We start from the raw sequence: 282,476 nt of genomic DNA on the forward strand, positions 1-282,476 counted from the left end.
AGCTTAAGGAACCACTGAAAACTAAAGTTATAGAAGTAAAAACGTTTCTATGGTCAGTTCAATTAAATACCTTATTATTCACATAGGGAAATTAAATGTAACTCATTTATGCAGGTTTCTTCAAAGATGCATGTTTAGTGAACTAATGCCAAGTTTAGCCAAGTCAAAAAAGTTAAAGGTTCACTGTTAAATCTTAAACAGATGGAGTAAAATAATGACAGACTGTTTCTATAATAATTGCTCTCTCTAAATTACCCTTAGGTGTGAATTGGTGTGTGCATGGTTGTTTGTCCTGCACATTGCCCTGCGATGGACTGGTGATTTGTCCTGTGTGTACCTCGCCTCTAATCTGTAGACTGCTGGAGATGGGCACCAGCTCCCCCGTGACCCAGAATGGAAGAAGCAGGTATAGAAAATAGAGGGGTGGATTGATGTTTCTATAATGTGACATTATCAGAGATATATTCATTTTCCTTACCTGGGCATAAAGTATATATTCTGTAAAGTACAATTCTTGCTTCAACTTTGCCTCGCTAACCTTCCTTTGGCAGTTCCTGCAACTTTTTTATTGATATGGTAATCCACATACCAACTTTAATAGTGATCTATAAATAAAAAGCTATTGTTACTATTGCATGCTCAAGAAATACATTGTAATGACATGACAAATGATGAATTCATCCTTTAATGTCTGTGTTGATGTTTCATTGCACAACAAAAATGTGCATCCTCATGGGTGAATGACTACAGCTTGTACGGCAAGCCTAAGTCTGTGAACTGTAATGAATGCTTGCTGGTTTTACTACTTTGCCAGTCATCTTCAACAGAAATGTTTTCAATAGTCATCAGTTTGAACTATTAAGGTAAATGTTGCCAACAAGTAATTAACGCGAAAGCCTAGAGCATAAAATTTGCCAATACAACATGAAATTTCGTGCTTTACAAAATCAAATAAGTTTATTTAGTACAGTGGCCTGTCCAACTAGAGATACAGTATGTTAAATACCACCTGCAAGTACAGACACATGATAAAAATAAGTACATTTCCATCAACATTACTAGTCGGGATCAAATCAGAGTCAATGGAAAAACCAGTGGAGGGCTAAAAATACTTACATTAGCAGTCAAAGAACCAAGAACAGTCATCAGATGACTTCACCAAGAACATACATTCATCTTTAGAATGTGGGAATATAATCAAAGTACCTCGATAACCAAATGTTAACAGTGCATACCACATAATCATAAAATCCTATTAGGATTCCTCCAATATAAAAAGAAAATAAGTCTCTATGATGACTGTAAAAGCAGGATCTTACATGATCTTAGTATACAGTTTTGATGTATAGATAACAGCATTAAAGGCAAATTGGAAACATCTTTCAATTCAGTGATTCTGCTTAACTGGATGTTTATTACATTAAAACTTACATTGTTAGGAAGAAATGGCAAAATAAACCTTAGTGTGCCCAATATGACATGCATTTAATCTTTAAACCTGTTTTTTTTTTCTTTTACATCTTTCTTTCTTTATATATATATATATATATATATATATATATATATATATATAATTAACTTATATATATCACAGCCTTAATGTTAAATTTAATCACAAGTTAAATTTGATTTGTAAAGTGTGAAAAACTCTTTTCCTGACTAAGGAATAGATTATGCTGAGTTGAGGAAAAAAACAATATGCTGCAATCATCGCCATTGCTTGGTTTCCAAGAAATATGCAGTTTTGTTTGTATGTGCCAAAAGACTTTAAAAATACACATTGGAAAGCCTGTACCTTCTGCTTTACTCTGAATCAAGGGTTAATTCGTCATGTTACAAGCTTGATAAGCTAATACAGTTTGCAAGTAAACCATTTTAAAGGAAAAACATTTAGAGGTTATGCAGTACCACTGAGTTCCTTTCATACCACTTTTGATTCAACATTCTTGCAGTTGTTGGGAGAATACAAGGTCCTTGTACAAGTTTAAAAATGATTAGATAGTACCTTTCATGTTTACATTCCTTATTAAATTATTAATTGCTATCTTTTAAAAAAAGTTTTTTTAAATGCTTAGCAGGTTAATAACAGATTACATAATATTTTAGGTGATCTCAGGACATGACGGCCAACAAACTACATGGGAGGGAGGATTTGCTTAATGTTAGTATGAACACATCTTTATTATATAAAGATTAGCGGTTGTATTGAGTTTGTCATGGAAATCTATTTCATTTACCATGCCTGATAAAAAAAAGCAAGAGACATGATGCTCACTTGTTAGTTGTAAAATTTCAACATGAAAAATCATACCTTTTAATTCTGAATCTTCCTTATGATATTAAGAAGCAAAAATAATAGTAAATACTCAGTTTTTTAGCTGTCCACAATGTTTCATCCAAATCTAGTTTTTGATGTGTCACTTGTGTTAGATGTGTAACCTTTGTGTTGCAGAATTAACAGGTTTGTGTGCATATTTGTATTATTTGGACGGTGAACAAAGAAGCTGAAAAATGCCTGCAAATATGCTGCTAATGGAGGATAGTCTTGGAAATGATTCTATAAAATCTGGTACAGAAAGGTCTTGTTTGATCAGAGTCCTTTGTAATAGACTAACTTTTGAACACAATAAAAAGATTCCAAAATCAGTTGTTGTACTTCCAAGGTTTGTACTGACATGTCAAATAAAAAGGTTGACAAGATATTCAGAGCAAAACATTTGTTATTTCTAAAAACTGCGACATAACAGCAGAAAGATGTAATTTTTTAGAAACACACAGACTATTTTTTCATACATATTAGGAGGTGTTATCTGTTCACATTTTACGGGATGAAACATAAATGCATCACTAATAAAGTGATGCTAACGTGCCTTTTGATATAATGTTTGCCTTCAGCTTCCAGCTCTAAAATAGATGAGATCTCTACCACAGGATCACATACAGAACGCATCCATTTCTAACTCTGTGGAGCATGGCGGATTCTAGAAAAGCTTCTTCCCAAACATGTCTTGTCCATTGACACTCTTATTTGAAGACCTCTGAATTTATTAAATGTGGCAGAGCACATGCAGCCTTGATGAGGGTAAAGTGAGGCAAATCAGTCCCAACAAAGGCAGGAAGAGAAACCAGATAAGTATGATGGCATGGAACTAATCTGAGGTGACCTCTGCCACAGCTGGCTAGATGATGATACACAATCCTGAACATTTAACATCTTTCTAGACTAGTAGTGCCTGTCACAAACAACAAGTCGTCCTTTATCCTCAGGCTAAAATGATATAACACCAAGCTATGTAACAGTGGCAGAGTTTTCTCATACATTCAAATCTGCTGTATTTGTGAAGCATGTGATTCAAGGCAAAGTTGAGTAGATTTCGATAAATACATATCTCGTATTTTTTACATATCACACTGTCAGTGGGAGCTGCCATACCATAAGAATATTTTCTAAACAGTCTCCACTTGTCCTGGAACCTGCTGCAGCTCCTTCCTTCAGTCTACGAAAACCTTTTCCTCCTGATATGACTGCAGCAGAGATCACCCTGTCTCTACGCACCGCGTCCCTCTCACAGGGACGTCCCCGAACCCACATCTCTGGGTCATCGCTGAGTTCGTAGATAGATCCGTCCTCCACGCTGTGCTCCAGAGACTCCAGGGAGGAGTCGGACGCCTCGTCGCCCTGTGCTGTCAGCGGCCGTCCCGGCAGTCCTGACGTAGAGCGCAGCCTGTATTGCAGCAGAACGCCCCGTCCTTTGCCTTTCTCTTCTGCTTTGTAGCAACCGGAAGGTTGCAAGGATTCCAGAGACGAGGTGTCGCTTCGGTCCTCACCTCCGCAGGCAGAGTCTGGTCCATCTCCAACAGAATCCCTCTTGAGCAGATCAGGAGACAGAGTGCTGATGGTTGCCACGAGAAAGTCCACTGGTCCACAGTGAGCATTTAGGGAGATCATTCCCTTTCCTGCAAAAATCATAAATGCATCAGGTGCCTTTCAAAGGAAAAATGCTGGGACAAGGTGGATGTCAATCACATGCTCAATTATTAAATTCTTCGAGCTGAATAATGTAGACTAAAAAAAATTACTTAAACAATGCTTTCCATCATGTCATTAAGTTTACTGAAATTATTTTCCATAATTTTGTGACTGTTGAAGCAATAACTCTACCCATTGCTTGTGGGGGATTTACATATTATTCAATAAACTCACTTGCAAAAAAGTGGCTAGAAGTCGCCTTATTTACTTGTGTGACAAACTAAACAGTGCCAGGCAGTTTTAAAATGTGCTGCAAGCATAAATATTCAGAATGATTTGTGGGTTAGCTGATAATATTTGCACTGATTCCCACAGACACGTGAAAAATGTGAAGTACTACCTCAATAATGGGCAGTGCAGAGTAATTTTCCATCAAAAACAGTCTCTTCCAGTTTCTTTTGGCCTCACAAGATGATGTTCAGCCATACCTGTTATTTTGGGGATGCCCTCCAGTTTTGGAACCGGAAGAGTGATGATTAAGCCTTGGGCTGTGCCCACCCATAACAACCCTTGGCAAATTAGAAGACTTGTCACCCGCATGTTCTTTTGACCTGTAATATAGAAAACATGAAAAATTTATTTTTCCTTGTAATCTATTGTAAGAGAATAACAAACCTGAAATTACAGTATTTAACTCCCTGTTAACTGTGACGAAAAAAGTAAAAATACTTATTCTTGGCCAGTGATGTGTTAGCTTTAAGTGTTATGCATGGTTATAAAAAACTTGGAACTGTTTTCTTGCTGCCAATCCACATTAAAGAGGTCTTTTGTAGAGGACCACACAGCAAACCAGACTCTGTTGCAGACTTTTGTTGTGTTTGAGATCTAGGCACTTTTGAATGGAAAGCTTTGTAGTTGCACTTGCTGCTCTACAGATACTTGTCTCTGGGAACATGTGTCAAACACAACATGACATAACTGACGGTGTTGCTCACAGGGAACCAACTTGCCCTTTTGTTGTTTTTACTCTTCATGCACCAGTGATGATATCACGGTCTGCTGACAATAAAGACATATCATTTTCTTAAAGGATATGAGGACATGAAAGGATTTTAAATTGGCTAGAAACAATCACAGAGAAAGTGGTAAGATATGTTTAAAGTCTACAGTTTACTTTAGATTTCAGTCAAAAGTCTTTTATATAGGCTTTTATGTGGTGATTGTATTGTGCTTTTTATGTAGATCTTACTGTGATTTTCCTGTACAGTGTTTTGGGACTTTGTGTCTGCTCTTTATAAATAAACTTGACTGACTGACTGACTTACTTAATTACTTACAGTGGCCCATAAAGTATGCACTGCCCTTTTATAAGGGCCAAGTTTTTTAGATTTAAAAAGTGAATCCATGACAGAGGTGGGCAATCCAGGTCCAGAAAGAAAAAGCCTGTACAGAGATTAGTTCCAACGGTTTACATTTCCATCTCCACAACATAGATAGGAACTATCTAGAAAACTAGACAAGGTTTTTACTTTCTGGACCTGGATTCTCCACCCCTGCTCCATGATATATCCTTTTCCATCTTTAACGTGAAATGTCATGTCCACTTTAACAAAAAACAAATAAATTTGTTACAATAAATGTAGGACATAAAAATATTTTCCTGACATTGGCTCGTTTGCATCCTTGGAGTTTGGAGAGAGGTTACAAAGGATTCAAAGGATATCACTGTTTCATTTTATTTTTGTCAGAAGAAGGGTACAAAAAAATTAAAAGCATTACAAATATCATGCCACAGTTGCCATGATAAAAGGTTGAGAAAATATGGAACAGAGACATTGCAGACCATGGATATTGCTCCAAAAAGGATGAAGCGGTAAGACAGGAACTGGTTATGGAACAAGCAGCAGATATTTCTGCCAAGTAATGATTGTATTCTATGATCTTATGTTTTCTCCAAATGTTTTTTTTTTTTCAAACAAAAACTGCTATTTTAACTGAGGTTTGTACAAGGGCTGTACAATATCAGAAAATCATGCAATGATGATATCACTGATAAATACTGTGATGATATCACTTGAGATAATCCACATTTTGCTCATATGTCTTATTTGGGTTTGCAGGATATTTAGTGCCTTGTTAACTATTATTTGTTCCATGGGAGCATCTAATTTAGAAAGACTCTATCCAGCAGAGTAAATATCATCTTGGCATGTAAAGTGTGAATTTATGAGATTTGGAATATATTAGCCAACCATTATTGCATTTCAGTCTACTGCATTAATACTGAACACATTGTAGTACAATATATTTATTATATAATATGCAGCCCTGGCATTCTTTGTTTTAAACAAAATTTCAAAATGCAAAAAGAAAATATATTCAAGCATTTAATTTAGGTTTATGATGCTTGTCTGCCAACACAAATGATGTGGAGCAAGGACTGCTCTCAAACTCTGCTGACTTCCTGTATTATTTTAGAATTGGTGATAATGATTCATATTTCTAAATTAAGAAGCTTACGGCATCTTTGAAAGCTCTTTAAATCACAAATTGTCCTCTTCAGGTTGGAGGGGAGTTCCTGCCTCAAGTGGAGGAGTTTAAGTATCTCGGGGTCTTGTTCACGAGTGAGGGAAGAATGGAGCGGGAGATCGACAGACGGATCGGTGCGGCTGCCACAGTAATGGGGGCGCTGTGCCGGTCCGTTGTGGTGAAGAGAGAGCTGAGCTGAAAAGCAAAGCTCTCGATTTACTGGTCTGTCTACGTTCCTACCCTCACCTATGGCCATGAACTTTGGGTCATGACCGAAAGAACGAGATCACGGATACAAGCGGCTGAAATGAGCTTCCTCCGTAGGGTGGCCGGGCACTCCCTTAGAGATAGGGTGAGGAGCTCGGCCATCCAGGAGGGGCTCGGAGTAGAGCCGCTGCTCCTCCACATCGAGAGGAGCCAGTTGAGGTGGCTCGGGCATCTATACCGGATGCCTCCTGGACGCCTTCCTCGGGAGGTGTTCCAGGCACGTCCCACGTCCCAGGAGGCCCAGGGGACGGCCCAGGACACGCTGGAGGGACTATGTCTCTCGGCTGGCCTGGGAACGCCTTGGGCTCCCCCTGGTGGAGCTGGAGGAGGTGTCTGGAGAGAGGGACGTCTGGGCGTCTCTGCTGAGTCTGCTGCTCCCGCGACCCGGTCCCGGATAAGCGGAAGACGACGAGTACGAGTACATTAGAACGCTCTCACACAGATCTCTTTCAGGCTATCCTAAACCTGCCACTATGAACACTAGAAATACAGAAATGATGCAATTTTTTGTAAGAGATAACGTTTAAATTTCTTTTGACAATAGCAATTTGTTGTAGCTGAATCCAGTTCAATTTCTAAACTGGTTTATCATTTACTATGATAGGCCTTTGTTCTGCATGAGTTTGAATAGAAGGTGCTTAAAACAACTAATATGCTCATACAAAATACAAAATTGAAGCAAAAACATAAAAAGAAATAAACAGATTTTCTAAACCACCCAGAATAAAAAATTATCCCATGCTCTGTTCATATGTGAAGAAATGTGTTAACTAAAACTAATAGTTGGGGTTGTTCCTCATTAGAAAGTTATTTTATGTGGCTAAAAAAACAAAAGCTTTAAAATGTGACTTTTTTTTAAATATAACTGGAGCAGTTGTTTGCTGTGTTTTATGAAATTAATAAATCTTATATGGTCTAAAATTTAATCCTATCTTTGGTTGGTTTTAAAAGCTAATACTGATATCTGTTAACATGACAAATGTAACAGAGATATGTTCAGAGTTAACTTTCTAGATTTTGTTAGAGTATGAAAAAAGGAGCAGGTTATATCTTTGGCTGCATTCGTTTTCGCAGCTCTGCAGTAATGACAGCAGAAGATAATTGTGCTCTTTTTATACAAGCACGTTCTTTGCGTCCAGTTAACACAGGTTAAAACAGCATTGTTTGCTGTGGATTTATTTTTGCATTCCTTCTTTGGTTCCTAATGTTTCATCTTCCACTGTGGCCTAGTTATCATAAGGCCACTTACCATAACATCCATGGCAATCTTAATTGAATTACACCAACACTTATTTTGAACACAGCCAAGAGAGTGTTCATTTGCATGTGTAGCTGTACTTACACGCTTGTTCTGTGCCATGCTTTGATTTTGATGCTTTGTACAAAAGGCTCAGTGGTTTCATTAATTTATTTATTTATTAGAATGTGCAGAGATGAATCATCCAAAGCAGAACACAGATGCTGTGTATGCAAGAAAAAGCTGAGCCAGGGCATAGAAATATTTATAAGTATTTAAGTTGAGGCTTTTGGAAGGTGTAAGTATCTGGCAAAAAAAAAAAAAGTTCTTTATTTTAATGTCTCTGCCAAATGATTGTATTGCTTTAGAGTCTATTGGTACTTTGGTTAGGGAGCTTAAGTGAGCGAGTGATCCTCATGAACACCTCCTCTAAAGGTTACCATGAAATCTGAAGTTAAGTCGTAGGATGCGGGGACCCTGCTTTGTCTTTGCAAGAGTGATAAATAGGGATAATGTAAAAGGCACTTGAGATTAAACTGCTACAGCAACCCCTCCAGCAATCTCAAGTCTCCTGTGTTTGCAGCAATGTACACACACTGCAGTGTGTTACGAGGGAGTTGGTATTTTTCTTAAAAATAGTGATGTCTACAAAGATAAATGCCTTCCAATATGTCACTCAGGATATTTTGGCATATTATTTTTCCACCTTAAGGACTGAACTATTAAAAGCAAAAGAGATCAGCAGTTTCTTTAGCCTTTGAAAGTTCCCTCTTGTTTACTGCAGCTGGAATTCCCTGTTGAGTAGAAATCACATTAGAGTAGAGGATTAGGGGGTATATCGTTACAGCACGTCCTAGCATAAGTCAAGGAGAAACCTAGGGGAGCAGAGACCAAGTGATGAGGGAAAACTATCAAAAATTTATGTTCCGTTTCTGTGGTTGTTGGGTGTCGGGGGAGCTTCTTTTCTCCTGTGAGCCCAACAAATCACAACTTAAGTCAAAGATGCCCCTCTCTTCGTGGACCCTGTAGACATGAGCCAAGCAACACTTTTTTTTTAATACCCTGCAACTTTCCCCAGGGCCAAGCCTTAAGGCAGCCACCTTTCCTTACACACACACTGCATATTTCAAGGGAAAGGAGTGGAAAATGACCTTTGGGCCACTTGTTTTTTTCCAGATACCATCATCGTGGAAGTCTGTTCTCCTATAAATCTCTGTTCCACCACTAAAAAGGAAAAAAGACTTTTATCTAAACACAGAGATGTGTTGCTTTGTGCTTTTTCTTTTTTTTAAGAAAATCCTCAGTGTGTTGGATTATTGGTTAAAATTCAATATAAAAAGACAAAATGTTGTGATATCATAATATAAATAGTTTTCTCATGTTAGGTATAGTTTTATAAATGAGCAAAAGAACCCCCGTCCTTAAGGGATTGTACCAAAACATCTGAACTTTCTTGCTTTTCTTTGTATGCTCATGCGTTGATGTTTATCATAGTGCTTTCTTTAAAAAGGCAATAAAATAGACAGTCACAGTTGCTGATGGATATATTTAATCCATCAAGAAGAAATGAACATCAGAATTGATGTGCTCTGTGAGGAATTCTAAATGGACTGCAGTGAGATATAAAAGTGGGTGAGAGGATTTTAAAGCAGATCGGATGAAGAAACTGGGACAGAAAGGAAAGCAAAAAATACTGGGGAATTTCTGGTACATACAAAAAAGAACTTACCTGAAGAAAAATGTATTTTCACAGTAATGCAATGTGTGAAAAAAACAGAGGTACAAATGTAAACTTTAACCTAAAACAACTGCTTTTCTCCAGGTCTCTCCAAATTATATTTGTGTAACCATAGGTCTAGCCAAAAAAAATAATTAATCCCAAAGGTGGCAGCTTAGGATCGCCAGAGTATGCGAAGCATATGTTTGCAAAGTTGTTTTGCTCAAACAACATATTGTCTAAATACCTGACAATACATATCAGTTATTTGTCAAAGGATCTCATTTTGCTACTTTGAAATACTGAAGTAATACATAATTCTTTCAGCATTGATGATGGCGAAAACCTTGAATCTGAACTTGTCTTTTTTTAAATGAAATATTACATATATTTGTTTAAAAGTAAGCAGCTAGAAAACAGCTTCATTTATGAGAGAGTTATACCTAAAGTTAAAGCTTGTCGATATTTTCGGAGCTGTAAGAAGTCCCTTTATCATCTAACAATAAGTGTTATATAAAAATATAAGAATCGTTTTTTTTGGTTTTTTTTTATTGACTATATTGTGACATATTGCCCAAATTAGCTCAGATCCGCATCTGATTGGCTGATCAGTAGAAGATTTATACATTTTGGAATCCATCAAGGTTTTGTTTAGCCTGATCGGAGAGAACTAAAAAAGCTTTTGAGAACAGTTCAACAAATATCTTTGCCTTTGCATTTCTGATTGGATTGTATAATGTGCTACCCTTGTCTATTTGTATGTAAAGTTCTTACAAGACTTTGTTCATTGTTTTCCTCCATATATATTGTCTTTGCTTAGCATCACTTAGAAATTCTCCTGGTGCAACTCTCTTAGCATATAACACCATCGTGTCAGTAATCCAAACTATGAAACCTCCAGACATCTGAAAGGCTGGCCCCAAAGAGACCATTACCACATGCTAATCTCAGAGTGACCTTTGGCAGACAGAACTGTTGTTGTCTACAATACCCAGCCATCTCTCCAGAGAACATGGGGTGGGGAACCACCTGAGAAGAAAAGCAAGCTGGTTGTTTGAAAGTTACATAGTTTACATCTGACCAAATGAGGCACTTTGTCTTCTTGTGTTTTGGTTTTTCTGATACTGGGAGCTGATGGATCAAGGCTGGTTCTGACTCGTTGTTTCACCTTCATTTGTACATTTCTCTCTTAAATTAAAGTAGGTATAGAGCTAAGAACGTAGTGGAGCCTCTTTCTATCTGGATGACAGATTAACTCTTGATAAATTTTAAGGTTTAATTTAGATTATTTTGAACATGTGAAACAATAAAATTTTCTTAGTTTGTAGATTGAAATTAGCATTGTTCATCTTTATTGGGTCAGTCAATAAATATAAGTTTGATTCTTGACTACTGATTAGCTTTTACTGACCATTCATATAATGTTTAATTGAAGTGTTGATTAATCTTTGGGTTAATTCAGAAATCCTCATGTGTCTTTTTTTATATAAAATATATTACACAATGGAAAGTTAGTTATGCGATTGACTGTTTAAGGAACATTAATATGAGGACTTTATGCTCCTGCTCATTATCTTTGCTTATCTTTCACCTTTCACCGTTCTTATTTTAATTATTTTTGGTCTTTGACTTATTTCTTTCACCATGGCTTCGCAAAGGCTTCAAATTAAGAATTTAGACTAATCATTGTCACCAAAGCATAACCTAATAAGCAATTATTAACTCAACAATATGAAAACTTATTAAAAAACAATAACCTCTTTGTTCTGCTGATATATTTTTGCATCCATATACAAACAAAAACAACAAAACAACCCAAGAAAAACTACTATTACTAGAAGTAAGTAGATTGTTTGTTAAAGCATCACACATCTGTGAGGAAATTGTTCAAAAAGAAAAACTATGTGTAAGATATTATGCAACAATAAGTTACATTTGTTCCAGACCTGAGGTAAAACCATGGCTGCATGCATAAAGGGTGGTGATGTGTGGTGTCTGTATACCAGTGCTTTGCAGCATTGAGCGTGTTGAAATGTTGATTTCCTGCAGAAGCTCCAGTGTTTCCGTATGAAAGAGACGGATGGAAGAGCCCTCTGAAAAGGCCATCCACACTCCTCCACCTGCACAGGCCACATGTGTAACGCTGACCATCGGGTCTGGATGGACTTCAAATTTCTGCAAGAAAAAGAGAAATCCAGTTATAAAATACATCTACCCTCATCACTGACAGATGATGATTTTAATAAGAAAGATGCTTAAGCTGAAAGGTTAGATCTCTTGTTAATGCTATCCTAGGATTTTATGCAAAACACATTCTTTACCATTGAAAATACTGGATTTTTACTATTTTAGTGTTTGTGAAAGTAAGGAGTAAGAAGTATGTCAACATCAATGTGTACCCTATGCACATAAAATATGAATAAAACGCCTTGCAAAAGTATCCATACCCTTTAAACTTTTTCATATTTTGTCATGTTATATTCATAAAGTTCAGCTTATTTATGAGGGAACAACACAAATAAATGCCTACCTGTGAAGTGGAAGCAAAATAATACATAGTTTCCAAAATGCTTTTTTAGAAATAAAAAGTGTTATGTATGTGTGTTATGTATTTAGGCCCCTGCCTTTTGTATTGTTCATCTTTGCACATCTGCAAAAGAGCGATTTTTCCCATTCTTTACAGAATAGCTCAGTCAGATTGGATGGCAACAGTATGTGAACCACATTTTTCAATTCTTGCCACACATTTAATTGTATTCATTTGGATTTAGGTTTAAACTTTGGGCCAGTCCAATACAAAAATATGCTTTGATCTGAACCCATTAGTGACATTGTCCTGCTAATAGGTTTTCTTTGAGGATTGCACTGTATTTAGCTTAAAATGATCTTCCCATCAATTTTGACAAGCTTCACTGTCCCTACAAAACAAAAGCAGTTCGCTGCATGATACTACCACTACCAAATGTCATTTTTGGAATGCTGCACATAGCATTTTGCGTGTAAATAAAAAAGAAAATCTATTTGGTCTCATTTGACCAGCACAATTTCAGTTTTTGTATGATGGACTGAACAGTGCTCTTGAGTGAGATGGTCAAAGCTTGGGATATTGCTTTATAACTTAACTTTGCTTCTTCTCCACAACTTTATATAGATTCAAATCAGATATTTCAGATAAAAAAAAAAAGGAAAACAATTTGAAAACCGCTTACAATTGTCCTGCTATTTGTTGTTGGTTAGGACATAAAATGCTATTAATATACACTGAAGCGTGATGCTGTAACGTAACAAAATGAAAAATGGAAGTTCAAGGATGATGAACACTTTTGTAACATACACTTTATATTCACACAAGAAAGATCCTTAATTACTGCAGACCTAGCAAGAGAGCTTTTGATATTTCAACCTTTATTGTAAGTAAGTAAACTCTACATACTTTTAAAGCATTATTTGTTTACCGGTTGTTGATGCTGACTAATGAGGTCAGCAGAGACCACCAAATGACATCAATTTGTTGCTGTAAACTTGCTTTTGCAAATTAGATATAAATGTCCCTTCTAATTTTGTAATTTACAGAGCCCCAGATGCACAGAGAATGTTTGTTTTTTTTCTTTGCATAATTCTACCGGCGTCTATCTTTTAAAGAGCACAATGTAGCGAGAGTTTCAGGCAGAGTCTTAATGAGTTGTTTGAAATAAATGCAATGAGCCTTATCGTGGCAACACATGCATCCCCTGCGGTCCTTGGCGTGACAAGGGGTGGTTTGGGCATAATCTTGGAACCCATATCACCATCAATACACAAGTTGCATAAAACTGGGCAATTACTCAGTTTTTTAGGGGGGGGCTGAGTGAAAATGAGAATGTACCACCCACCCCAACCCAAGTGCACTGGCAGACAGGGATTACCACCTGTTTGTGCGCCCTTGCCAGTAGGCCCTCCTTTGTTTGAAATTAGGGAAAAGAAGCCTTTGATGTTTTTTCTCTTTTAATTGATGCCCCAGCAGTGGGTGCCTTCTATAGCTGGCAGACTAACACATAATGTATCTCTGTGCTTTTGCAGTAATCAAAAAGTTAAATATTTATAATTAGAAGGCACATTTTACCCTCAGTAACCCACTTTAAATCAAACAGGCCAAGCTTGCACAAAAACACAATGTTCATAGTCTCATCTTTCTATATGTTGCACAACATAATTATCACATTAACCGTTAGCAAGCATGGTGGAGCTAACAGGCGCTTTCAGCTCGTCAATCGCTGACATACTGTGGTTGCAGATTGCCATCTTGCCAACCATATGTCTGAAACCACCTGGAGGGTATTCTGGTAAGCTAACAACAATATATCACAGGAGACTAAAAGAGTACAGAAAAGAAAATCGCATAAGAGTTTATTTAAAAGCATGTCTTTAATATTTCTAGTAAAGTAATATATTCATTTAATATGACTTTACACTGCATAGCTGAATTCCCTAAATATTTCATGATATATAGACACTGTGGACCAAATGCGCTGAATGCCCACTGAGCTGTGTCATATACAGGGATAAGTACAAGTCACAATGTTGCCCCCAACCAACAATCTGGTATTAGTCTACTGAATCTGGCAAGATGAGGTAGTCAGTGAAGCTTGACAGTAGTAATGTGCCCTTTTCCACTCAGCTTGGCAATGTCACACTAACGGCAACATCCCTCCTATAGTCCACTTCCAGTGGTGGAAAATAACAGCAGAGCCAGAGTTGCAAACATTACAGCTGGTCTAAACAGCTCATTAGTCCTTCATTACACCAGGCGACAACGTGTCTTTGTCCTTTGCCATGAGTAGAGTCCACAACTCCACTGTGAGGATGAGGGAGTGGACAGGACAGCTGAGTGATAGATGAAACCAAGAGGAGCAGAAAATAATAAGGTGGACAGAAAAGACCGATTTCTTCCAGTAAGTACTGAACCTGGAAGCATTATGCATGTCCTTTTACATTAAGGAATGGTAGAATCTGAGTGAGAGAGACCTCTTTTGTTAGCAGAGCCATTTAACACATAGACTGAGCTATAAAAAGTGAAAGTGTCTGTGCTGTCAGCAGATTCAATCAACCCCTACTGTTTGACTAAATTATGGATAAAAATGTACTTGATTGGTTAAGATTTCCTTAGTTTTCTCCCTAATTAACCTGTTTCAAATTCAGATTTTCATTCTAAATTCCTGCTGATATTTAGCCCTTTTATATGCTCTGATTCAAAGATAAATTGGGTTTATAGTAAATGTTTTGCTATTTCACCCACACTTTGAGGCTTCTGTGAAACTCTTAAAAACCTATTCAAAAGTGGCACAGTTTGCTTAAATGTGGTCCTTGGTGGAGAGAGTGGTTCAGAGCATGGCTGTAATAAGATTTGCAAAAAGAAACAAAAATAATGAGCTGGTGCAACAAAATGGCCCACTGAGACATTTTTTTTTTCTTTGCCACTTTGCTTTCAGTCCTCACCTCTATTCTTTAAGAAATATGCAGAAGGGAATCAATCCAATCAATTGTTAAAAAAAAGATAAACACAAATTCAGTTTTTTCCTTGTAGTTGCCAATAAAAATACTGGCCCTCAATAGAATAGACAGAGATTTTTTTGAAAGAAATTTAAAAATATTGAAAATGTCCTTAGAGACAAATACAACTATCCTAGAGATGCACTAATCTGATCGGTTTTGTAAATTATTTTCAGTCTGTTTTTGGTATAGCTTTAACTATAACAGAAGAACATACAGAAACAACAGTTAAACTGTTTTTCGCCTTACTGCTGTAAAAATATACGGTGGCGCAGTTGGTAGCACTGTTGCCTTGCAGCAAGAAGGTCCTTGGTTCGATTCCCGACCGGGGCTCTTTCTGCATGGAGTGTGCATGTTCTCCCCGTGCATGTGTGGGTTCTCACCAGGTACTCCGGCTTCCTCCCACAGTCCAAAGACATGCCTAATTGGTCATTCTAAATTGCCCTTAGGTGTATGAATGAGTGTGTGCATGGTTGTTTGTGTGTTGCCCTGCAATGGACTGGCAACCTGTCCAGGATGTACCCTGCCTCTCGCCCATAGACTGCTGGAGATAGGCACCAGCTCCCCCGCGACCCACTATGGAATAAGCGGTAGAAAATGACTGACTGCTGTAAAAAGTTATAATTTTTTTCATATTTAGAGTAGAGGTGAAGTCTGACACAGGAGCTGCTGTACATTTTTCTTTATTTTTAAGGAACTTACTAATACTAAAAATACCTTTGGGTCCTCTTCCTGCAATGACAACTTCCACAAAGAAGAGTGTAGTATATATTTCTCATTACATCTCTTCTACCGAGACAAAGAGGAGGGTACTCTTTGCAAAATCTCCCTTACAAAATGTGGCAGCATTAATCAGATCAGACACATTTTAGGTGATAAAATATATATTCACAATATATAGGGGAACGGTGCATCAGTCAGTCAATAGGAGGTTCTAGACTAAATTGAAATGATCTATATTTGAACATAACCAAAAGCTAATGAATGCAATGGTAGATGTTTTGTGCTTCTCTGACCTATCTTAAAGACAAGTATTCAAAAGGCAAATTCTATCCAAGGAGAAACATTTTATGTTGGTTAAATTACCTGGAAGCTTTACATTTTTAGGGTGACAAGATGAATGGCCAAGGCTACTTGATGGCTCTGTTGTAGCCATTAACGTGTTGGCTTTTTCTCAGTGAAAATAAAGATTGTTTCACAGATTTGGTCCATAAGGATGAACTGGGAACCAATGGATTTCGTATCTTCTTTTTGCAGATGACGTGGTCCTGCTGGCCCCCTCTAGCCAAGACCTACAGCATGCACTGGGGCGGTTCGCAGCCGAGTGTGAAGCGGCTGGGAGACCATGGTTCTCGACCGGAAAAGGCGGAAAAGGGAAAAGGGTGGCTTGTCCTGTTCATGTTGGAGGGGCGTTCCTGCCTCAAGTGGAGGAGTTTAAGTATCTTGTTCATGAGTGAGGGAAGAATGGAGCGGGAGATCAACAGAGGGATCGGTGCGGCTGCCACAGAAATGGGGGCACTGTGGCGGTTCGTTGCGGTGAAGAGAGAACTGAGCCAAAAAGCGAAGCTCTCGATTTACCGGTCGGTCTACGTTCCTACCCTCACCTATGGCTATGAACTTTGGGTCATGACCGAAAGAACAAAATCCTGGATACAAGCGGCTGAAATGAGCTTCCTCCGTAGGGTGGCCAGGCACTCCCTTAGAGATAGGGTGAGGAGCTCAGCCATCCAGGAGGGGCTCGGAGTAGAGCCGCTGCTCCTCCACATCGAGAGGAGCCAGTTGAGGTGGCACGGGCATCTATACTGGTTGCCTCCTGGACGCCTTCCTCGGGAGGTGTTCCAGGCACGTCCCACCGGGAGGAGGCCCAGGGGACGGCCCGGGACGCTGGAGGGACTATGTCTCTCGGCTGGCCTGGGAACGCCTTGGTCCCGGATAAAGCGGAAGACGAAGAGTACGAGAACGAGGATGAACTGGTTAATGAACCTGTTGTTTTAGCACCAGGGACTTAATTTACTAAAACATTTCTTGATAGCTGAAGATGTCATAATCACCTTGTTACAAACAAAAATTATATTGGTGGGAGAACCTAAATATGCACCACAGAGGTATAGTTGTTGAAAAAAGATTTCTGTATAGAAGACGTGACAGCTCAAAATCAATTCCTACAGCAAACATTTTTTTTCCTCTTCCTTCAGAAATTTGGTAATATTGAGGTTATCTGTGCATAATTTTCATTTACCCATGTAGTTGAGAGACAATGTAATAAAATAATACAAACAACTTCGTTAGTGCTGTGATGATCCTTTGGTGTTCTGCTGGTGCCAATTTAGACACCACAGAAACAGTCCTGTTTTTCCAGAAACATTAAAGGTTATTTTTAAATAAGGTTGTGCCGCTAAGGGACTGACTATGAAGATTTAGGATTCCTGACTCATAACAAGCTGCTTGACTGCATAAAATGGAAAAGGGCATGGTGTCCAGTAAAGTCCTGAAAAAACAATTTAAAAGTACAGCACATTTTACAAAACAATTACCGTCCATGTGGGAAAACAACATAACCAAGAAAAGTGACTGTGTGCTAACGATCCTTTAGATATACACCAAATGCTGTCTCTTCCTGGAGGTGCAAAATAATGCTTAAGATTCTTTACACGGACAGCGGCTCCTGTGCAACTCGCACCCTTGGGTCCACATTAGTGAGTAAGACAAGGTTAGCAAAGAGGTAACCAGATCTAACCTGCAAGGCTCTCTGGGAGATACCCTGAACCAGAACTGTGCCTTCATTGCATGGCCATTCAGCTGCTTAAGCATTTGTCTCTGGAGGACAGGGGAAGGGAAGAAGAGGTGATGAACAAACTGAGACATTCCAAGCTCAGCTCTTTCCTGATAATGTGGATCCTGAAGCAAGCTTGGTGAACAGCTGTCCTTTTAGGGAAAGTCCAGATTTTTCAACTTCAACTTCTCCTCATTTGTTGCAGCTTATAGCCATGGTAATGAGTAATTACACCATGTTGGAATTTGAAGGGTTTCAAAATCAGGACGTATTATAAAGTCATGGCTATTACCGAGTCCTAAAATTAGGAAAATGCAACCTCAGATAAGCAAACAACACATGGTGTATTACACTGTCATTAATTATTTAACGAAAACTGCTGTGAGAAAAAAACAATTATGCACTACATGCACTAATGTATTGGAGTGCAACATTTTACAAGCAATAATCTTTACTAACTGTGTTCTGTAACCCTGTATTTGTCTCTATCACCAATGTGTGAGCACTCTGTATAATACACTCCAATACCAGACCTTGATTCATTTATTTGCATAGGCCAATAACTTTGATGTTTCGCAAATCTTATGTTACCCGATTTCCCTTTTAAGCTTCTGGTTTTTGACAAACCATCAGGCAATCTGTAAGATGGCGGAGTTCACGTGATTTAATGACTGCAAGGACTCTGGTTGCACAGAAAGCCCCAAAACAATTTTTAAGGTAGGTTTATTTTTAAATGCCAATCACAGTGCTATGAATTACTATTTTACAAACTTTTTGCAAGCCATGAGGGTTTCATGTGGAAACAAATCTGCAGATCTATTCAACGTCGTTGTATTTAAAACACAGAAGGCTTTCAATTGTCTACCTATGCAAACATTCATGCCTATTCAGTCTGTCTGAAATTATTTTTACAATTTTACATGCTATCTAAAGCCTAAAGTAAGGAAAGTCACTTTTATTGTGTGACCTTGCATAGCAAAGTGGGGCTTCAGACTTTGGGAAAACTCGTCTTGAATAACCTTGTATTGTTTTGAACATTTTCCACATTTCTAAAAAAATGTTCTCAGGATGGAAGAATGGACAGTTGATTGCTGGGAAACAGCCTTGTAAACATTGTTGGTTGATAGGCAGTAAGAATTACTTCTCTGATTCTTGCTGATGCCTTACCTACATAGCATTTCGTTAGCATAAACCTAAGTACTCCAAACCAATAACCTGACTAAACTGTGGTTTGATCAAGCTGCTCATATATGTTGATGCATTGTTTTTTTTTTTTTGTGTTTGTTTGTTTGAGGATGTTTTATTTAACTGATCTAGTTATGAATACAGGATTTTTATGCTCAAACCCTATAAACTTCTTGCAAAATCAAAGACAGATAAGAATGCATCAACTCAATAGGAGGGTCCAAGGGGATCCAGAACCACATCTAAATCACCGCGTTTAGGGGCTGTTTTCATGATTTAGCAATAAGAAAGATCCTGGGAAAAAATCCATTGCTGAGCAAATGTGACAGGAATAAAACAATTCTGCAAAGAAGAGAGAGCCACAACTCCTCTACAGCAACATACATGACTTATTGCTAGTTGTTCAAATCTGTGATGGCGGTCAATGCCACAAGGGGTGGCACAGACAGGTATTTGGTAAAATTCCCTTTTTTGGCTTTTTTTTAAAAAACATCAGACTTGGTTGGTTTGATAACTTTCCATTATTAAATGAAATCCTTTGAAAACTAGAGGTTTTATTTACTCAGGTTATCTTCAATTTAACATTTCTTTGATGATTTGAAATATTTAGGTGAAACAATAAAGCAAAAGCAGAAGAAATCTAAAAGCGAGCAAATAGGTTTTCACTGCACTGTATGAGGGTCGATACTGATTACATTTAATTTCCCATTGTGCATTGCTTTATATTTGCACAGAGACACAGGGTCAGATATAACCAGACAGACATTTGTTTAGTGGTTGAGTGAAGTTCTGCGAAATAATCTCTACAAGCTTGCCGCACACCGTTTAAGATGAGTTTGAGATTTACTGTTTTGTTTATATTCTGAAAGATCTGAGAAAGTAGCTTTAGTACAAGCCAACTGAATAAATCATCACATCTGGCCGTATGTAGTTATAGAAAAACAACTGGTAATGCAGGGGGAGGTTTGGAGGCTGAGGGAGAGACCCAGATGAAACAGCAACGCAGTGAGCTAAAGGAAGCCTGGATATATGAATTCATTTGTGCATAAGAAGTGTGTTAATTGTGTAGGGTAAACTGAGATCTAGCGCAGCAGGCCAATTCCTGGCTGAAATAACTCGAGGCTCTAATAAACTAGACATAGACTCAGCATAAAACTTAAGAAACAAATGAGTAGTAATTATCTAGTTGACTTGTAATAATGTGGTCTGCTTGTTTGATAAATTTTGATATTAATAAAACCTAAAACTTCAACTTTTCCAGAGATTATAAATTTAATGCATATTCTTTTTTTTTCCCCATGTAAACCTCAACCTACTGATGAAACTATGTGCAATCACACCTGGGAGCTATAATTAAATGGTAACGGCTTTCGGTTTGGTATCTGAGTACCATATTTACCTTGCCCAGAAGAATTTTGTTTTATGTCATTCATTATTGTGTACCACAGCGAGAAAACTCACCCTGCTCTTCACCTTTAATGACATATCAAAAAGAGAGAACACCTCGGAGGATAACTGCACGAAAATGGAAAAAATGACAGACACAACCGCCAGTTTGACTTTTAGAAAATAATAGTGCACAGTACTGTATCATCACTCACAGCTCTTGAAGTATAGCTTATTTGTGTATGAGAGCTTCGACACATTTTTATGAATCTACAAGAGGGCCTGCTTCGTTGTCCATGTAGTGGCTCCAGTGGTAGTAAATCTTGATGACATATCAGATTAGATTGTTGGCTCTCAAAGGTTGTTTTCATAAATCTTCCTTGAAATTAAAGGAGAAAATTCCCTCAAATGCTGCACAAAGATAACATAAATAATATGTAAAGAGAACACAATGTCTTACAGGTTCTCAAAAGCCATAGCAATATTTTAGTAAGAAAATGACAGAATTCTGTTGACAAAATAATATAAGGATTGATAGAAAAACCAATTCCTTTACATACTTTCCAAGTAGTGTTTCTGAATTGCTTCCAGTATACAGCATGTTTTTACAGTTTGGCAATAAAATGTAATACAAAATGAGTAGTGTATGTTGTTGAGAAGTCAATTCAAATCTACATTTCTGGCAATTTCCTAGCATTAAAAGCTTATGCAACATTATATAGTATGCTGCAGCTAAAATGCCTGCCCTGTTGATTCATATATGAATCTCTGCTTGCTCTTTTATCTTCGTATCTGTATGTTTGTAAGATCTTTGTTCACTAAATGTTTACAAATGTCTGTTTCCAGAGTCCTGATTAGGAACAAAAGCTATTTGAAAGATCCATAGCGTTTTCCTGGACTAATGCACAATCAGATCAGATCCGGTTACACAGGGACAATCTATAGTGCTATGAAAAAGTATTTTTTTGCTTTTTCATGGAGCAAATAACAGTATCAGACAAAGATGAGCTGGGTAAATACAAAATGTAGTTTTCAAATGATGATTTCGATTATTACAAGAAATAAAGTGAAAAAAACAACATGGTCCTAGGTAAAAAAAACAACAAAAAAACCAATTGTCCCCTAAATCTAACAACAGGTTGGGCTACCCTGGGCAGCAATAACAGCCAAGCTTTTGCAATTACTGGCAAAACATTTTAGCTAACTTGTTTTTGCAGAATTGCTTTAATATAGCTATATTGAAGGATTTCCAACCATGAATATCCTTTTTAAGGCCTTACTACAGTATCTCAATTGGAATTTAAGTGTGGACTTTGACTAGACCGCTCCAAAACTCAAATATATTAGCCATTTAGAGGTGTACTTGCTGATCTGACTTGATGGTCAAATCCTTGAGTTCAAGGTCACAAAGTGATGGCCAGACATTCTTGTTCAGGAGAGCAGAATTGATGGTTCCATCAATTATGTTGGGATAAATAGCGAGATTTAACAAAACAAACTTTCTCAAAATGCTATTTTTGTCTCATCGGTTCATATAATATTCAGTGAAAAGCCTAAGGAATCATTTACATCGTTTTGGAAAAATATGAAAGGAGCCTTTGTGGTTTCACCTTGGAACTAGCCTATGGATGCCATCTTTGCCAAATTTAAGTGGAGGCAGGTGAGCACTGCAGGGCTTCAGATATTGTTCGATATTCTGTAGTGACCTAAGTGAGTCATTTATGTTTTATCGGGGTAATTTTGGTATGTCGGCTACTCCTATGAGGTTCACCACTGTTCCATGTTTTTCCATATGTCAGCAATGACTCACCATGGCTTGTTGTAGTTCCAAAGCATTAGAAATGGCTTTATAAACCTTTCCAGACAGATGTCATTGACTTTGTTTGGTACTGGCTTGAGTTGTTGCTTTTTTCGAGATCTTATAGTCTACTTCTTGTGGTCAAACAGGTTCTATTTTATTGTTCTACAGCTACAGTGGTAATGTGTGATATTGAACTTTTTATTGTTTTCTAAAACAATTGTAAATAAACCTCTTTTCATGATAGATTTAATAAGGGTGGGGGTGGACAACACTAAGTCCTTTGCAAAGTAGGAAAGTTCTTAAGATATTGTAATTTATTTGTGAGTGATTTGTTGCTTTTGTGATCAGGTCTCTATTGAAGAAAGGATGTAATCTCAAACAATCCTTTACCCGCATACTGAATTATACAATAATGTAGGGGTTTACCTGAGTTGTAAGGGTAGACATTTTCATGACTGTGACAGAGTTCCCACAGCTTGCCCACACAGATTCATCCAGCACCAGCAAAGTACAAACCGGCTCCACTCCCAGGCTTACACATCTTGAAGACTCGGGGTCCCAAAGATCATCTGGAATAACAAATAACCAATTTTAGGTCAAAGATGAAGACAAAAGTTATAAAAAAAATCACGTTTCCTTTTTACAAAGCTAGCTTTTAGACTATAAAAACATGCAATTTACAGTAACAGTGTCATTTGGATTGAGATAATTGTATCTAACTACTAGTACCAATGAGCAAACTTGTTAATGAAACATTTAGCTATTTAAATTTGTTTAGGTAAAGCATCGGTGAAGAGGGTGCAGTGGAGCTTTTTTTTTCTATTCCTTTTCAACAAAGAGTGATGTGGTTGAATATTAGCTACTGGTTGAATAAAACTGTGGTCTTCTATTTGAATAAAAAAGCGACACTGTAAATCATCACACACTGTGCAGAACAACATTTGCTTTCTCACCACCCACATACTAAAAAGTCTCAAGTACACTTTAATGCACTCTCTGACTGTGATATCGCCAGCTCCTGTCCCTGTTTAAAAGAAACCTCAATTCTCAATGTCTCATCAGATCCTTTTGCCTTATTGGTGTGAAAATGAAGCAGACTTTTTTCTTGGAGTCCTAATCACAAGGGCAGACCTTGCAGGTAACACAAAAGGCCATTTTAAAGTGAATTACGCAAGCCTTTCCGTTTGCTGTACGTTAATGAAGAAAAATTAAAGAAGGGGGTGCATTCAACCATTTAATTAACATTTTCAGTTGTTTATTTCTGCCTTTCATAGAAGAATAGCTTCACAATACCTTCTGACGTCCACAGGTTAATTGTTTGGCATGTTCTAAAGGTCATTTTCTCACCTTTTCAAAATTCACACTTTCAAATGTCTCTGTGATCCAGTGTTAACTAAGGAGTTGACAGCATTTCTCCATCTTTGAGACAGGGCCCGGGCTTGTCAGACAGAACTACATTTCTCACCTCATTTTGAATATAGTTATGTTCTTACAGAAAGCTGGCATGATGCTTCGTGAATATGTCTTAGTAAAAAAAAAATATTTTAATAAACCTAGAACTATGCAGCAATGTGGTGCATGTCTAGAACTCTTTTTGGTACGAGTCTCAGGTAATGCCATCATATTTCTTGGCTGCTGCAGACGGTATCACGCTCGACAAGGGTATGAATCTTTAACAGATGTGCCATATCCACAAACATTCTTCAACACCCTCGGGAGATCCTGTCCTGTCCTTTTTTTGTAATATATATCTATAAAGCATGAATGGTAATATTTAATCAGCATGCAGCAGCTTGGTGTAATTAATCATTCTCTCTGCTTGGGAGGAGAGGGGAACACAGTAGGCAGACAGGCACGCTGACATACTTTGGCCAGGTAAAAGGAACCCACTGATAGAGCTATTGTGATCCTGCTGGCTCTGAAGACTGCAAACTTCTGCTGAGATGGTGTTAAGTCTCATTGGCCTTGTGCAACGCCTGACTAAACATGGCATCCCATCTACCACATGGTGAAGTGTTACGTTCATATTTCCAGCGAGTGTGAAAAATCACTCTGAAGGAAAGGAAAAACCACAATGACCAATGTAATTTAAAGGCAACTGTTTTGGCAGTTCAAAAACAATGCCTAAATTCTGGGAATTTATTTCCAAAAACAGCGTGACACATGAAATTAATAGGATAAATAAATTGAAAGTTTATCTCAGGTGTTTTGGTAATAATTTGAAGAAAACTATTATAACAATTATTTTAAAGTTCCAAAAAGATAGCTAATGAAAGGTCCTGTTATTTATCCGTCATCAAAACATATAGGTAAACATACGAAGAAATCACAAAAGGCATCTAATGATAACATAACATAAATAAACCATGATAAGTACCAGAAGAATACATTTACTTTAAAAACAGCTCTTTTTTTCTGTGTTCATCTTATTTTGGGTTTTTCAGGGTTGGTACAGATTTTCTATTTCAAAATTCCATACTTTCCCAGAATCAAATTTATTGGCTATTTGAAAGAAAAAAACTGTTTTAAACCTTTTTCTTTGCGTTTGAGCCACCCGAGAACATGCTCACCTAAAATGTCAAATTCAACACCCCGTCTTAACTAGAACCACTAAGACGTTCTCTGTAATTTTCTTACGTTAGGCCCCATGTATTACATACTTCATGACCTCTCCTGGCTCTTTTTAAAGTCTCTATAGGATATGTGTGCGATAACATATTGCAGGTAGTATCGTTTATACTTAGAACTGTTGAGGGTGTCATTTTTTTCCCTATAGATCTTACTGGTTTTATGGGATCACTTATAATTGCTTACAGAAAAACTTTCTGAAAGAGAAACACAATAGGTGTATGACCTACACATATTGCAGTAGGCTGTAAACTGTAGACTGTAGTTTGACATGATTGTGAAGGATTTAGATGTGGGGGAATTAGGCTGCTAAGAAGATGTTCTCCAAAGATAAAGAGGTCAATGACTAATATTAGAAATATAAAAACAAACTAAGATAACCTTCAAATTATGATGCGCATTTTTCTACCTTGTTTGTGATCATTTTCTTGAATGAGGTACAATGCTGGTTAGTACTTCTGCATATAGCTAGAAAATGAAAAGAATTGAGCCTGATGTAGCTAATTTTGAAGTGAAAATAATTCTTCTCCTGGCCAACTCTTTTTCTACTAAGAATTTATAAGACTATTATAAATTCTCCATAAGACAGACTCTATAAGGCAGAAGCAAAACTTTAATTAAAGAATACATTGTTACAGTACATTGTTCTTAATGTTCAACAGACATGGCATTAAAATGACTTCCTTTCGCGGTTCTAGGGTGTAGTGGATCTTGTCGGTTCTAGATTTAAAGTGGTCAAGAGGAACAAACAACAATGAAATTGCTAAATTTTTGATTGTTAAATTAGTGTGCATCTATCTTTGCGTTGTTAGCCAAAAACCCAACAGCCATTGATGGTTAAAAGGCTGAACTCAAATTGCAATGTGACATATCAGGGATAAAGATTTTTACTTAAATATAAATAAAATAACTATTTTCAGATATTCAAATTTGTATCTGTATCCTGACAGAATAAGTAATACTGTCTGCAAAATCTGGCATTTTCCATGCTGACTATTCTTTTTTTTATCCTTATGAAAGACCTGGAAAACAATAAAAGTAAATTTCATACCTTTATTGACTCTACAGGAATTCAGGTTTTTAGATGTGCAAGGTAAATAATCATTCTAAGATGATTTTTTTTCTTTTAATACTGTCTTCCTGTAAATTGTTTTGTGATTTTTCTTAACATTACTAAAATAACGATTAGATATACAACCACCTTATTTTAGGTGTGTATATATATATATATATATATTTTTTTCCTTTCATAGGGACCACACCAAGGAGGATATATATGCCCACATAATACCAAAGCCATTAGTCCAGCAAGAGAGCAACTTAAGGAGAACCTCACCATTGCTATTTCTTCCATAAACCATCACTGTCCCATTCTGCAACCCTGCAAATAGGAAGCGCGAGGAGTGCTTCAGGCACAGTACAGGGCACCCCTCTGGGTTGTGGAGGGTCAGGAGGCATTGTGCTGCAGTGTCCACGCTCCCATAGACCAGAATGCTGAAAGAACCACAGCAGCAAACGAAAACATGATAAATGAGTGTCATTTGAAATGACATAGTGGCTCGTTTTTTATACAGTTTGATTTAACAGTGCATAAAGCATTGCACACGTGGAGCCGCTCTGTCTTTTGCTTGCTTAAAATGCTACCTGAACTTTGCTGCATCTTATTCTCTTTTTCACGATGACAAATGAATATCGCTGTTTATCCCCAAAAAAACAAAACTGCAGCATTGGAGCTGACAGTCTTACAGGACTTAAAATTATGTTTTTCAGTTTCATGTTTAGTTACATGTGTTCTTTTTCCCTACATAGACATGTTAACTGGAAGAAAAGGAGTCAGCATAAGTACTTTGTTTACATCTGTTAATCTTTCTTAGTCACATCTGTCCTCAGTGAGGAGATCAAAAGCTTTATTGGATTTAAAGATGAAACTGATCTTTGCACAAGTGGCAGTATTGATGCTTTGCAGGAATATCAACTCTGACTTCTTGTTCTGATTAAATATTGACAAGCAAATCTTTACAGCTGAAAAATCTCATATGAGCTTGACAAAGGAGAGTATCTGGTAATATTTTATAACAAAAGATAAAGAGTACACTGAAAGGCATTTTTTTCAAAATTTTAAGGGGACAGTGCTCACCGGCCATCATCTAATCCAACACAGATGCTGGTACCAGTCCCTGTGGCAGCCTTATGAACTCCCGTGTCATCCTCCTCTGCTGATGAAGGCGTCAGCACATACTCCAAGCATCTAATAGCAGAACTTATCTGTAGGCTCTTCACAGCCCTTGGTGTAGGCCTGTTGAGGGAAAAAATCTCTATGTGGCCTTGAAAACCTTCACCTGAACCAGCCACCTGTAGGGAACAAAAAAGCTCTTTGAAAAGGGACAAAGACTTAATATAGCATGAACCATCATTTTCAATTTTAACCTTTCACCTTTGTAATCTCCTAAAAAACCTTCGCTGGCCAGCTGGAGTTTATGAATTACAGAATAATAATTCTGTAATTCTTAGTTTAGCTGAAAGAGGGACCCTCTCAAATGAATAAGCAGTTTTATCAAAATAATTGTTTTTCTGACCTTCCAAACCGATGTTTTACCATTTTGGTTATCGGAAAAAACACCATTATTGTTTTGATACTCTGGTAATTTAATATTTCCTGCCTTGCAACCTATTGTCATAGTTAGGCTAAAATAAATGTTTATATCAGTTTGTACTGTTCCTAACACAGTTTTTTGTTTTCATGTCTTAGACATGTGTTTAAGGCTTCTGTGACTTTTTGAGTGCGTGATCTTTGCAATAACTGAGCAGTTTCTACATAATACAAAGTGAGGAAAACATTCCAAAATCCGGTGGAGAGAAAAGAGAGGTGAAAAGCAGCACAGCTTAGACCAAAAGTAAGAGATTTTTAACGATGGCAGTCCGATACTGAAAGATGATGGATTATTCTGGTGGATTTAGAAATTAGTATCCCCTTGTTTCATTTTCTTTCCCATTTCTAACCTCACCTCTTAGTTTAAAATAGATCTTAAAAATCAGATTTACAATGATTATAATAACCTTCCTTTTGACAAATCTACGACTCAAACAGATTCTTGAAAACATTTATGTATATCGGCTTTAACTGTCATAGAAAAACAGCATTAATCTTTTGATTTAGTCTTGCTCATAAAATTGTGTGTAGCTAAAATATAGTTAGGTTTTTCCTTTAAATTAGCAATATATTTCCATTTTGTATCAGAGGTGAATTTCTTTCCTCTATAAACTTTAATAAAGTGTTTTCCTTCTCTTCATAGAGTTCTTCACTCAGTGGAAAGGTGTTATCAATGATTCAGTTAAAATTTACTGATTAGCCATAAGACAGATTTGAATCACCAATGGTTGGTCTATAGACATTCATGTAGTTTAAAGTGGCCAATTTCGGCCATATAAATGGTATGACATAATGACTTAGGTTATTCTGCTAAAACTGAAAAAGTTCAGAGGGCAGTTTTCCTCAGATCATTGTTCAACTGTGTTTTACATACAGTATCTCCATTACATTGTGAAGGTCAGAGGAGAACTTGTCTTCTGTTGAATGTTTCTAAGATGTCAGAAGTATAGGTTTAAAAAAATTGCTTGGATCATTGATCCTTTCAGATCTTGTCATTTATCCCCACGCTCTTTTTCGTAGCACTTTAAAAACACATTATGTAATGTGATCCTAAGAAGATCAAACAATTGTCTAAACGTCTGCAATCTTTTCATCACTAAAGAACAGAGAGGGTCTCATACGTTTCTGAAGGGCTTTGAGTTGCCTGACAATGAGTTTTTTTGCTCTCTAGATCAAGTCTAAGATATATTGCCGCAGTCAGGCCAAGATAAAATAAAAATAAAATCATTTTCAATTAATTCAACAGACTTCTTATAAAAAATACTACAAGGTCACTCCATACACTTCCAGATTCCTCTCTCAGGACCAATGAAGACAGATATAAACAGAGAGCAGCTAACAGTCCATGGTGTTTAGTCACAGTTTAGAAAATGAGTCTCCCAATCAGTGCCTAAAGATGTCTTTGCCTCTTTCAAGACAGAACACGCAGTAAAAAAGGTGAGAACTTTCAAATTAAAGCAAGCCAATTATAAGAATTTGAGTTAGTGGAAGTTAAAGAAGCTGAGCTTTAATGAATACTTGATTTCCTATGCACCACTGTTACATTGGTCTTTACATAACGCCAGTGCTGAGATAAAATAGGAAAACAGAAGCTATCTAACCTCTCTCAGATGAAATTTCAGTAAAGGGTGACATTGTTGTCACTGCCAAACAATTCATGTGTCGTGGTGAGTATTTTATGTGATTTTAATTATGTTTGTGGGAGGTCAGAAAAATGTTTTTCAAAAGAAAAGCATCCCATCTACTTGCTGTAAAGACAGCAAGGATTTATTTCCTCTGTATAAATCATACTGTGTGAGTGGGGCATGGGCTAAATATAGTCTTTAGCTTTTCTCCGTAACACTCATCCTTATTTGCATGCAATCATTTGTTTGATTTGTATCAGCACACAAAATCTGGACAGGAGCAATCCTTTGGGCTCTTGAAAATGAGCCAGAGCAAATAATGGTCTGTTGCACCGGGTGAAAAGAAGATTGGGAGCACTTATCTTGCAGCAAAGACTCACCCCCCTCCAAAAACGGCACAGTTTCAAGTCACTGAAGAACAACACCCAGAAGCAGTCATCACTCAGTCAGGCACTTCCACTATTTTTACCATTCTTTTCTCATATTGTTCTAATTTAACTTTCAAATAGCTGTTGAAAAGATGTTCTAGTGACATCATTGCATTTTATATGAAATAAACAACTGGAGTTGTTTCCTGAGCATTATTTGAATTTAAACACAAACCTAAATAAGTAAATGCTCTGCAGGTATTGACTAGATTGTTGGTATGAAAGCAGTGAAATGTGAATTAAAGTTGCTGTGTGTGTTCAATACATATAAAGTTTAAAAACAGCAGGCCAATAGTTCATTTCTTAACCCTGACATGGATACATATACACTTGCCCATCTGTACCCCTTGCAGCAAATGTGTATTCACTATACACAACAGGTAAATAAGAAGCAGAAAGGCAGCATCTGAGAATTTCTTTTCCAAAAATTAGAAATGCAAGGCTAGGAAAAGTGGGACAGTGAAGGTGGAGGCATTCAGGCAAATACTGCAGTATCAGGCTGATTAGACACAATGTCATTACTCTGATCAAAGCGTGCAGAAATCCCCATACCCCATCTCACTTTAACATGATTAGTGTCATCCCCTATTTGACAACGCTGCCAGGGAGGTAGAACCAAGTGGGGGCGTGAATACTCAGCCACTAATTATTCATACTGGAACCGCAGGCCTTCACTATTATTATGATTATAATTATCCTAATTATTGCTATTAATACTTTATTTTTCAGGAAAGTGCTCTGTTTATGTTTGGTGACTTATTGTTTTGTACAGCTTGCCATAACAGCATTGTAAAAAGGTAACGTTTAGTAGTCAAAGAGCCGACTGAATCGTTTGCATGATTTCTTCCCGAGTTTCAGACTGATCAAAAATATACTGCGAAGAATATTCAATCTCAAGTTTTCCAAAAAAGGCCTCCTGCGTAAAAAAACTTTTAAAACTTTCCTATAAAAACTTTATCATAAAGACGCTAAACACCTTAGATCAACACAGAGATTTTCAGATTTCAATAAAGCAAAACATTATACAAGTTATTTAAAAAAGAAAAAAACAGATCCAACTGATTTCAAATGCAGTTATAATTGAAAGAAGATAAATAGTTGCATAATTTATTAAACAATGTTTAATTTCAGTGAATCTGACATTTTGTTGAATAACAATTTTAAGGCAAATCAACTTTTCTACCATCAAGAGCCAGAAATATGACTTGAAGTTTTATGAAATCCAAACATCTCAAAATATTTCACTCTAAAATGTAAAGCTATCAACATTTATTAAGCTAAAACTTTTTTTTTATTATTATGTGTGAGCTACTGCATGTGGAAAACAAAAGGTTCACTGTTTTTATAGAATCAAAATTAGGTTACACTCAGGTCTAGAAAACTGCTCTGACATGGTGCAGCACTCAATACTAGTTCAAATAAACTAATTCCTTTTCTTAGCTGCTTTCCCACAAGCCTTAAAAACAGCAATTATTAAACCACTGTTGGAAAAAAGGTTACCTGGACAAGTTGCTAATGCAAAATTACAGGCCCACCTGAAATCTCCCATTCATCAGTAAATATATTTAACAAGCTGTGTTTCAGCAGGTAAATACCTTCCTAACAATGACCAGCGGCTTTGACGTCTTCCAGTCAGGTTTCCTTGCTCACCACAGTACTGAGACTGTCCTTGTCAAAGTGTTCAGTGTCATCCACATAAATGCAGACTGTGGAAGAACCACAGTGTTTGTATAATTAGACCTCAGCGCAGCTTTCTACACTGTTGACCACGGTACATTGCTGGAGTGACTGGAGAACTGGGTCAGTCTTTCTAGGCCAGCACTCGACTGGTTTGAGTCTTACTTGAAGGACAGGGACTTTTTTGTGTCAATAGGAAACTTTACAACAGAGTTGACAAAATCCATCTTGGGGCATCTCCAATGCAATATCTACATGCTCTGGCTCAGATTATAACGAGATGACACACAGCTCTACATTACAATGTGACCAAGTGACTATGAATCCATTCAAGTGTTGATTAGATGCATAGAACAAATCAAGGCATTCATGTGCCATAATTTTCTGGAGTTAAAAAACAAATATGAAGTATTTAGTTTTTGACCAAAGGATGAGTGATCAAGAGTCAGCACACAGCTTCAGTTACTACAGCAAAAAACAACTAATCAGGCCCAAAATCTGGGTGTAGTGATGGACTCAGAACTGAACCTTCAGAGTCAAATAAATACAATCACTAAGTCAACATACTATTACCTGAAGAATATTTTTAGTATTAAAGGACTAACGTCCCAGCAGGAGCTTGAGAAACTCATGCATGCGTTTATCTTTAGTAGAATTGATTACTGCAACAGTGTCTTCACAGGCCTGCCTACAGAGTCGGTCAGGGGCAGCTGATCCAGAACGCTGCTGCCCACGTCCTCACTAAAACGTAGGGTGTATTCACACCTGCCACTTTTGGTCCACTTTAAAGAGACCAGAGTTAGTTTCCACCGTTGTTCCGGACCTTTTGTGCAGATGTGAATACACTCAAGTGAACCCAAACGGACTATGGTGCGGTTCGCTTATAGTATGAACACGAACCAGCTCCGATCTGAACCAACTACAGAAAACATAGGTCTCTTTGGACTTAACAAGCAAATATGTACGTTGTACTGAAATCATACCTGATAAGAAAACTGCAAAAATGCTGAAACCCTGAGTTTCTTTAAATCAAGGTCTCTATTTAAACTATTGACTGAAACTCATTAATTTCAGCGTGTTGTCCAAGTTTTCTTTTACTTTCCATTATAATGCAACTGCAGTATACTTTTTTTTTATTTGTCTTGTGTTTTCAATATGCAAAGCATTTTGAATGTTCTTGTTGCTGAACAAAGTTGCCTTGCCTTTGATTGAACCAATGGCACACATTGTTTGATAAAATGTCTATCTGTGACTATGTGCCATTTGTGTTTAGAAAAATAAACACATTGTTTTTTGCATATAGTGCTAAGAGCAGGTAGCACAACAACAATTAGCAAATCCCACTAAACAGAAAATCGAACAGAGAAAAACAAAACAAAAAACTCTTTGAGATTTAGGGCATATAGTTCTAGTAATGAAAACAAAAAAGACACAATTTTTATGGCTATTTTTGGCATGGGCACCAAAATAAAATTAGATGAGCACAAAAAATGTAAATGTAGTCAAACCTGGACTGGATTTTACTGATTACAGACTTAAAGCTGATTAAAACTCAGCTTATGATTTAAGAAACAGTTACCCCGATGATGTAAATGAAAAAGAGTCTTTTAAGCTTCATGTATTGTGTCTTCCCCAACTGTTACTTTGCATAAAATCTAAGAATATCATGAGAATACAAACTGCCAAAGTGAGCACTACTAAAGGAAAATCAGCTTTTAAATGTGTGCTTTAGTGTAACCTTGCTGATTTATAATCTGATGTAACTTAATTGTGTAGGGCGGTGGCACCCAAAGTTGGGGAAGGACCGCATATGTGGTCATGAATCAACAAGTGTGGGATGGTGAGATCGCCTTCAGAAAATAAAGTTAGTAACAAAAATGATTCATTAAAATAAAAGAAGCACATATACTAAAAAAGGCTGAGACAAAAACACTACTTAGAAATAAACCAAAGGATTATATTGGTTGTTGATGCTGTTTACGCTGTCATTGTACCACTGTTCAGTTGACTTAGTAGAAATGCTTGAATGCTAAAGAAACTGATAGTCACATGTTTTATTTGTTGTTATTTGTGGGTTGGAAGCTAAAATGTTTAGAACCCCTAAAGCAGCGAACAAAACCTCATACTCTTAAATCAGCTGTTATTGTTTGTGTTTTTTGAATGTGGCTCTTTTTACAAGACAAAATGCAGGTCAAATTGCATTGAAGTAGACAGAAATTACCATGATTAAATAAAAGGATGAAAACAAACCTTTGTATTAGGGCTGCACTGACTCCTCACATAACCTGAATGCTTCAATTAAACAAAAACCCCTTAAGACAAAATCTCTTGCCCTGATTTTTGATTTATTTAATTCATATTAATACGGTTCAACTGCCTATTTTTTCCACACGCAGTTGTGTGTTTCATAGAAGAATCTTAGTGTGACTGCACAACATGCTTCTGTTTACACTGTGATTGAGAGAGAAGGGAGATGATAAACGGAAAACCTGTGGAAACCTGAGGAAAAAGACCCAGAAAAAAAGGAAAACAAATGTCTTGTACAGTAAACCAAGTTAGCCTAGCATTACAGAAGGACGTCAATAACAACTTTGGAGACGTATTTCTGAGTAATGTAAGAGCTTTACCTCCAGACATAGTCAGTTATTAGAGCCACACGCAGGTGGATCATTCCGGATAATCATAAAAAACCTGAGTCCAGATGTAAGTAAGAAAAGATAAAAAATAATGAGCTTTAACAATACACTCAAAGTCTAATTTTCAAGAGTGACTTGTTTAAACTGTCCTGCAATGTAAAATAGAATTTGTTACAAGCTATGTCATCCAATATTATTAAAGCAAGAGAAAGTTTTATCATGAACCATAAGTAATATAATATAATTAAAATATGAAACTGTTCCTAAAAGAGCATTGTACAGTGCTAAAAAGGTGCATATCAATAAAGATTTTTCAAGTCTACTGAATTGACTGTAAATGGCAGGCTGGGATGTGCATGCGCAGGTGAGCTGGCACAGTTCTGATGAAGCAAAGGTGGTGGTGGTGGGCATATCTGTTGAAAAGAGCACGCGTTCATCTCATTTCTTGATTATTTGATAATTACTCGATTACCAAAATGTTAAATAGCTGCAGACGCACTTTTACAAAAATAAAAAAAATGATACAAAGTTAAAAAGCAAGGAGCAGCACAGTAAAAAGGGAAATACAGGTTTTGGAATAATTTGTGTGGAGCTAAAAACCAGAGAACTAAAATGTTGAAAATAAAACAATTTCAGACAGCAATCAGGACCCGGGCCAAGAACGCTAATAATGTCATTTCCTCATCGGAGTGAATGTCGAATCTCCTTTAGAATGGCACCTCAAATGCAATTAAGTCTGAGATGCAGGGCCTCACTCTCAGTCTTGGAGGGCCAACACTTGATTGAACCACCTTTTAGGTCAAAAGAGGTGTACCTGATAAATTAACCAGCCTTTTCAAGGAGGCCAGGGACATGAATGGAAACATTTGAAGCAAAAGAATATTTTCTCCAATGTGTTCACTCTGAATTTCTTCCTCATCCTAGATGGTGTTGTATTCCCACAAGTGCAGGAGTACTGAAGTGGTAGTATGGCAGAATGAACATTTAAATAGTAATCCTACTAAATGGTATGTGCAAGTGTGTCTGCATGTCAGCATGTGTCACTGCAATAACTTACCCAGAGGTAGCCTTGAGGTAAAGAGGTACTTGCCGCAGAGAAGCCCAACAATGCACAGTTAACAGGGTTGTGAAGGGCAGTTTCAAGCTAACAGAATGAGGAAAATAAGACATATTTAGTGTGTTTCATCACACTGTCATTGCATTTTCTTTTTATTATAAAACTGCAATTGTAATTAAAATGACCAAACCCTTCTTCCACAACATTACACAAACAACAAATGTTTAAATATGTTTGTTTGAGGAATTCTGTGACAAAATCTTGTATGGAAATCACTAAAGTCCAAAGCAAGTTTTAAATGTAAATTCGATATTTTTTTTAATTTACAGAGCAGCCTATTGAATGAAAGATGGACTTATGAAACTTTGCACTCTATTCTATATGAGTGATTGTATAATAAAGGGATTTGCAATTTTTGTCATCTTTTGAAAAAGAAGTGAACATTTTTAGCCTGGAGTGTTGAAAAACCATTTATTCTGTAAAAATGATGATAGGCTTGATTTATACTTTGAAATCAGAATTTCAGAAATTAAAATAAAAAAATAAATGCAGACACCTGCCATAGAAGGATTCAAAGTTTAGATGCTCCTTGAATCAACCCTTATTTCAGTATCCAGTATGGCTGCCATGCTAATGAAACATTGTCAGAGTTGCAGGAATCAACAGTTTATTTGCACTTCGGATTATATTAAATCAGTGGCACACATACAGGTCCTTCTCAAAATATTAGCATATTGTGATAAAGTTCATTATTTTCCATAATGTAATGATGAAAATTTAACATTCATATATTTTAGATTCATTGCACACTAACTGAAATATTTCAGGTATTTTATTGTGTTAATACGGATGATTTTGGCATACAGCTCATGAAAACCCAAAATTCCTATCTCACAAAATTAGCATATCATTAAAAGGGTCTCTAAACGAGCTATGAACCTAATCATCTGAATCAACGAGTTAACTCTAAACACCTGCAAAAGATTCATGAGGCCTTTAAAACTCCCAGCCTGGTTCATCACTCAAAACCCCAATCATGGGTAAGACTGCCGACCTGACTGCTGTCCAGAAGGCCACTATTGACACCCTCAAGCAAGAGGGTAAGACACAGACAGAAATTTCAGAACAAATAGGCTGTTCCCAGAGTGCTGTATCAAGGCACCTCAGTGGGAAGTCTGTGGGAAGGAAAAAGTGTGGCAGAAAACGCTGCACAACGAGAAGAGGTGATCGGACCCTGAGGAAGATTGTGGAGAAGGGCCGATTCCAGACCTTGGGGGACCTGCGGAAGCAGTGGACTGAGTCTGGAGTAGAAACATCCAGAGCCACCGTGCACAGGCGTGTGCAGGAAATGGGCTACAGGTGCCGCATTCCCCAGGTCAAGCCACTTTTGAACCAGAAACAGCGGCAGAAGCGCCTGACCTGGGCTACAGAGAAGCAGCACTGGACTGTTGCTCAGTGGTCCAAAGTACTTTTTTCGGATGAAAGCAAATTCTGCATGTCATTCGGAAATCAAGGTGCCAGAGTCTGGAGGAAGACTAGGGAGAAGGAAATGCCAAAATGCCAGAAGTCCAGTGTCAAGTATCCACAGTCAGTGATGGTCTGGGGTGCCGTGTCAGCTGCTGGTGTTGGTCCACTGTGTTTTATCAAGGGCAGGGTCAATGCAGCTAGCTATCAGGAGATTTTGGAGCACTTCATGCTTCCATTTGATGAAAAGCTTTATGGAGATGAAGATTTCATTTTTCAGCACGACCTGGCACCTGCTCACAGTGCCAAAACCACTGGTAAATGGTTTACTGACCATGGTATCACTGTGCTCAATTGTCCTGCCAACTCTCCTGACCTGAACCCCATAGAGAATCTGTGGGATATTGTGAAGAGAACGTTGAGAGACTCAAGACCCAACACTCTGGATGAGCTAAAGGCCGCTATCGAAGCATCCTGGGCCTCCATAAGACCTCAGCAGTGCCACAGGCTGATTGCCTCCATGCCACGCCGCATTGAAGCAGTCATTTCTGCCAAAGGATTCCCGACCAAGTATTGAGTGCATAACTGTACATGATTATTTGAAGGTTGACGTTTTTTGTATTAAAAACACTTTTCTTTTATTGGTCGGATGAAATATGCTAATTTTGTGAGATAGGAATTTTGGGTTTTCATGAGCTGTATGCCACAATCATCCGTATTAAGACAATAAAAGACCTGAAATATTTCAGTTAGTGTGCAATGAATCTAAAATATATGAATGTTAAATTTTCATCATTACATTATGGAAAATAATGAACTTTATCACAATATGCTAATATTTTGAGAAGGACCTGTATTAGTCTACAAGCTCTATGTCTGAATACATTTCTATAGTGCTTGAGAGCAAAAATGTAGAGAAATGCATTGCTATTAGTTTGTAATGCAAACAGCATTAAGCCTGGTCACCAACCACAACAATTAGGAAATCATGCTATGTATTTCAGCTTGGAATTGGAATGTACTTATTCTGGATTGGGTATCATTCCCATATCTGATTTCTGACTTCCAGGACAAAATGAAAGCAGCATAAGCTAAGAGAAAAAGAGCCAAGACCAAACTAATGAATTTAACTCAAGTTAGTGACTTTTGAAATCTGAAGCAACTTTGTATTTCAGAAAAAAACTGATACTTTTTAAATGTGAGTTAATAAAAAGACAAATTGTTTTAGAAGCATCTGAGTGTAGCATGTTTATTAATGGGTTCACTTTTCAGAAGGTATGCAAATTATGGTGTAATAATTTCTCTAATATCAAGAAGACAAGAAAAAAAAGTCTATATATTTTTAACTAGATGAGGATGGATTATTAAATAATTGAAAATGCAAAGGGACAAGTCTATCTTTTGGAACTAAAGCACCTGTTTGCACATTGCCAATATTAATAAGCTAACATATGCCAAATTGGTAAAATAAACATACATACCTTATTCATATTGCACAAGTGTTTGCCTGAAATGGAGTGACTGAGGTTGACATTTACAATATGAAGTTCACATGTGATAGTACACCAGCAACCTCTAACCAGGAGCTTTTTATTTGGGAACAATGACAACTTTGCAATACGACCGGGAAAGGTAGGCCATGTAGCAGACAGAACAAATAACTGTGTGTTGTTGGGATAATGGAGGCCAAAAGTGGGCGAGTGACTGGGTTCGTGAAGAGAAAGAGTGAGTGAGAGTGTGGAGAGCGTCAGCAATGAGAGCTCCATGTCTTTAACTGTCGTTCTCTATGGCAGAATGCATCAATCATAGGTAATTTATAGCTACCCGTGGCAGAGATCCTCCCTCTTTTCTCTCGATTTGGGGTTGTTTGTAAACACTAAACAAAAAAGGACACTGGCCAAATCACTGCTCTCCTCGCATGCTCTTTAAAGCATTGCTCCTCTCATTCTGTCTGTCCCCATCTATTCAAATTCAATCCACAGATGCTCAGTTCATCCTCTCTATCAATCTCTCAGTCCCATGTTCCCAATTCTCTTTCCCATCATTCACTTTTTTATGCTTGGCCTCATTCTTTTATCTTTGTCTTTTGTCTCCTGCCACCTCTTTTCCTCTTCAAAAATTGAAAATGTTTTTTGATAGGTAATTAAGCATTAGCCATAAATGGGGTACATATGGAATAGCCCTGTGGTTAACAGAAAGAGAGCTGTGTGATGGACCAGAGGGACTGAAACTCTATAATTTGTGCTGGCAGTTCACTGTTAGATGGATTTTATCAACCACCTGAGAGTGGAGAGCATTGTAGGCCAATCTTAACAGACCTTGATAGCATTGTATCTGAGGGCATTGCAGCATTCATGGTAAATCTGCTCTCCACTGCTTTGTATGGTATCCAAAAGAAGCAATGTGGGATTTCGAGTCAAAAGCAGCAGTCTGAGTTTATTCATATTAGAATAGAATTTAGCCACTTGCCAATAAAAAAAGAGAATAAACTATGTCATGACACCAATGCAGCAACTGCTTCTGATCCCATTAAAACATAAGCAATGACTAGGATCAATACAGTAAACAACTGGTCCACTTACTGGACTTCTTTAAGCAGTCAGCAGAAAGAGCAGGGTAAGGATAACAACAAAGCCTGTAAAATTGTTTCCCCCTGTGAAAGTGCTAATTATATCGACAGGCACACAGCAAATGTGACCCTAAAGCAATGTCCATATAACAGGCACTCTCAAAGCTAATATGGTATCAGTGAGGCCCATTTAAAAATCAATGACATCTGAGCTTCCTCAAAGTCTTTGGTGGGTCTTGTTTTTACAATAGCCTGTGTGTCTGTCTTGAGGGCAGTAGGTGTGAAGCAAAGAGAGTAAAGATATCCTCTTGTGTAGGGGCATAATGAGAAAGAAAGGTGAGCTTATAAGCCAGCTGAGAAGGTTTGATGGAGGACTTCAGTGAACATGAGGAAGGGAAGGGGGGCAGGTGAGCCAATTAAAGCATGATTTGTTTACATGATGGGAGGGCAAACCTCCAGTGGCTGGTCACCAATGACCCCAATTGTCGTAAGAGCATTACCCCCACCTATCATCTCAAGAGGTTGTATTTTAAATGCTGGTTTGTGGAAATTAGTGCACAAAAGGTCTACTGTTCATTTAAAAAATAAATTTATACCATAAAATAAAATCTCATTCCTCTAGGATGGGATCATTTACTGTCAACATATATATATTTTGAAGACTTGTTGCCAAGAAATACGCTGGTACACCTCTTGGCACAGTATGTAAGCAGCAGCAAGTAGCAATAGTTATTGGTTGTAGTCTAATATGACAGGAAAGCGTTTTAATGATTCATGCTTTTGGCTGTCAGACTGTCAGAGCAGTGTTCCCTTGGTAAATATGGTTTCTCCAAATCCAATTAAGGTTGTTTCAATTCCCAAGGCTACTAAGTTGCACTGTTTTTCCTTAAGCAATTTCCCTCTGTAAGCACTGTGAAATCTTTTTCTTTTCAATATGCGGAAGACCTACCACATAAGAGATTTGTGCCAATTGCTTTCCAAAGAGCATCAATGCATCATATTAACTGGAGACTTTTAATGTTATTAATGACAAGATGTACTATAACAACAATTGCATTGTCGGCCTCTACAGTTCCTATGTAATATATGTACTTTATTGGAAATAGTGCTGTACAGTCACTTTGTGAAATATTGCAGTATGTGAAAGTCCTGACCAAACATTTCTGGGCGATTGGGAAAAAATTTGTATGAGCAAATCCTTTTTAATGTACATTACAGCCCGATGAAAATCTAATAAAAAAATAATATCTCAATAAACAGTCAGTGAACTGAGTGCTGTATACAGAACCCAGGGAAAGAAATTATGCCTGTACTTTTTTTCTAATTCCAAAGTCATAGTACCTTTGCCCAATTCCACATACCAACAATCTTTTACACGCACTAACAAGCACTAATAGAAAACTTCCACTGTTTATTAACTGGTAATTGACTAGTGCAGGAGCTCCCTCTTGACTGCAACCCCACTGCCTAGGGCTAGAGGCAGGACAGCCACAAAGTGAAACACCAGTCAACCTGAAACTATTTGTATCCAGAACATTGCAGTAAGTAATGAAAACTGAAGAAGCTTCAAACATATGATATTTTGGAAAGTTGGTCTTCAGGTAATCAAGATTAAAAACTGATGGAAAGTGATGTGTGTTCATTGCTAAAATTAAAAGGGTGGTTTTAAAGCTCCAACAGTAAAAGGATAAGGACAATGGTGTCCCAGATTCAGATAATCACAATGGAAAACTATGCTGGAGAGTGATGTCTTAATTAACAAAAGTAAAACAGCATAGCCCTAACAGTTATAGAAGCACAAATCACAAAAATACTTCAAGAGGTTTACAACAACCTTTTTCTAAAATATTTGTTGAATTCAGTTTCTTAGCAATGGAGAGTGGTGTCCACCATTGACCTGAAATCTCACATCAGTCATCTGATGATGTAATGAGAGAAAAACGTATTTACTATGATTAATATTGTTTGCTGTGCTGGACAAAGTTTTCTGTGGCTTCATATGCTTTAGGGATGGGACAGAGACAACATGAAAATGTCCATTCCCATCAGACCAGTACGGTCTCATCATAGGATAATCCCTCAGAACAACTTCATAACAATTTGCAGATCCTTCACTCAAAAGGGTCCTGACTGGTATTTTCTGAATACTGTGCTACATTAAAATACTACTCACAACTGTAAAGGAAAATCTGCTGGGGTCAAGCTTTCAGGCTTTTCTTTAGTTTGTCACTTGCCTGTGTTTTTTTCCCCACAAGCAGATGGCTTTTTTAAAAAGTGAACCATCTGGGAAGCCTTTGTTAAAAATCGTTTGGAAAGGGGCACACACTTTCAAACACTTTTGGCAGGTGAGTGGATGAGCCATCTGTCTGTCACCATATATTCCTATCTAGTTCCAACCAGTCAGATCTACAGAATGGAGCCTGTTGGTACAATCAAACTCCCGCTGAAGTCAGTTGGGTAACAAAAGTCAAAACATATGTTATGTGGAGAAAAGCCATCAATGTAGTTCTCTGCCAGTTTTCTTTGAAGAAAAAGTGTTGCCTCTGAGATAGCTGACACTATAAGCATGTAAGTGAGGCTGTTTGTTGACTGTATACACACCCGAAAGACATCAGCAGCTTCCATGATAGCAGCTTCCATAATACATGGATAGGACTAACATACGTGAACTAAGCAACCTGGTAAAACAGCATGATATTTTAAATCTCCTTTATGATCAGCAAGGAAAAAATATCAAGAAATATCTGTTGGTGTATTCATTTTGTTTCATTTTATTATATTGTCACAGCACAGCTTGTCACCCTCTGCTTGAAATAACAATTTTCTCCTTAAGTTTTCCCTCTCCCTGACCTTTTCTGGTCTGACTGATCGAGTGATTTGTCAGAAGTGGCAGAGTTCCAGACAGCTGTTCTTTCTATTTTTGGGGTGCACCAATCTTTGCTCTAGGCAGCTGATATGCAAAAGTATTTCATCTTGATGTCTTTGGCCTAACCAAGAAAAAATGTCCATATACATACATATATACACTGGAATTTGTAATGGATCCGTGGACAACATGGAATAGAAACAAACATACCTCATGTTGTAAGTTTTTTATATATTTGTTACTTTTATTTTATCATAGTTAACAATTGCTAGTGCCAGATAGCGTGTGGGTCCTGTGGATGTGGAAACTTTCCTGACCAACCTGAAATTTTACCAAATAGAGGAATGTTAGAGCTGCTTAGTTTGGAAAGTTACCACAAATAGGACTTTTAGAGTTTGTTAGTTGATAGGTAAGAAGCGGACTGCCAATGAATGGAGCCAACAATAAGGAAACAAATGCACCTTTGAAGATTGTGTTGCTTATGGAATGACCTTCTCAAGGTTTACCAGTTCATCCTCAACAGGAACTAGCTCTAAATGTACTCCAGCCTGGTTAAAAAGAATAAATACATGCTCATAGGACACCATCTAAACAGTTTAAGATAAGTTAATAGCTCCAACATCAACTAGCTCTCACCCATTTATCATATTTCGTCTAAAGATAAAAAAATATAAATATATGTCATGCTGTCATTCACAAATTAGCATAGCAATTATGCCTGTCTACTATCAGTTTTATTCTCTTCTGTTGTGTTTGGCAAAAAACTGTATATTATATTGGCTGAATTTCAAAAGCAGCTCATCTCATTTACAAATTTTAATGCTGTCACTGTCAGAAAACAAAACAAGTCTGAAAACTTTGCTGAAAAGCAGTCCAAATTACATTTGCCTTTGTGGTCACTTTCCACCTTCTTATTACCACCCTCTTATAACTGCAGATGGGTTGTTTTGTTTTGTTCTTTAAGGTGCTACTGCAGTCAAAAACACAGTAATACTGAATAACTGCCAGCTAACGACTGCACGTAATCACTGCGGATCTTTCAATAGACTGTCCATCCAAATAAATTTTTCCCACTCTAATATTTCATACAACTGACTTATGCTTTGATTATGGCACTCACTCAATGTGGTATATTTTTAATAACTTCTGCAATGTCACAATATTTAATTTTCACCAAGATCTAGAAGAGATGATGGGGGAGTTGGGCCGTTGCCTCTCCAGCACACCACAAAGATTCCAAATCAGGCAGCTATTCTAGGATTGCAACGCATGGTCATCTAGAAATATGCCCATGCCATCAGGTAAGAAGTTCTGTGGTGTATGCTTTAGGCTGCATAGTGGTGCAGTTGATAGCACTGTTACTTTGCAACAAGAATTTCCTAGGTTCAAATCCCGACATAGGGTCTTTCTTCATAGTTTCCATGTCCCCATTGCATGTGTGGGTTTTCTCCGGGTATTATAGTTTCCTCCCAATCTCTCTCAGTTGCACTTAGGTATGAGTGCTTTGTTGGCTGTTTTTACTGGTTTGCCCTGTGATGGACAGGGGAGACCTATTTAAAGTGTACCCCACCTCTCGTCCAATGATTGGAGATAAGCACCAACACCTATCCTCTTAAATGTTTTCTTTGTTTGATGCCTACCAAAACCCCAATGATGTACAGCATGCACTGGGGCGGTTCGCTGACAAGTGTGAAGCAGCTGGGATGAGGATCAGCTCCTCCAAGTCCGAGGCCATGTATCGCAATTCTTATTTTGAACCTATAAACAATTAGGTTTGAACCCATGTGCATAACCATATACTTTGATGACATATTATTTCCTGAAAGTGTTATAATAGAGGTTGCCCTGCGATGGACTGGCGACCTGTCCAGGGTGTACCCCGCCTCTCGCCCATAGACTGCTGGAGATAGGCACCAGCTCCCCCGCGACCCACTATGGAATAAGCGGTAGAAAATGACTGACTGACTGTTATAATAGATCCTAAGAGATTACATTTCTGATCAAATCCAAATAACTCTGGGCAGCTGGGCCCAGATCAGAATCAGAATCAGAATCAGCTTTTTGCCAAGTTTGTGCATACAAACAAGGAATTTGACTCCGGTACACTTTGCTCTTTTGTTCTGTTTTTGCATTACAGAATATACAAATTTACAATTTACAATGTACAATATACACATATCTAATAGAAAAGGTGCATTTGCAACATCTGTATGCTGTTGTTCTGTACTCTATTGAATGTTCATCAGAGAAACAGCCTGGGGGAAGAAACTGTCTTTGTGGCGGCTGGTTTTAGTAAACAGTGCTCTGTAGCGGCGGCCTGAAGGTAAAAGTCTAAACAGTTTATGTGCAGGTTGTGTGGGGTCTGCAGAGATTTTGGCAGCTCTTTTCTTGACCTTAGACCTGTATAAGTCCTGGATGGAGGGAAGGTCAGCTCTGATTATTCTCTCTGCAGTCCTGATTATTCGTTGCAGTCTGGACCTGTCCTGTTTTGTGGATGAGCCAAACCACACTGAGATGGATGAAGACAGGACAGACTGAATGATGGCAGTGTAGAAGATGACCAACAGCTCCTGTGGAAGGTTGAACTTCTTAAGTTGCCTCAGGAAGTACAGTCTCTGCTGGGCCTTCTTTCGAACAGTGTCTATGTGCGAAGACCATCTCAGGCCCTCAGAGATGGTGGTTCCCAAGAACCTGAAGTGGTCCATGGCCGATACAGTGTTGTTGAGGATGGTGAGGGGGGTGTATGGGGATGGTGTTCTCCGAAAGTCCACCACCATTTCCACAGTCTTGAGTGGGTTCAGTTCAAGGTAGTTCTGACCGCACCAGTGTACCAGTCGAACCACCTGCTGTCTGTATGCAGACTCATCACCGTCCTGGACCAGTCCAATGACAGTGGTGTCGTCTGCAAACTTAAGGAGTTTCACGGACGAGTCCGATGAGGTGCAGTCATTTGTGTACAGAGAGAAGAGGAGAGGGGATAGAACACACCCCTGGGGGGCACCAGTACTTATTGATCTGGTTTGGGAGAAGATGCTCCCCAGTCTCACCTGCTGCTGTCGGTCTGTCAGGAAGCTGTTGATCCACTGACAGGTGGAGGCTGGGACGTTGAGCTGTGTGAGCTTCTGGTGGAGGATGTCTGGTATGATAGTGTTGAAGGCCGAGCTGAAGTCTACAAACAGGATCCTGGCGTACGTCGCTGGGTGGTCGAGGTGTTGCAGGATGAAGTGTAGACCTAAGTTAACAGCATCATCTGCCGACCTGTTTGCTCGGTAAGCAAACTTCAGGGGGTCCATCAGGGGGTCTGTGATGTCTTTCAGGTGCTTCAGCACCAGCCGCTCAAAGGATTTCATGATCACAGATGTCAGGGCTACAGGCCTGTAGTCATTTAATCCTAGGATGGTGGGTTTCTTGGGAACCGGGATGATGGTGGATCGTTTGAGGCAGGAGGGGACCTCACATTTCTCCAGTGACTTGTAGAAGATCCTTGTGAAGATCGGAGCAAGTTGATGTGCGCAGGCTTTCAGACATGATGGGGAGACGTTATCTGGTCCTCCAGCTTTCTTTGTTTTCATGCGCTGAAAGAGCCTATTTACATCTTCCTCGGAGATCTTTAGTGCAGGCAGAGGATCTGATGGTGGGGGGTTGGTTGCTTTATGGGAGGAATTTGTTCCTGAATGGGATGTAGAGGGGATGATTTGAGGTGTGAATGGCTTCTTGTCATGTCTGCAGTAGAAGCCATTCAGACGGTTGGCCAGGAGACGACTTTGTTCAGGATGGGTGGAGGGGCTCTTGTAGGCAGTCGGGTTTCTCAGACCGGTCCATACAGCTGAAGTGTCACCAGTAGAAAGGCTGTTCTTAAGCTTCTCACTATAGCTTCTCTTAGCTGCTTTGATCTCTTTTGTTAGTTTGTTCCTGGCCTGCCTGTACCGCGCCCAATCTCCACTGCTGTGAGCTTCTTCCTTTTCCCAGCGCAGATTCCTGAGGTGTGGAGTAAGCCATGGCTTGTTGTTCCCAAATGTGCAGAAGGTTTTAGTCTGCACACACATGTCCTCACAGAAACTGATGTATGATGTCACCACATCAGTTAGTTGGTTTAAGTCAGTGGCTGAGGTTTCAAAAACAGTCCAGTCTGTGCATTCAAAGCAGGCCTGTAGCATCTGCTTTGATTCCTCAGTCCACTTCTTAACAGTGTGAACCGTGGGTTTGGAAGCTCTTAGTCTCTGTCTGTAGGTTGGGATGAGGTGGATTAGATAATGATCCGAAAAACCCAGAGCAGCCCTGGTAACAGCATAATATGAGTCCTTTAACGCTTTGTAACAATGGTCCAGTGTGTTTTTGTCTCTGGTGGGACACTTAATATGCTGTCTGTATTTGGGGAGTTCATTTGAGAGGTTTGCTCTGTTAAAATCTCCCAGTATTATGATGAAAGAGTCAGTGTATTTTTTCTCCAGGTCTGTAATCAGCTCAACAAGATGTTTTTCCGCGCCAGAAGTGCAGCCATGCGGTGGAAAATATGAGCCGATTATTATAAACGAGGAAAACTCTCTCGGTGAATAAAACGGTTTACAGATTATGGAAAATGACTCCAGATCCAGGCTACATGTTTTTCCCAGCCCTTTTACGTCTCTGCACCAACTTTCATTTATATAAAAGCAAATTCCGCCTCCTCGCTTCTTCCCCGATAACTCCGCGCTGCGATCCGCTCTGAGCAGCTGGAAGTCCGGCAACAGCAGTGTGCGGTCCGGGATGTTTTCACTCAGCCATGTCTCAGTGAAGCAGAGAACCGCTGATCCGCGGAAGTCCGTGTTTTTACCGGTGAGAAGAAGCAGCTCGTCCATCTTGTTGTTGAGAGAGCGGACATTTGCCAGGTGGATTGAAGGCAGTGGTGCGCAAAGTCCTCTATATGGGATTCTGCGCCGTTTTCGGCGCAGAATCCCATATAGAGCCGCAGCTCCGCTTGCCAGGAGCTCAGTGAACCTCGGATCAATGAAAGATGGTGAAAAAAAACCAAGAGAGGACTCTCTGATGTTGAGAAGTTCCTCTCTACTGAATGAGACCACAGAACTGTGGCTCGAAAAACATAAAAACACACAAAATACAAAAACAAAGAGAGAGTGAAGCTCCGAGGCTGCCGTCGTCGGCGTTATTAACTGAGCACATGATCACATTTAATTCCAGAGTACATGTAGATTATGGCTTATTGTTTTAATCAACAGTTGTCGAAATGAATACAGACTGCAACGAATAATCAGGACTGCAGAGAGAATAATCAGAGATGACCTTCCCTCCATCCAGGACTTATACAGGTCTAGGGTCAAGAAAAGAACTGCCAAAATCTCTGCCGACCCCACACACCCTGCACATAAACTGTTTAGAGTTTTACCTTCAGGCCGCCGCTACAGAGCAGTGTTCACTAAAACCAGCCGCCACAGAGACAGTTTCTTCCCCAAGGCTGTTTCTCTGATGAACATTCAATAGAGTACAGAACAACAGCATACAGATGTTGCAAATGCACCTTTTGTATTAGATATGTGTATATTGTACATTGTAAATTTGTATATTCTGTAATGCAAAAACAGAACAAAAGAGCAAAGTGTACCGGAGGCAAATTCCTTGTTTGTATGTACGAACTTGGCAATAAAGCTGATTCTGATTCTGATTCTGAAAGGTCCCAACGATGGGTATGAATTGTTGCACTACTGATGAAAAACTTCCCTATAAAAGTAACAAAAAAGACCATATTGCAAAAGTGTCGAATGGTGAAGGAGCAAACTGACTGTTATCCTTTCATGACAGTTATAATAAATAAATAAAAATAAAATAAATTAACTATGTCAAAATAATATAATTATTTTTCTGATTTTTGTCTGAAGTTACCATGTAAATAGGTAGGACAGCATGGTTTAAATGTGTTTTATTTTAAGTACACATTCTGTGTATTACTGTTAAAAGTAATTAAGCATCTCCTGTGCAGGAATGTTAAAATATCATTTCAAATAATAATTAATTGATCATTTCATTTCAATTTGAGGATTTTACTCAGTCATTTAAATATGCAGAGGAAGATCCAAAGAATAAAAGGTAAGTCATTTTTTTTGGTTCTTACTGTCATTTAACTTTCACTCTAAATGGGTAAAAAGAGGTATTTTAAGTATTTAATTTCTTGTGAGCTCAGATGCACTATTAAGGTCATTAATAGCTGGTACAAAGTTGACTCACCCACCCCTATTTGTCCAGAGAAGACAGATTCAAGAGACAAGGGAGCCAGCTGGTTAAACTGAAGATACCATCACTAAACAGAGGCAATAGTCTCTGGTATTAGCTGTCAGCAAAATATAATGCAGTGTTGACTTCCCTATTTGTGTGGTTTAACAATTTGCTCTTAGATTCTTGGGTTTTCCGTGTCTTGAAAAATGGCTATGGTTGTTAATTCACCCAATTTACTGTTTAACCAACCCAAAGTTAAGGAAATTGATAAAATATGAAATAGCAATCATAGGTCTGTACGGTGGTGGAGTTGGTAGCACTGTTTCCTTGCAGCAAGAAGGTCCTGGGTTCGACCCCCGGTTGGGGGTCTTTCTGCTGGAGTTTGCATGTTCTCCCCGTGCATGCGTGGGTTCTCTCGAGTACTCCGGCTTTCTCCCACAGTCCAAAAACATGACTGTTAGGTCAATTGATCTCTCTAAATTGCCCTTAAGTGTGAATGAGTGTGAGCATGGTTGTTTCTCCTGTATGCCTCTGTGTTTCCCTGCAATGGCTTGGCGACCTATCCAGGGTGTACCCCGCCTCCCGCACATACATTGCTGGAGATAGGCACCAACTCGCCCACTATGGAAGAAGCGGTAGAAAACTGACTGACTGAAACTGCAATCAGCTTTTAAATGATTAATTACCAGGATATTTAATCCCTTAAAGTATCCACACCAGCAAAAAATCTTAAAAAATAACTACGGATAACTGCATCTGGAGGTCAAGATGTTTAGATGTGTTCCAAATATATGTCTGTGAAGGAAAAGTGTTGCCTCTGAGATAGTTGACCATATAAGCACATAGGTGAAGCTGTTTGTTGACTGTATACACACCCAAAAGACATCAGCACCTTCCATGATAATACCTGGATAGGACTAAGACACGTAAACTAATATGTCATAATATTGTATAACAATCAATTGACCAGTTTATAGTTTTAAGGTAAAGCATTTTCTTATGCAATAATGCAAAAGAAAAAAGAAAACTTCTGTTCATATTCAAACGCAACATCACTGAGAAAAAGAGCAACAAGGCACATTCAAAGTATTCTAATTTTCAAATTAGTAAACTGAGCAAGATTTTACATTTCACACACAAAACACACTTGCCCACTAACATTATGCACAGAGGTACACAATCTTGACACAGCCATATGGTGACACCAAAACATTGTTTGCTCATTATCTATTTTCCAATAAATCAGACTCTCCAATTAACCTAATTTAAAAAGACAACAGGATCAAAGCTAAAACTTGCAGTTCATGTTATAATTCCATGTGCTAGATGATACCCGTTGATTTAAATTCCCCCAGCATCCACAGGCCGAGATCAAAGGGCCAACCACCTGCTGCGCTTGCAGGCCTTTATTATACACACAGTATTCAAAGTCATTTGAAGACAATAAGATTAAACTATCTGCATTGGGAAGTAGAATAGATGTGTTGATTTTTAACTTTTCACAGCTTTGGCTAAGGTCCTTTAGAGGTGGTGAGGACCCCAAGCAAAACCATATGACTATCAGCTTATTACTGAAACTCACTCAAGACATCTCCTACAATTTAATAGGCACCGTCTGTACAGTAACGATTCTCTGTCTCCCCTAGCTATGCCACAGATTAAATCAGCAATAAGTGGAATGATGTTGGAGAGAGGTTTTGCATATCACTGCTCAAAGCCACAGCCTGACATTGGTAGGACATGATAAACTCATATTTATGACTCGACTGAGATTCTTCCAAATGTCCTTCCAGGCTCCAAGACCGCCAACAAATGTGATGCAAATTTACTCTGTTGCTATGCCCCATCTTCACACACCCACATCCTTACACACACATGAAACCCCCACTGACTCCTGTGACCGTGGCAGTTTGGATGAAAGAAGTGTCCTACCCCTGCATTAATGGGGTAGGACACATGGCTACAGGCCATACCTTCTCAGTGTATTCTATCATTTCCAACATCTTCACTTCTATTTTCCCAGAGGCATCTGCATCAAGCAATGACAAGCAGTGGACCAGAGATTTTCATCATCCTCAAAGATAGAAACTGACACAATGGTTTGTCAACATGCCCCCATACAATAAAACCCTAGGCATAAGATTGGGCACCCAATTGTCTGTAATCCCTAATAACAGGGCTCTGGTGCTAGCTCTGTCCTAACCATGTGGTGCTGCACCTGCTTTTGCCAAAGAAGCTGTGCAGATCAAGGATCACTTCGTGAATTTGACTCTGTCTCTCCTTGAAAACTAATTGTATGGCTTTTAATTTGGCAACAGATTAGATGTCCCAAACCACAAATGTTTCGAAAATGCTACTACACTTGTTCACATCACAGGATGCTTGAACAAATGCCAGATTCTATATTTGGATATGACTAGTTTGTTTTGCCACAGATTAAGACAAACATTAAATAAAACAAAAATAAATAAAGAGCTATACTACATCCAAAACATTAGGAAGTAAGTTTCTTTTCCCAATGCATTGCTAAAAAAACAGTATGAGTTCTGTGGATTTTTAGATCTACTCCCTAGATGATCAGACTTTGCTGTGACTGTTATGCTTAATTTCCATATGAACAAAATACATTAATGGCTCAGTTTTAGGGTTGAAAAGATTTGCAAGAGTCACCATGTCAGTGCAAAAGTAAAAAACAAATCATATTCTGCTGTGCTGTCATTGAAGCCAGAGGGGGTGGAGGGGGATCTATAAAAAATAAAGAAATTACATTTGTGCAAAAAAATTCCAAAATACAAGTAAAACTGTATTCTGATGAGAAGCTCCTTATATAACAATTAAAGTATAGCGTCTTTTGGAGACCAAACTTTTTGTTGCCATTTCCAGCATGTCTCAAGGGACGATGCAACGGAGGCGCATATCTGGAGCAACATAAACTCGCAGGCGAGTTTAACTTTTCCTCCACACGGCCATTCCTGGAAGAGCTTGAAAGCTGGAATTCTGTCTGATACAAGAAGGTCAGAAGATTCTTAACACTCCGGTGCAGGTGAAAAACCCACAGAGGTGTTTCCAAGGAGACGCGTTTTCCTCCTTGTGTTGTTCAGTCGACTACAACGGTTTCTCATTTTTTCCATATTCTGGACGGAGGAGAATCTGACCGTTTTGAGTGATCACGGATGCGTGACGCTCCAGTCCCCACTTGTTTTTTCTTCAGACCTACGACCCATCCTCAAACCGATGAAGAGAAGAAGTCAACGTCAAAGTAATTTAGTTCTTTTTGTATTAAATCGGATAAATGTATTTAGAGGTCTGGGCATTGTGAGGCATAGTTAAGTTGATTTATAATCACCCGTAGTTATTTCAAGGTATTAACTTGTTGCATGCAATACTGATTGAAGTGTTTTATGCTGAGCTGTTTTGATTTGCTATGTTGCTGAATCGCGGAGTGCGGATGCAATCAGCAAGGTGCATGCTCATGTTTTTATCCAGCTGATCCCAAATCAGCCAGGAGTTAGAAGTTGGACTTTTAAAAGATTTTCATTCAAAGCAGCTGCGGTCTGGGCCTCATGGCCTGACCACTCCTTTATCCCAGTTTTATTACTGGAGTTTTTCCACTGAGTTCCCGCCTCAGAGTTTTATGACCCTTTGTCCGAGATTTGAGGCAATCAGTTGTTAGTGGCTAAGGACACAGCTCACCGTTCTACCAGCTGATAGCCGCCATCGGGACGCATCAGCGCACCAAGAAGGCTTCCCTGTACAGTGGTTGTGCTCCACTTTCCAAGTTAACACAAACTGCACATTTTGTCCATAAAACTCCTAGTTTGATCCTCATAGACACTCAATGCGCATATATTTTCTTTAATTTTAATTATTAGATTTAGATTTTTGGACCAGAATAGTAATTGTATTGCTATATGGTTTCAATAAATATTCACGTATATAAAGAGAAGCATTTGTGCTTATTTTGTGCAAGAGTGATTTATCTGTCAAAATAAGGTCAAAGTTCCCCAACCGATCGGTGAAGCAGCTGATTAAACAGTGATATTTAGCGTGGTTTTGGTTAATAATTATCAATTACTAAAACTATTTGTAATTAGTAAGAGCTTTGAGCCCATAATCACAACACCAAAGGATATCTCTGATTTCTATTTGTAAGTAATGATTTTTGGTTAAGGCATTTTTTTTTCTGAATTATGCTTTTTAATTATAATTTTTGAGAAATATTCATATATCAATAATCATAATACTTACAGAGTCATTATGTTTGATTGAGCACCCACTCTGAATAACATAAAAATACAATGCCAAACAAAAAAATTCACCAGCTTTTTAATAGATTCCACAAGCCATCAACACAACGTTCAAAAAAGAGGAAATAATATCAGATTAATACAGTTTTGTTGTTATATTAGCTTTTCACTGGCTTTCATGTCCTTGGAACACTGGCATCATATTAGTTATTTACATCTTAAAACATATAAGTTGTAAACATATCATGGGTGCTATGCATTGCCAGTACTAAAGCAATGCCCTGCAACATTAGTGAAGAAAACTATGCACCACACTCACTCTAATAATCATTTGCATATATAGCTGCCAAAAGGCCAAGAGTAACAAATGAACTATTAGCAAATGCCATTAGGCTTTGTAGCTATGGCATGTGCCCTGCTTTGGAAGCAATGGTAATGGGAGTTGTCAATGCCTCCTTTTCTAACTTTCTGTCATGCTACCTGTGATGCTATACTAACACTAACTTCTACATGATCTGAATCATTGGCTCTGGCCTACTGTATAATAATGACACTGCTAAAGCTTTTAGCGCCCAAGCAAATAATAAAAAAAACACTTTTTTTTTGGGCTATTTTTAATTGACTGCAGCTGCAGCCATTACACCCCCACTTGCACCAGTAACAAGGTTTTTGTCTATTTATTATATATATATATATATATATATATATATAAGATATAATAAACCAAAATTATAGCCCTAATGGACCTTTCCAATGTCAAGATTCAAACAAATATTCATCAAGACAGACATTTGATCTGCAGTAAAATATACACCAATTTTCAAGGTCAAAGTCAGGTTATCGAACCAATCCATCTTTATCTCTACTCATCTCTTATCTTTGATGTGTGGAGGTGCTTCCGCATTTTTTGTTCCAATCATTGTGAAGGAATTATAACTTAAGCTTTGCAAAGAAAAGCTTTGTTATTGGCTGCACTGATTTTGCATTCAACCCAATATTGACTTATAGACAATATTAGAACTCAGTGGTTTGACTTTTTATTTCAGACTTATTTTAAAAGACAAATACAAATAAAATGATGTGGTGTAAAAAAAAAAAAAAAAGTTTTCCAATTTGGCCTATTAAAGAAAAAGTGACAACTAAAAGGTGGAATCAATTTCAACTTACCACAGATGAACTACAACAGAGATAATGCATGAGTTTATAGGTTATTTGGGCTATTCTATTGTTCTTTTTCTTGCTGTCTTCTTAGCATGATTCAGTAATAGAAACAACTGGTGTGGCACTGATGTGTACAAATTTCTAAGAAAGTGTTCTTGTTACTTTGTAAAAGATTACCATTACAAAAACACCTTTAACTTAAATTATCCTTACACTATAATTTGTTCTGCACTATATGAAAGTCTTTTGGTGAAGCACTTAAAAATGGAAAACAATTTACTGTCACTGCAATCCCCATAATTGTACAGTGCAACATGATTGGGCGTTGTTTCAACAACACTGCACAATCTCTCACATTTTATTATTGTTTTTTTTCAATTAAACATCATAAAATGCACTTTAGAGGGTTTTCACACCTGAAGAATTTAAAACAAACTTTGTGCAGTTCATTGTGTAGATGTGAACATAGCAATCACACTAGGGTGCGGACCAAAACAAACATATTGAGACCGTTTGGAGGTGGTGGTGTAAGTACGGTTCCAAACAAACTCGAGGTTGGTTCATTTGTGGTGTGAATGTGATCCTACCTTGATCCGACACAGCTACAAGGTTCACGCTGCAAGCTAGAGCTTAACACCTTCCAGTAGCCAGGTATGGATTGCATTGTGGGTTGCTGTAGAGTAAACAAACTAATCCAAAAGTCGACACATCTTTTCATAAAGCTTTATGCAACTTTCAATACATCTTTTCAAAATCCATTCGGTATACCTTCTGAGATAATTTTACCAGAAATAGTACTCAGAAACACAACGACATAAACAAATTCTACATGTTTTCGACCAGCTCATAACACAGCAACTGATTCCTGTATTTCTATTTAATTCTCCCGCCCCACACACATCCGACCAATAAACCGGAGTGTTCTAACGTGATTTGTAGTAACAGATTTAATTTGCTTGAAGTTGTCTTCAAGCAAACTAAAACCTCTTACTAGTACATGTGAAATGAAACCAACCACCAAAAAAAGTTGCAAGTTAACAAACTCATCAAGTTTGTATGTAAGGCACATTTTGCACTGCTACTAAGGTATGCTATATACTTTTCCCAGAACAGATGAGGTGACAGAACTAATGTTTGTATTGCAGAATGTATGCTCAAAAACATAATACTCAATTTGCAGAAGTCAAGGAAATGACATTGTTCATTCTAAGACTCTTGTGTCTAAGACAGCTGTCTTCGTTTTGGCAAAACTTCTTTCTCCCATGCTTCATCCTAGTAAGTCAAGGATGTGTTTGTGTCTTAAAAAAGACAGATTTATTCTTTAAACCCTCTGACTTTGACCTACAACAAAGAAAGTAAGCACCATCTATGTTTGTGGTTGCACGATGCTTAAGCAGATTTGAAAGGGAAAGCCAATTACCAAAGCAAAGACTAAAGAGAGATAATGGCAACACACTCTCCGATGTGGCACAATTAGAAATCAAAAAGATTACGGGGGTTTCTTCCCATTTTTTCTGAACTTAAGTAGTTTTTGCCTATCTTCTCCACATGGATGCATAATCACAGAGAAAGAATGTGACCAAATTAGCACATTTAGCAGATCTGCTGCATTTCCCTTTTGGGTAGTTAATTTGTTCCTGCATGCTATCTTGACAAGTACAGAACGAACAGAAACCCTTGGCAAGAGATACAGAACTCCACTCTGAGGCATGGTTTCAGTGTCTATGATTCCTCATAATTAGTATGTTAACTGTCACAGCAACAGACTGGGGCCTTTGCAAATGACCTTACTGTTAGGCAGTGGGTGTGGCTATCATTTTGAAATAAAAATAAGGAAATAGACTGCCCTCTATTGGCAAGGACAGAAAAAAAAAACACATTATCAAAGCAAGGACATGCACTTTCGACCTACAGAAGTAACAAAACAAAGGCTATGACCAACACATATTTACTGTGTAAATTATGACAGTGAAACTGGACAACCAATTAAGACATTTGTTCTATATTCCCAACAGTACCCACAACAGAAACTAAAAACAAAATATTTGTCTTTCATTAAGTTCTTTAAAGTATTATATAAATAGCTTGTTTGCTTGATGTAATAATGAAATTGTATATTATATGTACATTTGTGCTATAGCATCATTTTAGGCATTTGCACTACTTATTTCTGCACCCTTAGTTTTTTTAATTATGCCAATATATGCAAGTTTGGGGGAGAGGTGGGCATTAACTTATGATGCTTCTATGTCATGATGTTGGCTGAATGTACACTTAAAAAAAGAGAAAGAATATAAATATAAATGACAATTTTTGTTCTGCATAGTTCTATTCTTCTTTTTTTCAAAGAAGCAATCAAAGCAATCAAACTTAAAATGCTTCCATGGCAACCCTCTGTTAGAAACTTTGCACATGTCACTACATGTAGCAGTGTTCATTCAAATTTCCTTTGTTCTTCTGTTTTTTGCACCTTTTTTGTTGCTGACATAAGACTTTACTTCTTCACAATGGGAGGTGCACAGCCAGCAGTGTGCTGCTTCATTCATCAATGTACCCACTGAATATCATTTGAGTTCAATTAAACGTGGCCACAAATTCCGCTTAGCACTGGCAAAGCACAAAACAAAAGTATTGAGCTCTGTACACTCCTAGCACATTAGCAGAGATTTTTGAAACTGTCACAACTGCCTCAGTTTTTCTTGTCAAATAACAAAGTTTGACTTGTACCCTAACCTCAGCAAAAGGTCCTCTTTGATTGGGAATCTTAAGCAGTTGAAGGTTGTGTGCCGTCACCGGCCCCTGTAACTCTGACAGTGACAAGTTTGGTGTGCCAGGAGTTAGGTTTTGCTGAGCAGAGTCACCATGACCAAAAGAGCCCAGTCAGACCAGCCACAAAGACAGGTCCGCTCTGATCCAGCTTCACATGGAAAAATATGACTGACACTTCCTTCTACTTTTCTTATATTCTGCATGCCAAGAGCTCATCTGCCTCCTTTGAACTCTTTTGTGGATGAGCAGCAGTGCTATGTTATTGTGGAGGGAGAATAGTGATACTTATGTTTCAATAGTTCAAGAGCCTCCATAAAAATTTTGAAAAAATATAGGGGTTAACTGTTTTTCTTTAGTCAGATATAAACAAGATGTTACAGCGAGATCCATGGTAAATATGTATCGGCAAATGAAGACCTGGAAAAACTGCAGTAGATTGACAGAACGTTAGATTTCGTGTATTTGCATTCAAATCGCACAGTTGATTCTTCAGTTGACAATAGATCAGCTGTACATATTTTGTGTAAAAAAAAAAAAAGTATCCTTGCACCTAAGGTGTACTTGGCATCTAATGCAAACCTTTAAATCAGAAATGTGTATCTACATCACAACAATAATTAATGTTCCCACAAAATAAAAGGTCATGTAGTAAACTAACTTTATTAAGTGTCCCATTATCAAGATATAATTCAGAATCTTTGACATGAGATTCTGTTACAAGGTTATAAGTAATTTATATTTTATATCTACATAAATATTGCCCTCATTTATACTGCTATCAAACCTATTTATTTCCCTTGCATTTCAATAGTTTAGGAAGATGTGCGAATTTAAATAAATAAAACTTTAGCATCATCTTCGTATGCACTTGACTTAATTGAATTCAGTTTAATTTATAGTGTGGATACTAGTATATTGTGGCTTTGCAAAAAATGTTGGGTCAAGCCGCTTTACAAAACAAACAGATCCAACTGATATAGAAAGATATATGGTCAATTTAATCCAGTCATTCACACAGAATCAAAGTCAATTACTTTTCTTCCGATTTTATCCTAGTTATAAAACAATGCACTCAACTATCGTTTATGAAGCCAACTGGTAAAAAAAATAAGGAAACCCAGGTGATTGGATCCACACAACGACTTTGCAGCAATTCCTCCTTCAGAACGAGCATGTGGCTGGAGTGGATAACTGCTTGCATTAAGTCATTAACTTTGCAGTGATCCCTCAAAAAAACTGTTTCAGTGTGAAAGGCCGCCTGTTGCCACCTTGAGATACATAAAAAACCCACACACTGGTCCAAGACTACTTTCTAAAGAAAAGGTAAAGAGTTAATGGTAAAGGTAGCTAGCTCAGTGGCTTCATCTAGAAAAGAAACACAGCTAAACAAATAATCTCCAAGTCAGTAGTAAAATGCATAGGAAAAAAATAAATCACAATTTCAAAACTCAATATCAAAAATGTTACAGTGCTTCATGTAAATGCTTTTTTGTGAGTCTTTAAATTGTCATTATGTTTGCACAGGATGGCAGAATCAGGTGTACATTAAGACAGGAAATTCAGCTAAGAGGTGGTGTGGCACCACTAATCTTTCTGAAAGAACATGTCCCGTTCTAAACATGCATTCCACACATTAAAGTCTTTTGTGATGGAATGACCTCGATTTTCTGTGTTAAAAAACATAAAAAGTCAGTGGCTACAAATGATCACTCAATGCAAACATGACGATGGTCTGAATGTAATAATATGGCTTTTACATAAACCGTTTTGTTTTGCAGATTTGAGTTGTTTCAGAAGCCTGATTTTGAGCTCTCTCTCGGACTAGCCCTAGCTTCAGTTTTGGGGTCCAACTATTCTATATTTATACAAAATGAGACCAAGAGAGTTATCTACTGCAGGTAAGTTCTTAACTGCCTCTGAACCTAAACAATGCAATTGAGGAACCAACATGTCCACACCAGTGGTATATGGCACAAAATAAATTAAAAAAGCTGAACAGAGCAAAATGGAGCCAATATTACTGACCAGCAGTGCTACGTAAATATCCTAAATTCCACTATTTTACAGAACACAGGATATTACTGTGGAGAGAGACAGAGGACTGCTATGCCTGGGTGGATGTGTGGAATGAATGAGCTTTTAGTCCATGCTGTGGCATCTATTCTGAACAAATGCACAAAGTGGTTGATATCTGCTGCTCTGAAAGGTAGCAAACAACCTTCAGGAAGAAAAAAGCAAGCAACATTGCATAAGGTATCAACCTGATGCCTGTGGCTTAAATAATTAGAATAAAAAAACAGTCTTGGGGAAGAGGAAATAAATCTTCAGAAAGATGTTGCCTTAGGCAAAGGCCACCTTTTCACATTGCCCGTTTCCTTTTTAATCCATATTTTATGACACCGTCTCATCTGTGATACGATTCACATAGCCTTCACACATAGCACTTTCATTCATTTTGGCTGTAAGAGCTCTGAGACATTATGTGCGTAAATTAGTAATTCCCTAGACAATGCTATAAATGTAGGCATGAGAACAAAATGTGTTTCCTAGTGGAAAAAGATGCCACTCAACAAGCTCATTTTGTGTGAATGCAGCCACTTTTATGTGGTAGCCGAGTGCTCAGTGCCTCTCGCTTATCACTCTATCAACGGGGAAGATGGATGACAGCGTGTAAGAGGAGCATAGCCAACATTCTCCTAAAGTACCAGCTAGACAAGTAAACAAGTGCAGACCCCAGTGACCTCGCAGAAAGCAATTCCAAAAGATACCGAGGAAACTTACAACCTGTAACAGGATTAATGGATTTCCACGTTTAATTGCACATTTTTGTTTTAAGGAAGAACAAGAGGTCAGCATTAATTAAGAATCACAATAATCTGTGCAATCTATCTAGACTAGTGAAGTGCATCAGAGTTAGGAGTATGGAGTGTGATACTCAAGACACAGACGCGATCCTTTCAGAAAAAAACAAAAAAACGAAATAAAATGGATGCAGCACATAATCCCTCAGAGTCTCAATCTGTATTTTAAAGTGAAGAAATTCTCCAAGTTATGCATGCACTCTGGCCTATCAGCCACCCCCAACTCCATCCTCACCTAATACCTTATAAACAAACAAGAAACATGCATCCGGTCCTGAAGTCTTTCTTTTGGATATATTATAACGTTTTTTAAGGCTGCAAAAAGGCTTTACTGTCTGTTGGGAATCATGTGGCCAAGAGATTCCCATCCCCTTGACATAAAATACTGTAAATATAAAGGGTGCATGTTACTCTACGAGCATGCTTGAAACAGGACAGTAAAAAGGCACTGATCTTTTTCAGAGCTTTGCTAAATAAGCTGTTTAACAGGCATACTGCGCACAAGAAAATTTGTGTGTCCTAGATAAAAACAGGTATGTAATTTAAGCCCCTTAGTTCCCAACATACTTTGTGATGCCAGTTGGTAAACAGCTTGCTGTGCTGTCAGATTACTGGCTTTCATAAATACCCCCTTTATTGGTGTGTAGACTTCGAACTAAAAAATAACTTCACTTTTGTTAAAGTATTTTAGCATCTCAAGCAAACCAGAGCAAAACTGATGACGCTCTTGTAGAATATTTTGGTGAAAAGTGTCATCTGATTCTTCATCGATATTTGCTCTGTTTATATCAACCTTAAGTGTCAGTCTTGGTAGAATGATCTGCTGCAGAATCTGGCATTAATTGTTCCATTTAACATTCGTTTCTACTGTGTAAAAATCTGTTGCCTTTTTGGCTTAAGTATTTCATTTTAATCCCTTAACAAAACCACCTCACAGCTCCCGATGGGCAAACTGCCAAACCTGCTGTTTCATCTTTCAAAATGGCAGAAAGGCCACTGAAACAGAGCGTGCCACGACTCCTTAAACATCATAATGTGGTTTGTCTATTAACTAAGACATAGTTTGATTTTCTGCATGCTTTTGTGTGTGTGTGTGTGTGTTGTGGGCAAGAGAAAAGGGGACGAGAGGAAGAGAATGAAAGTGATAAATTGAGAGGAGTCAGTCCTCCCCCGCTGTTCTCACTTCGCAGACTTGTGATAAGGTTTATCTCCGGAGCCTAACGAGTTCGCCCTGTAGCCCTCTCAAGCTCCCACCGTGCGGACCTCGATGTACAGAACTGCATGGAGCTGGCCGTGGACTGAGCTCCCTTAGGTGACCTGTGTGTGTTGTTCATACTTAGCTGTTTCAGAACAAAATTTTTGCAGGAAATGGCATTGGCCCCTTCAGCCACATCTCTTTTAATCTGGGATTTCTTTTCTTCATTCTTTCTTCTAACTGTAATTCAGACTGCCAAGAGAAGCTGCAAGAGCTGGAGAAAGAGCTTTGGCACAGAGAGGCATGTGTGTGTCTCAGAGGCAATGGCTAAGGCAAAGATGGAGACACAGAGAGGGAGAGGGGGACTGCTGCTGAGTTAAGCCCCTAATCACACTCTGCTCTGCATGAAGGACTTAAAGTCACTCCATCTAATTCTACCTTCTCTTTAGTCAGAAAAGGGGAAAGAAAAAGTGCCTACCTCTTCAGCTTTCTGATACCTAGACTTTATTCCTTCTACATATCCATTCTGTTTATATATGAAATAGCAAAGTTGCAGAAAGTACTCATTTAAATATGGCCAAATGTTTGTATTGCACACCATAGAAGAAAGAAATGAGCAACATAAAAGTACCAAAATGCGTTAAAATATTTATACTTTTTTAATCTTAGAAAAATATACAAGAAAAACAGACATATGATGAATCACATTTGCTGAGCTCTCGAGTAGTATGTTCAGGTGTTTAAATTATTTATGCGTGAAGTGGGGAATTTGAGAATATCCTCAGAGACTGCAGGGTCCCTCTGACTCGAAAGATATTAATTGATTTGGCTCAGCATCCAGTCACATGTAACAGCCTTTTGGCAGAACCTTTCTGGATGCCATCAACATCTTTAGGGAAAAACCCTCTCTACCATGTCAAAACTTGACTTTTGGGCTTCCAGCTGTTGTTTCACCTGACTTTCCCAGTCCTCCATATGGCTAGCAGAGTACAGGTTAATGCATCGGTCTTAATCACGAGCTGGAACATAGATTAACACATGGGGGTTCAGCTGCCATTAAGATAATTGCATTATCACTTTGTAACATCCTCCCCAGTAGACATGCTAAATGTGACTTCCCCTTCACGACCCAACATGTTCAGGTCCATAACCACAAAAGATGTTTCAAAACCTTCACTTTTAGCTTTAAAAACATGTTTAAAACCAGTTCTACTTAGTCCCAAAACCCTTTAACTATATATACCTTTCTTGCTCTGACCATTTAATTCATCCAAAGCTTTTAGGTCTTAAAAGCTCGCATTGATCGAAATTCTTCACGTAGCAACTTGAAGAAATGTTTTTGTGTCACCTTGTAATTCCAATAGTCTATGCATTTTTGAGTGAGATCATCAGTGAGATGGCGCATTTTTACTGGGCTTTGATTGCATTCAATAGGAAGTGAGTGTGTAAAATAGCACTCTATAATCTCTTTTGATGCAATCTTTCACTATAAGAAAAAAATCTGTCATAACTGTGGACTAATGGCTTGCTCAGAGGAGGAGTTCATGTCAGTGAAAGTCAAATTGCATTGACAGATTTATCACTGTAATCCAATTTGAAGTTCTTTGCCTCATAAACACTGTCAGTTTAGAAACTGTCGGGAATCAAAATATGCATGGCTAAAACACATTTAGATTGCTTAGATACAAGTGGCGATTTTAAATTATTATTTTACTTCATAAAACCAACAAAATAATCCAGGTTAGAACATAATTTGGTTTATCATTTGTTACAGTATTACTATCACTGCTGCTCTTCCAGTTAGATAATTAAGTAGGAGTCTACTTATCTCTTACTCATCCAGAATATAGAAAGTGGTTTTACTTCATAAATACATCATACATTAGTTAGGGTAATATAAATATGTTGCCTGTGTGTGTATGCTGACAGCATTCATTCATCTTCTATAGCGCTTTTTCCATAGTGGGTCACGGGGGAGCTGGTGCCCATCTCCGAGAGGCAGGGTACACCCTGGACAGGTCGCCAATCCATTGCAGGGCAACACAGAGACATACAGGACAACCGACCATGCACACACTCATTCACACCTAAGGGCTATGTAGAGAGTCCAATTAACCTAACGGTCATGTTTTTTTGCACTGTGGGAGGAAGCCGGAGTACCCGGTGAGAACCTACGCATGCAAAGGGAGAACATGCAAACTCCATGCAGAAAGACCCCTCCTTCTTGCTGCAAGGCAATAGTGCTACCAACTGTGCCACCGTGAGCCCCCTGAACGCTAATGGGATTATTATGAAAATAATAACACAAACACAATAACAATATGTGTTAACAAAAAAAAAATACACTCACAAGCGACTTTATAAGATACACTCGTAAAATTCCTTGCTAACACAAACAATGAATCAGACAATCGCAGGAATTAAAAAGAGCATTCAAACATGGAAGAACATTGACTTTTAACTTGGCATGGTTGTTGGCATTGGACAGCCAGGTTTAAGTAGTTCAGAAACTGTTGATTTATGGGACTTTTCACACACATCCAACTCTCATTGTTTCCAGAGAATGGTTCAAAAAAGAAAAAAAGCTCTAGAAAATAACACATGTGTGGAAAAATACATGGTCAATGTCATAGGTCAAAAGAGAATGAGCAGACTGGTTCAAGATAATTAAAAGGCAACGGCAGCTCAAATTAGACTTGTTTTAACCAAGGTATGCAAAATACAACCTCTAAACATGCTATGCATCAAACCTTGAAGTAGATGGGCTACACAGCAAAATACCACCTGAGCAGTCACGCCTGTTATGAGACAACATGAAACAGAGACTACAATTCACACATGCCCACCAAAGTTTGGACAGTAATAGATTGGAAAACATTGACTGGTCTTATGATTCTTGATTTAAGTTGCAACCTTTGAATAGTAGGATCTAATTAGCAGGAAAAATACAAATAAACATGTATCCTTTCTGCCTCGTCAGTGTTTACACTAATGGATGCTTCCTGCTTCCTTGCATGTATTCAAATAGCCTCAACAGTTACCACATCTCAGCCATTAGAGCTTTTGGGTGTGGTGGAATGAAAAAATGTCGTAACGGGTGTGCAGTTGACAAATCTGCAGCAAATGTGATAATTGATTAATTTATTGAAGTATTTTTGAACTAAATTGAAATGTATGCTGCTTCCATTAAAATATTAACTGAAATATCTTAGGAATTTGTAAGACACCTTGTTGAATCTATGCCATAAAGAATTAAGGCAGTTCTGAACTGAACCCACAAGTAGCAAGTTGCAGAATTAAAATAAAAAGTCCTCAAACTAAATTTACCAAAACAAATAACACTCAACATGTCTTAATTTTAGGCGTTGACCTGAACCTAATTAAATCTAAATTTGCATTCTCACAATTACAAGATTCCTGTTAGCAGGCTCTCAGCATGTGATGATTTAAGAAACTTGGCTTAAATCTACAGAGCCTGGAGTGAAGTAAAAAAAAAACACCACCAGAGATCTAAAGAACTTCAGTCTTCCAGTGGGTGGTGGTTTCTTTCTGTACCTTACAATGATCAGCAAGCTCAGCATGGCTACACGGACAAAAGCCAAGAAAATACAAAAAAACATTATAAGAAAGCCACAAAAAAAAAGGAAAATCAGGTTTTTGCAAAGCCGGTAAAAGGTGAACGTAAAATATTCTTGGCAAATATTTCATGAATGTACCAAAATTGACTTTTGTGGGTGTTGTGTGTCATTTTACTTGCTATACAGCTGCTCTGTTGAACATGGTAATAGAAGACTGAAATATTTTAAAAGTAATAATTAAGACAAAAAATTGCCTTTGTCTTGATTAAAGAAATGGTGCAAACATGCATCATTTCAAAATCTGGGCATTCCATTAGGCACATTGTAAAAATGTGGTCACATTTTTAAAAAAGCTCACGGTACAATAGTGGTAAAATAGTGAGCATAGCTGCCTTTCAAGCAGTTGATCTGCATTTGATTCCTGGCTATCACAGTTCCATTGCATATAGAAATATGCAGAAAATGGTACATTTCTGTTATCATCTGAGTGAGTGAGTGAATCTAGCAGTGAGTGAGTGAAAGCAGATTTACCTTTCTCTCTGCTGACTTTGTAGCAAAAACAGGCATGTGACAGGCAAGCAGTGGACATGAAAATGGTACTATTGTCTTCCCCTCATCTTCTCCGTATAACCAGCCTTGTGAATTCTCCTCTCCTGAAACAAACAAATAAATATAGTTCAGTTTCTTCCACTCATCAAACTGACTAGGCGTTTGACCTAATTGTATTGCCTATTGTTAGCATGGATCACATCCTAATAAGTTGTAAACGTTTGTTATCTATGTGAAATCCAAATCAATAGCCAAACGTTCTAAGATACATGACATTTATGTTGTTAGTATATAAAAATGATCACATAACAGCATACTCCTTGTTGTAGGATTTCTAAACCTGCACATTATCAGAACTAAAAGCCTTTGTTTGGTAGATTTGAGTTATAAGACTAAAACAATTTTGAACTTGTAGCTCTAAGCTTTACAAGAGGTGCAGCAGCGACAAGTTAATACGCTGGAAAACCTTTCAGTGATATTGGCAAATGGCGCTGTGCCGGTCCGTTGTGGTGAAGAGAGAGCTGAGCCGAAAAGCAAAGCTCTCAATTTACCGGTCGGTCTACGTTCCTACCCTCACCTATGGCCATGAACTTTGGGTCATGACCGAAAGAACGAGATCCCGGATACAAGCGGCTGAAATGAGTTTCCTCCGTAGGGTGGCCGGGGACTCCCTTAGAGATAGGGTGAGGAGTTCGGCCATCCGGGAGGGGCTCGGAGTAGATTCACTGCTCCTCCACATTGAGAGGAGCCAGTTGAGGTGGCTCGGGCATCTATACCGGATGCCTCCTGGACGCCTTCCTCGGGAAGTATTCCAGGCACGTCCCACCAGGAGGAGGCCCAGGGGACGGCCCAGGACACGCTGGAGGGACTATGTCTCTCGGCTGGCCTGGGAACGCCTTGGGCTCCCCCTGGAGGAACTGGAGGAGGTGTCTGGAGAGAGGGACGTCTGGGCGTCTCTGCTGAGTCTGCTGCCCCCGCGACCCGGTCCCGGATAAGCGGAAGACGACGAGTACGAGTACGATATTGGCAAACCATTTTCTAAATCCACATTTAAACCTTTGTTCACTTTAAATAAAGATGTTCAAATGTAAGGTCTAAATTACAACATAATGAACGAGTGAAAGTAAAGTAATTTATTGAAAGAATGTTTAACTTCTGAATGAACAAAACCGGAAGGGCTTTTAATCTGATATTCACAACCAGAAAAATCCTTGTTATGACACAATTAGCTTAGCAGAAAGAGAATTTCGGAGCTAAGTTAAGTTTATTTTGTTCTGAAGTCATCCAAAGTCATTTAATACAGCGGTTATTGGAGATAGATTCTTGTGGTCATTATTGTGAAGCTACAGCTAACATGAAGAGATTGTAATGAGTCATTAGCAACCCATCATTCACCAACGTCACCGGGTAATTATCAAGCGCTTCCTTTCAAACATGTGCAGCAGCGCATCACCTATCAGAGCTGCAGTCTGTAGTTCACATACCAGCTTCTTTTTACTCTTCATTACATGAAATAAAAACTGTTCATAAGACCTATGTCTAAGACCAGGGCCCGTATTCACAAAGTATTCTTACACTAAAAGTAGTTCCTAGTGATGTCACTCTGAGAATAACCATAGAATTTCTTGAATTCTAAGATTTATTCTTAGAATTTTCTCTCGGTAAGATAAAAGTTATTCGCAAAGCATTGTAGGCCTTAAGAGAGCTCCTAACGTGAGGAAATGTTAAGACTAGTGAGGAGGACTTTTAGTGAGCCAAAGAGTGTCTTAAGCAGAGAAGATGGCGGAGAGAAAGGAGGGATATTCTCCGAACAATTTTCGTTGTCCGTTGAGCTAACCCCTCCCTCCTACTTCCCTATTTCTAAGGGGATTGCTCAATCCAGCCCTCCATCCAACGGGTCCGGACTTCCCTAAACCTGGAAGGTCTTACTAAGCAGGTTTACTGGAAAATCTGTTTAAGCTGGTGTTGGGAAATGACACACCTAATCTCTAACAGCCTGCATCCAAAAGTCTTGCCCTTCTTCAACTGGTGGTCTGGACGACCGAGTAGCCCACAGCAGTCATCCACTCCTCGACAGTCACTTCTGTTAACGGCTGCTCATTTCCTATTTTACAACTTCCATTTGGTACAGGTCCTTCTCAAAATATTAGCATATTGTGATAAAGTTCATTATTTTCCATAATGTCATGATGAAAATTTAACATTCATATATTTTAGATTCATTGCACACTAACTGAAATATTTCAGGTCTTTTATTGTCTTAATACGGATGATTGTGGCATACAGCTCATGAAAACCCAAAATTCCTATCTCACAAAATTAGCATATTTCATACGACCAATAAAAGAAAACGTCAACCTTCAAATAATCATGTACAGTTATGCACTCAATACTTGGTCGGGAATCCTTTTGCAGAAATGACTGCTTCAATGGAGGCAATCAGCCTGTGGCACTGCTGAGGTCTTATGGAGGCCCAGGATGCTACGATAGCGGCCTTTAGCTCATCCAGAGTGTTGGGTCTTGAGTCTCTCAACGTTCTCTTCACAATATCCCACAGGTTCTCTATGGGGTTCAGGTCAGGAGAGTTGGCAGGCCAATTGAGCACAGTGATACCATGGTCAGTAAACCATTTACCAGTGGTTTTGGCACTGTGAGCAGGTGCCAGGTTGTGCTGAAAAATGAAATCTTCATCTCCATAAAGATTTTCACCAGATGGAAGCATGAAGTGCTCCAAAATCTCCTGATAGCTAGCTGCATTGACCCTGCCCTTGATAAAACATAGTGGACCAACACCAGCAGCTGACACGGCACCCCAGACCATCACTGACTGTGGGTACTTGACACTGGACTTCTGGCATTTTGGCATTTCTTTCTCCCCAGTCTTCCTCCAGACTCTGGCACCTTGATTTCCGAATGACATGCAGAATTTGCTTTCATCCGAAAAAAGTACTTTGGACCACTGAGCAACAGTCCAGTGCTGCTTCTCTGTAGCCCAGGTCAGGCGCTTCTGCCGCTGTTTCTGGTTCAAAAGTGGCTTGACCTGGGGAATGCGGCACCTGTAGCCCATTTCCTGCACACGCCTGTGCACGGTGGCTCTGGATGTTTCTACTCCAGACTCAGTCCACTGCTTCCGCAGGTCACCCAAGGTCTGGAATCGGCCCTTCTCCACAATCTTCCTCAGGGTCCGGTCACCTCTTCTCGTTGTGCAGCGTTTTCTGCCACACTTTTTCCTTCCCACAGACTTCCCACTGAGGTGCCTTGATACAGCACTCTGGGAACAGCCTATTTGTTCAGAAATGTCTTTCTGTGTCTTACCCTCTTGCTTGAGGGTGTCAATAGTGGCCTTCTGGACAGCAGTCAGGTTGGCAGTCTTACCCATGATTGGGATTTTGAGTGATGAACCAGGCTGGGAGTTTTAAAGGCCTCAGGAATCTTTTGCAGGTGTTTAGAGTTAACTCGTTGATTCAGATGATTAGGTTCATAGCTCGTTTAGAGACCCTTTTAACGATATGCTAATTTTGTGAGATAGGAATTTTGGATTTTCATGAGCTGTATGCCAAAATCATCCGTATTAAGACAATAAAAGACCTGAAATATTTCAGTTAGTGTGCAATAAATCTAAAATATATGAATGTTGAATTTTTATCATGACATTATGGAAAATAATGAACTTTATAACAATATGCTAATACTTTGAGAAGGACCTGTATATGGGTTAGGTTGATTTTAGTGGCTCGGCACGAGCCCCAAATGCATTGTTTTAACAAGTTTGGCTTAAGGCAACCTATAAAAACCTCCTAAAATCATTTGGAACCAGGCAACAAGACTTTTTACCACCAACGAAAAACCCAAAAATAAGGTGACTCAAATAATTGACTGTCCACAATAAATCTAGAATTTTATATGCTTTCTTTAATTAGTAATGCTTTTGCAGGGGTCAGTAACAGCTTAAACAACTTAATAATTTGAATAATAGAAATAAATCAATCAACTTAACCTATATTTCCCTAATGCTGAAACTGGTAAGGCTGAAGAGGCTTTGGAGACGGAGGCTCACCATGGATCTGAATGGAATGATTTCTTTAGTAGGCAACTAGTGATTTTCTACTTGGCTGAAAGGCCAATCTTCAGTTTTCTTCCTCTAAGTGAACAGGCGCTGATGCTCAAGGTTTTGATGGTCAAGTCGGAAAAAATTATATATTTTTTGTTTATTAAAAAAACAAAAAAAAAACAGAAACTTTGTTGGCATATGTTTCAAAAGTCGGGAGCTTCCAGAGGCTGAATAGTTGAAGGAAAACGTTGAGGTGTAATTGAGGTTGGTTCAGGACTTCCAGTAGCTTGAAACTTAGAACAATCAGTTGTTGACTGACCAAGTTCACTTCAGTTGTCTTGGTAAAAATGCAACAGATTCTCAATTTTGAGTTGCAGCTCTTCTCAGGGCACACAGGTTTATCCTCTTTATAATGCAGAATTTGTCAGCGGGGCTGCGTCTCCGGTCTTCTGATTCATCTGTAGCTTCTTTCTCCGTCCAATCTAGTTCACTGGTCTTCTGCGAGGAAACAACCCTGTTTCTTTCTTTGGCACAGATTTTATATTGCAGATAGCCTCACTGCTCATCCCGTTGCCGGGCAAGCTTTCCCATCATTGAGTTACGTGGTCACCGTGACTTTTCGGTGCTGTCTCCCAGTCTCCGTAGACAGAGTCGTAAACAGCCCACAGCTGGATCCCTGTGTTATGACTTTTGCCTGTTTTTCGACCTTCACGACTCCCGCTCCCATCATGGTGCCATGAGTTTTGCCTGTTTTTCGAACTTCAGACTGACAAAAAACAGTGTGCACCTGACTTCTTGTTTCTCGCTCCCATCCTTGTTATGACTTGAGCTTGCTCGTTGACCTTCCATCCATGCCCTGTTCCCATGAAGCTGGCTCTCCTCTGCTGTATATATCATTGATGTAATTATGAGGGTTTAATTAATTTCTGCATGGATACATGGAAAGATCTCACTTCATTTTGACTCAATGAACAACAGTGAGTTAATAAAACACTACTGGCTCGATCACACAGGGATCCACCACCTTAATAGTCAAGTAAATGAGCACATAAACTTCTATAACAATCATGCAATTATTAATATAGAAATAAGATTAACCTTATAATCCACTTAGAGGAAATGAAATAGTTTCAGTGGCAGGACAGATTAAAAGTTCACATCTAGTAAGGTAATATTAGGGGCGAGAAAGAAATTATAGAAACAATAATAAATAATTATGAATAGAAAGTGAAGAAAATTACACACAACATTCATTCATTCATTCATTTATCTTGTATACCACTTAATCCATAGTGGGTCACGGGGGGGCTGATGCCCATCTCCAGCAGTCTAGGGGGCGAGAAGCAGGGTACACCCCGGACAGGTCGCCAATCCATCGCAGGGTCACAGAGACATACAGGACAAACAACCATGCACACACTAACGGCAATTTAGAGAGACCAATTAACCTAACAGTCACGTTTTTGTGGACGTCCTGGGAGGAAGCCGAAGTGTGCGGTGAAAACCCACGCATGCACGAAGAGAACATGCAAACTCCATGCAGACAGACCCCTAGCCGGGAGTTAAACCCGGAACCTTCTCGCTGCAAGGCAACAGTGCTACCAACTGCCCCCTGACCGCATTTGGACATAAAATCACAACACAAACACAAAAACAATATGTGTTACCAAGATAAATACAGTGCTACCAACAGTGCCACCGTGCAGCCCACAATATAGTACAGAATTATTTAATCTTGTCTAGATTCATTTTATCGTGTTTACAGACTGTAAAATACATAAAAAAAATATAAAATCTTAACAAGATACAGTACAATAAACAAGATACAGTACAATAATCTAAGCACTATATACATAGATGAAAGATGTAAATGGGGTGAGTAAGTATTTGCTATACATCATTGTATAGCTGACATCATTGTACATGATGTCAGCCGCCTAAAACTAAATAGTCATCTACAACACTCCCCTGTCTGTAGAATTCTATGTTTTTGCTTATTTATATTTACTGAAAAAAATTATGTTAATAGAATGTAACCCTTACAACACAGGGATTGCATTTTATTCCTGCATTTGTATATCCTGCTTCCTGAATATATCTTGACATTTAAGGATATAATAATGTATTGGATTATTTTCTTACTGTTTCTGTAACTCAAGTTATTTGCACAAACTTAGCTCATTTAAATAAGGTATTTTTATGATGTAGTGATATGTTCACTTCTACATTAACAATGCGGTTTGACTAGGCTCTTCTGATGATACGTTTGACAATGATCCGCAAAAGCATTTAATGTCCTTTTGCGAAATACAAATAAGATGGTCATGCAGGGACCAGATTTTAAATTATTTTACGCTTAGCAACCCCCATTTTAAAAATGGGGGTTGCTAAGCGTAAAATAATTTAGTTCTTTTGATTTACAGCTATCCTCAGTGGTGCAGTCTATGTTAAGTAAATTACTTTAAAGAACAAGTGAGATGTTCTAACAGTCTCCCAAAAACCATCCACCAATATACAGAGAGGTTTGAGGTCACATATCTAAAAGAGTAGTGCATTAAGACCTGGAACATTCTCTAACCATGTGGGCGGTCATAATCATATACCACACAAGGTTTATATGGGTTAATTGAGGGCAGACTGCAGCAGAAGTGACGCCAAGGCCAGTGGGCTCTTTTACCGCAGAGTAATTATCAACTTTCTTCATTAGCTTAAATAAAATGTATGTTCAGATATACTGACTGTGTAGAATCTGTTAAAATGAACATGGAGCACACAAAGGGAAAGGAGCTTTGAAATAAACTCTACATAAACTTAAATCAAGATAATTAAGATTAATGTTTACTGTATTGCAGGGAGCAGAGTAAAAATGAAATAAATGAGAAACACACACTTTAACTGCTAGAAAATAACAGAAAATATGGACACACCACCCAGTCTCTTGCAAGTATATGCAGGAAATAAAACATTAATTTGCAAATTTATTTTCATTAGTTAGATTTATAAATATAAGAAATCAATCAAAAACTGCTGCTTGATTGCTTTCTCTTAGGATAAATATTTTTCAATAGACACATTTGTTTTTTTATTCAAAACTAACTTAAAACAACTCGTAACCTTAAAACTTTGCAAGTTTTGAGGTTAATATCTTCTTTAGGGTAATTTTCACAGTCAACTGCACTGATATTTTATTTACTTATGAATTTTTTGTAATAACAATAATATAGTCACTTCTGTTTACTGTTGGATTAATTACCAATACAATTAGTGTGTGTGTGTGGGGTGGGGGGGGGGGGGGGGGGGGGGGGGTATGTCTGCACGCGCAGAGGGAGAATGCAGACATCATACAGCAGCACACTGTCTACGGAAGTAATAATGGATTTCTGCATCTGTGTTATTCCTAAGTTGTTGAGCAAGGGGAGCCAACAATATTATCACCACATTATAACAAGATGAAGAAAGGTATGAAGAAAGAGAGTACAACTAATTACAATGGCCTTTTATGGAGCGGTGACTTCTACTTCTGTAGAGAAGTACATAGTCAGAGCCAGGACAATGACATTAAAAGTTGGATGAAATGTTACATGACCGGTCAGGCTGTGGACGCTTCGAAAACATTCGGATACATATCTGATTTAGTGCTACGTATTAAAATGACACAATTCAGATTTTTTTGGAGGTGAAAAATTCGGAATTGGGTTATTCTTGGACCAAGGAAATGTTTGATATGGGTCAGATATGGGCAAAAAAGTCGGATTTGGGCCACATTTCCCTGCAGTGTGAATGTAGCCTAACTTTTGCCAGAAAGAGCAAAAAAAAAGTCCAGAAAAGCAGAACAATTCTGGAGTGTGCATTTTAAGGATCTAAGATAAGATATATTCTTATAAAAATTACAGTAAAAACCATTTCACTGCAAATTCAGATGTTCCTATTTTAGAAAATGGAGAATCAACCCAGTTAAAGAATATAACCATTCATAAAACAGGGTTAAGGAAGACAGTTGTCACAATCTAAACTTAATAAACTTAGTAATCATATCATCACTGAAAAGAGTTTTGAATGTTTCCATGGTTTTGGTATTGGTTCGTTTTTTGATTCGTATGGATCTGAAGCTAATAATTTTAATTTAAAAATTGTACAAACTGAAACTTTGGGCCTAATGAATCGCCACATGTCTTGTAAAGGTCCTGGGATTGAACACTTAGAGAGAGGGAAGACTCAGTCTCTAAGTTTTGTTATTCCAATCATTCCTCTGTTTCAAGTCTTTTGCTGATTAATTTGATTAATTTGCAGAGCATGGTGCTATATCAGCCCTGGTGACACAAAGGGCAAAGATATAGCCTAATTAAATACAGCAGCGTAATTGATATTTCCCATGGATTAATGCAAGTGTGGGATCTGTTAATTAAATCCGTGATAATGTTTACTCATCATAAACATTTCCCATGTTTGAGCATAGCAAGATACGGAGATAATCTTTGCAGTCTGACAGATTAATTTCAGAGCAAACAGAACATGCTTTCAGTGGACTTTAAAGCTCACTTTCTTTAATGTTTATTTTAAAGGTGTTCAAAAGAGCATATTCCATATTCCTTATGAAGTGGACAATATTAAAAGATAAGATTAACACATTAGGTATGGGCTCATTTTCTTTAAAAGACAGCATGTGAATCTGTGTGCTGTTAAGAATTAAATCTTCTGGTGCAGCAGGTTAGATTTTGTATCCCTTTCCCTGTCTGCTGTGCAGTAAACATTGGCAAAGCATAGGCTTTCACACAGTAGAATCAGAAAGTGTGTTAAAATGTGTGTCAGTTCCTCTAAATCACACTCCACTCATACTGATACACATATAAGGAAAGAAAAAAACTGTTCGGCAAACTTAGCAGTGTATCCGCAGGCAACGGCCTCCTGCTTGCTCTTTCTACCCTACAGCGGGACTGAGGGACTGATTGCTTGTCTCAATCATCCTTTTAGTCCCACTCCCCCGTCACTAACCACCCCTTCCTCCTCTCCACATGTTCACTGAGACACACAAAACACACAATCATGCACGCTTTAAACATCCCCCTCTCTTTGCCCTCTTTCATTCTTCTCATTCTGCATCCTGCGCCTCAGCAACAATCTCTCATGATTTTACGGGCTTTTCTACTTGTGTGAGCCATCAAAGTCTGACACCTTAACCCTTTCTGAAAGAGCTGAGGCTGAATGGTAGAAAACAATTAATTCTGCACTGAGGAAGCCCATTAATTAGGCAATTCTTCTGGCCATTTCATGAAAACCCCTCAGAAACAGCAGGGCTCCAAATAGACTTAAAAAATGCAGCAGCACACAAGGTTTCTAATAGGCCCAGCGGGTCCTGGCGAAGAAGCACTATGGGGTAGTTCTCATTTTCTTTTTCAAGGCCTTATAACTACTGTGCATGCCTTCATAAAGTGACAAATGCTGTTTATGGGAGAGCATCATATTAGGCTTGGTTTCTATATCATATTGCCTAAAGCTACCATCCACTAACAAGGTCTTTTACAGGCCTAACTAATAATAAAGGATGGATAAATGCCATTAAAAGCTCCTGATATGCACAGATGTGGCAAAGAGAACTCTTCAAAATCTAGAAGAGCAATGTAGGCTATGTTCCCGCTAATTAGGGGTAACAAGATAAACACTAGTGTGGAGATGGGTCGGGGGAAAATGAGCTTTGCGATATTTAATTCACTCACTAAATCATGCATGATAACATTTGCCGCTTGTGTTGTCCAACATTCAGGGACATTCCAGAGCAAGACAGCCATTCCAGACTAAACAGCATCATGGTTCGGTGAATTTAAAACGCTGATTCAATTGTAGGTCTCCCTCTAAACAGAGGACAGACCAGCCTACAACTGCAACAACAAGGGAGCCACGGTGACGCTACACCATCCGTGAAATTAAATCAACAACTCCTTCATAGTAATTACCTTTGGTGGATTGGGAAGGCAAAGTATTGTTGTAAAACAATTAACATGTAATTGTCATCCTGACCAGGTTGGTGGTGATATCGATTCCCAAGAGAGTGAATGAAAACCATCTTGCCACCTGCTTTTATTAGATTTGTTTTTATTTAAGTGATGGGTAAAGCAGTAGATTTTCACAGGGCCAAAAAGGATGTTATTCATAAACAAATGTGTGATTAAGATCTACTCATCCTACATTTTCTACTATAAGATTAACAAGAATAATGTAATTAATTTTTATCTATAATGCATAAAAAAATATTATAACATAACATTGATTATTTGACTTTGCAAGACATAAACATATTACATTTCAAATTAAGGTAATTAAAAGCTGTGCATTAATTGTTCACAACTGTGGTGACAACAAGATACTTTAATTTATATTAATGTTCTTGATTTATATATATTAATGGATTTTCTGACCTTTTTAAAATAATCAGAAGATTTTCATGTATTTCTCAGGATTAGAATATATGTAGAATCAATGTAAAGATTAACACTTCAACGGAAGAGTAAATGAATTAAAGATTATTCGCTAACGGTTCAGGCGTGGTAACGGTTCCGAATGCAGGAGTTGTTGTCGTAGATCTAAAGTTGACTCTTCAGCCTTGAGAAAAATTGTGTGGTTAACAAGGCGCTTCCTCAGATTGGAAGTATTCCAGCCGCTGGCACTTCGCTTCACAAATATTGCAGTGAGCGTAATCTGCGACGCATTTTGAAAAGTGGAGCCATACTTTCTATCAGCCATGCTTTGTTGAGGTACCGAAACATGCTACTGTTTGATTTTACGTGAATAGGTACTCGGTAGTACCGACAGAATTCGGTCGGTACAAATAAAAGGACCGATTCGGTACCCATCCCTAAATGACATTATGGTTTTACATATAAACAATATTTACAGTTGGGACAAAACTATTTTAAAGCTTTCTGGATAACTAAATCAAACAAAATAAGATTTGTAATGGTAAAGACATTTTTAAGAATGGACTTTGTACAAATAGGTTATTTAATTTAAAATGTTTGAAGCATTTCTTGACTTAAATCCAGAAAGAATGAACAGTGTTTTATGCTGCTTTATTTTGCTAGGAGATTTAGGTTGCCTTTGTGTTTTACATAATACACTGTGTAAGCATAATGGTAACTTTTAACTCTGAGTTAAAAATATAATGTTTCACAAAAAAAACTCATTTTTCCAGAGTTTCTCTTCTGTTCTGTTCTGTTTCTGTTCTCTTAAATCCAGCTATATAAGATACAGTATAACTTAGCACTGGAAAGTTTTTATTTTCAGAAACATGGCTGCATATCAATGATATGCAAGTAACTTCTACTGTTTGAAAAAAAGAGGGAGATGAGGGAGTTTGCAAAAATATACCCAGCATCTGAGAAATAGAACAACCAACTCTCATGAGTCATGCAAAACACATTACAAATTCAGTCTTTGTAAATAAATAATGGTATTCTGACATGGAAACATGAATTTAGCTAAACTCTCAGACATAAATAGAACATTATTAAAGAAATTGACACAAATTTAGAGACATGCTGTCAATCACTGAGAGTAGAGATGGGTTAATGAAGTTGGGAAACTGTATGTTTTCTGTCTGCAGTTCCACTGTTCAAATGTGTGTCCTGTCAATGGTATTACAAAATCCTCTAATTGCTTGATGTCTTAGCTGCAGGAAGCTTGTAGATCGTGCTCCAGACTGATTTCTTTGCTCTCACTCTACTATGTTGAAGTTCTGTAAAGCATTTAAACGCAAGAGCAATCAAATCTTATTTTTCTTGTTGTTTTAGTGGTGGACAGGGTTAATTTGCTCTGGATAAATGTGTCAACCTAATATGTGTCAATAAAAAAATTAAATAAGATTAAAAAAAACATTATAAAACATACAAATGTATCGTCTAAAACAAGAACTAGAAGCACAGAGGTAATAGGATTGCATGACAAATGCAGACACCTGCTTAAAGCGAATTGAATAAATATAATAGAAAGAAGCAGCATTTACATTTTATTGGTATTTTATCCAACGTGTTGACTGCCAGTGTGTTTTCCACAACCATAAAATGCAATAAACAGAGAAAATTCAATACATGTTTATTTGCTATCTTCTCTCGAAGTGAACACCAAATAAATTTTGCTTACTGAATTAATTCAGACTCACTTAGTAAGAAGGTAAACATTCCAACCCAGTTTCCTTGCTTTACTTTTTATCCTTGCTATTTTTTATTATCTATGGTGTACACAAATAAATTATTGTTACAACACGTGTTTCTTGTTAGTGAGACAGAAATAGATCATTTGCTTTATCTGGTTTTGAATATCACCGATGTCCACACGGCTGCCAAAAAGGAGGGGAGTTGCATGCAATAACTAAGCAGCTTTCCTCATCACTACGCCTGCTGCATTGCTGATAAAGGTGTGAGCAACAAGGAAAGGCTGGCGATGCTGCGCTTCACTGCAGCTCCAGCTTCCTCTGCTCCTCGACTGACGTCTTTGATGTCACACTGTCAAGTGGAATAGGAGGGTCTACAGATATGTTACAAGACACATACACCTCCACACCCCAAATTCTTTACTCAGAGGTGGCTAGAGTAGCCAAAACCTAGACTCAAATAAGAGTAGCATTACTTTAGTGTATTTTGCTCAAGTAGAAATAAAAATCAGTCATCCAAAAAAAATGACTCAAGTAAGAATAAAAAGTATTTTGTAAAACGATTACTCAATTACTGAGTAACTATTCGATCATAACATCTGATTTATTTTGAAAAACACAATTTAATCAGACAGAAAAAAATACAAAGTTGTGTGTAAATTCTGGTATTTTAGAGAAATAAATAAAAAAAACTAGAAAACTCATAATTACAAAATTACAAATTTAGGCAGAAGATACATTTCCAAATCTAATTTTGTTCACAACGTAAAGCTTTTAACAAAAAAATAAACCAACATCTGCAGTAGGTAATGTGGTCAATGTTGGAAGGGTGCAGAGTATTTCCACTGACAATATCTGCTGTTTACTGTAACTTTATTTGACTTCCAAATGGCTCAGCAGGCTCAACCGATAAAAAATAACATTAGAACAATCAAGCTTGGGTAGAAACAAGAACTCTTTATTTAGCATTGATTTTAAGTGTGTCTTTTTCTGATGCATCTTAGGATGCATCTTCACTGAATGTTTGTTCTTCTTTCAGTGAAGGTGGGTAAAGTAGCCAGAAATTATAGTCAAGTAAGACTAGCGTTACTTCAAAATAACACTACTCAACTAGAAGTAATATGGTGCAGTAAAACTACTTCTAGAAGCAGATTCTTTTTGTGAATGCAACCAACTACAAACAAAAAAGAGTGAAACTAAATGCAAAAAATATTTTAGTGAGTAAAAAAAAAGGAAAATCAAGAATAGATACAGGCATCTTTCAAAGACTTATGTACAAATTGTTTTAACTTTTGTTTTTAATATGCAAATCTACACCCATTTTCAACATATAGTCTAACAACCAAACATCAGATAATCTAAGAAACCTTTGTTATTAAATCATAAATATATACATTTATGAATTTGTCTAGTAGGATGTTTGATAAGCTGTTCTTTTGTCAAGCCACCTTCAAAGCTTTCATACAGCCACTCAACAGTGCACTGTTTAAAGAAAATGCTCTTGCATCTAAAGCAGCATCAAGAAACCTATCTGCATGGTTAATTTATTTATTGCTGAACATGAGGATCAAGTGTGCAGAAAGAAGTTTGAGAAAGATAAAAAATGCATTGTAAACATATGCTAAAGAATAGTTGACAGAGGAAGGATGCAAAAAGGGGACAGAGGTGCTGGGCAGGTTAAATATGCATGTAGTTGTGGCCACAAAAAACATAAATGTAGTACTATATGTACTGTCTGTAGTATTTGTTTCTAACCCCTGGATCACAACAAACATTAATGAACCCCTGATGAAGACTCCATGGTCATACTGGTTTCAGCAGGGCAAGGGTTAGAGGACAGAGGTTAGAAAAATAAAAAATGAAACAGGTCTTCTGCTCCCTGCTGAGTCTGGTCTGGGGATTTGCTTGTTGTTATTTTGCCAGCACTGAAGGTTGACCGCTGAGAGGTCTCCATAACAAGATGTTCAGAATGGAATTTAAAAAAAGCCTCACAAAGTGAAGAAATGCAGAACTGCAAGAAGTTGGAAAAATACTACTTTTTCCATAACTTTAAATCCTTTTGTCCTTTAGTGGAATTTGCTTTCATAATGAGTGATGCAAGTTTTTATAAAACACAGATGGACGAGTGTAAGAGAACTAATTAATGACATTATATATGGTTTAGTTTCCCTCAGTATATAACCTTTTAATGACCTAGTTGGTATTTTTTTCTCTCTGATTACTTAAGCAGCAACAACAGTCGTGCACTTACTTGACAGTGTGAAGCAAACAATGATAATGTTTCTGAGCCTCGGGCGAATGCACTGTTAGTGCTTTCATTGCATTTCATCATCCAATTCAAGAAGAAATGACACAGTGATCTGCCTTGTGAGTGTGTGTGTGTGGGTCTGAATGTGTGTGTGTGAGCCTGTAAGTATGTCATGTGTGCTTACGTAGTGCAATCTTGGCCAAGTGCAGTCGGTTGACCCAGGAGATCTTACTAAGGGGGTTGGGGGTGTTGAAGACCACCATGAAACTAACTGGACGGCCAGACCTACAGGAGAACACACATGCGCAGACAAACAAAGACTCAGACTGAGATGCATGCAAACATCAATCAATATTAACCTTTAAACATATTTATTGAAAAGCAACACATGTAGAAAGATGTCCACCTGTGTTGCAACTTGATTTTGCTGTCTGCAGGAATCAGACAAATTAATAAACTGTTGCTCAGAACCAAAACTTAAGAAAATGTTTTAAAACAAACTAATCCAAAAACAAATGATAGAAATTCTTAGTTGAATATGATGAACATAATTTTTTTTTTAACAGTCATTCAACAACTAGAGATTTAAAAGCAGATGAGACATTCACTGCAATTCAAACTTGTATATTTGCTGCTAATAGGTAAGTTGTATAATAATAGATAAAGTTTTCTTTAAAAGACACCAGTGGCAGAGTGACAACTTTCAGTACCTTTGGTAATCTGTTCATAATGACTGAACTTTGTTTCACATGTCCCTTTAGAACCACAAACTCCACTGAATTTTATTGGGATTTTATGTAATAGACCAATGGAAAATATAGCACAATGGAAGTAAAAGGAAAATGAAATATGGTGAAACCATTTTTTATTTTTTTTACAAATAAAATGTTTTTAAAGTGTGGCATGCATTTGTATTTAGCGTCTTTTAATACAAATAAAATATATTTGCCTTCAGAAGTCAATTAATTATTAAATAATGTCTTTCTGTGCAAATTAATCTTTGAATAAATACAGTTTTTCGGTGAAGGACTCAGAGGTTTGTTGGAGAACATTAGTAAACAACAAGCATCATGAAGAAAAGAAACACACCAGACAGATCAGCAATAAAGTTGTGGACAAACTTAAAGCAGAGCTAGTTTATAAAACAATATTAAAGGCTTTGAATAGCTCATAAAGCACTGTTCTACCCATCATCCAAAGGTGGGAGTATGCCTCAACTGCAAACCAACCAAGAGATGGCCATCCACCTAAACTGAGAGGCCTGCCAAGGAGTTAATTAAAATAAGAATCAGCCCAACATAGAGACGACCATGGTAGCACATGAGGAGCTACAAAGATCCACAGCTCAGGTGGGAGAATGTCGACAGAACGACTACTTGCCAAGCGCTCTACACATTGGCAGAAAGCCATTCTTGAGACAAAATCACAAGAAGTCCCATTTGCTGTTTCCCAGAAGCAATGTAAGGAACATAGCAAACACAGGGAAGAAGTTGCCATGTTCAGATAAAACAAAAATTAAATCTGTTGGCTTACATTCAAAACACTGTGTGGCAGAAACACACCATATACTAACCTGAACACACCATCCCCTGGTAAAAAAATGGTATTGAGTAGCATAATGCTGTGGGGAGCCTTTTCTAAAGCAGGTCATGAAAATTGGCAAATGTTAATGGGAAGATGGACAGAACCAAAATCAGAGCAAAACTGGAAGATAACCTCTTAAAGACTGCAACAAACGTGAGACTGGAGCAGGGCTTAACCTTCCAGCAGAAGAGCAACCCTAAACATGTTGCTAGAGCTCAACCAAAAACAGTAAAGTACACAGAATTAGATGTCGATGTGTATTCGATGACAGACTAAATGCAAGAACAACATAGTCAAGAAGCCCTGACAAGAGAAGACTGTTTCATTTGATGGATATTTAAGTTTCATACAGGAGGTTCTTATGTCAGAGCAGCTTTTCGCTTGGTTGAAGAACTGCAGCAGTTCAACTCCGTGTAAAGGAGCTTTATACTTTCAGCCTCCACATAAATATTCAAAGCATGCGCTGATGATCACATAGCCTGGTCACAGTAAATCGCTTATAGGTGGGCACAAGCACTCAAAGAAGCAAAAAAGCCACTAATGTGTGGGCTTTGCTGGCACAACCAGTGGCAGGCTCTGATCCGTTACAGCCTCTTGGAGCCAAATCAAGCTTTGGCACAGTTGGAGACCAGAGCTCAGATGTGTGAAAGAAAGAACAAAAGCAGAACTAAAGAATTTCAAAATGATAGACTCCACAACTAATGAAATGAACCTCACCAAAGCACATTCACATACATTTACAATCAAATGTGATTGTTTTACCTAGAAAGTCGTTTTTCTCAAATCATTTAAATTTGGATTTTCTTCAGAAAAAGTGTACATTTAATCCTAACCAGACTTTCACCTAGACTATACAAAAACAAGAGTATGAATGCCGAAAATTTAATTGGAAGCAATCAGTTTATTTTCCTTTGATATGACGAATGGATGAATGATGAATTTACTATAAAACTATTGGAATCCATTGTAAAGCTATTGAATTAAAACCAACTGCATTTTCAAACCTTCACAGGAGGACGAAGACGCAATGAAGGAGATCGTCTTCTAATAAAAGATCCAGGGTTGACAAATGTCAACATGTCGTTGAGCATGACTGTGCTTGCTCAGATTATTAGTGCATGATCAGAAAGAAAAAACTATTTTATATTATATAGATCGCAATAATATGAAAGAGGCACAATACAATGTTTGTGGATGAAAACCAATCATATAGTGTTTCAAACATGCAACAAATAATTTAGGTAAGGTAGGTGCTATATCAGTGTGCACCATTTACAATATTTTGATTGAAGTGCCTTTAAAACTTGTAGGATGCGAGCATTTGATATCCTGAACACATAATTTAAAGGGAATGAATAGCCAATATCTTAAAAGATCTTGATCAAATTTTGTCATTGATGCTATTTAAATGAAAGTGCTTGAAGTTTTATTAAATAAGTGAAATATTTACCAAAGAGATGTCCCTTGTGTCATACATAACTGCTAATTTTCTATTTTTATTGCACACATATATAAATATAAAAAACAAATAGCTCCCTCTGTTTTACATAACTTTATTTGCTAAGGGCCTTTTAACATGTCAAAATTCTACATGAACAAATGTATTTGTATTTTGCCTTTGTCACTGTATGCTAATTTAGGTGGAATATGTAGTAAACAAATACATTTAATTCAAAAAAAGAGAGGATAACATGGGCTTTTTCTGCAGCTGCAAAACAAAAAAGATGCCATAAAGAAAAATGATCCATAGAAAAACTGTAGTTTATTTATACCTGAAGCTCAACAAGGTGCCAAACAATGACTTACAACTGTAACTACCCATCTAAAGCAGCAGAGAGCGGATGAAGGGTGGGACCTGCTGCTCCAACAGAACCACTGAAGATTAATGATATCACCACAGAGTCAAAAAAAAAAGGTCTTCAGAAGTAGGGTTGGGCATCATTTGAAACGATTCCGGCTCTGATTCCTTGTTTTGATTGCAGTTCATATCTATTCTTGATTCTGATTCTTTAGGAGGCAGGGTGAAAAAAGTTTACATGGTTTTAAATGAGATACCAAACCAGTTCTTTTTGAAAGTGATATTCTCAACTTATCCATGAATTTTAATTATATGTACTTTTTACTTTTTTATTACTTTATCATTAAATCCTCACAGGGCTATTTTCAATCTGGAATATAAATATAAAACCTATGAACTTGAATATAAATGTTTTGAATTTTTCTTTCACACGGGTACACTTTCACAAGAGAGCTTTATTTTTGAAAACCCCATTAAGCACATTTAACATATCCAGTGTCTGATGCTTGCAGGTACTTAGACATGATACTGAGCTTCCCCTGATAGGCTAACCTGGTGCAGATCAAACAAATAAAGAAGAACAGCTTGGACAACCCAGTAGTATCGTATCGTATCATATCATTGGAAAGTTAATTTATTTCTGTAAAAATCTTTGTAATACTGTACTGTTATGTTGTTGAGTATAAGGAATAACATGTGGTCAACAATGGTCCAATGGCAAAAGGAATGCCTTATGATTAATAAAAAGCGAAGCCCATTTAGGGGTTTGGGGCAGACAGAATAGTTTTTTTTTTATATTAATATATATTTTTTTATCATTCTTTTGGTGACATTCTAATTGTTTTAGATGCATTTAATGAGAGAAGTAGATGTTGAATAATACGAATTTAGCATGGGAAGAGGATGTACGAGCTAACTACTGTTATCACCTAGAACAAGACACAATACACATCATCGTTGCAGACATCCAAGACAAAGTCTCAAGTATGAAACAGAACTGCATCAGGCCAACTGTCTAAGTAAACTGACTGCTCTCCATGAACATCTAGCAGAACAAATGCACCAGTTGCTAAATGAAGGAAGCCCCATCGAGCTGTGAATCCCAGGCAAGACAGTGCTGATCATGAAGGAGCCCCCAAAAGGGAAAATGGCATCAAACTAAAGGCTAAAGATCACTTCCTTTTGTGCAAGGTAGAAACTAATGTCATACATCAAAGTAGCCAGGTTGTGTGGACACATGGCTCATTACCTGGGTGGATCCAACAACAGTACAGGCAGGAACAGCAGAGCAGTAGATAACCTACAGGACAGTCACTCAGCATTGTAAGTCTACACGTTCTACAAATACAGATGGTCACTTTGACATTTGGTTGTCTAAATCAGTCCATGCTTAGTCCTTTTCTTGTTAGCTTAAAACCCATAGTATCCTGTGTGTCCATTTTTCTTTCCCTTTCCCCCATGTCTGCGGAACTAAAGTAAGATTGTACTGTAAGTTTAAAGTGAGACTAGCATTACAAGCGCCAAATAAGACAGAATCATTGTCTAACAACGGCTTGTCTTGTCTGGGTTTTTCAAATTTTATTATAACTAGAAGTAGTCTCTCTGACCCAGGCTGGCTGTCTTTTTAAAGCATTGAGTAGCTATCAAAAGAAATAGCCTTTTTCCAGTTACCTGTGAATTCTACACCAATTCTAGTGTTATTAGAAGCAGAATAAAAGAAAAGAAGGGAGAGAGTGCGAAAAAGGTGGATGCAGGGACAGACACACATAAGTAAGCCAATTTCACACTTAAGCATTATTAGGAGGTAATTGAGTGGAGAAGTGAACGCAATCAGAAATTCTATTTCTGTCCTGTACCTGGTAATGCTTTGTGCAAACTCATTTGAAAAAAAAAAAAAAAAAAACATGTAGACATATTGAGAGAATAGGAGACATATGCAAAACAGGAACAGAGCAAGGAGATATCAAACTTCTGACATGTAGAACAAGTGGAACTTTCTCAGATAGGTGCTACTTAGCCCATTTTATGCTTATATATAGCAGACACAATGTGCCAAAGAGAGAGGGAGAGATGAGGTGTGACAAGAATAAAGCTTTTCACTTGGCTTGATTCATTAGGTAATACTTCATGCACACGCAACATCAAACATGCTAAACTGAGAGTAGTTTTCATTTCACCTCGCTGCCCAATGACTGACAGCCGCAGTGCAGGTGTGCTGCGCGGCCAGAATAGAGAACAAGATCATGCATGCTGGCAGTGGGGACACCGGGAAAACTAGGAATGTAGAAAGAGTCAAAAGGGGAGGAGGACAGAGAGAGCAGAGCAAAGTGAGGAGCAAAGGGAGGAGATGACCCAGTGAATTTAGGGGGGCAGGTCAACTGTGACAGTAATGCACAAGAACGGGACAGATGTAGATGTGAGTGCTTAATGGCATCATGTCATGCACCTGTCTGGCAGTTCACCTTCATCCTGCAGAAAGACCAACCAGTCAGAGAAAAAGTTAGCTCTGGAGTTGGTGAGAAAACTTAGAGGACACTAAATTTGTGTCTAAAGTTTGTACGAAAAAGAAAATTAAAACCAGTGCAGTCACTATTTTATTAGTCTTGATTAATTTTATGTCTGATGACCAAACTTTCTGCTTGCATCAAAAGACAAATAAATGAGAAAATAGGTTTTTCTAACAGACAAAAAACAGGCCTAAATAATTTTATTGATAAGACAAGGTTGCATCTGAATTAGTTCCAAAAGACTGCAGTTATAAACACAAAAATATTCATTCTCAAGCACAGTTACTTTGTTCTAGTATGGGGTTAATTTCCTTGGCTGGGGGTAGAATATAAACATTTGAAAGTAATTAAAATCATTTATTATGAGAACTTTGACTTATTCTAATACATATGAGAAAATGTAAGATAATTATTTGAAGATATTGTTATGCCAATTAGCATATTTTTAATCTAAAGCACATGTTTTGTACGTCAAACTGTCTGCAAAGCCATGCTTAAAAACTTTTTTTGGAAAAGGGAAAATCTATTTAAAACACCTGTTGTCACTGCCCTGTAATAAGCAAACTTTAACCAATTAGATGAATGAACAATTACAAATCAAGCTTGTTGGTTAATTGAAAACTGGCTTATAAGGACATCTATGAGCTTGGTTCATTTCAGCGGCAGTACTGGTGATGTTAAAACCTTATCTAAAGTAATAACTTTAAGAGCCAACTTTGCTGGCTCTTACACTGCCCATGCCAGTGTAGGAGGATTATTGGATGGAAGTACTCCCGGCCACAAAAGCTTACAAATCTCAAAAGCATACAGCGGTTTCATAAGGCAAAGCCCTTTTGAATAAATGTAGGTGAGAATAATATTCTTCCCATGGTGTCTACTTTTATAATAAATACAGGTTAAAATATGAAAGCAGCAACTCAGTGGGCAAATCTTTCAGGAGTAAAGAGAACAAAGACCAGGTGGTGCCACGGAGGTCAAAGGCAAGCACTTAAGATATACAGTTAAGTTAAAAATAAAAGGCATCTTCTCTCAACCTTTGGGTTTTTTATCGAATGACTTTGAGTTTATTTATTCTTAAGAATAAATGCATGTTGGACTCTTTAGTTTGTAAGTTTGCATTGCTAAAGTAAGATTTATTTATTGTTTTTTACCTTCTATGGATTATTTACACAATAAAACCCAACAATTGGGTAACAATATACAGACTTACAGCATTTTATTATTGCATTTTGATAATTTATGTAACATAAAAACTGTGGGAAAAAAAATATAAAAAATGCTTTAAAAGGAAAATGTTGAGATTTAACTGTATCTCACGATGGTGCTGTCCTGGTGTTTACAGTGCTTTATAAATAAAGTTGGAGTGGATCAGATTGAAAAGTACATCCTTTGTGTGCAAAAAAATATATATTTCAAGAATTGGTTTTGGTTACCTTGGCAGTACCACAAAAAAGTATAGACGGTGTATAACCACAGCGGAGAACCATTCTTTTTCACCTCCAGGTGTGATAGTGTCAACATGTGGGAATGTGAAAGGAAAAAAAGAAGAAAAACAAATATCAAGCTGCCCCTGGATAAAAATAGTGGTGGTGGCTGGTAGAATAACATTGTCGCTCTACAATCCCCCAAAAAAGAAAAACATACACTATAAAATCTTGTGTGAGCCATTTGCACAGCCTATCCTTGCGTTTTGTTTTTTTTTTGTTTACAGTGATTAAATGCACACGCTTTCATCACTGTGATAGACAATCACATCTACATGTTTGACTACGTGTTGTTTTTTGCTTTGATTAACCCTGATTGGTTATAAATGGGAACACCTTTGACAATTACCTTTATGCAATTATTTCCTGCTCTGTTCGTTGTAAAATGCAAGACATGCAAGATGGGATATTTTTCAAACAAATGCAGTGTAAGGTGGAAGGATTTTGGATTGGCACATCAGGTCCAGGGCTTCAACCACACCCTGGCCCAAATAGCCCTAGCTCCCACTAACCCAGTGAAAAGTGCTGTCTTTGGTTCTGAAATGTGCACTGCCTAGCAGTTAAAATTGTAGGAAGAATCTTTGTCGGCAGAAACTAATAGCCAGTTATCTATTTTTATTTACCAACTTGAACTACAAAATCAGCAACCTATAATGAAAGTCAAAGGTTTAGTATCTCTTGGTGCTTTTCACATTAATGCATTATTTAATTAAGAAAAACGTTTCTGGTTTCCAAGGGGAGAAAAATAGCAGCTCTGCTGTTACTGAGTTGTTTTTAAAACAAACAAAAAAAGAAAAACATGTTTAGAATAATTCAATGCTGTTTACCATGCTATTTTAAATCACAGTTACTAAATCAGAAGTAAAGCAATCCTTGAGACACTATCTGATCTAATCATAAAAATCATCCAGATACACACTATTCGGCAGTTATTTCACCATGCGCTCTAAACACTGGATATCCATGGAAATCTTGTTGTTTTCAGGTCAGCCAGTTATTGTCCTTCTATTGTTCAGATATATGCAATGAAAACTGGACTGTGTATAGCAAATGTTTCCTGTGCTATGTTTGTCCTGAGCAAAGACATTAAAGGTCACCTTGCTTTGCCTATTTGATGTTGTCCTAATTCTGCCCAAATAATCCTACCGACTTTTTAACTACATTTAGACATCACTGGATGTCATTATGAAGGCATCTCTTCGCCTTGCACTTTTTAATCCTACTTACACCTTGTATAGACCGAGGTAAATGTTATCTTTTCTGTGTATTTTAATTAAATTGTGGAATTATAATAAAGACAATCAAAATTAAATGTTGCCATTGTTTTTGTTTTGCCAGAGTTTTCTGAATTATCTCCACATAACTAACTTCATAGAGGTGGACAATTTAAACGGAGTCAGGATAAAACATTATAAAGAGTAAATATGATCAAAACTGAATGCAAGACATCGCCATATCTGAAAAGCGAAAATAAATGTAATGAGTCTTCTTTTAGTAGTCTGTACTGCACCAAGACAGCTCAGATGAGGTTACACGGACAGTAAGCTTCATGGTTTGAGATCAGCCTACTGTAGGAAGGAAACATTTAGACATCTAGCTAGTAATGCAATTAAATTTACCTGCTTGGATTGCTTACAATCAGAGGCAAAGGTCAGCTAAATAAATCACACAATGGACATGAAAATGGGGCACAGCCTGGTGACCTGGGAAGACTGAGTACAATTACTCATGTGTGCAACTGCACTTGATTTCATTACCATAAGTCAGGTCATAAAGCTCACTCAGATCAAGACCCTGACTCCTGAAAAACAACAACAGCCTTCATCCCCACAGTGTCCACAAAACATCTCCCATCTTAAAAAAAATCCCCCTATTTTTTGTACCACATTGCCAAATTGTGATATCTTTATACTCTGAAACTGCAGTGTAGCTATATAATGTTTCAAATTTTAATTGTTGTTTTGGATAGCCTTAGCTCACAATTTTGGAGGTTTGTCAGTGTTTGAGAGATGAGCGGGCTGGTTAAAGTGGACGTCAAAAATAAGTAGAAGGGCAGATGGGAATTGATTAATTCAAAGACTCAAATTGTAAGTTAAGATGGTAGATCCGTGATTTGTTTATTTCCCAAGTTTGCTTTTGTTTCACAAATGCAATATAAACTTATTATTGCATCTTAAAGCAATAAGCTTTCATGAGAAACAGAATAATCTTCCACCACACCCAAATACCATCAAATTGACTGTAAAGACTCGTCTATTTGGATGAGTCAGGCAGTAAGGATGAATTGGGTAAAAATCAGCCTTCTAACCGTGAATGAAAGTACCCGCCTTTGCCTTGGCAGGTCGTCTGCAAATAAAACACTGTTTTAAGGAAAAATGATGTGTCCCCTCACATACAATCTGTGCTTGGTGAGAGTGGGCAAAAAAAAAAAATTAAATCAACAAACGCTTTTGGTTAACTAGGAAATTTGAACTCTATATATGCTGGTTGCCACAGTATGGTCCCCGTTTCTGGGTCTTTGGTTGCTGCTGCATATGCACCTAAAGTGGATGTTAATGAACTGCTGTCACACGTAGGATGGTGCCTTTGAGGCAGCAGTCAGAATTCTCTCCACGTACTCATCTGTTTGCAGTGTGGAGGCTGTGATGTGCTGCCTCACTGCAGAGACTTGCTCACGGGCAGACAGGAGGGAACCAACTCAGTACAGGAGGTCCCTGCTGCGGTGCCACTCTCTCACCAGCAGAGAATAGGCTCAACACCGCATGCAAGAGTGTTGATGTATGTTTCTTAATGTGTATGTCACTATTACTGAAACATATGCTTGCTTAAGTGCATTTGCATTTGTCAGCAGGACGCATGTGTGAATATGTGTAAATTGAAAATACAGATGCTGACAGTATAGTTGCACAAAGCTGATTGTCAAATTAATAGCAAAAGAAAGCAGACAGAAAGACAAAAATATATCCTTTTGAAATTTTTGAATGTGTTGGGCCTTTTGTGTTTGTGGAAGAATCTCAGACGCTGTCTGGCCACTGCTCTTCCCTGCAATCTGCCACTAGTGCACCCTGGGTAGTGTCAAAATGATTTGAGCACCCGCTGTGCCACCTGTCACCCTGTGCCCCAAGGCTCATGCCGGTCCAACCATCCAACACTGAGGCTAAACCTCCATTAGATTGCTATCACACCACCACAATTTACCCCTTTTTCCCTACAGGATATCTAGCTCTGTTGGCCCTCCAAACCTATGTCAATTTCCTTGCATGATTGAAGCACAGGTCTTACTCTTCATTATTTAAATCTTAAATACAAATCTACAGCTGCACCTATGCAGGGGTGGAAAATCTCCTTGTCAGTACAGTTTCTAACAACATTATCACAGGAGTTCAGCAAGAAGGGTACCTCTTTAAGGGGAATTTGGGGGCTAAGTTGTAAGCATGACATCTGGCTCCACCAAACATCTGAGTAAGCAGATTGGCCCTGCAGGTCTGGTGTGACAGCCGATGAGGAAGCTGGGAGAAGTGGGAAAACTGATCTGAGCTTCTACTCTGCTCAAGCTGTCACTTTAACTTGGCTTGGCACAGTTTGATTCTCCCTGGCTCTGAAGTATTAGGCCCACTACTCTGACTGCCACTGCCCTGCCGGCACCAAGCCAAGTCTTTCATGGAGGGGGTCGCTCATCACTTTCACTCTCTTTCTTCCTGTCCTCGTTCAGCTTATTCTGTCTCTGCAGGGCTCCAGCTTCTTTATCACAATCTTTCTCTTTCTGTCCCTCCTGCTTGTTTCTTATCCTATTCCCAACAGAAGCCCCAAAATTGGATCCATTATAATCTGCCATTTTTTATTATTCCCAGCAGCTCCTGTGAAGCTACTCATATGCTCTCTTCTTGCCATCTTTGTTGTTTTCTAAGTAGGTGTTCAGTCCTTTAGTAATCATGCCACCCACATGAATACATTTTGACATTTTAAACTTCATGTATGAGTAAAGCCAATTCAAGATTCCATATGATTGTACGTGTGAAACAGACATGAACTGCAGTAACACCGCTCCTTGTCAAATTAAACTGATAACCACACCCCTTAAAAGCCAGAGAATATCTGTGGTTGAATGAGAGATCCAAGTAAAAGGAAAACAAATGCTGAGCATGTGTCAGTGTTGCTATGCCCGCACGTTTTCAATCCAGAAGGTATATCTGTTTTTACCTAATTGTCTTTTCGTTAATTATGCAGCTTTGAGACTGGGGATTGAAGCTTCGAAAACTTCATTCCATAGAGGATTTAAAATTTACATTTTCACTAAAATGCACTGACTGCAAAGAGTGACACAGGGATAGGTCAAACACTTCTCAGTATAGAACTAAATGACAGAAAACCTGTTCTGTAAAACATCACAGTAGTTAACTTTTTTCCCAAACATAGTTCCATAATTTAGGGGAGTTTAAAGTCTAACGCTGCTGGTTTACTTGCCCTTTGATATTTTGTATTTAACTGTGTCTGGATATCTATAGTTGGATGAGCCACTGCATTAGGCCACAATATTTAAGTTTACACTAAATTGAGGTAGACATTGCAGTATATAATCACAATACACATTTTACGGTCATTACATCATCGCCAAAATGTAATGGAACAAAAAAACCATCACAAGTTCGACTTAAAGCGTAAATTTAGACTGGGATATCCTGGAGCTGGGAGATCAATTACTAAACTGAATACCTGGCGCAGAGCAACATTTTCAAATTAATTTAGTATAGATATTCATCATGCTAGTACAAACTATGCAAGAATGTCAAATGTGGAAGGTAAAAGATGAAGCAGAGTAAAACCTATAAATTATCTAAATGGAACATTTCGTGAAGGCATTTTCAAAATGTATCCATGTACTAAATAAAAAACGCAAGTTAGGCAATTATCCACTCAAGGCAGAGCAAACTGTTCTCATCTTTAGTTTTGAAAAAGGGTTCCGGTTGCCCCATGATCCACAGAGATACCATATGTCAACCTAGTTTTCTATATTTTTGTGTTCCTAAATATAAGGTGAGTAGCAGTTTAATAAAGACTGTCCTTCAGTACCCTGGAAGCTAAGATGTGGTACAATCTCAGGAAAATGAAGCAGTGATTTTGTCTCTTTAATTATTAAAGATCCAATTTGAAAATGCAATGCACAGGTGCACTGTTTTTTATCTGTTTCTCTAGTCCCTTTAGTATTTTATTTAAACTTCGTGTTAAAGAAGAATTTTAGTTCCATATTCAGCAAAAAAAACAAATTATCATGTTACAACAACAAAGTTTGGTATAGATACAACTGGAATTTTATATGAAAGATTGCCACAAAAGAGTGTATACCTTTTGAAGGAAAAATATACGCTTTCAAAATTGTTTTACAAATAAAACTGAAAGGTGTGGTGTGCATTTCTATTCAGCTCCCTAGTCACTACTTTGTACAAACGATCTTTCATTGCAATTACAGCAGCAAACATTTTCAGGAAATCTAGACAATGAATGTTTTGCCCATTCTTCTTTGAAAAATATCTCCAGGTCAGTGACATGGAGAGTCTCTCTCAATTAGAATAAGGTCTGGATTTTGACTGGGCTCTTTTAACTCATTAACATGCTTTGGTCTAAACCATTATATTGTAAGTCTGGCAGTATGTTTAGGGTTGTTGTCCCGTTTGGAAATTGAACTTCCATCTCACTCTTTTGCAGCCACTAACAGGCTGGTTTTGCCCTAAAGCAATATCCATCTTCCCATTAACTTTGACCTGCTTCCCAGTCTATGCTGACAAAACAGCCACATAGTCTTGGCACCATCATATATCTGACAATGGTGATGGTGTGTTTAGGGTGTTGTGCAAGGTGTATGTAGGTCAAACAGTTCAATTCTGAACAGAATACTTTCTATCACACATTTGCTGTGACCCCTGCATGCCTTGTGGCAAACTACAAATGGGAATTCTTGTGACTTTCTTCTTGCCATTCTACCTTAATATCCAGACTTGTGGAGTGCATTAATATTAGTTGTCCTTTTGAAAGATTCTCCCACCTGAGCTGTCGATTTCTGCAGCTTCTCCAGATTTATTATAGGCCGCTTACCGGCTCTGATTATTGCTCTGCTTCTCGTTTTAGGTGAAAAACCATGTCTCGAAATGCTTACAGTAGCATCATTGTCTTTGCTTTTAGAATATGGATTGAACAATGGTCATTGAGTTGTTAAAAGCCTCACATGTTATTTTATAATTCAGTTCAATTCAATTCAGTTTATTTATATGGCGCCAATTCACAACACATGTCTTCTCAAGGCACTTCACAAAAGTCAGGTACATACATTCCAATTAATCCTAATCATTGAACAATGCAGTCAGATTCAGTTATTTATTCAAATTGGATAAAACATTTTTCTATCTAAGGAAACCCAGCAGATTGCATCCAGTCAATAACCTAACCCTACTTTAGGGAAGGCCCTGTAGTAAGTCAGTATCATTATGGATATACTATAGATTAAGTGAAAAATCTAAAAAAGTACCACTATGTATTTCCAACAAGATACTGTATCTAACTTAATAAGATCTATGTCGCATAAACTAATATGTAGCAAACATCAAAGACCTGTCTTGAAAACATACAATTTCAGCCAAAGGGTGGTAACACATTAAAAAACTATGATTCAAATCAAATGAAACCTAATTGAATTTAAGTTATATTTGTCACTTCTTTCTGAGATTGTGTTTTGAATCTGTGCTACATAAATAGACTAAACTGAATTGAAATCTTATTTTCATTATTATAATGTTTTCCTGTGTTTAATTTTGGTGTCTTTTTTAACAAAAATAAAACCAGACTCTGCTTCTGTTTGTCTGGTATGATCATCATTAAAATAATTTCTGAGATAAAATCCTTTCAGCCAGTTACCACTACTGAGGACAGCATTTTGTGTTGTTGTCTTTAATCTCATCGTCATATGTTCTTATTCCCAGGCATGCCATAAGCTATACATTTCAATTAGAGCTTTACCTTTCCATGATATTCTACTCACTTGTCTGGCCTGCCGGGCACCTGCAGGCGTAAGCGGCACTTGTTAGCACACTGGATTTGTTCTTCTTTGATGCGGATAAGTCTCTGCAGAGCCAGACACCAGTCCTGGGACACAGTGGTGTTTAGGTTCTTTAAAAGAAAAACACACAAATTTAAAACTACCTGATTCAGAACCAAGGTATCCATGGGTCATCAAGCACACAGCACAATACGTAGTGTGCATGAAGACAAAAAGTACATGCTGTGGATGCTCACAGTAATAAGGCACATTCTGTTGCAAATCCTGCAGTGCATTATTTGAACCAATATTCTTCAGATAATAAACTGTGCAATCCTGTTCATTCACTCAAATACAACTCTGAATTTATTTCAGTCCTGTCATCCATTTCATAGTAAAACCTGGACCCTCAAGTCAAATAGAATGAAATCAATTTTCTGCAGCAAATGAGCTGTGTAGAAGTATTTTGTCTATTTTATTTTTTCAACAGACAGTATTATAATTTGGTGGAAAGGAATATCAGCTATTAAGTGCTAGGCCAGCATCACTTCTCCTGAGGACATAGTGCTCATTAAGTCCAGGGAGGCAAGGGTGCAGCCATTAGCCAGTGAGACTTGGTGATTACTGGAGTATACCTCCCTGGTTGTGTTACTGTATGTAGTTCCGTAAATGAGATACCAGACGATTACTGGGAAGACCACTGGTATGTACACGACAGGAGGGTGTCGACAGTTTCATTTGTATTTTGGGAACATCTCATTCCCACTCTTGTGGCACTATTGTTCGAGAGAAAGATGGAACATTTTGTGCTTCTACAAATAAATAATTTGTAAAAGCACATACGGCAGTTTTTTGATAACACCACAAAAATCTATTTCTCAGGTGAAAAGCGCATTCCTTACTGTGCAGAATTCCTAACTCTTAGATTTTCCTTGTTAAGTGTTCAAGTATCTTTGTATCTTGAACCTTTGTTCTTCCTAAGTAATATTTTTTGAAGTTTCAAAGGCTCTGTGAGGTGAGCTTCAACTGGCACATTGTATTTCCATAATTTAAACATCTTAATTTACTATCTCTAAATAACTTGATCATAAATAATTTGTGATGCTGAAAGCACTCTTGGCAGAGGTCAAATTAATGCACCAGCCTCTCTGTGAGTGTTGTTTTCAATGACCAAAAATAGTAGTATACATATTCTGCAACAACCTAACCTGTGCAGTGATGGGATGTGATGTGTGTGAACAGAACAGTGTTTTTGGTGATCAGAATCAGAATCAGTTTTATTGGCAAGTTTGTACAGACAAACAAGGAATTTGACTCCTGTACACTTTGCTCTCAGTGAGGATTTTTTTTTTTTTTTGATATATATAATAGTGGAGTAAAGAATATCGTTTTTTAAATGTACATATATACTCAATCAGGGTAGTTTTAAGCTAAAACACAAAAACATGATGCCCAAGATGTTGACATTAGGCTTATTTCGGTCTTCAAATGTTCTGAGACTAACTCCAGAAATGTAGGTTTAGGACATACCTGGTATGTCCCCTGTAGTGTGCCCACAAGCAGAGTAACCTCTTCCACAACTGAAAGGTCATGCTGTAGTTCCTGCAGTTCGTGGTACAGCCGTGGAGGGCCCAGGAAAGCTTTACCTGCGAGATAGGCAACACGGAGTTTGGAAATCAGCAACAGATTGTATAATGCAGTACATGCTGAGAGTCGTAGCCTCGCAACACAGAGAGAGTACATCTGTTTGGCCAGTTTTATTGAACCAGTAATAGTTCCAAAGTAGTTCAACACAAACATGGAATTGCTGTTATCCTGTGGAGCGTACATTTTTATTAAGTGTGCATTTATATTACTTATTTTAGGTTTGATATCCATTGGTCTTCATTATTTGCACTAATAGTCAGTTGTCTAATTAAGTTTGAATGTTTCAGCCTTTAATAGCTTTTGTTAAATCTACATTTATTGACCAGTTGTCACCTTACTATTATTGAAAGGCACTGACACCAAAGCAGAACCAAACACAGACTGAAACAAAAAAGGCAGAATTTGATGCCCTTTTATGAGTAAAGTAACTGAATATGAAAAGTGGTCAACATTTACTTGCTTTCTACTTCGTGCTGATATGCATAACATTTGTTAGCAATTATATTAATCCCTTGAATGTTGTGATTGCAAATTAAGGCTTTGCCACTGATTAGAGAAATGGGAATTATTCAATCTATTGTGTTGGCACTCTACAAGGTAGAAAAACATGATCAGGTTCTGGCCACAGCTTAATTACATTGAACTAAGGAAAAATATAATTAAGAAGAACTTAACAAAATATATTGTTTGTATTTTAAATGGATCACTTTGGGCAAAGACATCAGTACCTTTCATTTTTAAAGATACTGCACTTGCCTGCTGGTGACCACTAAATATCTGTGTAAGTCATTACAATGGTTACAATGGTTAAAATGGCAGTAAATGAAATATAAAGTTTAAAAGCATCTGTTTTAACAGTGTCAAAATACTGACACCTAGTATGTATATATGCATAAAAATATGAATGCCCTTAAAAATAACAACATCATTATTATCATCGTGACATGTGATTGCATTTTAGCAGCAATATTAACAGTATTTGTTTTATTTATATATTTGTGTTAGGTGAAAGCCCCATAACACCTAAAACATGGATATATTGCTAAATGTTATCATCAAATATCATGTTATCTAAATGTTGTAGCAGCCCCTTTCTACAATAAATTGATATGCGAAGCACTCTATTTAATACACTACTGCTTTCCTGTCTTCTTCAACGATCATACCAACATAATTCTAAATATCCACTTCTTTCATTCCGCTAAGTCACTGACTTGTTTGATTAGAACCTAAGAGGTCATTTTGAACATTCTGTATTTAAATTATGAATAATCAGAAAAAAAAAACTTTCCTTGGATGAAAGTAAAAAGTACAATCTCAAGGTCACACCGTTCCATAAACAGGAAAAGGATGGCATTGTATGACAAAACTAATAGGGGTGCAGGAATTAAAGTTGCTTTGGCTGAAACTCTTGTGGGTACTAATAAGAGTTTCAGTGCATAAATGCATCGAACACCATTATTTGTTGAACTACAGAGAGTGAATTTATGAGTAAAGAAAAACTGTTATTTGGGGCTATGATGTCCTTTGCTGGCCAAAGAGAATGCAGGTGTCTCATTAGACGCAAAATTCAGCATCGATTTGAGGCCCACTGCCTTCAAAGTCTTTCTCTCCTAGTACCAGGAATCAATACTCGCGTCTCCTCCTGTCTGCCGTCCCCCTTCCCAGCTCCCCTGGCCCACATTTCTCCAGCAGCAAGCTCTGTGAGAGTTGTCTAATTAAATTCTGCAGGTAGATTTTGCTCCAAAACGGCCCTGCACTGTCTCCGCTGACACATAATAAAGTAGCAGGAGAGGAGAGCAGGTCGGCGAGTTTAGTGAGGCGTGCTCATCCAAGGGGACCTGCAGCTGTTTTGCTATTCGCGTGCACAAACGGAGTGAGAGCAGAACCATAGGAGAACATGGGAAGAGGGGAAAAGGGAAGAGTGGGCTGGTGTTATTCATCTAAAGAGCTCCATTGTAGCTTTGGGGGTTTAATAAGATCTTTGACACTGGCACACAGTGACATCTGTCATCTACACAAGCAAATCAATAGGTGAGACATCTGAATATAAAGGGGGAGTGTTGTGTGCTGAAAGAACAATGTCAGAGCATTGTCTTCTTCAGAGGGATTGCCTGGACCCCTGCGCAGGTTCGCCTAGCCTTCCTGGGCCTGTTACTGGCTATGGCCCAAGAGGTGAATGTGCTGAGTTGTAATCCAACATAATCCCGTTGGTGAAGCAGGATATGGTTTATACACTTAGACATGACTATCCTTGCTGGCCACAAGGCACATAATTCACTGGTGTGGAAGGCCTGAGCCCAAAGAGGTCCATCCTCACACTCATCCACTGTGCCAACGATGCTAGCTAGTGGCTTTGAAGAAAAAGCAGCTTCAATGCTCGTGTCAAAACCATTGTCTGATCCCCAGCCAAACCCTCTGCTACACCACTGATGGAAAAAAAACAGCAGTTCTGACTGTGGGTCATACGGGAAGCAGGAATGAAAGAGGATGAAAGGAGGTAAGTCAGTGTAAAAGAATAAACACCTGGCACAACTGGCTTTCAGGGAAAACACATTAACATTGTTTGGCTCTCCGTGTATTGGAAGACACAAACAAGACACCCAACAGCAAAAAAAAGGCCCAGAATGATGAAAAGGTTTGAGGGAAAAAGACAGACCTGCCTGAAGGCAAGCTTTTTTATATCAAGACAGGTGTAGGTGGCTGTGCAAGGTGGAAAATTATTTCATTTTAAGTTCTGCTAAGAGGGAGAGGCATGCCAAAGAGACTCTCTGTTGAATGACATCTGAATGGTATGTAAATAGATTGTTCTGCAAATCTGACAGAAAATGTGGCAACTGATGCAACAGGCTTTGGATAGATTCTGTGCCAAAAGGGTCAAAAAAAGAAATGCAAAAAAAAAAAAAAAAAAAAGAAGGAATCGTGCACCTCTGAGGAAACATACAGCTTTTTTTGAAACTGAGAAAGTTGCAGGAAGCATCGGGGGCTAATCCTAAATGATCCCAAAACCTTGCAGCAAAGCTGTGAGGATACGAGTATAAACTACCTGAACATAAGGAGAAAAAACTGTAATCCAGTGAGAATATAAACCAGCTCTCAAAAGAGTAGGTGCTTACTGAGCATGACACAAGGAGCACTGAAGAAGTCACCATTAATATTTAAGTCATGTAGCGACAACTTTACAAAGTGTGCTGCATTACATCCCGATAAGGCTTTGTATCTTCCTTTTCCCATGGCACATTTATCAGGGATCTCGTCAAGCTTAGTACACACCGGAGTTTTGTGAGTGGTGGTGGGAGAACTAGTGTTTCAACCACAGATTCCTATCTGCCGCTACCAGCTCTCTAATTGGTCCTAGAAAGGCAGGGAATAATCTGGGCAGATTGATGACTCCTCTCCAAACATGTTTGTGGTCTATCAGAGAGTGAAATGAGACAGTGAGGATGATACAGCTTGGGGCTCCCTACCCCAGCATCACTCTCCAAGATAAAACGCCACAGGCTGACGAGAACAAGTGACCATCATCACTATCCCCCTCACAAACACATCCTCAATCAGAGTGACAAGCAGCATGACTGGATCTCCACCTCTCCATCTCCTCTCTCCACTTCAGAACTGGAACAGATTAGCCTTGCTGACTCAGAGAAAGAGGCTGAGACTAACAGTCAGTTAAAGTGAAGAGATTAACCAGAGGGTGACACATAGGGAAATATTGTAGAGGCACAAGTTCACATATTTGTTTTTACCTGAATTGCAGGCACCACTTGCCCTCTTAGCCCCACTCTGAAGAAACAAGGTGTCTTTGTTTTGAGAGTTCTCCTGGCCAACCTCTACTACTTGCACATGCTGAATGGGGGCACTCCACTTCATGGTGTACTTGGGGCCAACAGGAACAAGGCTGCTAATATCTGGAGGTCCTCTGTAGTAAATAAATAAAAAATTATTTTAAAAAGCTAGGAAATTTTAAAAACAAAGAGAAGCAATTTGGAGAATATTGTCTACCAGGATACTCAGATAAGATCTGAAAACATAAACTAAGAGTAGAAACACATACAATAGAATAGAATGTAAAAAGAACACCATGTGTAAAGGTATTCCAAATAAACAATGATCCTAAGCATACAAAGTCAATGTTTTGGAGTGACCATTAGAAAAGTCCTGATCTCATTCCTATAGAAAAATTACAGGCAGAGCTGAAAAGATATGTGCATAAGTAAGCCTTTAGACCGGAGTCATTTTCACTTGTTCTGTTAGGAGGAAAGGGACAGGTTCTATTACTAGCTTGTGGAAGAAAACCCAAAACATTAAAGATCAGTTTCAAGTCAATTCCAACAAATACCAATAAAATGTATGTAAACATCTGAAAATGAAGAAAGTTTAATGAAATTATCATGTCATGACTCTCACATTCTTGTTATACACAGAATGTCAACACCTGGTCGTAACTGTATATTATCTCCCTTGTTCTTTAATTGTACGTTCGGTGGAATTCATTTTTATTCGTGTATTCAGCATAACAATCAGCAATGTGATCATTTTTGTCAAGTTCCTAGAGGACACACTAAGTAAGCCTCTGGATACTTATCTTGAAATGAAATGCAAAATGATAATATCCTTTGGGGAATGCACAACATGGCCTCAAGTAACATCCTTAACAGGGACTTCGCTGAAATAAAAAAAAAAAAACTTTCCCTGTTTGTACTTGGGAAAAAGAGACAGGCAGAGGGAGATACAATCAATGGTGCTGACAAGGAAGATAAATTGGAAATAAACCAAAAACGTTTTATGTCAGTAATCTGGGACTCCTCAAGCTATTGTTAGGGATTCTGCCATTTGTTTAATGCTGATAAAGCTCCTGCAACTTCAGATAGTGCTTAGAAGCCCACAGTGTTTTCTCTTTACTGTGTAGTTTGTCAAATTATCTTTACAAAACCTCAGGCATCACATAGGAGCCCTGTGCAATTAAATATATATTTGAGCAAAATGTCTCCTAGACTCAACTTTAAAAATGTACATGTAATGTTATGCTGTATCTAAACATTAGGGCTCACATTAGCTAAGTATTCCTAAGTGATTCAATTTGCTTGATAACAGGGACTTACTTGACATTTATGTTGGCACAGATGAGCAGATCATCAAAAAGGAAGACCTTTCTCTCTTTCGACTTCAGGACTTGTCCCCGCTCGCCGTACACTGTCTCAATAAGTGTCTCACAAAGGACCAGTGACCTCTGCTCCGAGTTCAGTTGCTAAAAGGGACACAGAAATCAGATCAAAGGCAGAGGAGACAGTATCACAAAGATCCAATCCTCTGAAGCACAATGACTGGAGGACAGAAAAGTCAAAAGAAATTATATCTCATCTGGGATTAGAAACACATTCATTGTGCTGAAGGTCATGGAATGTGCATGTATGTATATACACAATTACATGTCTACAGCAACGTTCACTCACTGAACTTCATTAAAAAAGATTGCACTTGCCCTTTGACAGGCTTTCCCGTTATGTATTTGGACAGTGGTTAAGAAGGTACCTAAGGGAAACATTTACTTAATTTGAGGTTCTGTATTTGTCTGAAATGCTTGTAATATTCTAAACAAAGACTTCCAAAACACCCTTTTGATCTTTTTGTTATTTTGTTTATGGAATTTTATCCACCTAAGTACAAAAAGACAAAAATGACATGACACATTTCATTCAAAGCAGTGGGACACACAATCATTTTTGCCACAATAACAGAGCACTAAATGCTGCTTTAACTTTTTTAGTTCTGGTCCTGGAAATGCTAAGTAAAAAGAACCTGGGGACTCTACATAGTTCATACAGGACAAGCAACTCTGAAATGTATTTCAATTTCAAGACTCTTGAGTGCTTTACATACTGATAAGATTTTCAATAATTTTCCACACACAGAAAAGGCAATGATTTACAGAGTGGTGGGATCATTTTCCTGGTGTTGGTCAGGACTCTGGCAGCAGCATCTGGATAAGCACTTGCCTTCCTGATTGCCTGAAGTTTTTGGTTTGTTTTTACAGACACTAGTAAAGATGCTATTGCAACATTATAACCTAAAGGAAATAAAATCATGCACTAGTTTGTATGTCCTGTTTTGACAGGAAACCATTTTTTACAGGCAATGTTTTTAAGAGATGATGATTTAGTAATAGCACGGTGGCACAGTTGGTAGCACTGTTGCCTTGCAGCAAGAAGGTCCTGGGTTCGATTCCCGACCGGGGGTCTTTCTGCATGGAGTTTGCATGTTCTCCCCGTGCATGTGTGGGTTCTCACCGGGTACTCCGGCTTCCTCCCACGGTCCAAAGACATGCCTGTTAGGTTAATTGGTAGCTCTAAATTGCCCTTAGGTGTATGAATGAGTGTGTGCGTGGTTGTTTGTGTGTTGCCCTGCGATGGACTGGCGACCTGTCCAGGGTGTACCCCGCCTCCTGCCCATAGACTGCTGGAGATAGGCACCAGCTACCCCATGACCCACTATGGAATAAGCGGTAGAAAATGACTGACTGACTGACTGACTGACTTTGGATGCTTGGTAAAAATTACGGTTTGAGTCAATGAAAACACCTAGCTTTCTTGCATGCTGAGTCAACTGAGTCTAGCCAAGTGATGATTTCTAACTGTGTTTTTTGGGGATCAAAAACAATGTGTTCTAATTTTTTGTATTAGGCTAGAGAAATGCTAACCCATTCACTGACTGGTATTATGGATAAACTTATTAAGTGACTCTAAGAGGCTAGTGACAGAGTTCTGTCATTAGTGCATCTATGGTAAGAAATTTGTAGCATATTATAGCCTGAGCTGGGGCACATACAAATTTTAAATACAAGTAGCCCAAGATCAGAGCCTTGAGGAACCCCACATTTAATAGGATCAAGAAAAGGCCACAAGATCAAGAAAAAGCCATTTTCTAGCTTTTATTTCAGCACCAAAATCAAGATATAATAAACATGATCTGGTCTTAACCAGCCATGTATATAGCCAACAAACAGATTCCACGCAGACAAAATTTATCAAACAAAGCTGAAGCTAAAATACTTGTGTAAAAGGTTAGAGTACATCATAGGTTTCATAAGCTTTAGCAGCAATACCTTACTGTAGTTTCAGATTTTGTCTGAATTTATCAGTCTTCCAAATCAGTGGGAAGGAATTTTGGCCCAGTCTTCCTTACATTATTTCAGTTCATGTAATTTATTTAACATTGGTTTCTACACAGCTCTCATGAAGTCCCACCTCAGCATTATTATCAGATTGGGGTCACTACAACACTTTGTTGGTATTTGTTGGCAATGCTAACAAGCCAATGAAACTCTTGCTTTTATAAAAGATAGTGACACTTGCTGGTGATCAGTTAAATATATAAGCAGCAAGAGGAGATTTAGACTTTTCAAACACATGTATGATGATGTGACTGCATGTGTTACTGAGTAAAAATAAAGAACATTCTTACTTAAATATTTATACTTGCTACTCTGGTGCACCAGGTACTTTAAGACAAAGGAAACATTTTTTTTTTATTGGAGGTTTACAGGGGCAACTTAGAAAAAGACTATTTCCTTATTGGAATTCTGCAGTGTCACTGCTGCAAATGGAATTTTGTGCGAGGGGATTAGATTGGGCGAATCAGCTCATCTCAGAGTCCTGAAAAGCAATGACTGATGCAGAAAAATGAAAAAGGAAGAAAGAGTGTTCAAAACAGCAAAAAAAAGAAAAAGTACAATGTAGTCACACTCGAGGAGGAGAAGAGGTGTGTATATTCTAGGTGCAGTAAACGAGTAAACAAGAGAGTGCCTGGGGGGGTTGGGGGGTAAAGCGAAAGCAGAGCAAAGAAGAATGAGACCGACGGGGTGAAAGAGATAGCCCTCTTACAGTTTCCAATTAAATGTCTCATTTACCCCCTAATTCTTCTTATTCAGAGCAGCATTTGTTCAGATTTGCAGCAGCAGGACTGTAATTTTAGTGTGTAATGGAGAAGCAATACCGCTGCATTTGCATGTGGTACTGTCTAGGGATGATAATGGGCACCATTTCTGTGAGATGATTTCTCTAAATAAAAATGCCACCAAAAATTTATGCTTTGAAAAGCGACATAAGTAATGTGCTATATATTAGTTAAATGTCCAGGTGTTTGGCTCACAGTGATAACACAGATGAGCTGCAGGGTTTAGAGGCTGCCTCACAGATGATTTGGACATTGGAGAAAATGTGTGAGTGTACAAAGTGCACGTTCAGGTGTGTAAGCAACTGCAGGTGTATCCAGTCACCTTACTGAACAGACGATCACTAACGCTGCGGGCCAGTTGTTGAGTCTCTGCAATCTGGTCAGCTACTCGCTTCTGTTCATTCAGTTTCTCAGCCAGTGTCTCCAACTCTGTCAGTGCGAGCTGCAGGGGAAGACGATCCACGTGGCCCTTTGGTGTATTCTTAAGCATGTCCTAAAAAAGTCACAGAGGACAGCAGCTGCTCAGTTTTACTATTGGTCAGACACTATTTTTTTTAGGTTTTTACTGAGCTTTGCTAGAAACACACAGTTGTAGCAACTCCAACCTAGAAAGTTCTAAGGATTTGTTCCATGGATCGTTTTATTTAAAAACACTTGCTGGGCTTTTTTCTTACAATCTGCTTTACAGTTTCAGTTCAGAAATGTTCAGGGATCCTCTACAGAGGATCCTGGGATGTAAAAAATTAACAAAAATGCATTAATTGTATTTAAAAACAACCATGTAAATGAATCAACATAACTTGTAAATGTGCCAGATTTAACCTTAGAGGCTAACATCCATCTGTAGCTCGTGGAAGGTTAGTAGTATAAAACATCAAATCACATAATTTAATTACATAATACAGAATAAAAAAGTTATACAAGAAAATACCCAAACATGGTCAATATGCAACTGTTACTACTTTACATATGCTCTCTGTTTTAGGGATTTAGAGAACTGTCTGTAAGATGTTATGTTCTTCCCTGAAAATATACACGTTTAATACACTAGTAAAAGTTCTTCATGACAACTAATTACTTGAACAATAAACAGTGTTTTCTTTGCCAGTACTCCATCTGGATCTGCACCTCTATTTAAAGACACTTAGTAAAGAGCATATATATATACAGTTCTATCAACATTGAAAAGCAAACATGGGCTCCACAACCAGTCACAGAACTTAAACTTAAAGCTGACAGTTCTGCTACAGCCTGGTCCTCATTTGTTGCAAGTAATTCGACACCATTGCAATCAGCATAGGTCTGACAGGGCGACACGAAGTGCACAAATTCAGGAATGTCATTAAAACATGCAAACTAAAAAGCAGAGGACCCAATGTATGCATTGCATTCAAGGTGGTGGTGACTGTTTTATGCATCATATCTGGTGTCATTTCCACCCTATTTCAGGTGGTTCTGCTGCAGGATTGATAAAATTAGCTACTTCTGGTATGTTAGTGGTACAGGTGTTGGACAATGAAACTGAAACACCTGGTTTTAGACCACAATAATGTATTAGTATGGTGTAGGGCCTCCTTTTGCGGCCAATACAGCGTCAGTTCGTCTAGGGAATGACATATACAAGTCCTGCACAGTGGTCAGAGGGATTTTAAGCCATTCTTCTTGCAGGATAGTGGCCGGGTCACTACGTGATACTGGTGGAGGAAAATGTTTCCTGACTCATTCCTCCAAACACCCCAAAGTGGCTCAATAATATTTAGATCTGGTGACTGTGCAGGCCATGGGAGATGTTCAACTTCACTTTCATGTTCATCAAACCAATCTTTCAGTAGTCTTGCTGTGTGTATTGGTGCATTGTCATCCTGATACACAGCACCGCCTTCAGGATACAATGTTTGAACTACTGGATGCACATGGTCCTCAAGAATGGTTCGGTAGTCCTTGGCAGTGATGCATCCATCTAGCACAAGTATTGGGCCAAGGGAATGCCATGATATGGCAGCCCAAACCATCACTGATCCACCCCCATGCTTCACTGGGCATGCAACAGCCTGGGTGGTACACTTCTTTGTGGCTTCTCCACACCGTAACTCTCCCGGATGTGGGGAAAACAGTACAGGTGGACTCATCAGAGAACAATACATGTTTCACATTGTCCACATCCCAAGATTTGCGCTCCTTGCACCATCAAAACAGACGTTTGGCATTGGCATGAGTGACCAAAGGTTTGGCTATAGCAGCCCGGCCGTGTATATTGACCCTGTGGAGCTCCCGATGGACAGTTCTAGTGGAAACAGGAGAGTTGAGGTGCACATTTAATTTTGCCGTGATTTGGGCAGCCGTGGTTTTATGTTTTTTGGATACAATCTGGGTTAGCACCCGAACATCCCTTTCAGACAGCTTCCTCTTGCGTCCACAGTTAATCCTGTTGGATGTGGTTCGTCCTTCTTGGTGGTATGCTGACATTACCCTGGATACCGTGGCTCTTGATACATCACAAAGACTTGCTCTCTTGGTCACAGATGCGGCAGCAAGACGTGCACCGACAATTTGTCCTCTTTTGAACTCTGGTATGTCACCCATAATGTTGTGTGCATTTCAATATTTTGAGCAAAACTGTGCTCTTACCCTGCTAATTGAACCTTCACATGCTGCTCTTACTGGTGCAATGTGCAATCAATGAAGACTGGCTACCAGGCTGGTCCAATTTAGCCATGAAACTTCCCACACTAAAATGAATGTTGTTTCAGTTTCACTGTCCAACCCCTGTAGCTGCAGTTCAGTTGTTTGTTTCAGTACCTAACCATATGTAGTGAGCTGTATTTATTTAAATACCCTGTTTTGCAATTTAGCCAGATTTTTTCATTTTGTTTGTTACAATAATCACACAACTACGATTCTTTTTGAAGTTCTGACATGTCCAGACATGATCACTGCAGCTACACCTTTAATCAAATGAAGCTTAACCTGTGGCTTCAGCATGTTTTAACTGGATAATTCCACTGGTCACTCCACTCAGAATTGTGGAATCAAGATTGATGTGGCTGAAGAATCAAATTTTAAATTGACCACTGAAAGCCTGCTGGTGTGCTGATTTTACTTTTTAACTAATTTACTTGAAGCCTAACTATTTACATTTTAGATTCTCACGAAAGGCATCAAAACTGTGAATGAACACACGTAATTATATAGTAAACAAAAAGTGTGAAATAACTCTAAACATGTTTATATTTTAGATTCTTCAAAAACAGTTACCCTGTGCTTTGATGACTGCTTTGCTCTCTTGGCATTCTCTCAATGAGCTTCATGAGGTGATCACCTCAAATGGTTTCCCAAAGAGTCTTCATAGAGGTTCATTAAGAGATGGCCAAAGGTTAATATTTCAGTCATCACAGCAAAGGACGGATATTTAAGGAATCTAAAATATAAAAAACATTTAAAGGTTTTTTTAATTTTTCGTTTGCTACATAATTGTACATGTGTTCATTCACACCTTTGATGCCTTCATTGAGAATCTACGTACAATGTAAATAGTCAGATAAAGAAACTATTAAACGAGAAAGTGTTTGACCGGTGGTATATATATATATATATATATATATATATATATATATATATATATATATATATATATATATATATATATAGAGTATAGTATATATAGTATAACCATTTCAGGTGACTACCTGAAACTATACTATATATAATGTATAGTTATATATAGTTATATATATAACTATACTATATATATAGTATAGTATATATAGTATAGTTATATATATACTATATATAACTATATATAACTATACTGTATATATAGTATAGTATAGTATACCCCTCCTTGAACCGCCACCTTAACGTGGTGGAGGGGTTTGAGTGCTCGAATGATCCTAGAGGCTATGTTGTCTGGGGCTTAAATGCCCCTGGTGGGGTCTCCCATGGTAAACAGGCTCTAGGTGATGGGTCAGACAGAGAGCGGTTCGAGAATCCCTCATGATGACTACAGAATCGAGGCACGTGACGTTGCCCGGTACGGTGGAGCCGGGGTCCCACCCTGGAGCCAGGCTTGGGGTCGGGACTCGTCGGAGAGCGCCTGGTGGCCAGGTTGCTCCGCGTGGGACCCGGCCGGGCCAAGCCTGAACGAGAGACGCGAGACCATCCCCCAGTGGGGCCACCACCTGCAGGGGGAACCGTGAGGGACCGCTGCAAAGAGGATTGGGCGGCGGACGGAGGTGGAGACCTCGGCGGCCCGATCCCCGCATGCTTAGGCTGGCTCTAGGGACGAGGAATGTCACCTCACTGGGGGGGAAGGAGCCTGAGCTGGTGCGGGAGGTCAAGAGATATCGACTAGAAATAGTCGGGCTTGCCTCCACGCACAGCGTGGGCTCTAGAACCCATCTCCTTGAGAGGGGCTGGACTCTCTTCTACTCTGGAGTGGCCCGCAGGGAGAGGCGGCGGGCTAGTGTGGGTTTGCTTGTTGCCCCCCAGCTCAGTCGTCTCGTGTTGGGGTTTACCCCAGTGGATGAGAGGGTCACATCTCTGCGCCTTCGGGTTGGGGAGAGGTCTCTGACTATCATTTCGGCATACGGGCCGAGTGGTAGTGCGGAGTACCCGGCCTTCTTGGCGTCCCTGTCGGGGGTACTGGATAGTGCCCCTCCTGGGGACTCCATTATTCTGCTGGGGGACTTCAACGCCCACGTGGGAAACGACAGTGACACCTGGAGAGGCGTGATTGGGAGGAATGGCCTCCCCGATCTGAATCCGAGCAGTGTTTTGTTATTGGACTTCTGTGCTAGTCACGGACTGTCCATAATGAACACCATGTTCAAACATAAGGGTGTCCATCAGTGCACTTGGCACCAGGATACCCTAGGCAGGAGGTCAATGATCGACTTTGTTGTCGTATCATCAGACCTTCGGCCGCATGTTTCGGACACTCGGGTGAAGAGAGGGGCTGAGCTGTCCACTGATCACCACCTGGTGGTGAGTTGGATCCGCTGGAGGAGGAGAAAGATGGACAGACTTGGCAGGCCCAAGCGCATAGTGAGGGTCTGCTGGGAACGTCTGGCAGAGCCCTCGGCCAGGGATGTATTCAACTCTCACCTCCGGGAGAGCTTTGACCAGATTCCGAGAGATGTTGGAGACATAGAGTCCGAATGGACCATGTTCTCTACATCTATTGTCGATGCTGCTGCCCGTAGCTGCGGCCATAAGGTCTGCGGTGCCTGTCGCGGCGGCAATCCCCGAAACTGGTGGTGGACACCGGCAGTAAGGGACGCTGTCAAGCTGAAGAAGGAGTCCTATCGGCTGTGGTTGGCTTGTGGGACTCCTGAGGCGGCTGACGGGTACCGTGGGGCCGAGCGTGCCGCGGCCCGGGCAGTGGCAGAGGCAAAAACACGGACCTCGGAGGAGTTCGGTGAGGCCATGGAGAAGGACTACCGGTTGGCCCCAAAGCAATTCTGGCAGACCGTCCGGCGCCTCAGGAGGGGAAAGCAGTGCTTCGCCAACACTGTTTACAGTGGGGGTGGGGAGCTGCTGACCTCGACAGGGGACATTATCGGCCGGTGGAAGGAGTACTTCAAGGATCTCCTCAATCCTGCCATCACGCATTCCCTGGTGGAAACAGAGGCTGGGGACTCGGGGTTGGACTCTTTCATCACCCAGGCTGAAGTCACCAAGGTGATTAAAAAGCTCCGCGATGGCAGGGCTTCAGGGGTGGATGAGATCCGCCATGAGTACCTCAAGTCTTTGGATGTTGTGGGGCTGTCATGGTTGACACGCCTCTTCAACATTGCGTGGCGGACGGGGACAGTGCCTTTGTATTGGCAGACTGGGGTGGTGGTCCCCCTTCATAAGAAGGGTGACCGGAGGGTGTGTTCCAACTACAGGTGGATCACACTCCTCAGCCTCCCTGGTAAGGCCTACGCCAGGGTATTGGAGAGGAGAGTCCGGCCGATAGTTGAACCCCGGCTTCAGGAGGAGCAGTGTGGTTTTCGTCCCGGCCGTGGGAAACTGGACCAGCTCTATACCCTCTACAGGGTACTCGAGTGTTCATGGGAGTTTGCCCAACCGGTCCACATGTGTTTTGTGGACCTGGAGAAAGGATTTGACTGTGTCCCTCGTGATGCCCTGTGTGGGGTACTCCAGGAGTATGGAATCGGTGGCTCTTTACTAGGGGCCATCCAGTCTCTGTACAAGTGGAGCAGGAGTTTGGTTCGCATTGCCGGCACTAAGTCGGACCTGTTCCCGGTACATGTTGGACTCCGGCAGGGCTGCCCTTTGGTTCATAACTTTTATGGACAGGATTTCTAGGCACAGCCAAAGGCCGGAGGGGGTCTGGTTTGGGGACCAGAGGATTTCGTCTCTTCTTTTTGCAGATGACGTGGTCCTGCTGGCCCCATCTAGCCAGCATGCATTGGGGCGGTTCGCAGCCGAGTGTGAAGCGGCTGGGATGAAGATCAGCTCCTCCAAGTCCGAGGCCATGGTTCTCGACCGGAAAAGGGTGGCTTGTCCTCTTCAGGTTGGAGGGGAGTTCCTGCCTCAAGTGGAGGAGTTTAAGTATCTCGGGGTCTTGTTCACGAGTGAGGGAAGAATGGAGTGGGAGATCGACAGACGGATCGGTGCGGCTGCCACAGTAAGGGGGGCGCTGTGCCGGTCCGTTGTGGTGAAGAGAGAGCTGAGCCGAAAAGCGAAGCTCTCGATTTATTGGTCGGTCTACGTTACTACCCTCACCTATGGCCATGAACTTTGGGTCATGACCGACAGAACGAGATCCCGGATACAAGCGGTTGAGCTTCCTCCGTAAGGTGGCCGGGCACTCCCTTAGAGATAGGGTGAGGAGCTCGGCCATCCGGGAGAGGCTCGGAGTAGAGCCGCTGCTTCTCCACATCGAGAGGAGCCAGTGAGGTGGCTTGGGCATCTACACCGGATGCCTCCTGGACGCCTTCCTCGGGAGGTGTTCCAGGCACGTCCCACCGGGAGGAGGCCCAGGGGACGGCCCAGGACACGCTGGAGGGACTATGTCTCTCGGCTGGCCTGGGAACGCCTTGGGCTCCCCCCGGAGGAGCTGGAAGAGGTGTCTGGGGAGAGGGACGTCTGGGCGTCTCTGCTGAGTGTGCTGCCCCCGCGACCCGGTCCTGGATAAAGCGGAAGACGACGAGACGAGACGAGTATATAGTATAGTACAGCAACAGGTATAGTGTATATAGTACAACCATTTCAGGTGACTACCTCTTGAAGCTCATCAACAGAATGCCAAGAGTGTGCGGAGCAGTAATCAAAGCAAAAGGTGGCTACTTTGAAGAACCTAGAATATAAGACATTTTCAGTTGTTACACACTTTTTTGTTCAGAATATAATTCCACATGTGTTAATTCATAGTTTTGATGCCTTCAGTGTGAAGCTACAATATTCATAGTCATGAAAATAAAGAAAACTATTTGAATGAGAAGGTGTGTCCAAACTTTTGGTCTGTACTGTAGATCTTGATGACTTTGGCTGTATGTTTGGGTTCGCTCAATTAGAATTTTGTAAACTGATAAAAATAAACAATCATCATTTATATTTCTGAAAGCATTCTTTGTTTACAGCATTTTTTCACAACTTTTGCACAGTACTGTATGTGTCCTGTAACCCACTGAAGAACCACCCAGTAATGTGTGGCATGACCCTCAAGCATCAAAGTTACTTGCACAACTCCTGTTTTAGAAAACAATAAAAGGAAATCCATCTTTAAGCACTCTTGCTAAAAATTTAATCTAAAAAGTTTTAACAGCTATCTTGATTTTTTTGTTCAAATCTTGTTGAAATCATCCCCAGTAAAAAAAAAATGCATTCTCACAGGTTTGAATTACTGATCAGTGATTAGTGGTTATTAAATACGTACCCTTGACACCAGGTAAATGGACTGAACTTATATAGCGCTTTTCCAGTCATACAGACCACTCAAAGCGCTTTACACTAGAGTCACATTCACCCAATTGTACTCACTAACGCTCAAACATTCATACACCGATCGGTAGGCAACTTGAGGTTAAGTGCCTTGCCGAGGGGCACATCGACATATGGCAGGAGGAAGCTGGAATCGAACCCACAACCTTCTGATTGCAAGACGACTACTGAGCCACAGTCGCCTCCCTAATCCTGGTGTTAGGGTATTTACATTCACTTTATATAAAAAGACACATTGCCTAAATTTCTCCTGGTTTAAGGTCAGTTTTACCAAAATTACCACTATTAGCAAAAAACAAAATAATGAGCGTTTTCTTTTTAAAATTATTTAACTTTTTTCAGATTAAAAAGTTTACATATATTGTTTTAGCATTTAGTAGAATTGCCTTTTGAACTCCATGACATGGGCCAAACATTTAGGCTATCTGTCCAAAAGCTTCTAGTTCGCTGGAACCTTGGTCCATTCCTCCTGACAGAACTGGTGTCAATGAATCAAGTTTGCAGGGCACCTTGTTCACACACATCCTTTCAGCTCTGCCCACAGATTTTCTGTGAGACTTAGATCAGGACTGTGATGGCCAATCCACGTCAATGATTTTGATGTCATTAAGCTACTTTGTAGCTGATATGTTGAGATGCTGTTTCAATATTTCATATTAGTAAAGTGTAATTTTCTTTCCTCATGATGCCATCTGCTTTGTGAAGTACTCCAGCCCTGCCAGCAGCATAACACCCACACAACATGATGCTGCCACCTCAGGTAGTCAGGATGGCAAAGCTTGCAAACTTTCCCCTCTCTCCCCCAAATGTAACAATGGTAATTATGGCTAAACAGGTCAGTTATATTTTCAGACCACAGAACACGTCTTTAAAAATTAGGGTTTTTGTCCCCGAGTGTATTTGGAAACTGTGACATGCTTTGCCTTTTGGGGCTGATTGTAACAGCTGTTGACGTTACTGTAAAATGACTCAAACAAGACACATATAATGTCTCTATGTGTGGGACGTCCAGGCATTCTACGCAATTCTGCAATTGCAGGTTAATAAAGGTGTGTTGAGCAGCTGTCAGTGAGATCTAAGATGTTTTTACTGCTGTGGTGTTTTAAGAGTGAGGTCTACTTTTCTTTGAAAATCATCCATGTTAACACCAGGTTTAAATGAAGCCTAAATGAAGCCCTAAGACTGGCACATCAGTCAGTTGTATGAGCAACAGATAGCTTTAAGTAGGGGAGGGAGAAAAAAAATCAATTTTTTGATACATCAAGATGCGGACATGGATGATTCTGACTCGATTAACAAACTTCAGAACTTATCTTATTGTTCATTTATGGTCTAGTTTTGATAAACGCAGCATGACACTTGGACACTCAATGAATACGATCATAACATGCAAAGAGAAATTTAATTGGACAAAATCCATGTCATATGCAGGATGTGTGAGAAAGAAAGGCAATCAAATACAAGGCAATCTATTACATGTTCCTACCAGGAGATGGAAAGAAAATAACCTGAAGCTCCTCAAGCCTGAAGATCCTTCCTTTCTCAGAAAAGGTGACGCTAATTACAAATTTCATTCCAACTATTACGCAAAGGATCTGCAACCATTGACAGTCATTAAAAATCAGCGATTTGAGCTATGGACTGATCTTTGGATGTAACATCCCACCATCTCCAATCCACATGCACTATACTGAGACAAAAACAAAGTGATAGGATCCCCAACAGGTAAAATAACTCTAATATGTGATGCATGGAAAGCCATTCACATGGAATCTCATGTCTGAGTAACTTCTAATGTGCACCAGGTAGCATATTGTGAGCTCCAAACAAAAGTAGCAACGGAGGATCATACATGTCTACAGGGGAAATGTCAAATCACTAAAAAGGATTTAGTTCTACTTACAGATGAAGCAACAGATCTATCTGTATGGGAGGGGAATGAATGTAACATTAACAACCAACTTATAACTGCATCTTAGCGTGAGGATTCCCAACCCTATTTTATGAAGATAAGCTAGACATTTGCACAAAACCAATTTCTTTTCGGCTTTTTCATTGCGTACAAATTTTGCAATAAGTAACAGTAAAATAGATTAACATAAAATATGAAATCAAACTCTCGAACTGAAAACGAATATACAAAACTAATTCGAGCAATGGGAAAAACTGTATATAGACATGTTTTCAAGGTTAAAACCTGATATTAGTTCAATGTATGAAAAGACAGTTACTTAAACAAAATCATCTTTGTTCACGGTTTCTTATTTTCATCTGTATTCTACTGTATACTTTGTTCTGGTAATATAAAATATTCTGGCTGGTAGTGTTTTCTTCAAAATGAAATTTCAAAATTCAGGTCAAATACACACTCCAAGTTTCTGACTATGGGTGTCAAACTTTCCAAAGGACTTTCTTAACTAATTCAACATTACTCTCAATATCAGAAGATTTGGGTATTGTGTAAAGTTTTAAAGAGATCGAGGCAAAAGAAGAAAAAAGACTGTCTTATGTCTTTCCTATCTGTATTTGTCCTGCAACTATGACCCCATGAAAGGCTTGTTCTTGTCTTGATAAGCAGCTCAGATGTACCTTGTTGCCTTAAGATTTACTTTCCTGTAATGTATGATTAAATAGATACACTTCATCTTTGAAGTATTGAGTTTCAGCTGGAAGAAAACGCCTGATTCGTATTCATAACTTATCTTAAGTATTCATAGATAATCAATGCCTACTGAGGGATGAAATGAGCTGCTGCAGATACAGCAAGTTGAGCTCAAATCCAAATCTTTTCTCAAAATAGAAAAAGAGAAGCCAGCATATAAATCCACAACAGGAAGGATAGTTATCGCCTGCTCCCTTTAAAGCTCCACCTCTGTAAAAGCTGTATATAAGGAATTGATGTACAAAGATTTGTCTGCTTAAGGAAAATACTATGGTCAATTCTCTGCCCTTTTTTACCATAGGTAAAAAAGTCCCATCATCCACCAAAATAATGCAACTTCTAAGGAATTGATCATCACAAATATAAACACAAATATAAGCCAAAACTTGTGCTACCTGCAGGAGCAAAATAAACTGGGGGAATCGCTGAATGGGCTTCACCATCAGTCCATACAGAGTTATCCGGTCAACACTGGAGGCCTGTTTCCTCTGAAACAAAAAGAACAGAAAAAAAAACTCAGTAAGTAGTTAGAAACAAAATCAGTTACAGGAAGGCAACAAATTTTAATAAGCAGGTTGTCTTATTTCTCCATAGACCCCCTGTAAGTGTGTGAGTAGGTGAAACAGGTATAAAAATCAGGGCTTGCGTGTCATGTAGGAATACAGAAGATGATTTTTGCTTTCATTTAATTATACCTAATGGATTAAAATAAGAACAGGTGAGGAAGAGATAACATTTTCTGGTCAGGGTTAAGGATGTGCAGTGAACGCAGCACAATGGCTCCAGTATATAACAAGCATTATAGAAGAAGCTGAGTATAAACAAATGTTAAAAAACAAGTAATACAAATGTTAATTAACATCTCTTGTTTGTTCAAAAAAGTATAGTGCCTTATTATTACAGTTGTAAATAGGTATCGTTTTAAATATGTAAATTATCCGAAAAACAAAAACATTTGGTTTTATTCATGGACCCATTACTGGTATCACAGTATACCAAGGTTTTAAAAAAAGTATGGTTTCAAAACTGATTTAAGGGTCTGGAGTGAGGCCAGACAAGATGCAGTGAAGGTTTTCTCTTAGTGCTTGGATTATAGAAAACAGTTGCTCTGACCCTCCCCGCACCTATTGCTGTGCACTGCCAGTCAGCTGGCTGTAAGAAGGTTTGTCAGGGCAACGGAAGAACCCAGAATACAAGAGTAGCAGGCAGTATGATGGTAAGAGATAAAGATTTAATGACTAAAAAACAAAAACTCACTCTCAGAAGAGGCAGGAACAAAACAATAAATGGGCTGGCAAGACAGACATGGCATGACCCGAAAAATAAGACATGAGCAAGATCTGAAAATGTTTCCGCAAGGAATAAACAGAACAGGTGTGTATATATGGAGTGTGAACCAGGAGGAGCAAGGAGACAGATTAGCTTGGAGCCGGTGAACCGAATAAAGATAATTAACAGACAGAACACAACATGACAGGGACAAAACAGAACTTCAAGGATACAAACAAATACAAATCTAACTAGAAAAACATGAAACCAAAGCATAACCATAAGCCCAATCCAAGAACACAACTTAGCAAAACATGAATACAAAAACTAAAGCATGACCAGAAAAACAAACAGAAACATGATTCAAAAACTGTGAGAGGCATATATGAAAATAACAGAAACCAAACAACCCCAAATCATAACAAGGTTGATATGATTTTCCCTTGCTTACGAGAAAGTTGAAAATATTTCCCGTTGAAGAAATACAGATATTCATGGTGTAGAAGCCAGTCACCTGGAGGTTCACTACCCCAGAAGATAGCTTGACTAATTACCTTGCTTTTACATCCTCCATCAGGATGTCTTAGTGTGAAGTGACATGTGCTGTGCTGTACTTTTAGGTTGCACTCTTCCTCTTTCATAACCGATCGATGCTTCCAAGGAGTCAAGTCAATCTGCGGCGATCTATAGGAGGACTGTAAAGAAACACTTCTGGACCTTTTAGCTATTTAACTACCATTTGCTATTTGCTGTAAAGGCATAAATGCCTACTGTGGAGTTTTTGTAACTTTAGCCTCTGGGCAGACAGGCTTTGTAAGGAAGCTCTGGCATTTTGTTTGATTCCAGTTTTCACCTGTTCATGAGTTTGTTAGGTTGATTATGTCTAGGTCAGGTCAGTGTTTTTTTGTTTGTTTGCTATGATGTTCTGGGCCCTCCCTGAAGTTAACTGCCAACCTGTTTTAATGAAAGGATTTTTAAAAATGGCAGGAAATATAAAATTTAAACACCTTGTTTTTCCATTCACCAAGTAGAATTATGTTAGTCAATGTTTTACCGTAGTCCAGCTAAGAGATGTAACTCTAGCTATAATCAGCTTGTTAAACTGTTAAGAGGCAAAAAAGGGAAGCATTTCATATTCTGCACAATAAGAACTTAGAAACTACAACATTTAGCAGGCCTTTCCGTTCTGTATATTTGCTTTAGTCTATGTTTAATCCATCCATCCATCCTCTTCCACTATCTGAGATCGGGTCGCAGAGGGAACAGGTCAAGGTCATTCCTCCAGCTCATTCTGGGAATCCCAAGGCAGTCTGAGGCCAGACAGGATATACAATCCCTCCAGTGAATTATGGGTCTTCCCTGGGCTCTTTTACCAGTGGGACGTGCCCAGAAAACCTCCGAAGGGAGGCGCCCCGGGGGCATGGTAAATGAAAGCAGTAAACGCATCGTGTACACTTAAGTATTTTCAAACTGAGACATACTCTTGTCTGTGTAATCAGTAAGAGCAAAATGGCCAGAGTAATCAGGTTTTGTAAGACTTGAGGGTTAAAAGAATGTTTTCTAAAATAATGACAAAATAGTCAAAGTGCTGATTAAAAGTTTGATAACCCATGGACAAACTTTTCTTTTTAAAATATGGTTGCTGAGTGAAGGAACTGGAAAAAGGGCATTAAGTTAACAATGAAACTTTCTTTTCAGTGTCTGAAACACATTTACTGTATTATGTCTGTTTCCCATAGTTGTAAAGTGAAGAAAGCAGATCAAGGAACAAAACATGTCCCTCACGGCTTTATATTTTAACTAGCTCAGCATGGTTTTACAATAGGTAGCACACAATAGTCCCACAAAGAGGGTCAGTTACAGTAGAATACAATTATCCTTTATTGTCCCGCAGTGGTAAAATTAAAGTGTATCATCTGAAAGGCAAATGCAATGATGCAAATATCTTTTACCTTTACAAAGGTAAAAAGTATATGTAAAAGAAATATATATATATATATATATATATATATATATATATATATATATATATATATAAACAATGAAACTGAAACACCTGTCACTTTAGTGTGGGAAATTTCATGGCTAAATTGGACCGGCCTGGTAGCCAGTCTTCATTGATTGCACATTGCACCAGTAAGAGCAGAGTGTGAAGGTTCAATTAGCAGGGTAAGAGCACAGTTTTGCTCAAAATATTGAAATGCACACAACATTATGGGTGACATACCAGAGTTCAAAAGAGGACAAATTGTTGGTGTACGTCTTGCTGGCGCATCTGTGACCAAGACAGCAAGTCTTTGTTATGTATCAAGAGCCACGGTATCCAGGGTAATGTCAGCATACCACCAAGAAGGACGAACCACATCCAACAGGATTAACTGTGGACGCAAGAGGAAGCTGTCTGAAAGGGATGTTCGGGTGCTAACCCGGATTGTATCCAAAAAACATAAAACCACGGCTGCCCAAATCACGGCAGAATTAAATGTGCACCTCAACTCTCCTGTTTCCACCAGAACTGTCCGTCGGGAGCTCCACAGGGTCAATATACACGGCCGGGCTGATATAGCCAAACCTTTGGTCACTCATGCCAATGCCAAACGTCAGTTTCAATGGTGCAAGGAGCGCATATCTTGGGCTGTGGACAATGTGAAACATGTATTGTTCTCTGATGAGTCCACCTTTACTCTTTGCCCCACATCCGGGAGAGTTACGGTGTGGAGAAGCCCCAAAGAAGCGTGCCCAGAGTGAAGCATGGGGGTGGATCAGTGATGGTTTGGGCTGCCATATCATGGCATTCCCTTGGCCCAATACTTGTGCTAGATGGGCGCGTCACTGCCAAGGACTACCGAACCATTCTTGAGGAACATGTGCATCCAATGGTTCAAACATTGTATCCTGAAGGCGGTCCCGTGTATCAGGATGACAATGCACCAATACACACAGCAAGACTGGTGATAGATTGGATTGATGAACATGAAAGTGAAGTTGAACATCGCCCATGGCCTGCACAGTCACCAGATCTAAATATTATTGAGCCACTTTGGGGTGTTTTGGAGAAGCGAGTCAGGAAACGTTTTTCTCCACCAGTATCACGTAGTAACCTGGCCACTATCCTGCAAGAAGAATGGCTTAAAATCCCTCTGACCACTGTGCAGGACTTGTATGTCATTCCCAAGACGAATTGACGCTGTATTGGCCGCAAAAGGAGGCCCTACACCATACTAATAAATTATTATATATATATATATACATACATACATACATATATACATATATATATATATAGATATAGATATACATACATACATACATACACATATATATATATAGATATATATATATTATATATCTATATATATATATATACATACATACATACATATATACACACATATATATATATATATATATATATATATATATATATTATATATATTTATGTGACAGTGCATAAAAAGTGCATAAAACAGCCAACTGTTATGGCCCTTAAATTACTCTAAACTAAACATAAATGAAAATCTCTTCATGGCTCTAGAGAGTTGTGCATGCAAGACTAACTTTGAAATGTCAAGTAATTAAAACATTTACAAACTATAAAGAAGACAAAAAGATTAGGTTAAGTACTGACTGGTAATAAACAAGGAATATTCAAACAAGTTTTGTACCAAGTCCTCAAAAATCTAAATTGCTGCATTCTTAAAAATCTAGAAAACGGCAGTTGGGAATCCCTTTTATATACAGATTTTGACAAGTAGTATATGTGAAATTTGCATGGCCCAGTGTTTCTCCATGAAATAAACTATCATAGATTATAGATGTAACTAGGCAAGACAGCATTGGTGGATCCCAGGAAAGGCTCTTGAGTCAGTGCTGAGGAAACTCTGAGAAAGTTAAAAGTAGAGGTCTTCAGGGGAATGGAGCATAAAGTGGAGAGATTACACTGAATATGATTATAACCCCAGTCAAAGTGGGTCATAATCATATTCACTATGGCTGGATCACAGAGCCCTTCTGTAATTCAACAAATCTTGAGCTTGCATGTCGGTATGTTTGATACCAGTGCTGACGCAAATCATTTCCAACCTCTACAGTGGGCCATGAAGAAAACAATTGTTGTATCTACAAAAAGCAGGAAGAGATCTAAAAAAGTAAAATTGTTTTCTAAACAAACAGCAACAGCAAAGGAGTAGCTCAGTGCCCTTGCTTTGTCTTGAGGGTTTTGGACCATATATTATTTTTTATGTCGTTTGGACAGCATAGCAATATATCAATTTAGATATTTCATCATTTGGCCCTGTAGTAAGGATGGCTTTTATGTAAGGATGAAAAAGCTGGCAGTAGAGGTATAGAGAGAATAAATGCATTTATAACCCTATTCACCTTCCTTTAAGATGTTAGCAACCTGTTTGAGGGAACAATGAAGAGCAGGAGGTTTTAATTGAACAAGAACATTTAATTCTTCTTAAATTCCTAGATAAAACAGATGAAACTTAATTAGCTGAGTAATTATACCAACATACAGCATATTTGTCAAAAACAAGGTTGGTCTAAACTTTTTTTCAATAAAAGGAAATGTATGTGTTGTGAAGGTAGTTGCATTTTTCCATATGATGGATGGCAGATTTAGTTAACATTTATAAAAAAAACAAAAAACATTTTACTACCCACAAAGCAAAATGCCACAGTCAGCCATGATATATTCTATAAATCTAAAGTACTTATAAAATACATTTCTGATCAAGTCAGTGACATTATAGAATACATTTGCATTTATTACCAGGCAACCTGATAGAACTGCAAGAAGCAATGGCATTTACTAGCTAAATATTCAACTGATAGCATGTCCCTTTTTCTAATTTGAGGTTAAATAAGATAGCACTCATACTACCAGTTGTCTTTGTGCTCCTAAACCCACTGAACCCAGTGAATTTAAAATAGGCAGAAAGATGTTGTTTTACTTTATTCCTTGGCGCAGTTGGTAGCACTGTTGCCTTGAAGCAAGAAGGTCCTAGGTTCGACTCCCAGCAGGGGTGTCTTTCTGCATGGAGTTTGCATGTTCTCCCCGTGTATGCGTGGGTTCTCACTCACTCCGGCTTCCTCCCACAGTCCAAAGACATGCCTGTTAGGTTAACTTGTCTCTCTAAATTGCCCTTAGGTGTGTTAATGAGTGTGTGCATGGTTGTACGTGTTGCCCTGCGATGGAGTGCTGACCTGTCCAGGGTTTACCCTGCCTCCCGCCCATAGACTGCTGGAGATAGGCACCAGCTTCCCCTTGACCAATTATGGAAGAAGCGGTATAGAAATTGACTGACTGACTGACTAGGCTGAATGTCTAAATAAAAATAATGTAATAAAAAAATCATCACTTTTCACTAATGATGAAAACCTTGACTTTGATGCAAAACCACTAAAGGTGAAAGATTTTGACATTATGTCTTTAAACCAAGGTGCTCTGTGTAACTTTGGGCCTATTTAAAATATTTTGAGATCATCCACTTTTTCCCCAAAGTCCATTTTTAATGTCCAAAACAATTTGCAAACTGTATACAATAACCTGACTGTCTGCACAGAAAGCAGCTCAAACTCAAAAGGTGAACAGTATTCCTTTTACTGCTTCAGGTCAGCTAGTGGTTTGACATTACATGCATTGACAATCCTCTTCAAAGATTTTACTGGAGTTTACTTTAATTTTGGAGCTTGAATTTTTTTTTTTTCAGCAATTTTCTTCCACTGCCATATCGGTGATACAGGTCACTGTTCTACTCAAACACTTGTATTTCAAAACAGAGTATTTTTAGTTTTTTTTCCCCACCGCATAACACATTTTGGCACTCTTCTGATTTCATCAGTTCTTTGATACAGTGCTTTCTTCGCAACCAGAGGCAGCGAAGCACCTCCATGTCATGAGAAGCTATCCATGCTTTACTGATGTTAAGATTATCTTTTGCTTTGGAAATTTTCTGACGTTTGAAGGTTTATGCCCTGCATTCACACAGAGTACTGCTTGGCTTCCCTCTGTTAATGTTGCATTATTTAAAAAAGACTGTGGCTCAACAATAAACAGCAGTAAAAGTATCCTGCCCTTCTGTGACTTTCTTAAGGTTGTCCTCTTCATTTAAAGCTTTATTATCAGCCCCACATCCTAAAAGCAAATTTGAAGCAGAGAGACTAAAAACACAATAGCCTTATTGAAAAAATTCACCTATAGAATAATCAAATGCATGTCAACACAAATAATAAAGTCTTTAAAAAGCCTTCTCAAACTAAAGCACACTATTTCTTATTATTAGTCCTTACTGCAGATTATCCAACTGATAAATTGTCATCTGAGCCCACAAGGACTTTCTGATTTTTCAAACTCTTTCTGAATATTTACAGTAATAGTGTTTTATACATAATTAAGGATATTTGAAAACCTTGAAAGTCTGTAATATTTAACATATTTGACATAAAAGTATATAGGTATTTGTTGGCTCTTTAGAACTAACTTTATTTACAATTCTTATAGCTCTTATTTGAAAGAGAGAATCAGTGTTGGTTTATTAACTGTTTCCCAACACTTCCACACACTACGTTATATAAGGAGCTATAAAATCTCTATAGAATGTTTAATAAATCCCAAGTTAACGTGACATTTTAGATTTTATAAAATATATGTGTGACTTCAAACATAATTTATTGTGTACAATTACTCCCAAAATGTTGACATCATTTATCAAAAGTTTGGTTGTTTAGTTAATTAAAAAAATACAAAAGGTAACATATTTAGCTTGCTTCAATTTAAAGTTTATTAATGTAAAACCAACTCTTTACTTGTTTAGCTCAATCTCCCTTTGTTTCCAAAAGTTAATTTAGGTTCTTTCCAAGACAAAATATAATTGTGTCATCTGCAAACAGCAGTAAGAAACTAAAAATAATAAATAAAAAAAGAAAGAAAAAAACATTCAGTCCCAGCACTAAACCTTGAGGAACCCCACATAAAACCCCAGCCACTGTGATTTGATAGAGTTTAGTTTTTGTATGGCTCAAGCTAAATCCTAACAATATTAACACTAAAAAATATTTGAACATTACCAAACGTTTCAGTACTTTTAAGGTCATTATTATTTTTCATTTAAGATGCTGAAGTTACAAATTACTTAACACTAAGTCAGTTATTAATAAAGACAGTAAATAAAAATAGTAGAGACATACTATCTATCTAGTACTGCCACTTTTGAAAGCTAGTTTGTCGCAAGTCACTAATCGAAGCCATGCCACAGCTCCTATGGCTAAACTCATTTTAAAGCTGCATATTCTGGCATCTGGATAATTGTAGCGCATCATCAACTTATGACACAACAGCATTGTCTGGATTGTACTGGAGGACCGCTTCTATATAGCCCAAAAAAGATTATATCTGTCTGCTGCATGTTCCACAACATTTTCACGATGCCATGAATGTGAATGTGGGTTAAAAAAAACATATGCGTGGGGCAGATTAATGCAAACTGCAGACATAGCCAATCTGATTCAAAGCCATTTCTCATGAGCCATTTGAGGTATGCATTTTTTTTATTTCTTTATGCAATTAAACCAAAATTAAAAACACTATGACTAAACTTAAATACTGTGGCATGTTTTGAAACAAATAAAACTGAATATTAACAGACACCAGAGAACTTTAAACCATCACAGAGCTTAAACTGCCTCGTTTGCACCTGAAAAAATCTGGTGCACACCTGAAACTTTATTTATATTTTTATTTCCTTCAGTGTCCCTTCCAGTGTCCATCTGTGATTCCAGAAACGCTGACCTGTCTGCCTGTCTGTCTCATGCAGTTCAGAGGATAAGTGTGGGGGGCAGGCAGGGGCATGTGTGCTGTATGGGCTGGTGCACTCAAAGAAATGCCCATCAAATACCAAAACACTTTTGGTGTATATTGACTGCAGAGAGGGTAATTCTTATTTTTAAATATTGATGAATGAAGAACAACACTTGACTTGGGCAAAAGGGGCACTCTTTTCATCCAGGGCAAAAGGTCAGGTGCTTGAACACCACTAGTGGTCAATCTGTGCACCTGCCTGAATGTGTCGAAACTCTCCATGTGACAGCCAGTAGCACCACTTTTGCATCTGTTACCTTTTGCACAACTATACTTGGTAGATCACCCAAGACTAGCCCACTAATAGCATGTGCAATTTATTTGTTTGCACAAGCAGTTCAGCGCTTGTTATTTGGGATCTTAGTAGATCAGGCCCATAGTAGGTTGAATATTCATTATTGTCATCAGATTTCAACCAACCTCTGAATCTGTATTTTCAAGGGAAGCCTGGTTAAATATAGACATTTTCATGAAAAAGCAGCTATAGACGAGTGTTCTGATTTTAATTTACAAAACAAACTACAATAAGACAATTTTGAAAAGAGAATACATTCAGCGATTTTGGATGAAAGCTCCGTGCCAGATTTTAAATTCCTTACAACAGAGCCGTTTGCTGCCCCGCATCATCAGTGTTGTTATTTTCTCACAATGCAACCTAAGTCCTAGGGTTGCATGGAAGATCAAATGAATGAACAAATGTGCATCTCCAAGATTGTTCTAATGGTAATTTAAGACAAAGTATGATAAAACGTGCATATTTAAGATTTTTTAAGGCATAAAATGGAGAGGATTTAGGTAACACCTTTCTTTACTACAACAGTGATAATGCCAGACATTTGAAATACAATAGACCAACAGGGAGGATTCTTAAAAATAACAGTAATTTGTTGACAAATAGATATTTTTGGGTTAGGGTTAGAAGAAACCTTTTCACAAATCAATTTAATTCTTGTGTCTATAAACTCAAATGCAGTGTCTTGCAAAAGTATTAACCCCCTTGGCTCTTTACCCATTTTGTTACTTTCCAACCTGTAATTTAAGCGTATTTTAATCTTATTTTATGTGATGGATCTGCACAAAACAGTCTGTTGGTGAAGTGAAATGAGAAAAATATATAAAAAAAGAATTAAAGAAAGAATAAAAAAATGAAAATTGCAGGTGCATATACAGGGGTTGAACAATGAAACTGAAACACCTGGTTTTAGACCACAATAATTTATTATTATGGTGTAGGGCCTCCTTTTGCGGCCAATACAGCATCAATTCGTCTTGGGAATGACATATACAAGTCCTGCACAGTGGTCAGAGGATTTTAAGCCATTCTTCTTGCAGGATAGTGGCCAGGTCACTACATGATACTGGTGGAGGAAAACGTTTCCTGACTCGCTCCTCCAAAACACCCCAAAGTGGCTCAATAATATTTAGATCTGGTAACTGTGCAGGCCATGGGAGATGTTCAACTTCACTTTCATGTTCATCAAACCAATCTTTCAACAGTCTTCCTGTGTGTATTGGTGCATTGTCATCCTGATACACAGCACCGTCTTCAGGATACAATGTTTGAACCATTGGATGCACATGGTCCTCAAGAATGGTTCGGTAGTCCTTGGCAGTGACGCGCCCATCTAGCACAAGTATTGGGCCAAGGGAATGCCATGATATGGCAGCCCAAACCATCACTGATCCACCCCCATGCTTCACTCTGGACATACAACAGTCTGGGTGGTACGCTTCTTTGGGGCTTCTCCACACCGTAACTCTCCCGGATGTGGGGAAAACAGTAAAGGTGGACTCATCAGAGAACAATACATGTTTCACATGGTCCACAGCCCAAGATTTGCGCTCCTTGCACCATTGAAACCAACATTTGACATTGGCATGAGTGACCAAAGGTTTGGCTATAGCAGCCCGGCCGTGTATATTGACCCTGTGGAGCTCCCGACGGACAGTTCTGGTGGAAACAGGAGAGTTGAGGTGCACATTTAATTCTGCCGTGATTTGGGCAGCCGTGGTTTTATGTTTTTTGGATACAATCCGGGTTAGCACCCGAACATCCCTTTCAGACAGCTTCCTCTTGCGTCCACAGTTAATCCTGTTGGATGTGATTCGTCCTTCTTGGTGGTATGCTGACATTACCCTGGATACCGTGGCTCTTGATACATCTCAAAGACTTGCTGTCTTGGTCACAGATGCGCCAGCAAGACGTGCACCAACAATTTGTCCTCTTTTGAACTCTGGTATGTCACCCATAATGTTGTGTGCATTTCAATATTTTGAGCAAAACTGTGCTCTTACCCTGCTAATTGAACCTTCACACTCTGCTCTTACTGGTGCAATGTGCAATCAATGAAGACTGGCTACCAGACTGGTCCAATTTAGCCATGAAACCTCCCACACTAAAATGACAGGTGTTTCAGTTTCATTGTCTGTAAATCCACCCTCTTCGCTTTAAAGACCTTAAAAAGTTCTGTTTCAATAAATTACCTTCAAAAGTCACATAATTAGTGAAATGAAATCCACCTGCGTGCAATCTAAGTGCCACATGATTCCAGAGGCTAGAGCACAACGAAGCAAGAGGCATCACACCATGAAGACCTAGGAGCTCTCCAAACAAGTCCGGGACAAAGTGATTGAGAAGTAGTCAGGGTGGGGTTATAAAACAATATCCAAATCTTTGATGTTCCCCCGGAGCACAATCAAATCCATCATCTTCAAATGGAAAGCACATGGTCCCACAACAGACCTGCCAAGAGTGGGCCACTCACCACAACTTACAGACCAAGCAAGAAGGCATTGATCAGAGAGGCAGCACAGAGACCAAAGGTAACCCTGAAGGAGTTGCAGAGTTCCACAGCAGAAACTGGAGTACAGGTCCTTCTCAAAATATTAGCATATTGTGATAAAGTTCATTATTTTCCATAATGTCATGATGAAAATTTAACATTCATATATTTTAGATTCATTGCACACTAATTGAAATATTTCAGGTCTTTTATTGTCTTAATACGGATGATTTTGGCATACAGCTCATGAAAATCCAAAATTCCTATCTCACAAAATTAGCATATCATTAAAAGGGTCTCTAAACGAGCTATGAACCTAATCATCTGAATCAAAGAGTTAACTCTAAACACCTGCAAAAGATTCCTGAGGCCTTTAAAACTCCCAGCCTGGTTCATCACTCAAAACCCCAATCATGGGTAAGACTGCCGACCTGACTGCTGTCCAGAAGGCCACTATTGACACCCTCAAGCAAGAGGGTAAGACACAGAAAGAAATTTCTGAACGAATAGGCTGTTCCCAGAGTGCTGTATCAAGGCACCTCAGTGGGAAGTCTGTGGGAAGGAAAACGTGTGGCAGAAAACGCTGCACAACGAGAAGAGGTGACCGGACCCTGAGGAAGATTGTGGAGAAGGGCCAATTCCAGACCTTGGGGGACCTGCGGAAGCAGTGGACTGAGTCTGGAGTAGAAACATCCAGAGCCACCGTGCACAGGCGTGTGCAGGAAATGGGCTACAGGTGCCGCATTCCCCAGGTCAAGCCACTTTTGAACCAGAAACAGCGGCAGAAGCGCCTGACCTGGGCTACAGAGAAGCAGCACTGGACTGTTGCTCAGTGGTCCAAAGTACTTTTTTCAGATGAAAGTAAATTCTGCATGTCATTCGGAAATCAAGGTACCAGAGTCTGGAGGAAGACTAGGGAGAAGGAAATGTCAAAATGACAGAAGTCCAGTGTCAAGTACCCACAGTCAGTGATGATCTGGGGTGCGTGTCAGCTGCTGGTGTTGATCCACTGTGTTTTATCAAGGGCAGGGTCAATGCGGCTAGCCATCAGGAGATTTTGGAGCACTTCATGCTTCCATCTGCTGAAAAGCTTTATGGAGATGAAGATTTCATTTTTCAGCACGACCTGGCACCTGCTCACAGTGCCAAAACCACTGGTAAATGGTTTACTGACCATGGTATCACTGTGCTCAATTGGCCTGCCAACTCTCCTGACCTGAACCCCATAGAGAATCTGTGGGATATTGTGAAGAGAACGTTGAGAGACTCAAGACCCAACACTCTGGATGAGCTAAAGGCCGCTATCGAAGCATCCTGGGCCTCCATAAGACCTCAGCAGTGCCACAGGCTGATTGCCTCCATGCCACGCCACATTGAAGCAGTCATTTCTGCAAAAGGATTCCCGACCAAGTATTGAGCGCATAACTGTACATGATTATTTGAAGGTTGACGTTTTTTGTATTAAAAACACTTTTCTTTTTTTGGTCGGATGAAATATGCTAATTTTGTGAGATAGGAATTTTGGGTTTTCATGAGCTGTATGCCAAAATCAACCGTATTAAGACAATAAAAGACCTGAAATATTTCAGTTAGTGTGCAATGAATCTAAAATATATGAATGTTACATTTTCATCATGACATTATGGAAAATAATTAACTTTATCACAATATGCTAATATTTTGAGAAGGACCTGTATTTGTCCATAGGACCACAGTAAGCCATAAACTAGAGCTGGGCTCTATTGAAGAGTGGCCAGAAAAAAACATTACTTGGTGTTCAAAACAAAACGGCACATTTTCAGTTTGCCAAAAGGCATGTGGGAACCTCCACAATGTATGGAGGAAGGTGCTCTTGACACAAAACTGTGTCAGTCTGCCTGTAATTTGAGAAGGTTCACATTCCATCTGGGCAGTGACCCAAAACATACTGCTAAAGCAATACTCCAGAGGTTTAGGGCAAAATATTTAAAATGTGTTAGAATGCCCTAGTCAAAGTCCAGACCTCAATCCAATTGAGAATCTGTGGTTAGACAGATCTTTGTCCACAAGCGAAAACCATCCAACATAAAGGAGCTGAAGCAGTTTTACCTTGATGTGGTTAGCTCTCTCTTGCATCACAACAAAAAAATATTAATAGATCTTCAAAGTCGTAGGTATGTTCTGTAAATGAAGCGATGCAAACTCTCAAACAATCCATTTCAATTCCAGGTTGTCAGGCAGCAAAACATTAAAAATTGTCAAGTGGGGAGATACTGTTGAAGGCACAGTATACTCTGTAAATATTGGTCCATCCTAAGTAAATAAACAATATTTCAAAGGATTGTGGAAAAAATCATCAAAGTACATTTAATGATAATGAGTTTAGTACATTCAAGCATATTTAAGTCATTATTATTTGTTTTCTAAAGGGAAATTTAATATGATGAGTATATTATCAAGTTTTCACCCATTCCAGACTGGAAATACATATCAAGTTAAAGCTGTTTATAAGTTGTACAATAACATTCATAAAGCACATTAACTCTAAAGACCAGCCTGCTAAAGCTGTTGCCCCACAGAAATGCACTGGGAACTGGACACTTGTGAGATGTTTGTAATTTTGCTAAAAGTGTCCCTATGACATAAAAAAAAGTTAAATAGGATATTCTGGGGGAGCCATGTACCCATTGTTCTAAGTTTATTCTTAGGTATAAATAACATGGCCTATATGTGTTTTATTAAGCTTTGATGAAGGCCATCATGGAGAGATGTTGACTTCCTTTGACAGGACTATGAATAAAATGGTGTAAGCGAGTTTTTTCCGAAATGTTATGATTATACTACCTCTCCGTTAAACCTAACCTTGAGCTTTAAGTGACTCCTTGAACCATTGAGATTTTGATATTGATTCTTTAGCTCTGGGGCTTAAACAAATACTAAACAAGAATTAAAAATCTAAACTGGAAAGTTTAATTTGACAAAAATAATGTTAAAATTCAATACAATGCAACAAGATTTATATTCACCTTCAGAAATTCCAGGAATGCTGGTTTGGACATGCATGCCTTTTTAATGAGAGCCATTGCATTGGTGAAGTTGTTCACATAATCACTGTACACATCCAGCACCATGGACTTAGAAAACTGTAAAACAAAAACAAAGTATGAACAGCAAAAAATATATATTTATTGACCATCTTACACCTCCAGAATAACATTGTCTAGTATTGCAGCATGTATAGTTTTCTAATTACATGCAGTCATATAATTTGCTCTACCTTAAAGAATTTTGGCAAAAAGAGAGGCTAAAATTTTATTTAAGAATCGTTCACTTGAACGGTAAACAAATACCCCTCCCGATCCGTGTAGGATGGTGTACAAAGAAGAATGAGGTGGAGGACTGCGTGGGATTGCAGCTGCGTGTGACTGTTCTGTGGTAAATATCTATTCTCCTTCCACAATTACACCTACGCCAGGCGGCTGATAGTGACAATATGAGGAGTAATGGGAAATTGGCAAATCAAATGAAGGAATTAACCCTCTTTTCTCTAAGTTTCCCTTAGGACCCTGCTGGCTCAGATATTACTGCAGACTCTGCAGGCAGAGGTTAAAAAAAAAGGAGCCGCCCAATCTGGGCTGTATACTGTCCCTGCTCTTTCACTGTCAAACGCGGCTTCATTTGATACACAGTAGGTCTTAGATTATCAATGGAACAGCACAATAGAAGCCAGCATAGAAAAGAATCAAACAAGTCCCTCTAATAGGCAAATAATGAGCAGACCATATGGATGAGCATACACAATGCCAAGGCTTGAAAAAAAAAAACATCAAATGAGCACTGCTACTGCTAAAAATTGTGACAACATATATCCCTGAGAGCATGTGATGCAGTGGAGATATTTATCATGCCTGTAATTGATTTTGTTTGCCTGTTTGCTCATTATTACCGAGCTAACAGATACTTGGCAATTAGGGCCAAGAAGATACAGCAGGAAAATATATGACCGGTTCTACCCAGAATGAAGAGTGATTTACTTTAGAACCCAAAAAACACATCCCGACACCAGCATATACAGCTGAAACTAGACATTTGCGCAACTTTTTTTTTCCTCACTAAAATTCCAGGTCAACATTTCCTGATTTTGGTCAGTTAGGATAACCAAAACTTGTTCAATTTGCTAAATGCCACAATAATGAGAAAGATAATGAGAAAGATAAGTATTTACATTGGCTTGTAAAAGTATTCATACCCCTTGAACTTTTCCACATATTGTCACATTACAACCACAAACATTGTATTGGAATTTTATGTGAAAGACCAACACAAATTGGTATTCAATTGTAAGGTGGAACGAAAATTATACATGATTTCTTTTTTTTTTTCTTTTTTTATAAAAAACTGAAAAGGGTATTGTGCAAAAGTACTCAGCCCCCCTGAGTCAATACTTTGTGGAACCACCTTTTGCTGCAATTACAGCAGCAAGTCTTTTAGAGTATGTCTCTACCAGCTTTCCACATTTAGTGACTGATATTTTTGCCCATTCTTCTTTGCAAAACAGCTCAAGCTCAGTCAGATTAGATGGAGAGCGTTTGTGAACAGCCGTTTTCAGATCTTGCCACAGATTCTCGAATGGGTTTAGGTCTGGACTTTGACTGGGCCATTCTAACACATTAATATGTTTTGTTTTAAACCATTCCATTGTAGCCCTGGCTTTATGTTTAGGGTCGTTGTCCTGCTGAAAGGTGAACTTCCACTCCAGTCTCAAGTCTTTTGCAGACTCCAACAGGTTTTCTTTCAAAATTGCCCTGTATTTGGCTCCATCCATCTTCCCATCAACTCGGACCACCTTCTCTGTCTCTGCTGAAGAGAAGCACCCCCAGACCATGATGCTGCCAGCACCATATTTGACTGTGGGGATGGTGTGCTTGGAGTGATGTGCAGTGTTGGTTCTCTGCCATATATAGCGTTTTGCATTTTGGTCAAAACGTTTTCAATTTTGGTCTGGTCTGACCAAAGTACCTTCTTCCACATGTTTGCTTTGTCCCCAACATGGCTCCTAGCAAACTGCAAACGGGACTTCTTATGGTTTTCTTTTAACAATAGCTTTCTTTGCCACTCTTCAATAAAGACCCCATCTGTGCAGTGCACAACTAATAGCTGTCCTGTGGAAAAAATCCCCCAACTAAGCTGTGGATCTCTGCAGTTCGTCCAGAGTCACCATTGGCCTGTTGGCTGCATCTCTGTTCAGTGCTCTCTGTGTTCGGCCTGTAAGTTTAGGTGGATGGTCTTGTCTTGGTAGGTTTACAGCTGTGCCTTAATCTTTCCATTTCCAGATGATGGATCAGTGCTCCATGAGATGTTCAAAGCTTGGAAAATCTTTTTATAGCTTAAGCCTGCTTTAAAGTTCTCTACAACTTTATCCCTGACCTGGTCTGTTCCTTGGACTTCATGATGCTGTTTGCTCCCTAATATTCTGTTAAACAACCTCTGAAGCTGTCACAAAGCAGTTGTATTTGTACTGAGACTAGATTACACACAGGTGGACTCTATTTAGTCATTAGCAATCTTCAGGCAACTTCTGAAGACAACTGGTTGTACTCAGAGTAAAGGAGGCTGAATACTTTTGCACACCGCAATTTTCATTTTGTTTATTTGTAAAAAATGTTTTAAATCATGTATAATTTTCAATATTTGGTATTGTTGTCCTGAAACTGTATGACTTGGGCCAAATGTTTTGGGTATCATTCCACAAGTATTTAGCAATTTTTTTTTCAGAATAGTTTAGCTGGTGTTTTGTCCCAATCCTTCTGACTCAGCTGTTGTAACTCAGTAAGTTTTGGAGGGCACCTTCCTTACACACACCTTTTCAGCTCTGCAAGCAAATTTCTGTTGAGACTGTGATTGGACGTTGTGATGGCTACATGCAAAACATTGACTTTGTTGTCCTTGCACCACTTTGCAACTAATCTGACTTTATACTTAGGGGCATTGTTCATTTGAAAGACCCTTTTGTCCCCAAGCTTTAATGTCCTGCTAATGTCTTGAGATCTTGCTTCAATATTTACACATTATGTTATTTTGTTATGCCATCATGATGCATCAGTGCCTCCTGCAGTAAAGCCCCCATACAACATGAAGTTATCACCCTCATACTTATCATTTGGGATGGCGTTTTCTGGCTTAACATGTTTTCCTTCAAATGTAATAATTGTTGTAGTGGCCATATATATACATTTTTGTTTTATCAGACCACAAGACATGTTTCCAAATATTAAGGTAATTGTCTCTGTTCACATTCTCAAACAGTAATCTAGCTTTTTATGATCCTTTGGGAGTAATTGCTTTTTCCTCCCTTGGTAGCCTTTCAGTACATCTCTGTTTCATTGACGTTCTATTTAGCTGTAACACCTTCCAGAACGGGTCGTCGGCTCAGCTACTGCTGCCAATAACTTAATGTTCTCCTTCTTTAGATGATACACTTGGCCCTGTCATTCAGTGTTTAACCCTGTCTCTCTCCTACTGCAACTAACTATATGTGGTCTCATCCAGCCTATAGATGTGAGAACTGGCTCAGAGCTTATCTGCTCAGCTGTGTTTCTCTCCTTGATGAACCCAATAAAGAAGCTCCTACTGTCATTAACTGTTTACTTTTCTTTAACATAGAAAGTACTCCTCAATCAGTGGTTCTGTGTTGTTTTATATGTACAGTATATGCTTGGTCTTCTACAACCCCCAGTTGATCTTGACGGACGGCTGTTCATGGTGAGTCTGGTTCTGCTGGATCTTTTGTGTTAAAGGGGAGTTTTTCTTTCCACTGTAGCTAAATGCATGCTACGTTTGAGAGATTGCGACTGTTCACCATTGCTACATCACAGATGAATGAAGCCTGCAAGTCACTCAATGCAATCTGCTGTATTTCCTTAGATGGAAAACTTTTAACCACTTTGATTTATAAATTGAATTTTAATGTATTGTTTGATAACTAGGATCAATTGGAATGTACAAGGGTTGGACAATGAAACTGAAACACCTGGTTTTAGACCACAATAATGTATTAGTATGGTGTAGGGCCTCCTTTTGCGGCCAATACAGCGTCAATTCATCTTGAGAATGACATATGCAAGTCCTGCACAGTGGTCAGAGGGATTTTAAGCCATTCTTCTTGCAGGATAGTGGCCAGGTCACTACATGATACTGGTGGAGGAAAACGTTTCCTGACTCGCTCCTCCAAAACACCCCAAAGTGGCTCAATAATAATTAGATCTGGTGACTGTGCAGGTCATGGGAGATGTTCAACTTCATTTTCATGTTCATCAAACCAATCTTTCACCAGTGTTGCTGTGTGTATTGGTGCACCGCCTTCAGGATACAATGTTTGAACCATTGGATGCACATGGTCCTCAAGAATGGTTCGGTAGTCCTTGGCCCATCTAGCACAAGTATTGGGCCAAAGGAATGCCATGATATGGCAGCCCAAACCATCACTGATCCACCCCCATGCTTCACTCTGGGCACGCTTCTTTGGGGCTTCTCCACACCGTAACTCTCCCGGATGTGGGGCAAACAGTAAAGGTGGACTCATCAGAGAACAATACATGTTTCACATTGTCCACAGCCCAAGATTTGCGCTCCTTGCACCATGGAAACCGACGTTTGGCATTGGCATGAGTGACCAAAGGTTTGGCTATAGCAGCCCGGCCGTGTATATTGACCCTGTGGAGCTCCCGACGGACAGTTCTGGTGGAAACAGGAGAGTTGAGGTGCACATTTAATTCTGCCGTGATTTGGGCAGCCGTGGTTTTATGTTTTTTGGATACAATCCGGGTTAGCACCCGAACATCCCTTTCAGACAGCTTCCTCTTGCGTCCACAGTTAATCCTGTTGGATGTGGTTCGTCCTTCTTGGTGGTATGCTGACATTACCCTGGATACCGTGGCTCTTGATACATCACAAAGACTTGCTGTCTTGGTCACAGATGCGCCAGCAAGACGTGCACCAACAATTTGTCCTCTTTTGAACTCTGGTATGTCGCCCATAATGTTGTGTGCATTTCAATATTTTGAGCAAAACTGTGCTCTTACCCTGCTAATTGAACCTCCACACTCTGCTCTTACTGGTGCAATGTGCAATCAATGAAGACTGGCTACCAGGCTGGTCCAATTTAGCCATGAAACCTCCCACACTAAAATAACAGGTGTTTCAGTTTCATTGTCCAACCCCTGTATATACTTGACTTGGAATCTTTTTTTGGAAAGTGTTGTGAATTGGCGCTTATATAAATACATTGAATTTAATATTTACTCTCTCTTACCAGTTCTAGCCAGCATCTTAACACGAAATGTTTGTTTTTGTTCTGGGGTTAATGCGCACATTTTGTTTTATGTCGCACAAGTGGCCTTTATTTTGAAAGTTGACCTGCAGGAAATCCGGTTGAGAGAGAAGGGAAGATATGTCGTAAAGGTCAACAGGACAGGTCTCAAACCCATGATGGTTGCATTGAGGACTGCAGCCTCTGAGCATGGGTTGCGCGCTTACCCCTTTGCCACCGCCGTGCCCTGATTCATACACTTTTAACCAAAACACACTCCTTTCTGGGCCACGAAAACCATCTTTTTTCTTAACTGTGTGGTCGCTGGACATTCCCACATTGTGTATACTTGCATATAATTGCTTGAACTTATGGACACGGCACTCTCAGGCATGTGAAAATCTAACTCAAGGATAAACCAGACTTGTAAAGGTTCACAATGTCAGATTTTTTTTTTTTTCCCAATATGTCACACAAGGAAGCAGTGTATCCGATGTTTCATCAGACCACAAGACAAATCTTTCTCATTATTTGGGCATTTAGGATATAAAAAAATAATCATTCCTAATTGTCCTAAAACAAGAACATATTTGTTTAATTCAATGTCAGATTGTGAAGGACAAAAAGTAACGTGTCTTTTGTATACAGTGTATGTAAATATCTGGTTTCATCTGTACCAACACATTGCTCAAGCTGTGAACAGCCACTTTGGTTCCTGTAATATACACTGACCGAGGCAACAAATAAATCTCCGATTTTCTCACTGCTGTCCCACTCTGCCACTCGGGAGGCCAGTGCAATCTGGAACATGGAGTGGCACTGTGTGATCTCTCTGATTCGGTAGAAAATGGGCCGGATCTTCCTCGGGCTCAGTATGCGTGGCTCAGCCTCCATCAACGGTCTGTGGTACTCCTGGTGAGATTGAGAAAGAAAATTGTAATAGTAGATTGATGGGCATGAGCATTTTCCCCCTCAGCCATTATCTTCACAACTTAGAGCCAGAATAATAATGGGGACAAAAACATCAGTTGATGGACTTTCACAGAGTGGCCTCCTCATGTCTTGTCTCTAACCCACAGTAGTAATTTACAAGCAGACACAAGGAACATCAGAAAGCAGCAGCAGAAACCGTGCAGCTATATTGTGGTGTTAAACAGTATTGAACATTTCCAACTGTGATGGGTGCTTTTTCTGGAAACATTGCATTTACTTTACTACTTGGTGGTCCTTTTTGAATCACAAAAGAGTTTTAAAAGCACTGCACTTCACAGAGAAACATGAACATTAATGACAATTCTTAACAAAGGTGCGACATTCTGTCTTGACAATAAAAGATTTTACGGCATACAAGTCAGTACATTTCACCGGGTTCTTCTTTTATTTTTCAATGATGATGAGATAAGAGGTCTCCTTTTCCTTTTTATCAAGGGAGATTAAAGAGGAGTGGCTACATCCCATTGAGTAAGCTTGACAGACTCTCTTCCTCAGCATCAGCATGAAGCACCCCCCCCCCCCGAGGAAGCATACGTGTTTTATCAAGATTATTTATGTACAGACACCTTGATTATTTGATGAATATCTCTGCGTCTATTTTTGGTGTAATTCACAGTGGCTAAGGTGTGAAGATATTGCATGTGGCAGAAGAGGACAGGAGAACTAAACAGCTCACCTGCAAGATCCTCCTGAGAGACTCCAGGTAGCTCCGCTCGCTCTGAATGATGGAGCCAAGGATATGGCGCCTGACAACCTGCATGGACAACAGATCAGTCAGGAGCTCAGGCTCTAACAGGACATGATTGGGCTGCGGTGTGTGGCGTGCTTTCAGTTAAGCATGGCACCGGTTGATGGATTACACCATAATCATGCGTTAGTCACGGGAGAAAAAGACTACGAGAGGAGTCGGTCTGTTTGAACGAGCTGCATCACTGGAGGTGCTGTGACATGAAATCAGCTGTTCTAGCCGTTTTAAAATACACTGCTTTTACAAACAGGATCAAAAGTTTAAAGGAAACAGATATTAAAAAATACTGAATAACAAATGACTACTTTAACAGCCGGAAGCATAATCCTAAGGCTGTGATAAGACTGAGTACTGAATTTGTTTTAGGCATGGATACACCATTGAAAGCCATTGTCAGAGAGCACAATTTGATATCTCTCAGCCCTTATGCTTGTGTGTGTGTCTGTTACAGATTCCCAGGTGATTGGTGCTGATTGGAACTAGAGGCACCTTGCCAGTGTCTGTAGAACAGACTATTTTATATTTACCCCTGCCTGGGAGTCCCTGTTTCTCCCCTCTTCTTGGCAGACTTGTGGTTTGCTTTCTGCTTTTATTTTGACAAAATGTTTATGTTTAGTCCTATTAAATAAGACTATAATAGCTAATTGCCTCCGAGGCTACAATACAAGGCACTGGGTTTAATGTATCAAATGGAGACTCAGCAAACAGCCATTTTTAAATGACCGGGATTAGTTTAAGAGACAGAAATTCCTGATCAGGACTTCCATAGATGTCTTCAATTTCTCTATGATTCTTATATAGAACTTTAGAAGAACAATAATTTATTGCAAATGCAGTACATATGTGGATTACACTCCAAGACGTGGGTTATGTGACCTTTGCATAAAACCTATTAAACACTTCCCAGCAGAGCTGAACACAATAAACAGAGGATCAAGTCTTGCTTGACTTCGGACTTGGCTTTCTACCAATACTACTTCTGTTGGAGTTTAAATCTACCCTTTCACTATTTTCACCACAAGTTAGAAAGCTCCATTTTCAATTTACCGAAGTGACAAGTCACCTGCCAACAATACACTCAACAAAACATTGCACGTCGCACTATTCTACAGCTTTTCTAGTCAAACTACTAGTTTCTAAGCTGTGAATGCGTGTAACGGGTAGAGATATTCATGTGTGATGGGGCTGCTGTCAGCTGCACCTGGTGGTTGGTCAGGCCTTCTGGCATGGGGCTCAGCTGTGGGGGAGGATGCTTCACTTCTGACACAGCCACATCCAGGTAACCAGCATCATCCTCCTCCTCTGCAGATTTCAGAAATGACAAAAGTGAAACAGTTTAAGAGTGTATGTGTGTGTGTGTGTGTTCCTGTCTTGGCAGCACAGTGGGAACCATTTTTTCCGATTTCACCATCAAATTGAGGACCGTTTGTACCAAAGTGAGGACATTTTGAAGGTCCTCACGACCTATTTTGCTAACAGTTAGGTTTAGGACTAAGGTGTGAATTGAGTTTAGGTTAAGGTTAGGGTTAGGCATGCACTGGTAATGGTTAGGTTTAGGGTTACTGTCAGGGTTAGGGTATAGAAAGGGTTGGAAATGACTGAAAATCAATGGAAGTCAATGGGAGTCAACACATGGTCCTCACCACATATAGCAAAACAAGAGTGTGTGTGTGTGTGTGTGTGTGTGTGTGTGTGTGAGGTAGAGAATGTGACAAGGACAGAGAATAAAAGAAAGGCAGCCTTCAGATCTCAGAGCAGCTGGAGACACAGCGACACGCTAAGTTTATTACCTCTAAAATATGAAGAAACTTCTGAACTCTCTAAAGAATAAAAAGAGAGAGTGCAAGGGGAATGTGGCATAGAGACAGACACAGGTAAAGAACAGGAAAAAGCAAGAAAATTTAGGACAATACTGTATGTATGTAGGAGTAAAATAGGAAAAAAAATCAATCCAGCACATTCTTATCTCTGCACTGGCACAAAAACATGTATCAGTTTAAAAGAATATGAAAATCCTAAATGTACCCATACCGATTAAGACGCCAGAAGGTTCCATCAGTCCAATTAAAGTCTTTGGAATGGTAACAGAGGATTGTTAGAAGAAAAATATAATGCTGTGTAGATATCAAATGATCAATATCCAAAAATAGCACGATTGTCCTCCTTACCCTTTATGTAATGACTTAAAGATCTGTTTTAGGCATGAGTCTGGTATCTATTTTACTTTTGCTGCCATCTATTCATGTCTGCTGATCTCTCTATACAGTAAGGCATGAGGTCCTGAAACATGAACCACATGGGATGCTTTCTCTTTCTCACACACCAGAAACTTTATTCACCCGCCCCCTCCACACTTCCTCTTACTTGAAAATGCACAAGCTTGTCTTTCTCACTTATTTTAAATATAATCAGTAAGATCTCTTCTTCCACAGTGCTTTCATGTTTGCCGCAAGGGATTTCTATGAAGAAAAAAAAAAAAAACAAGACTTTCTACGCCAACCATCTTAGATACTCTTATTTGGCTTGTCTAGATTTTTACCCAAGCAATCTGCCTTTTATGCTATAAAAGCTGTAAGGAATTTTAAAACATTAACCGATTTCTTAAAAAATTACACGTCATTCTAGAGCCATAACTCAAGAGTACCAAAGTTTTAAAAATGTCTTAAATTACCTATTTGATCTTTTTTCTGCAGGAATGACACTTTTCTCATGACGGCTATTTTGGTCCTCTCGAGCCCATCCTTCGTTCCGGTTCTCGCTGCCCTCATGAGCTGCTGAACCTGGTTGTATGGAGCATATAGAGACAACAAAGGAGCATCAGAGCAGGAGGGAAGTGACTTGCTGCGGTGGCTTGATAACCTCTGGTGCTCCTCTCTCAGTGAGGCAGAAAGAAGTGGCTCAGCAGGCTCATCATGAGCCTCACCATCTGCGACTCCCCCTTGGGTCACTGTATGTCTTTCTAATCAGAGAGCCTGCGAGCATATCATGGAAAGATTATGGTAAGAGAGGGAGATCCACATCAGCTGCTTTGCACAGCATGGGAAAAATTCAGCTGACCACAAACTTCTCCCTGAGCATTACAGAGGCCATGCAACCAGACTCCAAAGACCCAGTATACTCTAAGGGGAGTAGTATTTTTAAATGTTGATAAGTAGGTCAGAAAGTGGTAGCAAGTTGCACTGATGTTTATGGAGGCAAACACACAGATTATTATTAAATAATTAATGTGTTTCAAGAATTTGTCTTGATATTAAATGAGGAAGAGAAACATAAAAAGGGAGCCTAACAACCAATCAATAGTCTCAAAGCAAAGCCACAGAGCAGAGGAAGAGTTAAGAAGGATGGCACAGCGAGCCAATTAAGCTATTCTGTCAGCTGAGCATAACAGATTGCATATATCAGCTCGGGGTGATCTTCAATCCTATAGTTAAACATGGAGCAGAGGGAGTTGGGTTCTGCTATGAAATTATGTGGCACATAGTGGGTTTGGAAAGTACAGGGGTTGGACAATGAAACTGAAACACCTGTCATTTTAGTGTGGGAGGTTTCATGGCTAAATTGGACCAGCCTGGTAGCCAGTCTTCATTGATTGCACATTGCACCAGTAAGAGCAGAGTGTGAAGGTTCAATTAGCAGGGTAAGAGCACAGTTTTGCTCAAAATATTGAAATGCACACAACATTATGGGTGACATACCAGAGTTCAAAAGAGGACAAATTGTTGGTGCACGTCTTGCTGGCGCATCTGTGAGCAAGACAGCAAGTCTTTGTGATGTATTTAGAGCCACGGTATCCAGGATAATGTCAGCATACCACCAAGAAGGATGAACCACATCCAACAGGATTAACTGTGGACGCAAGAGGAAGCTGTCTGAAAGGGATGTTCGGGTGCTAACCCGGATTGTATCCAAAAAACATAAAACCACGGCTGCCCAAATCACGGCAGAATTAAATGTGCACCTCAACTCTACTGTTTCCACTAGAACTGTCCGTCGGGAGCTCCACAGGGTCAATATACACGGCCGGGCTGCTATAGCCAAACCTTTGGTCACTCATGCCAATGCCAAACGTCGGTTTCAATGGTGCAAGGAGCTCAAATCTTGGGCTGTGAACAATGTGAAACATGTATTGTTCTTTGATGAGTCCACCTTTACTGTTTTCCCCACATCCGGGAGAGTTACGGTGTGGAGAAGCCCCAAAGAACCATGTGCATCCAATGGTTCAAACATTGTATCCTGAAGGCGGTGCCGTGTATCAGGATGACAATGCACCAATACACACAGTAAGACTGGTGAAAGATTGGTTTGATGAACATGAAAGTGAAGTTGAACATCTCCCATGGCCTGCACAGTCACTAGATCTAAATATTATTGAGCCACTTTGGGGTGTTTTGGAGGAGCGAGTCAGGAAACATTTTTCTCCACCAGTATCACGTAGTGACCTGGCCACTATCCTGCAAGAAGAATGGCTTAAAATCCCTCTGACCACTGTGCAGGACTTGTATATGTCATTCCCAAGACAAATTGACGCTGTATTGGCCGCAAAAGGAGGCCCTACACCATACTAATAAATTATTGTGGTGTTTCAAAAACCAGGTGTTTCAGTTTCATTGTCCAACCCCTGTGTATGAATATATAAATGTGAATGGTTACAAACTCTTGTCGTTTTCAACGTGAAACTTTTAGTTGTCTGTTAGAGTCTAAGAACACATCCAAGAATCACTTTATTAGAGAAGTTTTTAAGTTTTGCAATTGCTGAGACAGAGTCCAGAACACAATTGGACAGAAAATCTGCAGAATCCACTGGACAAAACTTGAGATAAGAAATGTACTCAAAATCAAATAGTTTGTGCCCACTCTGCATTGCAAAGTTCTAACTTTACAATGCAGAGTGGGCAGAAATTATGAAATCTGGATGCAGCATGCTGGTAGACTCCATTGGAAGATGACTAAATGCTCAAATTGAATTTGACAAAGTGTCAGTTTAAGGGCGTAAACATTTATGCAAACAAATTGTTGCAGCTCTTTTTTTTACATTTTCTCTAATAACCCATTTGTTTGATTGATTTTTTGTTGTTGTTGAATTATACAGGATCTCTGTCACAATAAAGGTGTATTAGGTTGGTAAAGGCTTTTTTAGGTCTCAAAAGCCTGCAATTTGTACAGGGTGTGTATACAGGGGTGGGACAATGAAACTGAAACACCTGGTTTTAGACCACAATAATTTATTAGTATGGTGTAGGGCCTCCTTTTGCGGCCAATACAGCGTCAATTCGTCTTGGGAATGACATATACAAGTCCTGCACAGTGGGAAATAGTATAGCAGCCCGGCCGTGTATATTGACCCTGTGGAGCTCCCGACGGACAGTTCTGGTGGAAACAGGAGAGTTGAGGTGCACATTTAATTCTGCCGTGATTTGGGCAGCCGTGGTTTTATGTTTTTTGGATACAATCTGGGTTAGCACCCGAACATCCCTTTCAGACAGCTTCCTCTTGCGTCCACAGTTAATCCTGTTGGATGTGGTTCGTCCTTCTTGGTGGTATGCTGACATTACCCTGGATACCGTGGCTCTTGATACATAACAAAGACTTGCTGTCTTGGTCACAGATGCGCCAGCAAGACGTGCACCAACAATTTGTCCTCTTTTGGACTCTGGTATGTCACCCATAATGTTGTGTGCATTTCAATATTTTGAGCAAAACTGTGCTCTTACCCTGCTAATTGAACCTTCACACTCTGCTCTTACTGGTGCAATGTGCAATCAATGAAGACTGGCTACCAAGCTGGTCCAATTTAGCCATGAAACCTCCCACACTAAAATGACAGATGTTTCAGTTTCATTGTCCAACCCCTGTATATATAACAAAAAACAAATTTAATCTTAAGAAATTTAACTCCTGAGCATGATTATGCTGCCACCATGTTTTATACTGTGCATGGTGTTTATTTTGTTAATGGGAAGTGCTCTTTCTGTGCCAAACACACCACTTGAAATTATTGTGGAAAACTTTGTTTGGTTCTTTCACACCAAGTTTCCAACAAGGTTTGAGGAGATTTTAGCCAGATCTGGACGTTTCCTTTGATATATAAGGCTTTGATTTTACAGTCCTACTCTTTAGTCCGGAGACATGAAGAATACATGAGATTATTGTTACTTGCAGAAAACAACATAAATATCTTCAGTATCCTTCGGTGTTCTATAATGTTGTGGAATTTCTCCTGACTGATACATTTGTACAATGAGATCATTTGAGTCCTTTGTGACCTCTCTCCAAACTTTGGTGACAATATTTTTAACTCTCAAAACCCTGGTATACATTTTTAAGGCCCACTGTAGCTGTGTTCACTTGCTGCTTGCGGTTATACCTTGATGTCATAGTTCTTTCCAGACAGCCTCATAGCCAGTTCACGTTTGGTCCTGGCACACTGCTCCCTCAGCCGATGCACTTCAGGTGAGAGCTACAGGGGGATCGGTCGGGGACGGGTGGGGCACATGTGTATGGGGTGTTAAGCCATAAAAGCCAAAAGGAAGAAAAAATCAGGAGAAAGGAAACAGAAAAGGGGAGATGGATGCAAAGTGATCCAGGGGAATGAAAAGCTGAGACACACTGGGAATTAATCACAAGCGCACAGAGTGAAAGCTTGGAGCACTGCTTTGGTCAAAGGCGTTGTGTCTAATAGCCACTGATTTATATAGAGTTCAGAGTGGCTGCAAGCTGTTTGGGGCAAATATTAACTAAGCAAACTTTACTGCAGCTCTCCCAGGTTCCTTAAACAAGAACTTAGGCTTCGCCGGGTGAAAAATTAATTGGGCGAAACTAATTAAAAACAATGTGTTTCTGATGAAGGCTGCTGGACTATAATAGTTGAGCTTTTTCATTAATAGTAAAATCCAGCACACCTGAATTCTTCCTTTTGTTCAGCGGTCTGAGACAACCCTGCCAACAGAACGGTGGGGGGATTTTCACACTGCACCCTCAGTGATATTACCAGGCAACTAATTTTCTCGTTCCACATCAAAAATATTTTTTGACTCCTCTGGCCTCCTTTGTTTTCCAAATTATTAGTTGAACTCTGGATACTCTGGATTACAGCAGAGTATTATCCAAGCAGAAACACCTTCAACATTCAAATTTGTATAAAGGCAGGTATAAATCTATACATTAATAATGACTCAACTACAGATTTTCCATATGTCTGCAATGATGGAGCCACATTAAAAGCTTCTGGAGCATAAAGAAAATGCTGCACAATGTGAATGTGCACACAGTGCCACCATGTGGATGTGGCACACTCTGGAGCATCACCGTGATTACCACCAGTCTTGGCAGAAAAGAGGCAAGTGAATCTGTGGCTTTTCAAACAGAAATACCTCATGTTTACTTTCATCTCACAATGCTCTCATAAAACTTGACAGCCTTTTATGCATTTTTCATGTCCTTTACCGCTTCCTTCCACTTCTATACATTAGTAAAGAGTACTGCACAAGAGAGGCAGCTTAGGAAATATTCTCCTTGATATTGTTGTAAGTGCTGAAAACCAACCCAAACAACCAGGCCTGTCTAGATACAATTAAAAATCTAGAGATATCAGGAATGTTTTGACATTTGGTCTACCTTGCTCCTTGCTGGCAGCTTGGCGTCGTTATCGGATTGCTCATCGTAGCTCTCGAACTCACTGGAGCTCCACCCGTTGTTTGCCTCCAAAGGACCACTTTCTCTCTGGACATCTTCATAGATCATGTCTGCCAAACACACACATAACAGGTATGGGGCAGTAGGTCAAAGGTCATGAGAGAGCAAATATTCGAAGCAAACACGATTCTGCAGCCGCCAACCTTCAAGAGGAGAGAGAGCTTCCTCGCTGGGAACGTCATCATAGATCACTTCTGAAGAAGCCTCTGGTGCTCTTGCTTCTGTGTCAGCTAAACAGATAGAAATAGAGGAAAAAAGTGCCATCAAAGTACACAAACATAGAGTGTTTGCTTTTTATTCTTAATCTTTCTTCAGTTGCATTCTTGTACTTTTTGTTGATAGATCAAAATGTTATTGTTCTCAAGAGAAAAAACACAGAGACATTTGCATGCAGCTTTGTTCTCTGAATCTTTTGAGGCAAACAATAAAAAAAAATATTGTAAGGAAAGCACTCAGACATATGAATACACTCACTAGCCACTTTATTAGACGCTCCTTGCTAGTACCGGGTTGGTCCCCTTCTGACCTTCAGATCTGGTACATTCTTTTGGTTAATGGATTTAAAAATGTGTCAAGAAACATTCCTCAAAGATCCATCGAGCAGTTGCTGCAGATTTGTCAACTACACATCCATGATGCATATCTCCCATTCCATCTCATTCCAGAAGTGCTCTATTTAACTGAACTCTGGTGATTGTGGAGCCCACTGGAGTACAGTGTTGAACAGAACTCAGTGTTATGTTAATGAAATAAGCTTGAGATCATATGAGCTTCAGAATATGGATACTCTATGGTCACAAAGAGACCGACATGGTCAGGAGAAATGCTCAGTTATACTAAGGGACCCAAAGTGTCCCAGGAAAATATCACCCATGCCATTATGCCAACAGCATCAGCTTAAATAGTTGATTCAAGGCAGGGTGGATCCATTCAGGCAATGTTTTTCCAATCTGTGTTTGCCCAATTTTGGTGAACCTATGCAAGTTCAACTCAGTTTATTTATGTAGTGCCAGTTAACAATAAATGTAATCTCAAGGCAATTTTCAGGACAAACAGATTGAATTTACATACAAAAATACACAATGAAAGAAATCATACAGACAGATTCAAATTCAGTTATGTGGATTCCATATTTCAATCCTAATTATAATATAACGCAAACAGGTTAAACGTTTTCTAAAAAAGTCCAACCAGTTGCATTGAGTCATTGACTTTGCAGTAATACTTCCTTTGGAGCAGGAATGTGAAACAGTAGAAAGGAACAACTGCTGGTTTGACTCAATGTGCATTCAAAGATGGTATGGAGAAATATCTAGTTTGTGCTGCTGCTGCCTTTGTCATCTCAAAACAGTCTGCCCATTCTCCTATGAACTTGGACTATGAAGCAAAGCATTACTCATCCGCATAATGGACATTTTCTCTTCCTTGAACCATTTTCTGTAAGCCAAAGAAATAGTTATGCCAGAGAACCCAAGTAGATAAGCAGGTTCTGAAATATTTAAGTCCAAACTGTCAAGCACCAACAACCATGCCACATTCGAAGTCACTTAGATCACCTTTCTTCCCCATTCAGATGCTGTGTACTTCAGCAAGTTCTCTTCAGGCCTAAATGTGTTGAGTTGTTGCCACGTGATTGGCTGGTTTTCCATCTGTCTTTACAAGCAGTTAAATAGCTGTACCTAATGAAGTAGCTGGTCATTTTATTTAAAGGTTCTTGTCCTTAGGGAGATCCAGCACATCTCTTGTGGATGTTGTCCTAACGGCTTTGTCCACGTGACATAACACGATTGTATCCAGCTTGTTTGAGCTATTGACCCATTTCATCTCCATGCCTGGCAGGATTTGTCATTAACTGCTTTGAGAGTGTTTCAGCCTAATTTACCTCAGTGAGTTTTATTGATTTAGTTTTAAACCCTGATTTGTCTACACACTCTTCTAAGCCCTGAACAGCAACAATCACCGTTTTTAATTAATCTTACTGGAGATGTGCTTTCCTGTTGTGGATTACTGGGACTAAAATTCTACATGACCTTGGAAAAACATTTGGAAAGGAAAAAATAAGTTTAAATTTGTATTTCTTTCCAAAATGGAAGAGGATAAGTTTTATATTTGTTTTTTTATATATTATTCCACTCACTTTGTACCTATTTGTGCAGTCAGAAAGCTGTCAGCATAAAGAGGCATTTAGGGCATCACACCCTAAAATTTAACTGGTCCTCTGGGGACCATCGCTTGTTCCTTCAAATGTGAAGAAGTTGTTCTTTGCTGTATTTGCATAGTTTATTATGCTCTATATGACGGCATGGTAACACTGCGTCAAACTTATTGCAGGCAACCAAAGAAATAATCCATCAAAATAAATATATCTAATTGTAATAAATGGAAAAGAGAGAAATATTTTTAAATCAGTGTCAGAACATCACAATCGCATGTGTCATGACTACATTCAAGGACTGAAGGCAAATGATTGCTTCTTCAAACAGGAATCACTTCATTATTCGTAATGAACCACAAAGTATATTTGATCAATGTGGAAAAACTCTGACAGCACATAGAACCAATTTGCACAAACTGGCAGGTTATTATCATGCAAAATACATTCTGGACTCAGATGTTTAAAGACTAAAATTACAAAGCACCAAGTGTAAAAACATTAATACAAGAGTAAGATTTCTCATTAGATTTTATGCTGTGTTAAGTTAGTTTGCTTTTACCTATTCGCCTCATAAATTTAGACATCAGGAAGAAAAGTTTTATTTAATTGAGAATTTTCAACTACTATGCAGAATGAGTCCTGTGTGTGAAAATCATCAAAGGAGGAAGACATTAAAAAATGTTGTGCAGTATTGCTCTTTGGGGTCTCTCATTTCTAAGCCGCTTTCAAATAACAGCAGCCCTGCTGACTGAGTCAAAATCCAAAAGCAATTTTCCCCATGGAAATGGATCTCTATTGATCCTCATCCTGAATTAATTAGATTCATGTCATGTCTGCACAGAAATCAAATCGCGGCAGAACACAAGTGTATTTGAGTCACTGTTTGTTGTGTTGATGTGTATTTCATTATGTGTGTATATGACATTTGTGTCTTTGCACTGTAGTAATCAATAAGTCATACAATGACCATAAATGTATAATACGGTGTTGTTGCCACCTTTGATCAAAGTCGGGACATGCAGTGTGTATTACTAACAAATACTGGTGCACAATTTTCACTGCCAGTGTCGATATGGTGTGGTCACAGTATTGTTAAAGCATCTCTGGAGGTCCAATTGGTTTTCTATCAGATCTGTCCACAGTGCAAACACTGTAATACAAGGATGAAATGAGTATGAATACCAGGGCAAGCTTCTAGTAGGTTTAATCTTTCTGGCCTGATACTGAACCCTTTAACTGCAATATATGATACATTATTTTGCTGTCAGTGTAATTTTGTTTTGTACCTTCTGAGATGTCCCTCGAGTCGGAGCTTTCCTGAACAGTCTCTTTGCTGCGATCTCGTGAATCAGACAGTGGCACCACAGGAAGCACCTCCCGCATACAACAAGCTGACGCACCGCACTCGGCTGCTGATGGTGCTGAGCCCCTGGAAGGCACCCAAACATTAGCACAGATAAACCAACACAGAGAGCTGCGTGCCTCATTACAAGTTAATTTCACAGAGAGGAAGGGGAGGCTAAGTGCATGTTGATGGGGGTCGAATAGTTGTTTGCAATCCTGGCATGCAAAAGCATACTCCCTAAAGTCTGACAGAGCACACATTGCTCCTTGCAAATTCTAAAGATGTTTTCAAGAGGACCTATTTTTGTTCTTTGAAAATAAAACCACATTTTTAACCTTTTCTAGGAAAACTTTCATTTTTAGCTCAACAACGGTCACACAAAGTCTTTCGGATTTGTTCCTTTTTTTCTTTGAATTATATAGAAGGAAATAAACAATGATTTTTAGAGAATCTGGTGAAAATAACAAATATGGCCATTGCAGCAGTTTTTAGCATCAGTTCATAATGTGCAATTTTAACACTGCAAGTGATCTATCATATATAAAACTAAAAGTTTTCTGACTACATGGCCAACAATTTTGTAGAATATTATTTTAATACAGCTATACAACATTTCATTAAAAAAAGTTACTATTCCATTTTTCTCTCATATTTATAACTGAATTTTATTCAAAAAAGGTATTAGCTTTTCCATGGGAATTTTGGGAACAATTCTTTGGGAAAATACAATTTACTGTGTCAAACTATGTTATCTTTTGTGTTTTCCATAGATTTGACAAAAAAAATTGAAATAAACTGACATTGCAGGTGCTTAAAAAAATTTTTCTTTGCAAAGGCTTTGCATCCCAACAAACAATTTATATTAGTGAAGCAGGTTAACAATAAAAATGAAAAAAACAAGCTCCCTGGGAATGGTCAGGTACTGCACCACATATGACAATGACCAGAAAACCATTGAAATACCATCAGAACAGATCAAGAGATATTGTGTAAATAGTCTCACAGTAGGCGTACCCTTAAATTAACTTGTTCCAGTGTGCTGTCAAATTATTATCTGTCATCCAAGCAGTTTGCTTTTTTACTGCTGCTATTTTGAATGAAACAGACTGCATAACATCACAGGGGAAAATCTTGTTGACACAGCAATCACTGTGCCTGTGTTTACGGTGCCAATGAGTTTTTATCCTCCCCCACATGACTGATAATATGACAACATCCAGCATATAGGAGAGACCCATCTAAACTAATTAAATCTGCCCCTCTTTGCAACATCAGAACAACACTTTCAGAGCCTGCAGCAGCCACACAGCAGGATTGGAAAACAAAGACAAAGGCTTGTGAGGTAAACATGTACTTAAAAGTCCCATATTTTGGCACAGTTAGCAGAAAACTTTGCAGACTTTTAGTTTTGGGATTAGAAAGAAAGCAAACCACATGCTAATAAAAAAAATTAGTATACAAGATTTATAAAAGTGGGTTTTTTTATGTTTTCGTCGAAACACCAGCACATTCAAAATTTATTTAAAATCTGGAGGTACTTAAACTGCAACATTTTAGTTTCTCTGATTTAACGTTTGTTGTATGCTTTTGAGTTCAAGACTGACAACATTTTTCCAAATTTCCAAGAATTGTTTTGTTGTTATTTTATGCTTATATCTGCAGAAATTCACTAATGGTAAAAAAAAAAAAAAAAAAGCTGTTTTCAGAACTCAACACAAACAAAGGTAATAATTACTACTAAACATCGCAATACTAATTTTTTAACTGACATATTGAAAACATGATATGTGGGACTAAAACATGAATTAATTAAGGGCATTTTCTCATGTTTTTGAAGTATGTGTGTCGCATTTCAAGGGTTACCGTTCTGAATAGTGCATGTGTACTGAGATCTAGAGTGTGGAATTTACAGTGTTCAACTGCATCAGGACAGGGTTATGTTACCTTTACAATGATATTACAATCCTGTTTATTTTTTCCTGTTTTTAAGGATCAACTGGCCTGGGATTTAAATTCCAATGGTCTATGAGAGCTCCCAATGGTCAGATAATTATTTGGCGAATTATTCAAAAAGTGGGGTGAGCTGCCAATTTCAAGCATCCAAAATCTGGAGTAAGTGAATCTTCATCAGTGCAGACAGCATAGTGACATTAAATACAGTAGTATTGGATATTGGATCATTGCTGCGATATTCGATTTGCATCTGCAACAACTCTGCACGCAAGCGCGTTATACGTTATCTGTGTTCTGTGTATCTAATGTTCTTATGCTATTGACACAAAAGGAAGATTCACAATAGTGTGACAGGGGTATCAGGATGATTTCAGGAATTAGTAGGTGGGATTTTCAATCATAGCTTTCATGCATCTTGGCATTCTCTCCTGCAGTCTTTCATGTTATAGAAGATCACCTGAACAGTACCTCATTAAGTAGAATGATGTGTGCTTCTGTCTGGATACAACAAAGACTGGAATGGAACAGTAATCATGTATATCGAGAGGAAAATGTTGTAGTGCTATTCAAATGTTTTGTAAATCTGTACAGTACATTACTGGCACCTTTGTAAAATAAAGCAATTTTGTCTGTGTGTTTATAACCTCCTTACACCTAAAAGTAGATGTAATGCACTGCCAGCAACTCATAAGAGAGAGGTAGTGATAGCAGTCATTTAGTGTCGCAGTAGTGTCAAGCCTCCAAAGAGAGCTTAGTATTCCTCTGATGCAGGAAAATTCATCTCCATCTGTATGATAAGACTCATCTCCGCCTCATAAAAAACCAAAAAAAGCACTATTTTGCCAGCGCATGTCTGACGATAAAGTGATCTCCTGTCATTAAAATTGCCTTTGTGGAAAAAGAGAACAATGCTGATATACAGCTTCTTTGGATGACTGCACACATTCACATCAGGTTTGAGTGATTTTAGCAGCATGGCCATTGATCCGGGTGTATATTTGCACACTCCTTCAAATGTTATCTGAGCCTACAACGTGTAGTGAGTCATGTTGCTCCAAGAGGGATGGGGAGGATGGGGGGGGGGGGGGGGGGGGTGTTAATGCAAATGACACAGCCCAGGGAAGAGCACAGTCTTACGTGGGAACCGCATGAATGCAAATCTCACACTTCCATCTGTTTCCATTCCCATCAGCAAGTACACTGGGGCTCTACCCGTTTTAGCGCCCCCTCATGGGAATACCTGTTCTTTTGAACTGCACAAGCATTGTGCTGACCGTTTTGGAGCTCTGTGTGTCCTCAGGTCATAAAATCTGCTCCATAAACATCTGCCACCCTTTCTTATTGAACCACTGGCACCATGCACACAGCTCTACTGCTAAACATCTTCTATACATGACATATTCCATTTATTTAGCACCTAGGGTATTTATTTTTGCCTTACCTTATATTTATATTTTATATTTATAAAACAGATATTTTTAAAGCTATTGCCGTTTGGCTTATTTATTTTTCATTAGAAGTGCTGCCAACTAAGACAGCTAGGTTAGATGCTATTAAACAAACAGCTGTGAAAAATAAATACTTTCTGTGAGTCACTAAAGACGAGTTTCTTTACAAGAACAAAATAAAGTTGGATAAAACAGTAACATTTCTGCTCTCCAAGGCCTAATCTAGGAACTGTAGATGCGGTGGTGTCATATTGTCATGATTTCTTTTTTTGTCTTCATCTTTTTATTGTTCAACGCTATGTTCAGTATGTTTACAGAAAACTATCTAGCAGTGTGAAAAAAGTGAAGCAAAAGGTATCAGATATTGGGACATAAACAAATCTCACGGTCAGATAAAGCTTTGTTGAGCTTAATAACAGGTAAAGTTGCTACCTTTGCAAATTTAAAATAAAATCCCATATTTCTATAATTACATAAAAATTGGCAGCATTATTCTAAAACTGCTGACAAATCTGGGAAGTGTGATGACAGACTTTACTCCTAGATTGTGGAAAGTGCTATTGATAGCTCTCTTTTTAAAGGCCACTCTATTGAAAAACAAAAGTGGAAATGTGCACTCAGCAAAAATCTCCGTGTGAGAAACTACCCAGACCTTATGGTGGCTTTATTACATGCACAAACACACACACACACATATATATATATATATATATGCACTCATTCAGAGATATGTATATGCACTCAGCAGAAATATCCACACACACACTCACACAGACAGGTTAACACCTGTGTATAAATACAGCTCATTCTTTTCAGCACAGGAAAGCCCAGAAACCCAAACCTGAAGTCAGTTATGAGTAGGGGTTTCTGAGCACACTTCCTGTGGGCACAGATGTGGGCATAATCAAAATAAACTAATTTAGGGCCTCTGCATGTATTCATCCAATAAATCCTAAGAAGTGCAGCAGAATAGTTTCAATAAGATTTAAGCCATGGGGCGCTTTCCTTTTTTTTTTTTTTCTTGATCTTGCGTTGTTTAAGCTTGATCAAAATACGTAAACATACATAGCATACAAAATACAGTGTAAAAGGAGAGTCTACATGGCTAGAATTTGTATTTCAGTCAATGAAATTTTGTTTTTTGTAGTCTGACATGATTCAAATTGCTTGTGGCAATCAAATAGAAAAGCTCCTTAAGTTCAAGATAAAAGATCCTTTGGAAAGAGTACTTCAGTCAATCAGCTCCTGGGCTGATGTTCTTTAGGTGACTTTGACTGCTGATCTCCCCACAGAGCAAGAAAGGTAAGGAGATCGTTCTCTTTCAGGAATCAATAAACTATCACATGATCATTTACTGCGCCTTCAAGCCTGGTAGCTAACGGCCTTCTTCAAGTGTATTGTTGTACACCAAGGCGATGTGAAACACTCCCATATGTGAGTTCCTTTCAGCTGTAGTTATACAGCCTTTTAGCAAGAAGAAGTAAGAGGTTGCATTATTCTGAGTAAAAGTAATTAAACCCGGTCTATTTTTAAAAACTTAAATCAATAATCTTCAAAAAGTATTTGGATTAAGAATGACCAAGACAGAACAGACACTTGAAATAATGTGTTAAAAATTTTATTCATTGATACATTGCCAAAGTTTTCATCAAGTGCTACTAAAAATGTACAGGGATGAAGTTGAATTGTTAGGTTCACATTATTCTTCACATTTTGTCACATTACAAAAAAACATTGTATTTTATTGTCAGTTTTTCTTGTGTTTGCTTTTAGACTAAAAAAAAGCTGTGTAAAATTGTGAAGTCAAAGAAAATTATAACATGGTTTTTGAAATTTCTGCATTTGTATTGAAGCCACTCCAATACCGGTTTTCCTACACTACTCAAATAAATAAAGGGAACACTCAAATAACACACCCTAGATCTGAATGAATGAAATATTCTCATTGACTACTTTGTTCTTTACAAAGTTGAATGTGTTGATAACAAAATCACACAAAAATCATCAATGGAAATCAAATTTATTAACCAATGGAGGCCTGGATTTGGAGTCACACACAAAATTAAAGTGGAAAAACACACTACGGGATGATTCAACTTTGATGTAATGTCCTTAAAACAAGTCAAAATGAGGCTCAGTATTGTGTGTGGCCTCCACGTGCCTGTATGACCTCCCTACAACGCCTGGGCATGCTCCTGATGAGACGGACGATGATCTCTTGAGGGATCTTCTCTCAGACCTGGATTAAAGCATCCGCCAACTCCTGGACAGTCTGTGGTGCAACGTGACGTTGGTGGATGGAGCGAGACATGATGTCCCAGATGTGCTCAATCAGATTCAGGTCTGGGGAACAGGCGGGCCAGTCCATAGCTTCAATGTCTTCATCTTGCAGGAACTGCTGACACACTCCAGCCACATGAGGTCTAGCGTTGTCCTGCATTAGGAGGAACCCAGGGCCAACCGCACCAGCATATGGTCTCACAAGGGGTCTGAGGATCTCATCTCGGTACCTAATGGCAGTCAGGCTACCTCTGGCGAGCACATGGAAGGCCGTGCGGCCCTCCAAAGAAATGCCACCCCACACCATTACTGACCCACTACCAAACCGGTCATGCTGAAGGATGTTGCAGGCAGCAGATCGCTCTCTACGGTGTCTCCAGACTCTGTCACGTCTGTCACATGTGCTCAGTGAGAACCTGCTTTCATCTGTGAAGAGCACAAGGCGCCAGTGGCGCAAATCCCAAGCGTCCTGCACGGTGTTGGGCTGTGAGCACAACCCCCATTTGTGGACATCGGGCCCTCATACCATCCTCATGGAGTCGGTTTCTAACCATTTGTGCAGACACATGTACATTTGTGGCCTGCTGGAGGTCATTCTGCAGGGCTCTGGCAGTGCTCTTCTTGTTCCTCCTTGCACAAAGGCGGAGGTAGCGGTCCTGCTGCTGGGTTGTTGCCCTCCTACGGCTTCCTCCACGTCTCCTGGTGTACTGGCCTGTCTCCTGGTAGCCCCTCCAGGCTCTGGACACTACGCTGACAGACGCAGCAAAACTTCTTGCCACAGCTTGCATTGATGTGCCATCCTGGATGAGCTGCACTACCTGAGCCACTTGTGTGGGTTGTAGAGTCCGTCTCATGCTACCACGAGTGTGAAAGCACCACCAACATTCGAAAGTGACAAAAATAATCAGCCAGAAAGCATAGGTACTGAGAAGTGGTCTGTGGTCTCCACCTGCAGAACCACTCCCTCATTCAGTGTGTCTTGCTAATCGCCAAAGATTTCCCCCTGTTGTCTATTCCATTTGCACAACAGCATGTGAAATTGATTGTCAATCAGTGTTGCTTCCAAAGTGGACAGTTTGATTTCACAGAAGTTTGATTTACTTGGAGTTATATTGTGTTGTTTAAGTGTTCCCTTTATTTTTTGAGCAGTGTAATTCTATTTCAGGTAAGACCTAAATGTGATGTTTATCAATCTGATTTTGAACCATTTCACAAACAGGAATGGGTAAAAACATCAATCTGTAAATATAAGGCTAGGAGAACATTATAATCCCTTCATGGGTCATTTGTCTACAGTCATCCAGTCCATATAGTCTAGGAAGGGACAGAAAGACAAAAACATGATGTCCTTGTGTTCAAGGATTCAGGAATTGGAGCCTTTTGAAGTTAATTTGTCCAGGCATTTTCAAACTGAACACGCATTTTCAATAGTGGCCATTTTGAGTCTCCAAATTCTCACTTTCGAAAATGCCTGGACATACAGTACAGACCAAATGTTTGCACACACCTTCTCATTCAAAGAGTTGTCTTTATTTTCATGACTATGAATATTGTAGCTTCACACTGAAGGTGTCAAAACTATGAATTAACACATGTGGAATTATATACTGAATAAAAAACTGTGAAACAACTGAAAATATGTCTTATATTCTAGGTTCTTCAAAGCAGCCACCTTTTGCTTTGATTACTGCTCTACACACTCTTGGCATTCTGTTGATGAGCTTCAAGAGGTAGTCACCTGAAATGGTTTCCACTTCACAGGTGTGCCCTGTCAGGTTTAACAAGTGGGATTTCAAGCCTTATAAATTGGGTTGGGACCATCAGTTGTGTTGTGCAGGAGGTGGATACAGTACACAGCTGATAGACCTACTGAACAAACTGTTAGAATTTGTATTATGGCAAGAAAAAAGCAGCTAAGTAAAGAAAAACGAGTGGCCATCATTACTTTAAGAAATGAAGGTCAGTCAGTCCGAACAATTGGGAAAACTTTGAAAGTGTCCCCAAGTGCAGTCGCAAAAACCATCAAGCGCTACAAAGAAACTAGCTCACATGAGGACCGCCCCAGGAAAGGAAGACCAAGAGTCACCTCTGCTGCGGACGATAAGTTCATCCGAGTCACCAGCCTCAGAAATCGCAGGTTAACAGCGGCTCAGATTAGAGAACAGGTCAATGCCACACAGAGTTCTAGCAGCAGACACATCTCTAGAACAACTGTTAAGAGGAGACTGTGTGAATCAGGCCTTCATGGTAAAATAGCTGCTAGGAAACCACTGCTGAGAACAGGCAACAAGCAGAAGAGACTTGTTTGGGCTAAAGAACACAAGGAATGGACATTAGACCAGTGGAAATCTGTGCTTTGGTCTGATGAGTCCAAGTTTGAGATCTTTGGTTCCAACCACCGTGTCTTTGTGCGGCGCAGAAGAGGTGAACGGATGGACTCTATATGCCTGGTTCCCACCGTGAAGCATGGAGGAGAAGGTGTGATGGTGCTTTGCTGGTGACACTGTTGGGGATTTATTCAAAATTGAAGGCATACTGAACCAGCATGGCTACCACAGCATCTTGCAGCGGCATGCTATTCCATCCGGTTTGTGTTTAGTTGGACCATCATTTATTTTTTAACAGGACAATGACCCCAAACACACCTCCAGGCTGTGTAAGGGCTATTTGACCAAGAAGGAGAGTGATGGGGTGCTGCGCCAGATGACCTGGCCTCCACAGTCACCGGACCTGAACCCAATCGAGATGGTTTGGGGTGAGCTGGACCACAGAGTGAAGGCAAAAGGGCCAACAAGTGCTAAGCATCTCTGGGAACTCCTTCAAGACTGTTGGAAAACCATTTCAGGTGACTACCACTTTGTGTTAGTCTCCCACAAAAAAACCTAATCAAATGACTTGATGTTTCTTGGCTGTAACATGTCAAAATGGGAAGTCGCAGAGGCATGTATGGGTATGAGTGATATATGCATGAGTGGGACACGCATAAGTAAAAACCAAGATTCATTCATTTTAAAAGAAATTAAAATTATCAGATGCCGAATATGGAGACGAGTATGTTTATACTTCTTCAAATGTCTGGACAGTAAATCCGACACATTTCAAAAAAGTTAAAATATTACAATACTTTTGTTGTTGTATAACACTGGCAGAGTTTTTTTATTCTGCAATACATATTGAAAGTAAGTATCTAGTTTTTTCGTGTGTGATCCTGTGAGTGTCTTTGCAAGATGAATTAGACATTATTTATACATGCTTAGCTTATCAGTATTTTATTCATCATAAATCATCAAAAAATCTGTTCTCAGAGCCACAAATTACTGCAGTTACATTCTGTTTTATGGCCCTAAATTCTGACACATCTGCCTCTTAATGGTAATGCCGGTGTTTTCAGCTAAAAGGGCTGATTATACCTTTCCTCAGTTTGGAGGCAGCCAGAAATGTGCTTTGAATTACACGACAAAACACACCTTGAAGCGGTGCTCATAGGAGGCTGATGGAGCTGTCACTCATACTGTCAAAACTCCAGCCATGAAAGGATTTCTACTCAGCCAAAGATACTGTTTTGAACTTGTGAGTTTTGCACTTTGTGTGGGCTTTTAAGCGATCTTTAACGAACTAAATATGATAAAGTCTGATGAAATTTTATTCATCAAACGACTGACAAGTGGAACTCTAAAAAGGAAACCGTTTCTCCCAAACAGAATGTCCCACTTTATAACCTGCTTGAACATCACTGTCAAGACTTCAGTATTAAAATGTACAGAGAGTTAAATACTCAAATTCCGGTTTAAACATAGAGGTACAAATGCATTTAATTTATATTTCAACAGAGTCTGCACTATAGTTCCTTGGGAAGAAATTTCCCTGGACATGTTCTTATATAAGCTGTAAACCTTTTGAGTATTTAACAGACAAAATTCATAAAACCCTAAATGATATATAAATAAAACATGGACAACAGACAGAGATAGTAGTTTTAACCAAACAGAAAATGAAGGAAGATTATCTCCTTTAATGCAAATCCCACATTCCTAACCTTTATTTGACTTTTATTTGACTCCCAAAACAGCAGATCAAAGCAAAGGGTAATGAAAATGGATTTTCCTTCACAGATTTCTTTGTTTTTTGCTTGTTTAGTCATATATCTCCAACAAAGATCACCTGCATAAATGGTAATGTTGTTAACTATGATTTAAATTATCATGGGAAAAAGCTATCGAAATCAACCTAACTCTGTGTAAAAATACACAATGTTCCTTTTTCTAAATTATTTATTAACTGTGCTTAAATACATTTACTGGCCTAATTTCTCTGGTCACACCCAGAACGTTTCTGTGGCATACGACAAGTTTTCATAAACAGATAATTAAACACCCCTTCCCCAAGCAGTTTTAAACTATCAGCTTATAATGTTGCTCGCAAACAAACTATTATTAAATAAGAAAACGTGAAAAATTACAAATTAGACAGCCAGTCTCCCTGCATACTTCTTATGAACAATGTTTTGTCTAGAGCCTCTAATGACATTCATTCAAAAGTCAGTGCTCTACCTAATCTTACTGCCGCTGCCTTATTATCAGCCGAAATTGGCTCCTCGACTTGCTCAGTGGTTTTTCTGTGCTTTTCAGAATGGCTTTGACTGTAATAGTTTATATGGACGGCTGCTTATGTTTGCAGGATGCAGCTCAGACTTTCATGGGTCATCAGTGTCATCAGCAAAAAATGCAACACCTGCAAAAAAATAAGGCTACTTCCAGACATTAAATGTTAAACTTGTTCTTTACCGTGGTAAGAGGTGTTTCTGCTCCCTTTGTCTTCTAAAAAACACAAAAAAGAGATCTACCAGGGACACTAGATGTTTTTGGAGCGGTCGGAGACTAGCTAACAAGATAGTCAAAAACAGTTCTGTGACAATATATGAAGATCAGAGGAAAGTCTGATAGTTTTTTTTACGCTAGGCTAGTCTTGATGTTTTAATTATATGTGATTTGTTGTATTGTATCATTATAGGAGTGCGTCTGCTGTCGATGAGCTCAACCACCTTAAATTGTTCTTCTGTGACCAATGAAATAAAACGTGGTTGAAATGATTGACATATCTGCTACATAAACATGAATTAAGTTGATCTTTAATGTTTTGCGCAATCTCATGAATCACACAATCCCCTGATTTCCCACAAGAACTCCATTACAGCATCATTTTGTACATGACATGCCATCTGGCAGTCAAATACTGTAACATAACATCATAGGGCCTCCAACCCTCTGTGGGGTGTTTAGATGGAGACCAAGCATGACATTATCTCTGGAATATTGCCGTGTTGTGCTGTGGTATTAAGTTAAGTTTATGCAACACCCTTTAGTCATTTTCTCCATGATGCAATTAGAGTCAAAGGCAACTTACCCGTTTGATGATTCAGCAACTGGAATATCTGCAAAAAGGAGAAAAACAATAACCATGAGACTAACTATGCCCAATAAAATGAAAACAATATGGCTAGCTTTTTCCAACTAAAACTTTTGATTTAATGTCATTAGTTCACACATACTATGTTTTTTTTTTTATTATAACATTGCAGGTCAATATATATGATTTCTCCTAAACTTAACACCTTGTAATAAGAGAACCAAAGACAACTGGTCAGCAACTTTCCCAAGTCTGGGCTTGTTTTGCAGCTTGTGCAATAGGACCTGACTTTGTCTGGTTCTTGAGCACTCCCTCTGCGAATGTTGAATAAAGAAGGTTTTGTTCAACAAATGCACTCATCCATTTCTTTTGCATACAATAGAATAAACTCATGTCATCTGATGAGGTAGTGATCTGAATTCCAGCCACTCTCACTCCTAAGTTGTATAACAGACCTCAAAAACACATTTTTATCATCGCCCACAACTCTACTCGCATCTCAGTGGGCCACTTAATGGATTACCACACATAGATGTGGTAGAAAAGCATTTTAATCAATCCCTAATCACTTTACTTTGTCCAACAGAACCTCTCCAAGACCTAAATCTCCTCCTTTATCTGGATGTGTAATTAGCAGAACCTGTCTGATACCATTCTGCATGTGGTAAATATATCATACTTATACATAACTTCATCCAATTAAGTTAGCTCTTCTCTCTAATGCTGTCTGCCTCAGGCAATAATCAAATCCAATTAAGTGGAGCTTAAAAACCACATAAAATTCATTCATTACTACAGAAAACTGATCACATTACATAAAAAATATTAATTTTACATTTCTTAGTAAAATAATCCAACAGAAGCTCCAGTACTGAAGTGTTATAGGTGGTTATTTATTCTGTTCAGAAACAGTTTAAAGGCATTGCAGATGTTGAAAGGATGGACATGTGGGTTTTGGCTAATCACAGCAACTCTAAGTACCTTGTCTCAGAATGATTTACACTGTTGAAGACTAGACAGTGTTTAATTAACTGTGTAATTGCTTCTGAAGTTGTGGAAAATTACATAGTGGTATTTTTTCACCTTTATGCATAATTAAGTTGCATTTTTCCCTCTACTTCACTTTTTTTTTTTTATATACTGTTATGCAGCCAAGAGAGGTAGAGATCATTTTAAATATTTTGAAGCCCATAATAAAAATAAAAACACTTTGTACACTTGTGCTGATGTTTTTATTAAGTGTGCTAATTTATACTCCACTTAACACTTCTTTATAATTCTATTTGGTAACCATTTTTTCCTTTCATTTTCTCTAGTTTTTGTTTCTAAATGTTTTTGCTAAATGCTCTTTGATCATATGCTCAGTGTAAGGGTACGTTTTTTACCATTCCAGTTTACTTCAGCAAAGATTAATAATACAGATTATCTTGAAAGAATATCAGAGAATTTTGCAAATTGTCAAGGGTAAACATAAATGCCTAGATAAATAAATGAAATATATGCTCCTTTATGTGGAAGAGTGAAAATAATCACGTTAATAATTACATTTTCATGCCTCCATTATATATTACAGGGTCTCCCCTACATGGCGCACCGCCACGCAAAATAAAAGCAGCCACACCTTTAGAAAAAAGTTTTTTTTCTATAAATAAAAAAACCAAAACGTTATGTTAATTTTTATTTACACACCCATGCTAACCATAATCAAAGAGTATGAAATTGAAATATTATGAAACCTTAAAATTGACCTTATTGTGAAAACCCAGCAATGCCGGCTCCTTCCTGCCTTCGAAGCTGCTACAGTTGTTCGTCGAGGGAGGCAGAAGAATTTCACATCCTCCATTCCTGCCCTGTTCCGTTACGACCGACGGAGCAACTCCGTTGTTATGTAAATTAATGAGAACGGTTCCACAATCTCCGTGACTACTCCGAACGTCACCGTCGACGGACCCGCTCTCCGTCGTTTTCCATCAAATTACAGAACAACTCTTAATTTTCTGTTCCATTCCGGTCCGTCTTGCTCCGGCCGGGTCAACCAATGTACCTCTCGCCCATGCTTTCTTTGGGCTTCAAGAAACTTGGAGCGGACACATGTTGTAATTTGAATGACAGTAATGTAGTTAATTAACATAACTTTTACCTTAATGCGTAATGTTTCAGATACGTTTTGGACAACACGAGCCCATGGTGACAAAAGTTGATTGAGACATCTCTAATTAGCCATCTATAGCTTCTATTGTTTAGAATGGGCTGCATTTGATTGTACTATAAAAATGATTTGTTCAATTCATTTCCATTCTTTGTCTTTTTCAAACTTTACTTATATTATATTCCACTTATAACCATCATTTTATAGGAATAAGGGCAAACTTAAGCTGAGGTGCTTTTTTCAACGTGCCAAGGAAACTGGAAGATTTAATCAAGATATGCATTGTTTTGTCTTCTTTCCTTGTTGCCAGTTAGTTACTTGCAGCACTGTTCTTGTAATGCTTGCTTTGGTTTATTGTAGCTAAATCTGGTGAAATCAGTAAAACTAGAGAATGGGATTAGGGACGGAGTGGAAAGTGGGATGACAGATCGATCTTGAACAACATGCTAAGGAAAAACATGACATAATGGAAAAACACTACAGCAAAAAGTGACACAAGTGTAATGCATATATTAGCAAATTGCTAATTGTGTTTTTTACAAAATCCAAAAGGATGCTTGCAAATAGATTTGCAGTGGAGAATTACTTCAACATTTGAAATCTTTTTCATCTATTTAACTACAATGAAGCAATCTCAGTGACTTAATGGGATTATTAATAAAGAACTCCTGTCATCCTAAAAAAAACTTTATTTTATTTTGGAAAAATATGTTTACAAATTAATCACTTTGTTTTGGTCTCTAGAAACACATTGAGAACTGAGGGACTTATTGTGTGTGTAAAATACCCTGACGTTGAGGTTAGCATGCAGCATCAGCTCCTAGTTCAATGTCAACAACTAACATTTAAGATGAACTATACTGAAAAAGATGTATAGTGCACTGCTACTTACAGACCCAACACTTAATCATCTCTAAGAGTGAGTGGTGAAGATTTATTCAGCATTAGTTTAAAAAGGACAGTCTTCCTCAAAAGGAGTTACCTGAGGTGGGAACTGAAGCCACAATGCTCTGTGATTCAGCAGGAGGTGAAGATTTAATAAGCTGTGCACCGTCTGCAGCTACAGCACCTGATGCCTCATTGTGGTCATGTTTTGGCACATGGACAGGTGTAATACATTCTGAGCTGATGTCTTTACTGTCTTCTTGGGATTTTTCCTCATTTGTGCTGCCATCAAACATAAACTCTTCCCCTTGCTCATCATCCTCCTCTTCATCGTCTTTTGGTGGTTGGTGAGATATTGCGGCCGACATTACTGCAGAAAGAGTCAATACCAATTATATTAAATATTAAAGTAGGTCAAAAGATTGTAAGCAAGTATATTTCCTATTACGCCTTTACTGTCAAATCCGACCAACTTTACAAAATAACAAGAAGCTGAATTTATTTGTATAAATAATGTACATGCATATCATACTCTACTTTTTAATAGACATGTACCAAGGGATTATTACAAACAAAAGTCGCTTGGGTAAATTTTTTATTCATTTGTTAAATGTAATAAACGTTAATCATAAAAGAAACAAAATGTTGCAAGTTCTTTAAAAACATATTGCAGGTTCTATAAAAGACAAGGTTGTTTTTAATCAAATAGAAATTGAATAGAAAACAAGATTATCCTAGTTTAGGATAAAGCATATTTCCTTAAACTGTGATTTTTTTACTGAACTTAAAACTGCAAACAAAGTACATCAAAGGACATTTCTGTACAAAATGTGTTTCTCAAATCCAGAACAAAAGCAAAAGCCCTGGTATGTGGGGGATTTTTGCTGTAGGAAAGACTGGCTCACTTCCCAAAATAAAAGGCATCGCAAGGAAACAACAATATCCTGGATTTATTGAAGCAACATTAAGACATGATTCAGGAAGCTGAAGCTTTTGGAAAGACCCACAGATGGGTCAAGAGAGTGCTGTAGGGATACGGTTTCTGTGACCAGCCCCAGCTGCAAGATTTACAAACATAACTAAGGCCCACAAATCATTTCCACTGAGTAAAAAGGTGAGATAAATAATTTAAATTTAAAGTGTAGCAGGCCTTTTGAGACATCTGTGAAATTCCTCAGATGACATCAGTGTCATTGGTCTGATTCAGGACAAAGATGAGTCTAGATACACACGATGGTGGATTGGCTGGTCCACCTGGATCTTAAGCCACTCCAGACTGGGATGACAGCTGACCTCTGGAGAAAACCACAAATATCTCTGCCGAGCCCACAGATCCTACACACAAACTGTTTAGACTTTTACCTTCAGGTTGGTGCTGCAGAGTGCTATTTTGGCAAAAGCCCGACCCCACAGAGAGTTTCTTCCCCCATTTTCTCTCAGATGAACACCTTACAACCAGAGTTGTCAACTAGTCTGTGAACCAAAATAAGCATATTTTCACTATTTAACTTAACTATTTTCTCAAAAAATAAAGAAAAAGTACAAACACACAAATGATCATATTGCTCTTTATATTTGTTATGTTCTATAAAGTCAATATACTTATTTTTAATGTCTTTACGCTGTAAGGATGTGAAACCAAAGAATCAAATTCCTTGTGTGTGCACACCAACAAACAATAAATCAGATTTTGAAAAACAAAAAAATTGTTCTGGTATTTAGCAAATAGAAATAATTCATATAACTCTAACTAACCTAAAACAGGAACAGTTTAGTCTAATTTGATGTCAGACAGTTAGAAAAAAAAGTTATGTGTCTTTTTATAGAGTATGAAAGCATCTTGTTGTAACTGAACCTATTAACAATAATAAAACTCACTGTTCAAAGAAAAAAGTTTTGTTTATTGAAATTAATGAAAAATGTCACCTTTAAATTAAACTTGTGCATAATTTATTCTAAGACCATGGTAATTAAAATGCTTGAATATAGTTTCCTGTAAAGTTGAGAAACTAAATGATGAAGCTAAAAAGGTATTTGTAATCTTTCTTAAAAGGCCTTGAAGCCTCCACACATTACTCCTTCATGAACCAAAAGGAGTAAAAATTATTAATTATTGTTATCTGCAACTGATAAGATGCACTTAATGTAAATCAACATGGAGACAGAAAAGATAGAACTTTAACTCCCACTCTTGTTCAGCCAGAGTTATTTTAGGCAAAGTCAAAGAAGGTAAATATTCTGAAACAGTAGAATGTGCTCTTATCTCTGTAAACATGCCAAAGCTCCCTAACTAAACAGTTTCACGTAAAGTAAATTTTAGAAACAAATTCCTGTTGTACTAAACAACACTGTACTGAAAAGAACTGTTAACATACACTGTACTCTTAATCAAAGGGTCTTTGGTTCATGTAAAACTGTTCTTCTGCAGCCCTGCTTAAAAACCCTTTCTTAAAGAAACTATGGGCAAGCAGTAAAAAGTCCTTTATATTTCAGGATGTACATGCAAGAAAATAAGACATGCATTGTAATTCAACCAAGTATTAACATATGGAAGTTTGAGAAACTGCTGCTTAATTACAACGCCGAAAGAGGCAAAGCTACAGATTGATTAAGATATCCCCAACAACCAATACAAGTGCCTCAAAGTTGTAGACCCCAATTACCTTGGAGGAAGATTTAATCTTATCAGGGAAAACATGCACGAAATCTTCCTTGCTGTTTTAGAAATTCTGTTTAGCTAGGATGAAAATGTATTAGCGAAGGGTCCGAGAGTTAAGGTGTTTTTGCTCTCTGACATAAAATGCCATTTTGGATGCTTTATAACCAAGCAGATACATTAAATATTAAATGCCTACAAAAATTGCTTCTAGCTCCAAGGTTCAGACCCACCTAAAACATATATTTGGAAAAGTGACAGAAATAGAGTTCATATGACAATTGTAAGCGATCCTAAACTTTTTGCAGCATTAGCAATTAAGGAAAAGACCATATATGTAATAGTACACATTTTATGTACACAAGACAATGAAATGGACAAAAACACTCCTTTAAGTTTTAGTCCATAAAGCAGACACCCTGTCTACTTTTAAGGCTAGGCTTAAAACTTTCCTTTTTGATAAAGCTTATAGTTAGAGTGGCTTAGGTTATCCTGAGCTATCTTTGTGGTTATGACCCTATAGGCTTAGGCTGCTGGAGGACATAATGCAAATTAATTACTTAAAAATCACACAATGTGATTTTGTGGATTATTCTTTTAGATTATGTCACTCACAATTGAAGAGTATCTATGATAAAAATGAAAGACTTCTACATGCTTTGCAAATGGGCAAACCTGCAATATCAGCAGTGTATCAAATACTTGTTCTCACCACTGTAGTGTCACAATCATTAGTCTATTTAAAAGCTTGCCTACAATGTTCAGAAAAACCACTGCTAAAGGATTACAAAGTAAGCTTTATGATGAAAATAATCTTTAAAAAAAATACTAAAAAGTCAAATAGACAAAGAAGCAATTTTTCAATACTTGTACTCATACAGGTCATCTTCCGCTTATCTATGGGCCTCCTCCCAGTGGGACATGCCTGGCGCACCTCCTGAAGGATGCGTCCAGGGGGCAACCGAAACAATTGCCCGAGCCACACTGTTGGCTTAAAATGGCCAACAGTACTACGGGACAGTAAACATAGCAAAGATACAATTTTAAACTTAGATTTTTCTTAAGCCATATCAAAAAATTAAATCATATTACCTTTATTATGTCTTTGTGTCATTTTTGCCAAATCATTTGAAACCCACATTCCAAAAAATAGACTCCCTTTAATCCTAAAAAAACAGATCCATCCAAGAACCGAGCAATCTGAAAACAGTAATGCCACATCCACATGAACATTGTTGTTTTCTCTCCACATTTATCTTTGCATACATACATAGAGATTAAGTGCAAATGCGCATCTAATGTTAATTTCCATACTCCTGATTCTACGGAAAAATCCATTCCCAGGTTTTATGACCTGAGTATACAATGTTGGAAAGTAACAAATAAAACAACATGGGGATACTGCATTAACAAGTAGGGCTGCTTTACAAAAGTCTATATACTTAGCGATTATATTTTTGGGGCATCTTACAGTTTTGACTTTTTCAAATCTCTCCATTCTTCTTCAGATGTCTTAGCTCAGTCTTAACATGACTCTGCATGTCAATAACTGGGACCTTGAGGGATAAGCAAAGATGCAACAGTGATTTAGACACACTGGTTTTAAATAGCAAATCCAGTTTGGCCTATCCCAGTTGCAGGAAGCCAGGATCAAAACTGAAAATCCAGTTTTATTAACTGCAACACACCATTTCAAAAGTTGTAACTGTAAAACAAACTATGTCTTGACAACACATTTAAAACATATTTTTCCAAACATCAAGAGCTTTTTTGAGGAACCAACTGTTGTGTTAAATGGAAATGTTAGCCTGTCAGTCAAGAACATGTTATGAGGAATAGGCATATTTTTTTAAGGACAACAGTTCATTCAGAAATCATTTGTGTACAACTCCACTGCAGCCTTTGGACCACTTTTTCTCCTCTGAGCTACACAAACAGACATGCTGCTCAAAATAACAATGACCCTTCTGTGGTTGGAAAACATCTCTTCTGTTGTCAGAATTGTTTGTTTCCGCATTTATCAGAGCACCACTGATTAGCACACAGGTCATTTGGGAGGTGGTTGTGTGTGGCTTGTGTTATGGCCAACACAGAAAATACCTTTTAGCTAAATAAAAGTCTCCTTTTTTATAAAAAAAAAAAACAAACAAAAATATAAAGTTTAATTCAGAGCCTCAGTCACTATTCTTCCACAGATTAAAGCTAAGCTGACTGAACAAACATTCTCGATTGTGCGCTTGAGTGAGATGAACTAACTAGCAAAACAAAAGGACAATCTTGGAGAGGTAAAAAGCTGGTGTCTTGAATTACAATTCTACCAGCTAACAGAAACCTGCAACCTTACAGTTTTGCTTCTGGTGAGTTAAAATGGCAGGTATCTTCAGGTGCTTTCTTTAAGTACAGTATATAGGTAAGTGGACAGCAAATCAAAAACATTGCTGCTTAGAAAAATAAAGTGCCCCGGGAGTGTAGATTTGCGAAAGCTATTCTTATGGGGAAAACAAGATACGTCATAGAACAGAGATGAAGCTACTGCTACACACCCTCTCCCTGACCTACATAGAGCAAAGAAAACTCCCTCAATGTGTTTTTAGTAATGAGTGGAGACATGTCACATATGTGCATTGGTATATAGGTATTGCTTACGCAAATTAGTGATTTCTCAAAAAACATTTTTTCAGTCTGAGATTTAGAAGGGGAATGTGTGGCCCTCTAGCACATTCACTTGTATTGTAATTTAATACCATCTTCTATTACATATGGTATTTCTTTGATTTGCATACAAAGGTACTTGGTACTGCTCCAGTTGCTTTCCATCCAGCCTTTGATAACAGTGTTGCATCTGTTTGATAGTTGGCAGCTGATTTATGTTGCCCGATTCCTTTTCAGCTCCCCGTTGTATAGCATTTCATTTTATAAGTAGTAATCCTAGGAAATCTTTTTTGAATTATAAACCTTATAACATCAACAACCTATAAAACAGTAAGTTATACTTGAAGCCCCAGAGGTTTGCTACGCTGCCTTTTGTTGTTCTTGCAACAGTTTCACAGAGAATGTTAGACCACTAAGAAACAAATACAACAAGGTCTGGTGAGATGCAGTCAGGTATATGAAGAAACAACAGCCAGCCAGCAGCAGCTGGGGATGACTGAATAAACTGTATTGCAAAATCTAACAAAAAGTTACTGCAAGCAGAAACGCTCTAAGGTTTTCCTTTTCAGAAAGTGACACACCAACACTCAATGACAGACCACTGACAACAAAATGTATCAGGAAGAAGCGATACTGCCTCCGGCTCTACTTCCTTCTTCAGCATCCCTGCAGACTTCCTATCAAGATATTCTGAAGTTACTTGGCCAATTTACAAACTGCAAACAGCTACTTCAGAACAGATGGAATATGTCTTTTTTTGGCTGTCAAAAGACATAAACTGAGTGAGAGGCTCTTCACAGGCACTTGTGGATTTATTTTACCACAAAATTACGCTAACAATGCTTGTCCAAACACAAACAACTATAACTCTATGGAAAATATCTTACAGATATTGTAGTTATTTTATGTTTACTTTTAATGAATTTCAGCGTGCCAGCAGATGCCATTATGAACTGCACGCACAACATGATGGGGTTATACACACGCCTTGGAGACCCTTTATTTTCCCTCAGGTTTACTTTCATTTTGACAGCTTTCAAGACATGCAGGAATATATTATGCATTCTGCAGTCAGTTTGGCCTTCATTTCCCCTCTGCTGAAGAGTGTAATGTCAGTCTACAACAGCAGTAAGATGCTGAATAAATCCCATTAATCAAGGACACAATGAAAATAACCTCTACCTCCTATCTGCCAGTTGTTTTCTTCACACAACAGTGAACTGGACACGTTTTTGTGCTGTACTGTTCACACACGGAACAGAGATAAGAACACAGCAAAACTGCCAACCAAATAATCTTATAATCTTAGACTATATGTCGAAATTCATAAGGTTTATTTATAAATAAATGTGTCGCAGAATTAATTTTCATGTGTAAATCACAATAACAATGTATATGCAAAGTTACTGGGGCATCTAAAGAGGCTTTACAACTAAAATAGATTTTAGATCTGTCGTGGTTTCTGGATTCAGAAACCTTTTAAATAGCATTTTGCTAAACTAGCACTCCAACAATATTTCATATTTCATTTCATGCTGTGCATACAAACATTTTCAAAAAAGCTAGAATTATTCTCCCAAAATGTCAATGAAGTAAATGTCAACATGCAAAGGATCATTGTGCCTCAAATTTTAGTCCAAAAATCATTCTAGTTACCATAATGCTTAAATCAAATCTTGGATTTTTTCTGCAGTTTTGTTTTATCAGACATCAGTTATCATATCACCTACCCCATCAACACATATTTTAGATCCTGCACAAGCCAAAGTGGTTAAGGATGTTAACCTTTGTTAACTGTCTGTGTGTTAATTACAGGTTCCTTATTGAAGAAGAAACAGCAGATGTTATTATTTTCAAGCAATAAAACTTCTGAGAAGTGTCAGTAAGGATTCAGAGTTCATCATATTGAAAGCTCCAGAAAAGTCACCTAAGATCTACTCACTGGATCTGAGAAGGTCCTCATTTCTATACCTAATGTACTTTAGGTAAGTATAGCATTCTTTAGCCTTTAGCTGTCAGCTGCCTTCATTGTGGAACCAGCTGCCTGTTTCAATTAAACTCAGACACGCTATATTTTTTTATTTAAACTTTAAAATTTAAAGTTTGATTGTTTTTTTTTTTTCCTCTAGACATATAAAGTTGCCATGTAATAAGTCTGTTTTCTGTTATAAGATTGATAAGTGGTACTTCCAAGCCTTAACATAAATCATTGCATATATTTACAATATTTGTCTTTTGTTTTATGTCTGCCTTCTGATTTGAAAACAGAGGCATTAGATTGCAGCCAGATTTTTTTTTACCATACTTATAATCACTTCTTACTTTTCTATCATTTGTTTTAATTTTTTTTAAACCATTTTTAATATTATTGATTGTCATTTTTACTACTATTTTTCATTTTTAAATAAATCTAATGAATGCAATTTCATTTTGGGTTTGACTTGAGGTTGTGTAAAGCATTATGATTTCCATGCCTATTGGAAAGGGGCTGTATAAATAAATAAATAAATAGATAAAGACAGACAGACAGACAGAGAGACACAGATTATGCTATTTGTTTTTATGTAGGAATACGGAAATAATCATTTTGAAACAAAACAATTAAAATATGTCACAAATTATTGTCTTCTCCCAGGAGACCTTATTTTATCAGCTAAAGTAGACTTTGGTCTGCTTATCTGATTTCTGCCTGGCCATGCTCCAGGAGAAATTATATTGGATGACATGTGACTTGGAGTACAGAGTGGCAAACAGTCAATACTTGCATACAGCCTCTAAAACTAGTAAGTACAGTGACAACATTATTTTATTCCTAATCTTTGCTACTACCTTCCGTATCAGTTAAGGTGTTTGGTTATCCTTACAACTTTGTGCTTAAGGTAACAAAGCAAGCCATTCAAAGCATCAGCACAAAAGATGTGTGCTGCTCTGATGTCCCAGACTAGATATCTGGAGATATCTGCTCTTCCAGTCACCATTTTTTAAAATTCTACAATCACTCAAAATTATATTTATACAGTTCCATTACATATTTTTTTTATTTAACTCCGTTATTTCAGAATCAGTTTGTAGTTACATTTTTTTTTTCCCATTTACTAAAGATGTTAAGGAAAAAACAAAAGCGGGAGACAATCATTTTAGGAGAGAGCTGATCAAATTATGCCAAATGAGATACTTAAAGTAACAATAACAAGTAAAGCAAAAGGGTGCAATGATTTAGCTCACCCTAAAAACACAGAAGTTTCTTATGTTAGCACATTCTAGTGATTTAACTTTCTTCTGAACAGCAAATGTGATACCAAGCTCATTCAGACAGCCATCATATTCATTGTATCCAACAGCAACAGCCCTGTGTCAAGAATCTGAACTTAAATGCACACTTAAATCACATCATTATATTTTTCACAATTTATTTCTAAAAATTATTTAGAAAATGATAAAAGGGGGCACGGCACTGCTGGTGTAGGGGTTAGTGCGCGACCACATATAGAGGCTATAGTCCTCGAAGCGTACATAAAGGCCTCTAGTGCCGAAAGAAATTTAAAAAAAAAAAGAAAATAAGAAAAGGATGTTTTCTTTTAAACCATAGAGGACTGCCTGATCTTTTCACATTTTTTAAATCTATTCCATCCAAACTGCCATCAAACTCTTAATAGATGTTCTACTCAGATAAGGTATCAAATTATAGATGTTCATACAAAATGGTGCCTGTTTTCCATAATGGAAACAAATGTTGCCTTCATGTAAAAAATATTTCTCGAGTTGGTCAGATGGGCAACCCATTGATTTCGACAATAAACATCTCTTCTCTGGTTCAAAAGTACTTTTAAAATATAGCTCTAACACATTATCAGAGATAACTTTGCTGGGATCCCAGAACATTTTCCAAAAGAAGGGCTAGAATTTAGTAATGTACAAATAAGATGATATTGCTGATGTTCCACAGACTCACCAGTCACTCTAATTGGTATACCAGTTTAACTGCTTGTTAACTGTTAGGCATCTAGACATGGCAAAGACAACTTGCAGAAGTTAAAACCAGTCCATGCAAATGGGCAGATCAGTTTTAGATGAGAGAAGGTCAATGAAGCTACAAATAACCTCCCATTACAACCAAGTTATCCACAGTACGTTTTGAAGTCACAACACATTGGACATTAAAGCAGAAGGGTTACAGATACAGAATACCACACCAAGTGCCACTTTTGTTAGCTAAGAACAGGAAACTGACAGCAATACCACTGTCCTCCAATGACCTCCACAGTCACTAGATCTCAATCCAATATTGCACCTCTGGCATAATATGAAACAGGAGATTCATGCTATGGATGCATAGCTGACAAATCTGTAACAATTATGGGATGCACTCAAATTACTATGGACTTAAATCTTTGTTTATTATTTTCCAAATAAAATAATGCAGTTCTGAAGGCAAGATGGTTTAAAATCATTCCTATTTGGGTATCCCTGTAAATCCATAAAGATTCCATTTTTTGTTCAAAGGTCTCTCCTTCCTTTCACGTATGCATATTGTGGGTTTACACTTGCATAACTAGACAAGTCAGGTAAAAAACAGATAAAAAAAAATGTAAGCCTGTCACAAGCACCTTTCTTATAACACAATGATCTATAATCTTGTTTTCAATAAACAGTTCCCTTGTTATACAACCGTCATAAAACTGGAATATACTTTAAGCACTTTATGTGTGAATTATGGTTAAACTCTAAATTCATCTGATCCACATATGAACACAAAATTGATAATTCTCTGTTAGGTAGTTCAATATTTAATTAATTCATCTGATGAAGACAACAAGCAGGAATACAGAGGCAAAAGAAGGCAAAGAAGGTGTACATCTGCTTTCCGGTTAAGACAGGTTGACCTGCTAGATATTCTACATAATGTGATACAAATTCAGTGGACATACTAAATAGGCAAAATAAGTGTTTAAACTGCGGCATAACCTTTGTCTGCCTCACCCTAACCTGCTGATGCTCTCTAGGATTTTACAGTACAGAGTTGTTATGTAACCTAAACTTGGGACAATCTAAAACAAAACATCTTTTTTCTATCAAAGTTCCTGATTTCAAACAATGTGTCGTTGTCTTTCCCAGCTGTGTTTAATGTTTTCTATTGTTTAGCTTAAGGTTATTTGTTGACCTATTCTAATCAATGCAAAACATGGTAAGAAGCTCCTTTAAAGCACCACTCCAATCAGATAATGGAAATGAAAATATACTGGTGAAAAAAAGGTTGATGAAGAAAACCTCATGCATCTGTCCAAGTAAATTTGCCTCGGATTTTGTGGAAATCCAGAATCTGATTTGTTCTTGAGATGTGTTATCAGGAGAGCTAACAGGAAATCATACAAGTTGTGTTTGAATGGCATTATGTGGGGAGACAGAAAAGTCATCTTATAAACACACTCAAATTCCCTCAACAGGTTTATGATTAGGCGTTCTCAGATAACTATAGTGGGCTTGTTGTACATTACACCAGCAGACATGTGGAAGGCGTGTCGCCACTATCAAATGCCTCATTGTGCAGTGGAGCATCAAGGCCTTGTAAATAATGGCGTGAGAGCCAGTTTTCATCTAATGAAAGAACATGGCTGTCAGTTGATAGAAGTCTTTGTGGTAGTTTCAAGCCATGCATGCTTGGATACTGGATGTTTGTAGGAAGTCCTGGATGGTCACTAAGGAGGACAAGTCCAGAAAGTTTCTAACAAGAAAGCTTTGGGACATCCGGGGGAAAAAAATCAAGGCTGAAACAGTTCTTTAGCTTAAAATGCAAATTTCTTTGGTCAGAGCACAGACTGTGTCAGAGGTCCCGTAGATCCCTCCCTCTCACTCCTCTGCTCCCTGAATCCCCCAATTCTTATTCTGCTGAGAGGCAGCGTGAAATTCATCCTGGGAGGGGCTTTTGTACTCTGGGAAGCAACCGTCAAAACTGGAATGGTGTAGGCAAGACCCTGGCCAGAGGATCGCTTTTTGTGGCCTGAGGGACAAGAGCTGTGCAGTGAAGCTAAAAAAAATAGCCGGCTATACGTGTGGATATTGGATGAGCTGAAAATCCCTCTCATCCTTCCTGGAGTCTGTCACAGGAACGGTGGCTATCATAACAAGGCCTTTTGCTTTGTATCCCTGCTGGCTCTCTGAGGCAGGCCCAAGGTTTAATTGTCCATGATGTTGTGTACGTAGCTAAAGGGCTTCGGTTTATCCGTCATTCCTATCCTCTTCTCCTCTCCTCCACGTTTTCTTGTCCTCTCAGCTGCCCATATAGCTGTCAGGCTGGAACTCAGACAGACACAAACCAGCACACCCACCCCCAACTCCACTCCACCAATAGCCCCATTTGAACAAAGCTGCTGTCTTTGCAACATGCTAAACAAGCTGACAGATGAAACGACGACAAGGCAACAGCAGAATGAGTTAAATAAACAGGCAGTGTTTCACGGAAATAAATAAATACACACCTCACCTTCTTGTCAGCAGCACTAGGCTATGTCCTCCAAGAAGCTTCAGGCACTCCCTGGCTACCCTTTAATCCTGGAAACATCTCATAAACAGTTGCTCTTACCACAGCACACTCATCTTTACAGTCTCCTTTGAGGGCTGCAAGTGGTTGAACACAGATTTGAATTCTCCTGTGCTGTTTACTTTCCCACAACTTCTCCCCGGCACCGTATGCACAAGGAGCTCTAAATGAAGTAACCTTGTTTGCTCCCTCCTCTTTCTGCCTCTTCCTCTTTTGCCTGTCTGGTTCTGTTCTACACTAAATCTTCCCTCGCTCACCCTCTATTTTTTTACATACCCCCACCCAAAAGCCCTTTAGCCCATCTAGTTCCAATCTGTCCTTTCTTCAGTTGTTTCCCCCCTGCTGCTGTCCACAGAGCGGCACAAAGCAGGGTACGGCAGCTCAGTCACAGCTGACCAATAGGAAGCATTCTAAGCCACGTGACTGGCCAATAAGAATGCCAGTGCTGGGAGCTTGAACCAATCAGGAGATATATTCAGGAAAAGTGGGATGGACAAAAGGTATTGGGAGCAATAGTGTTTCTCAGAACTTCCTGTGTGAGGTAAAGGTGCTCAGAGACTGGGCTGGAGTCATTTCTTCTAGCGAATGGCTGAGATTTTTTTCCATTGGTTTTGTGTGGTAAAAAAAAAAAAAAAAAATACTTATTTGGTGAGAGACTTGAAAGAAGGATTTAAATGAGTTTCATTCAGCTTGAAAGTACAAAGTGCAAGGTTCATTATATATTTATTGTCCCCAAGAAATAAAATGAAGAACATTATGGAGAACCCTGAGCAACCTCTTCATGAGACTGTCCTACAACAGAGTGTCTTCAGTCAGAGGCTTCTTCAGATCTGCTGTAAGATGGAGCGCTACAGGAGATCCTTCCTGCCCACAGCCATCAGCATCTACAACGGCTCTTTGAGGAAACCTTCATAATATGAGCTATAACAACATTTAATTTCCCTTTGGGATTAATAAAGTATTTTTGAATTGAATTGAATTGAAGAGGAAATTTGGTTTACAGCTGGCAGAAATACATGAGCATAAAAAAACATAAACCCCTGCACACATACTGGACATTGGTTATTGTCACATACTAGTTAGAGGAATTATCCTTGGAATAACAGTCCTTTTACTGTTGAACACCATGCCAAAACATATATATATATATATATATATTTTTTTTTTCTGATTTATGCAAACCAAACACCCTCTTTAATTATTAGTATATGTCAGCCGAGATAGATCTGAAAGTCTCTGAATTTGATTGTATTGTATAAGTTGGCTAACTTGGACTATATGTGATTTCATCTGAATCTATATCATTTAATTTCACTGAAGTGAATTTGCCTTATCTGATCTGAATTTGGACTGATCTGGATTCCATATAACTGGATATGAATTGAACATAATTTTTTTTTTAAACTTATTTATTATATTTGTTATAAAATGGCACAAAATATATACTTGTACTTACTTAACATATACTCAACATGACCCAAAACATACGTCGCTGCTGGTGAAGAACTATCTCCAGAAGACCAACGTAAACATTATGGACTAACCTGCACAAAGCCCTGATTTAAATCCAATTGAAAATCTGTGGGATGAACTCAAGATGAAGGTCCAAGCTAGAAGGCCATCTAATGTGAATGGAGCTTTAGAGACTGGCCAAATAAGAATAGCCTGGGATTTCTCAAAAAATGTGTCAGAGCCTAGCTGAAAACAGCAACAATTTCAGGCTGTTATTTAGCAAAAAGGATACTCAAGCGACTAGCCCCCCTGATGCTTTTGAAGCATCAGGAGGCAATTTTGATCTTGGTATTTATTTTTATCAGTTACTTTAGGTTTTGAGTGCAGGGTTTAAAAAAGCTGTGTTAAAACATTATCTGCTCAGTAACAGCTTTTGATAATTTAAGAAAACTTTTAATTTTCTTGGGGGGTATAGTGATTTTGTCCTCAACTACCATCCTGGGGAATATAATGGGACAGTAGGAGAAGCATCAGAAAACCAGTAGTATCTTTGGATACAATTTTCAAATTTGTGCATCTGTGGGAATTTTATGTTTGTTTTTCTACTAAATCAATGTCTATATTTCTGCTGTGAAGAATAATTGCTGCACTTGTAGCAATAGAACAAGGTAATGTGTGAGGTTTGGTCAGCATAGTCGATTGCTTTAATTAAAAGTCTTTCTCAACCAAGCTCAATTATTTATCTAAGTGCCTTTAGATTTGTCTGCCAAAATAACTCCAAAGCAAGAAATGATTACACACTGTTCCTTCTTGTCCAGAATATTTATTAAAACACATTCAACAAATACACAGAATACAAATCAAAAGATGACTATTTCACTTTTTGATTCAGTTGCCATACAGCACAATTATCAGAACCGTAACACTGCTTGGAGTTCATTCTCTGTAAAGACGCGCTGCCACCCCTGCAAAGTGAACCGTCAGACGCTTCACATGCTGTGCATTTACTGCAACAAAGGTGCCTTTTATCAGGGTCTTTTAGTGGCTTTTAAAGCCATTTTAATAAGGAATACATACATTGTCTGTTAACATCTTTATATTAGACTGAAGTCTTTTAAACGGACAGTACATTCATACTGACTTCAGTTTGATTGCATTTCATTGAAATATTGTGTTTGATGTCACCACTCCAGAGGAAAAGACATAAATTTGATTGATGAGCACATGTTGTGCACATAGTAGTAGTGGTAACATGATTCAATGGACATTCATGTTTTTATTTTGTTTTCTTACAAATACAAAAAAGAAATCTATATGATACTAGCTTCATTCTGAAAAATCATTCAAGTATTTACATGTTCTGAGGTCCTATCTGTTAATAGCCTAATACATGTCATGGTCAAGTATTTGATGGCATGAGCAAAAACACAGCTGACAACAATAAGCACTTAGAAACATTCCACATAAACTGATGTGATGCACTTCCAGACACATCATATGATGGTGTCAAAATGTTAATGCCTGCAAAATTGAGTTTCCAGTCAAAGCAAGCTGAGTGATTATTGGGTAAGGATGGTGAAGGTATAAAATCTGGTTAAAGGAAAAAAACGAGCACCCTTAGGCAATTATCTAATTTACCAATAGAGGATGGAAAAAATCCACTAGATCAAGTTTATACAGCACCACCTTATCACTTGTAATAAATCAATTAAATTAGGGAATAGTGACACAAACAAAGATTTCCATTGAACTTTGACAAAGGAAAAAAATAAGTTTTTTGCCCCTTTACAGATGTCTTAAATATCTGCTTTCTTGTCATACCCAAGTGTATTTCAAATATTTTTTCGAGTCATGATTTCATTATTAATGGGAAAAGATTTCAATACAACCTGGCTCTATGTAAAACACAATCTCCCTCCTTATTAAATCATGTATGAACTGTGACAGCTGAGAACTTGCTGAACAGCTGAGTACAATTTCACTCGCCACGTCCATGCCTGTTTACCGATGGACCTGTACAACGTAAAAATTACTTAAAATTGTCTCGTTTGTTCACATGAAGTAGACTAAAAGATTATGTTCTGATATATACTTTCAAGAACAGACGAGAAACCAAGTCACTGAGGTACAAAGCAATGTCTAAGGCTTTGGGATTTCAGATGGCTACAGTGAGAACCAACACACACACACACAAATGGAGACAACTTGGAAGAGTGGTGAAACTTCCCAAGAGTGGTTGGCCTACAAAAATTACTCCAAGAGTACATCAATAACCAGGACGTCACAACATAACCCAGAACATCTAAAGCACTGCAGGCCTCAGTTTTCTCAGTTCAGGTTGATGTTTATGATTCAACAATAAAAGAGAGACTGGGAAAAAATGGCCACTATGGGAGAACACAAAGGCCCGTCATTTGAACATTATATGAATAAGAACATCATATGAACAGTCAAACATGGTGGTGGTAATATGGTGCTCTGGAACTAGTTTGCTGCTTCAGGACATTAATGTTTTGCTATAATTAATGATGGAATCTGCTCTCTGGACAAAATTTCTCAGCAAGCCCACCTTCGAATCACAGAAAAAAAAAAAAAAATTGATATTTTGGAGGGTCCTAGTCAAAGTCTGGACAGTATGATTGAGATTTCATTGCGTGACCTTAAAGAGACCACTCATGCTCAAAAACCCTTCAGTGTGGCTGAACTAAAACAATTCTGCAAAGAAGAGTACATCAAAATTCCCCCACAGCGATGTAAATGACTCATTGCTCAGCATTGCAAATGCTTGATGGTATTTGTAAGGGGTAAATATGTTTTACATAGGGCTGGTTGGTCTGGGTAGTTTTTATTTCCCTAATAAATAAAATCATAATTTAAAAACTGTGTTTTGTATTTTATCAGGATATCTTTATTCTTTAAAAAAATATTTGACTACCTAAAACATTTAGATGTGACAAAAAAGCAAAAATGCAAAACATCTGTAAGGGGGGAAATACTTTTACAGCACTGTATAAAGCTTCAGATATTGTTACAATAGATCTGCATTGGTTTATGCCACCTTCAAAATCATAGTGCATTGAGGAACAGAAAGCAATTACTTGCAAATTATTATAACCCTATGTTTGAATTAGGAACAAACTGAGCCCGTGACACTGAAATGTAGTAAGACATGATGCAAGCAACATGTTTTAGTAAGTTGGAACAATCAGAAAAGGCAATGATGATTAAACATTTTGAGTTCAAACTGCAGCTTAGTTCACAGTTCTGGGAACTTTTGTCCGGGAACGTTGGTGAGGAAAGTGCCACATAACAAGGTCAAAGTACAACAATGAATGGCTGTGATATGTAAGTCCAATACAAGATAGGTGTTGTTAGTTAACACAAAATTCATCAATATTATTTAAAACTCTGCCAAGTAAAGACAAAATCAATATATAACCACAATTGAGAAACAAATAAGATAAATTTAGGATCCAACTTAGAATTTTTTAATTACTAAAGATGCTTCCTGCAGGCTTAAAATAGAACAAGGCCTCATTCTACCCACTTTACAACAGCAAGGCTTCAGATCCAAAGACTTTGCGTCCTAAAGTGGCCTGCATGAATCCAGCCGTTACTAAGATCCAGCCCCTTTCATTTACAAAATTACAGCAAACAACAATTTTGATCAAAAATGCTCCCAGTGTTGGCAAAAGCTTTTATATAGTGGTGTCTAATGTATGTCCTCAAAGACCTATTCATGTGTATTTTAGATGTGTCTTTGGTTCAACCAGGGATGTCCCAAGTTAGAATGAGTGCCTTAGCAGAACTTAATTTGGGGTCCACCTCTCATTAAGCCCACCGTCTTTAACAGCACCATTGATCTCCTGTTGCATTGTCCATTCTTAATCGTATTTTTTACTACAGTACACAGCAGAGGGCAAGTTTAATGTTGTGTTCACAAGCAACCATAGAAAAAAAGCCTATTACTCAGAGATCTAGTTACAGTTAAAGTGTGCATATAATATCTTTTCAGCTCAGAAAAATTCAACAGAGATCATCCAATTAGCTGTTATTATGAAACTGTTCACATAACTTTAAAACTATGAAAGTTTTTTTCTTAGTATGTTTAACCGGTGCACTTCTAAACATATCCTGTGTGAATTCAGATTTTCCTATGATCCTCACACAAGCAAGGGGCCCTATGCAGTTGCAAGGTTTAGTTTATTCAAATATAAGATTAAGATAAATAAAAAATCATTGCCTTCTGTTTTATTCTATGCACCAATGCATTTAAAAAATGACAACATAAACTGACCTAACAATAAAAACAAACAAAAAAAAAAAACTTCACAGAGTAACGCTGTGCAACAATATTCTTTTGAAGTTGGAATGAGAACACAAGTAAGTTTAGACTGTGGCACCACCTCTTTACAATCTGTGCCTCAGTGGAGAAAATACACTGCGTCAAAGAACAATGAGTTAAGCTTATGCTTTTGATTTTACTATGACTTAAGCCGAGACACAAAAGCTTAGGTGTTAAAGTCAGCTCAATGTGGCCTTGCACCGTAAGCAAGTAATTTCGATTTTAGTCCAAACGGTTAAAAAAGGGAAGTAGGAAAGTTCATAGACACACAAGGGAAAATGAAACTTGCCAGTTCTGACTCTAAGTTGGTCTGATCACTAAAGCCCTGCAAACAAGTGCCAGTTTATGGTTGCACTGTGGTTTATGTGGGTGAAGTGCTCCAACCAACACTAACATTCAAACAAAAAGAGTCACAAATTGTGTACAGTACAGAGAAATTTTAAATGAATAACGTTTTGTAAATCAACATTTTCTGCCGGATTTCCATGAATAATGCTGAGTCCTGAAAACCTGTTTTAGTTATATGGTGCTATTTCCATTTTCATTAGACCTTTATGGTGTAAAATAAATTGCAGTTTCATAATATGTACACTACCAGATAGCAGCCTTGAAAGGTGATGCAGTTAGGTGTAGCTTCATGTTTAGCCAGAACTACTTTCTCAACATTACCAGCAGGTGGCAGTTTTCATAGGATCAAGGTAAACATAAAGCATACAGTACAGGGTAAAGGGTAAAACCACTGTTATTTTACCTGCTTACAACCTAGATGATAAAAACACATGTTCGTGTACAGTTACCATAAAGATACCGATGTTCGAAAACTCTCTCGAATGAAACAATTGAGCTTCTCTCCTCTTCACATTGAACAAACTTCAGAGCAGCAAAGTCACAGTGTAAAGGGGGCATTGACAGATGCAGAAAAGCAAAGGGTTGCACGCAGATTTACAAAGTCACAGCTTGCAAAAATTAAATAAATAAAACTTACATTAAAAGATAAAAATGAGCCCCAATGAAGAGCATCTGACACTTGGAGTTGATTGAGTTTTGCTTTATAGTGCAGACCTTCCAAAGTCCTCTTCCAAAAAAAAAAAAAACTGCTTAATCTCCCCTCCTTATTCTCAGTTTTTTTCTACAAATAAAACAAATACCTACTGAAATACCTCTATAGGATCCTTGAAAAATAAAAGTCAAATTTTTAAGATAGAGACATGTACACGAATCAAAAAGTTAATTGCCTTATCCACTCACAGTCGAGTTTCAGCTGGCAGATTATGAGATAGGAGGGAAAAACAGAAGGATGTAGCATAAGACAAGGGCAGCAGTCATCCATTCAGATCCCATCCCTTTCTGAACTCAGGTCAATGATACAGAGCTGGTCTAGTCCTCAATACAGATGACATCACTTGCTTTGCCTGGCTTGAGTTCAGGTGTAGCCCCATCTCTGAACGAGTCAAGTGCTTTCTTTTCCAAATGGCTTGTAGGGGGTGGGGGGCCATTAGATGACACTGAGAAAGGAAATATTTCAATATTTAGTTACTCACTAATTAGGAATGTAAAAAGACATCTTCAGCACAAAACAGTAAGAAATAACCTGGCTACATTTATCTGTTTTTCATTTTAAACTGTGAAGCTTCTGTGTACCGACTCCTAATTATGTTTTTAATTCTCCCGCACTCAACATAGATTCAGCAGTAAATCTGATTTAGATGGACAGATAGCAAAATCTGTAAATAAATTATACTGAGTAGTGAGAAACAGATTCATTTTTTGAATTTATGACACTTTTCTAATCTGTTACAATGATTGCTTTTAACATCTGTTTCTTTAAAAAGTGTTATCTTTCACAAAAAAATGCCTGTTTTGCTGGTTGCAGGAGCGGTTTCCCTCTTGCAGTATTTCACCTATGAGCTATAGCAAGTGTTGACTGTTACCGCTGACATAAGGTCCAAGGGGCATCTGGCTGTAGTTGACCATAGGCTGTCCGCCTGGTCCTCTGAATCCCCCACCAAAACCACTGCTGTACATCTGGGAGCAGCCAAAGCCTCCCTGGCTGAAAGGCTGAAAAACAAAACACAAGAAAAATGGATTGTCCTGCCATAAGCTACAAGGTTATATGAATGATTTATCACAGAAAAACAAGAGGTCAAAAATCTTTGTATGTTGAAGCTGCAAGTATGCAGTATGAATAGCTACATCTAATCAACATTGCCAGGATTGTATTTTTCTTCCAGATTAATTGTCTTTCCGAAGGAGGAATGCACATTAATAAAAGCTACTAATAAGGTGTGTTGAAATGAAAAATAGACCACTGATGGCAACCAAAAAGCAATGCCAGACAAAAAAGCCAGTTTGCATTACTTTGCAAATTAACCCATTAAATATGAGTGAATTTAAACAAACAATTGAATTCTGCTAATTAGTGACACTAAAAAATGATAAATTTTTACTTGATCCTTAGGGAGAAAAATTTTGAGCTCAGTGGTGGAAGTTAACAATATGTGGGGATATTTTCTTTATATTCACCTTCTTTTTTTCATGAGATGACAGACTTTCTGCTCACCTTTTAGCTTTGTTCAGCACTTTGTTTTTTTTTATTTGTTGGTTAGAGCTCTGTTCTGAGTTGTAGTTCCTGTGGTATACTGGTATGTCTACTTCACTGAATTCTATTAACTTCCTGTTCTATCAGCTTCCTGTTTTTTCCATAATGCCTGCTCTTTGTCACTTTTGGCCTTGTGTTCCTTGTTTCTTTGGTTTATTTGTTCTAGTTATCGTTTACCTGACACTTGTGTTCTCCTTGTGTTCACCAGCGTTTCGTTATTTCTCCAATCAGCCTCCTCAGATTTTGTGCTCCAGCAGCTGTTCCAAATTCAGTTAACAGTCTCACCTGTTCCCACCCATCACCAGATTCCCCTGTCTTTACCCTGTCTGGTACTGTGCTACCAGTTCCTCCATCACTGCATGCTTTTGCTGAGTGATTCTTTCGCTGCCTCGGTTTTTCTTTGTGTAGGTTTTGGAGTCTTTATTCATTAAATCTCCACTTCTTATATGATTCAGCCTGCCTCCTGCCTGCATTCAGGTCCTCCTCCACAACATGACACTATTAGGCATGAAAGCCTTAACTTTCAAGACAGAATGATGCACATACCAAACTGTTCACCAAGAAGCTTTTTATTCCAATTGTTTGATAAGCCATGCTAAGTATTATTTAGCCCTTGTGTCCTCAGTCTCATTAACTTTTAGTATTGTTGACAGTTCATTTTTTAAGTTGAGGAAACTTAGAAATTGTGTTATAGTAGCTTTGACTCTATTGTTTTTAATAACGTCTCCACATCAGTAATACATATAAATGCAGCTGTCACAGCTGAGACTGGGTTTTAAAGTCAGCTGTGTCTTCACTAAAACTTGTTCACTTGTTTGTTAAATACACAGCATTAGAGTCAATAAACGAAGACAAAGATATCTTATGTTTTCAAAAGATAAAAATATTGTATGTATTTTATGGAGTATATTAGAGCATTTAACTGTTAAGGATAGTCTGAAAAGGTAGAAAACAGGAAGCAAGATCCGTGTCAGTGAATTATTTAAAGTCATCTGACACTTTTTTTAAACAACCATCTCACCTGCTGTGGTGGAGGTTCGCTGCCTCTGCTGGTAAGGCGGCTCAGAATGCTCCTCTCTGACATTTGCAAACGGGCCGACACCGGCGGGATTCTGGACAGCTGGTTAGGAAGTCGTGTCACATCTGCTTTCATGTCACTCAGAAGTTCTTCTAACTGGTTCAGAACTGCAGCAGCATGAAAATACACAGTAAGCCAGCCATAGTGGGAGCTGTGATTATTTAAGTAAATTCTGTGTTCATTTCTAAACTTCGAAGGCAGAACGATTAACACAAAATCCTAGAAAAGTATTATTCAATCTCCAGATCATTAAAAAAACAAATGAATAGCTTGATACAGAATTGAAATAAACTGCCAAGAACTAAAAGTCATACCAATGCACCACAACCAATCAACATCATGCAAGTATATTTTTTATCTGGCAGATAAAACTATTAGTGTCATAGGCTACATCATTTTTAAACAAAAACACTTTAACGCCTCACTTTGATAAAGTCACTGGCCTCTCCCCCAACTTTCCATGGAGCGCCGTTTCATTCAAAATTAAATAAATAAATACTGCTATTAATAAATTATTAATAAATATTTAATGAAATAAATAAATATCCCCATGAAATAAAACAAAATAATTATGTTAAAAGAAATTTTCATCTTATTTTATTTAATTCATTTCAAGATTTATTTAATTTACTTAAAGATTTATTTAATTTACTTAAAGATTGATTTGTTTATTTATTTCATAATGCAGCTTTATTTTGTAAAGGTACCTTACGTATTTCAGTGACTTTTACTTTTTAACCCTGTTTTTCATTTGAAGCTCTTTTTATTTCATGTTCTTATATTCAAATGAGGGGGCAGAGTTTTATCTGTGGGGGGCCGCTGGGACAGCAGGGCTGAGCTCAATTGGTGGCAGTGGCCGGCAGAAGCATGCCGCTGCCTGCCAGAAGACATCATGCCGGAGGGAGCCTGGGGATTCTGTGAGGATGCCAGAAGGTGCCAGACCGGCAGTAAAAGCCTGCCACGGGGGTTGCCGCTGTTTTTGTGGAAGCTGTTTGTGCAATAAGTCTTCGTCATCCTTTCAGCACGTCATACATACACATAGTGCTATTTATTTTCCATCCAAGTAAATACAGCCACCTTATGTTATGGGTCTAACGCTGTTTATTAAATAAAAACCAATAGAGACATCATCATTTAAAAGTAACAGCCTATAACAATAATGACATCCCGTTTGCCGATAATCAGCATTGGTTTCCACAAAAACAGCGGCATGCTTCTGCCGGCCACTGCCACCAATTGAGCTCGGCCCTGCTGTCCCAGCGGCCCCCCACAGATAAAACTCCGCCCCCTCATTTGAATATAAGAACATGAAATAAAAAGAGCTTCAAATGAAAAATGGGGTAAAAAAGTAAAAGTCACTGAAATACATAAAGTAGCTTTACAAAATAAAAGTGTCACAAAATAAAACTGCATTATGAAATAAATAAATGAATAAATCTTTAAGTAAATTAAATAAATCTTGAAATGAATAAAATAAAATAAGATGAACATCTCTTTTAACATAATTATTTTGTTTTATTTCATGGGGATATTTATTTATTTCATGGAATATTTATTAATAATTTATCAATAGCAGTATTTATTTATTTAATTTTGAATGAAACGGCACTCCAAAACTTTCATCCCACTAACCACTGTGAGCCTGTTTCAAAGCTGAGTCAGAGCAACATGAAATGAAACCACTGTGTGAAACAGGATCTTTACAGCCTGACTGTTTGGTTTTTTTTTTTTTTTAGAGAACAGAGATATGGAAACATCTGTGTGCACTTCCTTTGCCAACCCATTTTTCTGTCTGTCTGAATGGAAAACATTTACCTGTTTTAAAAAAGTGAAATCAGCTCATTTTGAGGATTTTACTGCAGTCTGCATTTTCACACCAAAGCAATGGTAAAAGCAGATTCAAATGGTTTTAAGAAACCTTTTCATTTGTTGTCAATAAGTCAGTGGATCCAATGTTAAATGTTTTAGCTTTAAATCTTATTAAGATGAAAATATTAATTTCCAATAATTCTAAAAATAACTTTCAGCAATTAAAAAGAGAGCTCCTAAGTTACCAGTGTTGCTTGTTCTGGAGCGAGACCACACACCTTTGTGAAGCACAGCATTAGCAGGCTTGTTCCCAGCCAGAGACTCTTTGGAGAGGTGCTGATGGGACTCGGCCAAACATTCCACCTCAGTAAAACGTGTGTTGAGAGCCATGGCAGGGTGACTGGGGTCCTGGGTCATGTTGAGGTAAGCTGCCCGTCGCAACTGCTCCTCAATCACCAATGCCTGTTCTAACAACTGCGGAGACAAATAAAGTGAAGGTCAAACAAGAAAAAGCTTCAAAAAGTTCATCCATTTCAGTGTTAAAATTTCTTTAAATAATGGCTGCAAACTGCCTTAAAGCGCCGCGCAAGAAACTTGTTCTTCATCTCCAAGTAGTTGCCCTTATGCATCTCTGTTTTGAAGGGCTCATTCAGAATCGCATAACGGGGGTCATTCTGAATGTCTTGCCAACGAGCGTAGCCATGTCTGATAGAAAGTGCCAGTCAAGAAAGACAGATAGAAACTGTTGAAATAAAAAGGAGTTCACAGCTACGTGGAAAAACGCGCTGTAAATCACTCATCACATTCTGTAAATATCAGCCTTTTTCCGAGGAAGCTCCTTCCTGTCACAGGTAATTATGTTACTTTACAAGATGCAGAGCTTTCGGCTCTGACATGGGGAAAGGATACGTTACGATGCCAGCCAGCAGCCAGTAGTCATGGCGACGATGCCAGATGTCATGCATTTTTCCAGACGAAAGAGCCGCTCGCTCCTCTGTTTGCCACAGGGTGTGCAACTCTGACAGCATGACAGTGAAAACAAACATTTTATTTCAGAAAAACACCAACAAAGACCCAGACTGCTCACATCACTGATTAAAAAATGTAGATTTATACACAAGATTAACAAGGAAACAATGCTTTTTCAGAATGTCAACTAAATGAAAGCAACAGTTGAACATTAAAACACAAAACTGGGTCATGCTAAAGAAAAACAGGGAATATTTAGCCAAATAAACTTAATGCTAGACAAGATTTTTAAACCTATAACAGAGAAAAAAGATGCTCTGACCCAGTCGACCTGCTTCATAACACATAAACTTTGAAGACGAAAGGTTCACTTGCTGCCTAATAAATCACCCCAACCCCCTACCTCAGAAACTAACAGGTGCCATCAGTGTAGGTCACTTCACCTCACAGCAGTCCTAAGGTCATGCCTAATTGGTACACATATCAATGAGACATTTGCCCCACTGACAATAAGGTGAAACAACATTCAGAGTTATTTTTAAAGCTTCAAACTGTGGGCAAAGTCAGAGTGTAGGTGAACAGGAACACGCCACACTCCAACTGAAGTTAAGTTTGACTTTTGTAATAAGGTTGCTTATTACAAAACTGTAGAACAGACCAAGTAGAATACTGTAGAAACTGTAAATAATAAATAACTTTTATTGCCCCTCAGTGGGGAAATTCCAGAATACGCAACACGTGTAAAAGATAGATTTTAAAAGAGAAACACTCAGGACTGAGTGGGAGCTACTAAAACAGACTGCCAGCTCGTGCAGCGGCAGTATTATGATAATGTAAGAGTGAAATGACACAAATCTACAAGCATTAGGGCTGTGCAATTAATCAAGTTTTTGTCTAATTTAAATTTGGGTCCCCCCTGATCTCAAACAAAATGTAATAGTAAAAAAAGTATAATTTGTCATTTATTTTATTATATTCCGTGATGCAAAAGTGCAGAATTTTTTTCTTTGCCTGCCTGCAGATACATTGTGCAGACAATGTAAATACAGATGGCAGAAAGAGGAGGTGAGCAACAAAACATCCCGAGCAAAACACGGTCAGTACAAAACGGCCCAAACTGCAAATGCACGAAAGAGAAAATGGGTAGCAGCAGCAGTGACAGCATTTAGTGAAACAAAAAAGGTAGTTGTTTCATTTGTGTGGGAACACACAATTCAAAGAACCAGACGAGGATCAAAAACATGACGTGCAAAATCCGCTAGCCTGTAGCGCCTGCACCACTTGGCAACACATGAAATCTATCCCCCCCACCTTAAATTTAAACTTGGAGGGATCTATTAGCACCTAATACAAGAAGTGACAGGAATGTACTGAAAATAATTTGCCAAAATTTAAATAGATAGATAGATAGATAGATTTATATAAAAAATTATTTGTAATTTAGTATTGTTTATATTTAATGTATTCTAGTTGTAATTTATTTTCAAGTCTGTATTTTCTTTTTCAGAGGTTGTAAAATGTATTGCTGATTTCGTGTTTATTTTTTATATAAAATCCTACATTTAAATAAATATGTTGTTTTGAGGGGAAGACTCAACAGAAAGAAAAAAAATTGTATATGAAAAGCAATTCACTGTTGTTCATAAGAATATATAAAGTTCTTTTTTCTAAACTCTATGAATTATCAGTATGAAAAATTATGATTTCAATATTGACCATAGTGATCATGATTTTTTTTTTTTTTACCATAATCAAGCAAGGTCAAACAGGAGACCTCTTTTTAAACCATGCTCATCTTGTTCAGTTGCTTACCAGTAAAACCTCCATCTGCAATATTAAACATGAACTTGGCTTTGAATCCGTTTTTGTCCTCTTTTCTGCTCTCATCCAGCTCATCCAGAGTTTCTTTGTCCCCGTTTAATCGACCCTCTAATGCATCTTCACTCTTCACATCATCTGCGATAGTTATATAAAAGACAGGATGTTTTTAAAAGATATATCCATATAATGTGACTACATGCACTACAAACAGACAGTTGTTTCCTACAGGAGCTCTGCTTTTGTGTCTTTTGTACTTGCTTCATTTGAGAATTCATCTCACACGCTGTGTACCTGGCTTATTTTCTTTGTCTTCAGTTTTTTCCCAAGGAGAACCAGCCTCTCCTTTTTCAGAAGACTTCTCCGCTTCTTTGCAGGGGTCTGCTGAGAATAACAGAAACAAAAGATTAAACATATAAAGCACAGCCTTCGCAGATGAATAATTTCGCAGTGCATGAATCATGCACCACTCACTCTTAGGTGAGGTGTGACTAGATGGTAGCTCCGCCTGCTTGAAAGCAGACTCTTTTGGGTAGACAGGTGGCTCGGCCTTTGTCATGGGGGATTTGGTTCTGTTCCTCTCATCTCCTGTTTTTTCTTCTGTGGTTGCCTTGGTCTCATCACTGTCACCAGCCTTCTCAGGTACAGATGCTAGCTCTGCACTGAGAACCTGCTGCTGGGTGGAATAGGGGCAATTGGCAGAAGACAGACAAAACTTAAAAGGTGCTTTGGACTGAAAGAACAAAATCCATAGGGTGTTAAGATGACTTATTCCGCAATGTGATGACTTTTGAGAGGATGGACAATAAAGCAGAAGAGTAGAAGAAAAGAAGACTCACTTCGTGTTCACATGGTTTCTTTCCATCTGTCTCTGCAGTCTCCTTGTCTTCAGGATTTCGTACCAAAGACTCTGCCTTCTCTACAGCCACCCCCACCACCGCAAAAATAAACAACACAACTTAGCTCTCTTTTTGTCTTGTACTTTTGTTCTACGTATCAACATTGCTTTCACACACAGAAAAAAAAACATGAACACAGTAGAGAGTCTGCTCCAACCTGGTGGGATGGGGGTGCTGGGCTGCGTAGCAACAGGGCTAGCTGGCACCGAGGTGTTGGGATCAGAAGACACACTTTCAGTCAGTTTCTTCAGCTCCATTCCAATGGGAATGAGATCTGGGGAGCTCAGCTTCCCATTTACATGTTCAAACTCCTGCACCTAAAGCAAAAAAAAAGGAACAAAGATTGCCTTAACAGTGATAATGAAAATCAGACAGTTCCAAGAGATGGCCTACTTTTTTCAAGTGAGGGATTAGGAGAAACTCCACTGAGTCCTACTCACTGGTTGAATTGTGCCTGGAGAAAGATGCACCAATCCCTCCTGAGCTCAAACTTAACCAGCAAGAATTTTCTGTTACTGATATTCAAGTAAATATCTACATGTTTGAGAAGATTATCCTTATCTGGCGAGCTAAAGAAAAAATCTGCATATTTACCGAACACCAAAGGCTTGTACCACAGATATCAGAAAGTGCAGATGGCATGTTCTGTGGCTCTTTAGTACTTGTGCTTTACAGCAGTAAGCATAATTTATTTTAACATGCATGCATACAGTTATAGATGCAACAAATTTTAGGAAGTTCTGCACTCACTGTGAGTGCTGAATTCTTGAGTCATCCCTCATGTGTTGATATTTTGCCTCTATGGACCCAGACCTCTTTACATTTATTTAAAGTGGTCTTGATAGATATTTCTTCAGTGTTTCTATAACTCTTTTCAAGTTTGCTTTTGGACTCCAGCGGCATTCACACATGCATTTTTAATTGAGTACATGTCAGTTGTAAGAGGAATGTTTTTTGTTACTTTTGTTATTATAACTCTGTCTCAAAGAAACATGTCTTTAGCTGGAACTATGGATCTATGCTAATGATAACACAAACAGACAGCAAGTAGTATTGCAATACTTTGTAACTGTATCTTTCAGGTCCTGTGTCATTTCCTTGCTTGAGTATTTTTAAAGTCTTCATTGTCTTCCTCTCTTTGATACATCATAACCACATACTGCTCTGTAGTCATGCCTAGATAAAGGACTGGATCCAAAATAAATAAAGAAATATAGCTAAAGTCAAAATAAATATTTTTGAAAGACTGGAAAACCACTGATGAAGAACACATCAAAAGATTCCAAGAAAGTCTGCCTGGCTCGTTGGAAGTCATTGTAAGTCTGAAAAAAATGTAGGGGTAGTTTATAACTTTTGTACAGTGCTGTATTATAGAGAAATAAATTCATGCTAACAATAACATTGTTCAATCCTGTAATCGGAGAAAAAAAAGATACAAAATAAATATTTGTTTTATTTTGACTTTATACCATAACTACACTGAAGCCCACTGAAAACTGGAAATAGTTTTTAGGTATTTAAAAACCACCAACATTTCAACTAAACGCTGATGTCAGAATCCCAGTCAGACGTCACTGATGCTAATTAGTTGTAACTATAATTTCTTTTTTTTTTTTTTCATTTATTTACAAGCTGTCAAATACAAAAACAAGACTGATCAAAAAGTACCATTCCTAATAAAAACAAAATATAAGATTTATCATCACTGCACTGATTCAAACCAGAATATTTGGCAACCATAATTCCACATAGCAGCACTGCAAAATTACTAAAAACCTGAATAAAATAATAAATACAATCTATAATCAATAAAATCTATCAAATAAAACTAGTCAGTCAAAAAGGTTAAGTGTTAAATCATAGAATAAATTGCGTAATCATTGAAAGTAATAATATATTTATCATTTTCAGGTAAAAAGTTAATTATGTTGCTTTTATTGGATGAATATTAAAATGCTTTCAAAAGAGAATGTTTATTTCTTAACATTTCATCTAAAATCTAAAAAGAATAGTTCATATATGCAGCAGATATTGTTAATGCATGAGTTAAAAGAACTTCGGCATTCGGTTGATTTTACAGTAATATCAATTAATGACACCGAATTAGGTTGACCTGTTAAATAAATAAATGAACATCATGTTTTATTATGTGACTAATTTACTTGCTTTTAACAAGAATAAAACCTGAAAATTAAGCCATAAAAGCCATTTAAAACTATGAAATGTTTAAGTTTTTCTACATCTGGTGATGCTTTCGTGAACTAATATATACGTAAAGAATTAATTTAGATCTGATGGCAGTTTTTGGTTGAGTTTATCTGTGCTTCAGACATTACTTGTCTGAAGAAAAATTGTAGAAAAAACTTGGACTTTATCTCTCAGCTATGAACATGGCAACAAATCTAACAAAGCTTGCATCTTTCTTGCAGGGGAACGTTTACACCCCAACAAACATTTTTCTCTCACTGCATTTTCTTCTGCCTAGGTATGCTGACCTACTTTTTCCTTATCCCACAGTGTTCCAACACAGGACTTGTGTTCTGTGGAGAAGAGGTCTGAGGTTGAACAACTGGTACCTTTTTCCTGACAAGTGACATGACTCCGATCCTGGTGAGAACATGCTGTCGAGACAGGCCCTCACGGGGGACTCCATCCGCAAAAGTCTCTGCTCCGTCTGCACCTGGCTCACATAAATGTCTCATAAACAGAGACACATAGGCCCTGGTACAACAAACACACACTTCAACTGTTAGCGGCAGGGGAGATAGTTATACAAACAGGTGGAATAGTACCAAAAAGCTGAGGTTGTAGCAGTAGATGTAGTGTCGGAATAAGTATTAATATGCTGAATAAGAACTAAGAGGCTTGGGACCATGTCAATGGAAAATACTACTGGTAAATGCAAGAAACTTAAGATTTTACTTCTTATATTCGAAAAAATTTTTAAATTAAGGTTTTTCTATAAAAGAATGATAAAAAAAAAAAAGCTCATTAAATGTAGTAAGTTATTTATTTTAAATTAAGTACACATTAAATAATACAATCAAGCATCAAATTGTGTTACAAATAGAAATAGTCACTGCTGCAGTTTCAGTTGCAAATGTTTTGGAATATGTCTCTACCAGAATTGCACATTAACAGATTGGATGGGGCATCTATAAATAGCAACTTTAAAGACTTGCCACAGATGCTCAGTTGGATTTAGACTTGGATTTTGACTGGGCCTTCCTAACACATTAAAGTGTTTTAAAAGGTTTTCTTTAAGGATGTATTCAGATTCATTCACGTTTCTGTCTGTGCTTAAGAAAATCATCCCCATAGCATGATACTGCCACCACTATGTTTTACATTGGAATGGTGTGTTATGTTGTGCAGTGTTAGTTTTCTACATAGGCCGGTAAGCTGAATTTTAGTCACATTTGATCAGAGCACCTTCCCCAAACATGTTGGGGAGCACCTTCCCCAACATGTTTGCTCTGTGCTTTACATGGCTGGTGGAAAACAGCACATAGAACTTCCTATGGATTTTTTTTCTACCACTTTTTCATAAAGGCCAGATTTGTGCAGTGCACTATTATTAGCTTTGTGTTAACAGATTCTTCAGCTGAAGCTGAGGATTTATGGAGCTACTCCAGAGTTACCATAGACTAGTGGTTGCTTCTCTGATTAATGTTCTCTTTACACAGCCCGTCATTTTAAGTCAACGGCCATGATTTGACAGGTTTTCAGCTGTGCCATCCTATGTCCGTTTAACACATACATTCATGTATTAGGTCCATCACTGGTACAAACAATTGTATTTTTAATAAATTACAAACTCAATATTAACCTGAACATTAATGTAAAAACATGAAGTGAAAAGGAGATGCAAACATCCCAGAACAACCTCTTATGTTTTCTAAAAAGCCTCTCTTGCATGGTAAAGCTGTTTGATAAAATACCTGTAGTTTGCATGTCATAGTAAAATACGAACAATTGCAGGGCATCACCTGAACTCACGCTCACTCTTCCCTCTGAGGTCCCGGACCAGCCAGTGTGAGTTGAAAGCATCCTGAGGAGGCATGCCCCAGCGCATGATGGCATTGAGGAAAGCTTTCCTCTGGCGAGTGTTGAACCCAAGAACCTTGAGATGACGATAAGGAGAAAATGGTGTAAAGACATATTGGAAGGAAAAAGATGCAGGCCATGGAGCCAAAAAGTCAGGAGTTAGCAGCCAGAGATATCTTCTCACAAACACAAAGATAGCCTGACCTTTAGAACAGGGTATAACATAGCACACTGCATTATACCTGTGTGGCTGTATTTATTTCACAGTGGAGCGAGAGCCACGCTTCATTGATAAGTGCTGAGTTGCTCCGTAAAAGCTGTCTCCAACTCCAAATAAAGTACTTATTTAAACAGCAATGACTGAAATTTTGGGTCAGAGCAGAGATCAATATGATGTGTTCTTTCAAGCAGTGTATATCAATGAGACTGTATTAAAAAGGCAACTAAGTATATACCTCTATACTGCCTCCAACACGTGCCAGTAAGGGGGGCAGAGGTTTGTCTTTCTCATTCTTAAGTTGTCGACGAGACTGTCTGCGTCCACCTACAAATGACCAAAAGATCTTATTTGCTTACAGTTGTAACAATAACTAAATGAGCGTTTTAAAGGGAGGTTAAGGAGAAAAAGGTATAAATGTGCATGTGGCTGCTTACCTTCAGGCCTCTCTTCAAAATCTTCGTCCTCATCTTCGGACCCCACAGAGTACTCCGACTGATTGTCTGAAAGATCATCCTGCCATTCTGAGCAACACATCAAAGAAAAACAGTACATTGCACTTGCTTCTGTTGGTGGCCACCTGATGGCACCATGGCACTGCAGTTTACTACAGACCACTTAAGTACAGCCATACATACATGCACTGCACCTCAGCTGTGCAGAAGTTGGTTTTGAAAATTGCACTCATAGAGATCTACTGGAAAAATAAAATTCATAGAGAAAACACAGCAAGTTTTTTAATGTCTAATCAGATACAAGAATATATAAATGTACTTAATGCTTAATGGTTCTAAAATGTGCCACACTACTGCTCCTTTAAAACATCATCATCTTCATGAGGGATAAAAAGATCAAATGCAGCAACGAGCCTAAATCTTCAAGATGAGCTATTTAGGAGCTCTTAAGACAGTAAAAAAAACATGAATGCAACTTTGAAACAGAAAAAATAAGCAAATGAAGAAAAGTCTTCTGGGCCTCCAGAAGGGCTTTTATCTAATAGGCACATGAACTGACTTGTTAAAATGATACAATCCAGTGGAAAACATGATCCTTTCTGCCACTCAAACTAGAAACTCTAGAAATATGTTTCCTACTGTGTTTATAGTAGCAACTGCAGTCTTACTGGGGGGTTAAATGTGAATACAAATATTATATGAAAAACTCATATGTTGCAATCACATTGTTAACCACGAGCAACCGGAATGCAAAATAGAAAAAATAAATAAACTCTATTGTCTAATTGTTAGCATAATGGCTGCATCCGTTTAGTTTGAACAGCTTAAAGTTTTGTAAAGGCAAATAGCCCTTTTGCGAGAATTTAAAATACAACTTTTAACTGCTGGAGGGACTAATCCTCCCTCTAGCGGCAGGAGAATAATTTGCACAGAGACTGAATGAAATATCTTCACACAAATAGACAACATGAGCCCACTAGTGTTACACAGGCGTTTCAAAAAAGTTGAATATGGGTTTCCAATGAGGCTCATTTGTCAGATTAAAAGAGCCTTTTATAAAACAACAACCTTTAAGCAGATAATAGGCATACTTTTCATTAAGCCCACATTTCTGTATTGAGACTTTTTTTTAAAGATTTTTTTTGGCAGCACTAGTGGCCTTTATTTTTTCAGTATTATTTGACAGTAGATAGACAGGAAATGGGAATAAAGAGAGAGGGAAAGACATGCGGCAAATGTCGCCAGGTCTGGGACCCAAACCCAGGACAGCTGCGTCGAGGACTAAGGCCTCATATGGTTCACACTTAAACTCCTACACCACCAGCACTGTGCCCCAAGAGACTCTTTTTTTCCCATGATGACATATGATGCCTTAGGTAATATTATAATCTTAAATGTCAGGTATTAAATACAAAATTAACAGAAATAAAGGCTTTAAAACATCTGTCTGTGCGTAAATTATCTATATAGCGTGTTTTGCTTAGTGAATTGACTTACTGAAATAAATACTTTTCAAAAGTATTCTAATTCATTGAATATAACTGTTTTTAGAAATGTCTCTTTTCTAATTTGTCCACAAGCCAAGTCATAAACTAGCAGCTGACAAGTCAGGAAGCTAATTTTATTTTCCTCTGCTGGTTTTCTTATTCTATATGTTTTTAAGCTCAAAAAGCTAACAAACATATATAATGTTTTACATTATACTACCAGGGCATAGTTTTTTCACATTTAAAAAATGTTTTTTGTTAAAAGCTTACAGCTACACCTGACAGACAAATGTGGAGCCTTCTGTGCTTTAAGCTGGCGAAGCCTACCTTGGTCTTCCTGGGTCGCATCGTTGTAGTTGACTTGCTTCCGAATGCGTTTGCCTTTACCCAGATTTCGGGCCAGGTCCTCCTGCTGCTGCTCGTAGTGATGGCGGAGGAGCTTTTCCCAATAGTCTGGGTCCACGTTCTCCTCTTGCTTGATGATTTCTCGCTCTACCTCCTCCTGAATATAGAAGTACACAAACATCAGCAAACCAAAAACACAGTGAACGCTGGAGAGAACAATAGACTCTACTTGGTATACTAAGCATGGAAGGGTGAGCAGATGGACAGGGGGATAGATGCAACTTTTAAACAATGGGATAAGGATACGGAGTACGGTCTGGAAATATAAAGGTTTTTAATGCATCATAATGTCTTTAAAACCAAACAAATGTAGCATTTCCATTTTTATGCAAAAGAACAAAAAGTCTCTTTAAATTAAGCATGTGAGTTTTTATGTATTTTCTGTCATTGTTGTTAGGTGTCCTGTTGTATCAACGTTTAATTGTATAGTTATGCAAACTGAAGCTAAGAAGTAGTAATCCTGCCCATCTGCTCCTTTAAAAGCATAGAAAACTATTCCTACATTAACTACTAATTATTTTTATTGCTGCAGTTACATACCATACAGACCAAAAGTTTGGACACACCTTTTCATTCAAAGAGTTGTCTTTATTTTCATGACTATGAATATTGTATACCTCCTCCACCATGCTTCACGGTGGGAACCAGGCATGTAGAGTCCATCCGTTCACCTCTTCTGCACCGCACAAAGACACGGTGGTTGGAACCAAAGATCTTAAACTTGGACTCATCAGACCAAAGCACCGATATCCACTGGTCTAATGTCCATTCCTTGTGTTCTTTAGCCCAAACAAGTCTCTTCTGCTTCTTGCCTGTCCTCAGCAGTGGTTTCCTAGCAGCTATTTTACCATGAAGACCTGATTCACACAATCTCCTCTTAACAGTTGTTCTAGAGATCTGTCTGCTGCTAAAACTCTGTGTGGCATTGACCTGTTCTCTAATCTGAGCTGCTGTTAACCTGTGATTTCTGAGGCTGGTGACTCGGATGAATTTATCGTCCGCAGCAGAGGTGACTCTTGGTCTTCCTTTCCTGGGGCGGTCCTCATGTGAGCTAGTTTCTTTGTAGCGCTTGATGGTTTTTGCGACTACACTTGGGGACACTTCAAAGTTTTCCCAATTGTTCGGACTGACTGATCACACCTGTGAAGTGGAAACCATCTCAGGTGACTACCTCTTGAAGCTCATCAACAGAATGCCAAGAGTGTGTGGAGCAGTAATCAAAGCAAAAGGTGGCTATTTTGAAGAACCTAGAATATAAGACATATTTTCAGTTGTTTCACACTTTTTTGTTCAGTATATAATTCCACATGTGTTAATTCATAGTTTTGACGCCTTCAGTGTGAAGCTACAATATTCATAGTCATGAAAATAAAGAAACTCTTTGAATGAGAAGGTGTGTCCAAACTTTTGGTCTGTACTGTATTTTATAGTGTCATTATGTGAATGTTTGCCGTCATCATAAAATAATAAAATAAGTTCTATATGAAATTATAGTTTTATAGGACAATTTAGACATATAGATGCCAGAACATCTTTAACACAAAGCTTTGCTTCTTCTTTATCTTCTCAGATTGGTGACTGTAGCACAAAGCTGTACGAGTGAACATTGTTCATGGTCTTCTAAAGATTTCCAGCTGGTATTCTCCAGCTGAGGACTATGTTCACACCTCTTCATCTTCTTCTTTCACCACATACTGCGCCACCTTGAACGAGCTCAGGTACTCATTCATGTTTTGTATCTCTGTGTCCTCTGTGGCATCTTGGCTGCGGTCCAGCAGCTTTGAAATGGCGTCATCGTCGTAGTGAATGACGTTTCCCTCCTCACCATCTTTGTTATCACCTGGTAAGGGAAGATCTTATTTAATTACAAAGAGGTTAATCCGGAATTAACAAAAATTGCATCAATTATGCTTCAAATAAAACACTTAAGGCAAAAAACTTTAAAGGCTTATTCATTGTGCTCTGCTGATTAATTTGTTGATTTTTGAAGGAATATTGATCTGCTGTCCTAATTTATCCCAAAATTATATTTTCAGGATACCTGTTAAGTTGCATGAGGAAACACCCTGGCTGAATTTAACATAAAAGGGAATATTAAATCTAATCATTAGATCAGCACTAATTAAACATTAGCAAAAACTAACAGAATTTGTAAATCGCTACATTATTGGTAAGATTGTGTTAACCAGGCTTTCCATATACCTAAAATGTTTATGACTTGATCACTGAGGAAAGACACTTTTGTCACAGCTTTTTACAAACAAATGCAATGACACAATGCAGTCTGACATTGAAAAACTGAGATTACTTTATGTTTTCTTTCATTGTATTCTTAAAAGGTTCACAACAGTGAAACGTTTTGTATCAGATTTTTTAACACTATTTCAAAACATTTTCCACATACAATGTGACATTTATTCTGTATAATTCAAAGGAAAGTATAAACAATGCTATGAGAAAGAAACACACACCAGAAACCGGTAATAACCTGGTGGCATAAATGTGCATACCCTTAAACTAATACTATGTAGAAGAGATCTTTGATTCAGTTTCAGTGTTGAGTCTTCTTGAGTTCACACCTTGAATCAATTATAGTTACCCTGAAACTGGTTAACCTTAAAAAAATGCAACTGTCTCTGTAGGTTTCTCTTACATTTGCTAAGGCCAGAGTTTGCAGAGGAGTGATCAAATTGATGTAATTGTTCAAAGGTATCAGGCAGAAACTTAATGACTGGCCTAAAAATGTAAAAGAAACTTGACAAGCTACCAAAACACTGAAATAGATGTACAAATTACCAGCAACTACTGGTTGTATTTTACATTGGAAAAAAAAAACTTCTGCAGTTTCTATGTCTAAACTAAGAACTAGAATTGAAATAAATGTTTGTCTACCAAGGAAACCATCCACAAGTATGCCTGGCTAAAATCTCTCAAAAGGCCATGGTCAAATAAACAAAACATGAACTTTTCAGCCATGTTTCTAAGGCACAAACAAGCCTTAACATTATCAGCAGTGAAACATGGGGGTAGCAGCATCCTATTCTGGGATTTTTGGTTTTCAGATGGAACCAGAGTTTTTTGTTAAGGTGGATGAATAATTACAGATTTCTGGCCCAAAAGCTTTCCAAATATGTTGGGACCATAATGATTCCAAGTCTACATACAAATCAACAGAAGACTTGTTTCATGACAGAAAAGGTAAGATTTTTAAAATGGTTTAGCTATAGTTCAGAAGAACCAAATCTGTGGGCTCACCTGAAGAGGGCTGTGGACAAGAGATGTTTTCCCACTTATATTAAATATTTGGAAAAGTTTTATAAGGGAGAGTGGACACATACTGACAAGTCAAAATGTGGGACGCTGACAGACTCCTACCGGAGAAGACTGAATGGGGAAATTCAGTCAAATGTATTTGGGTACACACACTTATATAACCAGGAAATACACATTTTTTAGCTTAATTTTTTGTTTCATATTCAGTGGAATTTTAGAGAATAAATCTCAAATTATATGTGGAAAATTTGTTTCAGTGATTTATAATGATGTAATTTATTATATTACAAAGAAAATAGCATTTTAACAGGAATGTGTGTACTTTTGAAAGGACTCTTTATTTTGTGCAACATATACTGGGTATGTTGCACAAACAGTCCTTTTAAGTTTCTAATAGCATGAATTCAAAAGATTTGAGTCTGACTTTACAAATGCAAATATAACTTGTTTAAAAAACACACATACCCATTGTTCGTGCTGCCTCCATTTCATCTTTAAAAAGTTCCTCCGTTCCAAACTTGAGGATGTCGTCCAGTTCTTGTTTGGACATGGAGCCTGTTTTGGAACCCAGGCCGGGTCGCACCACCAGGTGAGTCAACATCATTTTTCTCTTCGCCACCTGAGTGATTCTCTCCTCCACAGATCCCCGAGTCACAAAACGATAAATCATCACCTTCTTGTTTTGGCCTATTCGGTGGGCTCTGCTAAAAGCCTGGAGTAATAAAAGGATTTTTTTAAAGTGAAAGACAGTAAGCCACTAAATGCATGCAATAAAGTGCGGCCGGTGAGATCTCCGTACTTGGATGTCATTGTGTGGATTCCAGTCAGAGTCATAGATGACGACGGTGTCTGCACTAGCCAAATTGATGCCGAGACCTCCGGCTCGTGTTGAAAGCAAAAAGCAGAACTGCTGTGCCCCTGGAGCTGTGAAGCAAAACAAAGAAGAAAGTACCTTGACTTTTTCAAGAGAGTGTAACAAAGTGACACACAGCTGAGGAAAACGTTTGACTCAAGAAGCTCACCATTGAAGCGATCAATGGCTTCCTGCCGTAAGCCCCCAGTAATCCCCCCATCAATGCGTTCATATTTATAGCCTTCAAACTCCAGGAAATCCTCAAGCAGATCCAGCATCTTTGTCATCTGTGGATAAGATCGACATAAATCGAATAAAACAGCACTCTAACAAAATGCAATCTGGAATATCAAGCTGATTTGAACTACAGCTGGAAGGTAACCAAACAATGAAAGTCATGGTCTCCTGCCAAAAAACAGCATGGCTGTTACCTGAGAGAAGATAAGAACTCTGTGTCCTTCATCTTTGAGTTTCTTCAGCATTTTTTGAAGCAGTGTTAGTTTTCCTGAAGACTTCACAAGCAGGTTGCCATCATAAGAACCATTGGGTAAAACAGGTGCCTCCTAGGATAAGAAACATCCAGATTCAGTCAGTGAGTGCAGAGTCCAGGAGTCATTTTCTTCAATAAAATAGGTACTGAGACCAACTTGCAAATGCAACAAAAAACAGGTTTTATTTGTAGATAAGATGTATTACCACAGCAGCAACAGGGAACAGGTAGGGGTGGTTACAGCACTTTTTCAGATCCATCATAATGTTGAGCAGAGACACCTGGTTCCCTCCACCTTTGGAGTTCAGAGCCTCAAAATTCCGCGTCAAAATAAACTTGTAATATTTTCTGCAAAATGTCAGACATCAAGCTGATTTCAAAATCAATAAAACCAAATATAGGTGTTGTTTCACGCTGCTTGAGATAAAAACTTTATTTTCTTTACAACTTTATATTATTTAGACAGAACTGAATTGTGGTAGGCTTTATCCGAAAATAAAATTCTTAAGGTTCCTGTGCACAAAATGCTTACTTCTGCATGGGACTGAGCTCCACTCTGACAATGAGCTCAGTCTTTGAGGGCATGTTCTTAAAGACGTCGGCTTTCAGCCTTCTGAGCATGTGAGGTCCGAGCAGGTCGTGGAGCTTCTTGATCTGGTCCTCTTTAGAAATATCTGCAAACTCCTCAAGGAAGCCTTCTAGGTTGCTGCACAGATAACAGGTCACGTGAATGCAAAAGAGTTTAAATAATCAAACTCGATGATTTTCAGTAACCCTCAGTTATAGCCCAATTAACACTGCAATGTTTTTGCAACTGGTTAGAAATGTGCATTGTGGTGTTGCCTATAACTGATATAGTTTGAAAATATAATACTGGTCCTTCTCAAAATATTAGCATATTGTGATAAAGTTCATTATTTTCCATAATGTCATGATGAAAATTTAACATTCATATATTTTAGATACATTGCACACTAACTGAAATATTTCAGGTCTTTTATTGTCTTAATACGGATGATTTTGGCATACAGCTCATGAAAACCCAAAATTCCTATCTCACAAAATTAGCATATCATTAAAAGGGTCTCTAAACGAGCTATGAACCTAATCATCTGAATCAACAAGTTAACTCTAAACACCTGCAAAAGATTCCTGGGGCCTTTAAAACTCCCAGCCTGGTTCATCACTCAAAACCCCAATCATGGGTAAGACTGCCGACCTGACTGCTGTCCAGAAGGCCACTATTGACACCCTCAAGCAAGAGGGTAAGACACAGAAAGAAATTTCTGTACGAATAGGCTGTTCCCAGAGTGCTGTATCAAGGCACCTCAGTGGGACGTCTGTGGGAAGGAAAAAGTGTGGCAGAAAACGCTGCACAACGAGAAGAGGTGACCGGACCCTGAGGAAGATTGTGGAGAAGGGCCGATTCCAGACCTTGGGGGACCTGCGGAAGCAGTGGACTGAGTCTGGAGTAGAAACATCCAGAGCCACCGTGCACAGGCGTGTGCAGGAAATGGGCTACAGGTGCCGCATTCCCCAGACCTGGGCTACAGAGAAGCAGCACTGGACTGTTGCTCAGTGGTCCAAATTACTTTTTTCGGATGAAAGCAAATTCTGCATGTCATTCGGAAATCAAGGTGCCAGAGTCTGGAGGAAGACTGGGGAGAAGGAAATGCCAAAATGCCAGAAGTCCAGTGTCAAGTACCCACAGTCAGTGATGGTCTGGGGTGCCGTGTCAGCTGCTGGTGTTGGTCCACTGTGTTTTATCAAGGGCAGGGTCAATGCAGCTAGCTATCAGGAGATTTTGGAGCACTTCATGCTTCCATCTGCTGAAAAGCTTTATGGAGATGAAGATTTCATTTTTCAGCACGACCTGGCACCTGCTCACAGTGCCAAAACCACTGGTACATGGTTTACTGACCATGGTATCACTGTGCTCAATTGGCCTGCCAACTCTCCTGACCTGAACCCCATAGAGAATCTGTGGGATATTGTGAAGAGAACGTTGAGAGACTCAAGACCCAACACTCTGGATGAGCTAAAGGCCGCTATCAAAGCATCCTTGGCTTCCATAAGACCTCAGCAGTGCCACAGGCTGATTGCCTCCATGCCACGCCGCATTGAAGCAGTCATTTCTGCCAAAGGATTCCCGACCAAGTATTGAGTGCATAACTGTACATGATTATTTGAAAGTTGACGTTTTTTGTATTGAAAACACTTTTCTTTTATTGGTCGGATGAAATATGCTAATTTTGTGAGATAGGAATTTTGGGTTTTCATGAGCTGTATGCCAAAATCATCCGTATTAAGACAATAAAAGACCTGAAATATTTCAGTTAGTGTGCAATGAATCGAAAATATATGAATGTTAAATTTTCATCATGACATTATGGAAAATAATGAACTTTATCACAATATGCTAATATTTTGAGAAGGACCTGTATAAGAGGGGAAGACATGCAGCAAATGTCAACGGGCCAGGACTTGAACTCGTGATGGCTGCGTCGAGGACTGTAGCCTCTGTACATGGGTCGCGGTTAACCCCTGCATTGTGTTTTAAATTCCCTGATGTTCAAACATGCAAAAAGCTAAATTTAAATATAAGACTGTGTGGGACCTTCAGGTTTTTTACATTTTCCATTAATGCTGCACAAATGTCAGGATTTTGCATTTAAACTGACCTAAAGATGGTCAGTCAGAGACTGGCAGAAAAAGACAGGTCTTACTTGAAGCGGTCTGGGGTGAGGAAGTTAAGTAGATGAAACAGCTCTTCCAGGTTGTTTTGGAGAGGAGTTCCAGTGAGCAGGAGCTTGTAGTAAATCCTATACCCGTTAAGAATTCTGAAAAACTGAGAGGGACACATTAAGCAAAATAATTTACCCCTATTCTCCTTTTACAAAATTTCCATCTAAAGTATTTTCTCCCTTTAATTCATAACTGTTTTTTCCCCTTATGAAATGATATTATTTTTGCTTCCAGAACTAAGAACAAGAGGAGCCTAACATCTAGCAGGGCCTCTTTTACCTTTGATTGGTTGTTCTTCAGTCTGTGAGCCTCATCTACAACCAGACAGGCCCAGGTGACGGAGCCCAGAATGGCTTGATCTATAGTGATCAGCTCGTAAGATGTCAGTAGCACATGGAACTTAATAGGAGAGTCTTTCTGTAAGAAGCAATGAAGAAGATCATCAACTACTTAATATGAACGATACCATTTATACCAAGGCGATCCTGTCAATTAGAGCTTTTATCAGATTATAAATGATCGGGTTGTAGTGTAAGAGATCTGGACAAGTGTAAGGTACGGCACCTTCATCCGGAACACCTTGCGTCCAGATTTTATTGCACTGTCTTCAAAGGTAAATTCATTCTCCCTGATAGTAGCCCTGCTGTCTTTGTCTCCAGTGTAAGTCACCACATAGAAATCTGGAGCCCACATCTCAAATTCTCTCTCCCAATTGATGATAGTGGACAGAGGTGCACTCACCAAGAAAGGCCCCTTAGAATGACCCTGACAGAGAGAGAAAAGACATCAGTAAGCCACTCTGGCAGTACTCCACAGAGAAAAGGAAACCAGGTTTTATCATTTCTTTTTCTCAATGTCCAAATTGATTAGATCCAAGCACATATTACCATTTATATTACAAGGACCGGAATCACTAGTCATGCCGATTTCTTTTTGAGTGGAATATAAGCATGATAAAAGGAGACACTCTTCCAGCCTTACCTCCTTATACAGTGAGTAGAGAAAGACTATTGTCTGAACCGTTTTTCCGAGGCCCATTTCATCTGCCAGGATGGTATCTGTCCCCTGAGCCCAGGAAAACCGTAACCAATTCAGACCTTCCAGCTGGTATGGGTGCAACGTTCCCCCTGTGGCATTAATATACCAGGGCTGGTGCTCAAATTTGATGGTTGGCTGGTGGTGTGAAAATATAATTGTGACTTACGGAACTGACATATGCTAACAAAACTGGAAACCTTAGTATAGTTTTCATGAAAAACCTTTTCAAGTTTTGTCATGTTACAACCACTAATTGTAATTTCCTCAATTTCAATGAAAACAAGACAAGAGGTAATGTTGTTTGGAGCAAGTGGTAATCACAGTGCTTCTCATTTGAATCCGGATAGCCTGGAGCCTTTTGTTAAATTGCACCGTAAAAATTTGGGGGTTACCTTTGAAAACAGATTAATTCAGTTGTACAGCAATTCTTTTATAAATGAGGCTTTTATCTGAAGAAAAACCATTTTTACCTTTTACAGGCAATCTATGGTTTTATTACATCCCAAACCGATTATTGTAACTCTTTATATGTTGGTGTCAGTCAGGCCTGCCTTCCAAGACTGCAGTTGGTCCAGAATGCTGCAGCTCAACTTCTGACCCGAGCCAAAAGGCGTGCACATATTTCCCCTGTACTCGCTTCGCTTTACTGGCTCCCTGTTCATTTTCGAATTGATTTTAAAGTTTTATTGCTGACTTATAAGGCACTGAAAAGACAGGCTGCTGGAGATCTCTCTGACCTTGTGCAGCCTCAGGTGCCCTCCAGATCCCTTAAATCTAATGATCAATTGCTTTTAGCTGTACCAAGATCTAGGCTGGTTCACAATGGCGATTGAGTTTTTAATGTTATAGCCCCTAAACTGTGGAACAAACTACCCATACACTTCAGACAAGCTTCAACTGTAGATGTTTTAAAGACACACCTGTACTCACTTTATTTTGTCCTTTTGTACTTTGCTGTAGTTTCGTTTTTTCTTCAGAACGGCACGTTTGTCATCATTGCTGGTGTTTTTAAATGTACTATATAAAAAAGCTTAAACTTTAACTTTTAATTAATGTTATTTTATTCCCTGAGATAGACCAACACAGGGAAGAACATAATTGTGAAGAAAAGTGAAAGTTTACCATGACATAACCCCCCTCTAAATACTCAATAAAATATATTGACATGAGTGTAACGTGACAAAATATGAAAAAGTTACAAAATTCTTTAGCAAGGCACTTTATATGAAACTACTTACATCTATGATTGGGGCATCAGGGGGGACTTCTCTTTTCGGATAGTTCTCCTTTAGTTTCTTCCCTTTTCTTACCACAAGAGGGCGTTGGTCCTCTCCTAAAATTTGCTCTCTGAAAAATAAATGAAGCAGCAACAACATGGAACAAGGAATCAACAGGTGTTTTGACAGTAATCAACAAAACATACACCTATATTTGTGTGAGCAGGAATTGTCTTTGTGATGTGTAACATTTATCTCAATGGGAAAAAGGCTGCAATGTGCAACTCACCTGTGGTCCCAATAAAAAGCCTTATGAATGTCATAATCTGGGACGTCAAAATCATCTGCCTCCCAGGTGCACTGGTCATATGGTAAGTCTCTCCACTTGATTAGGTAGTGCACATCACCATCTTTATCAAAACTAAAGAAAGAGTAAGCATAAACAAAAATAAAAAGTGCAGGATTTTTTGGAGCATTAATTATTTTTATATACAATATAATATAAAATAGCATATCTTCTGAAAGCTAAATGTGATGGATTATGCGGAATTGTAAAACCACTTAAAATGCTAAACTATATTTTGTGAGTTAAACGAGCAGGTTACATATAAAGAATGAAGAATTTCCATATTTTAGATATTATAATAGAAGGAGAGTCAACCATAACTCAGTCTGGCAGGTTCCTTTTGATTCCAGGTCTGTGAAATGTGTGGCATTCTAACAAAGATGGTGAAGTGAAAGAGTCTTTAACGGTGAGTACCCACCTGTGGTTGAGTACCCTGTGGATAACCATCCACTCTGGTTTAATGCCGTAACGGTAAAAGCGCTCCTCCATCGCGGCGTACTGAGGGTCTTTGCTCTTCCTCTTCTCATTGTTCAGCTCCTCCTCTCCTGAGCCATAGTCATATGGCGGAGGCTCATCCATGTCGTTCTTCCTCTGGTAGTTCCGATACATTACTGTGTGGTACAGCTCTAACTGAAGAGCCACATAAATTCCAAAAACAAAACACAAATTCCACTTCCGGTTAGGTTTGGTTAAAAGCCATCACCAATATTGGTTAATATTTTTTGCTTTAAAAAATTCATAATATTACCCATCCTCAACTTTGGGAATTGTCAAATTATATACAAATGGAGGGGTCCAAAGGACTTTAAAAAGAAAAGAAAGATGTTGTATACCAATCTATAGAGGCATTGTTTTGTGTTTTTAGTCCTTAAACAATATGTACATACTTTTAAAAAGCCAAAGTGCTGAGACTGTTTTGTAAATTAGCCTGCCAACTCTTTCTGTGCGTCCGACATTTATCACAGAGGACACATAGTGACTGTTGCCAAATGTTGATTTGAAACTGGCCTCACTCCTGGCATCTCACCTGCAGTTCGCTAACCCAGGAACAGTGCCAGTACGAAAGGCCAGCCCACTTTACAAAGAATTCCCTCTCTGGGTGCCCCTTGAGTGGGGGCTTGGTCAGTGGATTGATTGGCTTGCCGTCAGGGCCTGGAGGTGGCTCAGCTGGCAGGGGCGGTTCTCCCCACATCCAGTGCAGAATCTTCTGCACTTTACCTTTAAGAGGAGGGCACTGAGAGAAAAGTCAAGAGAGTTTATAGAGAGTAAAGAGAGAGTTTAAATGAACTTGCTACCCCCCAAAAAAACAAAATATACAGCTAAAACCAGATATGTACATACACTGCACAAAAATGCATTCTTTCATTAAATCATACTAAATGTTGTATTATAAATGTTGTATTATAAATGTTTTAAGTCAGCTATTTTTACCAAGATTATTTGTATTTGCTGAATTCTAAAATAAGTGTACTTTATGTACATTTGCATGAAGTGAGGATAAATTGGCTAAACTTTAAAAATATATCTCAAATATATCTTAATTTAATTTGCTCACAGTGATAAATCATGGTGTGCATAATGAGTGCCAAAAACACGTGTGATGGAGAGGAGCTCACCATGCAGCGAGGACACAACCATTCCCCGTTTGGGATCTCAGGCAGAGGCGGATTGAGGCAATGGATGTGGTAGGATGAGGGACAGGTGTCACAACACAGAAGCTCCCCTCCATCCTTACAAACTCTGCAGAACTCCATGTGGTCATCCTCTTCCTCACCTGCAGGCTCCTCCTCCTCCTCCTCCTCTTCATCTTTGGCCTCCCACTGGATTCCCTCCTTCTCCTGAGCATCACAGAAGTCAATAATCATGCAGGGAAGGGAAGATGAGTTTATTAGTTCAAATGTACATGGAAAGAAATCATGAAAGGCATTTGGTGTAAGAATTTGTATACAACACGAAAACAATATATTATTAAGAGCACACAAGAAAAGCAGCTTTAGCATCAAACTTCTCTTAAAATACCCACAAAGCATTTTTACTACAAATTCCTTACACCCAGGCAACCCTGTTGTGAAGTGCACATTTATAATTTGGACTTGGTACCCCACAAAACTTTGAAAATCTAAATATGACTTAGAAACAAGGCTTCCATTATTAATACATATATACAGATCAGAGTAAATTATTTTACTTACATAGCCAGTTAAAAGCAAGAGTGCCTATAGTTTTTAATTACAGCCAATACAAAGATGAAAGCTAGCTTTATTGTATGACACACACTGTGATGTCCAGGCATTCCTGTACCACTAGATAATATATCTACTATATTGTCAAACAGAATAGCCCTGAAATAACATGAAATAATGTGTTGTTTTGAACAAATGGATGTTCTTACACAGTGTGGACAGCTCCATTTTCCCTCAGGGGCCTTCTCCAGCTCAGGGTCCAGACAGACAAGGTGGTAGGCTCTTGGACACGTGTCACAGAGGATAATTTCTCCACCCTGCTGGCAAACCTCACAGTAGTCCTGGTGGTCCGTCTCATAGCCATCGCCGTCCTCCTCTGGAATAATTGAAGGAATAATTGTAATAATATGGGTGGTTCTAGCATACAGAGAATCATATTAGTTCTCTGATTATGTCTCAGCTATATCCAGTATATTACAGTAACAAAATAAAATCATATAATCTTGGACAGCTGCTAAGCACGGAGCATCAACTGTTGGAAAAAAGACCATCTGCCCTTGGAAAGGGGTCCCAAAATCAATAGAGCTTAAAAAAGAACATTTTAATTACCTTAATTAAAACAGTCTGTTTCGGTGGGGATTTCTGTCAGATTTTGGAGGGAAAAACAAATCACAGAGCTCTGAGAGAATAAACTGTAAACATACTTTTCCTTTTTTTCCGCCCACGTCGGGCCCTTTTTTTTGTGGCGGCCCCAGAGGTATCAGAAAGCACAGAGGCACTGTGGATACTGATGTCATCAAAGTCTGACTCCTCCAGAAAGTCCTCCTCACTCTGGAAAATCAAATGCACAAAAATACACAAACTAAAGAGCCTGGAGCAACACAAAGTCTACTCACTTTTGTTAAATAGGAAAATGTTGGGTTTAGAAGCTGAGAAGGTGCATACAAGGTAAACAGTTGTGAAAAATAACACATACAGAGGATGCTTTCTTCTTTTTCCCACTTTGACCCATTTTTGATTTGGTCTTTTTCGGCTTGGGTTTCTTCTTCACTTCTTTCAAGGTCTTGCTTTTCTTTCTAACTCCTGGCCCTGAGGCAAACACACAGTAAAGTGCCATGAAAAAGTGGTTGCCTTCTTACACATTTCTTCTGTTTTTACTTCTTTTGTTAGAATTAAATAGTTGAAATCATTAAACAAATTTTAATATCAGACAAAGACAGCATGAGTGAATACAAAATACAGTCTTTAAAGTTTTATTTAAGTAAAACCATTATCCAACCAACCTAATAACCCTTAACCTAATAACCTAATGGTTGTGCTACCCTTGGCAGCAAGAACTGCCATCGAGTATCTGTGCTAACAGTCGTTTACATTGCTGTGGAGGAAATTTATTTTGCTGCTTTTTGCAGGATTGTTTTAATTCAGCAACATTAAAAGGTTTTCCAGCATAAACAATTGGTTTAACTTCATTCCACATCATCTCAATCTGATTTAAGTACAGAACTTAATTAGGCCAAACATTCATTTTGTTTCTCTGGATATGCTGGTGTGTTTTGGATAATTTTCTTGCAGCAAGACTTAGGTGCACTTGATCTTAAAGTGACAAACACTTTCCTTCAGGGTTTTTTGGTAGAAAGCAAATTGTCTGTTTTCATCAATCATTGCAAAATGTCCAGGTCCAAAGAAGCAAAGCAGACCAAAACCTCCACACTACCACCAATGTGTTTGGCTGTAAGGATGATGTTTTTTTCGTTAGTTGGTGAATATGAGATGGGCCTTTGTACTCTTATTTGTCAGCAGTGGTTTGACCTTGGAACCCTTCCATGGACGCCATTTTTGCCCTGGCTCTTTTTTTTTTTTATTGTCGAATTATAAACACCGACCTTAACTGAAGCAAGTGAGGCATGCAGTGCTTTGGATGTTGTTCTGGGTTATTTTGTGACATCCCGGATGAGTAATCAGTGCACTCGTGGAGTAATTTTGGCAGGCTTGCCATACTTACAAGAGTTTACCATTGTTCCATTGTGGACAATTGGTTTCACTGTGGTTTGCTGGAGTTCCATTACCTTAAAAAAGATTTTATAAACATTTCATATCAACAAATCTTAATGACTAGGTTTGTCATTAGTTCTTGAAATTCTACAGGTTGTGTAATGTGTTGCTTTTGTTTTTTTAGATCTATTTGCCTATTTCGTGTTGTCAGGCAGGCTCTGTTCATTAATATTTTAACAAGGGGGAATTACTTTTTCCCATGAGTTTGTTTAGATAGCTTTTTCCCTTAATAAAGGAAATCATCATTTGGAAACACTTTGTATTTAATCAGCTTATCTTTGTCTGATATATATTTTTTTCATGATCTGAAAAATGTAAGTGTGCCGAATATCCAAAACAGAAAACAAGCTGTGGGCCTTACCTTTTCCTTCTTTGGTTTTGGCTTTTTTTAATGTGCCTTGCTGAGAGCTCAGCTGGTTGCTGCTGACAGATGTTGGCTGAGCTACAGTAACCGTTTCCACTGCAGCAGCCACAGCAGCGGCCACAGCGGTGGCAGATGCGCCTTTAAACGGGTTGTTGGCACTGAACTCACGCCACTTGGCTCCCAACACTGTCATCATCTTTGACATGGGAATCTTCGGATTCTTCTTGGCAATGAGGGGCCTGGGTGTAACCACAGGGAAAGGAGACAAGAACAGCAGCTTTATTATGTCACATTTTATTTCAGCTGGTGTAATTTCCTTTTCACTCAGCACTGGAGGGAACAGGGTCCTGATTTACTGACACCATATTGCCCCTTAAGTTTTATTCTCTATTCCTTAGTTTGAGTGCGTGTCATGTGTTAGATTTGTCTGGCAACAGCTTGAGGTTTGGCAGGCTGGCCTGTAAAAGATAGTGGGTCAGAGTACTGAGTCCCAAAGGCTTCCGGCTGTCACAGGCATCCAATGAGCAGCTGACTACACACAGGGGGCACCGCAGGAGCTCATGCTCCACTTTGTCAGAGCAGAGGCTTAGTCGAGCCAGACAGCCCCAGGTGAGACACACTCTTTATAACAACAGCCGAGCTTTCCAGCTCAAACAAAAAGAGCAGTGTTAACTTGTCACGCTGCACTCTGGTCTCACTGAGAGTTGTGGAAAACTCTAAACTGGGAACTCTGTCAAACAACTGAAATTGAAAGAAAACAAAGCAGTTTAACAAAGGAAACATAATACAAAGGAATGAAGATGCTTGCCTGAGGAACTGGCTGAAAGCCTTGTAATTGGTGATTGTTTTGTAGTCGTCCTCCGTGAACCCATACTGAACATCCTCAAGACCCCATTCGAGCATCAGTTGGCTGGAGGATTTGGGTTCCTAATGGGGTGAAGACAAGAGGTACCATGGATTTAATGATATGATCAAAGAATAAAAATTTTCATTCTTTTATTTAATGTCTTTAACAACGGTTTTACTTTTCGGGAGTTGTGTTCTGCATAACAAACTTTCAGTGCAATTAGCATTTTGCTTTGAAACTGTTAAATGACATAATTGTTTAGGAACTGTGAATCCAATTAAATATTGTAGTGTCAAGGGTTAAAAAATAAGGTGTGCGGAAAATGTGCAAATGTTTGGAATGGCAAAGGTATCTAATAAGATGAAGATTATTATTCAATAAATTGAAACAACAATTTTAACAACAGATAACTATTCTAGTAATATAAACAAACCATAAAAAAGTCTGAAAAGACATTTTAAAATTTCCTGTAAAATGTAAAAAAAAGCCATTTCTGGTGAGGAATAACTTAGGGCACCCATCCCAAATTTGCTAAAGTCATATCACATTGGGTGCACATGATGGAGTTATGCCTTGTTTTGTCCACAGACATTTAGTTTGGTGTGTTCTTGACTCTTAAAGTGCAAATGAACACCTTGACAAAGAATATTACAGCAGACCAAAACTAAAAGAACTCTTGCTACTATGACAGTGCATGCCACAGAGGTCTGCAGATGTTTTTATGAGAAGTGTGTAAGCCGGAGAGCTTTGTTCTATAAAAATTCCTGTCCTCCTTTACCCCCTTGATCCAACATGCCAGAGGCTGTTCACCTTGGAAAACCAGACTAGAGCTGGCCAGAGAGAATTTTGACTATGACCAGGACATCCAAAATAATGTTCTTTGGACAGATGAGTGTAAAACTGAATAATTTGAACACCACAACAGACACTGGCATAAACCAAACATACGTGTTTGATTTATGCCAAACAGACATGTTTGGTATAAACCAAATACAGCATTCCAGGAAAAAGACCTGATACCATCTGCACAGCCCGTAGTTGAAAGTGTCATGGTTTGGGGATGCTCTGCTGCAACAGGACAATTCACTTCCCTAACATTGAATACACCATGAGTTCTACCTTGTATTAGAGGATGCTGATGTAAAAACAGCTGTAGAAAAAATCAACTTGCAGCAGAACTGGACCCTGGAACATAGCAGTGACTCACATACCAGTAGGTCCAGGACTGGCTGGGAATTAAAAGAAAAAAAAAAGGAAAAACCTGGGCCAGTCAAAACCCAGATCTTGATCTCATTGAGAAGACATGGGGTGACTTAAAATTGGCAGTATATACAAGAAATCCTCAAACATGTTACAGCTGAAAATGACGAGTGGCGCAAACTTTCCTCAGACTGATATCAAAGACTGCTACATGACAAGAAATGTGTCACTGATTACTGCCAAAAGAGTTTAAGACTAGCTATTAGGTGATAGGGTGTCCTAACTTTTTCTTTATCTAGAAAACACGTTTGTCAATATCTTTTGTATAATGAGTAAAACAAGCTTATTTTTGGTGTTTACCTGTAAAAACGGCACTTTCTTTTCAGGGAGAAAAACATTTATTAGAGATTGTTATGTACCTTAAAGGTTTGCCAACTAAAATGCATATCACTATCTTATTAGGAATTAATTTATCATGGCTAAAAATCTTAGATATGCGTATCTTCTATACATGAAATAGAAGATGCAGTCTACTTGTACTCTAGACTTTCTACTGTGGACTTACTTTCATGTTACCATCATCATCGTCATCATCATCGTCGTCCTCATCTCTTTTCTTCTTCCTGGGCTTCCTCTCTTTTTTCTCCCTTGGTTTCTTCTTCTTTTTTTTGGTGGGGCCATATGCACTGCTTTCGCTCTCTGAGCCAATTTCTGGTCGTTCGAGTTCCTCCTCTACCTCTGAAATCTCTTCTAGGTCGCTGTCAAGTCTTGCCTGGAGTCCTCCCTAAGGTAAGACAAGGACACAAAACTATGCTTACATAACCACACGTGATTGGTTTATTGGGTTGTGCTCTCCATGGAATTACCTAATTTCCCTCATTTTGTAGATAACAAAAATGTGAATGACCATGATTTCTCCATGGGCATTTTTCTCCACATAAAAATGTATATTTATTGTTTTGTTTCTGCCAATCTTTTTTTTTTTTTACTTTTTATTCTTGCATCTACCACAAGGTAGCAGAAATAAACCAAGTTACTTTATATACCAGGCACCATAAAGAAGTGAACAAGAATGCTTGTACTATCAGGCATGGATTTATCGATAGCTGTCAGATACGATCAGATTCTGTGTGCACTTTGAACTCTAAACCCAAGGATTCTTGATGCTTCTGTCGCATTGTGTGCACCTGCACATATGTTTTGCATATCTTTGGCATTTAAAGATGTTACAGCATTACCTCTTTGCGAATAGTGCTCCAGTATACATAGTGTGTCGACTGAAAGCAGTTACTTGCATCAAAGTCCAATTTTGCACACCAGTGCTATAGATACAAAGATACCTAGCCCCCCCAAGTGTCTCTGAGGAACTTAAAAAAGTCAGTAAAGCTTCCTTTTCCACAACAGCAAAGTATTAAACATGGTGCATGGCACGAGTTAACAGTATCTGTTTAAATATCAGCAACATGTGTATGTGGCATCGAGTGGAAGACTGCTCAATTACGTACCTGAAATTGTTGAATAAGTAACAAAAACAACTACAAAGGTGCGAAATGGTGAAGGGTCGAATTGACCAACACCCAACCCACACACTTAATCTGTCCGATAGTAAATTAATTTTGTGTGTGGATGATAATAAAACCAATCACCAGTGTTGTTTATCTCACAAATAATGAAGATGAAATTACTTCATTGACACACCTTGTTTTCATGACGAAAACAAGATGATGACAAGCTGAACATGGCTGCAGCTCCACCTATGGCCTGGTTTGTGGTGTGCTCACAATAAAATTGGTGAGAGGTGGTACACATGCTATAGATTTCAACATTTGAGCTGTTCATTTAAAAAGTTAGGAATTTTGTGTCTTAAAACTGTTTTATGTGGTTTTCTTTTGTGTTTTTTTTTGAAGACCCAGACTGAAGCTGACAAAATTCAACCAGAAATAGTCAAAACCTGCGGCAGTCTACGCTGCCAACACTAGTTGGTGATCAGTCACAGTCTTGATTTTGCTGCTGTTGGGCAGAAACCATGTATCTCCAAAAATGTAACTTTTCAGGAAATTAAAAAACATATTGCTTCTAAATGTAAATTCATAGTGTTTGGTCAAAGTTACATGCTCTTTTTTTCCACAGCAAATATACCTATAAAAGCCCAGATCAGTGGAGTTGATTATCATAAGAAAATAAAAATTACTAAAAATGAAGACACGGGGGCAGCCCTTTACATCTCCCACCATCTCGTCCTCATCTCACTCCATCTGCACTTACCTGTCCTTACCTGTCCTCCTCAGGCCCCCTACCTGGATTAAAGATGAGGACGATGTGAGTACGCTCCTCCAGCACCAGAAAATCAGGAAAGCTCCAGGACATGAATGTGTGTCCTCCTTCCATCTGACAGACTGTCCCACTGGCCCCCATTTTCACTCCGATCTTTAACAAGTCTCTATAGCTGTGTGAGGATCCCCACAGCTACAAACGCTTCACCATAATCCCGGTCCCCAAGAAAAGCATCATTACAAGATTAACTGATTACATGTCTGTAGCCCCGATGTCTGTGGTCATGAAATCCCCTCAGCAACTGGTGCTGAGCCATCTGAAGGACATCACAGGACCCCTGCTGGACCCTCTGCAGTTTACTTACTGGGCAAACAGGTTGGCGGAGGATGCAGTCAAGCTGTGACTATACTTCATTTGCACTATTTTGACTATCCAGAAACTTACACTAGGATCCTGTTTGTGGGCTTCAGTTCAGCCTCAGCTCAGCTTCAGCTTAACACCATCAACCAAGACATCTTCCACCAGAAGCTTACCCAGCTTAAAGTACCGGCCTCTAACTGTCAGTGGATCACCAGCTTCCTGACCAACAGGCAGCAGCCAGTGAGGCTGGGCAACATCTTCTCCCACAAAACAGCCATCAGCAACTGCGCCCCCCAGGGGTGTGTTTTCACCTCACTCTAATTCTCTTTTTACATAAATGACTGGTCTGATCCAGGGTGGTGATTAATCTACATAAAGATAGAAGGTGGAGTAGTCAGAACTGCCTGGTGCTTAATCCCCTCCTTCCGAGGAGCCACCCTTTCTCAGGACCTCAATTTTCATAGATACTGTTAGGAAGAGGGCCCAGCAAAGACTGTACTTTCTGCAGCAACTCAAGCAGTACAAGCTGCTACAGGAACTACGGGTCATCTTCCACACTGCCATTATTCAGAATGTCCTGTGTTTGTCCATCACTGTGTGGTTTGGTTTAGCTACAACACAAGACAGGGCCAGACTGCAATGAACAACCAGGTCTGCAGAATGGATCTTTAGGGCTGACCTTCTATCCGGAACTTGTACAGGCCTAGGGTCAGGAAACGGGCCAAAAGTATCTCTGCAGCCTCCACACATCCTGAACACAAACTGTTTAGACTTTTACCTCCTGGTAGGCGCTACAGCCCGCTACTTTATAATCCCGCTGCCACAGAACCGGCTTCTCCCCCCTGGCTTTCTCTCTGACCTAACATTCAGAGACCCCAGGCTACACAGCTGGAAATCAACACAATGCATACAATATTTGCACTAGTTCAACCATGCCTTTATTTACAAATGTATTTTTAAAAACACAAATTTGTTTCCTAGCTAGAACATATATTCATATTTAAAATGTCTGTACATTGAGAGCAAAGTCACATTCCTTGTTTGTGTGCACAAAGTTGGCCAATAAAGCTGATTCTGGATAACTTGTACCTGACTTAAAGGTTCTAAGAAATTAACGTAAACATAACATAAACAAAAAAAAAATAGTTTCTTCCAAACAGAACATTTTTTTAAATTAAGCGTTCTTTTCTACCATCCCAATAAACAGGTCTTTTATGGTTCTTCATGTCACCCAACATTTGTCAGAGGTCATAGTTATCTCTTTAATCATCTTTGGGATGCCAATGAACATGTACAGGTGTTGGACAATGAAACTGAAACACCTGGTTTTAGACCACAATAATTTATTAGTATGGTGTAGGGCCTCCTTTTGCGGCCAATACAGCGTCAATTCGTCTTGGGAATGACAAATACAAGTCCTGCACAGTGGTCAGAGGGATTTTAAACCATTCTTCTTGCAGGATAGTAGCCAAGTCACTACATGATACTGGTGGAGGAAAATGTTTCCTGACTCGCTCCTCCAAAACACCCCAAAGTGGCTCAATAATATTTAGATCTGGTGACTGTGCAGGCCATGGGAGATGTTCAACTTCACTTTCATGTTCATCAAACCAATCTTTCACCAGTGTTGCTGTGTGTATTGGTGCATTGTCATCCTGATACACGGCACCGCCTTCAGGATACAATGTTTGAACCATTGGATGCACATGGTCCTCAAGAATGGTTCGGTAGTCCTTGGCAGTGACGCGTCCATCCAGCACAAGTATTGGGCCAAGGGAATGCCATGATATGGCAACCCAAACCATCACTGATCCACCCCCATGCTTCACTCTGGGCATACAACAGTCTGGGTGGTACGCTTCTTTGGGGCTTTTCCACACCGTAACTCTCCCAGATGTTGGGAAAACAGTTAAGGTGGACTCATCAGAGAACAATACATGTTTCACATTGTCCACAGCCCAAGATTTGCGCTCCTTGCACCATTGAAACCAACGTTTGGCATTGGCATGAGTGACCAAAGGTTTGGCTATAGCAGCCCGGCCGTGTATATTGACTCTGTGGAGCTCCCGACGGACAGTTCTGGTGGAAACAGGAGAGTTGAGGTGCACATTTAATTCTGCCGTGATTCAGGCAGCCGTGGTTTTATGTCTTTTGGATACAATCTGGGTTAGCACCCGAACATCCCTTTCAGACAGCTTCCTCTTGCGTCCACAGTTAATCCTGTTGGATGCGGCTCGTCCTTCTTGGTGGTATGCTGACATTACCCTGGATACCGTGGCTCTTGATACATCACAAAGACTTGCTGTCTTGGTCACAGATGCGCCAGCAAGACGTGCACCAACAATTTGTCCTCTTTTGAACTCTGGTATGTCACCCATAATGTTGTGGGCATTTCAATATTTTGAGCAAAACTGTGCTCTTACCCTGCTAATTGAACCTCCACACTCTGCTCTTACTGGTGCAATGTGCAATCAATGAAGACTGGCTACCAGGCTGGTCCAATTTAGCCATGAAACCTCCCACACTAAAATGACAGGTGTTTCAGTTTCATTGTCCAACCCCTGTACATCAGGGCTGCTAAATGTAGGTCTGAACACGTTGTCATTAATATTGCTTGAACAACCAAAAAGGGCAAAAGCCACAACAAAATGCATTGAAATCCACTGGGTGTCCATTGATAGTATATTGAAATTAATTTCATTAAGCCTAACAACAATAAGATGGTATGCAGCTATCTAAACGTGTAATAATTTACTATCTAAACTTGCAATAATTTACTGCAATCCCTCTTCCCAAAGCAGCCTCAGTTTAATTGTTTAAAGTTGTTCTACAGTGATAGAATTACCTATAAATGCTTTGAGAACAAAGGGCTAATCTTTTCAGAAAGCACATCCTCTCTGAACACTAACACTTGCATATTGAAATAGATTTAGCACTTTAAATGTTACTGTCAGAGTTTCCTATTGTACTGATGCTTGAATGATGTTACTTGCTTGGAAGTAACGTTTTGTACATTTTTTATAGTGCCATACATTTAGTAATATAGTAGCTATTCTGCATGTAATTAAAAATGAATCCAAGTCAACAATTAAAAGTGATTTTATGATGAATTTGCATCTTCCATCTTCTCAAAGAGCAGATTAATAACTGAAACCAAGAAACAGACCACATTTTGCTATGCAGCCAGTCAAAAACTCAGTGTCCTGCCTGTTTAATATGGGACATCTGGAGGGCTGTATGGACTTAACAGTTAACAGGTGTTGTTTGTGTGATCAAGAGAGTGGGAAATTCACTGCAGGTTTCATATACTGCGTGTATGTGAAAAAGTGAATGTTGTTTCTTTCCTTGTCCATGTCAATCCCTATATTTTTTTTTCCTTTTGTGTGCTGCAGATGTATCCAGATTTTACTATCAGTTTGTGGATGTGTCACCTGAATATTCCTTTTCCCAATATTTTGCAGCTGCAGAGAATGTATGCATGTAAATGGATGCATAGAGGCTTTGTGCTCTGTTCGCTGCCTGTTGCTCTGCAGGCCTGCCGGGCTCCATGGAGAGACTTGCAGGCGTTTTGCTCTGTAGCGCAGTGGTAAGGCTCACGTTGCTGCAGCGCTCGCCAACCCTACCAGCAGCCTGGCTGTGTTGCCATGGTGACCAAATCTGAGCAGTGTCTCACTCTCTCTCTTTCTTTCTAGATTTTGCCCCCCTCTTCCCTCGCTACTTCTCTTCATCTTTTCTCACTTTCTCTTCTTCACATCTTATAGTTCTCCTCCCTCACCCCATCCACCCCTTTAAATTCTCTCTCAGTTTATATCCTAACTTCTCCCTGAGTCTTTTTCCTCTCCCACTCTTTTTTTTTCTATCACACAACTCATCCACCCCCCCACCAAGCACACAAAAACTCACAAACACACACTCCATCACAGTGGCAGCCTATGGAACGGCGCCATCCAATCAGACACGTTTGCATAACGAGCTTGTTATGCAGAGGCCTGTGGTTGCGAAGCCCGTGCTCCAGCACCCGTCTAGACAAATCTCATTTATGCATAAGATGGAGAGAGAGAGTGAGTGAGAGAAGAAAGAGCAAATTGAAGATTGTGGATGGGGGATGGGGGTGGAGGAGGAAGAGGAAGAGGAGGAGGAAAATGCAAAGAAGCAGAACTACCACCGTGAGCATCCACAAGGACAAGCTGGAATTGGAACTGCAACAACCTGGTGGTGGCCCAGAGTTCAATGCTAAACGCATATCATAGATGAAAAGATGATTCTTCAGCACAGTAGTAAAGAAGCAGCCTCTACTTTCAAAGGGTGAGAAAATCAGATAATCGCTGATAAGCTAATCAAATTAGTGGCTTTCCCATAATGTTTCCGCCCTGGGGAGACTGGAGAGGATGCTGCAGTAAATATCAAGTGAATGAAGATGTGGATATTCAATAAAATCTAGCTCAATAAGAATTTTAAAAACTTAAATTTCCTTGCATCTTTTTTTTTTACCTGCAGTTGAAAAAATGGGGAAGCAAATAGACTGCAGTTCTCTCCAACTTGTATTTCTCCTACCAGCAGCCCTGACCTCAGGCTGGGATGTGCCACTGACAGTATCTGACCCCAATTGACTTTTGGACCCCGTCTGACAGCACCTTTTGGGAGCGATTGCAAGTGAATTACAGCAGCGGCAACCGAAAGAAAGAAAGAAAGAAAGAAAGAAAGAAAGAAAGAACAGGGTTTGTTTAAGGGAGGATTGAACAGAAAGAGTCAGAGGGAGTCTCCCCTCCTCATGAGCTCAGTGAGACCCCACAGAGCTCAGACAGCCAAAACAGTCAAAGGGCTGGGTGGCAGCCTGGCCAGTCAAGCTCCTAGCAGAGCTGCTGGCAGCTCCAGCCCAACACTGGGGAACATCCTGGCCATGTAACTGGTACCGTGAAGGCCACTGCCAATGCAGGAGGAGAAAACACTGAGATTATACTGAATTACTGTAATTACTGAGGTTCTGTGTTTGGAAAACCAAGTAAGCACAAGATGACTTGATTAGATGCTGACTTTTGCATGATGCCCCACAAAGGCATTTAAATTAATACTCTGTGTAATGTAGATCATTTCACCAATCATTTGGATTTTATGGCATTTTTTCTAATATTTTGCTGTCAGAATATTGGTTCTTCATTTGACTATTGCTGGTCTCAATACCTGATTTTAGATAATTTAGCCAGTGTTGGCTAGTTACAGAACCAACCTATGATCGTCATTATGTTATTATTTTAGAAAATCTTGCAAGCACCAATAGTTTAATCCTAGTTTGGTAGTCAAATAATAAAGATGTCTTGCGACTATTCCAGGTTTTAGCTCTGGGTCATCATCATTTACATGATTGATATGAGGAGTTCCTAACAAAATTCAGTTTACAGTACTTGTTATAGGTCTATTGTGTATGATGATGTCAGTCACACAATCAGGAACCGCAGTATTTTGTGCAGCAGGTCTATTTATAATTCTTGCACACTATTGTATTGATCAAATCTTGGGTTTCTGGACATAAAGAAGAGAGGTATAACCAGACACTACTACTAGAGTGACACAGATTCACATTTTTTTAAGTAGAATTGTTTCTGAGCTATTAAAAACTGTGGCGATCAGAGGCAAAGAGATAAGATGAATGAGTAAACATGAATTATCAAGATGATCTGGCACAGGAGGATAACACTACACCATGTCCATGTTGGCTCCTATCATTTCATATCAGGTTAAACATTGTTACTCTTGTTGTCATGTTCCCCAACAGAATGATGGTTTAATTTGTTTCAAATGCAAAGTGCTTAAAAACAATGTCTTCGCCCACACACACATTTCAACAAAAAAGTACCTGCCAGTTTTATTGTTTCAGGCAGTACATGTTGAGTTTAGGCTTCCTACAGTACAGGTTACAGATAAGTTGTAAGATTTAAAATTGAATGCTTGTGGCATGTAGCACCTGCCATTGCTTAAATAAAACACAAAAAATCTTACACTGCAAGTACAAGGTTAACGTCTTGAGCGCTTCACAGACAACACATAGTAGTTTCCATATCTATCTATAAATTACTCAGTAGCCCTAGCACTCATAGCTTGAACTACCTATGCTCTTTGCCATCTGGTATGGGTCAAGTCCATTGGTTACATTTCTAGTTTTATTCATAAACCAGTTATCTTCTCCAATATTCCTGAATTTGACGCAATTGTTACATTCATTGCTTGTCCTCCAAGAATGGGTGTGGACATTCAGGGGCATTTAGAACCAAAAAGTGAATGTGCTCACTGCAAATCAATGCTGCTTTAAACTTTAACCTGCAGATCCTATTTTTGTTTTGCACTCTCTCCTCAGTTTCATGAATAGAGAAAAATGTGAAATTAGTGTAAACACTGAGAAATAGACATAAAAACCTAATCCTCAATCTGCAATTTGAATTTTTTTCTTCATACTCTGTTGCTTCCTCTAATTTTTCGACCAATGTCCTCTCTTTTGTTTCATGTTTTAAGAATGCTGCAGTGTTATACAGCATCTTAGCTTTTTAAGGGAGAGGTATTAATACTGTTAAAATTCTGTACAATTCTGAAGATTTAAAAGTCAAACAAACCTTGCTATCAAACCACCTCTGTCAAATCTCTACAACTACAGCTGCTAACTTGGCTAAAACACTGTCCCTTTGACCCCAAAGCCCCTGCCTTAAGCAGCAGCACCACAGGGACAAATCCACACTCTAAAATGTCACTTGGCACCCACAGCTTACACTGGCAGTAGCAGCGACTCTGCTGCCAACCTCCCCTAGGCCTGAAACAGTCCACTGCTTCTCATTTCGATTACAGAGGCGGTCCAGCAGCCAAAGAAGAGCTATGATCCAATTGCAAAGCATCAAAGGTGTAATAGTGTGAGAATCAAAGAATGAGGCCGCACAGTTTGAGCCAGAATTCCTGGCAAACCTTTGTGTTTGAGGTGATGACAGACAGGGCTGTGTGTGAACAAGATCTTACCTCTTTTTTCCTCTTCTTAACTTTGGGTATTTTCCCCTCTTTTATCTTTTTGGGCTTTTTCTTCTTCTGCTGTTTGAGGGAGTCGTCATCAGAGAAGAAGCTTGCAAGGGCCATGAGGGGAACGGTGTTACGCTCAGTTTCATCATCTTCATCTGGACACAGAAAGATGTGTTCATGTTCATGCTTAAGAAAACATGGCATATGCACTTAAATAGTTATTAATAATAGTTATTTCTTATTTTATTCACAAAAAATGACATAGAATAGGAAAATATTAATTTGAGACTACCTTAGTAAAGACTAGAAAATGAAATTCACAATTTAATTTTCCATTGGGAAGTTTATATACATTTGTTCATCTCCTAAGGCATGGGAGATTAAAAGTTATCAAAATGGTGATTTTGAGCATGTTTAGCGGGTGTTGCCAGGCCTTGATCTTCGTCTTCTCACCAAAAAATTTTAAAGGCTGTAACTTTCACATACAAAAGCAGAATTCTACCAAATTTGGCATGATTCATCCATTTTCAGTGCCCAACGATACTATGTGGTCATACACTGACATTATTAAAGCCCTAACTCCTGAGAACAGGAAGTCACTTTTTAACTTAGAAAGGTCCATCTTTGACCCTCTTGGCCTAATCCACTTGAAATTGTGTCAGAAGAGAGATAAGTTGGTCTTACTTTGTTTCAAATACAGAGACTTATTGCTGGAGGATGTGGCCGTGGTGGCGTGGACAGGCTCCAATGTCAGGACCTACAAAAAAGTCTCTTGGAGCCATGGTCTAAACCCCACAAGTTGGCCATTTTTGATCAATGCCGCAATTTTCTATTGTTTACACATGTCGTATCTGAGCGAACTTTTTCTACAGCTTTACACATACAGACTTCAAAATGACTTAGTATTCTCTTAAGGCATTAAGGATCAAAAATTATCAAAAGCTGTTTGCTGCATCAAAGCATCTGGGTTTCCCCAAGTCACAAAATCTGACTTCTGGCCATAAAAGATGAAGGTGTAATAACTTCCCCCACACAAGGTTGGGGCAGTACCAAACTTTCTGTGTCATCACATACCAGCACCCAACACACTCACATCACTTTAGCTTCACCCTGTTAGAAAAGGTAGTGACTTGGTGGATGTCCTCCTTCTATACTCTCTCTCATACAAATTTCAAGCTGTGTCTGATGACACAGAACAAGATGATGTTGAATCTAATTCTGATCAGTGACAGTTGGCTGGACCATGTAGGCGTGGCAAAATTCAATATCTCAGATATGGTTGGCTCTAAATCACACATGCATGATCTGATTTGCTCTAACTGGAAATGAATGATCTTTGTCAACCCACAAACAGCTCAACAGGATTACATTCCAGTTTGAATCAATTGTGCCCCCTACAATATTTCAAACAGCTATATCTCCCTTATGCGTTATCCGATCCACACCCAATGTTGTGTGCTTTCTCATGGATGACTGTTCAAGACATTGGCATGGGAACTTGATGACATCACGTTGGCCACACTCACTTAGAACAAGAAGTGTCTTGTTTCACTGGTGGATGTCCTTCTTTTACACTCAAGGAGTGTTTGATGACACCGAACAAGGTGATCTTGAATCCCATTTTGAACAGTGACTGTTGGCTGGACCGTGTGGGCGTGGCATTTGACATCTCACCATTTGCATCCAATTGGCTCTATGCATGATCCAATTTGCTCCAAACTGGATATGAATGATATTTGTCAACCTACAAACAGGTCAATTGGGTTACATTGGAATTAGAATTATCTGCGCCCCCTAGAATATTTTGAATAGCCCTATCTCCCTGATGTATCATTTGATCCCCACTAAATGTTGTGTGCATAATTGTGGAGCACAGTTCAACACATTTGTATGGTAAATCGATCACATCATTTTAGCCCAACCCACTGAGAAACGAAAATCACAGGTTACTGTGGTAAATGACCCTCCGTGACAATCTGTGGAAGTATTCAACTTTGTCTAATATCAGATAATAACTTTAAATGACATTTTCAAAATATTACAGGTCTTTTGCCACCAAACAGGACGTGATTACAGCTTCTTTTAGGAAAGGCGACACGGATACAGGCAGGCGTGACACATACCAGAACGGCGCTGAGGTGTGATCGCCGCCCAGCGCTGCTTGCAGTTTTAATTATATTGATTATTTATTTATGAGAGGCGTGTGAGTGGAAAATTTGGTATGTGCATGTAATTTTTTTTTCAGTTGTGAGAATAGGCATATAAATGCAGATGTGAAGTCATGGTGTTATTGATGGCCTGTAAAATAGGCACAAATGAGAAAGCAGTAACAACGAAATGTTTTAAATAAAAGGAAAAATTAGCTAAAGATTGTGATCACTGAATAATGGAGGAGAGGCATGATAAAAAAAAAAAAGCTTAAGCTTCCTTTTGCACCTTTTGAACAAGATAATATTTTTCTCTTCTTGCAAGTTGTATTGCTTTCATTTGCTTAAATAAACAATTATTGATTCATTCACTGTTTGATTTGGTAGATTTTTGAACTAGTTAATATTCTAGCATTTACCAAAACTTGAACCAGTCAACAAATTTCGAAAGCTGCAGTTTTGGTAAAGCCATTCTAGAAGCTTAACATTAGCCTGGCCTCTGCAGTCAAAACCCATTTCTTATGAGTGTTTGGGATCTTTGTACAGTGGCATACCTAATGCGTTTCTGTTTAAAACCATTTAGCTGTTGATTCAGGGTGAAGTTGAAGAATCAAAAGGTAGTCTTCCATTTTTCTTATTCCATCAACCTTGTGCAGTGCACCATGACTACTGGTGTCAAACTGCCCCAGAGCATAATGCTCCCGCCACCGTGCTTGATAGTCAATGCAGTGATCTAATGTTTCATAGACTCACCTTGACCCTAAATACACTCACCGGCCACTTTATTAGGTACACTTTGCTAGTACTGGGTTGGACCCCCTTTTGCCTTCAGAAATGCCTTAATCCTTTGTGGCATAGATTCAACAAGGTACTGGAAATATTCCTCAGAGAGTTTGGTCCATATTGATATGATACCATCACACAAACCGGAAAAGGGTGGGTTGTCCTCTTCAGGTTGGAGGGGAGTTCCTGCCTCAAGTGGAGGAGTTCAAGTATCTTGGGGTCTTGTTCACGAGTGAGGGAAGAATGGAGCGGGAGATTGACGGACGGATCGGTGCGGCTGCCGCAGTAATGGAGGCACTGTGCCGGTCCATTGTGGGAAGAGAGAGCTGAGCCGAAAAGTGAAGCTCTTGATTTACCGGTCGGTCTATGTTCCTACCCTCATCTATGGCCATGAACTTTGGGTCATGACCGAAAGAACGAGATCCCGGATACAAGCGGCTGAAATGAGCTTCCTCCGTAGGGTGGCCGGGCACTTCCTTAGAGATAGGGTGAGGAGCTCGGCCATCTGAGAGGGGCACGGAGTAGAGCCGCTGCTCCTCCCCATCAAGAGGAGCCAGTTGAGGTGGCTCGGGCATCTATAGCAGATGCCTCCTGGACGCCTTCCTCGGGAGGTGTTCCAGGCACGTCCCACCGGGAGGAGGCCAAGGGGACGGCTCAGGACACGATGGAGGGACTATGTCTCTCGGCTGGCCTGGGAACACCTTGGGCCCCTCCCCCAGGAGCTGGAGGAGGTGTCTGGGGAGACAGACGTCTGGGTGTCTCCGCTGAGTCTGCTGAGTCTGCTTTCCCCGCGACCCGGTCCCGGACAAGCGGAAGACAACGAGTACGACGAGTACGAGTACGAGCATCACACAGATGCTGCAGATTTGTCAGCTGCACATCCATGATGCGCATCTCCTGTTCCACACATCCCAAAGGTGCTCTATTGGATTGAGATCTGGTGACTGTGGATGCCATTTGAGTACAGTGAACTCATTGTCGTATTCAAGAAACCAGTCTGAGATGATTCGTGCTTTATGACATGGCGCGTTATCCTGCTGGAAGCAACCATCAGAAGATGGGTACACTGTGGTCATAAAGGGATGGACATGGACAATATTCAGGTAGGTTGTGGCGTTGACACAATGCTCAATTGGTACTAAGGGGCCCAAATGTGCCAAGAAAATATTCCCCACACCATTACACCACCACCACCACCGGCCTGAACCGTTGATACAAGGCAGGATGGATCCATCCTTTCATGTTGTTGATGCCAAATTCTGAAGCTAACACCAAATGTCGCAGCAGAAATTGAGACTCATCAGACCAGGCAACGTTTTTCCAATCTTCTATTGTCCAATTTTGGTGAGCCTGTGCAAATTGTAGCCTCAGTTTCCTGTTCTTAGCTAACAGGAGTGGCACCCGGTGTGGTCTTCTGCTACTGTAGCCCATCCGCCTCAAGCTTCGACATGTTGTGCATTCAGAGATGCTCTTCTGCATGCCTTGGTTGTAACGAGTGGTTATTTTAGTTGCTGTTGCCTTTCTATCAGCTCAAACCAGTCTGGCCAGTCTCCTCTGACCTCTGGCATCAACAAGGCATTTGCGCCCACAGAACTGCTGCTCACTGGATGTTTTCTCTTTTTCGGACCTCTGTAAACCCTAGAGATGGTAGTGCGTGAAAATCCCAGTAGATCAGCAGTTTCTGAAACACTCAGACCAGCCCGTCTGGCAACAACAACCATGCCATGTTCAAAGTCACTTAAATCACCTTTCTTCCCCATTCCGATGCTCAGTTTGACCTGCGGCAGATCGTCTTGACCATGCCTAAATGCATTGAGTTGCTGCCATGTGGCTGGTGAGTGTATATTTCTTGTTGCTGTGGCAAAATAGCTCTTTTCTGGTTAGCACCCTAACAGTCAATGCTTATGTACAATGCTCTCCACTTTGACACTACTAACACTTGTGATGCAGCAGGTTCCAATTCATAGAAGCTTCATTGTTTCTGTGTTGTTCCTTAACATCCTAACTCATTTTCCTTTTATCTTAGGGTGATAGTTTGGACCTGCTGGTTGACACTCAGAAATAACATGGCATACCAAGGGGACAGCGATCCTAAACACACATCCGAGCTCGTTTTGGAATGGACAAAGCAGTCTTACATTAGATTTCTGGAAAGTCCAAAACATTTGTGGACTATTGTGGACTATACTTACAAGCTTGGTCTGTCCAAGCTGGCCAACTATTTAAAATTAACGTCTCCAATTCTAATCAGAACAGATCAAAAATCCAGTCAGAATTATGCCAGAAGTTGGTTGATGTCAGTGTGGTTGAGGTGCAACTTGCTAAAGGAATTTAATCAAATATTAGTAGTGGCGTATGTTTTTTATTTGAGCATTTATTTATTTCTAACCGAGGATGGATTTGGGAAAATCTGCTAAATCCACAAATTGAACTTGATTACCCACTTGTTGATTTTAAAAACAGAAAAAGGCAACATACTGATTGGAGAAACAAGGACATGTTTATTGTTAGATTTAGCTCAATTTGTATATTTTGCCTGCAGCACATTTAAAAAAAGTGTTTGCAAGCTGAGAAGAATTTGTTACAGTTGCCAATGTTAATTGTTTTCTCATTCTAGCCTGATATTAACAATTGTGACAGCCAACCTGTGTGTTTTATCATCTTGTAGCACAGCCATTTCTGTGGTGGCAAGTTAGAGCTATTTTGTGTGTGCTGCTTTGTACCATCAGATAGAAAATATGGATAGCTGCATAAAAAAACATTTGCACTATGCTAAAGATGCTGATTACAGAACAGAAAGTTATAAAAAACACATTACACTTTGGAAAAGCTGCCAATTATTGATATGATTTGTTGTTAAGCTCTGCACCTACTGAGTGTCAGGCTGCTAGAAATCATTCAAGGTACTTTGTCGGAAAGAAATTTTGCTGCAGACTTTTGATTTCTATAATGTCCTCAGCTAACCCACTAATTCTTTGTTCATTTGAAAGACTAAATACTTTTTGATAAATTCAATGTGGAGAATTGTTCAAATTGAAGTTGAAAGACCAGGAAACATAAAATAAAATTGTTCTTATAAGCTGCTTCACAAGTTCTCCTTTGAATCCACTCCTTACAAGGTATTGATTGGTCTCTCTGAGGACAAGATGTTCTAGGACAATGTGCTGCTGTGAATTAACCACTCCTCCAAGCATGTATACCTGCTAGACCGTTTCAATACCCTCGGTATCAGTTGGTTACAGACTGATCTTACACACCTACAAACCCAGTCTAATTTTAGTGAGGGATGGACCTGCATCTCAGGTCAACGGGTTTGTTTTCTGAACTCATACATATTGTATCATTTCAGATGTAATATGTGAAAAGTTGAGTTTGAGACCTAAATCACCAACACCTTCCATAGCAATAAGTCTTTTACCTCCAAGCAGCATGCAAGTTGGTAAAATAAAATGTGCACTGTGAGCAGTAACCATGCACTGACATATCTGCAAGTTGCCAGTGATAATACATGGTGCTTTACAAGCTGTACATTAAAATTTTTTCTCATAAGCTGACACAAGATTTCTAAACTTAAAAGGCCTTGCAAAAGTATTGCTACCGATAGGTTTCGACATTTTGTCACATTACAAGCGCAATTTTAAGTGTGTTTATTGGGATTTTATAATAAACAAAGAACCAATGGTTTGTTAAAATGGAAGGAAAATAATACGTGTTTCTCAAACGTTTGTGGGACAAATAGCCCCTTTCAATCTGATATCCCTAAATATCCAAAAATCCAATTCAACCAACTGTCTTTGGAAGTCACTACATGAGAAACAGAGTTAAGTTTTTATCTCAGAATTAAGGGGACTTGGGTTTAAAACGGGATCCAAAGCTTTAAACAACTAACATAGCATTGTTCATACATTGATAGAAAAGGAAAAACTATGGCACAATAGCAAATCTACAAATACATGCCTGTCCACCAAACTGAGTGCCTGGCAAGGAGGATATTAATTGGAGAAAGCAGCCAAGAGGCCCAAAGTTAGCCTGGAAGAGCTGCAGAGATCCACAGCACATTTAAGAAACCAGGACAATTAATCAGGCACTCCACAAACGGGCTTTGAAAACGTCAGTGAAAGCCAGTGTTGAACAATAGATTAGAAGTCTCAACAAAGCTTTGCCACAAGCCATGTAGGGAGCACAGCAAAAATGTGGAAGCAGGTGCTCTGGTTAGATCAGACCAAAGTTAATCTTATGTCATACATGCAACAACCTTTGTGTGGAAGGAAACATCACCCTAAATACACCATCCCCACAGTAAAGCATGGAGGTGGCAGCATAAACATCTGGGGATGTTTTTTGTTTTTTTCCAGCAGCGTTATACAAGCTGACTAGAGCTGATAGGAGGATGAATTGAGCTAAATACATGTCAATCCAGCAAAAAAGCTTAAAACACGGACGCAAATTCAACATTGAACAGCACAACAACCTTATCCATTTATTTACCTTTGGGGTCAATATCATCACATTCAATATTTAACATCTATAAATGAATATTTGACATAATAAGTCCTAATTTAATGGAGACATATGGGTAAATATAAAATTAACATGAAAATATTTGTCAATGTCATGTACACATGATGTATACATCACTGTTCTATGGGGTCACTTTGAGCCCAGGCTGTTTTAGCTGTATAAAACATAAGAGATATCAATATTTTATACATGTGTTTTGGATAATATTGAGGTCAACATGAAATTTTCTAATCTTTCAAAAAACTTGAGGGCCCTAATTCTACATAACTATAACTATAGCAGTACGAGAAGGGCGTGACAAGACGAGAGCGTGAGAAGCTAGCAGCAATTGTGTTTGTTATTCCTGGGGTCTAACTGACCCTAGATATAAAATGTGTTACTATGAAATAGCTTTTCATTCCAAAAGTTATATATCACAAAGATATGTAATAATATAAACCAATAAGAGTAACAAGAAGATATTTCTTTCCTATTTTTGTTAAATCTGTGAGATTTTGGTGTTCTACATATTTCTCCATAGTAGAGTAACAGTTATTCTGGATGTACTGTATAAGGCAGGTGGGTGGTTGTAACTAAGGCCTAATTAAGCAAACATGAAGTACCTGACACATAAATGTGGATAACAATTTTAATTTTGATCATTTTTTACAAGATTTTGAATTGTAGGGGACAACATTTCCCAAAGATAAAATATGTTAGTAAATTTGAAGGTAACAAGAATGCTAAACATACATCCAAAGCTTCAACTGAATGGTCCAGATCAAAAAAAATTGCAAAGTCAAAGTACTAAATCCAATTGAAAACTACTATTTACAAATGCTCTCCATATTGCTTGACTGAATTTGCAAAGAATGGGTAAAACCTTTAGTCTCTAGATGTGTAAAAATATGCAAAGCTGCTAAAGACATACCCTCAAAGACTGTAATTGGAAGGTAGTTCTGCAAATTACTGGCTGATGTGATCTGAATACATATACAAACACCAAAGTTTTCCTATTTATATTTTGTAAATATTCTGTAAATGTGGATGTAGTGGATAATTCACAATTATACACCACTTTCTGTTGGTCTACAACACAAAATACAGATAAGATATTTTAAAATTTAGTTTGTAATGTAAAGGGATATGAATAATTCTGCAAGCTACAGTTGAGTTCAGTTTTAGCAACAATTTAATCTTAAAAGAATTTAAGCTTACAGGCCTTTGGGGAATTTTTTGCTTCAAGTCATTGTATGTTGTTGCTTTATCCGTTAGTCAAATTGGTTTTTACAAAAAGTCGTTTTCTTAAGAGCGGCAACATCTATAAAGGAGTTCCAAAGAAAGAATCATGTCTGTTTTTACAAAGGGGAACATTGAGTCAATTGAATGATTTTCAGTGCTGACATCTCAATCTGAATATTTTAATGACCTAGCATACATGATAAAAAAGCGATCCAGTTTATTCTATATCACTTTCATTTATGTTTCTTCATACTATCGGGAGTTAAACCAAAACGCTGAATTTCTAAAATTTAATTGTTTGATTTTTTTGAACACAATTTGAAATCTATTGGGAAAATACAACATTAAAACCTAGGGTTAGCCTGTTTTAAAAGTAAACATTATGAATCAATGTCAGACCAGCAGGGTGTTTGGCAAAATAAATATCATAATCATACATCGCAGAGTGTGGATCACTATAATCGTCAAAACACAAATAAATGGAGTGCCCGCCTGCCAGTAAATGGTAACTCCCAGGAGGACCATGGAGGTACATAGTGCATGTCTTCTGCTTGCTGGGACTAAAGCGACTGGCTGCGGGTTGCCAGCTGTACAGTTTAACAGCTGCTGTGAACAAACGTGCTGACTGCTGAGCGCAGCAGACTTCAGTGATGCCAGAGTGAGTTACAGAGGAGTAAGTAAGAGATACAGACATCCCCAAACAACACATCAGAATCACATGGGAATCTACTGGCCTGTGGAGGTTGATCAAATCTAATTCCTATTCTCAGTCTTTTCCTGTCTCTTTTGGTACCGTCTACCTGCATGTCTTCCTTCTCTGTGTGTCTCACACTGACAGACTGGAGGGCATCAAGTATGCAGCACATGTATCTAAGTCAATCAGCCCTGCAGTGTACCACTCCCCTGGGTAGCAGGAGTGTGAGACTGGGGAGGAGGGATTCCTGTGTAATAGGCACACAAACCTCAACAATCACTTATCTGCTACTTAGAAAAGCTAGCAGGAAATACTCCATGAGTGCAGTATTCTGATTTTAAAGCTTTAATCACAGGTAATGTCAAGCTCAATGTGCTACCTCAGACTAGTCAGAGTAAATGTGTCACCAAAACTCTCCTGTTAACTTGGGATGACCTTTGTTTATGTGATCAATGTCTAAAGACAGCATTTAAAGTTGAAATGATAACTGAAATGGATGAAGGTATCTCTAGAGTTCTGCTTGCATGTATTTTCTATATACAGTACCTCTGCTAGATGCAGATTTTTCTTTCCAGTCAATATTCAAAGGAAAAACCTGTGTATGTATCTCTAACAGGAAGCTCTTTTATGTCTCAGATGTGTGTTTGCTGCCTGCCAGGCAAGACATGATAGGAACACAGCAAGCCTTGCATCTCTCTTAGATGCACAGATGACGTAGATGACATAGCTCAGACGTTGTAAGGTGACAGCTTTGGATTACACGGATCATCAAGTCCACCATTCTAGAATCTTTTTTTCCATTATTTTTTATGATACAACAATCAATGAATAATTACCACAAATTACTGATTAGATTAGATGCCAAAATGGTTCTTCCTTGAACTCTATCCTGTAAAATAGAACTATAACTTAACAGAGGTGGCAGTGTCACTCACAAAGTTCCTAAGTATTGAAAGTCTGAGAAAAATGTAAATTTGATTTTAGTATTTTCCAGATCTGGATAACAATAGAAAAAAAACATAAAAACAGTATGGTAAAAGTATAAACTCAGGCTTCACTTTATTATGTAGACTTGTTCAAATAGTTGGTAAAACTAGCAGCTAATCAGCCAATCAAATGGCAGCAAATAAGTACATACAGGCATCTAGATGGTCAAGCAGATTTGCTGAAGTTCAATTCAACCATCAGAATGAAGAAGACTTGCAATTTACAGTGAGGCATTGTTGTTGGTTACAGATGGGCTTGGTCTCAATATTTCAGAATCTTTTGATGTATTGGGATTTCCATGTACAACCATCTCTCAGGTTTTGTGTTGTCGAGCACACCAAGTGCCACTCTGGTCAGCTAATAAGAAAGTCGGACAACAATCAACAAAGAATTTTTAAAAAGTAACATATCGGAAAAATGTTGCCTGGTGTTATGACTCCCGATTTCAGCTACAACATTCAGATGGTACTTTCAAAAAATGGCATAAGCAACATTAAAACATGAATCCATCCTGCCTTGTATCAATGGTTCAGGCTGGTGGTGGTGCAGTGGTATGGAAAATATTTTCTTGACACACTTTTGGATGCTCAATACCATTTGACCTCTAAAGCTACAGGTTTTTTTTTTAGAAGTTTGTCCTTGAAATAACACGCCAACATCTAATTTCATTTTAGTACAAATTGCAAATTCTTTTGAAAGACTTCTCTAATTCTAACCCAAAGATGTTCATTCAAGCTCATGTCATTATCAGCATCCATGCCTTCCACCGGAGTCCAAACGCCAAAAGAAAACAAACATCAGCTAATAAACTTCTCTAATTGCCATCTCTGCGTTTCTCTCATTTGTGAGTCTTTTCAGGTTGGATTGGGTGCTAGTTTAATGTTACTGTGCTAATGTTGACATTTTTGTGTAAACTTGGGCCAATATTTGGCATAAAACCATCTTAATGCTGACCTCATTGGGTTGGATGGTGGCTACTGAGTTTTCCTGTTGGTTATAAATGGTACACAACCCTCCCTCAACCTCCAGTGAAAAGGGGGGTGAAAAATTCCCGACTTCAAAATATCTATTTGTGGCGAAATTACCAGCAGCACTCTCCATGTTTCAATATGTCAAATTAAGCTAGCTGCCACTTTCCCTTGTCTTCCTGACCACACCCCCGCCTATCCCCTTCCGCTCATCCCCACACTTGGCCGTGCCCCCTCAGTGTCTCCTGGCACTGCTCACTTTGGTGAAACTTTTAAAATTTTGTCTGGGTGTGGGGTTATGCTTTTACATCAGGTTTAGTCAGTTAGACAGCCAGTCAGTCATTTTCTATACCGCTTCTTCCATAGTGGGTCGCGGGGAAGCTGGTGCCTATCTCCAGCAGTCTATGGACGGGAGGAGGGGTCGCCAGTCCATCGCAGGACAAACATCGGATTTAGTTCCACTTTAAATAATCATTTTGCAAATCCTGGGTGGATTGTGACTTATATTTATATATTCTGTGAGATCTCTGCTTTCAACAGATCTGTGAGATCTCTGCTTTCAACAGATCCTGGTTGTGTGTAGGTTGTGAGCAGCTGAGACCGAAATTTGCGGTGATGCTATTTTGTGGAGTTTGTTTACATTTTGATTAAACTATGTGTGGTTTTAACTGTGTGTGAGTTCTTAGAAATTCTTTATGTTAACGTTTAGCCAAGATTCTAACATTTCTGTGGATACCACACGTTTAACTAAAGGAAGTTAAAGTAATTAAAGTACAAATTAAAAGTGAAATTCTTCCAGTATTAGGGGTTGGGGATTAAGAGGTTTAGGATTCTTAAATGCTACGGTCTTCCTGAGTATTGCTGTTATCTATGATGATCCCTTTACGACCCATTATAAAAAGGCAGACATACACTATTATATCTTCCTTCTGATGGGCACTTCCAGAAGGATAATGCACCACATCAAAAAACATTAGCATCTCCAAGTTGTTTCTTGATCATGACAGTGAGTTCACTCTACTCCAATGGCCTTTTCAGACAACTTACGTATATTATCTATGAGAAGAAGAATTAAGGCAGTTTTTAAGGCAAAGGGGGATCCAAATACTAACAATGTGTACTTTATAACATAGCCAGTTAGTATATATTTTCTTGTCAAATATCTGAATTTCCCACACTGATTTGTTCCAACCAGATTGTTTTTACACTGATTGCCTCAGAGGTTTACTTCTGGATATGGTTACCATATCTGGATAATGAATTATGGTACCATATCTTGATACTAAATATGGTTACCATATCCAAGTTGAGAGGGTTCCTTTGATCACAGATAATTTTGATAATGATGACAGATTCAGTAATATAGAAAACAAACAAAAACAAAAACAGAAGAAAAGACCTTTTAAAATGTTTACTAAAATATTACAGAAAAAAACATTTCTGGGATGGAATAAATTAGGTCTAAAATCATAAACATTTAACACGAGGTGCACATGATTAGAGCATGGTTATTCAGCTTTAAGGAAGTTTGTCCAGTTTAAACCTCAGACATTTAGTTTTGTGTACTCCTGACTGTTGAAGTGAAAGTAACCACCATGGTAAGATCGAAAGAGCTATCTGAAGCCTTGAGAAAGAAGACTGTAGCAGATTAAGTCTAGTAAAGGAAAGAGGTCTCAAAAGAATTTGAAATGTGCCATTCCGCTGTCCAGAAAATTGTCCAAGTTTAGACATCCAAGAAAGTATACCATTAAAGCAGACTATAAGATTCTGAAATAGGTCTCCAAATACTCAAAACTGTCATCACAGAACCTAATGTGGACTATTGCTATTGGTTAATATAACAGTACATGTCTGTACAATCAAAAAAAGACTTTTATAGGAGGCGTGCAAGAAAGAAAGTTTTGCTCTCTAACAAAATATTAGAAGAAAAAATTGCCAGAGAGAATGTAGACAAGGACAAGTCTTCTGAAATGATGTTCTTTGGGCAGATTAGTCTAAAACTGAATTATCTGGACACAAGCACAGAGGATGTTAGGCATAAAATAAATACAGCATTCTGTTAAAAGATGCCAGCTGGGAAGCATAGGCTTGAAAGTGCCATGGTTTGGGGATGTTTTGCTGCAGCATGACTTGGCCAGTTCACCATTGTAGAAGCCACAAGTAATTCTACTTTGTATATGAGGGGTCTGTAAAAAACATAAACTGAAGCTTTCTTGGAGCCTGCAACATGACAAAGACCCAAAACATGCCAATAAATCAACCAGGAACTGACTTTGGAAATAGAACAATCTTCAGATGCTGCAGGCTGACCTAAAATCTTAATGTACATGCGAGTCATCCCTCAAACATTTCTCAGATGAAAGTGAACAGTGGGGAAACTTTTCTCGATATCAGACACAAGAAGATGGCTACAAGAAGTGTTTCACTAAAGGTATACTAGTCAAGTGGGATAGGATTAGCTATTAAGGGGTAAGATGTCTGAAAACTTTCTTCAGTTAGAATATGCATCTTTTATTGTTGATTGAGTAAATAAAGGTACATTCTTGATGTTTTCCTGTAATTACATCTGTTCTTTTCCAGAGATCATTTTAAAAAATTGGGCACCTTTAAGATAATATTTTGTTCAAAGAACTGAAAATTTATGGGATGTCCTGATTTTTCCACAGAACTGTAGACTCAGCACCGATTTTTAGGTCAACCTTGCTAGCAGCAGGTTGGACCTTCTTTTGCTATCAGAAACATTCCTTAGACTTTCATCCATCTTGTCATGGTATAATCATTCAGTTGCATAACTTGGCTGGTCTGCATCACAAGCATGATGGAAATATTTTGTTTCACCACATCCCAATTGGGATCTATGCCACTGGGATGCAGTGAACACCTTGTCATGTTCAAATATACAGTTTGAGATGATTTAAGCTTTGTGACATGACATCTTATACTATGGGTAGAAGCCATCAAAAGATATGATACCATCCAATTTTGTAGAGCCTATGTGAAATGTGACTTCATATTTCGGTTCTCAGCTAATAGGAGTGGTGCCTGGTATATCTCATTTGCATCTAGGTTCAATGTGTTGTGCTTTCTGAGATGGTAGCTCACATGCATTGGCAGTAACAATAGGTTATTTGAGTTCCTGTGGCTTTTCTATCATCTCCAACCGGTCTACCCATTTCCCTCTGACATCAACAAGACATTCATACATAAAACTGCAGCACACTATATTTTCTCTCTTTTAGATCTCTCTGTAAACCGGAGAGATGTTTGTGTGTGAAAATCCCTGTAGATCATTAGACCAGCCCGTCTGGCACAGACAACCATGTCATGTCACTGAAATCCTTTCCACCATTCTAATGCACACTTTGAGCTTCAGCAAGCCATCTCCACCATGTATAGATGCCTATATGCATTAAGTTATCCCTATGCAATTGGCTACTTTGCTATTATTGTTTACAAGCAATTAAACACAGGTGCCAAATAAAAAGGTCTATGAATGTAGCTAATTGTCTGTGAATCCCCCTCAAGAAAAGCAGTGACCAGAAAATATTTTGTTTGGTGAGTATACCAGGCTGTGCCAGGTGTTGGAAGAGGAGGTTGCTTAGTTATTTGCCCAAGGGAAATCTGGCATCAGTTTCAGTTAAGAAGATGACCAAAGATGCCAAATGACTTGTCTGTTAAAATTTGAATGGATGACAGAAACATTTCTGATCTCCTTCCAATGATGTGGCCAGCAGACTGGCCCATTCAAAAAGAGCTTGAGACACAAATCCCAAGTGAAGCAGCTGAAATGAACAGGAAATATATTTAGGTCTTTTTTTGTTTTGTTTGGCCCTTATGCACAAATACCAACTGCAATTTCTGCAGCCCAGCATTCCCTGTCTGTTTCTCCAATAAAGAAAGCATAGATTTTCTTTCCTTATGGATGACTGCAGGCCTCAGATAAAAATACATACATCCTATTAGAAAACAGGATGATCACACTGATGAAACAATGAAAGGCAAAAATAAATCCTGTGATCTAAATTTAGTGAGTCCTGTAAAGAGCAAGAAAAGAAAAACAGTATTGAATTTGCTGTGCTGCTAATCTGCAAATGCACAGGCACCCCAAAAAATGATTCTTCTATGCTTAGGCCATGCACGGCAGGAAAAAATTGTGTCAACTTTCACAGTAAGTGATCCAAAAATAGACACTTATCCAACTGAGGATTACATTTGCAGACACACAAAAGCCCATGATAATCTTTTAATTTTAGGATAGAACAAAGCAATTAAAGCAGAAAACATAACAAAACAGCCTGTGACAGTGTAAGCTTCTTGAGGAACACAAAGGGACTGAGGCCAATCCATGAGCTGTGATGAATAAAGGGCTTGATGGGATAGTGTTTATGGTTATGAAGTCCCTCAAGCACGCACGTCCAAACTGTTGTGTTTTATTTGCAAGAAGATCTCTTTACAGAAGAGATGAATTTATGGCAAGGAGTGTAATCTTTATGCTTGTTGACCAAAGTTAATTGTGTGTTGCATGTATTACCAACATAATAATTCTTAGCAACATATAATATCCAAATCAGTGATGAGGTAAGGAAAAAACTAAAAATACAAAAATAAAAAATACTTTCTAGACAAAATAGCTCCAGGAATTTATAAAGACTGTGCAATCTATATGAATTCCCCTGCCAAATTTTCTGCATTATATACTGTGGCATTTGCAGTGCGTAGTGTTTCAGTCATGTTACAGATCTTTGATGACTAAAAGCATGAAAAAACAAAGAAATCAAGACAAGACTGAATGCTTTCAACTCATGCACAAAAAACAAGATTTTTTGTTTTAATTGTATCCTTTCTTGGATGTCTTCTGCTCTACCACAGGCAATTGCTTATTTATTTTTAAATGCATGTTTAATAAACAATTGGATCACTGTGTTCTCTGTCAAGGTATGCCTGCAAGCCACAAGTGATCCCTTAAATTTTAAGCCTTACTTATTATCATTTTGTCTCGTCACATAAAAAACCTTACACAGATACCTGCTGGCAATAATTGAAGAATTTATAAAAATTTTGATAGACCATCCATCCATCTTCTGCTTATCCAAGATCGTGTTGCAGGAGGAACAGCTCCATAAAAGAAACCCAGACATCCTCCTGCCCTGTGACACTCTCCAGCTCAGCTCATTCTGGGGAATATCAAGGCATTCTAATGATGGAGGCTATAGTCCCTCCAGCACATTCTGGGTCTGCCCCAGAGTCTGCTCCTAGTGGTAAGCATCTGGGAAAACCACAAAAGGGAGGCATCCTGATCAGATGCTCAAACTGACTTTCAACGCAGAGGAACAGTGGCTGTACTCTCAGCTCTCTAAAGATGACAGCGCTTCTCACGCCGTCTCTAAGGCACTGATAGCATGCCATCTAATTATTAAATGTTGTCTAGCTGTGCGTGGTTGAATCTCAATATAAACACATCTATTCTGTGAAGGGATCAGAGGATTGTAAGAGAACACTGGTGAACAAACAGTCTTATGAAAACCACTGAACACAATAGAAAGTTTAGAAATATAGATGTGGAGACGTTTAGAGCAGGCTTAGATTACAAAACACCCTAAACTCTGAACATCTCCCAGAAGACTGTTCAATCCATCATATAAAAATGGAAAGAGACTGGCACAACTCCAACCTACAAAGACATGGTGGTCCACCTTAATTGACAGGCTAGCATTAATCAGAGAATATTACACATCCACATGCAAAAGAACTGTCATATGGTATATGCTTATTTATTGCTCATGTTTTGATAAGTTAAACAATATTAATATGGTACAACACTAAGAAAAATCCCAGTAATGGAATTTTTAACTCATTGCCTCTTTCAAACTTAGCCTCTTTTAGCTTTAGACATTTAGAGATATAGTATTTTAAACCTCTTTGACCTTGAGTTGGTAACAATAATGATAGAAGGCATAGCGCACAGATATTTTCTTGGAATTTTACATTCCTAGCTTTTTCACTCTCAGTCTGTTGTACACTCAACTTTTTAACACCGTGATTTGAGAAAGAGGGAAAGGGGGAATATGTAATATTTAAGCCCTGTCTCAGGGTTCAAACAAACTGATGCTCAAGGCAAACAGCAAGAATGAAATAAAATGCTATCACTGGCCTTAGCTGTGCTAAAGCAGGTCATTTCATCACCCTTATCAATGCAGGACAAAGCAAGAATAATGTATATCTTTAGAAAATAATAGAACTGAGACACCTGGTGAGGTTTTGGGTGTTTATAAATGACCAGTAGATTTAAATGTACAAGGATTAGATATGAGATACTTGCAGTATGACAACTTTCAGTAAAATACTATGTTTTTATATTACACAAAATCTTTAAACAAAAATATATTACAGAACTTAATAGATTTGACTTAAAACAGCAAAGCAATTATTATTCTTGCTGCTGCTAAAACAATATAATGATTAGGGCATATATAACAACATTATCATTCATAATACATATTCTGATTTAAACACATTCTGGTTTTCTCACGATAAAAGTAATTTTTTTGCAAAAGAAAAACTGAAATATTTCCATAGACCCACATTAGGTGCTCTTGTAAGTAAGGGACAAGTTTAGTGGTTTTTCAATGAGTTGCCTGGCAGTGCACAGCAACAAGAGAGTGAGTGGTAGCACTGTGTAACATACAGAAAGAGAAATCTTGTCACCCCAACATTTTTGGTGCATTCTTCTTGTTTGGACTTTAAATTTTATGATGCAATTTTAACAATTTTGAAACACCTTTGTATCAGTAATCAGCCCTTGCCCTAAAATGACTAGTTCTTGCTGTTTTTAAATACTATATATTGTTGCAAGAATAGATGGTAAATTATTAACAATTGCATGAATCAATAAAGTGCACAGTAATTATTTAGCGAAGACAGAAAATACAGCAGGAACCTGGCTTGGATGCAGCTTGGATGCGACTAGACAGAGCTGCAGCTGAAGAATTTAGGTTGGAGGTAATTTAGGTTAATGCATGACCCAAAGCTAACTCTGCTGGTGACACTGAGTGCGCAACGCAACAGAACACACTGTTTACTGTAGCCCACACGTGGCTCTCACACCTCTGCGGCCATGCAGAGCTGAAAGAAATAAATAAAGAAATAAAGTTGGATCATAGTCGGCGGCGCATCTGCAACCAAACCAGCCAGGATGGCGTCCCTCCAGCCAATTTCTATTCGAAAGCACTCATGACAAAATCAACACAGATAAAACGGACACTGCAACGACAATAAACCGCTCACAGGACAACTTGTTTTTTTTTTATTTTATTATTTGATGGAGCTGAAAAGCTTTTACTTCTGAACGCTGCCTATTCAGCCTGGGAAAGCTACAACAGCCAGGAAAAAACGTGCGGCTGGGTTTTCATGATACCCCCAAAGCAAACTGGATGTTTGAGGACAGCCGGAGGCAAATCCAAAAACACCACCTTCAACACACCAGGTCGTATAAGAGGAAGAAAAAAAGGAATGACTCTGCTTATTGCACCGCTCCACTCTTCCTCCTCCTCCTCTTTGGTCTCAGGAACGCAGGACAAGCCCTTTTCCCCGCATTCAAGGCGTAGCGGCTCAAAAATAATCTGAAGGACACCCCGCCTCCCCTCGTTCCCTCACCTGGCATGTCGTCTTCAAAATCCATGTCGTCCTGTCCCTCGTCTTCATTACTCAGCGACCCCGGCATCTTTATCTCATAGCCCCCAAACCCCTTTTAGGCTGGGAATACTGAAAGTTAACCCTCCAGACGCCGCAGCACAGTCTCTTTCTTCATTCAAAAAGAACTCGCTCAGTGGTTTCTTTTTATTTCTTGCAGTCAAAACAGGCTTGTTTTCCCTCCGGATTAAAAACATACAAAAATTAACATTTATATTCTTTTCCCTACAGATCTATATCCAGGTCTTCCAGTCTGAAAAATAAGAAAGACAAAAATGGAACACACATGCCCAGATTGTGACGTCTGGTCTGTTGCCATGACGATGCATCCCATAGTTTCCCCACAACTAGTTAGTCATACTCTCTTAGTTACTCCTTTAACTAGTAATGTGCAAAAAAAAAAAAAAAAGCAAAAAAAAAAAAAAAAAACAGATGAGCATCTCCTTGTGCAGCTAAAAGTGGAATGCACGCAGTGTCTGTCTGCAGCACGTTTATGTTTGCAGGTCCGGAAAATTCAGGCCAAAACTTCTTCAGCTTTCCAACTGCTTCACACTTCACTCACAGCTTTAGCTTTAAAATTATAAATATAAAGTAAAAGCAGATAATTATGGACGATAAATGAACGGTTGTATTTTAGGATGTTAATGCATAAAGAATAAGAATGATTCGGTTGTACAATCTTTTTCTAGCAAATAAAAGCAAAGTTGTATTAGATTGAGTCCTGATTTCCGGTCATTTGTTGTCAACAGTTAACCTAGGTTGCAGAGAAGTACCATGGTTGGACAATGAAACTGAAACACCTGGTTTTAGACCACAATAATTTATTATTATGGTGTAGGGCCTCTTTTTGCGGCCAATACATTGTCAATTCGTCTTGGGAATGACATATACAAGTCCTGCACAGTGGTCAGAGGGATTTTAAGCCATTCTTCTTGCAGGATAGTTGCCAGGTCACTACGTGATACAGGTGGAGGAAAACGTTTCCTGACTCGCTCCTCCGAAACACCCCAAAGTGGCTCAATAATATTTAGATCTGGTGACTGTGCAGGCCATGGGAGATGTTCAACTTCACTTTCATGTTCATCAAACCAATCTTTCACCAGTCTTGCTGTGTGTATTGGTGCATTGTCATCCTGATACACGGCACCGCCTTCAGGATACAATGTTTGAACCATTGGATGCACATGGTCCTCAAGAATAGTTCAGTAGTCCTTGGCAGTGACGCGCCCATCTAGCACAAGTATTGGGCCAAGGGAATGCCATGATATGGCAGCCCAAACCATCACTGATCCACCCCCATGCTTCACTCTGGGCATACAACAGTCTGGGTGGTACGCTTCTTTGGGGCTTTTCCACACCGTAACTCTCCCAGATGTTGGGAAAACAGTAAAGGTGGACTCATCAGAGAACAATACATGTTTCACATTGTCCACAGCCCAAGATTTGCGTTCCTTGCACCATTGAAACCAACGTTTGGCATTGGCATGAGTGACCAAAGGTTTGGCTATAGCAGCCCGGCCGTGTATATTGACCCTGTGGAGCTCCCGACGGACAGTTCTGGTGGAAACAGGAGAGTTGAGGTGCACATTTAATTCTGCCCTGATTTGGGCAGCCGTGGTTTTGTTTTTTGGATACAATCCGGGTTAGCACCTGAACATCCCTTTCAGACAGCTTCCTCTTGCATCCACAGTTAATCCTGTTGGATGTGGTTCATCCTTCTTGGTGGTATGCTGACATTACCCTGGATACCGTGGCTCTTGATACATCACAAAGACTTGCTGTCTTGGTCACAGATGCGCCAGCAAGACGTGCATCAACAATTTGTCCTCTTTTGAACTCTGGTATGTCACCCATAATGTTGTGTGCATTTCAATATTTTGAGTAAAACTGTGCTCTTACCCTGCTAATTGAACCTTCACACTCTGCTCTTACTGGTGCAATGTGCAATCAATGAAGACTGGCTACCAGGCTGGTCCAATTTAGCCATGAAACCTCCCACACTAAAATGACAGATGTTTCAGTTTTATTGTCCAACCCCTGTACATCCCACTATGGGAACACGTTTCTGAGTTAATGTATTAAGCTAGAAAATGATCAAAAATGGAGAGATTTTACATGGACAGTGACCTGTCCATTATTTAGTCAGAAACTGATGCCCTAACAGCCCAGCTCTTGCAATTTGTTTGGCATCTTACCTATTTTTTTGCCTGTGACAACCTAAAAATGGAATCAAAAACATTCAGTAACACTGACAAATACATTTATATGTAAACTGTAAAATACTGAGGCAAATAATGCTTTTGCAGTTATGTTTATAGCTCTCATGCTACCAAAACAGACACAAATCAGCTTTAGTTACTATTTGCATAATTCCAAGTAACTGTTTTTTTATGTTTCCAAGGCTTCAACAGTTTAACAAAATTCTTAAGCTACAAACATCATTTCATGATTCGGGAACAAAATAGTGAGGTAGGAATGCATGTTTTTCTTGAGATAACTGTAGTTGAATAGCTGTATAGATGTTTTACAGTTTGCACTTGGCCAGGTCTCCCGTATGAAAGGAGATTTCTGATTTAAAGGGGGCTTCGTAGTCAAATAAAAAGGTACAAAAAAATGAAATGATACAAAAAAATGCGCAAGACATTTATTTTGTCTAGTGACGTTTTATTAATAATGACATTTGGTTTAATCTTCTTCCTCCTCCTCTTCCTCGTCCTGATTGATCTGGAAGTAGCGCAGCTCGTAGCTCTCCTTGGTGTTTGCCACAACCCGCAACCAATCTCTGAGGTTGTTCTTTTTCAGATACTTCTTGGTGAGATATTTCAAGTACCTAAAAGACATCAGCACAGGAGTGAGTTCAAGTGGGTTAGGATAAAAGTTTTTAAGTGAATTAAAAAATAAATAACGGATAAAATGCGCTCAATGCAACATTATTGTATTGTACTAAAAATATTAAAGGAACACTTTGAAAACACAACAGATCTCGAAAAAAAAATCATGCTGGAAACTGATAAAGAATGGTTAGTGTGTTAGAAACAATAGACTGCCACATCACTTGACGAAAATTATCAATCAATAGGACTTAATCCTAAATCAGAAAAATTTAAACAGAAAAACTGATGCGGCAGCCTAGTCCAATTTGCTGAAATGTCGTTGTGGCAACTCAACATGGTCCTTAATGGTTTGTAGGGCCACCCCATGTGTTTGTATGCTTTCCTGACAATGTCGGGGCATGCTCCCTATGAGATGTTGGATGGTGTCCTGGGGTACCCAGATCCTAGCCAGGGCACTTACTGAGCTCCTGGACAGTCTGAGGTGCAACCTAGTGGTGTTGGATGGACCTAAACATGATGTCCCAGAGATGTTCTATTGGATTTAAGTCAGGGGAACTTTGAGGTCAGTCAGTGGTATCTTCCAGCAACGCCAGCATACTTTTGCCACATGAGGCCAAGGCATTATCATGTACCAGGAGGAACCCAGGACCCACTGCACCAGCAAAGGGGTTCATGATGGATCTAAGGATTTCATCCCAATATACATGGCAGTCAGGGGTTCCAGTAATTATTCTGTACAAATCTGTGTTTCCCTCCATGGATATGCCTCCCCAGTCTAACACTGACCCACCACCACACCATGCTGAGCTCAGAGTGAATCTACTCTTTTCTGTGAAAAGAAACAGGCACCAGTGCCAAACCTGCCAATTCCAGGGTTCTCTGGCAAATGCTAGTTGAGGACGTCGGGCCATCAGGTATAACCCCTCATTAGGTCTGTTTCTAATGGGTTTGGTTAGAGACATTCACGCCACTGGTCCACTGCAGGTCACTTTGTAGGGCTCTGGGAAGACTGCTCTTGTTCCTTCTTGAACAAAAGAGCATATATCAGTCCAGTTGATGGTCTAAGGACCTCCAGAAGCCCTGTCCAGTTCTCCTAGAATCTCATCCGTGTTCTTGAGACCGTGCTGGGTGACACAGCAAACTTTGGGCATTGGCATATATTGATGTGCCATCCTGGTGGAGTTGTACTGCCTGTGCAACCTCTGTTGGGTCCACGTATAGCTTCATGCTACCAGTAGTGACACGGACCTTGGTCAAATGCAAAACTACTGAATAGCAGTCAAAAAAATAAGGTGGGAAAAATATCTGCGGCCTCCATGTGCAAAGCTATTCCTGTTTTTGGGGCCGTCTCATTGTTGCCCCTTTAGTACACGTGCTGTTAATTTCATTAACACCAAAACAGCCGACACTGATTAACAAGACCCTATACTACTTAACTGACCAGATCAATATTCCAGAACTTTAACTGACTTGGCAATACAGCCTCCCTCTGGTGGCGATGTTGCAGACCCACTGGTTTTTTGTTTGTGAATAGCATCATGCTGCCTTTCTTCCTTTTGAAAAAAGTTACTTTACATTAATTTCCTGGTGGCTGGGTTGCTCCTTGCGGGACCTGGCCGGGCCAAGCCCGAACGAGAGACGCGAGGCCATCCCCCAGTGGGCCCGCCACCTGCAGGGGGAACCGTGAGGGACGGCTGCAAAGAGGATTGGGCGGCGGACGAAGGCGGAGACCTCGTCGGCCCGATCCCCGGATGCTTAGGCTGGCTCTAGGGACGTGGAATGTCACCTCGCTGGGGGGCAAGGAGCTTGAGCTGGTGCGGGAGGTCGAGAGATATCGACTGGAAATAGTCGGGCTCGCCTCCACGCACAGCGTGGGCTCTGGAACCCATCTCCTTGAGAGGGGCTGGACTCTCGTCTACTCTGGAGTGGCCCACGGGGAGAGGCGGTGGGTATGCTTGTCGCCCCCCAGCTCAGCCGTCTCGTGTTGGGGTTTACCCCAGTGGATGAGAGGGTCGCATCCCTGTGCCTTCGATTTGGGGAGAGGTCTCTGACTATCATTTCAGCCTACGGGCCGAGTGGTAGTGCAGAGTACCCGGCCTTCTTGGCGTCCCTGTCGGAGGTGCTGGATAGTGCCCCTCCTGGGGACTCCATTATTCTGCTGGGGGACTCCAACGCCCACGTGGGAAATGACAGTGACACCTGGAGAGGCGTGATTGGGAGGAATGGCCTCCCAGATCTGAATCCGAGCGGTGTTTTGTTATTGGACTTCTGTGCTAGTCACGGATTGTCCATAATGAACACCATGTTCAAACATAAGGGTGTCCATCAGTGCACTTGGCACCAGGATACCATAGGCAGGAGGTCACTGATCGACGTTGTTGTCGTATCATCAGACCTTCGGCCACATGTTTTGGACACTCGGGTGAAGAGAGAGGGCTGAGCTGTCCACTGATCACCACCTGGTTGTGAGTTGGATCCGCTGGGGGAGGAGAAAGCCGGATAGACTTGGCAGGCCCAAGCGCATAGTGAGGGTCTGCTGAGAACGTCTGGCGGACCCTTTGGCCAGGGATGTATTCAACTCTCACCTCCGGGAGAGCTTTGACCAGATTCCAAGGGATGTTGGAGACACAGAGTCCGAGTGGACCATGTTCTCCGCATCTATTGTCGATGCTGCCACCCGCAGCTGCGGCCATAAGGTCTGCGGTGCCTGTCGCAGCGGCAATCCCAGAACCCGGTGGTGGACACCGGCAGTAAGGGACGCTGTCAAGCTGAAGAAGGAGTCCTATCGGCTGTGGTTGGCTTGTGGGACTCCTGAGGTGGCTGACGGGTACCGTCAGGCCAAGCGTGCCGCGGCCTGGACGGTGGCAGAGGCAAAAACTCGGACCTGGGAGGAGTTCGGTGAGGCCATGGAGAAGGACTACCGGTTGGCCCCGAAGCGGTTCTGGCAAACCATCCGGCGCCTCAGGAGGGGGAAGCAGTGCTTCGGGATTTCGTCTCTTCTTTTTGCAGATGACGTGGTCCTGCTGGCCCCCTCTAGCCAAGACCTACAGCATGCACTGGGGCGGTTTGCAGCCGAGTGTGAAGCGGCTGGAATGAAGATCAGCTCCTCCAAGTCCGAGGCCATGGTACTCGACCGGAAAAGGGTGGCTTGTCCTCTTCAGGTTGGAGGGGATTTCCTGCCTCAAGGGGAGGAGTTTAAGTATCTCGGAGTCTTGTTCACGAGTGAGGGAAGAATGGAGTGAGAGATCGACAGACGGATCGGTGCGGCTGCCACAGTAATGGGGGCACTGTGCCGGTCCGTTGTGGTGAAGAGAGAGCTGAGCCGAAAACCGAAGCTCTCGATTTACCGGTCAGTCTACGTTCCTACCCTCACCTATGGCCATGAACTTTGGGTCATGACCGAAAGAACGAGATCTCGGATACAAGCGGCGGAAATGAGCTTCCTCTGTAGGGTGGCCGGGCACTCCCTTAGAGATAGGGTGAGGAGCTCGGAGTAGAGCCGCTGCTCCTCCACATCGAGAGGAGCCAATTGAGGTGGCTCGGGCATCTATACCGGATGCCTCCTGGACGCCTTCCTCGGGAGGTGTTCCAGGCACGTCCCACCGGGAGGAGGTCCAGGGGACGGCCCAGGACACGCTGGAGGGACTATGTCTCTCGGCTGGCCTGGGAACACCTTGGGCTCCTCCCGGAGGAGCTGGAGGAGGTGTCTGGGGAGAGGGACGTCTGGGCGTCTCTGCTGAGTCTGCTGCCCCCGCGACCCGGTCCGGGATAAAGCGGAAGACGACGGGTACGAGTACATAAATTGCGAATCTAATGTTTGATTTAAGTAAATTTACAATAAAAAGATATATTGTTTCATTTGCATAGTGCTTCTCTATGCGTGTTTAGGACTAGAATATATTTGAAGACTGGTTTTAGGTGGTTTGTGCTACTGCCAATGAAAAATGGCAGGACCATTTAATTAAGAATTAGGGAATTAGCAATAAACCAAAATCCTTTTGCTACCATACTTAACTGCAAAAGAAGAATTGATTTATGAAAGAATGCATTTAACATGGCATGTCTTTTGTGTTACATTCTTCGGCAAATAGCTAAGTGAGAATGCAATACACACCTATACTTGTTTTTAATGGTCAAATATTTGATATCCTTCCACCAACCAAACAACAACCATGTAGTCTCTGTTGTGTCTGACAGTAAAGCAGTGTCCCGTGTGTGTGTCTATTTCTGCAATGTAACAGTGTTGCCATGTATTTTATACCTCTTTGAGAAAGGAACCTCTGAGTTCACTGCAATTTTACTCTTGCTCCTTTCAATGGAGACCACTCCACCACCCAGGTTTCCAGCTTTTCCATTCACCTTAATGCGCTCCTGCAGGAACTGTTCCTGCAGGCGAACAGGACAAAGAAAGTATAAAGGAGGCAGAAATCATTGAAAATAAACCTTTATGTGAACCAACAAACAAATATTTCCAACAGTCACAACATTTCCCCTACCGTTCTCTGAGGGGGGCGTGGGGAGCAGGGATAAGGAGAACAAAATAAAATCTATCTCCCACTCTCTCTCATTTACATGTTAAACACGCGCATGAGGAGGAGAGGAATAAATGACCTCAAACTGAATACCAGAGACTGTAAAGTGTCTCAATGTTCAGACTTTGTCCTTTATTAATCTGCTGTGCTTCTTTATTCAGTTGTTTGTTAAAACATTTAACTCTTAAACCACAATAAATGTATATTTACTCTAGAATACTGCCGTTAATAAGCATCTTATTTGTTTGAATTGTGTGCAAACCAAATGTTATTCAACTTTTGTTCATACAGAAGTACTTTTAAAGTTAAATCCACAAAGCAGCTTTTGAATTGCTTACTGAAGTTTGCACATAGGAGGGCAATTAATCCTGATTAAGAACTGTAATAGTTGCCCAGCACTAACAGATGTAAATACATGAAAAATGAATAAATAAAGCTAGTCAGATGGATGTATACATTTGAAAAAAGGGTGATTTCCGAACCAGTGAACACTCAATTAAACAGTAATATCAGATTGGGCCTGATCCCAATTAAGTTGCCGTATGCTAACCGAAACACGGATGTTCCAAACATGTTATTGGAGAGTAAACGGATCTACTCACAAAGTTGGCAGCGTCCATGATGCCATCCTCCACAGGATGAGTGCAGTCCAGAGTGAACTTCAGGATCTGCTTTTTTCTCTTCCCACCTTGTTTCTTGACCACCAGCTTCTTCTACAATACAAACAAATGCAGACGTTCGTTTTAATTCATGTTCACACGTCACATTCAGGCTAGACGTCAAGTTAAAGGACGTTTGGTGCGCATTCTTCTCGCTTGGTTACGTTAACAAATGCTAACATTAGCAGTACGGCTCAGAGCAACGTGCCTTACAGTCGAGGTACTAAATGAAGCTAATAAAAAGGCTCAAACATTCGCAGCGTTTACAACATATTAGCCCGACTACATAAACGTCCGTGGATAATGCGGCCAAGCAAAGACATGTTCTATCTTTACACTTCATTTAATGGTTCTACTACTCACTATTGGAGCCATGGCTGACGCGCTGAGCTAAAAGGAAGGAGCTCAGGCTGCACAGGAAGTAAAATACCTGCCTGCTGAATCGATCGGCTCGAGCGATCTGGAGTTGATTAAGTAAACTTCTTACACAATAAAATTATTCATTTGTAAGCTTAGACTTTGCTGCTGCATCACGTTTGTATTTGTCAATAAGGTTCAAAACTGTTTATTGTTGAAATAAAATTACTTCTATTGAATAGAAGAAGTAATTGTTGAAGAAAGAAAACTATTTGTCTGAGAATTTGGTCCAACACTGCTGATTTTGGATTCTACAGCAGGCATACAGGTCCTTCTCAAAATATTAGCATATTGTGATAAAGTTCATTATTTTCTATAATGTAATGATGAAAATTTAACATTCATATATTTTAGATTCATTGCACACTAACTGAAATATTTCAGGTCTTTTATTGTCTTAATACGGATGATTTTGGCATACAGCTCATGAAAACCCAAAATTCCTATTTCACAAAATTAGCATATTTCATCCGACCAATAAAAGAAAAGTGTTTTTAATACAAAAAACGTCAACCTTCAAATAATCATGTACAGTTATGCACTCAATACTTGGTCAGGAATCCTTTTGCAGAAATGACTGCTTCAATGCGGCGTGGCATGGAGGCAATCAGCCTGTGGCACTGCTGAGGTCTTATGGAGGCCCAGGATGCTTCGATAGCGGCCTTTAGCTCATCCAGAGTGTTGGGTCTTGAGTCTCTCAACGTTCTCTTCACAATATCCCACAGATTCTCTATGGGGTTCAGGTCAGGAGAGTTGGCAGGCCAATTGAGCACAGTGATACCATGGTCAGTAAACCATTTACCAGTGGTTTTGGCACTGTGAGCAGGTGCCAGGTCGTGCTGAAAAATGAAATCTTCATCTCCATAAAGCTTTTCATCAGATGGAAGCATGAAGTGCTCCAAAATCTCCTGATAGCTAGCTGCATTGACCCTGCCCTTGATAAAACACAGTGGACCAACACCAGCAGCTGACACGGCACCCCAGACCATCACTGACTGTGGGTACTTGACACTGGACTTCTGGCATTTTGGCATTTCCTTCTCCCCAGTCTTCCTCCAGACTCTGGCACCTTGATTTCAGAATGACATGCAGAATTTGCTTTCATCCGAAAAAAGTACTTTGGACCACTGAGCAACAGTCCAGTGCTGCTTCTCTGTAGCCCAGGTCAGGCGCTTCTGCCGCTGTTTCTGGTTCAAAAGTGGCTTGACCTGGAGAATGCAGCACCTGTAGCCCATTTCCTGCACAAGCCTGTGCACAGTGGCTCTGGATGTTTCTACTCCAGACTCAGTCCACTGCTTCCGCAGGTCCCCCAAGGTCTGGAATCGGCCCTTCTCCACAATCTTCCTCAGGGTCCGGTCACCTCTTCTCGTTGTGCAGCGTTTTCTGCAACACTTTTTCCTTCCCACAGACTTCCCACTGAGGTGCCTTGATACAGCACTCTGGGAACAGCCTATTCGTTCAGAAATTTCTTTCTGTGTCTTACCCTCTTGCTTGAGGGTGTCAATAGTGGCCTTCTGGACAGCAGTCAGGTCGGCAGTCTTACCCATGATTGGGGTTTTGAGTGATGAACCAGGCTGGGAGTTTTAAAGGCCTCAGGAATCTTTTGCAGGTGTTTAGAGTTAACTCGTTGATTCAGATGATTAGGTTCATAGCTCGTTTAGAGACCCTTTTAATGATATGCTAATTTTGTGAGATAGGAATTTTGGGTTTTCATGAGCTGTATGCCAAAATCATCCGTATTAAGACAATAAAAGACCTGAAATATTTCAGTTAGTGTGCAATGAATCTAAAATATATGAATGTTAAATTTTCATCATGACATTATGGAAAATAATGAACTTTATCACAATATGCTAATATTTTGAGAAGGACCTGTATTAAGATGGATGTACTTCTGTAATCTGGCTGCTTGTAGCACAGATTTTTCACAATAATTATACACTGACAGACACAAGAGGAGAGTCAAACATCCCTGTATTTTAAGGAAAATATGATGTCTAAAGAACAATTTTGAAAGTAAACTGTATATACAGGTGTTAGGTATTATTTAGTCAACTCAGAGGTAAGAACGATACAGTCATAGTTACTTGTGACAAGGGTAGCCCACTTTGCAGTGAAACTACCAAGTTTTGACACCCTATCTCTTTATTTATATACACAGTTCAACAGACAGTTCAGACAGGGTGTGTGTGTGTGAGACGGAAAGGAGGCTGGTTCACACAGAGATAACAATGATCTCACACACACAGGGAGGAAGGCATAGTGCAGGTGCCTTCCAACCCAAGGTTTTTACATGAGTGATAACAAGTTTTTGCACCCATCCAACAGTCCCTCCTTTTATCACAAGTAAAAACATTTAATATAAAAACGAGTAAGAAAAATACTTTGTATGAGCGAAAACCCACGGACGGTAAACAGATTATATTTTGTGGGAAATACTCATACGGCCCCGCCGCCCTCGGCGACCATTAAAAGTTAAATGTTGATTAATACTTGAAATCATAAAAATAAAATAATGATACTTGAAATCATAAAAATAAAAGAATGATACTTGAAATCATAAAAATAAAAGAATAATACTTGAAATCATAAAAATAAAAGAATAATACTTGAAATCATAAAAATAAAAGAATAATACTTGAAATCATAAAAATAAAAGAATAATACTTGAAATCATAAAAATAAAAGAATTAAAAAATCTGCCCTGTTTATGTCATCATTGTACTTTTTCTCATTTCACTTAAGCAACAACTTCTTTCGATTTTCTGCTGTAAGGTCATTTTATGAAATATAATGTATGAGTACACTCAGGCTTTTGATGTGATTTATTTACAACATGTCATCATAATCGTCCCCTTCATTTTCGTGCATTTCTACCTAGTTCAGTGTTGCATATGCCACCATGAACAATACCAGAAATTCTGTAGGAATGGATGTGCGTCATGTTCTTCCGTCAGTGTTCTGAGATGGACATCCGTCTGATGTCCATCTCTTCTGGTTCGGTATCACCTCCTGTGGATCCTGCTTTAGATAGAGAAAGAGTCCCGCTACCAGAATTAAGCTCAGGCTTATCAGTCCTGTCCGCATGTTACAGAGAGCCATTTTATAATTGGGCGCAGATCAGCTGTTTTCTTCACCGGTTTGAGACGCTGGGCCATCTTTGAACCCGGACTTCCTCTGCTACCCCGTCGGTTGATCTGGCTCCTGTAACGACAAAACTGGCTTACAGTGGCTTTTATGGATCCAGGAAGGCCTCTCTGCTATTTTCAGAGCTGTGGGCGTTGTCAGGAGTATTTGAAACGGCCCTTTCCACCAAGGAGTGCTCCAATCCTTCCGGTGGAGTGTCTTAATCAGGACCAGGTCTCCAGGCCTCATTCTGTGGGATAGGAGCAGAGATTATCGGCAGACCACTGGACATTTGTTCTTCTTTTGTCTGCAACATTTTATTCATCCACTCAGCTAATGAAGGTTCCTGTTGTGCTTTCTCTATTTCATTCATGTCAGAGGGCAGAGAAAACGGTCTGCCATGTACCATTTCTTTGAGAATACAAATTCACATCAGCAACTTGGTGTCATGTGATCTCAGACTCAGAATATAGTGGGTGGAGTTATACAATGATGTACAGTAGGTGGCAAATGGAGTAAGACCAGTTTGATTTGGAGTTATTCTCATCCATAATTTAACCAGGGATAGGCATCCGGGCCATGGCCTCCCTGTTTCTTCCATTGTTTTCCTTAATCTTTAACTGAAACCCTAATGCTTTAGAACTTAGTTCTATTAATTTATTTACAAAATGAGTTCCATTATCTGACCTTATAATCTGTGGGATACCATATGTGGGGAAGAAATGTGTCACTAGGTTCATCTATTACAACTAGGCAATATTTCTTCCCCCGTGTTTGCAACAAATTATGCATGATCTGCAAAAATGATTTGCATAGTCAGAAATATTTATAGTGTAGCATTAATGCTTTACCAGATGTGACATATTCCCCCCTTGACACGTGGGTCTTCCCAATGTGTCACTGTAGCCGCTGTGTTGTATAAATATTTTGGGAGGATTGGTTTATCTTCTATCTGATAGATGTCATCTTTTCTCTGTGCTCCTCTCTTTAGCCAGGCCTTTATTTCTGTCTTAGTTGCTGACTGTTGGGCGTCTTTCAGCACATCTGTGTCTATAAATAGCAGATCTGACATTTTCTCTTTAATAGGTTGAAATGAGTTAGTTCTGTCCCTGATGATGTTTTAAAACCTCTATTTTGCCAAATCTTAGCATGGTGATGTACTGATCCGAAAACGTATTGGCTGTCTGTGTATATAGTAAGTATTTGTCCCTCATGTAATTCACATGCTCTTACTACAGCATATAATTCTGCTGTTTGGGCTGAGCATGTATTGGGTAGAGATTTAGCTTCTATTATCCTATCGATGGTTGTTACTGCATAACCAACTCTATTCTTTCCATATTCATCTTTAGATGCTGAGCCATCTACAAACACAACACATGAATCTGGTATAAGGGTTTGAGAAATGTCTTGTCTGGGTTTTGTGTCTTCTTCAACTTTTGCTTTATAAGAATGTGGTTTTCCATCTTCTGCAGTAGGTATTAGAGTACTTGGATTTAAAGGGCACATCTTTTTAGAGTTATGTTTGGCTGTGATAATAATAGCGATGTCAGTGTGATATGTCTTGCATGTAGCGTCAGGTGCTTCTCTTAATATTCCTGACTTCAACATATCTTGTATTACTGGCTTAGTACCTTCTTCAGCTTCTGGCTTTAAGGGGTATTGGCGGACTAATGGCCTTTTTTCAGATATTAGTTTAACCTTGTATGGTGGGAACCCCTTTATTAATCCTACATCAGTTGATGATTGGGACCACAGTTCAGGTGGGACAGCAGCTAGGACAGGATGCATGTTGCTCTCAGCTAAGCCCTGTATTTGTCCCTCTGCCTCATCTAAATGTATCCTTGGATGGACTTTGACTGTCCACGCCAGAATGAGCTTCCAGATTCCTGTATTAGGATCCACTTTTGACAGTGTCAGTGCTGTTCCTGCAGAGGTTTAAAGCCTCTGTTTTTCCAAATTCTTATTATTCTTTTTTATTATATTTTATAAAGTAAGTCCTTATTACATTTAAAAATGAGATCAATATTTTTGGTAGTTGCTATTATTATAAATAATGCTTGGTTTAGTTCTTATTAAAAATAAAAAATAAAAACTCACTCACTGATGAACACAAAAAAATGAAGGGCATATTATATCTTATAATCTTAGTTTATCTTACCCAGTTTTATAGATACAACATACAGTTTCAGTCAGCTTTGTATTTAGTTCAAGTAACTCAAGTTTGTTTCAATTAACTAAAGTTTTCTCTATTTCAGTCCAGTCCAGTAATTCTGTTAAGGTTAATTTAATCTTATGTTAAGTTTGAGTCTAATTCAATCATTTTGAACCTGACTGGAAAAAGTCTAAACGTCTGTTAAAATCTTTATGTTTTACCATTGAGAACTGACCTAATATTATTATGGTAATGTTGAGGACTCTAATTTTTACATAACATGAAACAGACATTTATTTCACAAAAACAGAAAGTCAAACACAGACATTTGGCCACATGAAAGTTTAAATAACCTGTTTGTAAAAGAATTAGGAAAAATTCAAGACGGGTCTATGAACTTTCTTATGGTTATCAGTATTTTCAGTAGAGGTAGAACCTTTGCCATCTTTAAATGATTTTTTGAAAAAGATTCTGGAAACCTTATTAAGATATAAATTTGGCAAAGATCATCAGAACATCAGACCTTTATTAGCGCTTTTAATGTCCCTCAAAGATGCATTACAATGAAATCAGTCATTCCCATTCACACACATTCACACACTACTTACTTATTTCTCTGTCAGAGTAATTTTTATTTGCAAAGATTTGAACATAATTTGACTTCTATTATTCTTAAAATGCACATTGTTTCCTCATAACCCCTTTTGTTTCCACTAGGTCTGTTTTGAACGCTTCAATTCTTTTTTTTTATTCACCAAGAATCAATAAGGTGGTCTTAGTGGGTCCACCTTAAAGGTGTTATCTGTTGGGTGTCATGTTATCATTGTCAGGTCAGTGAGGTTCATAAGTCAGTCAGAACCTTGGTCATTTGTTCTGTGCACATAATGTTTCATAGATCCAGCCTATGATTAGTCAGCAAAACTTCCACCTATAGGAGAAAAATTGATTGTTAATGAATGAGCTGCATTTCCTAGGAACACTGTCTTCCTCCTGGATGAGCATCACCTGTTGAAAAACTTTCATCATTGTTTGTTTCACATATTCAATCAGATCTTTATATTATACCAGTAGGTGAAGTTGTTAGTATCTCATGTAGACTGACATATACTGTTGCCTTTGGAGAGGATCTCAGATTAAATAAACTTAGTTAGAGCGTCAATCCAGGTTCATTTTGTGTCTGCAGACTTTAGCCAATTTTTCTTTTCTTTCTTTTTTTTTTTTATACATAAAGAGCAAGATTCAAAACATTTTCAAAAGGCAGATTGTGGCAGAATGTAGACAAAACTGCTTATTGATTGACAAAATAACATTCAAGCACACAATCACCATATTAAAAGGCTCTACTTCTAGAGAATCACTAAACTTTTGGGGTCCGGTTTTGGCCCGCGGACCTTGAGTTTGACACATGCAGGGTAGAGTTACAATTTTTTCAGACCTTTCAGCAGAGACAGGCTTCTGCTGTTTGCAGAAGTTTTATCTTTGTTTTCAGGCAGCTGCATCTCTTTATCAAGGTCGTTTCACAGAGCTGAAATTGAACTTCTCTCAAAGAGGAAAAATCAAGAATGCAAACAATCTGAGCCAAATATGGAATTATTTCCCTGTAAAATGAATCTTTTGCATTTTATCATGATATTGTTGGTAGTATAACACCATAGAATGATTTTTAAAGCACCTGTTTCTCACTAATGCTTGCCTACAAAATCTTTTACTCTCAGATTACTTCTTTAACAACTCTAGTCATTGTTCACTGGGTTGTCCAGTTGGACAGTTTCCATGTTGTCCACATTGTCACCTCCTCTTTTAACTTCTTTTACCACGTCCTCTAAAACCATCTCTTAGTCTTTATAATTTAACCTGGGATGGGTGGCGGTCCGCCCCCCCCCCCCTTTATTTGTTTTCAGTTAAGCTGAAAGTTTTTTCCTGTGCTTTTCTTAAGGCCTCAGTATTATGGCTATGTCAGTTAAAGGATGCTCTTGTTGTTTTTTTAATTCATCTTTTTGTTTTAATCTGTTTATCAACTGTGTGCACTCAGGGACTGAAAAGTCCCCTTTGAAATTATAATCTGGCAAGGTTTTTTATTGTCTCTTGAATCTTTTGAATGCATAATCTCCAGTTTAAGATCCCCGTGTAGTTTTAGGATTTCAGTGATAATTAAGTTACCTGAAAATCCGTATTTTTATGCCATCGTGTACATATTTCTGTTAAATCAGAGCTTTTTCTCTGTTCTTTCCCCATTGTTCTTTGTTATTTTTCTCTTTTTAGTTTTCATTATTGCTAATTTTAGATCCCCTTGTAATTTTAAGACATCCTTTGTATCTAATTTGCCCAAAAACCCATGTTTTTTATTTTTTATTCCATCTATGACAGATCATACCTGCTCCTTTTACATAGTTCTCCATAAACTTTACCTCCCCTTCTAAGTCAATTAGTTTACTTTGTTTCTTCCCCATTATGTTTTATGTTAGTTTAATTATAGTATAAATGTCCCAGATAAAAGGTCACTGGCATGAGACTTTAAGGAGAGGACATTAACACGCCCTTCTACTGCGACTAATACGCAGCGGTGTTAATTTTCTGGAATGAAATCCGACCTGAATCTCCAAAGTCACCAGTACGTAGTTTTAATCTGGGCAAAAGAAAACACAGGACTAGCAGAATCCTGCTATGATTCTATTAAAATGCTTAGTCCTCCATACACACACAACACAGTCACACAGTTAGTTTCAGGTACCTTGTAATTGTTCTAAGTTAACTTGGTGTTATTTTATGAGCTCAATTTACTCCGTTCTTTTTACTTTTATAGCGCTTATTCTATTCCCACGCAGAGGAATAACCCTTAGTCGTTTTATTTGGCCCCCTTCTTGGCGGGGCCCTACCTTAATTTGTCACTATTCCTTTCACGGTGGAATAAAATCATACCAATGCAGCGTCCTTACCGGCGACGCACTACCAACGACTTTTAAGTACTTTTCTTCTTTTATTTATATAGCGCTTACTCTATTCCCTCGCAGGGGAATAATCCTCAGTCGTTTTCTTTAATCCCCTTCACGGCGGAATTGTACCAAATTTGTCACTATTCCTTTCACGGTGGAATAAAACCATTCGAATGCAGCGTCCTTACCGGCGACGCACTACCAACGACTGTTAAGTACTTTTCCTATGAACTGTATTTTAAAACTGTCTCACCTCGGAGTTGACTTCTTGGTGACTCTTTGGACCCTGTGAGAGTCACCCCGCGCAGAGGAAGGCAATAACCCACTGGCCAGGTGTGAATTCACACACACCGGGACTTTCAGCCACTCCGGCTAAAGGAGGCTGTGCAGCGGTGCTTCGCTCGACGTCAGGCTTCCCCCACGGATCCCAGAGTCACTGTTAAAGCAAAGAAAAATAAGGTTATTGAATTAATCCGGCTTCGAAGGACCAATAAATGTTAGGTATTATTTAGTCAACTCAGAGGTAAGAACGATACAGTCATAGTTACTTGTGACAAGGGTAGCCCACTTTGCAGTGAAACTACCAAGTTTTGACACCCTATCTCTTTATTTATATACACAGTTCAACAGACAGTTCAGACAGGGTGTGTGTGTGAGACGGAAAGGAGGCTGGTTCACACAGAGATAACAATGATCTCACACACACAGGGAGGAAGGCATAGTGCAGGTGCCTTCCAACCCAAGGTTTTTACATGAGTGATAACAAGTTTTTGCACCCATCCAACAACAGGTTACAGTGGATTTTTGCTGCATATAAAGTTTAACTTAAAAACGACCAAATTAATTAATCCTCTCTGATTTATGGGCACAGCATTGTCAATTTTTACATCAGTTCCTGCTGAGTAATTTATGGATGTCTGGAAGGGAAACATGCTTCCTCTTGCTACGCATGTTACACCTGTTTCAAGCAGGGACTTTCAGCAAGTTGATGACAAACCTCATTCTTCATGGCATATTAGGTTTTAATAACTATGTTTTGGCACCAATTGAGTGGTTTATCTCAGTGATCTGATACCATATTTATCTCTCATTTATCTTTTCTACAGTGCTTGGTGCATTGTCGGTATGGTATTGGGAACTGGACAACTTTACACAGACTGCTTGCAACAGGAATATTAAATGTCCCTTTTGAACTTTGGCAACACTTGGGGGCTGGCATAAGGTGTGAGTTGTCAGCTGCCTGGTGGACAGACCCCATCAGCCGACTATTGAAGAGTTTCTGCATTGCTGTCATTCCTGCTGGGGGTAGCTGATAGAACCACTGAAAAGTACGACAGTGGCTCTCTGTTCTTCCTGCAGACAAGCCTGCTGCATTTACAGTAAGTTGTCAGATAGATTTTGTTGACAGTAAATTTGGTGTTATATGGATTGTATGTAGTAACTGGATCTACATTCACTTAACATAAAATATTCTGCATGTTTCCTGCTCATTTTCAGCTCTTTGGATCTATGTGCTTGCTATCTTTGTCAGCTTAGCCTCTCTTTAAATGACTGAAATCTTTGGAGCGTTATTGGACACCACAGCTCATACGGTTTTATTTCAAGTGATGAAGTGATGTGAGCTGTACTATCCCCTTTGTCATTATTCACCTCTTCTGTCTTAAGATGGCAGGAGGGATCTTCTCCAGCATGGGCAACCTGTTTGAGGTGGACTGTGCTAACGTCCACCCCCTGGTGTGTCACCTGTGCCACGAGCAGTACAAGTCTCCATGTTTACTGGACTGCTACCATATCTTCTGCGCCCGCTGCTTACGAGGTCGGACCAATGATTGCCGCCTCAGCTGCCCCCTCTGCGGGTAAGTGCTGAAACTTTGCGGTTGGTCGTGCTCAGTTAAATTATTGAGCATGCATTAGATACCTGAGCCACTGTATGACATATGGTGGTAAGCCACAAATCCTTAAATAAACTCAGTCCAAGGTCAAAAATGGATGGTTTTGGTAGCCTATAAACACATTTCACTGGCATTACAACCTCAAACAGGCTGCATTGGATGTTTCTGCTCATATGGACTAATAATATTTAAGTTGTCCAGTTTTACCTTAATGTTTTAAGAGACTCCCAACCGACCCTCGTGTTTCTATTTAGAGGCTATTGTGACCTAAATCGTGACCAGGTTCAGGTAGGTCAGAGTGGCTGAAGCAGCTGCAGGGTCATCCCACTCTCTGGCTCCAACACTAAAATTTCCATTAAGCCCAGTCACATGGCAAACAAAGCATACAGGTTTTTGGCAGCAGTGCCAGTAACTTAGGATAATCCACAGCAGCCACATGATAACATAGCAACTTGTTTCATTCCTTCTTCGGGGAGGACCTGTGGTGTGCAGTCACCTTCAGGTCATATTAGTTTTCATTGATCAAGATGTGATGGTCGTTACCAGATCAGACAGGCCAGATGTTTGATTCAATATTGTTTTATTGGAAAACTGTGATTCTAATTCTAAAAAGCAAATACAGTCTTGATTCTGGCTCAAATAGTCTTTCTGGGAAAGGTATAAATAAATCGGTGCAACCTTTATTGCATCTACCTCATGTTCTAAGGGATTTCTATCACATTAAGCTGTGGCAGATTTGTTTATCTTTGACATACTAATGGCTGAATTTCGATCTTCACTTGTGTAAAATCAGTCAAAACCACAAACCCAAGTAATCTCAATACAAAGTATTTCATCCACAGAACACAGATGTACCAGTATTGTAAGAAAAAAACACCACATATATCAAACCAGTGTGTGCTTTGGTTTGGTCCAAGAATACTGAATGCTAGCTTCTATTTCCATCTGCTTCCTGCCACAACAGCTGCTCACTCAGAGCCATGCAATCTAGCAATTCACTTCTCTGCTATTAGTGGAACCCCAATAATGACAACTAGAGAAAACATGTTCAGCAGAGAGTGGGGAACAATTGCACCAGTGTAACAATGAAAATGAAGCAGATTTTGGACTATTGAAGTTCCATAATTGTGGTTAATGTGGCGTAGATACATTTCATGGGGAATCCAATTTTAACACGTTAGTCCTTTTGGCAAGTCTTTTGACACTTAATGGTCTTACTGTGAATGTTTTTTTCATATAGTAATTTTTCAGAAATTAGTATTTATTTAAACTTTTAGGTAGTTGCATTGTATTAGAAAAACATGACACTGCAATACTATCAAATATTGCAAAATTGACTGCAACTAGCTTACATTTTCCTCACTGCTGTTTTCCATTGTTGCTAAGCCCCTATCATTTTTGCTGAACCACTTAGGTATAGACATAAAGGACAGGTAAAGTCCTCCCAGCTGGCAAAATATATTAATAGCAAGCAGAGTTGGAACGCATGTATATGGAATATATTGCTGCATTGCACAAACTTATATTGTGAAGCTACTGCACATATTTACAGCACTCCTTTCAGGTAGAAATTCTTGCACTTAAGCATCAACTTTAAATTAGCAGCAAAAGTAAAAAAAACTTTTTGCAATATCTTTAGATTTTAGAATGTCAAAATCTAGAATAGCAGCAAGAAATTATTAGAGTAAGAAAACACTTTCAGTTACTCCCAAAACCTTCCTAAAAAGCCTGTATTCAGAGCATTGTAAATGCTGGCTATTATAAGCAAATATGTGAAAGAAAATTAGCATTTAATTTAAATGCAAACCTTTATGTTAACCATGGTTGTCTGCCACATCATGAACAGGGCTGCCATTACATCAATTTCTGTAATGTTGGTGCGTATAAAAATATTAATTTGTCTCACAGTGTGTGGTCCTCTGAAAGCAAAATCTTTTCAATTTACAGTAAAAGAGCGCCATCTTCTGGAATGCTACAAGGATGCACAGTTTTGAGTCAACCTTACTCTTTATTAACCACAAGCATTTGTGTTTTTACAAATCAGGTTTTCTTTATGTACATTGTTTAATTATCGCACATTTCAACAACTTAGAATTGTTTAAGTATAAGACAAGGCTTTTTGAAAGCAATAATTCACCCAGTTTTTAAAGTAAAACATGAAAATGAGAGAAAACATGGAGTAATATAACACTGGGTCTATGTCGAGACGTTTCCAATTCTTTCCCAAGTGCATTCAGTCTTTTGAGCTGCTCCATTCAGTTTACTTTGCTTCTTGATAATTTTCAGTCTTCATGTCATTCAGACCCAGCTCTTCATTCTGCTCAAATGTGCGGGTGTACTTCTCCACAGTCATCTCAGGGTCTGGTTCTGGAGCGTACACATTCTGCACATAGCTGTTCCCTGCTGGATCATCCAGGACAATGTGCACTTTCATTTCTCCAGCGAGGATCTTCTCTAACTTCTCTCCAAACTCCTTTAGCTTCTCCACTCGATCAGTGTCGCTACTGTCACCACAGACGAAGGGGTTTTTGGAGACGGTCAGGTCCTTGATGTCTTCCAGCAAGCCTTCCAGTGTAGTGAACTTTCCCCCCAGAGCTGCCATTCCCAGTTCAAACTCCAGCTCAGGGATGAGGACAGAGCATGTCTCTGACTTGAGAACATCTCGGGTCATGTCTGAAGCGTCAGTGACCTGCAGCGTAATCTTGGTTCCGAGCTCCTCTGTAGCTCCACCAGATTTGACCTCATTGGTCCGGTGGCCACAGCTGTCACAGTTGGTGGCCATGATGACGACCTCCTTGAAGTGGGGGATCTGGACTAGCTTCATGTTAGTGGAGGCAGGTGCGTTGCACTCAGGGCAGTTTGTGGGGAAGACCAGGACCTCCCCTCTCATAGTGTCCAAGTCGTTACCTGCTGGCTCTTCCTCCAGGTCATCATCAGCCCGTATTCCCAGCTGCTGGTCCTGCTGGACAGTCCTCTTGAACCGGGTCACAGTGAGAGCCTCATCCTTTTGAGGCGCTACAGGATTTTCTACAAAGCTGTTCCCCGATGGATCCTCAATCACTAGCGTGAATTCGTGTTCAACATCCTTGAGCTTCTTCAGCTTCTGGATGAATTCATCTAATTTCTCTGCCACCTGCGGCTCGGAAGCCCTCCTGGCAGGCTGGTCCTGCTCCAGCCCAGCCACTGCTCGATCCAACAGCCCCTCGATGGTAGAAAGCGAACCTTTCTGGGTGAAAGGAGGGATTTCAAAATCCAGCTCGGGGATGCTGGTTTTCGCACAGTCCGCCTTCACAACCTCACGGTTCAAGTCCTGCTTTGATTTGACTTTAAGTGTGTAACAGACGCCCTGGTCATGGATCCGGCCCGCAGACTGGGTCTCAGTGTTTGACCAGCCGCAGTTAGTGCAACTGAAGGAGCTCACGATGATTTCTTTAAAGAAGGGGATTTTAGTAAGGAGCAGACGGGTCGTACCGTTCTGGTAGCAGTTCATACACAGGCTCTCTATCTCGGTGGGCTGCCACTCTTCGTCGTCCGCACTAAGATCCCTGAAAACGCTCCCACCTCGAACATTTTCCTCGGAAATAAGAGACATTTTAAACGCCAAATATATTCCTCTCAGAGTAAAAACCTTGCCTCTTGCCAGAACCTTCTAGATGACACCGTTAAGCTCCACCTCGCCTGCACGCTTGTTTTATCTCGTACGACGCAAACTTCCGTACTTTCTTCTTCGGTGACCATCGCATTTAGGAAGCCTCTGCTGCCCCATTCGGATTGTTTTAAAACTGCTATACAACAAACAAAAAAAATCTATTCTATCTAACCTGTTTTAAAACTAACAAAATTTGCTCTCTATATCATCTATCTATCTATCTATCTATCTATCTATCTATCTATCTATCTATCTATCTATCTATCTATCTATCTATCTATCTATCTATCTATCTATCTATCTATCTATCTATCTATCTATCTATCTATCTATCTATCTATCTATCTATCTATCTATCTATCTATCTATCTATCTATCTATCTATCTATCTATCTATCTATCTATCTATCTATCTATCTATCTATCTATCTATCTATCTATCTATCTATCTATCTATCTATCTATCTATCTATCTATCTATCTATCTTTTATATATTTATACTCATGGGAATTTATTTGAGAATAATTAGATAGAAGTGAAAAGGGACGTGATTGGAGTAATATAGAGACATAGAGAAGGTGCATCCTTCAAAGACAATGAAGATGCACATGGACACAAACACAATGCAGAATAAGAGAGTATCTAACATGATATTCACATTTGAAGTGAAATTACTCGTTTGTCCTCTGCTGACGCTGCAGTGTGTTGCAATTTTTTTTTTACTTCTTAATTTACAAACCAGGTCCAGTCACAAAACCTATACATAAAATTCTATTTTGAATAAAAATCATGGAAAGTCGTTTTTTTAAACATGCCAACCATTCTTTAAAAATATTTAAACTATTTTCAGCATAATGTGTTAATAAGATCGAAAAGTTAGAATCACAATTTAGATTTTCTTACTCCAATTGCCTAATTGCATTACTGCATTGAAATTGACTGTGCTGTTAGAAAAAACATGCTTACACATTGAAAATGAATAATAGAAATAAATACCCAAACAGTCTTTTTTCTCCATAGATAAGATGCATGAATGCCTGTTTTATCCACAGATACCACTCAATAATAAAAGGAAATAATGCCCTCCCACCAGAGGATCGTCTGCTGAAGTTCCTTGTAGACAATAATGCAGACGTCGAGGAGACAGTGCTCTGTGCCAACTGTGACCAAGAAAGTAACAAAAAGGTACAGCATTTCATTCACATCAGTTCATGAACATTAAAACAAAAGTCACAAAAAACTGGTTTGTAATTTTGTTAGATTGTAATTGGACGGGTGTCGGGTTCTAAAATATTTCAGGAAAACACATGCGTAATTCTTAGATATTTCATTTGCAGCACTTAGGTATGTTATTGTACTCAGATTTGAACTTTTATTGCTTTATATAAAAAAAATTGTCACCTTTTTTTATTTTGTGTCTTTGTATATGTGTGTGCAGGACACAGGGCTGATGTACTACTGCAACACTTGCAGCCAGCCGCTTTGTACCACCTGCCGAGAGCTGACACACAAGGCCAGAATGTTTTCCCACCACGAGATTGTGTCATTAGCCAAACGCACCAAAGCCAAACACAGAAAATGCTGTAAGTGCCACCTGTAATTTACTTCACAGTGATTACATACTAACAAGCCCGAGAGCTCGGCTCCCCCCCGAGCTCTGCATGAATTTCCTGCCTCATGTCAATCAATTTCTCAGGGAAAATAGTTGGTAATTTTTTTAAGTGCCCTGAAATGTGTCTGTCAGTGTAAGGGAAAACAGAGATTTATTCACCAATAGCGTCCTTATTGGGATCCCTGCAGTTTGTCACAAATCTTGACTTTCATCCAGGCTGTAGTTAAAACACATTTCTCGCCACAGCTCTCCACGAGGAGCCCTACATCCTTTTCTCGACGGAGAATAAATCTATGCTTTGCATCAAATGTTTCAGAGACATGCAAGTGTGAGTAAATTAACAAAATGGTTGTTAGATCTTTTTGCCTCTATTGTGATTGGTGCTAGTGGTTTTGCTTTGTTTCGAAATTTCTTATTTTTTGCAGGGAGAGTCGAACTCACTCCATTGACATTGAAACAGCTTATGCACAGGGGTGTGAGATGTTGGACCAGGCAGTGCTGGTGAGGAACTCATGTGTGTTCTCGTACAAATATGATACAGAAAGCCAACATGTCCCATTGTCAGCGTTTCAAGCATTCAGCTTTTGTGATAACATTGTGTGTTTTCTAATTTTCATTAGTTTTTTTTTATTGCAACTGGCTTCTATAAAGATTAAATAGGTTAAATTAGTTGCCCACAGTGACATTGTCTTTGAACTGTAGGTAGTGAAGGATCTCCAGAGCTCGACTGGAGAAGCAATCCATCTGCTGAGAGCAATGATCGGGGAAGTGCGTCTGAATGTAGAGGAAGAAGAAAGTGCAATCTGTAGTCTGTTCAACAGTTTGCAGGTCTATTTATTCAATATTGTTATTTCCCCCTTACACTGATATAAAACAGCTGCTTCCAAAAATCCGAATGAATTCAAATGTTTGCACTGTTTAAATTAACAGGTCATAATTGAACATTTTACCTTTCTCACTGTGAATAAAATAACTGAACAATCCCTTCTTCGTTTCTTGAAACACAAAATAGAAAGCCATTATGTGTACTCAAAGAAATTCCTGATAAATTACATTCATTGTTTAAAATCATTTTCTTAGGGTGGTTATACAAAGCACAGAATATTGTTTAATATGGTAAAATTTGCTATCAACAGACAACTGAAGAAAAGTACAATTTACAAATACAACCGCAGGGAAAAATACAAAATCACTACTTCATTCTTTAGTTGAGATAAATATGTAAATAGAAAACACACATTACACAAAATTATTTTAAAGAAACTGAACATTCTGGATTTGTTAATCAAACCTCAAAAAATTAGGTGACATGACTGTCATTAATGGAACTTCTCTGATCTGATCAAATAGACAAAATTAAATGGAATAAGCCAAAAAGTTTGCTTTTTTAAAACAAATACCAGCACCAGCCTAATTAGGCTAATTAGAGGGCAATGAAATAGTGCCTTCAGACTCAACAAACTGTTTCACCTGGCTGATTGACAGGAAAAATGGCCCTATCCAGAAAGCTGTGTCAACTGAAACAATGGAAAAGACTAAAACTCCTTCAAGATTTGAAGTATTATTTTAAAGAAATGCTACACTTAAGTACAATTTCTGGCTACTATCCACCTCTAGTTACTTCGCTGGTGTCTTTGCAGATTTGTAGGTGTTAGAAAAACCAGAAGTACATATCATAGTTCTCAGTATTCTTGGCATGTCTGCATAATTAATTAATAAAAAACAATGTTTCTTTCAACGTTACCACTGTTTATTTTTAAACAAGGCCGAGTAAACATCCTCAAAAATACACACTTGAACCTTCCTAAAATGATAACTACACGACATCCAAAGGAAATAGAGTTAAAACTGCCCCATCTTTTCAGTGGTAAATCCTTGCACAGTGAACATTTCTCATCTTTCTCCAAAATGTAGGATTCAAACATGCCATCATTTCAGACATTTATAACTGCCATGTCCCCCATCTAGCACCATTAGCGCTACTTGGCCACTGGATGTCTCTATTAATCTAAATGTTTGAAAACTGGGCCTTTTTACCAGAATAATGAACAATGCAGGAGAGCAGGGAACCACACTGTACAATTTGCACAATTTCTTTTCACAATCTTGAGAATGTATTAGGTATCAGAGCTTATGGCTGTTTCCACATCATTGTGAAGAATAATAGGTGCTTTTTTCTCTTCTCATTTGACAGGAAAGGCTAGCAGAGAGGAAAAAGACTCTACTCAAAGCAGCTCAGGGGTAAAAAAAAAAATATATCTGTAAAGATGCACATTTCTTGATAAATTTTTATTTTTTGCCACGAATTGCATATCATAGTGTTACTGTATTACTCTCACGAGTTGATATGTTTTTGTTTTTAATTACACTTTGCTGCACTGAACTGAAAGCTGATGAATAGTGCCTTGTTTTCCCCAGAATAATCTACTTGGCACCAAACACATTTTTCTGGATAATTTCCATATTTAATAAGTGGAAAGCTGAGTCAAAGTCACTTCTGTAGAAATATCCTGTAGCTTTCAAAACAATATTTAGAACTTGTGCGACGATAACTAAACGTAAGGCCAGCTGAAATTTATTTTTATTTACAATATGCAAAACTTTCAAAAAGCAACTTTAGTAGGAAAACCTTAAAGCAGCTTGCAGGCATTATAGCCTTTTTAAATCAGCAAAGGGTTCAGTAAAAGCAATTTACTATGTTCAGGCAATTTGGCAAAAATATTGACTATATCATGCCAGCATGATTGTGTAGAAACATAGGTGTTAAGCATTACATGATTATGGCTTCTAAACTCTATTAAAACAGTTACAGCTAGATATTTACTGTAATCAACACAGCTTGAATAAATGCCCTTTAAGGTTTAAATCTGACTAGTACATTAGGTTAGCTTACTTGACATGATTTAAGATGTAATGACATTTGCTACTTAAACATATTTGATATCAGAGGCTTTGTGTATTCTCACAAAAAAAACCTACAAATTACCATATCAAATGGGTGAATCCAAAGCATAATCTTAAAGATAACTCTACCCCAGGCATTTCCTCTTTATTGGATGCATTATGTGTAAGTGTGTGTGACTGAATGAAAACAATATGGAGATCCAGCAAAGTGCATCTCTGTCTGTATCCATCTCTTGCTTTCTCCATTGCCTGGAAACCATCCAGTGGTTTGTGTTCCCAGAAGGATGTTAAAGGCTATTTATGTCATGCTTTGTGTGTCTGTCCCTGCGTCTGCATCTGTGTGTTTGTTACAGGAGAAGACAGATAGATTACCTCCTGGAAATACTGAGTGTGTTGTTTGTGGTTGCACCTCCTGAGCGTATTCCTCTGTATACTGTAGCATGCATAAGTTTAAAGGCATCCTTTGTTTGCATGTTTGTGTGTGTGTGTTTGCAGTCAGCATGAAGAGAAGGAGAAAGCATTAAAGGAGCAACTCTCTCACCTTACTGCTCTACTTCCAACACTTCAGGTGAAGAGAAGATCATATATAATACTTGATCCCAATGATGATGACATACAAAAGGTCAATAACTTTATCACTAATTGAAAGAGAGCTCATCTTTTACTTAGGTTTGGGCATAAGTACAGAACTATGACACACATAGATGTTTGGCTGACTTTTTACTCACTCAGATAATCTTAAAGCCGTAATGACTCTAGCAACCATACTTATATGTATGCCCAAGGCCCTGAGCATGTTTATTTTAACAGAGAAGCTAGCAGACATAATATAAACTTTATGGATTTTCTTTTTTTTTTTTTTTTTTTCAAAGGCCCTGCTGTAGATTTTAATACCTATAATGTTAGGTTTTAATTTAAGGAAATTACTACTATATTTGAATTTTTATCTTAAACCTCTGATGTTTTTAGGTCCACCTGGTCACCTGCTCAGCATTTCTCAGCTCAGCCAACAAATATGAGTTTCTGGATATGGGCTATGTAAGTATTGCAAATGACAACCAAACTGGATATAATTGCACATCAAATATAAAAATGTAGCAACACAGCAATACATGATATAATGAGATATGTATAACTAAGTAGATGGAAATAAATGTAAATTGAAAACATTACAATGATAACTTGGAGAAACAGAGAAAAGACAACTAAGAAAATGAAATATGGAAATCGACAAAAAAGATGGACACAATGCAATATCATAATAAAATGACTCACCAAGCAACTCTGAAGACAGAGAATGGTAAGAGTTTTTCATGGCGTTTTATTGGCAAGGGAAAAGTTTCTGTATTTGTTGGATTAAATTGGTTTTTAAATTGAGAGCATCCTTAATGTCTCAGTGAGGTGAAACAGGTAAATGAATCAAACCCAGATGCTCTTGCTTGCACAGCAACTCATGGAGAGGCTGAAGAGGATTGCAAAGCTCCCTCATCGACTGCGGCCGGTGCAAAGCAGCAAAGTGAGTACACAACACTCATATGGAGCTCAAAGACAAGGCAGTTAAACCTGATTTTCTTTATTGCTCACGAGCGCCTAAATGGCAATTAACTAAAATCAGGTGCAAATTCATCAAGCTATATCTGTGTTTTAAATGTGTACAAAACCTGTTTCAAACCTGAATTAGAAATTTGTCAAGATGGGTTTTTGAATTGGACCAAAATGCAAACAGGAACTCAGCGCAATCATGGTGGGGTGGATTTAATATTAACAAAAGTAAGCTAAGGACTAACAACAAAAGTGTCTAAAACAAAATGCACAGAACAGGATACAAGAGAGCGCATGCTGGACAAGAAACCAAATTAATCGATTAAGATTATGATGCAATTGTACAGAGGTGTTTCCTTATTTAGTCTGGTGTAATTACTTAATTTGTACAGTATTTCTATATAGACTAGAGGCACATCTTTTAAAATGTCATACATTTTAAATTTAATCAATGCTTTTAATCTCTAAAGTAACTGGTTAAGGGGATACATTATTTCATACGTTTGTATAGTCTGCAGCATCACCTATTGATTTTAAAATGCTGTGTTGATGGGATTCCGCCAGTCAGATGTTTTTTCTGAAGGTTTTGGGAAATACCTCATCAAGTCTGGAGCTTAAATCATCTCTTAATTCAAGTGATTAAAAAAAGTAAAACAATTTCCTCTGTCTCTTTAATCATTAATCTGTGTTTGTGTATGAAGCAAGGACAACTGTGACCGCATGCAGAAATATGGTTTGCATCAGTATGTGTTTAGTGGAATCTCTGTTGTGAATCAAGTGCAGAAATGAAACAAATAGCACATGCAAAACTGAGAGAAAAATGAAGGAGATTGCACTTCATGAACAAATTGTAAAAATCATGGCATTTTTGTTTTACCAACCTGATTTTGGGCAGGGGAAAAAAAAAAACACTGGTTATCATTACAAAAAAAGTATGTGCCCAAAATAGTGAGTGTTGTTTTCTGTAGCTAATATTTAGACTGAATGTCTAAAATATATGATGTCATAAAACCTTTCCTGCTGGAATGGAGATAAAAGACACAGTTCCACAATTAAAACACTGCCTTTTCATGTCTTATCGTTCAATATTTTCTTGGTACTTTTTGAAGAGGAAGTATTTATTGTGACTTACTTTGACTATGTGCTCTATTAGATCAACACTGAGTACAGGAGTGAGTTTGCTCGTTGTTTGGAGCCTCTGCTGCAGATAGGATCACGCCGCCCTCCTTCTGTTGCTGGTTCCACAAGTATTGTAACAAGGTAATATATTTTCCCTTAAATCCTTTCCCCTGCTGGTAAACTAATATTATAGAGTGACGTTTTCTTCTACTAATTTTCTGTGTAGCAGTTGACGTAGAACACCAATTGCGCAAACTGGCTTTTGCCTTTTGAGAAAGACAGAAGTCTGGGTGGAAAATTTCACACATATAAAGCTTCCAAGTTTGCAATCCTCAAATGGTTTGCAAGTGCAGATGCAGCGGAAAGGAGGCGCCATGCTGAATCCCACTATGTCAGTTATTTTGTCTGTCTCTCTGTAAGCTTTGTACTCTGATATGTTTGCGTAATACACCTTGTTAAATGGGGGCCGGGATTGGGGGGCATTCCCAAATTAGAAAGTTCTGGACCTGTTGTGTCCAGATAACGTTCAGGTGATGAACTGATGAATGGTTGCAGGAACAGGTCTTGAATGGAGATTGTTAAGACACACTTAAAGTCTTTCTGGCATAAATATTCAGTTTAAAAGTTCTTGAAATCAAAACTAGGTACAACCTATTCTCTAACAGGTATTTGTTTTTTTGCCTACAGCAGATAAACTCCCTCCTCCAACACTTTTTCCACATCAGTGTCTCTCAACTATTCACAGGTTCTTAAGCCCACTCTCTAATGCCAGCATACTGATGTTTCTGTCCAACATGTTTAACGCCCCGCCAGTGTAAGACGCAAACTTGACAGGGATTGGTGTCCGGCCGCCTGAGACTATTTTTATCGTAATTTCACAGAACTGTCTAGGATTCAGCTGTAGGTTGGCACTCAGGGGCGGTTGGACCGTTGATGTCACAGCTTTAGCTCAGGAAAGGTTTTAAATTGGCATCACCGCTGTGAGGACAGACTCTGGGTGTGTGGGGGAATGACTTATATGACAGCAAGAGAAGGATATATGTATTAACCAGGTCTGCCACTGCATTAGTTCTCAACAGGGAAACTGGAGGAATAGGAGCCTAATGGATTGGAGGTAAATCTTTATTTATTTTATTACTTTTTGGAAATTTTAAAATATGATGCGAATGACAGGCAACATATACATTAAACATCACCTCAATAAGCATGGATCTATCATAACTGGAGCAAAACTGGTTGAAAAACGTTGTAGAGATTTGTTTGAGTTTGTTTTGCGAACATCATTTGATCATTGATTAAATCTTACCCTGCCACTCACCATTTTGTTAATTAATTTATGCAGATACAATGAATCTATGATTGAATTTACAAATGAAAAGGGGAATGGCTTTTCCTTTATGTGTGGCATTTTAACTACTACAATACCCTCCAGCCTTCTTGTTTCTGTGCCTGTGTTTTACCCATTTAAAACTCATATCTTAAAGCATCAACAATGCAGGATGCAAAACAGGCAGGGGTTGATGGAAAGCCAGCTTGCAGTTGATATTTTTGTCATCATTTCCCACTAAAGATCAGTGAAGTGCTGCTAGTACGTTCATTTCAGCAACTGATGTTGCTTTACTGCTGTTATAATTTTCCACTGGCGTAATAAAACTTGGGTGCTCAGAAGATAATTACGGTACTGTAAAACAGATGCATTTACTTCCAGCCACAGTAGATCAGCTTTTTTTCTGTGAAAGCGATGAGCTTGACATGAATTTACTGTTCTTCTATGAAGTTTTGAGTTATTAGAAATTTGGGTGATATTGACTTTTAATTACAAAATTGAGATGTTGAAAACCTGTTTATGAATATTAGCTGCTGAGTTTTTGCTTGAGTTCTGATTTTCTGTTACACATACATGTATACAAGTTTGTGAAGGAATGGTCATGGAGCTCAGGCAAACAGCAAGATTTTCACTTCAGTTATTAAAACGTCCGTAGCTGCCTCTGTACTATTTACTGGCCTTTGAGTTTTCAGTGAAATCAGTACTGATAATGCATAGTTTCTACAAGGTGTTTTAGGTTTTAGTTATAGTATACTTTAGTATATTTTTACATTCCAATTGTACTGCATGATTCTTTCTAAGAATTATTTATTTTTTACTTTTTAAAAGGATGTACTTGAATCCTCAAAATCTTATAATATTATCTTAACATAATAACACAGTCTTAAAAACACAAAAAATATTGTATTTATCATAATGCTTGAGTGTTGTGTTTTGTGGCTTAGGAGCTGGACAAAAACATAGACAGGAACTCTGGAGCAGCATGGTGGTTAGAAGGATTTAATAATACGAAAAGACAAAAACTTACAACCAGGCACTAGGGGAACAGGCTGTGTCCTGTAAGGATCCAATAATTAATAATAAAACCAGTGAGCTTAAATAGCAAAGGAAGTTTAGAGACTGACATTGAAAACAGGTGAGGTAATCAGGGAATAATGTGGAGCAGCTGAGGCAAGAAGGAAAGCAGATAGACTGAGGGGGGGACTAATTAACACAGAGGGAGCTGAACTAAGACACAGAGAAACTAACAACCAAAGGGAAAAGACTAACACTGAACTGAGAAAAATGAATCCAATTGCACAACGACCAGAACACAAGAATGGCAAATAAATGGTTAAAACACAAATACAAATGAAAACCAAAACCCAAACACCTAAGGGTCATAACACTGAGGCAATACACTGTTAATTTTGCAGCTTATCAACCTAACATCAAGCCTGAAAATGTAACAGGTTTTTGTGACTTCTTGAACAGACAAGATAATGTCATGTTGCTTTAAATCTGTTGACAGAATGAGTGATGCATAATATCACAGATCAAATCACACTTATATTTAAATACCGTAAGAATATCCAGGATGAACATTGCAAAGCATTAACCATGGAACAAAGTAAATGTCCAAATGAGAGGAGAGGGTTAGTAATGGTTATTATTATCTGCTCTTTGCAGGCTCCAGTCCCCTCTCTCATTACCCTGCCACTCTCCGTCTCTCAGTGAGATGCCTCTAGGCTCTGTGTTTGGGCGAAGGCTGACATCTCACAGGAACATATGCACTAAGGTCCTCCTGGCTGAGGGCAGGGAAACCCCTTTCACTGAGCACTGCCTCAAATACGAGAATGCCTACAGGGTGAGTGAAGAGAGTGAACTCAGGTCTCAGAAGAAAATAAATTAAAGTTGGCTTATCAGATTAAAACATTTGTAATACTTGCCCATAAGTTTTTTTTTTTTTTTTTTTTTAGAAAACAATGGAATGTTGTATAGGAGTGTGAGAGTGTGATGCAAATGTTAATTAAGGTCAGCAGGTTGTGGTACAGAAAAAGCTCCACATTAAGATGCTGTACTATGAAAATATTTTCAAAGACTTCTTCATTAGGTTCCAAGGCAAAAACCACTGCTGAGCGAAAAGGAAACAAAGGACCATCTCACAACTGCAAAAAATACTTTTTGAGAAGACCCAAGGCTTTTGGAAAAATATTAAGTGGACTGACAAGACAAAAGTGGATTTTGTTTAGAAGGTCATGTATCCCATTTTATCTGGTGTAACACAACATTTTAAAAAGAGAACATCATGTCGAGCACCAAGATTGAACAATGAATGCTTCTCTCAACCACAAAATCTAAAAGGAGAATGTCCGCCTATCATTTCATGACCTTAGACTTTAGTACATTTGAGTTATTCAGCAGGACAAGGATCTGAAAAACACCAACAAGTCCACCACTGAATGGGAAAAGAAGGGGTGGATTAATCAAAGTCTGGATTTAAATTCAATTGAGATGCTCTTGCATAATCTTTTGGAGACTGTTCATACCCAAAAGTCCTTTGTGTGGCTGAACTAAAACAAATGCACAAAGAAGAGTGTACTAAAATGTCTCCACAGTGATGTACAGGACCCAATGCCAGTTATTGCAAGCAGCTGAGGAGTATTTACCATAGTTAAGTTTGTCTAATATTAAAAGTCATTTCAAAATCTGAAACATTTAAATGTGAAAGGAAATACATTTTTACAGCAATAGATAGGTGTTTAATTAATGATCTACTCGCACTGCAGTATTATGCAGTAAATATAACATACATGTCATTCTTTACCTAACATGTTTAAATGCTTTATAAAAAGACTGTTAATTACTGTCCTACTGTTTTTGAGTATCAAATTTGACTGTACTACCCCAAAAACAGCAAAGAACATTATTGTTTTTCAACGGCTAATTGAACATGTTAAAGAAACTTAGCAGTGTATGTAAAGAAATGCACAAATATTAAAAGATTATGTGTGTTTTGTACAGAAATATAGTCTAAATTATCTGAGTGCTGGAGTCCAGAAATGATACACAGTCTAATCTATTTCTTCTTTCATTTAGTACTGCACCTTGCTGCCTTGGAAACAATAAATGCTATTTTTAATGTATGTCTGTGTTTAATGTTAAAATATTTTGCCTTTTAATAATGAATGCTATTGTTAACTTCCCACATTATCATACATAACAAATATTCATACTTTGTTAATGCGAGTCAATAGCACAAACAAAACTTTACTTCACCACAAGACACATAATATGACAACATCTTAAGGCAATTTTCTCACCACAGCCACAGTTATGAAAGCCAGGGAATTGAAAGGGTTAAAACATTCAGTCAGAGGGAAATATTTGTTTCCCAAAAAAAACCTATACACATCTTAAAGCAAAAGTGCATTACTCATACTGAGAAAACATTAACCAAAAACCTCTGGTGCATTCTGGAGATGGATGTTAATAAGGCCCATGACTTTATTATCGTTTTATCACATAATCAGTTCTTCTTAATAAATAAAGAGAGCAATTTGTATTTTTGATATCTAGACCAAAGGAAAATGCCTCATTAACTCAGGATAAATTCTCAGTGTCTTTTCCTGGAGCCCATTCTGAACTGTGAAATGGGAAATGCAAATAAAATGTTTCTTAAGAATGTCCAGTGCTGCAGGTAAATTCAATATTCAGACTCAGAATGTTTTCAGCATAATTGTAAATGACTTTCATCACCAGCAGAGACAAAAATATTTTGATTGGGATGACTTTAATAGTAACAATGAGATTTGAGATCTCTTACATAGTAAACATTTGTGAATCTATACAAGACTGCATTTCATTTAAAAAACACTTTGTTTATCCTAAAAGGAAATGAAATAAAAACATTATTTAATCAAATATTTGTCATTTCTTTAGCTGGGATCCAACAAGGATAACTACAAATTACAAATTAAGTCAGCAACATTAATTTCTCTCATTTACTTTCAACCTACTGAAAGAATAAAATGTTTTTATACTCAGATAGACCAAAGCAGACATCTTTACATCGATCATCTTGAGGGAATGTTTTATATTTGTGTCTCTGTGTGTCTGTGTTCATAGACTCTGCAGACAGAGATTCAGAATCTAAAGGACCAGGTCCAGGAGCTGCACAGAGATCTGACCAAACACCATTCCATCATCAACACAGATAAAATGGGAGAGATCTTGGACAGATCCCTGCATATAGACAATCAGATTGGTGCTCAGTACTCCACTGTGGAAACCATGAGAGTTATGTTTGAAGAGGTGTGTGAGATGAAGTATCAACCTTTTGCTTATGCCACTGATATTTCAAAAATGTTAAATGCACACACTTTGCTGTTTTCCTTTAGTTATCCATTAATACACGTGCAATAAATATAAATCTTGAATACGTCTTGAAGGAACCCACATAATAGAAACATGGAAAAGAGCCTTTGTTGCACTCTTGTACTCTTTCTTTACAGAATAGAGCAAAATGAAAATAAATAATATTGTCAGAATGAGTGTTTCCATAAAAGCTGTATTATTAAAAAATTGTTCAAACTGTATATAAAAAAAAAAAATTTTACAATGCCAGATTCTAGGCATGGTCAATGCTTCAACCATTGAGAAATGCCAGAATAATAGATAATTACCGCGGGTTGTTGATAAATCTGTCATTTCAGGTACCCAGTACTACTGTAATATTTACAATATAAACCATAGGTACATTATTTGTGTTGGATTCAATATAAATACTTTCTGCACATTATAATTGCCAATCATCATTTCTCTTGCAATACACAATATTTTAATATCCAGTTGCTTCTTTCTTCACAGATCTGGGATGAAACTTTGCAGATGGTCAATAATGAGCAGGAGATCTATGAAGGTTCTTGTCTAGCAGTGATAAGACATATTTACATTACTTATCTTTCTTTTGTTTTGTAAAACTTTTTTTTATTTCATCTCTGATTGTAGCTCAGCTTCATGACCTGATGGAGCTGAAACAGGAGAACTCTTACTTAACCACTATCGCCAGGCAGATCAGCCCCTACATCCTCTCAATCGCAAAAGTTAAAGAGAGGCTTGAGCCCAGGTGTGGTAAACTTTGTTGCCATCTGTTTGCTCTGTAGCTATGACTGGATGTTATCTGTCAATTCTTAGTTTTTATTTTGCTCTTAAATTAATTAGATCTTAAAAAAACAATATATATATATATAAAGTAACTTGCACTTGCAAGTGTCTGCTTTTGGCTTATAATAAAACCAACAGCTTTTTGTGATTTCTGCATACTGCATACATTCCTTGTATGTCCAAAAACGTACTTGGCAATAAAGCTTTTCTGATTCTGATTCTGATTCTGATTTAGGGTTCAGTGATTTGGGCTGCACGGTAGCATTGTTGCCTTGCAGCAAGAAGGTCCTAGGTTTGATTCCTGGCCTGGGGTCTTTCTGCATGGAGTTTGCATGTTCTCCCCGTGCATGCGTGGGTTCTCACCGGGTACTCCGGCTTCCTCCCACAGTCCAAAGACATGCCTGTTAGGTTAATTGGTAACTCTAAATTGCCCTTAGGTGTATGAATGAGTGTGTGCATGGTTGTTTGTGTGTTGCCCTGCGATGGACTGGTGACCTGTCCAGGGTGTACCCCGCCTCTTGCCCGTAGACTGCTGGAGATAGGCACCAGCTCCCCCGTGACCCACTATGGAATAAGCAGTAGAAAATGACTGACTGATTTGTTTTTAATGTTGATTTTGAAAACAAATTTCCTTAAAAACTATAAAAAGATCAACAATCAGACATAGAAGACCAGGCATACCAGAACTGGTTTTAATGTTTTATTCTAATTTTACATTTAAATTACTTAATTTCTGTTGCTCAGTTTTAAAAACAGGTTTGTTCATACTCTGTTTGTCATAGAGTATTGTTGTAGTACTATTGTTCTAATTATAAAGTTGTTGATTTTGTTTTAGGTTTCAGGAGCCCAAGGAGCGTCTTGATGATCGTACTGAAACAATGCTGAAAATCTATGAAGACAGCACAGTGCCAAAGGACAGCCAAGACAGGTGCTGATCCTAATTTATCTAAGATCAGTTTTTTCAATTTGTAGTGAAAATTCTGCATAAAAAATGTTCTTCTTTGTCAAGTGATTTTAAAAAAATAAGATAAAACAAAGTAGAATAGATAAATTGGGAGAAATCTCAGTTTTTTGGGGTTCTTTGCAAAGCATTTTAACCAAATATTTTTTATTTTAAATTTGTTGTTTTAAATATATATAAAATATATATCAGAGGTGATCATGTATGTTGGAATTTGAAGTAACTCTCATAATTTATTTTTGTTGTCAGCGAAAACCAGAGTTATGTCACAGATCAAGACAGAAACAGGAACAGTCGCATCCTGATGTTGGAGCCAGTAGAGGTTTCTGTCATGGGCAGTCGAGCTGGCAGGCAGCGGGGCCCTGTGGAGACGTCCAGTAAAAATGACATTTCCTCATAAATATCATGTCATTTCATTTCTGAACCTGGTTCCTTCTCCAGTGGAACAGCATGCCTTAATTCAGCCATAACAAGCCCAGGGTGGTATATGATGTCCTTGTCTGCCCATATACAGTACAGTACATGACATTTTCTATGCAGTGAGCTGTCAACAGCTCCAGGGTGAGCCCTTGGATTGACACTAACTGGGTGTACTTGAAGGCCAAACGCTCACAGCTGTCGGAGCATAATGGTGACAATCTCCTTTGTTCAGAGGGAGAGCAAATATAATAGCACTATAGAAAATCACTTTATTTAAGAGTGACAAAAAAGCTTAATGAGAGAAATGCAGAGAGATATAGAAAGAGAGAGGGACTAAATTCTGACTTCTCAGGATTCTTGCTCAGTTTGTGTTTTAGCATCTAAATATAACAATGCACTAAGTGTGGAGTTGCTTGGATTAGCTTTGTACACAATGTATTCATTGCATACGTGACTTTTATCATGTATTGTGGTAAATGATGAATGACAGGTCAGTTATATTTTCCCAGAAAACTGTTGGAAAACATGAGACCGCACATATGGATCATAGCAAATGAAATGATGTATGTGTCTATTGTGAGGTAAGCGTAGGCCACATGTTGACACCTGTCATGTGCATCATGTCATGCATCTTTTAAAATAAAGCAAGTTGTTGTCACTTTTTTGCATGTAGTTCCTAGATGGGGATGGTTATTGTGTGATTGAAGATATATGCAGAAATAACAGCTTGCTTAAATATGTATTCCCTTCCAGTTTTTTTTTTTTTTTTTACATCACCTATAGGTTCTTCCACCCTGCTGACCAAGATACCACAAAATTTTGTGTGAAATGTATTTGGTCTCCCTCTCAATTGTTTCTCATATCTTGGTGTTCGGATAATTCATCCGTAGTTTTTATTAAGCTGTTGCCCAATTTTGTTTCATGTGGTAGAACACACTTCACATATTTAACAGGCTGCTGCAAAATTAGATCTGTGTTCAAAATCACTTGTCAAAAACCAAATATTGCAATATAGTGAACTCTCCTTTTTGTTGTGTCTGAAATCTCAATCTCAAAACAATTTCATTTTGCACCTGTAAAAAAACAAACATGCTCATGGACTGAACCATCAATTAAGTTCTCTTGACATTTCAATTAAAATTAAACATACTTTATTAATCCCAAAGGGATATTAAATGTTGTTGTAGCTCATATTATGCAGGTTTCTTCAAAGAGCTGTTGTAGATACTGATGGCTGTGAGCAGGAAAGATCTCCTGTAGCTGTCTAAGGACTAAGGACACTCTGTTGTCATACAACAGTCTCATGAAGAGGATGCTCAAGGTTCTCCATAATGTTCTTCATTTTATGAAGAGGTATGTAGTGGTTCTAGAGGAGTCTCTAGAACAGAGCCAGTTGTCTTTATCAGCTTGTTGAGCTTTTATAAGTCCCTGGCTCTGATGTTGCTTCCCCAGCAGATGATTGCAGAAGAGATCACACTCTCCAAAACAAACTTATAGAAGATATGCATCTTGCAAACACTGAATGATCTAACCTTCATTAAGAAGTACAGTCTACTCTGTCCCTTCTTGAAGATGGCTCCACAGTTGCATCTCCACTCTAGTCTGTTGTCTAGGTGAACACCAAGGTATTTATACTAATCCACCCCCTCCTTCTCCCATGAGAGAAATAGTGTTTGACCTATTCCTATTTCTCTTAAAATCTAAATAATTCCCTTTGTTTTATTCACATTCAAGATGTAATGATTGTTTCTAAACCATGCCACAAAGCGGTTCACCAGCTATCTGCACTCAGAGTATTTCTGAAAATGACAGGAGAGTCAGTCTTGTACTGGAAGTCTGAGGTGTACAAAATGAAAAGGAATGGTGAGCGTTCAGTCCTCTGTGGTGCTCCTGGGGACTACATTTAAGTCTTTTTATAGATTATACCAGTAATCATAGAAATGATCACATCTACGTGTAATTTAATTTAACTTTAATTTCTGAAAAAACACGTTTTCTAACCTTTTCCATTGATTGTGGTTCTGATTCCCGTTTGCTCCAACTAGATAAGGACCCCTGATCAAACCAAAAGAATATGTATGACGCCTGGCTGGTAGATATTATTTATCAAAGCATTATAACCACAATAATTATAATAGAAAATTGCATAAAATCATCAGTTGTCAAAGCATGTATGAAACAATTCCAAGGCAGGTGTGAATTGATAAACTGTTGGTACAAAACATTTTTAATCATCCATTGTCTGTACTCATTTCTTCTCGCAGGGGTAAGTTTGTATGTCCAAGGGTCATTAAGTGATTGGTGGGGTAAACCCTGGACAGGTCACCAATTCATCACAAGGCAACACAGAGACAAACAACCATGCACGCACACAGTCCCACCTAAGGGCAATTCAGAGGACCCAAGTACTTCTACCGAAAGGAAACAGTTCTAAAAACTGAGCTACTGCACATCCTGCATGAAAAGACTAAGACTGCAAAAGCACAAAATGGTATAGGGGCAAAATTACCAGCACCCACCAACAGCCTCATTGGATTATTGTAAATTGTACAGGTCCTTCTCAAAAAATAGCATATTGTGATAAAGTTAATTATTTTCCATAATGTCACGATGAAAATTTAACATTCATATATTTTAGATTCATTGCACACTAACTGAAATATTTCAGGTCTTTTATTGTCTTAATACGGATGATTTTGGCATACAGCTCATGAAAACCCAAAATTCCTATCTCACAAAATTGCATATCATTAAAAGGGTCTCTAAACGAGCTATGAACCTAATCATCTGAATCAACGAGTTAACTCTAAACACCTGCAAAAGATTCCTGAGGCCTTTAAAACTCCCAGCCTGGTTCATCACTCAAAACCCCAATCATGGGTAAGACTGCCGACCTGACTGCTGTCCAGAAGGCCACTATTGACACCCTCAAGCAAGAGGGTAAGACACAGAAATAAATTTCTGAACGAATAGGCTGTTCCCAGAGTGCTGTATCAAGGCACCTCAGTGGGAAGTCTGTGGGAAGGAAAAAGTGTGGCAGAAAACGCTGCACAACGAGAAGAGGTGACCGGACCCTGAGGAAGATTGTGGAGAAGGGCCGATTCCAGACCTTGGGGGACCTGCGGAAGCAGTGGACTGAGTCTGGAGTAGAAACATCCAGAGCCACCATGCACAGGCGTGTGCAGGAAATGGGCTACAGGTGCCGCATTCCCCAGGTCAAGCCACTTTTGAACCAGAAACAGCGGCAGAAGCGCCTGACCTGGGCTACAGAGAAGCAGCACTGGACTGTTTCTCAGTGGTCTAAAGTACTTTTTCGGATGAAAGCAAATTCTGCATGTCATTCGGAAATCAAGGTGCCAGAGTCTGGAGGAAGACTGGGGAGAAGGAAATGCCAAAATGCCAGAAGTCCAGTGTCAAGTACCCACAGTCAGTGATGGTCTGGGGTGCTGTGTCAGCTGCTGGTGTTGGTCCACTGTGTTTTATCGAGGGCAGGGTCAATGCAGCTAGCTATCAGGAGATTTTGGAGCACTTCATGCTTCCATCTGCTGAAAAGCTTTATGGAGATGAAGATTTCATTTTTCAGCACGACCTGGCACCTGCTCACAGTGCCAAAACCACTGGTAAATGGTTTACTGACCATGGTATCACTGTGCTCAATTGGCCTGCCAACTCTCCTGACCTGAACCCCATAGAGAATCTGTGGGATATTGTGAAGAGAACGTTGAGAAACTCAAGACCCAACACTCTGGATGAGCTAAAGGCCGCTATTGAAGCATCCTGGGCCTCCATAAGACCTCAGCAGTGCCACAGGCTGATTGCCTCCATGCCACGCCGCATTGAAGCAGTCATTTCTGCAAAAGGATTCCCGGCCAAGTATTGAGTGCATAACTGTACATGATTATTTGAAGGTTGACGTTTTTTGTATTAAAAACACTTTTCTTTTATTGGTCGGATGAAATATGCTAATTTTGTGAGATAGGAATTTTGGGTTTTCATGAGCTGTATGCCAAAATCATCCGTATTAAGACAATAAAAGACCTGAAATATTTCAGTTAGTGTGCAATGAATCTAAAATATATGAATGTTAAATTTTCATCATTACATTATAAAAAATAATGAACTTTATCACAATATGCTAATATTTTGAGAAGGACCTGTATAGGTGCCCGAGTCACCTCCCGGATGGCCGAGCTCCTCACAATATCTCTAAGGAGGTGCCCTGCCATCCTACGGAGGAAGCTCATTTCAGCCGCTTGTATCCGGGATCTCGTTATTTCGGTCATGACCCAAAATTCATGGCCATAGGTGAGGATAGGAACGTAGACCGACCGGTAAATCGAGAGCTTCGCTTTTTGGCTGAGCTCTCTCTTAACCACAACGGCCCGGCACAGTGTCACCATAACTGCGGCAGCTGCACTGATCCGTCTGTTGATCTCCTGCTCCATTCTCCCCTTACGCGTGAACAAGACCCTAAGATATTTGAACTCCTCCACTTGAGGCAGGAACTCCCCTCCAACCTGAAGAGGACAAGCCACCTTTTTCTGGTCGAGAACAATGGTCTCGGACTTGGAGGAGCTGATCCTCATCCCAGCCGCTTCACACCCAGCTGCGAACTGCCCCAGCGCATGCTGTAGGTCTTGGCTAGAGGGGGCCAACAGGACCACATCATCTGCAAAAAGAAGAGATGAAATCTACTGGTCCCCAAAACAGATCCCCCCCGCCCCCGGCCCTTGACCGCGCCTAGAAATCCTGTCCATAAAAGTTATGAACAGGACAGGTGACAAAGGGCAGCCCTGCTGGAGTCCAACATGCACTGGGGACAGGTCTGACTTAGTGCTGGCAATGCAGACCAAACTCCTGCTCCACTTGTACAGAGACCAGATGGCCCCTAGTAAAGGGCCCCCGACTCCGTACTCCTGGAGCACATCCCTCTCCAGGTCCACAAAACACGTGGACAGGTTGGGCAAACTCCCATGAACCCACGAGTACCCTGCAGAGGGTGTAGAGCTGGTCCAGTGTTCCACGACCAGGAGGAAAACCACACCGCTCCTCTTGATACCGAGGTTTGACTATTGGCTGGACTCTCCTCTCTAATACCATGGCATAGGCCTTATCGGGGCGGCTGAGGAGTGTGATCCCACTATAGTTGGGGATGAACACCCTCTGGTCCCCCTTCTTAGGAAAGGGACCACCACCCCAGTCTGCCAGTCCAGAGGCACTGTCCAAACCGCCAAGCATGACAGCCCCACAACATCCAGAAACTTGAGGTACTCAGGGATCTCATCCACCCCCGAAGCTCTGCCACCGTGGAGCTTTTTAACCACCTCGGTGAATTCAGCCTGGGTGATGAAAGAGTCCAACCCCAAGTCCCCAGCCTCTGGTTCCACCAGGGAATACGTGATGGCAGGATTGAGGAGATCCTCAAAGTACTCCTTCCTCTGCCCGATAATGTCCCAAGTCAAAGTCAGCAGCTCCCCACCCTCATTGTAAACAGAGATGGCGAAGCACTGCTTCCCCCTCCTGAGGTGCCGGACGATTTGCCAGAATCGTTTTGAGGCCAACCGGTAGTCCTTCTCCATGGTCTCACAAAACTCCTCCCAGGCCCGGGTTTTTGCCTCTGCCAAACCCTGGGCCGCGGCACGCTTGGCCTCACGGTACCGGTCAGCCGCCACAGGAATCCCACAAGCCAACCACAGCCGATA

General features: G+C 38.9%; 5 protein-coding genes across 16 annotated transcripts; 1 reads left to right on the plus strand and 4 right to left on the minus strand.

Moving 5' to 3' along the window:
• Positions 1–2,643: 2,643 nt before the first annotated feature.
• Positions 2,644–173,040, minus strand: arhgef10la (Rho guanine nucleotide exchange factor (GEF) 10-like a). 8 transcript variants are annotated; one of them, XM_047347195.1, is made up of 28 exons: positions 172,662–173,040; positions 162,235–162,345; positions 160,970–161,242; positions 157,836–157,863; positions 146,693–146,835; positions 143,395–143,481; positions 143,174–143,301; positions 141,924–142,016; positions 138,231–138,339; positions 136,761–136,861; positions 135,488–135,565; positions 134,551–134,730; positions 128,537–128,653; positions 114,011–114,103; positions 103,326–103,496; positions 100,153–100,298; positions 98,797–98,969; positions 94,934–95,049; positions 93,407–93,534; positions 79,188–79,288; positions 64,544–64,665; positions 35,096–35,182; positions 27,160–27,374; positions 26,359–26,516; positions 22,821–22,963; positions 11,724–11,895; positions 4,459–4,581; positions 2,644–3,957 (listed from the first exon to the last, which is right to left on the minus strand). In XM_047347195.1, the coding sequence occupies exons 3-28, from the start codon at positions 161,238–161,240 to the stop codon at positions 3,407–3,409; spliced, it is 3,834 nt and encodes a 1,277-aa protein (XP_047203151.1). In that variant the 5' UTR covers positions 161,241–161,242; positions 162,235–162,345; positions 172,662–173,040; the 3' UTR covers positions 2,644–3,406. The 8 variants fall into 8 exon arrangements, with proteins under 8 accessions (XP_047203151.1, XP_047203152.1, XP_047203149.1 ...); XM_047347196.1 differs by having other exon boundaries at positions 172,657–173,040; XM_047347193.1 differs by lacking the exon at positions 162,235–162,345.
• Positions 173,041–174,977: 1,937 nt separating this feature from the next.
• chd5 (chromodomain helicase DNA binding protein 5) lies at positions 174,978–240,217 on the minus strand. 4 transcript variants are annotated; one of them, XM_047348152.1, is made up of 40 exons: positions 239,511–240,217; positions 220,540–220,691; positions 211,472–211,690; positions 209,668–209,786; positions 208,857–209,098; positions 207,420–207,532; positions 207,148–207,274; positions 206,653–206,819; positions 205,877–206,098; positions 205,288–205,494; positions 204,679–204,890; positions 204,204–204,335; positions 203,936–204,044; positions 202,641–202,832; positions 202,224–202,424; positions 201,939–202,076; positions 201,641–201,762; positions 199,447–199,620; positions 199,121–199,262; positions 198,856–198,987; positions 198,594–198,711; positions 198,371–198,495; positions 198,037–198,283; positions 195,966–196,138; positions 194,221–194,395; positions 192,389–192,454; positions 192,190–192,278; positions 191,677–191,810; positions 190,264–190,408; positions 187,845–188,004; positions 187,628–187,707; positions 187,263–187,464; positions 187,083–187,172; positions 186,783–186,926; positions 184,911–185,019; positions 184,574–184,706; positions 184,280–184,475; positions 182,136–182,299; positions 180,447–180,573; positions 174,978–180,020 (listed from the first exon to the last, which is right to left on the minus strand). In XM_047348152.1, the coding sequence occupies exons 1-40, from the start codon at positions 239,575–239,577 to the stop codon at positions 179,893–179,895; spliced, it is 5,994 nt and encodes a 1,997-aa protein (XP_047204108.1). In that variant the 5' UTR covers positions 239,578–240,217; the 3' UTR covers positions 174,978–179,892. The 4 variants fall into 4 exon arrangements, with proteins under 4 accessions (XP_047204108.1, XP_047204107.1, XP_047204105.1 ...); XM_047348151.1 differs by having other exon boundaries at positions 187,083–187,169; positions 192,389–192,475; XM_047348149.1 differs by having other exon boundaries at positions 192,389–192,475.
• Positions 240,218–242,189: 1,972 nt separating this feature from the next.
• On the minus strand, positions 242,190–248,058 carry rpl22 (ribosomal protein L22). The gene is made up of 4 exons (XM_047346659.1): positions 247,935–248,058; positions 247,515–247,625; positions 246,642–246,766; positions 242,190–242,376 (listed from the first exon to the last, which is right to left on the minus strand). The coding sequence occupies exons 1-4, from the start codon at positions 247,944–247,946 to the stop codon at positions 242,232–242,234; spliced, it is 393 nt and encodes a 130-aa protein (XP_047202615.1). The 5' UTR covers positions 247,947–248,058; the 3' UTR covers positions 242,190–242,231.
• Positions 248,059–257,401: 9,343 nt separating this feature from the next.
• On the plus strand, positions 257,402–277,432 carry rnf207a (ring finger protein 207a). Of its 2 annotated transcripts, XM_047348845.1 has the most exons (19): positions 257,402–257,581; positions 257,868–258,058; positions 262,797–262,929; positions 263,183–263,327; positions 263,603–263,684; positions 263,782–263,857; positions 264,059–264,184; positions 265,551–265,597; positions 266,756–266,828; positions 267,230–267,298; positions 267,708–267,776; positions 268,956–269,062; positions 269,991–270,035; positions 271,917–272,094; positions 274,356–274,541; positions 275,097–275,148; positions 275,238–275,355; positions 276,229–276,321; positions 276,604–277,432. In XM_047348845.1, exons 2-19 carry the CDS (start codon positions 257,868–257,870, stop codon positions 276,752–276,754), a joined length of 1,941 nt encoding a protein of 646 aa, XP_047204801.1. In that variant the 5' UTR covers positions 257,402–257,581; the 3' UTR covers positions 276,755–277,432. The 2 variants fall into 2 exon arrangements, with proteins under 2 accessions (XP_047204801.1, XP_047204802.1); XM_047348846.1 differs by lacking the exon at positions 269,991–270,035.
• Positions 260,083–261,829, minus strand: zpr1 (ZPR1 zinc finger). Its single transcript, XM_047348847.1, has one exon. The coding sequence runs from the start codon at positions 261,684–261,686 to the stop codon at positions 260,355–260,357; it is 1,332 nt and encodes a 443-aa protein (XP_047204803.1). The 5' UTR covers positions 261,687–261,829; the 3' UTR covers positions 260,083–260,354.
• Positions 277,433–282,476: the final 5,044 nt, after the last annotated feature.

Source organism: Girardinichthys multiradiatus, chromosome 20, assembly GCF_021462225.1.
Source record: "Girardinichthys multiradiatus isolate DD_20200921_A chromosome 20, DD_fGirMul_XY1, whole genome shotgun sequence".
Taxonomy (NCBI): domain Eukaryota; kingdom Metazoa; phylum Chordata; class Actinopteri; order Cyprinodontiformes; family Goodeidae; genus Girardinichthys; species Girardinichthys multiradiatus.

Coding starts and splice junctions, on each gene's coding strand:
- rpl22 (XM_047346659.1), bottom strand. Junction 246,767..247,514: donor TCATGGACGCTGCCAACTTT/GTGAGTAGATCC, acceptor GTTCGCCTGCAG/GAACAGTTCCTGCAGGAGCG. Junction 242,377..246,641: donor GAGGTTCCTTTCTCAAAGAG/GTATAAAATACA, acceptor GATGTCTTTTAG/GTACTTGAAATATCTCACCA.
- rnf207a (XM_047348845.1), top strand. CDS start 257,868: ATGGCAGGAGGGATCTTCTCCAGCATGGGCAACCTGTTTGAGGTGGAC. Junction 269,063..269,990: donor TCCACAAGTATTGTAACAAG/GTAATATATTTT, acceptor CCACTGCATTAG/TTCTCAACAGGGAAACTGGA. Junction 270,036..271,916: donor AGGAGCCTAATGGATTGGAG/GTAAATCTTTAT, acceptor TGCTCTTTGCAG/GCTCCAGTCCCCTCTCTCAT.
- arhgef10la (XM_047347193.1), bottom strand. CDS start 161,240: ATGTCGGCCGCAATATCTCACCAACCACCAAAAGACGATGAAGAGGAG. Junction 146,836..157,835: donor GTTGCTGAATCATCAAACGG/GTAAGTTGCCTT, acceptor GGTGCCTTCCAG/GGGCTCAGCACCATCAGCAG. Junction 22,964..26,358: donor TTATGGAAGAAATAGCAATG/GTGAGGTTCTCC, acceptor TTGTTATTCCAG/ATGATCTTTGGGACCCCGAG.
- chd5 (XM_047348149.1), bottom strand. CDS start 239,577: ATGCCGGGGTCGCTGAGTAATGAAGACGAGGGACAGGACGACATGGAT. Junction 202,425..202,640: donor TCTACTCACTGTATAAGGAG/GTAAGGCTGGAA, acceptor TCTCTCTGTCAG/GGTCATTCTAAGGGGCCTTT. Junction 186,927..187,082: donor AGACAAAGAAAATAAGCCAG/GTACACAGCGTG, acceptor TAACTATCGCAG/ATGATGTGAAGAGTGAAGAT.
- zpr1 (XM_047348847.1), bottom strand. CDS start 261,686: ATGTCTCTTATTTCCGAGGAAAATGTTCGAGGTGGGAGCGTTTTCAGG.